Source organism: Pristiophorus japonicus, chromosome 4, assembly GCF_044704955.1.
Source record: "Pristiophorus japonicus isolate sPriJap1 chromosome 4, sPriJap1.hap1, whole genome shotgun sequence".
Classification (NCBI taxonomy): Eukaryota; Metazoa; Chordata; class Chondrichthyes; family Pristiophoridae; genus Pristiophorus; species Pristiophorus japonicus.
The window spans coordinates 28,776,796-29,065,153 of NC_091980.1; the positions used below are offsets into that span (position 1 = coordinate 28,776,796).

A 288,358-nucleotide genomic window follows, 5' to 3' on the forward strand; every position below is an offset into this window, starting at 1 on the left:
TTCTAATATTGTCAACGGTAACTTTTAGGCTAAGTTACCCATTTAAAAATGTGCTATTATTTGGCTATTACTGCACACTATACTGAGAGAGAGACCGAATTCAAAAATTCAGGCCAAAAAAACTCCTGTTCCATTACACAATGTGATCTGGAAAGATCTAGCTTTACTTCGACACTGAATAATTGATAAGAACCTGAGCAAAGCTACAGTTACCGAGATGGATCTTCTTCTTCATTAAGGAAATTAAACTAAGCCATGGGTGATTCATAGGAGAGCTGTACAGTTACTTACTGCTCAACAAATTGCTAAGTTTTGCACTCGTCTCTGGACAACGCAAAATCAGTTATGAAAAGCTGACGTGTTCTCAGACCTCTGGCAATGGGATTGTGTCAGATACCAGGAGAAGTGTAAAGCTGATTGGGGATGGAGGCGATGGCCCTATCCTTCCTGCTACATAGTCTGTGACTGAATACCGTTAGCAGGTATGGGGTGGATGGGGGTAATTTTTAATTTCCACAGCTGAAGGTTAGCAAAAGACTCCATTTTTCAACAAAAATATTTACACTTGGATAGTATCTGAGAATTGGTTGATTCAATGCTCAAGGATGTGCAAGAATTTGGTTTCTACGGGTGTCATTTGGCTCAGACTCCATTTTGGCACGGAGCCTCAGGGGCCACATGGAGGGGTAATTTTCTGAGTATATGCTGGTGAACGCACTTACTGCCAGCATATCAGAGTAACATGAGTGGGTGGCCTGAAATTCTCCATCCAGGACTGGAGTCTTTGATAAGCACTGTTGATGAATGACTCTCCCTGCAGCCAGTGCACACTTAGGAAGTCTGAGACACAAGTTCCGTGTTCTTGCATTTTTCTCAAGTTATTGATACTAACAGATCTTAAGTGCTCTGATTCAGAATTTATTCACCGTAACGGATTGAGTTGACTGAGATTTGTGGAATGAATTGTCAGGGCTTGGTGGCCGCAAGAAGCCTATGACCGCATTTTGGAAACCCATTCTCCTTTCACCTCTCTGACCTGTGTTCAAACCCAACCCAGTCTGAGGAATGAAAGCTTCCTCTGTGTGACAACCTAGAGAAATCATGTATAGAACTCTCGACTCAGTCCCTAGAGAGCATTAGTTCATGTTTAGAACTATCCATAATTCAGAACTAATAAGCTTTATCTCAATCAGAGAGGCCACAAGGATGGCTGGTGTGTGAAACATGAATTCACACTGACCTGCAGAGGTGCTCTTCTGATGCCAGGGGTTATTACATTGATAGGACCCTGCATAGGATTACTGTACCCATCATTAGAGTGCTTGATACGGTCACTGAGTGCCAAAGTGGAAAAGGGATCCTTTCTTCACGAAAACTCTCAATTAAGACTAAAATTTTCAATGAATAAAAAATGCATCTGCCCAGTTTGCCATCTTATGGGCCTAGCAGAATCTATTCCAGCTGAGAATTGATTGCTAAAGGCCCAAAGATTGCCAGAGGGGATTGATTACCTTCGAAAGGATGGCATTTTACTCCCTTCAGAACAATACCTGCCTTTCTTTTCTTTGACCTTTCCCAGGCCTTGACATACCTGTCAGGTGGCTGGGTGACTGCCACTGGTCCAATGGGGCAGGTACCTCTCGAAACATCTGCAGAGCTTTGGGCCGTCCACCCTAACTATGGAAATTACCCTATCCCTACAAGTCGGGATGAGGTCTACATCAAATGCAATTGGCGGTCAGAAATCCCACAATTCCAGTGACAGAGCAGGGAGTCCAGAATTGCAGACCCGAGTATCTAAAATGGGAAAGAGTTCATTCCTCAACATTAACATCCTTTATCTGGAGCACACAAATTTATCAAATAAAAAAAAAAATAAAGGCCAATAAACATAAGATGGTGAATTTTTGAATATTTAAAAAAAACTATTAATGTAACTGCATCACATAAATGTATTATGAGGATGTGGCTCTGTGAATTTGATGCTTTGTTGTCACAAATCTTTAATTTACTCTAAGGTGATTTTAATTGCTGATTAAATTGTTGTTACTGCTTGTAAATTCATGAAGCCCCAACTCTGTACAGTGAGAGTTGCTATAACACCGGGTGACTCGTGATTGTGTTACTAGTAGACAGAACACACCAACCTCCAATGCTAGACGGTCATTCCAGGAATTGCAATGCTCAGTGTCACAAAAGGAGAGCAATGACTGAAACACTAATAGGTCAGCTATACAGCACAGCTTGCGTCATTGCAAAGTGGTTTAGGCTCAATTCTGAATGGAAATTGTGTAGTGCAATCTGGATGTGCATTCCTCCAAATCCAATAAGGTGAAGCCGTAGGAGCCTGCCCCAGGAACTCCCCCAACTTCAATTCTCTTCTTTTTAGTGTTACCAGAGGACGTATAGTTTTGTTGGTTCTTTGCCAACTTTACAATTTATTCAGCATTTGTAAGCTGGTGAGCAGAGCCGTGTTCATGCAAACCTACCTTCCCTGGCAAGGGAACAATGCAGGACCAGCAGTATAACTCAGGTCACAGCTCGCAGGTACCTCCTGTATAACACCACCGTTACAAAATAGAACCATATCTCACATTTGCACAATTAGCATTGGAAGGTATCAGACCCCCACAATTATAATCTTGTAAATCACTGGCACTATTTTTAAACAAAATTACCAAAGTATCCAGGTACAAGTATGCATCGTGAAGTATTTCAGAATTCTGGCCTGGCTATTTATATAACAGCTAGTGCAGCACAAAATTTATATTGAATCTGGAGTGACAGTACACAACAACAACTTACATTTATATAGTGCTTTTAACCGAGTAAAACATCCCAAGGCACTTCTCATAGCAGCATTATAAAACAACATTTACCACCAAGCCACATAAGGAGATATTAGGGCAGATGACTAAAAGCTTGATCAGAGAGGTGGGTTTTAAGGAGCATCTTAAAGGAGGAAAGTGAGGTAGAGAGGCGCAGAGGTTTACGGAGGGAATTACAGAGCTCAGGCAGCTGAAGGCACGGCCACCAATGGTGGAGCGACTATACAAATTCATTAATGTCAATCACCAGCAAAATACAGCACCTAAAATAAATTATCGAAAGCTACGTTAAATCCTTGACTTTTCATGTCAGTATTACTCATTTTAGGGAAATAAGATCTCCAAGATGACAATATTGCTCACATGCCATCATGATAGTCTTTAAAAAATATGAAAGCACTACATTCAGCCCATGTGAATTTGAGTTAGATAGATTAGGCATTATTTGGCTACGCACGCATAGAACTAAGTTAGTTATCAGGAGGTACTTCTTTCCATAGTGGGCGACCTGTGGGACGAGTTGCTGGTTCGTGCAATGAGTGTGGATTCGCTGCAAACAAAAGGGAGTGTGATGACTTCCCACATGTGTCTAACAGAACCATGTATAAAAGTACATAGGTATTGGGGGATGCGTCACCCCAGTCACGGTCTCCTGGAAGTTGTTTGGTCCCACTTGGTTGTCCAAGAGGAATTTTCCAGAGGTTTTTGCTATATGACCTACTCATGTTCCTAATTGGCCGATGTTTTTTTTCCCCACCTCTCCCAGGAGATTTTGCAGCTGGTTAATAGACGGGGAAGGGGGAAATGGGGATCACGGTGTGCATAAGTTACAAGATAACAGTATGGGACAGGCTCGATGGACCGGCTGGTCTTCTCCCGTCCTTCCGTTTCGTATGTACATATGACCATAAGCATGAAGCAGGAAATGCTAAAAAGGTTTAAGAAAAAAGCACGGGTTAGAAATTCCATGCACCCAGAACTAATCTTCAGTAAATGACCAATATGGTAGTGGAATTATGTTGCACACTGTTTTTGAAGCACCTATTTTCAATCTCTGAGTCAGGATCACTCCTCCCCAATCACTAGTATATACGTCACTTACTAACAGCTTCTGATTTCACTTGAAGAAGTGCTCTTAATATTCCATTAATATACTGAACAGTAATTATAGTTTAGTCTTGAAGACAGTGTCACATTTCAGGCTTTTTTTCCACACTTGCTCTCGTGTTCGTGGATAGATGACAGGATCCCATAGCCAGATAGATTCCCTTGTGAACCAAAATCTGCTTTTATTCATTGCTACCAATGGGACAGCGTACCCTAGGTTTAACAATTAACCACAAATTGCAGTATGTCACTTCCTGGAGAATACATCACCATCATCGTATCGAGGATGCTTCCATGTCAAAAAGGGATGAGTTCACGGGTGTTTCAATGAAGGACCTAATATTTCAGGTCCCGAACTACATGTTGAAGCGTGGATTTTTTTTAATGTGTGGTGGCCGTTGCATACCAGCCACCACATGGGCTTGGCAGAGCTAGGTCTTGGTCCAGTGGCAAGGGTTAACCAAGACAACTGGAGACCAGCTCTGCTGCACAACCTAGTGCGCACACATATTACAGTGTGGGTTGGCCCGTGCTGCCCCTGGGCCCTCGCCTCTTCTGGGCCCTGAACTCTCACCCTCTCTCCCCCACCCTCCATCTCCCCTTCCCTCTCTGCCAACCTTCCCTCCCCTCCTCTTCCCCTGGCAAGGCCAGCATTTATTGCCCATCTAATTGCCTTCGAGAAGGTGGTGGTGAGCCACCTTCTTAAATCAACCAAGTGACTCACTAAGCCGTTTCAAAGGTCATTGCTGTCAGTCTGGAGTCACTTTTAGGCCAGATGGGGTAAGGGCAGCAGATTTCTTTCCCTGGAGGACAATAATGAACCAGATAGGTTTTTACGACAATTCTGTAGATTCATAGAATCATAGAATGGTTACAGCACAGAAGGCCTTTCGGCCCGTACCAGCTTTCTGCAAGAGCTCCTCAGCAAGAGCTCCTCAGCTAGTCCCACTCCCCCGCCCTTTCCCCGTAGCCCTGCAATTTTCTTTCCTTTAGGTACTTATCCAACTCCCTTTGAAAGCCACGATTGAATCTGTCTCCACCACCCTCTCAGGCAGCGCATTTCAGATCCTAACCACTCACTGCATAAAAGAGTTTTTCCTCATGTCGCCTTTGGTTCTTTTGCCAATCACCTTAAATCTGTGTCCTCTGGTTCTCAACCCTTCCACCCATGGGAACAGTTTCGCTCTATCTACTCTGCCTAGACCCCTCATGATTTTGAACACCTCTATCAAATCTCCTCTCAACCTTTACTTCTCTAAGGAGAACAACCCCAGCTTCTCCGTCTATCCACGTAACTGAAGTCCCTAATCTCTGGAACCATTCTCGTAAACCTTTACTGCACCCTCTCTAAGGCCTTTACATCCTTCCTAAAGTGCAGTGCCCAGAATTGGACACAATACTCCAGTTGAGGCCGAACTAGTGTTTTATAAAGGTTCATCATAACTTCCTTGCTTTTGAACTCTATGCCTCTATTTATGAATTTAGTATCCTGTATGCTTTTTTCACCACTTTCTCAACTTGCCTGGCCACCTTCAACGATTTGTGCACATATACCCCCAGGTCTTTCCGTTCATGCACCCACTTTAGGATTGTACCCTTTAGTTTATATTGCCTCTCTTCGTTCCTCCTACCAAAATGTATCACTTCGCACTTTTCTACATTAAATTTAATCTGCCATGTGTCCACCTATTCCACCAGCCTGTCTATGTCTTCTTGAAGTCAATCACTATCCTCCTCACTGTTCAGTATACTTCCAAGTTTTGGGTCATCTCCAAATTTTGAAATTGTGCCCTGTACACTCAAGTCCAAGTCAATAATATATAAGAAAAGCAGTGGTTATTGTACTGACCCCTGGGAAACACCACTGTACACCTTCCTCCAGTCCGAAAAACAACCAACTGTTGACCACTACTCTCTGTTTCCTGGCACTTAGCCAATTTCACATCCATGCTGCCACGGTCCCTTTTATTCCATGGGCTTCAACTTTTCTGGCAAGCCTATTATGTGGCACTTTTGGAAGTCCATTTGGAAGAACCGCATTGCCCTCATTACTGATACTAGCTTTTGATTTCAGATCTATTTAAATGCCATAGCTGCCGTGGGGGGATTTGAACTCATGTCTCTGGATCATTAGTCCAGGCTTCTAGATTACTAATCCAGGATCATAAACACTGTGCTACCGTACCCGATCTAAGACACAATTGACTCGAGATGCATGCACCAGGCTACATAGCTGCAACAGTGCACCCCACACATAAGAGCTTGCTTAATACATCTACATAGAACCATAGAAATTTACAGCACGGAAGGAGGCCATTTCGGCCCATCATGTCCGCTCTGGCCAACCAAGAGCCATCCAACCTAATCCCACTTTCCAGCTCTTGGTCCATAGCCCCGCAGGTTACGGCGCTTTAAGTTCACATCGAAGTACGGGTTTATCCAATACATTTTCTCGGGTGCTGGAAAACACACCAGGCTCCCTTACCAACAGAGGGTCGCCACCCAGGCTCCAACTCACCTCCGCTTCCCCAAAATGATGACACAACAATTCCACATCATCAGCATCCCCTGCGGTTGTAAGAAGGTGGGGTAAGATCTTAGTTATTAAAGTCAACGTCAAGCTCTGGCAGGGGAGTCTGCATCCTCGCTGCCGGCCTGCTTTTTGCCTCCCAGGTCGCTGGATCCTATTCCATCTTCTTCTGTTTCAATTTCAAGTCTGGCTTACCCCCTTTCCCCGCCCCACAACCACCTTAGCTATTCACATGCTTTTTAATCTTGGTTTTTAATTCTGCTTCTTCCTATCGTTTCATGTTAATATCACATTCAGGCAGCTAGCCATTTGATTTTCATTTAAGCACAGGTCATTCTACCGTTAGTTCCCCTCTCATGTATGGGATTGGTTTGTTTTGTTTCCTCTTCCTTTTGTTTAGTCCTGATGTACATTTTTTCAGTTCTGATGAAGGGTTACACTAACTGTTCCCTCAACAGATGCAGAGTGTTTCCGGCATTCTAGGCTTTGGTTTCAGATTTGCGTGTAAAAAAAAAGAATCAGGCTTTTCTATGCCTTTAGCATGTAATCTCTCTGGACATGTTTGTATGGTTTTGAAGTAAGAAAGCCCTCCCCTCCCCTCCCCCCCACTCTGAAAATAACAGCTCGAGCTACAAACTTGATTCAAAAATATATATTGAAACATATCAAAATTCCAGAGAAATTAATTCCATATTACATGCCAATACTTGTGTATTTAATACTGTGAACTGAAAAGAAGATGTAGTGCATTTAAATTAAATACATATATTGTTATAAAAAATATTAGAGATATATTGATGCTGGGAATACATATCAAAATTTATTGAAATGTGGTTTAAATATATGGAGAACATTTCAGATCGTGGGAACACTGATTAAAAATAAATCAAACATCAGTTTCTTATGCTTCCATTGTGATTTAAAATGCATCAACTCTGTCAAAATGTATATTACAATTTTATCATAGTAGTCGAAAAGGATATTGTTTTGTAACATGTAATCTGTCGATTAACATAAATAAAGACCTGTTCGGTACCTATGGTAATATACAGGTTTAAAAGAGATATTGGTTTTAGTCCTTAGGGAACCAGGTTCGAAGGCAGCCCACAGACAAGGAGTGAAGAGGATGCATTACTGATGATTTCTGAAGGACATAAATAAAATGAGCTGCTGACAGCTTGATGCTATTCCCAACGGAAAAATGTCCACAGCGAAAAAATGTCCCCAAGCTCTACCAAAAAAAAAATCCAGAAAAAACACAATTATCATCAATTCACCTGATAACAGATTCAAAAATACAAGAAACAATTGAGAACATAACATTAGCAGCAATTCAGCTACTTTGTAAATATTTTTAGAATTTAAAATATAGCTGTTTTAACCTTACTACACAAGTCTTCCAGAACATGCTGAAATGTGAACGCAACTTCTTTGATTTTATTTTTAAATTGATATTGAAATGTGCATAAAACTTAAGCTGAAAGGATAGAATAAACAAAAATTACTATTGGTAAACAAATAGCATATTCAATTAAAACGTGTAACAGGTGAATATACTAAATAGCCACTTATATATTTACATCAGCCTTGATGTTGAAACGTCAGTGGGTATTATCTCACAGATAACCTAAGAGGGATACTGCAGTACATGTAGCGAACAGTGTAAATGGAGAACATGATTGTTCTTGAATTTACAGGACCATAGAGTCGCTGTGACAAAGGTAGCAAACTGGTCTGCGGGGCATAATGAGAGAGAAATGATACACTCCGAGGTTTTACGTGATTTACCTTTGAGGGGGGGGGGGATGAAGAAACTTTTCAGAGCCCTCCCTCGGCACATGACTTCAGTAGCGGCCATAATAAGACAGTTTGTGGAATGAATGTGTTTGATTGACTAAAGGCCTGTTCTTGCCCCATGCTTTCTTACGCACTTTACACTAAATAACTTTGAGCGGACTCGTTAGTGCAAGGGTTCATATACACATGGCAGTATTTGTTGTGTAATAAAGAGCACCAGAAAATGCACATAACATAGAAGCATAGAAAATAGGTGCAGGAGTCGGCCATTCGACCCTTCGAGCCTGCACCGAGATTCAATAAGATCATGGCTGATCATTCCCTCAGTACCCCATTCCTGCTTTCTCTCCATACCCCTTGATCCCCTTAACCGTAAGGGCCATGTCTAACTCCCTCTTGAATATATCCAATTAACTGGCATCAACAATTCTCTGTGGCAGGGAATTCCAGGGGAAGATTTCTTCTGTTCATTATCTGGGCAATTGTAAAGATGCCCAGATGTTGTACCAGACTGATGTCGGTAAGTCATTATCAACTATTCTCACAGCCCTATCAGTTAGAGAGGAACATTGTCAGGGACCTGGAAACTCCCACCCTCTTGGTCGCTGGCTTGTACATGGCAAGAGGTATAAGGCAATGGCAGAGGGAGGGAGGAACTGAAGGAAACAGAGGTAGGAACCTGATGGAAGAAAAAAAGGGCTTCTTCCTATCTTCACATTCCCTTTGAAGTTTCGGCACGTGAAACATCGAGTTGCACTTTATAGCAATAGTTTGCATGCTGAGTATAATCAGCAACAATATTAGAAAAGTCTAAACACAAGTAATATTGTCATTGTATACTACCGGCAACTTACTGCTGTGTTAGCAATGCTTAGTGGTAGCACTCGCATCCGAATCAGAAGGTCATGGGTTCAGACCCACTCCAGAGACTTGAGCACATAATCCAGGCTGACACTCCAGTGCAGTACTGAGGGAGTGCTGCACTGTTGGAGGTGCCACCTTTCAGATGAGAGGTTAATCCGAGTCCCCGACTGTACTCTCAGGTGGACAGAAAAGATCCCATGACACTATATTGAAGAAGAGCAGAGGAGTTCTCCCAGGCATCCTGATAATACCTCTTTAAAAAAAAATGTATTATCTGATCATCACATTGCTGTTTGTGGGACCTTGCTGTGCACAAATAGGCTGTCATGTTTCCAATATTACTACACTTTAAAAGTACTTAATTGACTATAAAGTGCTTTGGGATATCCTGAAGCTGTGAAAGGTGTAACACAAATACATGTCTATCTTTCTTAAAACAGCGAATCAATCTGGCTCACAATTTTTAAAAACTGCCATGATTCATTGGTTTATTTTTTTTAAATAATTAACCTCCTACCTTCCTCCCCGCCCTATCCCAAAATAGTCAAGAAAAGTTTCAGCTGCCTCAAACTCCTGGGACATTCCACATGGGGGAGCTCATTTGCAAAGGAAAATATCAGTAGTAGAAAAGGCAGATTCCCTTTATAACACAAGATGCATGGAATGCTGCAAACTAGTAAGTCAAGTAGAATTTGTATGAGCTGTGGGTGGCTCACACATGAAGATGGGTACTATGCTGCCTTCTAATGCTCCATGGCTCCGTAACCCAGCAAAAGTCAGTGCCTTCAGAAAAGAAAGGGAGAAAGTAGAATCAGAAATCATGCCGTACATTAATTATCTGCAACTTCTATTTAATTTTCGAAATCCTGCAACAGAGAGACTGCGCTCAATCTGACAAAAACAGTTGTTTGTGATTTTTGGGTTTTCTTCTGCGAGGACATAAAATGCTGACTTAGTGTAATTGGTTTAATTAACTATAGCAAAGTTACACATTATGTGCACCACATGCAAATTGCACAGTGGCCTTTTTGGGATGCAATGTCATTTTCTGAAGCAAATAGCATTATTTTGGCCTGGAAAAATGTCTCTTGTCAATACCCATGTACACAAAGCATTCCATTTTACTTTTTAGTGGTAAGAACAGCCCTTTAAATTACTTGCACAACAATGAAAATTGAACCTCCACAATTAAATGTTTTCAAATTTTGCTTTTACCTTCAATTTCAGAATTTATTTGAGAGCAATCATTTCCTCCTTTACCATTCATGTTTTTGTAGGGTTATATAATAGACTTTGGGGTGAAATTTGTGCTGTTGATATTTGTACCAAAAATGTCACGAGAACAAAACTGGAAACCCTGCTTTGTATTCATGCCAATATCTTTCACTAAAATTAACAGGAGAAACTCCTTCCCATTTACACTTAACCAGGTGGAATTGTGGTACCCTCTGGTGGTCACTGGTAGAACAACAATGTGACAAATTATTTGCAATTCTTTAAAGCAACAGTTATGATGATATGCATCTGGAGAGTACCTGGTACTAACTTTTTTTTGGACTAACTGCACTTCAGTTGTGAAATGAAAATTTACTATTACACGTGCAACTGCTGAGACCAAAAGTTGTAATACCTCAATCAATGAATTGGTCTACCACTGGCACTGCAAGAAACAACAGCATTATTAGAGGTTTTTGAGTAAAGGAATCTAAAAATAAACTGAGTAATGCAGTAATTTACCAATAGGCACACTTTCCCATCTGGGGTCACTGATAAACATCAGATTGTGAACCCTGCTAGTTTTCCTTGCCTACTGCAAGAACCCTACTGTCATACCAACCAAGATCAGCTAAATCAGCACGAATTCAAAATCAAACCTAGGACTTTCTGGTCATATGGCCCAGTCACATGCTATCTTTTATCAGTTTAGTTGTCCCACATTACAACAATAACTAGTATTTATTAGCGCCTTTAATGTAGTGAAACGTCCCAAAGTGCTTCACAGGAGTATTATGAGACAAAAAAATTGACACCAAGCCACATAAGGAGAAATTAGGGCAGGTGGCCAAAAGCTTGGTCAAAGAGGTAGGTTTTAAGGAGCGTTGTGAAGGAGTAGAGAGATGTGGAGGGGTGGAGGGGTTTAGTTAGGGAATTCCAGAGCTTAGAGCCAAGGCAACAGAAGGCACGGCCACCAATGGTTGAGCGATTATAATCAGGGGTGCGCAAGATGGCAGAGGAGTGCAGACATCTCGGGGGTTCTGGGGCTGGAGGAGATTAGAGAGATAGGAAGGGGTGATGCCATGGAGGAATTTGAAAACAAGGATGAAAATTTTGAAATCGAGGTGTTGCTTAACTGGGAGCTAATGTAGGTCAGCGAGCACAGGGGTGATGGGTGAGTTAGGACATGGGCTGCTGAGTTTTGGATCACCTTTAGTTTATGTAGGATAGAATGTAGGAGGCCAGCCAGGAGTGCGTTGGAATAGTCAAGTCAAGAGGTAACAAAGGCATGGATGAGGCCTTCAGCAGCAGATTTCAGCATCACGTTTTTAATGAAAGATCCTGCTGTCAATACCAGCTGCGGGAACACAATTTTATCACCCTGCTCCTCTCCTGGGTAATTAGTGTAGGTAATGTTTGCGCCAGACTCCTCTGACCTGAGGTTACATTGCAATCATTTGTGGCCCGGCCTCAGTTGACTGTCTAAAACACATATTCACCTCTGTTGAATGAATACGTCTCAGATCTTACTATGAGGAACTCTGTAGAAGGTGTACATGTCTATATCTAATCAGCTCTAACAATGTTGAAAATGCATTGGGTAGATTTTTTAGATTTGTTATACATGTGATTCCAATCTGGCAGTCAAAGAAAGAACTTGCATTTATATAGGGCCTTTCACGACCACGGGACTTCCCAAAGTGCTTTACAGCCAATCAAGTACTTCTGAAGTGTAGTCACTGTTGTAAAGGTGGAAACACAGCAGCCAATTTGCGCATAGCAAGCTCCCACAAACAGCAATGAGATAATGACCAGATAATCTGTTTTAATGATGTTAGTTGAGGGATATATATTGGACAGAACACCGAGGAGAACTCCCCTGCTCTTCTTTGAAATAGTGCTGTGGGATCTTTTTCATTCATCTGAAAGGGCAGCTGTTAAATTTTTAGGTGGGACTGTCTAATATAAATCCTGTTTATTGATGCATAGACTACAAGTTTAAATTAAGATGGCACTGTAGCAATGTTACTAGATGTTGCATTAAGGCTCGATTGTGTTAAACTCAGGCACAGGTGGGCAGTGTGCGAGCTGCTCATCTTACACTTCCACCTGCTTTCCCAGCCTGACGTGTTTGCCCTGCTGACTGTCTGCACTGGCTTCCCTCTCTTGACACTCACTTACAACTTCCCCTCTTGGTTTTTGCTTACATTGCACAAAATTGAATGCTAACCTTCGTATTGTAAGGGGAGCCATGAACATGGGGTCAGAGTCTCAGAATAAATTGGCCATTTAGGACTGAAATGAGGAGAAACTTCTTCACAGAGGGTGGTGAATCTTTGGAATTCTCTACTCCAGAGGGCTGTGGAGACTCAGTCGTTGAGTATATTCAAGACAGAGATCGATAGATTTTTGGACATTAAGGGACTCAAGGGATATGGGGCTAGTGCAGGAAAGTGGAGGTAGAAAATCAGCCATGATCTTATTGAATTGTGGAGCAGGCTCAAGGGGCTGAATCCGGCTCCTAATTCTTGTGTTCTTATAACTAGATAACCCTACATTATGGAGTGAAGACAAAGCTTTTTTGATGGCATCATAAGAACATAAGAAATAGGAACAGGAGTAGGCCATACGCCCTCTCGAGCCTGCTCCACCATTCAATAAGATCATGGCTGATCTGATCATGGACTCAGCTCGACTTGCCTGCCCGCTCCCCATAACCCCTTATCCCCTTATCGTAGAAGAAACTGTATTTCTGTCTTAAATGTATTCAATGTCCCAGCTCTCTGAAGCAGCGAATTCCACAGATTTACAACCCTCTGGAGAAGAAATTTCTCCTCGTCTCTGTTTTAAATGGGCGGCCCTTATTCTAAGATCATGCCCTCTAGTTCTAATCTCCCCCATCAGTGGAAACATCCTCTCTGCATCCACCTCGTCAAGCCCCCTCATAATCTTATACTTTTCGATAAGATCACCCCTCATTCTTCTGAATTCCAATGAGTAGAGGCCCACCCTACTCAACCTTTCCTCTTAAGTCAACCCCCTCATCCTCGGAATCAACCTAGTGAACCTTCTCTGAACTGTCTCCAAAGCAAGTATATCCTTTCGTAAATATGGAAACCAAAACTGCACGCAGTATTCCAGGTGTGGCCTCACCAATATCTTATATAGCTGTAACAAGACTTCCCTGCTTTTATACTCCATCCCCTTTGCAATAAAGGAGAAGATACCATTGGCCTTCCTGATCACTTGCTGTACCTGCATATTATCCTTTTGTGTTTCATGCACAAATACCCCCAGGTCCCACTGTACTGCGGCACTTTGCAATCTTTCTCCATTTAAATAGTAACTTGCTCTTTGATTTTTTTCTACCAAAGTGCATGACCTCACACTTTCCAACATTATACTCCATCTGCCAAATTTTTGCCCACTCATTTAGCCTGTCTGTCCTCTTGCAGATTTTGTGTCCTCCTCACACATTGCTTTTCCTCCCATCTTTGTATCGTCAGCAAACTTGGCTACGCAACACTCAGTCCCTTCTTCCAAGTTATTAATATAGATTGTAAATAGTTGGGATCCCAGCACTGATCCCTGCAGCACCCCACTAGTTACTGGTTGCCAACCAGAGAATGAACCATTTATCCCGGCTCTCTGCTCTGTGTTAGTTAGCCAATCCTCTATCCATGCTAATATATTACCCCCAACCCCGTGAACTTTTATCTTGTGCAGTAACCTTTTATGTGGCACCTTGTCAAATGCCTTCTGGAAGTCCAAATACACCACATCCACTGGTTCCCCTTTATCCACCCTGTTTGTTACATCCTCAAAGATCTCCAGCAAATTTGTCAAACACGACTTCCCCTTCATAAATCCATGCTGACTCTGCCTGACCGAATTATGCTTTTCCAAATGTCCTGCTACTGCTTCTTTAATAATGGACTCCAACATTTTCCCAACTACAGATGTTATGCTAACTGGTCTATAGGTCCCTGCTTTTTGTCTGCCTCCTTTTTTGAATAGGGGCGTTACATTTGCAGTTTTCCAATCTGCTGGGACCTCCCTAGAATCCAGGGAATTTTGGTAAATTACAACCAATGCATCCACAATCCCTGCCGCTACTTTTAAGACCTTGAATGCAAGCCATCAGGTCCAGAGGATTTATCTGCCTTTAGTCCCATTATCTTACTGAATACCACCTCCTTAGTGATTGTGATAAGTTCCTCCCCCCCATCCTAAGACTGTGTCCCCTAGTTCTGGACTTTCCCAACATCGGGAACATTCTTCCTGCATCCAACCTATCCAGTCCCGTCAGAATTTTATACGTTTCTATGAGATCCCCTCTCATCCTTCTAAACTCCAGTGTATAAAGGCCCAATTGATCCATTCTCTCCTCATATGTCAGTCCAGCCATCCCTGGAATCAGTCTGGTGAACCTTCGCTGCACTCCATCAATAGCAAGAACATCCTTCCTCAGATTAGGAAACCAAAACTGAACACAATATTCCAGGTGAGGCCTCACCAAGGCCCTGTACAACTGCAGTAAGACCTCCCTGCTCCTATACTCAAATCCTCTAGCTATAAATGCCAACATACCATTTGCCTTCTTCACTGCCTGCTGTACCTGCATGCCAACTTTCAATGACAGGTGAACCATGACACCCAGGTCTCGTTGCACATCCCCTTTTCCTAATCTGCTGCCATTCAGATAATATTCTGTTTTTGTGTTTTTGCCCCCAAAGTGGATAACCTCACATTTATCCACATTATACTGCATCTGCCAGGCATTTGCCCACTCACCTAACCTGTCCAAGTCACCCTGTAGCGTCCTCCTCACGGCTCACACTGCCACCCAGTTTAGTGTTATCTGCAAACTTGGAGATATTACACTCAATTCCTTCATCCAAATCATTAATGTATTTTGTAAATAGCTGGGGTCCCAGCACTGAGCCCTGCTGCACTCCACTAGTCACTGCCTGCCATTCCGAAAAGGACCCGTTTTTCCCAACTCTCTGCTTCCTGTCCGCCAATCAGTTCTCTATCCACGTCAGTACATTACCCCTAATATCACGTGCTTTGATTTTGTGTGGGTCTTTGTCAAAAGCCTTTTGAAAGTCCAAATACACCACATCCACTGGTTCTCCCTTGTCCACTCTGCTAGTTACAGCCTCAAAAAATTCCAGAAAATTCGTCAAGCATGATTTCTCTTTCATAAATCCATGCTGACTTGGACCGATCCTGTCACTGATTCCAACATTTTCCCCACCACTGATGTCTGGCTAACTGGTCTATAATTACCTGTTTTCTCTCTCCCTCCTTTTTTAAATTACATTAGCTACCCTCCAGTCCATAGGAACTGATCCAGAGTCGATAAACTGTTGGGAAATGATCACCCAATGCATCCACTATTTCTAGGGCCACTTCCTTAAGTACTCTGGAATGCAGACTATCAGGCCCCGGGAATTTATCGGTCTTCAATCCCATCAATTTCCCTAACACAATTTCCCGCCTAATAAGGATATCCTTCAGTTCCTCCTTCTCACTAAACCCTCGGTCCCCGAGTAAATCCGGAAGGTTATTTGTGACTTCCTTCGTTGCCATTTCTTTGTTCCCTATTATAAATTCACCTGAATCCGACTGCAAGGGACCTACGTTTGTTTTCACTAATCTTTTTCTCTTCACATATCTATAGAAGCTTTTGCAGTCAGTTTTTATGTTCCCAGCAAGCTTCCACGCATACTCTATTTCCCCCCTCTTAATTAAACCCTTTGTCTTCCTCTGCTGAATTCTAAATTTCTCCCAGTCCTCAGGTTTGCTGCTTTTGCTGGCCTATTTATATGCCTCTTCCTTGGATTTAACACTATTCTTAATTTCCCTTGTTATCCACAGCTGAGCCACCTTCCCTGTTTTATTTTTACTTCAGACAGGGATGTACAATTGTTGAAGTTCATCCATGTGATCTTTAAATGTTTGCCATTGCCTATCCACCGTCAACCCTTTAAATATCATTTGCCAGTCTATTCTAGCCAATTCACGCCTCATACCATCGAAGTTACCTTTCCTTAAGTTCAGGACCCTAGTTTCTGAATTAATTATGTCATTCTCCATCTTAATAAAGAATTCTACCATATTATGGTCACTCTTCCCCAAGGGGCCTCGCACAACAACATTGCCAATTAGTCCCTTCTCATTACACATCACCCAGTCTAGGATGGCCAGCTCTCTAGTTGGTTCCTCGACATATTGGTCGAGAAAACCATCCCTAATACATTCCAGGAAATCCTCCTCCACCACACTGCTACCAGTTTGGTTAGCCCAATCATTATGTAGATAAAAGTCACCCATGATAACTGCTGTACCTTTATTGCACACATCCCTTATTTGATTGATGCTGTCCCCAACCTCACTACTACTGTTTGGTGGTCTGTACACAACTCCCACTAATGTTTTCTGCCCTTTGGAATTCCGCAGCTCCACCCATACCGATTCCATATCATCCAAGCTAATGTCCCTCCTTACTATTGCATTAATTTCCTCTTTAACCAGCAACGCCACCCCGCCTCCTTTTCGTTTCTGACTATCCTTCCTAAATGTTTAATACCCCTGGATGTTGAGTTCCCAGCCTTGGTCACTCTGGAGCAATGTCTCCGTGATGCCAATTACATCATATCCGTTAACTGCTATCTGCGCAGTTAATTCGTTCACCTTATTCCGAATACTCCTCGCATTGAGGCACAGAGCCTTCAGGCTTGCCTTTTTAACACACTTTGCCCCTTTAGAATTTTGCTATAATGTGGCCCTTTTTGTTTTTTGCCTTGGATTTCTCTGCCCTCCACTTTTACTATTCTCCTTTTTATCTTTTGCTTCTGCCTCCATTTTATTTCCCTCTGTCTCCCTGCATAGCTTCACCTCCCCCTGCCATATTAGTTTAACTCTTCCCCAACAGTACTAGCAAACACTCCCCCGAGGACATTGGTTCAGACCGTCTGGTTTGTACTGGTCCCATCTCCCCCAGAACCGGTTCTGGGCAGTTGGGAGAGTTATTTTCACTCCGTGTATTTAGAACATGGAATACTTTACCACAAATGGCTATTAAGGCAGAGACTACTACATTATTTGAACAGGAATTGGATCAGTGTGTGAAAAGGAAGGAAATAAAACAATATCGGAAAAGTACACAGGTAGAGTTAAAAGCTAGCACTGGCACGATGGGGCATAAAGGCCTTTTTCTCCGCTGTAAGTTCTATATCTTAAGAACATAAGATAAGAACATAAGAAATGGGAGCAGGAGGACGCCATTTAGCCTGCTCCGTCATTTAATAAGATCATGGCTGATCTGATCATGACTCAGTTCCACTTCCCTGCCTGCTCCCCATAACCCATAAGCAGACTCAACTTCTACAGTTAAAAAAAAATTTTGCACTTACATATTCTTAGATGACTCAGTACCCGTTACATCTCACGATGACTCAGCAAATTCCAATTGATAAAAAAAGATGCCAACATCAGTTGTCTGGATAAAAAGGTCGGTACAGCTCATCATTTAATGATCAGAGCTAAGGTACCTTTGGCACTATGTCTAAACCTGCAAAATCAGAGAAACAGGACAAAGATAAGTCAGTCAAGGGCTAAATTCAGAGAACAGTAACTAAACACAGAAGGCACCCATTAAATACTTAAAACTTTAACCTGCAGTTCAGAAAAAGACACCAAGTTATTTCCCCTGACCATACCCCTCTCTCCTCTAACCCAATGGCTAATGAATCAGAAAGGAAAAGTGAATCGACTCCACCTCAGCACTAATGATCAGGCGCTGAAATATTAAGCTGTCTCGATGATCATTATCAGAAGTGTGAATAGTCACAGTTGCATACTTCTCAAGGCCAGATATACTGTCCATCTCCTGTTGCCCTATGAAGGTGGTAGTGGGCTGCCTTCTTGAACGATTGCAGTCCTGGTGGTGATGATGTTCTACAATGGTATTAGGCAGGGAATTCCAAGATTTTGACTCAGCAATAGTGAAGGCAGGATGTTGTTCAACTTGGAGGTGATGGTGTTCCGAAGACATTGCTACTCGCTCTTCTTGGTGTTTGGATGTGCTATAGGAATAAGCCAAGTAAAATTTTGAATGACTCTCATTCTTTGGTTCAAATTATTTTGATGCATCTTAAATGCACAGTCCAAATACTTGAGTATTCAGTTTCTCACTCTTTCCGATCAGAAATCTCACTCCTATTAAGATGATTTCAACAGCCCTGCAGTTAGTAACGCCTTTGCACAGCTGCACTCAACACAAGGGTTCACTATTGATTTTGCATGATTTCCTTCCTGTTTGGAGAATAGACATCAAACCACTGCAATACCCATCCACTTTGGATTCAAGTGTATAAAAAAACTCTCTTTGATTGGTATGCAATAGCATCAAGTCTTGGTGGTAACTGAGAATTCTAGCCAGTGAATGTTGAACAGCCTTATCATATTCTTTTTTTTATAAAGTCTGAAGATATATATGCTGTCTGAAAGTTTCCTACACCATGGAAAGATTGATTACTGTAACGTAACTCATGGTAGATGTTACGTTGGCAGTACAGTGTACTGCAACAAGGGAGAAAAGTACAGCACTCTCCCGAGATGAGGATTGAGGATAAAAATTAAAGGACAACCTAATTCAACAACAGCTTGCATTTATATAGCGCCTTTAATGTAGCAAAACATCCCAAGAAGCATTGCCAGACAAAAATTGAGCCAAAGAAGGAGACATTAGGTCTGGTGATGAAAAGCTTGGTCAGGAGATAGGTTTTAAGGAACAGCTTGAAGAAGATGTGAGAGAGTGGAGGAGAGATTTAGGGAAGGAATTAGCAAGTTTGGGGCCTAGACAGCTGAAGGCACGGCCGCCAATAGCCAAATAAGGGAGTCGGGGATTGGCCTGAATTGCATGAATGCATTCAGCACAATCGACTCCAGACCAGGGCTGAATTTTAAATCAACAGAACTGTGTAATCCAGTGTTGTGATACAATATTCTCAAGAAAAGGACTGAATTCCTTTGGCAGGGCAGTATAATGTAGCACTGCATTACAGCACAATACTCTCCGAGACCAAGCCTGAAGTTACATCAATAATGCAGGGAAATCCAGTGCTCAAGGGTGCAAAACTCTTCATAGGATTATGGTTGAAGTTACAACTTGTATTTATATAGCGCCTTTAACGTAGTAAAACATCCTGAAGCGCTTTATAGGAGTGTTATAAGACAAAAAAATAAATCTGACACCGAACTAGATAAGAAATTACGGCAGGTGACCGAAAGCTTGGTCAAAGAGGTAGGTTTTAACGAGCGTCTTGAAGGAGGAAAGAGGTAGAGAGGCGGAGAGTTTTAGGGAGGGAGTTCCAGAGCTTAGGACCTAGGCAGCTGAAGGCAAGGCCACTGATGATTGAGCAGTTATAATCAGGGATGCTCAATAGGCCAGAATTTGAGGAGCGCAGATATCTTGGGGGGTTGCTTCAAAGTTACTTCAATATGACAGTGCAATCCAGCACTGGGGTACCATAATGTACTCTCCTTGGGATTAGAGTTGAAATTAGTGACAAAGCAGTGTAATCCAACACAATTCTATATTGAGAACAGAGCTGAGATTGTGTGGACAAGACAATGCAAATCAGCAAACTAGGGCAGCACAGGGACTGAAGCCGTAATGATAGGGCAGTGTAATCCAACACTGCAGTATACTCTCCACAAGTCATGGTTAGTTACACTGATAACACCATGTAACGCAACACACTCCTGAAGAGTGGCAGAGCCAGTGGGGGGAGGGGGCAGAGGTCACATGGGTCATGACCCGTCTTCGGCCGTCAGGTTGGGCCTGCAAGTCTGTGTGTTTCACGGATTAGCCTTCGGACGAGGCAGGTCGGCAGTCCCCTGTTCCCAGCTTGGTCGCTTTCATGCCAAGTCGGCCAAATCTTGAGTTGGATACCCGCTTCCCACCACCCCCCACAACCAGCCAAAACAAACTCTGCCACTGCTCCTGAAAGCAGTGATTAGATTCCATTAGCAAGACTGTGCAAAGTAGCACTGCTCGGTGCTCCAAGACTGGATAATGATATAAAACGACAATGATCCCCTAAAATGGGGATTGAGATTGAATTATAAGGACAATGACTTTTACCACGGTGGTATCGTACAGCACTTTACCGACATCAGGGCTGAAGTCTCATTGGCAAGCTGCTAACATCGACATACAACGCAATGCATCAAACAGCAATGTTACCTGAAGTTGCTTTGGCAAAATACTGAGACAAAGACTTAAATTACATCAACAGAGCAGAGGTACAAGAAAATGACCATAACTTACAGAATGATTTTTAGGCTTTCAAAGAATTTTCAAGAAAACTGAATACATCTTGTACATCAACAATGTTTAAGTACCAAACCCCCCCCACCCCCTCTCCCCCACAATCTTGTCCCTGCTGAATGCAATTGAAAAGGCTGCCAAATAAGTCCGACTCCTCTAGAGTGCCATGGATACCTCCAAAAAATCATCACTTAGCTATAAAAAAAACTGCACCGGGACATTGCCCTTACCAAACTGGAAGACTAAACATACCAACTAAGGATTAATGTTCCATTAAATTGTCAGCTTGAATGTCAATGGATGTTATGTCCCAGACTATACAAAGGGGGTTTGTGCCACAAGATAACATCAAGTTCCAGTGAGATCATTGGGATATAGATACAGGGTTTCCAGTAATATTGTAAGAAATATATACAAGTTTTGAAACCTTATACTTGACCTCTGAAAATAACAAGTGGCCACTTACGTTCTCAACATCTGAATGGGAATGCTGGATGGAGAATAGCTTTATAGCATGCTCAGTACATTTATTCCATTTGCAAGAACAACTGGTAGTCCTTGGTTATGAACATGGCTACAGCTGAGCGAAACAAAGAATGACTAACAATATAGGAGCACTTACTGAGAACAACAGAAACTTTAACCACACCAGCATCGCAGATCCATAGTTAATTAATATAACAAAGATAGGCCAGAAAGATGATTATAAGCAGGTCTGTCAATAGGAGGAAGAGCTATACTAGTACAGGTACAGACTAAATAGGGTAAACTGGGATAAAAGCACAAAGTGCTGGAAATGCACAGCAGGTCCATCTGCATCCTTAGAGGGAAAAGATGAGTTACAGTTTGAGCTGCAGCAGACTCGTTGTCAGACCATTCTCATGAAGGGTCTATATTGGAATGGTTGGCCCATCTTTTTTTCTGCACAGATGTTGAAAGACTAGCTATGCATTTTCAGCATTTTGTTATGCTCCCCATTAAATTTCAGTTTTTAGCTTTCATTGTTTTTTTCTTTATTTTCCTCTTGGGGTAAATTACCAACTCACAACCAAGGACTACCTGGAATTTCTTCACATTAGGTTTGCATGCATAAGTGTGACTGCATTTTTCAAATTGGATTCAATGTATCTATAAGCAGTGAAATAACTCACACTTGGGATCCTCATATCCCACCACCACTTCCGAATGAAACCAGACTTCATCATGCATATCATATTGCCATTGGTCTATGACATCCTTCCTGCAAGGTGAATTCTATACTTACCGTTTAAGTGACAAAAACCGAGATACTGTCCAGCTGAAATTAAAAAGTTACTAAACATAGCACTGACCCAGCAGTGCAATTGGTTATAGCTCTTTTGTGAACGTGGTTAATTTTTTTTGGAATGGTTCTTTTTTTTTTTAAGATGACTAATTTTTTTTTAAATCATTCTTTTAAAAATTTTTTTCCTTTTTTTTTTAAATCATTCTTTTAAACGTCTTCCATTTTTTAATTATTCTTTTGAAACTTTTCCATCTTTTTGCCCTCTATATCCACATATGTATAATTTTAAATTTTTTTTAACATTTCATATTGAAAACCATTCCATTGTGGGACTTTATTTCAAATGTGAACATGCCTCTATTAGAAATTCAGATACAATCAGTAAAACAGAAATAAAGACATAAATCCAAACGTATAAACTGTTACAAATTCAGCAACAATATCACCCAATGAAGTAACATTTTACTGAAAAGTGCAAGAAACTTGCACTGAATTCACATTTTAGCATAAACAACCTAAAAATACATTGATGTTCTACGTGTCCACAATTCTGAATAAACTCTATTATACAAGTATTTACTTACAAAAGAAAAAGGTCATAGGATATCAGACTGTTCCTCCCCCACAAAAACAAAATCTACAATGGCAAATTCTAAACACCTTCAAAACAACTGCAACCACTCCCCTTTCACACAATGCATCTTTTTTGTTAAATCCACCAAGATATTTCCCCTTGGAGATCACATGGCAGCGACCTCCTAGCCCCCCTCCCTCTTCATGATGGCAAATGCTATATAGACCAATTAAAAAGACACAAGTAAAGTGCAGCCTTCCCTTTATCACAAACAGTTTTACAACCGCGCTCTAATTGAATGGTGCGGGATATTAAACGGAACAAAGCAAAAGGACCGACAGGTATAAGAACAAAGGGAGCAGAGGCACTCTAAGTAAAACAAAAATCGGATAAACAAAGGTTGTAGGATTCCTGCAGAATAGCTGACAAAAAAATTAAAATGAGGAACTCAACTGTCAAGGCTATTCTACATGTTAATGTATCGAAGGGCTAAAGCCATGATCGATCCCAATTAGGCAAGAAGGCTAAGCTTCAACTCCCTAGTTTCTAGCTAAGTATTTTTATGAAATGTCTATGGAAATGACTTGATGTTTGCTTGAATTGTACAATATATGGTATAATGCACAGTGTAGGCAGCGTGACATCTGGTAAGGTAGATACCCAGGAGTAATTATAAAGCATTGACCAGAGGGGCTCAGATGATATTGTAAACCATAAAAGTTGTAGTCAAGCATCCCATCCCATTTTCTTTTTCAATAAACAATTATCTGATGCCAAATTTAAATTCCAACCTTGAAATTAGTCTCTGGAGCCATTGATCATCATTTCACTCTGATGTAAAGAGGGAGGGAAAGGAGGGTTATTCCATGTCTGGTCAGTTGTAATATCAGCCATGCCATATCATTTATACCAATTACATTGTCAAACACAGAAGAGTTACGTACACCAGCAACAACCTCGAAAATCTGGAGGATAGTTGCGCAAGATGCTGCAATGTTCATGAACAGGTATTATTGAGGATTCCATTAGCAGACCATCACTGCCGTTAGCGGATATTTGACAAAATAGCTATTTTTTGCAGTGATTTATAAGTCACGTAGTTAGTACATGTCAGATGTGGATTGTGACAGAGCACAGAGTGATGGTAAGTGGGTTATACTTTAATCACAAGATGGCACTGTTTCCAGTTTTTCGCATTTAACCATTTCATCTTCTGAAATAGTCATCAAAACTAATGCTCAAATATTCCAGGCAGCAGTCGCGTTTTTTTTTTAATATATAAAAAAAAGAACTGTAGAATACAGATGTTAAAAATTCAGGATTTTCAAGATACCAACAGGCATTAACCCTTACAGGACAGAACTATAATCTCCCACAATCTAAGCTCGTTATGGCTTTCAGCTGGATCAAGGTACAAATGGGTTAATTAAGATTAAAAAAAAAACCTCAAAAGAGGCAACTGCAAAATGGTCACCCCTTATACCACCTTAAATGTTTTTCACATCTATATTTCACCAGCGTTTTTGCATATGTAATAGCTCTATGTTCCATTTAAGGCTGCATTTCCACACAAATTTAAAATGTAAATTAGTATGCACCAGTTAAGCGTGTACCTATAAGTGTATATTTTTTAATTTCAGAAAATTAAAATCCTCAAGTGTTTTACATTGGAACTATATTATTTCTGTTTAGTGAATATTTTTTGTTGTATGCAGTCTTTTGCCTTTACTGGACATATCATCAGGCCTGCAGAATGTATAAATTTTGTGACTACTATTATTTCTGTAGTCTATCAAACTGTAGCAACATTACAAAGAGCCAACATTTTGCAAGCTGCTCTACTGCAAGTAAAAATACACAAGAAATTGTGCAACAGAAATTCAGTATTTTACTCTGAAGTCCCAATACCTAAATCCGATTTTGCGGCAAACAAGTTGTAGGTGCAAAAATAAAAGGTAATCCATTATAGTATATGTTGACTGGAAGCTAATTGAAGTTTCAGCATGTGGATTACAATTATCAGGACTGTCATTGTGAATGAACTACTCCATGTGATACAAAATTGTCCACAACAATTAAAGCTCTAGCACTCACCCAGACATGTTAATCATGAAGAAAATAACGACTTTCTTTTCCTCCACAGATCTTAATATGCAAAGTCTGTTCAACCTATCTTTGGGTGATGTCTAAACACCCGCACTTTCCAGTATGAGTCACAGGATAGCAATCAGGAACAGTGGCTGAAGAGACTCCTTAATGATATTAAAAATCTCTTCTGTATACTTGACATATTTAAAGGAGCAATCTATTCCATCACTGAACAAAATAATTGCCTATAATAGTATCGCTAGTTAGTTATAAGCAATGCTTTTTAAAAAAAAACTTAATTAAAAAAAAATTAAAATATAAGGAACAATCTTGCTCTTTTACCAGAATTGCCATCTTGAATTGAGGGAAGAAGAGCTGAGGTTGAATGTACTGATCCACTGAGGTGTGACATCATTCAGCACATCAGTATAATATCAAACACGATGCATTCATTACCATGTTTAATATTTTAACTGTCCTAGGGTGATAGCAGAGTAAACCAAACTGAATAAAAATAGATCAATAATGTACAGCCAACTATAGAAAGCAAACTCAAGCAATGAGGGCGCGTAGAAATTTCATTTTTTTTTTTTTAAAACAGGCTTCAATAAATAGCAAATTAATAAAAAGATTTAGTTTAGCACTTAAATTTTAATTCGTGGAACATTGCAGCTTTAAATGTATTATGGTTTTGTAAACATTCACAAACCTCATCTTCAAGGATTATTGCATTCTATCCAAGTAAATTTAGTATTGGTTAACAAGCTGCCATCTTGGTTCTACAGTATCTTTTTTGCTTACCAGAAGATCACTATCTTCCCCACCAATACGGCTGAGGAAAAACATAACAACTCTATGAATCCCCCATTAACAAAACAACCACTCCACTGCCCTTCCAACTGGAATTTTATTTTATACAGAGCTCAACACTTGCTATAAATTCACTCTCCTTGCGAGATGTATTCTGGTGTTTCAATCGTTTTTTTTTAAAAAAGGGGAAAAAACACCTATCAAAAATTTACTTACAGGCTTAAATGTTCTTTCTTCTGATCAAAAAAAAGGCAAAGTATATACACAATTTTAATATACATTCATACAAGAACCTCTGCTACAAGCAGAATGCACATCTGGTTATTCCCAATCTCCCCTATTTTTGTCCAGAAACATTCTGTGATTTATCTCCTTTGGGGCATGTATCCTAAAAGCACTGAAAGGAAAATACGAAGCTTTTTGTATTTTTCACCAAAATGTTGCAAACCCATTTTTTCTTTAAATACAATAAAAAATGTTTCTGTAAAATTAGTAAATATATTTAAACACAAAAAAATGCACAAAAGTTCACGACGATAAGAGTGAAAGTTCTAAATCCAATCATCGTCTCCAGGAGCGAGATTCATCATCTTCCTCTTCATCATCGTCATCTTCACGAAAGAAAGGATCCACAGGTTCTGATGCCTTCGGGAGAGGGAAGAGAAAAAAAATGCTTTACGGCATGCTTAAAAGCTTAGAAACTATCTGACAAGCAACCCAAATCTGATATAAAATGTCTGGCGAAATAATAAGTAGTTCTAAAGAAAGTTATAAACTATATATAAACTATAATCTACCACTTTTCCAGAGACTAGCTAAGCAAACTAAATCAATGTGTGCACAGTTGGTACAAACATGTTCATGTGTTTTTCCATCGGAAACCATTCCCAATATTCTGCCTCAGCACAATTGCTCAGAGGAATAGAAGTGCAGTTCTCAACATGTCGAAGATGAAGGAGTTTGGAAGTGCAGCAGAGATAGTAGTATATTGGATTAAAAATTAGTCAGAAGGGAAGAAACAGTGACATAGGGTTAAGGTTAGTTTCTCGAAGAGTGGTTGGAAGTGGGTAGTGGTGTCCCACAGGGTTCTGCTCTGGGACTGTTCTGTTAACTGTGTATGTCAATGATTCAGATAGGGGGCTAGAGGTGGTGGTGTTCAAATCTGCAGACAATACTAAAATAGGAGACATAGCAAATAATTCTGAGAACTAAAGGAAGTTGCAAGGGGATAGGTATAAGATGGTGGAATGGACAAAAAAAAATGGCAGATGGAATTCAATGTCATTAAGTGTGAGTTGAGAAAAAGTAGCAATTATATTTTAAATAGGGAAAGGTTGGATAATGTGGAAGAGTCACAGAATTTGCGGGTTCAGGCTCACAAGACATTAAAAGGAGCGTCTCAAATAGATAAGGCCATTAAAAAAAGTTAATGGTTTTATGGAAAGCAGTATAAAATGTAAAAAGTCGACATGTAAAATGTATATAAAATGTTATTATGCCACAGTGAGAATACCTGAACTTTGTGCAGTTGGGCTCCATGCTACAACAGGATGTTGAGGCAAGAGAGGTTACAGCAGAATTCACTAGAATTCCACCTGGTATGAGAAAATACAAATAAGAAAGAAAGACTTGGAAATTGGGACTGCTTTCGTAAGAACAGAGGATATTATGGGGTGATTTGACAGGTGTTTAACAGTATGAAAGGATGGGATAGAGTGAATAGAAAAGATTGTTTTTACTGGTTGAAGGGTTTGGTACGAGGCAACATAAATACAAGAATGTGAGATTTAGGACAGAAAGCAGGAGAAACTTTTTTTTTTAAAAAGAGGGTTGTGAGGCTGTGGAATGCAGTGTTAATGATTAAGTTGTTAAGATTAGATTAGCTAGGTTGGTAAAGGGATATGGGAACAGGTTCTGGCAGGAACATGAGATCAGGACTTCTGCCAGTATGTAGAGTAAATATCATCACAAATTGGTTAGGCCAAAGGGCTATTTCTGTTTTATTAATTTCTATGTAATTCTATGTATTCAACATCTCAAGTCTGAAGAGAGGAAGCTGATCAAATCTGCTGGAAAGTCAATAAAGAACTTTAAAGTTATTGAGGCTGTGCTAATAGAAATCTAGTTGGAAATACTATTAATTATAATACTACCAATTTTTGAAAGCAAGCCAAAAACTGATTGCTGGAAGTAAATTATCTGATGTTGGAGAGGCAAACAAGTCAACAAAATGGAGAGTTAAAATATCCTATGGTCCAATAAAAGTAAAAGGGTCAATTGGCCTACAAATCCGTAACTTTTCTTTACAATAACTTGTATTTATATAGCACCTTTAACATAGTGAAATGTCCCAAGGCGCTTCACAGGAGTATTATGAGATTAAAAATTTGATACCGAGCCGCATAAGGAGAAATTAGGGCAGGTGCTTGGTCAAAGAGGTAGGTTTTAAGGAGCGTCTTGAAGAAGGAAAGAGGGGTAGCGAGGCGAAGAGGTTTAGGCAGGGAGTTCCAGAGATTAGGGCCTAGGCAACAAAAGGCACGGCCACCAATGGTTGAATGACTATAATCAGGGATGCTAAAGAGAGCAGAATTAGAGGAGCACAGACATCTCGGGGGATTGTGGGGCTGGAGGAAATTACAGAGATAGGGAGGGGCGAGGCCATGGAGGGATTTAAAAACAAGCATGAGAACTTTGTATTTATATTTTGTATGAATTTTAGAATATGTACATAGTAAAATACTTATTGAGTGTCTTACCTCAAAGGCCTACTGCAGGGATGTCCAAACATTTTGTATATTTGGGTTTCATTGCAGTGTACCATGGAGCCTTGGAGGCCATTTGGAAAGTTTAACTCCGTGTTCCCATTAATTTATATACATCTCAAGTTGCTGATGCGACCAGATCTAAGTATTCTGATTGGATACTTATTTCCCATGAGTCCTTCCTAACCTTAAATCCCCCAAAATTTAAATTGGACAAACTAGCAAATAAGAGATATAAAGAGATCTGAGCTGCCTGGGCTTCGATAGAAGAAATATCACAGATTGGAGACCATGTGGTCCGTGGGCATCTATGGCCGAATAGGTAAAAGCACTATCTGAGATACCAAGCCATGCAGATCAAAAGGTTCCAGGTCAGAGTCTTGCTCTATGGTGAGACAGCCTATCTCAGTCAGGGCAGTAGTTGGGGCACTATGGTTGTATCAGTACACCTGGCTAGACAGGGGGAGTGGGGAAAGAGAACCAGCCAGAGTTCCTGATGGCTACTGTGTGACTTATACTTGAGATTGTGTATGTATAAGACGTCAGCTGATGACAGAATGAGGATTGGCTGTTATACCTTTCACATTCATTGTTCAGGTTTGCATATTATCAATAGACACTTGGGAAGAGTATAAGAGGGGCTGCTGCTGCTCACGGGACATACGCAGCAGGGAACAGTGTCATCAGCAGAAAGAGGGAGAAAATTGGTAAAACAAAAGATTTGTCAGGAAGTCAGTATCTTGTTATTGTCAGGGGAATGAATGGAAGTAAGATACATGGAGACTGAGAGAAAGCATGTTTTATATAGTCAGATGGGAGGTCACATTGTATGCACATAAATATAAATATGGCCTTGTATTATCAGTTCAAACATTATTATCCAGTGGTATTCATCCAAAAAGAGTGGAGAATTATAATTTGGGTAATAGTATATGATGCAAAGTTAGGATTTGAACAATGAATTTTAATAAAGAGCCAACCAATTTTATTGGCAACCCTTTAAGGCTTTGTGGGTATCTTTCTCCAAAGAAAAAGGAATTCTATTTTAACTAAATAATTCTACAATGGCCCAGAATTTGTGGTGGGTAATGACGGTGAACTGTCAGTGTTTGCCATCATTACCCCTCTGAAACTGACCGCAACTTCAGGATTTAGTGCATGCAGATCTAAACGTGGAAATCCTGAAGTTGCTGTCAGACATTCATTGGTCAAATTTACGTAATGTTGTGGACACTGTGCCTGCCCACCTGCCCCCCACCCGCCCCCATAGCTGACAATCAATGAAACTGATGAAAACTAATATCGCTGTTCAAAACCCCATTAAATGTTAAGCATTGTTGCATTAGGTGTAACTGGGGTTTTAACAGCATATTGACTGCTAAACAAATGTTCTGGCTCTGAAAAAAATAATTTTTATATTTGTGGAGTGTCAAATTTCTCCATCATGCTAAAAAAAAAAATGTTTTAATTTAAAGTTTGTTCATTTCAGCTTCTACCTTATCCCCATATGTAAGTCCCAATCTTTAATTCGCTCTCTGTAACATTTTAAAAAGTCCAGATAAAAGCAGCTTCTCATTTCCTGGTTTGCTGTCTGTGAAAATTCTTCAATGTGATTGATTGCCTAGACAGCTTGTTGATGTCACTGCAGCTCTTTGCTGGGAATCCCAATGACAGAACGCTGCAATCAATTACACGTCATAAAAGGCAAACTTCTCACCACAGAGATTGAGATTTCAGTGGGCAGCTTTCTTTGGGGCCAGCGGCGAGCGCTTTTGTGTTGCACATTACGGGCCATTATATATTTCTCCCTGATCACCATGGTTACAAGTTTGAAGTCAGTATTTTGGATTCATTACGCAAACATTGACTGCTGATTCAAAAATCATCACACAAGACTGAGCTTTGTTTATTTTAAGGCATTTTCTTCTCCATCAGCTTTGCTCCTCACGCTCACCGTTTCCGCATCTATTCCATTACTTGCTCTGTTTCTCAGCATGTCTTCTTAGATTTTGTACATTCCATGTGCTCTCTAATCTTTCAGAGACTTTAATAAGATGCAAAGAATGCAATGGAAACATTCAGGCACGAACAGAGGTCCGAAGGTAGTTTCAGGTCGAATGCTCTCTCACTTAAAAACAAGGCACATCTAAAAAAAATATGCCCAATTATGAATAGGAATCAGAAATGTACTGCACAGAAGGAGACCATTTGGCCCACTGTCCCTGCGCCAGCCAAAAAAGAGCTATCCAGCCTAATGCCACTTTCCAGCCCCTAGTCCATAGTCTTGTAGGTTATGACACTTCAAGTGCATATCCAAGTACTATTTAAATGTGATTAAATTTTCTGCCTCTACCACCCTTTCAGGCAGTGAGTTCCAGACCCCCACCACCCTCTGGGTGAAAAAAATTCGAAACTCCTCTCTAATCCTTCTCCCAATTACTTTAAATTTATAGCCCCTGGTTATTGATCCCTCTGCTAAGGGAAATAGGTCCTTCCCATTTGGTGATCATTTTGAACTGGTGTGTGGCTTGCTTTATTGTAAATGTTCTTAGTAAAATGAAACCAGCTAGCTTAAGTACTATTCTCCATCTCCCACGGTGAATCACATATACTGGGTACAGCCCTTTTGCTCATTACCCTTACAAACTTTCCAATTTATTTAGATTAACTTATGTAGGTTGACAACTGTACACAGTGGTAGCAAATCACCAAACATCTGTACACAAGGCATGAATTACCAAATCAAAGTGCATGCATAGTTCTTTATCCTGCCTGTACTAGCTGTTGCAATGGTAAATAAATATATGTGTGTTTTAAATGACAAACCAGCACACCCAATCATCAAATTGGCATATGGCACCTAGAGAATACTACGTCCAGTCACCTGTTACTGTGGACTGGGAAATGCTGCTCAGCATTCATCAACGTAAAGTTCATCAGAAATACTAAATACAGTATAGTCCAACTTTCTCAACAGAAAACTTGCTGTACACATAATAGCAGCATTGGGGGGTGGGGGGGGCTAGTTCTACCAGCAGAATGCGCCATGGTGTGGTGTCATGGGTCGGTGTTGGAATTTGTTGTGTATCTAATCTGAATTCAGCCATCAAGACATGGCACTAAAGCAAAGCCAAGGTATGAGGAACAGTCAAGCTGAGCACCTCATGTGATGCTTGAGGCAGTGCACGAGTACCACGAACAGAAATAAATCAGCCTTGTATCACAGATATGAACAAGACAAGCCAATGCTTTATTTTTTACGCTGCCAAAGTCATAAAGCACAATGTGTTGCATACAATCATAGTCTTTCAAAAGCAGATCCTTAATGCAAACACACATACACACACACAAAGTCTCTTAAATTTTCAGGTTTGCCAGATATGTGCCCAGCATGATGATGATGATGATCATTTGGTTTATTTTCAAACGACTGGGGCCTATTATTTATTCTACATGGTTACTAATTTATCCAAATTAATGGATATTGCAAATTTCTGTTAAACCACTCACTTTTAAAAAAATGGCACAACACAATAGCATAAGTTTCTTAAAAAAATCAAGGTTCTTAAACTATGTGTCAACCACTAGCTCAGTGGGTAACACTATCACCTTCCAGAGTCAGGTTGTGGGTTCAAGACTCACTCCAGAGATGTGAGCACAAAGATCTAGGCTGACACTCCAGTGCAGTACTGAGGGGATGTTGCACTGTCGGCGGTGCTATCTTTCGGATCAGATGTTATACAGAGGCCCTCTGTCTGCCCTCTCAGGTGGACGCAAAAGATTCTGTGGCTCTATTTTGAAGAGGAGCAGGGGAGTTATCCCCGGTGTCTTGGCTAATATTTATCTCTCAAATGAGCAAGCACATTGCTGTTTGTGGGACCCTGCTGCGTGCAAATTGGCTGTTCCCTTTCCGACATTACAACAGCGACTACACTTTTCTTTAAAAAAACTTCAATTGCTGTAAAGCGCTTTGGGACGTGCGGTGGTCATGAAAGGCGCTATATAAATGCAAGTCTTTCTTTTTTTAAATTAGATCTTGCTCTTAATTTTGAGAAACCTTTACAAGTTATGAAATAATAATTGTAATATCTTGATTAGAGTTAAGGAGAGTAAACAGTTTAGAATGTTCTCAATGATGAGAATTCAGATGTGCTGTAGCAAAACTAAGCTGAATAATTTAGTATACATTTTTATCACTGTAGTAAATCCTGACCAATGTTGTAATGTGCAGGGAAGAGGGAGAGCCATGACTTTTTGCATTCCCACCACCTCTACTATTTAATTTGATCCCGTCATCCAGGTACCAAACAACAGGTTGCACTGGGATAAGTATTTTGAAAGAAGAACCGTCAGTAAAGATCAAGACTTCTGGATTTATTAAATCGAGAAGATTGGGGCTATTGTAACGGTACATCTCCACCGAACATCATTGCTATTTCTGCATTAAATATTCTGAAATACACGCTACTGGGAGGTCCGAGAAACCATGGTCTATTCTTACAAACTGCAAGAGACAGGAGTACATGCGCAATCACTGTACAAGGAGGCTCAAGTGAACTGACCACATAAGACCATTACACAATTATCCTCAACACCCTGATTGAAGGTTTTCCTGGTATCCCATTTTTGGATATCCAAAACATATTCCTTTCACAATGGGATTTTCTCAGTCAGTCTAGAACCGGATCACTGTAAAGATGAGATCTTAAGAGGCTCCTTTTGGGATTGCAGATGTTCCAACTGTCCAGATGTGCAAACTGTACACAAGACAGCTATGATGGTAGCAGGGAAAAGGTATGAGCACTGGTAGGTTCTTTGGTCTGGCATCATTATTTGGAATGTGGTGCTTACGGTGTCTCTTAAACTGTAAACAGATTATCACATTGCTGCCTGCGGCAGTTTGCTGTGTGCAAATTGGCTGCCATGTTTCCTACATTACAACAGTGACTACACTTTAAAAGTACTTGATTGGCTGTAAAGTGTTTTGGGGGATCCTCAGATCGTGAAAGGTGCTATATAAATGCAAGTTTTTCTTTTCTTTCTTAAAACCAATGTGTGATTGGCGACCTTGTACAGAGACTGCCACTCTTCTAAATTATTGTTCCTGAACAATATTTATGCTTGAAGGTAATAATGTGTTTAGACTTCTTTCTGCAGCTGCCAAACTGCCATGATTTGCCCACATGTACACAGTCAACTGAGACTTGGCTCAGTGGTAGCATTTTTACCAGTGAGTCGGAAGTTTATGGGTTCAAGCCTCTCTCCAGGCAATCCTGGCAAGCGGAGACAAGAGCTCCAGTCTGTTAATACTGGGCTGACATTCAGCAGGATACTTGGATCCGTTGGGAGGAGTGACAGCATTGAATAAAACTGCTCCTCCTGATGGGGCTCGTGAGCCAAGCTAACGACCTGTCCACATCAAAAGGGGCTTTGTTATGGAAGACCTCAAGAGTATGATCTGCCGGATGTAAAGCAGTGGAGGAAATGGGTTGTCTTGCGTTGCTAGGCACAGAAGAGGGAAGAGATTCTGTGCTTCAATGGAAACTAATAATGCAACAAACTGAACCCTGTTGCAGTTTTAGTATCTACTCAACCAGGATAACTGCTATACTGATCTGCAGCAAGTCTTGGTAGTTGTATCCCAACTCGCCTGATAATGAAATCTCAAATAAATATCTGATAAAAGGAAGCCTGATGGAGAAGACATTATAAGTAGTGTTCCCTCAAACAAGAGATCTCCAGGATGTGGATACTGAAAGCTATGGCCAAATGAATGATATCGTTTGGCAGGAATGAGTATTGGAGGATCATTGTTGTGGATACCTCTCCGGGTTTAAATGTTAACCCTCATTCGCTGAGTTTGATTTTTCAAGCCAGCTTGCTCCAAGAGTTCACAGGGAAATTCCTCTGTTGAGCTTTGATGTTTGAAGAATCAAGAAAAACAATGTGTGCTCCACCAACTAGCGAATAATATGTTGCTCCAAGGAGCCCAAGTGGGAACACTATTAATCTTCATAATTATTCAGTTCCTTTAATGGGGCGCATAGCTACTTGGGTAAATTCCTACTCACATGCCAATAAGATCTTAAAATATAATTTTAGGACTCTGGTGTTAAATTTCTACTACCACACTCATCCACTGCTGTCAATTCAGTCTGACCAAGACCAGAGCTAAATCAAAATTGGATGTGTATGCGCGTGTACTCGCATATGAGCCATGCCTTTCTGTTTCAAATAATTTTTAAAAAACACACCACTATGGAAGGCAATAGTCCCCACCTTTCCGATCCAACCGTCCTAAATCCAAGCTATCTGAAATTCCCGCAATACAGTGTTGATTTTCAAGAAATAAAACAAATTGAATAAAATGATTCTAGAAATAGAGAAAATCAAATGGTTTTGTCCAGCAAGATCAAGACAACAATGCTTGGAAGAACCAGATGGTGAGCTTAATTATTTACATTAGACAGAGGGACAGATCTTAAGTTTGCTGTAGATGAGTTCTGAAAAACAGGCATACAAAAGAACAAAATGAAAATGACTAACTAATGAAACAAGTCATAACTACTTTAGGGTAAAGATCATGTGTGTTGGCAAATGATTAAGTCGTCGCGTTTATTTAACCACTGGATGACTAGCGGATAATTGGCATGCATCTTTTACCCCACTGCCAAATTCGGAGATTAAGTACAAAAGATTTGATTGCTGGAATAATGCACAATGTCTGCCTGTGCCCAGAAGAGCTGTGTAGTCCAAAAGGAAAACTCTTCAGCTAAATGAGGATTAACAATTCTAGACAATTTAATTTTGTGATCGTCACTATCTCTCAATTATGTAATGCCCGAGATGAGCCCCTCAACCATTTGGAAATGCATTTGCAATTAAAGTCACTGGAAGAGATGGAGGAGGAAATTGGTTCAGCTACTTGATCCAGCAATCAACAATGTTAATCGAATTCTGGATCCTTAAAGATCGGCTGGCTGCTGAGGTTGGTGAGAAGACAAACTCTTTAAAAATACCAAAGGCCATGTTTGGACAAGCCAAAAATTAAAAATTGGCAACCGGGACAACAAACACTATTGCCACTACCAATCTCAACATGTGAAGGAAGAAGTGAGTCTCCAGTCACAATCTTAGCTGGAGAATGTAGCTGTACTGAGAATGTTACAGAACTGCTCCTTTAACAAAGAGAAAACTGCATGCTTAACCTGAAAATAAGATCTCTGCAGAAATAAAATCCTGTAAGGGCAGTGTCGGGATTTGGCAAAGTTCTCCTCAAATCCCAATGTAAAAGCATTATCTTGTTGGGTTGGTTGAGCTCTTCCACTGAATATATATTCAGGAGCCAAAAATCCTCAGGACATGAACCCAGCATTTATGTTCTTGCTGGTGGCCTCTAGCACTAACCTCCAGAGTTTGTGAGGTCAGTGGGAAAGCAACTCATTTGCATTGGGCCAACAGAAAACAGGAACTATAACACTTCTTTGTGAGCCCCAAACTGGTAATTAACCCCCCCCAAAAAATGAGGTACCAAAGAAACACAAAGCTCCTCCGTAGGCCCTGTTGTTCAAAATAGAATAATGTCGCCACTCTGGCCCGTGTAACGAGGTTGGTATTGTACATGAATCAAAATGCCTTCTCTTTAGATTCCGCAGTCCTTTGCTGGCCTGCCCCAGTGAGGCCCATTTGTGCCCTTCCAGATGGCAGTAAACCTCACTTGACAACATACCAGTTTTCAGTCTTATTGTGGGCTAGATGGTGTGGGAATTCCCGGTGTAGGGACGGCCACTCCCCACCCCAGCCATGCTCTCCTCCACCTCATTGACCTTGTAATCATAGAATAGTTACAGCACAGGAGGCAGCCATTCAGCCCATCGAGCCTGTGCCAGCTCTCTGCAAGAGCACTTCAACTAGTCCCACTTCCCCGCCTTTTCCCTGTAGCTCGACAATTTTTTTTCCCTTCAAGTCGTTGTCCAATTCCCTTTTGAAAGCCACGATTGAATCCACCGGCACCACCCTCTTAGGCAGTGCATTCCAGATCCAAACCACTCACTGCGTAAAAAAGTTTCTCATGTCGCCTTTGGTTCTTTTGCCAATCACCTGAAATCTGTGTCCTTTGGTTCTCAAGCCTTTCACCAATGGGAACAGTTTCTTCTCTATCTAGACCCAGCATGATTTTGGACACCTCTATCAACTCTCCTCTCAACCTTCTCTGCTCGAAGGAGAACAATCCCAGCAGTTCCAGTCTATCCACGTAACTGAAGTCCTTCATCCCTGGAACCATTCTCGTAAATCTTTTCTGCACCCTCTCTGAGCCTTCACATCCTTCCGAAAGTGCGGTGCCCAGAATTGGACACAATACTCCAGTTGAGGCTAAACCAGTGTTTTATAAAGGTTCATCATAACTTCCTTGTTTTTGTATTCCATGCCTCTATTTTTGAAGCCTGAGATCCCATATGCTTTTAAAAATAATTTCTCAACCTGCCCTACCATCTTCAACGACTTGTGCACAGAGACCCCCAGGTTTCTGTTCATGCACTCCCTTTAAAATTGTAGCCTTCCATTTTATATTGCCTCTCCTCGTTCTTTCTACCAAAATGTATCACTTCGCATTTCTAAATTTTATCTGCCATATGTCTGCCCATTTCACTAGCCTTTCTATGTCCTCTTGCAGTCTATTACTATCCTCCTCACTGTTCACTATACTTCAGTTTTGTGTCATCTGCAAATTTTGAAATTGTGCCCTGTACACCCAAGTCCAAGTCGTTAATATATATCAAAGAAAAGCAGCGGCCCTAGTATCTACGCCTGGGGAACACCATTGTGCACCTTCCTCCAGTCCAAAAAACAACCATTCACCACTACCCACTGCTTCCTGTCACTTAGCCAATTTTGTATCCATGCTACCACTGTCTCTTTTATTCCATGGGCTTCAACTTTGCTGGCATGCCAATTATGTGGCACTTTATATCAAATGCCTTTTGTAAGTCCATGTACATCACGTCATCTGCATTGCCCTAATCAACATCTCTCTGTTACCTCATCAAAAAACTCGATCAAGTTAGTAATGGACAGATGAAGGTTGCAGATGGGTCCTGCTCATTTCCATGCCATTTCACTCCTGCTGGTTACGGCTGGAGTCCGGTGGTATAGTCTCAGAAATTCTGCCCCACAAGTTTAAGCAATTTTCACAATTAGTAAGAGTTATATAAAATGGCCATTGATGGTAGTGCATTTGAATTCATAAAGTTGTAACAGACTGGATTTGTAGAAGGGCTTGGGCTCTGACATTCTCAGATAAGGGCCAGGATTTACCAATTGTTTAAATAAATGTAGACATTAAGCAGAATTTTAGATGTCTTTAACTACCAAAGATACAATCACTGGGCTTCTTCAAACCTTACAAGTTTCTCTGGTAATTGAAGCAGGGACAAAGAATTGACCATAGTCCAAAATGAGAGCATTACCTTTTGTACATTCATGAACTTGACCCTGGAAGACGGTTTCCCTTTCTACCAGAAGCAACTGTGCATGGATTTTGTCAGGAAAGTCCTACAGATGGGATCTTGCAGCACACTGGGTAAATAGACACTTGTCACTGAATAAGCCTAGCCTGCGCTGGCATGTTAGCTCTAACAGAATTGTAAACGTGAAAGAAAAAATAATCTTGCTTGGCTTATCATTCATTACGGAACAAGGTGAAGATAAAAATGCAGGTTGTACATAGGCCGTTTTCACCTTCACCGTGCTCTAGAATAAAAAAGCGATGCATTTATTTTTGCATGCCTCAGCTAAGTCAGTGTTTACTGTCCTTAACTCTTCCAAACATGAACTCAAACATGAAGTTACTCAAGGTACAATTGCCTAGTGGCTTGTTCTCCAATTTTCTTTGCCTGGTTCTATGGGAAATACTTTTATAGCTACTTTATCGATTTTCTTCTTTAATTTAAACAACTTGGATGCATCACCTTCTTCTTGTTCTCATCTCATTTTCACAACGAAAATAGATTGAGCTATCTTACCTACCTTTTATAGCTTAGTGATGTCTGGATTCTTTCCATTAGCTCTCCATCGTTTGCAAACACTATAACAAAACTTGGCACAACACAGGGTCTTACCAGTGCGTTAAAAAGAGTGTTGGTAGTGCTTTTTTTTCCTTCTTAAGATTCATTGAGTCTATGTAAACAGCTCAATATTCTATTTAGCTTGGTAATTGCATCATATAATACAATGTTTTCAATGTGTGATTGAAATAATGCCAACATCTGCCACGTTATTTAACAATGTGCCTTTAATTGTATAGTCACATTTGCTCTTTTTAGCCCAAAACCTTACCTTTCGGGACATTAAATGTCATCAGCCATTTATGTGCCCAGCCACTAAATGTCTGTCTGAATTATACCCCTCGCCACAGGGCATTCTAGTTTCCCACAAAATTGAGCATCATCCACAAAATACCACTCTACTTGCAGTACGCTTGTCAAGATTAATAATAAATACAGAGATTAAGGGACTAATTGGATAACTGTTTCAAAGAGCCAGCACAGGCAAGGTAGGCTGTATGGCCTCCTTCTGTACTGCAAGATTCTATGATTAGAAAAGGACCTCGACAGACTATGCCTCCCCCACCCTCACCCCCACAAGCTGGCAACCCTCACTATTCATGCAAAGCAAAAGTATCTAAAGTTGAACTTGATTTATGACCATGTTGTTCTTGGAGCAAATTGTGAAAGGGTCATAGCCAAGGGCTGCATAATAAAATAGGAACTAAAATGCTTCTTTGCAGGCTTTATACTGGTAATACATTTTTTAATCTAATTTTGTTTGTCACTACCAGTAGTTCGATGACTGGTCAAAAATAAACTTTTGCCCAGCATCATCTTCAGACAAATGAGTAGAAGCAGAAGGATTCCTCAGTAGGCCCAAGTTAAAATGTCTTGAAGGATGGAAAAGCCTTCTAAAAACACTCAGTCTCCCTACAAGGAATGGTGGTTGCATCTGTAATGTCCACCAGACCCTTTCTTGAAGTGGATGCTCCAGAACCCAACACTGCCACAGGAGGTGGCTCTGAGCAAACAGCTGAAGTTAATTTACCAGACTCCTCTTTATGGCATCACTCCTCCGCCATTTAATATGATCATGGCTGATCCGATCATGGAACCGGGTCCACCTCCCTGCCCGCTCCCCATAACCCCTTATTCCCTTATCGGTTAAGAAACTCTCTATTTCTGTCTTAAATGTGGCCTACTCCTGCTCCTATTTCTTATGTTAACTCATGCAAGCCAAAGACAAGCCCCAGTTGTTGCAATCACACTGAGATAACAGTTGCTTCATTTCTAAGGTCACCATGTTCAGTTTCCTAATCCCAATTTGGAAAGTTTATATTCCTAAGTTTATATTCCACCAATGCAAAAACCTGAGATACATTCACGCCCATAGAGAATATAAAGATGAAAAATACATCAATGCAACACCAAACACTGCTTTCAATTTTTGGTTTAAACTATCACACCTAAACAGATCCTAACCTGCATACTTCAATACCAATACAAATTATCTTGCATTTCTTAGTATCAAATGCCACTGCTATTCATTTGGCCGGCTGCTATCTTCCCAAGTCTCTGAATTTAAAAAGTCCATTTTAGTTAAACCAAGACATTCTACTTTCAATAGCCTCATCAAGATCATTAATAAATATAAGCAAATGTGTCCCTTATAAAGACCATGCACTTCATTGCATAGTAGATTTAATTGGTAACCCGAATATGCTTGTGAGACAAAAGTATCTAAAAGAATCATATTTCTTTGATTCCCAATCTGGTGCAAGGTAAATAGATTATGCAATCAACCAAAACAGTTGTTTTCTGGTGGCTGGTATATGAGCCAGAGAACAATGAGCAATATATCCCCAAACAGGATAAATCTTACTAAACTGCTTAAATCCTATGAACAACATACATTTATACCACAATACTGAAAGAATCTACCAGCACATGGCTAACAAGGGCTAAACTTAACTGTACTTGTGGAGCGTGTTTTTTTTTGAAGGGGATAGTCTCCACATAACCAGTTGTCTTAATTTAAATGATTTTACAGCATACAATGCATTTCAACAGAATGTTGAAAGGAATACCAGTTACAAGACGCCACAAGTAGCATGCTGAGGAATAAGAACCGGAGGATACTAGAACATTTATTGGGAATACATCATTAATATATGGGAGTCACGCAAGCGGGCAAGTAATGTCTCCAGAGAAATAGTGCAATGGTTGTGAATGAATTAACAACTTGTATTTATATATCGTCTTTTAACGTAGTAAAACTTTCAAAGGCGCTTCACAGAAAAGACTTGCATTTATATAGTGCCTTTCATGACCACCGGACGTCTCAAAGCGCTTTACAGCTAATTAAGTACTTTTGGAGTGTAGTCACTGTTGTAATGTGGCAAACGCGGCAGCCAACCTGCGCACAGCAAACTCCTACAAATAGCAATGTGATAACTCAAAACATTTTCTGGTCATTATGTTGATTGAGGGATAAATATTGGCCAGGACACCAGGGATAACTCCCCTGCTCCTCTTCAAAAGTTTTTACGTCCACCTTAGAGGGCAGATGTGGGTCTCAGTTTAACATCTCATCCAAAAGATGGCATCTCCGACAGTGCAGTACTCCCTCGGCACTGCACTGGAGTGTCAGCCTAGATTTTTTGTGTGCTCAAGTTCCTGGAGAGGACTTGAACCCACAAACTTCTGACACAGAGGCAAGTATGCTACCCACTGAGCCACAGCTTTTGTTGTGACAAAAAATTGACACCAAGCCACATAAGAAATTGGCTTGGTCAAAAAGGTATGTTTTAAGGAGCGTTTTAAGGAGGAAAGAGAGGCGGAGAGGTTTAGGGAGGAAGTTCCAGAGCTTAGGGCCCAGGCAGCTGAAGGCACAGCCACCGATGGATGGTTGAGCGATTATAATCAGGGATGCTCAAGAGGGAAGAGCTTGAGGAGCGCAGATATCTCGGGGAGGTTGTGGGACTGAAGGAGACCAGAGTGATAAGGAGGGGTGAGGCCACAGAGGGATTTGAAAACAAGGTTGAGAACTTTGAGATCGAGGCATTGCTTAACCGGAAGCCAATGTAGTCTGCCGAGCACAGGGTTGATGGGTGAACAGGACTTAGAGAGTTGGGACATGGGCAGCTGAGTTTTGGATTACCTCAAGTTTACATAGGGTAGAATGTGGGAGGCCAGCTAGGAGTGCATTGGAATAATCAAGTCTAGAGGTAACAAAGGCATGGATGAGCATTTTAGCAGCAGATGAGCTGAGACAGGGGCGGAGATGGGTAATGTTACGGAGGTGGAAATAGACGGTCTTAGCTGAGAAGGACGAGGAGCGATAGTTTAACTTTGTCACAGTCACAAAGGATGTCCCTTGCCACAGTACCGAAACGATGCTCATCAAATGATGAGTCGTTTTAGTACTGTGGCAAGGGCGGAAACCAGATTGGAGGGATTCAAACATGGAGTTTCGGGAAAGATTTGCATAGATTTGGGAGGAGACAACACGGTTTAAGGATTTTGGGGAGGAAAGGTTGAAAATGGGTTGGGGAATTACCCAAGAGTGTGTGTGTAGAAGAACTCACCTAAAGCAAAAGGGGGAAACGGAGGTATTACAGGATAGTTTAACCATATTTAAAGGTGCCAATTTAAAAAAATGATAGCAATCTCCACCCCCCCCAGACCAACCATTAATTATATTGTGTCAGTTCCAAAAGAATGTGCCAGAGTGAAAAGCATATATTTATTTAAATAATTAGGTTATATTGAATTCAAAGTTCCACATTAAAGTATAAATACCTTCTAGAAAGACAGCAGTCAAGTCAAATATCTTGGGAATTGTTGATCAGTTTATCATCTTTACCGTATTGATATTTAAACAAAATGATTTGCTCATCACTGTAGCCAGTTTCATATCACATATCCATTTTCTCCAATCCGTCTATAGTCAACCTTGCAGAGAACACAATCATCCTAGTATTTTTTCCAAGACCCACATTTGGTTACAGCCTAATAAAAGCATGATAGCTGATCTGGTTGCTCAATAAATACTTAGATTGAAAGTTTTCTGCTTTACTGGTTTCAACATTGATTCTCATTATTGTTCCCACATATTACAGGACAGCAAGAGGATATTATATGCCTCAGTATTGATATATTTAGTAAACCTACAACTTTAAGTTCTGCTAGCAGTTCTCAGTCATCTCGTTTAACTACCCAGATAACTGCAGTTTCCTCCTTTTCCCGAGTACTTTTTCATCACCGTTAGCTGAGATACAAGTCTTCTGGCATGTTATGATTCAAATTTATTACAGATAACTCTCCTCTCATGCGCAAGAAAAAGTCCACTTCAAAAGGCGACCCTTATCTATACTGCAAGACTACACGGATGCCATTTGCTCAGTGATCAGGCATAGGTTTGGCACCAGATTTCCTTTAGGGGTATTGCACACTCAGGATTAAAGCTGGATTCGATCTTACTGACTGGCTCCCCGCCTGGACCAGAAATAACAGTTGCTTTTTAATCTGTGCAGCAGTCAGCAATTTCTGGGGTTCCAAGTGCACCCGTGAGTAAACAGTGAAGGGGTCTACCTACCCAATCACCAAGACAGCTCAGTTCACTCGGCAAGCTGACTCAGGATCTTGAATTCTTGGTCTCAGTCATAAATCATCTGCAACCACTTCCAGAAAATAATCTCTTAACATTAATCAAATTCTCACTTTACAACTATAATTTTCAAATATGCGTCCAATTTCCATGGCCAGATCGCGTGCATGAATCAAGAGATTGCAAAAGTTCTGCCTGTATGCTTCAGATGTTGAGTCATAAGCATGATCCATACATAACAATGCTGTAAGTGCTCAATCATTAAATGGCGGTACCAGCCTTTCAGCCCAAACCTCTTCATCTCAATTATGACAGTTTACTAACAATTCAAAAGCCCTTAAGAATCCAGCTAGGTTGTGTCCATTTATACAATCTGACAAGATTTGTTTTGATAAAATTATTCTGCACTGAGCTCCCACTCACCGGACGTGTCGACAGCAAGCTTTTTCCAGCAGTTCTAGTATACACTGGTTCTGCTGCTGCTTTTTCATCTCGCACTTCTGTACCGCCTCCAGTGTGCTGGCGCAACAGTAATTTTCCTCAGGTTCGAACCTGCGCTGACACTCTGCTGCTTCCTCCCCATTTACAACAACAACTTGCATTTATATATCATCTTTAATGTAGTAAAACTGACCAAGGAACTTCACAGGAGCTTTATCAAACAAAATTTGACACCGAGCAACTTAAGATAATTTTAGGGCAGGCGACCAAAACCTTGGTTAAAGATTTGAGGAGAGGCGGAGATGTTTAGGCAGGGAATTCCAGATCTTGGGGCCTCGGCAGCTGAAGGCACGGCCGCCAATGGTGGAGCGATGAAAATCGGGGGTGCGCAAGAGGCCAGAATTGGAGCAGCACAGATATTTCGGCCATACCGATATCCTCCGCAGGTCTGCAAGGTTAGCAGCCTCTGGCATGTTAGAACAATGTACGCAAGGGAAGACGGCAAACTAATGCAGCTTCCTTTCTCCTCCTCGGGTGTAGCTTTCTTTTTCCAGCTCAGGTTCGTGTTGCTGCTTTGATGCCTCCACCTCAAGCACTTGTAACTAGCGTGAAAATCCTGTGTCTTTTTCCTCTATAGACAGATGTGCTCATTTATCTCACAATCTACATCTTTCATTGCCTGATACTCTTTTCTTTGATACTGCCAATTGCTTCCACTTGCTTAATTTAATTTCAGCCTGTTTGGTCTGCAAGTGATATATATAACTTCTACTTTCTTTGCTACCAATTGTTATGATTTAGGCTCACCAGAGACTCTTATTTCAAGCCCAACTCGAAAGTTTGCTTTCATAAGGAAACGCTCGCTCCCTACGAGCCCAAAATGCAAGTTTCTGCTGGAAATAATCAGGGTAGCAGATCCCAAGCAAACAATGAACTGTTTTACACTGTAGGTCTCTTCAGAAGACAGGTATCAGCCACTCCAAACAGTTTATGTAACAGACTAAACCGACAAATAGATTTATTAACAGATAGAGATATTCACGGAAGCAGCAAGATATTGAATCCATTCAAATTCAGCAGTCTGGAGACTGTTCATGAAGGATCAAATCAGGTGAGATCCTTTGAAAAGTTCATAAAGAAATAACAGACAGCTTCCTTAATGAATTAACAAATTGCAGTCTTGAGAATTTACATAGAGATATATATACCCACAAAGTTGCATTCCATCCCTGTGTCGCACGGCCAGACTAAAGCGGAAATGTTAAATAAATAAAATGAGAGAAATTTATACTGTACTTCTAAAACACTTTGAAGGTCAGTCTGAGCGATGAAAAATGACAATCTATACAACCTATAAATGCAAAGGCAAGATGATGACTGCCTGACTTGTTTCACACAAGTCTTAGTGACACCTGATTCAAGACATCGTCAACTCAACTGACCCATTTTGGATCAGGACAAAAGCAGTCTCCTTGAATGGATTGATGTTCTGGTGGTAGATTCACCCTTGATGAGTTTTGCAAATGAAGGATATTATTGTCACTTCAAAGTGTTACTGAAGATCTTCTGTCCCTCTAGCCAAAATCTAGACTTTTAAATGAATGCATAGTTTTCATTTTGGGTGTCTTTTAAAAGTAAAATTTCAGAAAAAAATATTCAATTTTTGCCACAGGGTTTTTGGGAAGGGAGAGAGGACAGTTAAAAATGCACAAGGTACATTCATTGTTGAACTAGAGAACAGCAATTTTTTGTCAGATAGCACCACCACCAACTAATCAGTTCCATTCAGACTAGAGTAGTTACTGACGTATTCGATGTAAAGTTAATGAGATGAAAAAGTAAATCAATAACTTGATACTACTTACTGATAACCTTTCTGCACAACTAAAAATCGAGTAAAGATGGTGCTTCCATCTAGTTAATTGGCCACCTTTAAAGTGATTTTTTTAAATATAAAAAGAACCCTGAACATTAACCTTCCTCACTTGTGCGCCTACCAGACAACTCATATCAGAACAAAATGACTACAAATTTTTCAGCTTTAAGTTTTGGCAAATCAGTGCCACCAGAAACTAGTTTTTTGTTTGATTTTTTATTAAATGGCATTAGGTATCACACACATGACATCATACTAATACTTCCAAAACAGTGGCAACAAAATGTTTTATTTCAAGATTCTTTGGTACATAAAGTTCATCTGCTACATACATGCATGCATCACAGTATCAGCTTTATCTTGCTTTCTGAAGGGAAGTATTTTGAGTGGGAGGGACAGGAAATATATGATGCTTGGATTTATTGCATTTCACATTTTCCCTATTTCACTTTTTTCTGTAGTTATATTTTATAATGCATTTGAGCACGTGCCGAAACACACAGTCCTGCAACAAGTGCTGGGCTTTTCAATTAATTGCTTTGTTCATCATATGCCTGATGTATTACAGCTATAGATTCCTCATCATTGACCTCCTTCCTGTTGGTGTCCCTGGAGCTGGAATTACACATAATATTTGTTTAAACAAAACCCTGCAGATGGGACTGGAAAAATCCATGTCTACAACCCTGTAACAAACTAACCTGACAGTGGGGATTTATTATTTGTTTATGAACTAACCCAGCTTCTCATTTGGAATTTTTATTCTACTTGACTGACTACTCAATTAAAATATTCATATATTTACTAGTAAATTGAGAAGCTCGTTCCTTTAAGCATATATGGATTTAGTTCTATATAGCTGTAAATTGAAAATCTAAGCAGTTTATTTTTTTTAAAGTATTTGTTCAAGGCCCAGCTCCAGTTTCATAAAATGAACTATCGATCATTCAAATGAATCAAACATTTGAAAAGGAAGAAGCTATATTTTTTTTAAAAGTGTAGCAAGTTTCCTACAGTGTGTTACACCTAAATTCCCGGACCCTGAATTTATGCCATGGGATTCTAGTGTAAGAATGATTCTTGGGTGTATCTGAAATTCTCTCTGAATTAAGGTAGCAGAGAAGTTAACATGTTTCAAATAAATGCGGTAACACCGTCACTAATGTTACGGAGACATGAATTTCAGATAAATATATTAAGCATTTGCACACTAGGATCCCATCACTCAATTTCAGTGCCGCAGTATTTATAACTTCATTTCTGATAACAGTTAAAGGGTCTCCTAAGTCAAGTATTTAACTTTTTCTCAAATCATGTCAAAATCAGGATCAAAAATTGCCATTTTTATTGTAACTAAAATTTATCTGAAAATGAGCAACATCTGTAGCAGTATGTTGTTTTGTTAATGTTGACCACTGCAATCCTACACCGACAAATTACTATTTCTTTTAAATTAAAAAATTTAATTTTTTTTTAAAAAGATAAATTTTGATTTTGCAGACAAAGAACCATCGTACCATACTCTAATTCAACTAAGCTTGAAAGTCAAAGTAATTGCTGTTTACTCAGTCAAGTGATAGTACCAAATTAATGACATAAATCAACTCCATATGTCCTACCTAACAATCAAGCAACAAAAATTCAAAATGGCTTTTAAACATGTTCCTCTGCCTCCAATCAATCCCTCAGTGTTCCTATAGTTTGAATTTCTCTTAATTATAGCTAGAATTCCAAAGAATCATATTTTTGAATTGCACCCAACCAGAATCCCCAAAACCCCCTGAAAAATGTGCATCCAAACTTGACCAAACGTCATCATTGTGAACAACGGTTTGATTCAGATTAATATTGTTCTGTGAAGCTTTTGCTGTGATCTGTTAGGAAGTGAAATGAAGTTGAAACCTCACCAACAAAAAAAATGGCTACTTACTTGGGAACCTTGGACTGTGCGTTCATGGTTTAAGTTAGGGGTTAAAGGCAATACTTTACTACAAAAGAATTTCAACATTTGGTACAGTAAAAATTGGTATCCAGCAGCAGACGGGCAGCACCTACGTGAACAGTGGGCAAAGACAACGGAGGACTTTGTGAAAATTTGAGCTTTGTTCGAAACCTGCTAATAGACTAGAATTTATCAAATGACAAAAATGGGTAACATAATATTAGGTGTAGAAGTTTCTGAAAGAAAAGCGCCATATCTATTAGATGGCGCGCATTCATTTTCAGGAGGCATTGGTATTAGAACTTGAGACACATGCACACAGGCTGATTTGACAGCCATACAAAAGGTGGGAATGAAGTAAAGGAGTCAAATAATGTAACATTATTGCAGGTTGTTGTAGATCATAACATTGGCAAAATTGTACTGTCGTTTTTTCCCCCAGTTCTGATGAAAATAAAATATTAACTTATCACTTATTTCAGCTGTCACTATGTACTTCTGGCATTTTGTTTTTATTTCAGGTTTTCAGTTTGTCCTTTTCATCTGCATTGTTGTTCCATACAAATGTAGGTGTTGGGAATTTAACTATCAATTTAATATCTTTAATGCTTTTGACTGGATTATAAATACAAATATTGCAGAATAATAACTCATGGATGGCTACAAGTGATTAGCAGCGTGCAAGTTATTATAAAGTTCCAAGTTAGTTAAACTGCCGGTGCCTTTACTTTTAGTCGATTTTATGAAGAATGATCTTGAGCTCTCCGATGACTACGTCAACATTCCTGAACCAACGTATTTTCCATCTTCTCTTGTACTATTGAATTTCAAAATCTTTCTGGTTGTGGGTTGGAACCACTTTTGGAATCAGGTGAAAAGTGTGCATAATACCGTTGAAATATCCTAGTGGTAGGAGATGTACTACTGTTTGCTGAACAGTTTCATTCCTACAAAATGTGCTGAGGTATGAAGTGACGAAACATGACATTACACATAAACCTGTAATAATTAATTTAATGTAGGAAAAAGAAAGTTTATATTGGACTGCAATGTAAAGCTGGCCTGCCTGTTTCAAGAGAGAATATTTGACCCTTAAAAATTTTTCAAAGACAACATGAATTTGCTGTATTGCTTTATAACACTTATCATTCATGATTTAAGAGATTTCTTTTTTTTTTTAAATAGTAGTTAAGAGTCTGCAGCCTAATATAGTTAAAACCTTGCAGGTGAGAATGGAGACTTGTATTAAAATCCTCAACTGTAACTGCTCTGTGTTGTCTCAGCCAAGCAGCTTGGAGAACAGCAGAGGTGCTTCAATAATCCACAGTGCCTGAAGATGAAGGTGGGGCGCAGTAAATCAGGGCAGGTTCACGCTCCCAAACACTATCAAGTGCCTCTTACTGGAAAGTATACAGGTGTTAGGCTAGGTCATGATTGAGGTAGGCTGTAATGCCCCTCGTGCTCAAATGACCTATTGATGCTCACTCAAGGAATGGCCACTTGGGTAACATATGGAATGTCCTGGGATAATCCAGCATGAATTAGCACCTTCAGCAAAGGAAGGGTGAAATATATTCAAATCATTTATGAGCTTGCCTATAGTTTACAACAGTGATGACAGTCCCATCAATCTGATTTCTGGGCAAGCAGCAGTTTTCTGTAGTGTACATGCAACGGCAACAAGCACAGTCTGAAAGCTTGTGTCGGTAATCAGTACACACCAGTTCCTATTCAAGCAACATAGGGAATTTGCGTCAGTAACCAATATGCACAATTCAAGGTTTTCTCTCTCTCTTGCCCCCAAAACCAAATAATTTAATGAAATTAAATCTTCAATGCAGTCTTCATATTATGTATATAATGTAGAAAACAGTACACAATACCATTTCAACGACTAGTAATACCGCCCCAGGAGGGATATATTTCTGACACCTTCCTCTTTAATCAGGGGGAGTCCTGATCTCAGTGTGAATTATTTGTCCGACAAGAACCTGAGGAGCACTAACACTACTGTATTATTCCAAGCAGTGGGAAATTCTATGGCCAGTGCAGTACCTCTTCTTTTGTTTCCTCCTCCTCCGGTTCTGTTGATACTGAAGGTGCTTTTGGCTTGTACCAGGAGATTTGAAGGTTTCGGCCTTTAAACTTTGCGCCCTGATTGGCAGCCTGTGCACAATTTAGAATAAAAAAATTAGAAAACCCTACAGTAGAGTCAGTAATCGATACAATGTAAAATTCCATTTGAAGCCATTTTTTCAGGCTCACTTTTTCTTCCAAATCATTCTAAAATACTGCAAAATAAAAGTTCTTTATAAAGAATTACTTTATCACAGTGATGGGGACAATACTAAAGAGTAGTTGTGCATGAATACATTAATCTTAAACAAATATTCACAAATATGTAACTTTGAAATAATCCTTATATATCTTTGCTTGACTCATATATTCTACATGGTGAGAAGCTAGGAATTGTGGATTAGCAGAGAGACTTTGGGGTCCAAATTAAGAAATCACTAAAGTCTATTGAACAGGTACATATTTAATTTAAACGGTTAATGGAATGTTGGCCATTATCTCAAGGAGGGTGGAATATAAAAGGCGTGGAAGTTATGTTACAGTTACATGAAGCTCTGATTAGACTCCATTTAGAGTACTGCGCTCAGTTCTGGGAACAGCACTGCAAGAAGGATATATTGGCCTTGGAAGGGGTAAAATGCAGATTCACCAGAATGATACCTGGGCTAAGAGGGTTAAATTATGGAGATAGGTTGCATAAACTAGGCTTCTATTCCCTAGAGTACAGAATATTAAAGTGGTGATCTAATTGAAGTGTTTATGATTGAAGAAGTTAATAAGAGTAGATAGAGAGAAACTATTTCGTCTCGTGGGAGAATCCAGAACAAGGGGGCATAATGTTAAAATTAAAGTTAGGCTGTTAAGGTGTGATGTTGGGAAGCACTTCTTCACACAAAGGGTAGTGGAAATCTAGAACTCTCTCCCCCAAAAAGCTGTTGAGGCTGTGTCAATTGAAAATTTCAAACTGAGATTGATCAATTTTTGTTAGGCAAGGGTAATAAGGGTTATGGAACCAAGGTGGATAGATGGAGTGAAGATACAGATCATCCATGATCTAATTAAATGGCCGTCTCCTGTTCCAATGTTTCTTGAGATGCTGTATTTAAGTCCTCATTTACTACACAAGGTGGCAGTCTTTTCCATAATTTTAATATAACCAAGTGTGAAGTCGATACTCCTTAACAAAAATTAGAGGTGAAATAAGGTGTAGCCAGAGAAAACAAAACCAGAAAATAGTAGAAACACTCAGCAGAATCAACAGAATCTGTGCAAAGAACAAACAAGTTAATATTTCAGGCTTGTGCCTTTGTCAGGACTATATAATATAGATGAATGGCATTTAAAAAGTAATGGAGCAAGGGGTACAGGGAAGGAAGAAATATGAACACATTACTCAGGAAAATAAATAGAATGATCTTTAAAGTGCTTGAGTGAAAAACAGGAAATGTTTACTGACAAAGGTGATATGAAATAACAGTATAATAACAGAAATCAAAGAAAAGACATATGAGACAGAGAGAACGTGTGAATAGCTAAAGAGATGGGAAGGTAAAAGGGAATCATGAACAACTGGCATATGTAGCAGGCTCAAGTGGGCCAGGAGGCTGTAAGAAAAAGTAAGTCGACACCCAGTGTGCAGTGTTCCGGGGTGGGAGGGGGAGGGAGGGTTGGTTGGATTCCCTCCCCCCACCTCCCAGCAATAACCAGCTCGTTCTTCCCATTGCCCGAAATGCTGGCACACTCATCCCAAACTGCCAGCACTTCTTGCTGAAGAGATATTGGAACCGACAGTTTGGATCTGAGCTTGTCAAAAGTCAATATGCCAGAGGGCTGCAAAGTGCCTAATTGAAAGATAAGCAACAGGTCCTCGAGATTGTGTTGAGCTTCAATGAAACTGTGGAAAAGGCCAAAGACAGATGCGACAATGGAACAGAAGATTAAAGTGGCAAACGACAGGAAGCTCGGAGTCAGACTGGTGCACGACACCCAATCTGAACGTTTTGCTGAACATCTCAGTTCTGACTGCAAATGTGACCCGGAGTTTCCTGTCACTTGCCACTTCAAATCTCTATTCCAGTCCTACTCTCACCTGTCTTTTGCCTTCGCCACTGTTCCAGTGAAGCTCAATACAAGCTTGAGGACCAGCACCATATCTTTCTACAAGACACCTTGCACTGGTCTTAATGCAGTCCCCACCACTTATAATGGCCATTTATGCAAACACAATAGGCCTGCCATACGTAGTTGGCCAGTGTAACAAATTATTGCTTTGCACTTCACTCCTGCTCCCAGCCACTATACAATAAAGCAGTTAAATATCATGGTGCAGTTCTTGTAGAAATGTATAAAGCATTTATATTAAATTCCTCTATATGCTTTTTACAAACATAGGCTTTAATCTGGTTGGACAATATGCCCCAAGGAATCAGATGCACCAAATCTCACTCATTAGGAATGGCAGTCACTTTGAGCTTCCTTTGTCAAAAGACTTCCAGAAGGCATTTGACAAGGTGCCACATAAATGGTTACTGCACAAGATAAAAGTTTACGGGGTTGGGGGTAATATATTAGCATGGATAGAGGATTGGCTAACTAACAGAAAACAAAGAGTCGGGATAAATGGTTCATTCTTTGGTTGGCAACCAGTAACTAGTGGGGTACCGCGGGGATCAGTGCTGGGACCAACTATTTACAATCTATATTAACGACTTGGAAGAAGGGACTGAGTGTAACGTAGCCAAGTTTGCTGATGATACAAAGATGGGAGGAAAAGCAAAGTGCGAGGAGGACAAAAAATCTGCAAAAGGACATAAGACAGGCTAAGTGAGTGGGCAAAAATTTGGCAGGTGGAGTATAATGTTGGCAAGTGTGAAGTCACGCACTTTCGCAGAAAAAAATCAAGGAGCAAGTTATTATTTAAATGCAGAAAGATTGCAAAGTGCCGCAGTACAGCGGGACTTGGGGGTACTTGTGCATGAAACACAAAAGGATAGTATGCAGGTACAGCAAGTGATCAGGAAAGCCAATGGTATCATGGCCTTTATTGCAAAGGGGATGGAGTATAAAAGCAGGGAAGTCTTGCTACAGCTATATAAGGTATTGGTGAGGCCACACCTGGAATATTGCGTGCAGTTTTGGTTTCCATATTTATGAAAGGATATACTTGCTTTGGAAGCAGCTCAGAGAAGGTTAACTTGGTTGATTCCAGGGATGAGGGGGTTGACTTATGAGGAAACGTTGAGTACGTTGGGCCTCTACTCATTGGAATTCAGAAGAATGAGAGGTCATCTTATCGAAAGGTACTTGATTATGAGGCGGCTTGACAAGGTGGATGCAGAGAGGATGTTTCCACTGATAGGGGAGACTAGAGCTAGAGGGCATGATCTTAGAATAAGGGACCTCCCATTTAAATCAGAGATGAGGAGAAATTTCTTCTCTGAGGGTTGTAAATCTGTGGAATTCGCTGCCTCAGAGTGCTGTGGAAGCTGGGACATTGAATAAATTTAAGACAGAAATAGACAGTTTTTTAAACGATAAGGGGATAAGAGGTTATAGGGAGTGGGCAGGGAAGTGGAGCTGAGTCCATGATCAGATCAGCCATGATCTTATTGAATGGCGAAGCAGGCTCGAGGGGCCGTATGGCCTATTCCTGTTCCGATTTCTTATGTTCTTATGTCTCAGTTTTTAATTATATTTGTGGAAAACATTCCTGGCTGCAGACAAGCTGTGCGAGGTGGAAATCTTTCGCCTTATTCGGCTACGGCTAGCTGAATGGGGCTGAAGTACGCAGTGGTCTGGTCCGTTTCACCATTACAACAGATAAATGCAGCTCGGGTTTCAATGAGCTGAAATGGAAGGCGTCTTTCATCTTTGTTACCTGTTCATGAGCAGCAATTGCAAAGGCCACTGAGGTAACTGAAGGTAGCAGGACTTAATGACAGATAATGCACATAAAGAGGTGCGAACAGCTACTTGAACTGCCCAAAATAATTGACGCAATTAATATGTTTTAAGTGATGTCTTTGTAATGGACGCTTATGGCAATACAGGTGGCTGTCTGGGATAAGCGGTAACACTAAGTGGTGTGGGCTGTATTGCCCGCACCACTCAAACTGTAACTGTAGGTCCCATTTTCTCTCTAGCAGGAAGTGTGGGATGGGTGTGCCAGCGTTTCCGGCAATGGGAAGAAGGAGCGGGTTAGTGCTCGGGGTGGAGATTTAACCCTCGTTCCACTGTCGGCACATAGTGTCGGAGGGGTGGTCTGCACCCTGGGTCACTGGAGCCTGCACTGCTTTGCCAGTTTTTTCATGAATTCCTTTCACTTGCCCTGTCTCCTTGGCTCTTCATACACTCTCGGTTTGGGAAACATTTTTCATTTCCTTCATTCCTAGTCTCATTCTTAAATCACTTCTGCCATTTAATCATTTTCTGTTTTCCTGTTAAACACTTCACAGATTATTCTGGCCTGGAATTTGTGGTTGTAAATGACGGCGAACGTGTTAGCGTTCGCCGTCATAGAAACAATAGAAAATAGGAGCAGTAGTAGGCCATTCGGCCCTTCGAGTTGCATCGCCATTCAATATGATCATGGCTGATCCTTATCTCAACACCATATTCCTGCTTTTTCCCCATACTCCTTGATGCCTTTTGTTTCTAGAAATCTATCTATCTCCCTCTTAAACATATTCAGTGACTTGGCCTCCACAGCCTTCTGTGGTAGAGAATTCCACAGGTTCACCACCCATCGAGTGAAAAAATTTCTCCTCATCGCGGTCTTAAATTTCTTTCCCCGTATCCTGAGACTGTGACCCTTTGTTCTAGACTTCCCAGCCAAGGGAAACATCCTCCCCGCATCCAGTCTATCCAACCCAGTCAGAATTTTCAATGAGATCCCCTCTCATTCTTCTAAACTCGAGTGAATACAGGCGTAGTCGACCCAATCTCTCCTCAGACGACAGTCCTGACATCCCAGGAATCAGTCTGGTGAACCTTCGCTGCATTCCCTCTATGGCAAGTATATCACTTCTTAGGTAAGGAGACCAAAATGGCACACAATACTCCGGTGCGGTCTCACCAAGGCCCTGTATAACTGTAATAAGACATCCTTGCTCCTGCACTCAAATCCTCTTGCAATGAAGGCCAACATACCATTTGCCTTCCTAACTGCTTGCTGCACCTGCATGTTTGCTTTCAATGACTGGAGCACAAGGACACCCAGGTCCCTCTGTACATCGACACTTCCCAAGCCATCACCATTTAAATAATACTTTGTCCTTATGTTTTTCCTACCAAAGTGGATAACTTCACATTTATCCACATTATACTGCATCTGCCATGTGTTTGCCCACTCACTCTACCTATCGAAATCGTTTTGCAGCGTCATTGCATCCTCCTCACAACCCCACCTAGTTTTGTGTCGTCAACAAACTTGGAAATCTTACATTTGGTTCCCTCATCCAAATCATTTATATATATATATGACTAGCTGGATCCCAAGCACTGATCCAAGTGGTACCCCATGAGTCACTGCCCGCCACCCTGAAAAAGACCTGTTTATTCCTACTCTCTGTTTCCTGTCAGTTAACCAATTTGCAATCCATGCCAATACATTAACCCCAATCCTATGTGCTTTAATTTTGCACACTAACCTCTTATGTGGGACTTCATCAAAGACTTTCTGAAAATCCAAATACACTACATCCATTGGTTTTCCCTTATCTATTCTATCAGTTACATCCTCAAAAGACTCCAGTCGGTTTGTCAAATTCCTTTCATAAATCCATGTTGACCTTGTTTAATCCCGTTGATATTATCTAAATGTGCCATTATCACATCCTTTATAACAGACTCCAGCATTTTCCCGACTACTGATGTCAGGCTAACCGGTATGTAGTTCCCCGTTTTCCCTCTCCCTCCTTTTTTAAATAGTGGGGTTACATTTGCCACCCTCCAATCTGCAGGAACTGTTCCATAATCTATAGAATTTTGGAAGATAACAACCAATTCATCTACTATTTCCATGGCTACCTCTTTTCGTACTCTGGGATGCAGATCATCAGGCCCTGGGGATTTATCTGCCTTTAGTCCCTTTAGTTACTCCAGCACTATTTTTTTACGAATTATTCCTTTAATTCCTCTTGCTCACTAGACCCTTGGTTCCCTAGCATTTCTGGGACATTATTTGTGTCCTCTTCTGTGAAGACAGGACCGAAGTATTTATTTAATTGTTCTGCAATTTCCTTGTTCCCCATTACAAATTCTCCCATTTCTGTCTGTAAAGGACCTACATTTGTCTTCGCTAATTTTTTTTTTTTTTACATACTTCTAGAAACTTTTGCAGTCGGTTTTTATGTTCCTTGCAAGTTTACTCTCATACTCTATTTTTCCCCTCTTAATCAATCTCGGTCCTTTTTTGCTGAATTCTAAACTGCTCCCAATCCTCAGGCTTGCTACTTTTTCTGGCAACTTTGTATAACTCCTCTTTGGATCTAATACTATCCTTAATTTCTTTTGTTAGCCATGGTTGGGCCACTTTTCCTTTTGTGTTTTTAATGCCATAAAGGAATGTATAACTGTCGCAATTCATGCATTCGTTCCTTAAATATTAGCCATTGCCGATCTCCCGTCATGCCTTTTAATGAATCTTCCCAATCTATCATAGCCAATTCATTCCTCATACCTTCGTAGTTTTCTTTGTTTAGATTTAGGACCCTAGTTTCGGATTGGACGACTTCACTGTCCATCTCAATAAGAAATTCAATCATGTTATGGTCACTCTTCCCGAAAGGACCCCGCACAACAACTGTTAATTAACCCCTTCTCATTATTCTGTGAAACTGACAGCAACCTTTGGTGTTCGCACATGTGCAGTTAAACACGCAAAAGCAGAAGTTGATATCAGTGATACTCTCCTGCTCCACAGGCACACTGATTAAGTAACACTGAAGGCAGTCTTTCTTAAAAATTTCTTTAAAATAGTGAGGATATAACGAGCATGGTGGATAGAGGTGTACCAATGGATGTGGTGTATTTAGATTTCCAAAAGGCATTAGATAAGGTGCCACACAAAAGGTTACTGCAGAAGATAAAGGTACTCGGAGTCAGAGGAAATGTATTAGCAGGGATCGAGAATTGGCTGGCTAACAGAAAGCAGAGAGTCGGGATAAATGGGTCCTTTTCGGGTTGGAAATCGGTGGTTAGTGGTGTGCCACAGGGATCGATGCTGGGACCACAACTATTTACAATATACATCAATGACCTAGAAGAGGGGACAGAGTGTAGTGTAACAAAATTTGCAGATGACACAAAAATTAGTGGGAAAGCGGGTTGTGTAGTGGACAGAGAGAGGCTGCAAAGAGATTTAGATCGGTTAAGCGAATGGGCTACGATTTGGCAGATGGAATACAACGTCGGAAAATGTGAGGTCATCCACCTTGGGAAAAAAAAGTGTAAAAGGGACTATCATTTGAAGTGGGAGAAATTACAACATGCTGCGGTGCAGAGGGACCTGGGGGTCCTTGTGCATGAATCCCAAAAAGTTAGTTTGCAGGTGCAGCAGGTAATCAGGAAGGCGAATGGAATGTTGGCCTTCATTGCGCGAGGGATGGAGTACAAAAGCAGGGAGGTCCTGCTGCAACTGTACAGGGTATTGGTGAGGCCGCACCTGGAGTACTGCATGCAGTTTTGGTCACCTTACTTAAGGAAGGATATACTAGCTTTGGAAGGGGTACATAGACGATTCACTAGGCTGATTCCGGAGATGAGGGGGTTACCTTATGATGATAGATTGAGCAGACTGGGCCTTTACTCGTTGGAGTTCAGAAGGATGAGGGGTGATCTTATAGAAACATTTAAAATAATGAAAGGGATAGACAAGATATAGGCAGAGAGGTTGTTTCCACTGGTCGGGGAGACTAGAACTAGGGGGCACAACCTCAAAATACAGGGGAGTCAATTTAAAACCGAGTTGAGAAGGAATTTCTTCTCCCAAAGGGTTGTGAATCTGTGGAATTCTCTGCCCAAGGAAGCAGTTGAGGCTAGCTCATTGAATGTATTCAAATCACAGATAGATAGATTTTTAACCAATAAGGGAATTAAGGGTTACGGGGAGCGGGCGGGTAAGTGGAGCTGAGTCTACAGCCAGATCAGCCATGATCTCGAGGGGCTAGATGGCCTACTCCTGTTCCTAATTCTTATGTTCTTATTTTGTTCATGGGTTGTGGGCGTCTCTGGCAAGGCCAACATTTATTGCCCATCACTAATTTTATTTTTTTTATTAATTCATGGGATGTGGGCGTTGCAGGCAAGACCATCCCGAATTGCCCTGGAGGAGGTGGTGGTGGTGAGCTGCCATCTTGAACCATTTCAGTCCGTGTGGTGAAGGTACCATAGTGCTGTTAAGGAGAGGGTTCCAGGATTTTGACCAAGTGACGATGAAGGAACGGCAATATACTTCCTGTCAGGATGGAGTGTAACTTGGAGGGGAACTTGCAGGTGATGGGTGTTCCCATGCGCTTGCTGCCCTTGTCCTTTTAGGTGGTAGAGGTCGCGGGTTTGGGAGGGTCTGCTGAAGAAGCCTTGAAGAGTTGCTGCAGTGCATCTTGGAGATGGTATACACTGCAGCCATGGTACAGAAGTAGTGGAGGGAGTGAATGTTTAAGGTAGTGGATGGGGTGCCAATCAAGCGGGCTGCTTTGTATTAAATGGTGTTGAGCTTCTTGAGTATTTGTTGGAGCTACACTCATCCAGGCAAGTGGAGAGTATTCCATCACACTCCCTTGTCGATGGTGGAAAGGCTTTGGGAAGTCAGGTGGTGTGACACGCGCCACAGAATACCTCGCCTCTGACCTGCTCTTGTAGTCACAGTATGTATGTGACTAGTCCAGTTAAGTTTCTGGTCAATTGTGCCCCCAGATATTAATGGTGGCGGATTCGGTGATGGTAATGCTGTTGAATGTCAAGTGGTTAGACGTCCTCCTGTTGGAGATATTCATTGCCTCGCAATTCTGACCGCAAAATCCAGGCCCCGATTTCTTTTCCTGAATATATCTGTGTTTTTACCCTTTTCCTTTATTCCATTCCTTTTTAAATACTGTTCATCTGCAGTATCTTCCAGTCCTGATGAAGTGTCCATAACCAAAATATTAAGTTGTTTATTCTTTTCACAAATGCATAAGCTGAGTGTTTCTAAAACCTATGTTTTTGTTTCTGATTTCTAGCACCTGCAATATTTTGAGTTTTGTAGCTCGATGGAACTGCAGGAAAGAGATATATCGCCCAGATCTAAACAGTGGGGAAGACAAAAAGCCATTGTCTTTGGGCCCCGCCACAAACTCTGTTTCCTCGCCATCAACTTCACCCCACTGAAATCGGTCTGGGAACTAGATCCAAATATTGTCTGATGTGGTTAGCAGCAGAATTTTTCCAAGCATTCAAACTAGAAACATGGACTCATCAGTTACTGAAATGATAATTTCAGTTTATTAATATTTAACGGTTTATTAATAATTAACAAGCCGTTGTGTAGATAAAAATGATATTTCTGGATCTAAATCCATTATCATCTCAAAGTGTAAATATTACAGGAACTATTTCACAGCAAGATTTCAGACAAATTAAAAATAATGTTTTGCCTTATGCAAGTCAGGTTTGATATTGGGTCAATATGCACTCAGTGCCTATACAGTAAACTTATTGTTTTTAATTTGTTCTTGGGATATGGGCGATATTGGCAATGCAATGTTTTTTTCCCATCTCTAGTTGTTCTGAAGGCATTGGAGTCAACCATTGTGTTTTATAGTGAAATAAGCCATCAGCAACGTCATTCATTATCAATCATGTAGTGAATAATGCAAGTCTACTGCTCTCTATCTACTTACATTTTCTGCTTCAATTCTTGACTTGAATGCTAGTCTAACACTTAGAGTATCCGCTTGAAAATCTTCCACTTCTCCAAATTTCTAGAGAAACCAAATACAATACATTTTTTTTTTAAGTCAGACAGTTTAAAACATTTTTTTCACTTTATCTAAAACACTATGAACACCAGTTAATGGCCTCCAAATACTTAAATACAAACTAGGTAACTAGCTTTGGAAACTTCAACATCGATTACAGCTAAATATTTTGGTGACTGTCAGAGTGTTCTGAATCTATATTGTCCTTAGTTCTTTTAAAATTTCTGATTCATGGCAACAGGCATTTTGCCACGGTTACAGAATTACAGCAACAACTTTTATTTATATTGCGCCTTTAACATAGTGAAACGTCCCAAGGCGCTTCACAGAAAATTTTATACGCAGCCGAAAAGGAGAAATTAGGGCAGGAAAAGGTAAGTTTTAAGGAGCTTCTTGAAGGAGGAAAGAGAGGTAGAGAGGTGTAGGGAGGGAGTTCCAGAGCTTAAGGGCTAGGCCACAGAAGGCATGGTCATCAATGGTTCAGCGATTATAATCAAGGATGTTAAAGAGGGCAGAATTAGAGGAGCGCAGATATCTCGGACTTATGGGGCTGGAGGAGATTACAAATATAGGGAGGGGTGAGGCCATGGAGGGATTTGAAAACAAGGAAGAGAATTTCTAAATTGAGGCGTTGCTTAACTGGGAGCCAATGTAGGTCAGCGAGCACAGGCGTGATGGGTGAGCGAGACTTGGTTTTCATTCACCTCTCATTTACATAGGGTAGAATGTGGGAGGCCAGTCAGGAGTGCATTGGAAAAGTCAAGTTTAGAGGTAACAAAGGCATGGATGAGGGCGTCAGCAGTGGATGAGCTGAGACAAGGGCAGAGATGCGGATGTTACGGAGGTGGAAATAGGCGGTCTGAGTTATGCTGCGGATGTGTGGTCAAAAGCCCATTGCAGGGTCAAATATAAAACCAAGGTTGCGAACAGTCTGGTTCAGTCTCAGACAGAAGTTGGGGAGAGGGATGGAGTCAGTGGCTAAGGAACAGAGTTTGTGGTGGGGATGGAAAACAATGGCTTTGGTTTTCCCAATATTCAATTGGAGAAAATTTTGGCTCATCCAGAACTGGATGTCAGACAAGCAATCTGACAATTTAGAGACCGAGGAGGAATCAATAAAAGTGGTAGTGAAGTAGAACTGGGTGTCATCAGCGTACATAAGAACATAAGAAATGGAGGAGTAGGCCATGCAGCCCCTTGAGCCTGCTCCATCATTTAATATGATCATGGCTGATCCGATCATGGACTCAGGTCCACTTCCCTGCCAGCTCTCCATAACCCCTTTTTCCCTTATCGTTTAAGAAACTATCTATTTCTGTCTTAAATTTATTCAATGTCTCAGCTTCCATAGCTCTGAGGCAGCAAATTCCACAGATCCACAACCCTCAGAGAAGACATTTCTCCTCATTTCAGTTCTAAATGGGCGGCCCCTTATTCTAAGATTATGCCCTCTAGTTCTAGTCACCCCCATCAGTGGAAACATCCTCTCTGCATCCACCTTGTCAAGCCCACTCATAATCTTATGCGTTTCGATAAGATCACCTCTCATTCTTCTGAATTCTAATGAGTAGAGGCCCAACCTACTCAACCTTTCCTCACAAGTCAATCCCCTCATCCCCGGAATCAGGTGTAGCCTCACCAATACCCTGTACAACTGTAGCAAGACTTCCCTGCTTCTATACCCCATCTTCTTTGCAATAAAGGCCAAGATTCCATTGGCCTTCCTGATCACTTGCTACACCTGCATACTAACTGTTTGTGTTTCATGCATAAGTACCCCCAGGTCCCGCTGTACTGCAGCACTTTGCAATCTTTCTCCATTTAAATAATAACTTGCTCTTTGATTTTTTTTCTGCCGAAGTGCATGACCTCACACTTCCCAACATTATACTCCATCTGCCAAATTTTTGCCCACTCAATTAGCCTGTCTATGTCCTTTTGCAGATGGACATGTGGAAACTGGCACTGTTTCTGGATGATGTCGCCAAGGGGCAACATGTAGATGAGAAAGAGGAGGAGGGCCAAGGATAGATCCTTGGGAGACAACAAAAATATATTCCAGTGAAAAAGGGCGGTAAGAGAAGGGATAACCAGCCGTGGATAACCAAGGAAATAAAGGAGAGTATCAAATTAAAAACCAATGCGTATAAGGTGGCCAAGGTTAGTGGGAAACTAGAAGATTGGGAAAATTTTAAACGACAGCAAAGAATGACTAAAAAAACAATAAAGAAAGGAAAGATAGATTAAGAAAGTAAACTTGCGCAAAACATAAAAACAAATAGTAAAAGCTTTTACAGATATATAAAACGGAAAACAGTGACTAAAGTAAATGTTGGTCCCTTAGAAGATGAGAAGGGGGATTTAGTAATGGGAAATGTGGAAATGGCTGAGACCTTAAACAATTATTTTGTTTCGGTCTTCATAGTGGAAGACACAAAAACTATGCCAAACATTGCTGGTCACAGGAATGTGGGAAGGGAGGACCTCGAGACAATCACTATCACGAGGGGGGTAGTGCTGGACAGGCTAATGGGACTCAAGGTAGACAAGTCCCCTGGTCCTGATGAAATGCATCACAGGGTATTAAAAGAGATGGCGGAAGTTATAGCAGATGCATTCGTTATAATCTACCAAAATTCTCTGGACTCTGGGGAGGTACCAGCGGATTGGAAAGCAGCTAATGTAACGCCTCTGTTTAAAAAAAAAGGGGGCAGGCAAAAAGGCAGGTAACTATAGGCTGGTTAGTTTAACATCTGTAGTGGGGAAAATGCTTGAAGCTATCATTAAGGAAGAAATAGCGGGACATCTAGATAGGAATAGTACAATCAAGCAGACGCAACATGGATTCATGAAGGGGAAATCATGTTTAACTAATTTACTGGAATTCTTTGAGGATATAACGAGCATGGTGGATAGAGGTGTACCGATGGATGTGGTGTATTTAGATTTCCAAAAGGCATTCGATAAGGTGCCACACAAAAGATTACTGCAGAAGATAAAGGTACACGGAGTCAGAGGAAATGTATTAGCATGGATCGAGAATTGGCTGGCTAACAGAAAGCAGAGAGTCGGGATAAATGGGTCCTTTTCGGGTTGGAAATCGGTGGTTAGTGGTGTGCCACAGAGATCGGTGCAGGGACCACAACTGTTTACAATATACATAGATGGCCTGGAAGAGGGGATAGAGTGTAGTGTAACAAAATTTGCAGATGACACAAAGATTAGTGGGAAAGCGGGTTGTGTAGAGGACACAGAGAGGCTGCAAAGAGATTTAGATAGGTTAAGCGAATGGGCTAAGGTTTGGCAGATGGAATACAATGTCGGAAAGTGTGAGGTCATCCACCTTGGGGGAAAAAAAAAAACAGTAAAAGGGAATATTTTTTGAATGGGGAGAAATTACAACATGCTGAGGTGCAGAGGGACCTGGGGGTCCTTGTGCATGAATCCCAAAAAGTTAGTTTGCAGGTGCAGCAGGTAATCAGGAAGGCGAATAGAATGTTGGCCTTCATTGCGAGAGGGATGGAGTACAAAAGCAGGCAGGTCCTGCTGCAACTGTATAGGGTATTGGTGAGGCCGCACCTGGAGTACTGCGTGCAGTTTTGGTCACCTTACTTAAGGAAGGATATACTAGCTTTGGAGGGATACAGAGACGATTCACTAGGCTGATTCCGGAGATGAGGGGGTTACCTTCTGATGATAGATTGAGTAGACTGTGTCTTTACTCGTTGGAGTTCAGAAGAATGAGGGGTGATCTTATAGAAACATTTAAGATAATGAAAGGGATAGACAGGATAGAGGCAGAGAGGTTGTTTCCACTGGTCGGGGAGACTAGAACTAGGGGGCACAGCCTCAAAATACAGGGGAGCCAATTTAAAACCGAGTTGAGAAGGAATTTCTTCTCCCAGAGGGTTGTGAATCTGTGGAATTCTCTGCCCAAGGAAGCAGTTGAGGCTAGCTCATTGAATGTATTCAAAGCACAGATAGATAGATTTTTAACCAATAAGGGAATTAAGGATTACAGGGAGCGGGTGGGTAAGTGGAGCTGAGTCTACGGCCAGATCAGCCATGATCTTGTTGAATGGCGGAGCAGGCTCGAGGGGCTCGATGGCCTACTCCTGTTCCTAATTCTTATGTTCTTATGTTCTTATGTACTAGAGGCTAAAGGTAACGATGTGTGGGGAGGGGGGTGGGGGTGGGGAAAGAGAAGCCATTGCAGGTGATTGTCTGGCTACGATTAGATAGATAATAGAACCAGGCGAGTGCAGTCCCACTCAGCTGGATGACGGTGGAGAGGCGTTGGACAAGGATAGAGTGGTCACCGTGTCAAAGGCTGCAGACAAGTCAAGAAGGATGCGGAGGGATAAGCTTGCCTTTGTCACAGTCGCAAAGGATGTCATTTGTGACTTTGATGAGAGTCGTTTCCGTAGCATGGCAGACGTGGAAATCAATTGGAGGAATTCAAACACGGACCTGCAGGAAAGATGGGCACGGATTTGGAAGGCGACAACACTTTCAAAGACTTTGGCGAGAAAAGGGAGATTGGAGATCGAGCGTTTTTTTTTCCTCGGTAAGGGGGTGGGGGGGTTGAACAGAGAAGTATAACCTATTAAATTGTTGTTAATGTCCTGGGGTGGAGGATGGGGGTTAATTTATTGTAAGAGAAATAAATTCAGATTTTCATTCTTTCGGATCAGGGAAATGAGAAAATAGGAAGTGTTTAAATCGTGTTCCTTAACTTAAGCGTCCAATTGGGTAAATGTTCTTCATTCATTATTCTGTACAAACAGGACTCTGCTTGCATAATAAACAAGGACAAATATGAACCCATAGACATGTAACAAATGCAGTTCTGTTGGGCAGCATGTGCTGATACCGGGGAACCCAATCTAAATTGTATTTCGAGATATACACAGTATACTCCATGCAGTGGCTTTGATCAACGTAACTTTCTAAAAGAGGGAGCCTCACTACCATTTCAAACATCAAATAGTTTCAAAGCAATGGTAAAATTTTTCTTCAGCCTTCTTATTTTGCAAACTAATTATTTTCCAATAATTTTGTTTAACAATTTAGCAGCTGGTGATATATTCAATCCCATAAGGGTGCATTGCTTGTAGGAGTGATTGGGCTCAACTTGATAGAATGGCACTAAACTACAGTTGGGTTAATGACTATTCCCACTGGCATTAGTCAGATCATTTATTCCATTTAGCTCACTAATTCCTCTATGACAGCATCTCTATGGGACATCAGCATTCACTGATGTAGCAAAATCATGGCAAAAATCCATAGAAATAGACTGCAGAGAATTCAAAATATTGGCCCATAATTTGCAACGGTGTTCTTCGCTGGCCCCGAAGAAAGCTGCCCACACAGAGATCGGGACATTTGCCTTTTTGACGGTCAATTGATTACAGCACTCGATTATGGGGATTCCCAGCAAAGAGCTGCTGTGACATCAACAAGCTGCCTGAGCAACCAATCACATTGAAGAGTTCTCACTCAGCAAAGCAGGAAATGAGAAGCTGCTTTTATCCAGACTTTAAAAAAAAATGTTAGAGAGCAAAATAAAGATTGGAACTTTCACATGGGGATAAGATAAAATCTCATGAACGAACATTAAAAATGTTTTAACGTTTAAAAAAAGTTGTAATTATCATAATGGAAAAATGTGACACTCCACAAATTAAAAAATCATTTTTCAAGGCCATAACATTTATTTAGCAGTCAATATGCTGTTAAAAACCCCAGTTATACCTAATCCAACAAGGCCTCGCATTTAATGGGGTATTTAACAGCAATATTACTGTAGGAAAGCCCAAGTTTTCGTCCGTTTCACTGATTACTGGCTGTGGGAACTGTGAGATGGGGGTGGTCCACAGTGCAGCCAGTGTCAGAGCAGTGAATGACTGACCACAACTTCAGGCTTTCCACATTTAGATGTGCATGCGGTCAGCTCCAAAGGGATAATGATGGCGGATGTGGTATTTCGCCATCATTACCCACCACAAATTCTGGGCCAACAAATTTAATCAAAATTCACTGTAGCATGATTTTGAAATGGGATCCTGATGACCAACCTCCCTCTTTAAAACTGTCCCAAGAAACACATAATTGCTCTGGCATAATACTATTCTGAATGTTCAAGAGGTTCCTTCCCTCTTGGGTGGCAAACACACCATACAGTCAAATCATGAGTGCAGTGAATAGTACAACGGCTATGGGCCCGGATAAAAACTTGCTAGCTGTACTGCTCACCTAGCCAAGGTGTTTCAGTACAGCTTCAACACTGGCATCTATCTGGCAAAATGGAAAATTGTCCAGGTACAGCCTATCCACAAAGTGCAGAACAAATCCAATTTGATCAAAATGATGAAAGGATTCGTCAACAATGCTATCAAGCAACATTTACTCACCAATAACCTGATTATCAATACTCATTTTGGGTTCTGTCAGGATATATTGGCTCCAAACCTCATTACAGCTTTGGTCCAGACTCGAATACGCGTGAATTCTAGAGGTAAGGCAAGAGCGATTGCCCTTAACATCAAAGTAGCATTCGACCAAGTGTAGTACCAAAAAGTCCGAGTAATATTAATCAATAGGGATTTGGGGGAAACTCTGTAGTGGCTGGAGTCATACCTGGCACAAGGTAGGATGGTTGTGATTATTGGAGGCCAATCATCTCATCTTTAAGGATAGCACTGCAGGATTTCCTCAGGGCAGCATCCTAGACTCAACCACCTTCAACTGCTTCATCAATGACGTTCCCTCCATCGTAAGATAAGGAAGCAGTTCGTAGCCACATACAGCAGGACCTGGGCAATATCCAGGCTTGGACTGGTAAGTGGCAAGTAACATGTAACATTTGAGCCACTCAAGTACCAGACAATGGACCATCTCCAACAAGAGACAGTCTAACCACCTCCCCATGACATTCAATGGCATTACCATTACTACTGACCAGAAACTCAACTAGATCAGCTCCTAGAGTGCATAGGAACAGGAGTAGACCATTTAGCCTCTCGAGCCTGTCCTGCATTCAATAACTCCATATAGCCACCTTTGCCCCATATCCCTTAATATCTTTGGTTAAAAAAAATCTATAAATCTCAGATTTAAAATTAACAACTGACCTAGTCTCAATTGCTGTTTACAGAAGAGTTCCAAACTTTGCGTGAAGAAGTGTTTCCTAGATTTCCTCCAGAAAGGACTGGCACTAATTTTTAGATAATGCCCTCTAATCCTAGACTCCCCAACCAGCGGAAATCGTTTCTCTCTATCTGCCCTATCCATTCCCCTTAATATCGTGAAAACTTCGATCAAATCACTTCTTAACAGTCTCAATTCCAGGGAATACATCCAGAGTTTGCGTGATCACTCCTTGCAATTTAACCATTAGGGATGGGCAATAAATGCCGGCCTTGTGAGAAATGCCCACATACCATTAACAATTTTTTTTTAATGTCCAGGTATCATTCTGGTAAATCTACGCTGCACTCCCTTCTAGGCCAATATATCCTTCGTAAGATCGAACTTTAAAAAAAATATTCGTTCATGGGATGTGGGCTTCGCTGGCAAGGCCAGCATTTATTGCGCAACCCTAATTACCCGTGAGAGGGTGGTGGTGAACCGGCTTCTTTAACTGCTGCAGTCATTGTGGTGAAGGTACTCCCACAATGCTGTTAGGGAGAGTTCAAGGTTTTTGACACAGCGACGATGAAGGAATGGCGATATACTTCCAAGTCAGGATGTGTAACTTGGAGGGGAATTTGCAGGTGATGGTGTTCCCATGTGTCTGCTGCCCTTGTCCTTCTAGGTAGTAGAGGTCGCGGGTTTGGGAGGAGCTGCCGAAGAAGCCTTGGCGAGTTGCTGCAGTGGATCTAATAAATGGTCCACACAATAGCCACGGTGCGCCGGTGGAGGAGGGAATGAATGATTAAGGTGATGGATGGTGTACCAATCAAGCCTTGTCCTGGATGGTGTCAAGCTCCGAGTTGTTGGAGCTGCACTCATCCAGGCAAGTGGAGAGCATTCCATTACATTCCTGACTTGTGTCTTGTAGAAAGGCTTTGGAGACTCGGGAGATGAGACATTCGCCACAGGATACCCAATCTCTGATCTTTTCTTGTTGCCACAGTATGTGTGTGACTGGTCCAGTTAAGTTTCGGGTCAAAGTGACCCCCAGGATGGTGGGGGGATTCGGCTATTGTAATGCTGTTGAATGTCATACGGCGGTTGTTAGATTCTCATTTGTTGGAGATAGTCATTACCTGGCACTTGTGTGTGGCACGAATGTTACTTGCCACTTATCGGCCTGAGCCTGAATGTCGTCCAGGTCTTGCTGCATGTGGGCATGGACTGCTTCATTATCTGAGGAGCTGTGAATGGCACTGAACACTGTGCAGCCATCAGTGAACATCCCCGTTTATGACCTTATGATGGAGGGAAGGTAATTGATGAAGCAGCTGAAGATAGTTGGGCCTTGGATACTGCCTTGAACTCCTGCAGTGATGTCCTGGGGCTGTGATGATTGACCCCCAACAATCACAACCATCTTCCTTTGTGCTAGGTATGACTCCAGCCATTGGAGCATTTTTCCCGATTTCCATTGACTTCAGTTTTACTAGGTGCCACACTCGGTCAAATGCTGCCTTGATGTCAAAGGCAGTCAGTCCTATCGCACCTCTGGAATTCAGCTCTTGCGTCCATGTTTGGACCAAGGCTGTAATGAGGTCTGGAGCTGAGTGGATCTAACGGAACCCAAACAGAGCATCAGTGAGCAGGTTATTGGTGAGTACGTGCCGCTTGACAGCACTGTTGACACCTTCTATCACTTTGTTGTTGATGGAGAGTAGACTGATAGGTCTGTAAATGGCCGGATTGGAATTGTCCTCCTTTTTTTGTGGACAGGACATATCTGGGCAATTTCCACATTGTCGGATAGATGCTAGTGTTGTAGCTGCACTGAAACAGCTTGCCGAAAGGCGTGGCTAGTTCTGGAGCAAAAGACTTAAGCATGACAGTCGGAATGTTGTCAAGGCCCACAGCTTTTGCTATATCCAATGCATTCAGCCGTTTCTTGGTATCACGTGGAGTGAATCGAATTGGCTGAAGGCCTGGCTTCTGTGATGGTGGGATCCTCAGGAGGCCGATATGGATCATCCACTCAGCATTTCTGGCTGAAGATGATTGCAAATGCTTCAGCCTTGTCTTTTGCACTCACGTGCTGGGCTCCACCATCATTGAGGATGGGGATATTCATGTAGCCCCCTCCTCCAGTTAGTTGTTTAATGGTCCACCACCATTCACGAATGGATGTGGCAGGATTGCAGAGCCTTGATCTGATCCACTGATTGTGAGATTGCTTATTTCGATCTAAAGCATGCTGCTTCTGCAGTTTAACATGCATGAACTCCTGTGTTGCAGCTTCCCCAGGTTGGCACCTCAGTTTTAAGTACGCCAGGTGCTGCTCCTGGCATACTGTTCTGCACTGCTTATTGAACCAGGGTTGGTCCCTGGCTTGATGGGAGGTAGAGTGAGGGTAGATATGCTGGGCCATGAGGTTACAGATTGTGGTGGAATACAATTCTGCTGCTGATGGATGCCCAGTTTTGATCTGCTCGACCTGTTCTGAATCTATCCCATTTAGCACGGTGGTAGTGCCACACAACACGATAAAGGGTATCCTCAGTGTGAAGATGGGACTTCGTCTCCACAATGACTGTGCAGTGGTCACTGCTACCAATGCCGTCATGGACAGATACATCTGCGACAGGTAGATTGGTGAGGATGAGGTCAAGTGGGTATTTACCTCGTGTTGGTTCTCTCATCAAATGTCACAGGCCCAGTCTTGCAGATATGTTCTTCAGGACTCGGGCCAGTAGTGCTGCTACCGAGCCACTCCTGGTGATGGACATTGAAGTCCCCCATCCAGCATACATTCGGTGTCCTTGCTACTCTCAGTGCTTCTTCCAATTTCAACCTCTTGTAATCTACATTATTTGCTTTATAAACCTTTGAAAATATACATATTAACGCCCCTCCCTCCCACATGGACGAGTACTGATTTATCAGCTATGGGAACGTGGTAAGTGGTAATCAGCAGGAGGTTTCCTTGCCCATGCTGAACTTGAAGCTATGAGACTTCATGGGGTCTGGATTCAATGTTGAAGACTCCCAGGGACACTCCCTCCCAAATACTACTGTGCTGCCACCTCTGGTGGGTCTATCCTGTCAGTGGGATAGGCATACCCAGGGTTACTGCGACGTTGGCTGAAAGGTATAACTATGTCAGGCTGTTGCTTGACTAGTCTGTGCAACAGCTCTCCCAATTTTGTCACGTCCCCAGATATTCGTGAGGAGGTTTTTGCGGGGTCGACTGGGCTGGGTGTGCCATTGTCCGTAGCCGGTGCCGGGTGGTCCGTCCGGTTTCATTCTTGTTATTTCTCGTTACAACTCAGTGGCTTGGTAGGCCATTTCAGAGGGCAGTTAAGAGTCAACCACATGGCTGTGGGTCTGGAGTCACATATAGGCCAAACCAGGTAAGGACGGCAGATTTCCTTCCCTAAAGTACATTAGTAAACCAGATGGGTTTTTAACGACAATTCGATAGTTTAATGGTCACCATTACTGATACTAGCTTTTTCTTCCAGATTTCTTTAATTAACTGAATTTAAATTCTGCAGCTGCCATCGTCTCTGGATCATTAGTCCAGGCCTCTGGATTACTAGTCCAGTAACATAACCACAATGCTACCATTCCCATAAGTACAGTGTAGCATAATTTCTATCCCCTTGTATTCTAGTCCTCTAGATATAAAGGCCAGCATTCCATTAGCCTTTTTGATTATTTTCATTTTAATGACATTTTAATGATCTATGTACATAGACCCCCAAGTCAACTTTATTGCAAGGGGGATAAAGTATAAAAGCAGAGAAATCCTGCTACAACTGTACAGGGTGTTGTTGAGACCACAACTGGAGTACTGCGTACAGTTTTGGTCTCCGTATTTCAGGAAGGATATACTTGCATTGGAGGTTGTTCAGAGAAAATTCACTAGGTTGATTCTGGAGATGAGGGGACTGATTTATGAAGATAGGTTGAGTAGTTTGGGCCTATACACATTGGAGTTCAGAAGAAAGAGAGGCGATCTTAGCTTATCTTATTGAAATATATAAGATAATGAGGGGGATTGACAAGGTGGATGCAAAGAGGATATTTCCACTCATAGGGGAAACTAAAACTAGAGGACATAGTTTTAGAATAAGGGGCCGCCCATTTAAAACTGAGATAAAGAGAAATTTTTTCTCTCAGAGGGTTGTAAATGTATGGAATTCTCCACCCCAGAGAGCTGTGGAGGCTGGGTCTTTTAATATATTTAAGGTGAAGGTGGATAGATTTTTGAGCAATAAGGGAGTAAAGGGTTATGGGGAGCGGGCAGGGAAATGGAGCTGAGTCCATGATCAGATCAGCGTTGATCCTATTGAATGGCAGAGCAGGCTAGAGGGGCCGGGTGGCCTACTCCTGCTCCTATTTCATATGTTCTTTTGTTCTCTTTGGACCATCACTGTTTCTAGCTTTTCACCATTTAGAAAGTATTCTTTTGTATCGTTTTTTTGTCCAAAGTGAATTACCTCACATTTGCCTACATTGAAATTCATTTGCCAGTTTTGTCCATTCACTTAACCTATCAATATCGCTTCATGATTTTATGCTTCCATCTACATTGCTGACAATGCTGCCTATCTTTGTGAAAATCAGCGATGGCTTTCCATCCCACCATCCAAGTCATTAATAAATACAGTGAGTAGTTGAGGCCAACATAGATCCTTGTGGGACACTACTAATCACATCCTGCCAATACAGTACCTGCCCACTGAGTCCCTACTCTCGGTCTCTTGCTGCTCAGCCAAATTCCTAACCGGGTCAATAATTTGCCCTCAATTCCGTGAGCTTCAACTTTAGCTAACAGTCTCTTATGAATGACTTTATCAAATGCCTTTTGGAAGTCCATATAGATAACATTCATAGACATTCCCCTGCCCACTACTTTAGTCACCTCTTCAAAAATTCAATCAGGTTCGTCAGGCATGACTTACCCATTACAAATCCTTGCTGGCTCTCTCTGATCAGCTGAAAATTGTCATGGTGTTCAGTCACTCTATCCTTAATTATAGACTCTAGTAATTTCCCGACAACAGACGTTAGGCTAAACTGGTCTATAATTCCCTGGTTTACCTCTCTCACCTTTCCTGTAATGGAGGAGTGACGTGCGCAATTTTCCAATCTATACAAACAGTTCCCGAATCGAGAGAACATTGGAAGATTATAGTTCAGGCATCTGCAATGTTCTCAGCTACTTCCTTTAAAACCCTTAGACGGAAACCATCTGGTCCTGGCGGTCACTTTTTAATGCCATTCTTTTCTTCATTACTGTTATTTTGCTTACGTTAATTTTGGTGCGTCCCTGTCCCTGATTCAATATTAGTTTCCTTGGGATGTGCAGCATGCCTCTTCCTCTACTGTAAATACTGACGCCAAGTAATTATTCAATATGCCCGTCATTTCCTTATTTTCATTGACAATATCACTGTTAGCAATTTTCAAGGGGTCAACATTGCTTATGACTAGCCTCTTTTTCCTAGAACAGTAAAAAAAGTGTTGATTTTAATATCCCTTGCAAGTTTCTTTTCAAAATCCCATTTTGTAGCTCTTACGATCTCTTTTGTCACCTTTTGTTCTTTGTATCTCTCCCAGTTGCCAGAATCTGTTTATGCATTTTTATATGCTTTTTTTTTTTAGTTTTATGTTGTCCCTTACTTCGTTAGTCGTCCATGGCTGTTCCTTTTGGCAAGTAGAGCTCTTGCCCCTTTGGGGGTATAAATTGGTTCTATATCACATTAAATTATTTTTTAAACACTGATCTTCTGTCATTTTACCAATTAACAAACTTGCCCAGTTTAATGTAGACAGTCTCTGTCTCATTGCATTGAAATCAGAGTGCAAGAGAAGGGATAACCATCCGTGGCTAAGGAAATAAGGGATGGTATCAAATTGAAAACAAGGGCATACAATGTAGCCAAGACTAATGGGAGGCCAGAGGATTGGGAAACATCTAAAAGCCAGCAAAGAACGACTAAAATATAATAACGAGGGGGAAGATAGATTATGAAAGCAAACTAGCACGAAATTTAAAACCAGATAGTAAGATTTCTACAGATACATTAAAAGGAAGAGAGTGGCTAAAGTAAATGTTGGTCCCTCAGAGGATGAGACTGGGGAGTTAATAATGGGGAACAGGGAAATGGCAGAGACATTGAACAAATATTTTGTATTGGTCTTCACGGTAGAAGACACTAAAAACATTCCAATACTGGATAATCAAGGGGCTTTAGGGCGGTAGGAACTTAATACAATCACTATCACTCAGGAAGCAGCACTCGGTAAAATAATGGGACTAAAGACGGACAAGATCACTGGATCTGATGGCTTGCATCCTTGGGTCGTAAAAGAAGTGACTGCAGAGATAGTGGATGCATTGGTTACAATGTACAAAAATTCTCTGGATTCTGGGGAGGTCCCAGCGGATTGGAAAACTGCAAACGTAACGCCCCTATTAAAAAAAGGAGGCAGACAGAAAGCAGGGAACTATCGACCAATTAGCCTAACATCTGTCGTTGGGAAAATGCTGGAGTCCATTATTAAGGAAGCAGTAGCAGGACATTTGCAAAAACATAATTCAATCAAGCTGAGTAAGCATGGGATTATGAAAGAGAAATCATGTTTGACAAAATTGCTGGAGTTCTTTGAGGATGTAACGAGCAGGATGGATAAGGGGGAAACCAGTGGATGTGGTGTATTTGGATTTCCAGAAGGCATTATATAAGGTGCCACATAAAAGGTTACTGCATAAGATAAAAGTTCAAGGGGTTGGGGGTAATATATTAGCATGGATAGAGGATTGGCTAACTAACAGAAAAGAGAGAGTCAGGTCATCTTCTGGTTGGCAAACAGTAACTAGTGAGGTGCTGCATGGGTCAGTGCTGGGGCCTCAACTATTTACAATCTATATTAATGACTTGGATGAAGGTAACCAAGTTTGCTGATGATACAAAGATGGGTGGGACAGCAAATTGTAAGGAAATCTGCAAAGGGATAGAGGGGGCTCGACAAGATGGATGCAGAGAGGATATTTCCACATCGGGAAAACTAAAACTAGGGGACATAGTCTCAGAATAAGGGGCTGTCCATTTAAAACTGAGATGAGGAGGGATTTCTTCTCTGAGGGTTGTAAGTCTATGGAATTCTCTGCCCCAGAGAACTGTGGAGGCTGGGTCATTGAATATATTTAAGGTGGAGACAAGACAGATTTTTGAGTGATAAAGGAAGAAAGGACTATGGGGAGCGGGCAGGGAAGTGGAGCTGAGCCATGATCTTAATAAATGGCGGAGCAGGCTCGTGGGGCCAAATGGCCGACTCCTAGTTCTTAAGTTCAGCCTTACCTAATCTAGAATCTTAGTAGTTACTTCACATTTCTCCCTTTCAAACACATTGAACTCGGTCATGTTTCGGGCTCAAGTTTCGGCTCAAGTTGCTCCTTTTTTTTGGAGCAACTAGTTTAGAATGGAGTATCTTAGAAATTGCAATTCTCGGCATTTAGTTGGCTCCAACTCTAGTGAGTTAGAATAGTTTCGTTGTTGAACAGTTTTTTTTCAAAAGGGGGCATTACCAGCCACTTAAGCCTGTTTTGCAAGTTTAGGTAGCGAAAACTTACTCCAAACTAACTTAGAATGGATTAAGTGTAGATTTTTGTATGCTCAAAAACCTTGCCGACACTTTATAAATTAGGCGCAGGGAACGAGAGATGGGGGCGGGGCGAGGGAAGTTAGAGTGAAGTTAGGGGATTTTACAAGCATTAAACACGTCACTTTTACAAATAAAGAGCCATCATCAATAATAAATAATAAATAAATCAACCAATAAATAAATAAAATTAAAAAAAAATAATTTAAAAAATCAATAATTAAAAAATTAAAAGTTTCTACTCACCTATTGAGTCCTCCAACAGCCTGCTGGGACGGGGCCCCCTCAGGAGATGCCGGGCGGGCAGGCCCCACCTGCGACGAGGAAGGCGAGGACTTCAAGGGCTTCGGGCGGGGCCCACCCCCAGCAGATGCCGGACCGCCGCCCAGGACTTCGGGCAGGCCCCGCCGCCGCCGAGGACTTCACTTTGGGTGGGGCCCGTCCCCAGCAGATGACCGTCGCCTAGGTCTTCAGGCAGGCCCCGCTGCCGCCGAGGACGCTACTTCAGACGGGGCCCGCCCCCAATAGATGACCAACGCCCAGGACTTCGGGCAAGGCCCGCCCCCAGCAGATGCCGGGCGGGTGGACCCCGTCGCTGACGAGGAGTTCGGGCGGGGCCTGCCCCCAGGAGATGCTGGGCGGGCTGCCGCGGAAGTAGTAAGGGCTGTCAGGCCACTCGGCCCAGGATAGGGGCGACATCTCTTCGGCTAGGGAAAGGGACAGGACGCGCTGGGAGGCGAGGAGCAACTGCGCACGTGTGCAGCTGCCGGCACTGTTTTTGGCACAGGGCTGTAGCTCCGCCCCCAGCAGCTCTTGCTGCGCCGCGCTGAGCTGGAAACAGGCCTACAGATATCTGAGAATCGCGAGGTAAGTATTCGGCGCAATTTCTGTTCTACAAATTAGGTGGGCCTCTCCAATGTGCGCCGTTCTAGCGGGGTTCCGAAACTTGAGCCCATTGTGTCTGCTATTGGATAAATGTTCATGCACCGTAAGGTTGTTAATTAAATCTGGCTCGATAATCATTACTAAATCTAATATGGCCTTCCCCCTTGTTGGTTCGAGGATATGCTGTTGCAGAAAACTATCCTGAGCACACTCAAGAAATTCACTATCTGTCTGACATGAGCTAGTCTGCTTATACCAATCTATGAGAATTAAAATCCCTCATTAAAATCACTCTGCTATTGCTAAATTCTTGTCTAATCTCTACATTTATACATTCTACCACACAACAGTCTTAAATTCTTTTCAATTTCTTAATTCTACCCATAAAGTCTCCACTGCCTGCTTATATTTCTTTATATCCTCTCTTATCATTGAAATGATTTCATCCTTAATCACAAAGGCTACTCCACCCCCTCTACCATTATCCTCATCTTTCCTGTAGACATTATAACCTGGTATATTTTCATAGAAAATAGGTGCAGGAGCAGGACATTCGGCCCTTCGAGCCTGCACCACCATTCAAATCTAATCATGGCTGATCATTCAACCTCAGTACCTTACCCCAGCCTTCTCTCCATACCCCCTGATCCCTTTAGCCATAAGGGTCATCTCGGTCCTATATGGCTTACCCCTTATCCTTAAGACTGTGTCCCCTGGTTCTGGACTTCCCCAACATCAGGAACATTCTTCCTGCATCTAACCTGTCCAGTCCCGTCAGAATTTTACATGTTTCTATGAGATCCCCTCTCATTCTTCTAAATTCCACTGAGTATAAGCCTAGCCAATCCAGTCTTTCCTCATATGTCAGTCCTGCCACCTCTGGAATCAGTCTGGTGAACCTTCAATGCACTCCCTCACTTGCAAGCACGTCCTTCCTCAGATTTGGAGATCAAAACTGCACACAATACTCAAGGTGTGGTCTCACCAAGGCCCTTTACAACTGCAAGACCTCCCTGCTCCTATACTCAAATCCTTCTGCTATGAAGTCCAAAATGCCATTTGCTTTCTTTACTGCCTGCTGTACCTGCATGCCTACCTTCAATGACTGATGTACCATGACACCCAGGTCTCGTCGCACCTCCCATTTTCCTAATTTGTCACCATTCAGATAATAACCTGCCTTCCTGTTTTTGCCACCAAAGTGGATAAGCTCACATTTATCCACATTATGCTGCATCTGCCATGCATTTGCCCATTAACCCAACCTGTCCAATTCCCCCTGCAGCCTCTTAGCATCCTCCTCGCAGTTTACACTGCCACCCAGCTTAGTGTAATCCGCAAACTTGGAGATATCACATTCAATTCCTTCGTCTAAATCATTAATGTATATTGTAAATAGCTGAGGTCCCAGCATTAAACCGTGCGGCACCCCACTAGTCAACTGCCTGCCATTCTGAAAAGGACCCATTTATTCCCACTCTTTGCTTCCAGTCTGCCAACCAATTCGCTATCCACGTCATTACCCCCAATACCATGTGCCTTAATCTTTCACACTAATCTCTTGTGTGGGACCTTGTCAAAAGCCTTTTGCAAGTGCAAATACACATCATCTGGTTCTCCCTTATCCACTCTACTAGTTACATCCTCAAAAAACTCTCGAAGATTTGTCAAGCATGTTTTCCCTTTCATAAATCCATGCTGATTTGGACCGATCCGGTCACTGCTTTCCAAATGCGCTGCTATTACATCTTTAATAACTGACTCCAGCATTTTCCCCACCACTGATGTTCGGCTAAACTGTCTATAATTCCCCGTTTTCTCTCGCCCTCCTTTTTTAAAAAGTAGGGTTACATTAGCTACCCTCCAATCCATAGGAACTGATCCAGAGTCCATGGAATGTTGGAAAATGACCACCAATGCATCTACTATTTCTAGGGCCACTTCCTAAAGTACTCTGGGATGCAGACTATCAGGCCCTGGGGATTCATCAGCCTTCAGTCCCTTCAATTTCCCGAACACCATTTCCTGACTAATAAGGATTTTCCTCAGTTCCCCCTTCTCGCTAGACCCTCGGTCCCCAAGTATTTTCGGGAGCTTATTCGTGTCTTCCTTAGTGAAGACAGAACCAAAGTATTTGTTCAATTGGTCTGCGATTTCCTTGTTCCCCATTATGAATTCACCTGATTCTGACTGCAAGGGACCTACATTCACTAATCTTAAACTCTTCACATATCTATAGAAGCTTTTGCAGTCAGTTTTTATGTTCCCTGCAAGCTTACTCTCATGCTCTATTTCCCCCCTCCCAATTAAACCCTTAGTCCTCCTTTGCTGAATTCTAAATTTCTTTTTCTGGCCAATTTACATGCCTCTTCCTTGGATTTAACACTTTTGCTAATTTCCCTTGTTAGCCACGGTTGAGCCACCTTCCCTTTTTATTTTTACGCCACGCAGGGATGTACAATTGTTGTAGTTCATCCATATGATCTTTAAATGTCTGCCACTGCCTATCCACTGTCAACCCTTTAAGTATCATTCACCAGTCTATCATAACCAATTCACGTCTCATACCGTCGAAGTTTCCTTTCTTTAAGTTAAGGACCCTAGTCTCTGAATTAACTGTGTCACTCCATCTTAATGAAGCATTCTACCATATCATGGTCACTCTTCCCCAAGGGGCCTCGCACGACCAGATTGCTAATTAATCCTCTCACGTTACACAAGACCCAATCTAGGATGGCCAGCTCTCGAGTTGGTTCCTCAACATATTGGTCTAGAAAACCATCCCTTATACACTCCAAGAACTCCTCCTCCACAGTATTGCTACCAGTTTGGTTACCCATGATAACTGCTGTACGCTTATTGCATGCGTCCCTAATTTTCTGTTTGATGCCGTCCCCAACCTCCCTACTATTGTTTGGTGGTCTGTACACAACTCCCACTACCGTTTTCTGCTCTTTGGTGTTTCGCAGCTCGACCCATATAGATTCCACATCATCCACGCTAATGTCTTTCCTGACTATTTCATTAATCTCTTTAACCAGTAACGCAACCCCCACCTCCTTTTCCTTCCTGTCTATCCTTCCTGAATATTGAATACCCCTGGATGTCGAGTTCCCAGCCTTGGTTACCCTGGAGCCATGTCTCCGTAATCCCAATTACATCATATCCATTAACAGCTATCTGTGCAGTTAATTCATCCACCTTATTACGAATGCTCCTCGTATTGAGACACAGAGTCTTTAGGCTTGTTTTTTTTTTAAGGGGATCAAGGGGTATGCCAAGAAAGCAGGAATGGGGTACTGAAGTTGCATGTTCAGCCATGAACTCATTGAATGGCCTACTCCTGCACCTATTTTCTATGTTTCTATGTAGCTCTTTGCCCTTTTAGAATTATGTTGTAATGTGGCCTTTTTTGATTTTTGCCCTTGAATTCTCGGTTCTCCACTCTTGTTTTTCTCCTTCCTACCATTTGCTTCTGCCCCCTTGCATTGATTCCCATACCCCTGCCATTTTAGTTTAAACCCTCCCCAACAGCACTAGCAAACACTCCGCCGAGGACATCGGTTCCGGTCCTGCCCAGGTGCAGATCGCCCGGTTTGTACTGGTCCCACCTCTCACAGAACCAGTTCCAATGTCCCAGGAATTTGAATCCCTCCCCCTTGCATCATTCCTCAAGCCATGTAATCATCTGAGCTATCCTGCGATTCCTGCTCTGACTAGCACGTGGCACTGGTAGCAATCCTGAGATTACTGCCTTTGAGGTCCTACTTTTTAATTTAACTCCTAGTTCCCTAAATTCAGCTTGTAGGACCTCATCCCGTTTTTTACCTATATCGTTGGTACCTATATGACCCATGACAGCTGGCTGTTCACCCACCCCCTCCAGAATGCGCTGCAGCCGCTCAAAGACATCCTTGACCCTTGCACCACGGAGGCAACATACCTTCCTGGAGTCTCGCTTGCGGCCGCATAAACACCAATTACCCTTACAATAGAATCCCCTATCACTATAGCTCTCCCACTCTTTTTCCTGCCCTCCTGTGCAGCAGAGCCACCCCTGGTGCCATGGACTTGGCTGCTGCTGCCTACCCCTGATGAGCCATCTCCACCAACAGTATCCAAAGTGGTATATCTGTTTTGGAGGGAGATAACCGCAGGGGACTCCTGCACTACCTTCCTACTACTGCTCTGCCTGATGCCGGTCACCCATTCCCCATCTGCCCGTGTAACCTTTACCTGCGGTGTGACCAACTCACTAAAAACGTGCTATTCACGACATCCTCAGCATCGCGGATGCTCCAGAGTGAATCCCTCCGCAGCTCCAGTGCCGCAATGCGGTCTGTCAGGAGCTGCAGCTGGATACACTTCCCGCACACACAGTAGTCAGGGAGACTGGTAGTGTCCCTGATTCCCACATAGCACAGGAGGAGCCTGACACGGGTCTGAGCTCTCCTGCCATGACTTAACTCTTAGATTAACTTAATTTGTAACAATGCCAACGGTTTCTTACTGCTAAGAAAAATAAGAGATCAAATTCTCACCAACCAGCCAATCACTTACCCGCTTGGCTGCGACGTCCCACTTTGATTTCTTCTTACTTCTTTGTTGACCTTCTGCCCCTGCCCTAGCTAGCCTCCTCCGACTCTTGGGCCTTTATAGGAGCTCGACTGCCCGAACTCCCGCTCCTGTGACCGCCTCCTCCGATTCTCTGGCCTTTATAGGCCGCTCGACTGCCCGAACTCCCGCACATGACCGTCTTGCAGCCATGTCTCAGTAATGGCTACCATGTTATACCCTCCAAGCTGAAGTTATGCCTGTCATTCATTTAATTTGATGCTTTTACTCTGAGTTTGTGTAAAGAACGCTTATTTGCGTCACGCACCCTAACCTGTCCTTCTGTTCCAATGTTTTAACCATACATTTCTTATTTCTCTCTCCTGGTTAAATGACTTTACATCTTTTACTTGTCCCTTTACCCGTAATGCCAAAAGCATAATTTATGACTATTACTCTACACTCTTTCTTTTCATTTGTTTTAGAAATATTGTTTATACTACCTTTTTCACTCTCTCCCTCTTTCTCTCCCTCCCATTTACTAGTTATGCTTTCCACTGGGACCCTGGTCCCATCTTGGTTCAGGTGGAGCCCATCCCAACATTAAAGTTCCTTCCTGTCCAAGTACTGGTGTTAGTGCTGCATGAAATGGAACCACACTACTCCTTCAGCCACATGTTCGCCTATCTAATCTACTTATCCCTCCGCCAATTTTGCACGTGGTTCGGTTAATAATCCAGAAATTGTAACCCTTGAGGTCCTGTTCATTAATTTAGCTCCGGTATTCTCCAAACAGGACCTCTTGCCTATTCTTTGTCCCAACAAAGAGAGGCTGTTGGTCCCAACATGGATCACAACCTCTCCATCACCAATATCCTTTCAAGCCAATTCGAGATGTCCCTCACCCTGGCACCAACTAGGCAACATACCATGTGGACTTTCGATTCTGCTTACAAAGGATGTTATCTGTCCCCCTAATTATTGCATTCCCTGCACCCACCACATTACGCTTCCCCTCCTCCCCATTTTGGACAGCCCCTGCTATATTATCATAGGCAGTCCCTTGGAATCAAGGAAAACTTGCTTCCACTCTTAGAATGAGTCCTTAGGTGACTGAACAGTCCAATACGAGAGCCACAGTCCTTGCCACAGGTGGGACATACAGTGGTTAAGGGCAAGGGTGTGGGACAGGTTTGCCGCACGTTCTTTCCGCTGCCTGCACTTGTTTTTTGCATGCGCTCGGCAATGAGACTCAAGGCGCTCAGCGCCCTCCTGGATGCACTTTCTCCACTTAGAGCGGTCTTTGGCCAGGGTGTCGGTGGGGATGTTGCACTTTATCAGGGAGGCTTTGAGGGTGTCCTTGTAACATTTCCTCTGTCCACCTTTGCCATAAAGGAGTTCAGAGTGGAGCGCTTGCTTTGAGAGTTTCGTGTCTGGCATGCGGACAATGTGGCCTGCCCAGCGGAGCTGATCAAGTGTGGTCAGTGCTTCAATGCTGGGGATGTTGGCCTGGACGAGGACACGAATGTCTGTCCTCCCAGGGGATTTGTAGGATCTTGCGGAGGCATCGTTGGTGGTATTTCTCCAGCGACTTGAGGAGCTACAAGGAGCCATGGTCAGCATTCTGGGTGTCCTTCAAACAGTCTTTATCCTTATCCTCACAGATAGCAAGTACATTGTGCCTGTTGGACAGGATCAGTTTCTGCGTATCGTCATTCTCTATCTCATCTGGGTTCCCTTTACTCTGTACACGATTGAAGGGTGGGACGGTTAATGAACAGTGGTGTACATTTAAAGAGATATTTCACAACTCTCAAGAATATATTCCAGTAAGGAGGAAAGGGTGCAAGAGAAAAGATAGCCATCCGTGGCTAACTAAAGAAATAAAGGATGGTATCCGATTAAAAACATGGGCATACAAAATGGTCAAAACTAGTTAAAGGTTGGGACACTTTTAAAAGCCAGCAAAGAATGACACAAAAATGATTAAGAAAGGGATGACAGATTATGAAAGTAAGCTAGCACAAAATATAAAATCAGATAGTAAGAGTTTCTATAGGTGTATCAAAAGAGAAAAAGAGTGGCTGAAGTAAATGTTGGTCCCTTAGAGGACGAGACCGGAGAATTAGTAATGGGGAAAATAGAGATGGCAGAAACTCTGAACAAGTATTTTGTATCAGTTTTTACGGTAGAGGACACGAACAATATTCTAACAGTGGGTAGTCAAGGGGCTATGTAGGCCGGGGTGGGGGGGGGGGAAAGAGAAACTTAACACAATCACAATCACCAAGGAGGCGGTCTTAAGAGAATTAGCGGCAGGGATTGTGGATGCATTGGTTGTAATTTACCAAAATTCCCTGTATTCTGGGGAGGTCCCAGCAGATTGGAAAACTGCAAATGTAACGTCCCTATTCAAAAAAGGAGGCAGACAAAAAGCAGGAAACTATAGATCGGTTAACCTAACATCTGTGGTTGGGAAAATGTTGGAATTCATTATTAAAGAAGCAGTAGCAGGACATTTGGAAAAGCAAAATTTGGTCAGGCAAAGTCAGCATTGATTTATGAAGGGGAAGTCATGTTTGCCAAATTTGCTGGAATTCTTTGAGGATGTAACGAACAGGGTGGATAAAGGGGAACCAGTGGATGTGGTGTATTTGGGCTACCAGAAGGCATTTGACAAGGTGCCACATAAAAGGTTACTGCACAAGATAAAAGTTCATGGGGTTGGGGGTAATATATTAGCATGGATAGAAGATTGTTTTCTGTTTGTCAGCCAGAGAGTCGGGATAAATGGTTCATTCTCTGGTTGGCAATCAGTAATGAGTGGGGTGCTGCAGGGATCAGTGCTGGGACCCCAACTATTTACAATCTATATTAACGACTTGGAAGAGGGGACTGAGTGTAACGTAGCCAAGTTTGCTGATGATACAAAGATGGGAGGAAGGGCAATGTGTGAGGAGGACATAAAGAGGCTGCAGGAGGACATAGACAGGCTAAGTGAGTGGACAAGAATTTGGCAAATGGAGTATAATGTTGGAAAGTGTGAGGTCATGCATTTGGCAGAAAAAAATCAGAGAGCAAGTTATTATTTAAATGGAGAAAGATTGCAAAGTGCTGCAGTACAGCGGGACCTGGGGGTACTTGTGCATGAAACACAAAAGGATAGTATGCAGGTACAGCAAGTGATCAGGAAGGCCAATGGAATCTTGGCCTTTATTGCAAAGGGGATGGAGTATAAAAGCAGGGAAGTCTTGTTACAGCTGTACGGCGTATTGGTGAGGCCACGCCTGGAATACTGCGTGCAGTTTTGGTTTCCATATTTATGAAAGGATATAATTGGTGTGGAGGCAGTTCAGAGAAGGTTCACTAGGTTGATCACGGGGATGAGGGGGTTGACTTATGAGGAAAGGTCGAGTAGGTTGGGCCTCGACTCATTGGAACTCAGAAGAATGAGAGGTGATCTCATTGAGACGTATAAGATTATGAGGGGGCTTGACAAGGTGGATGTAGAGAGGAAGTTTCCACTGGTGGGGGAGACTAGAACTAGAGAGCATGATCTTAGAATAGGGGCCACCCATTTAGAACTGAAATGAGGAGAAATTTCTTCTCTGAGGGTTGTCAATCTGTAGAATTCGCTGCCTCAGTGAGCTGTGGAAGCTGGGACATTGAATAACTTTAAGACAGAAATAGACAGTTTCTTAAACGATAAGGGGATAAGGGATTATGGGGAGTGGGCGGGGAAGTGGAGCCGAGTCCATGATCAGATCAGCCATGATCGTATTAAATGTTGAAGTAGGCTCGAGGGGCCTTATGGCCTACTCCTGCTCCTATTTCTTTTGTTCTTATGTATTGGTCACACCAATTGCATTCTAATCCTGTAGTAGGCCAAAGGCTGAGTACTCAGACAACTGTTGCACCTCCTGACTCCCCAGTTTTTCCATCGCCTACAAGACACAAGTTAGGATGTGATGGAATACTCATCACTTACCTGGATAGGTGCAGCTGCAACATCACTCAAAAAACTTGATACCATCCAGGACAAAGCAGTCATTTGATTGGCAGTTCATTCTTTAGCCTAAACATCCACCCCCTCCACATCAGTCTACTGTGCCGAAACTGTGTACTATCTACAGAATGTACTACAGCAACGCGCCAAGGCTTCTTCAACAGCATCTCCCAAATTCTCAACTTCGACCACCACAAGGATAAGGGCAGTAGGTGCAGGGTAACACCATCACCTCCAAGTTCCCCTCTAAGTCATACACCATCCCGTCTTGGACATATATCGCGGTTCCTTCATTGTTACTGGGTCAAAATTATGGAACTCCCTACCTAACAGCACTATGGGAGCGCCTTCACCACACAGACTGCAGCGGTTCAAGAAGGCAGCCCACCACCACCTTCTCAAGGGCAATTAGGTATGGGCAATAAATGCCAGCTTTGCTAGCAAAGCTCACATCCCAAGAATGAAAAAATATTAAAACAGATTTCCCTAGGGTTCAAGCACAACAGGGAGTAAAAACGCAGCCTCAATTTACAAACGTCGAGGTCTAAGCATACATGGAGCAAATTTCCACTGGTTTTTGATAATGTCTTTGTAAACACACACTGATTTTTCCCCTAACTTCCAACTCCATTGAAATCTGAAGTCTATGGCACTATTTGAAAAGCCACGACCAAGATTAGTCCCTCTGTAGTTTGTTATATTTTGCAAAGCATAAAATAGTTCCTTGCACAACAACGGTTACCGCTTTTCAAAGTATATTATGTGGAGTCCTTTGGTCCTTTTGGAGAAACATGACAGGGCACCGTATAACTGCAAAACTTTCTTTTTCTAAATCCTAACCAAAATCTATGCAATGAAATAGAAACAGAAAGTGCTGGAAATACTCAGCAGGTCAGGCAGCATCCAAGGAGAGAGAAACAGTTAACATTTCAGGTTGATTACCTTTCGTTCTGTCTGTTATGGGAGCATGCCATAACAAGGTTAACCAATGCACATTGGTAGTTTCCAAGTTATACACTGATGCATAGCTACAAGTTGGATATTACAGTCTGCATCTGAAGATATTAATTGAAGGACAAAATATGCTTCACTGCCATGTGCATTTGAAAGATGCACATTGACTAGATCCCAAGACCACAAAAAGACCAGACACAGTTTGCCATTTTCAACGAACAGAATTCCTGTCCTGTGACAGGAGAGGCCCTGAATTTTTCAATACCAAAACAGATTAGATAATAATGGGGATATTAAAAATCCACCCGCCTTACTAAGGTACTCAATTAACTTCATTTTCTTTTGCAGGACCACAGAATGTAGCAATGCTGTGTATCTTTTTGCATTGGCTCACTGAGCTGGAGACACTGGAAATTCTCGAGAGCCAGTTGCGTAACAGGCTCAGGACAGCATCAATCCTTTATTCATTGGGATAGCTATTTTCAACAAAGGTGAAAACTGTGCTTTCAATTCTTTAAAAATAGAACAGGATCTGATTTGTTTCAATACAAAAGGGAAATGGCCTCTTCAACTTGGACATCTCACATATTTGATTCAGAAGACTAAGGTACCATCCAGTCTCAGTGTAGATATATCTGATATTCTTAGTGGGATGAAGTGTGTTATTTATCCCATTAGCTACTAACTAGTCAGGTTAATGAAATGGATATTTTGTACCACAATGGAGTGTACTAGTGGCAACTGGATTATCTTGGTATCGAGCTAACAGTTCCCAATTTAAAATCGGGATGTTGAACAGCAATCAGGTCCTCACTCAACCAATTGTAGAGCCCCCAGTGCCTCACTGCATAAACTAGGGAAGGAACTTGTTACCGTCCCAATCTGAGCTGATCAGCTACTCATTGAATCAAACATCTAGAGAATTCTTAAAGGCTTTGATTGGTGTGATGCGTACCAAAATCATTTATGATAGTTCTGGTTCTCACAGTTTTCACGGTTTCTCTAACAACAAACAACAAAATCACCGCACTGCGAATGAGAAAGTGTGCTACTACAAACTGAAAATAAATAGTTCGGTAGCCATATCTGCGGGTTTATATGGCATGGAAGGTGATGTTGGTCATAACTTTCCAACCATCACAAATAGTGAACTTAAAAGGAGCCATAACTTCACAACCCAAAATTGTTTTTAATACCATTGATCAACAAAGTTAGATTCATTAAAAAAAAACACGCAAAAAGTGGCCAATGTATAAAAATGTCCAACCCCATCTTTCCAGCCAAAAGTCTTAGGGAGGGGGGGATTTTTTTACCCACTGTAGAGTTTTGTATTGACATTTGTTTTATCAGCGCTGATTTTTGTTAATTTATAATATTTCTTGTTTTGTTAAATTCTGCATTTTTCACTCAACATTTGAGTCAGCAGACATGAAATCTAGATGCTATAGTAATTTGGAATGTTTATTCGTAAACAATGGGGTGATCATTACGTACAATCAGAAGCACTGCCCACCATCATGATGGAATGGGTCTGGGAGGTTCACCTGAGCTGCTGGCATTGAGAATGCTTGTTTATATATGTTTCGGTAGATTTGAATGAACAGAAAAGCAGGGGAGGGTCAGTTATATTAGTCAGTCGTTGACAAGATTCCTAAGCTATCAACAATAGCCATTCTGGCTCAACAGAATAATGAAAGACATGGTTTCTGCACAGTTCTAAGGGTAGGTCAAATTTGGAACCCCTGGTGATTCACAGGCAGGCCAACCCCACAACTACTCTTCAGAGCGTGAGAAACATGTACTTCATGTGCACTGACCCCATGCTGCCTGCCACTGCAGCGCAGTCACGGAGCAGGACATCAGAAGCCGAAGAAATGAGCTGTGATAAACAATCTAATATAGATTGAAGAGCAGGATCAGGCCAGGAGTACGCATGTGCATCCTCCAGAATAAGCTACATACAAGATGATTTCCTCCCATCCCCCTCCCCCCCCCACAACTACTACTACTTTCAACCCCGTGAGCTGAATTTCTTACAGTGCAATTTATGAACTTAAATTTCCTCTTGTGCTTGTGAAATGATAGTTGAAAAGCAAGACCTATAAACATGGGTTTGTGAACCAGATGTTGCTAATGTGTGGAGATGAACAAAACTGAAATACCCACAATTTACTCAACAAAATACTTAAAATTTGAATGCTGAATTTAGTTTTTAAGTCTGGACTTACTGAGAAATGTGGCATCAATTCGTCCTTTTCCTCCTCTGTGAAGCCGAATACAGTTAGCGTTTTAGGCCTGTGATCAACCACCATATGCATCTGTGCGCCTCTCCCCCTCACACTCCTGCCTCGACCTCGGCCTCGTGTCTGCATAGCTTTACCACGTCCTCCAGGAAGGATGCCCAATCGTGCAGCCTGAAGACAGACAACAAATTTGATTATTGTCCATTTGTATTATATGCCTGTATCTGTCACATCTTTTCACAACCAAATCTGTGTCACTTGATTCCTCATATTACATATTCTTAGAACAGCAACAAATAACAGAACTGGTATGGAATATACAAGTGGACATCAAGGAATGCAGGTAGATAAACCTTCAATGAGGAACAATTGAGGACAGATGAAACCTAATCAATCAAGCATGAGAATCAGCAAAATCTACCAATAAAGAAAGTGAACTAATCAAACTGTTCAAAATATTTTTGAAAATTCTTGAGCCACCATTTTGTTTTCTCACTAAGATGAGTATTTATGACCGGAAATTTCCCAATACAACAGTATTTTCTGTAGCAATATTTTTCATTGGAGGGCTGTACCTATATAAGCAGCCAAAACCTTGAATTCATGTGGTTTCCTAGACTATTCACCATAAGGTGAGAGACCTAGACTAGAAATCACAGCATACATTCTGTGCATTCAACTTCTACACATTATGATTGACAACAACTCAGCACATGCCAAAATTTGCTGTGAGCCCTGTTACTACTAATGGAAAATGACCAAGATCAAAAACCTCCAAAGAAAGCATTTTTGTAAGAGTCACAGTAAACTGAATTTGTTTTTCTATGAAACATCAAGATAATGTCATGAGTTAACTTTGAACATTTTCTGAGGCATTTTCCCTGAAAATAAACCAATTTAGTTTGCTATACTCAAGCTGTTGCTTACAGTATATTTTATGTGTAACCAACATAATGCTAAACTTCAAAGTAGAAATTTTATCTTTTTTTAATGTATTCTAAATTGTTACAGCAGCTACATTTATTTATACCAAAAAATCAAAAATAACGGTGTTTCATATAAAGTATTACCAATTTCTGGAATGACGACTATTCAAGTTTGGAGAGAACACTGAATAAAAATCCCAAATTTCTAATGTTTTATCAAAAGGTTCTGCTTATATGCACAACATAATTTAGCAGATGTTTGGTGAAGAAGAAAAAAAATACATTAAACTTAACCACACCCTAAATAGATGGATGATTAAAAACATGCTTCCCATGTTATATGCAGAGATTAAGTAGTTGTGGTATTTATCTACCTGCAGTGCATAAGAAAAGCACAATACTTACTGCACTGTTTCTATGGAAATCTCTTGTAAACATCTTTCTCATTTCTTTCACTAGAAAAGTGTACTCCTCCCCCCGCCCTCACACCCACCACCACCCCCCCCCCCCTCCCTTGAATCAGTATAACCTCTGATTATCTGTTAGCAATGCCACTGGAGATCAGTTAATATTAGTGCTCACTTCATATTTGTGTCACATTTTCTGCAATACAATTGTCACACACTTTGGTCAAGCTATGTGTCATTACTTCAGTACTCCTAGCTGAACTTCAGTTGCTGCAGCAACAATCTTCTACTGTACTTAACTGTGAATGGCAAAAGAATTATATGACACGATACTCCCAATTTTGACTCCCTGACTTGCATGCCATTCTTATTGCCTACCTAGCTACGCATTCGTTACAATCCTCGCCCCAGGTTCTCCCACCACGTTGTTACTGCCCAATTCAAAGTTGAGGCCTGGGGCTGTCGGTTCCCTTACAACCCCTTCCCGCATTCCAACCCTCTGGCACCACCTGCCCAGTGATCATTGTGGGGCTCATCCTAGCTGTACCACTCCTGTCAGGTTTCTTTTTCTCTCCTGCTGCTCCCTCGGCCACCCATGACTTTTTCGGCCTTGGATTGCGCATTTCTTCCAACAGCCTCCTTCAGGCCTCGAGGGTCCAAACTCCTGTATTCACAGCCCTCGGTTCATCCACTCTGCACTGCCCTGCCCGTCGTGAAGCAAGGGGCTATCAATGATGGGATAAGCATAAATATAAAGGCTACTGCTCATCATGGCCCAAACATTTGACAGATAAAAGAATCTGAACAAAGGGAACTATGAGGGGCGAGTTGGCTACGGTAGATTGGGAAATTGGATTAAAAGATACGACGGCACATAAGCAATGGCAAACAGTTAAACAAACAATTCATAATTCACAACGAACAGCATTCCCTCAAGGTATAAAAAACCCCATGGGAAAACTGGTCCAACTGTGACTAACAAGAGAAGTTAAAGATAGCAATACATTAAAGGAAGAGGCTTATAATGTTGCCAAAAAGAGCAGTAAGCCTGACGACTGGGAGGATTTTAGAATTCAGCAAAGGATGACCAAGAAATTGACAACGAGAGAGAAAAGAGGAGAGAAGTAAACCAGCAAGAGACATTAAAACAGATTGTGAAAGCTGCTACAGGCAGAGGCAGGAGAGATGAAAATGGGGAAAAAGGAAATGGCAGAGACATTAAACAAATACTTTGTATCTGTCTTCACAAAAGACACAAAAAACATTCCGGAAATAGTGGGGAACCAATGGTCAAGTGAGAAGGAGGAACTTAAAGAAATTAGTATTAGTAAAGAAATAGTATTGGAGAAATTAATGGGACTAAAAGCCGACAAATCTCTTGGATCTGATGGCCTCCATACTTGGATTTTAAAAAGGTGGCTAGAGAAATAGTGGATGCATTGGTTTTGATCTTCCAGAATTCACTAGATTTTAGAATGGTTCCCGCGGATTGGAAGGTAACAAATGAACCACCGCTATTTAAGAAAGGATAGAAAACACGGAACAATAGTCCAGTAAGCCTGACATCAGTGGTCAGTGGTAGGGAAAATGCTCGAATCTATTATTAGGGACGTGGTAATAAGAACATAAGAACATAAGAATTAGGAACAGGAGTAGGCCATCTAGCCCCTCGAGCCTGCTCCGCCATTCAAAAAGATCATGGCTGATCTGGCCGTGGACTCAGCTCCACTCACCCGCCCGCTCCCCATAACCCTTAATTTCCTTATTGGTTAAAAATTGATCTATTTGTGATTTGAATACATTCAATGAGCTAGCCTCAACTGCTTCCTTGGGCAGAGAATTCCACAGATTCACAACCCTCTGGGAGAAGAAATTCCTTCTCAACTCGGTTTTAAATTGGCTCCCCCGTATTTTGAGGCTGTGCCCCCTAGTTCTCGTCTCCCCGACCAGTGGAAACAACCTCTCTGCCTCTATCTTGTCTATCCCTTTCATTATTTTAAATGTTTCTATAAGATCACCCCTCATCCTTCTGAACTCCAACGAGTAAAGACCCAGTCTACTCAATCTATCATCATAAGGTAACCCCCTCATCTCCGGAATCAACCTAGTGAATCGTCTCTGTACCCCCTCCAAGGCTAGTATATCCTTCCTTAAGTAAGGTGACCAAAACTGCACGCAGTACTCCAGGTGCGGCCTCACCAATACCCTGTACAGTTGCAGCAGGACCTGCCTGCTTTTGTACTCCATCCCTCTCGCAATGAAGGCCAACATTCTATTCGCCTTCCTGATTACCTGCTGCACCTGCAAACTAACTTTTTTGGATTCCAAAAGAGTTTCATGCACAAGAACCTCCAGGTCCCTCTGCACCACAGCACGTTGTAATTTCTCCCCATTCAAATAATATTCCATTTTACTGTTTTTTTTCCCCAAGGTGGATGACCTCACACTTTCCAACATTGTATTCCATCTGCCAAACCTTAGCCCATTTGCTTGACCTATCTAAATCTCTTTGCAGCCTCTCTCTGTCCTCTACACAACCCGCTTTCCCACTAATCTTTGTGTCATCTGCAAACCGTGTTACACTACACTCTGTCCCCTCTTCCAGGTCATCTATGTATACTGTAAACAGTTGTGGTCCCAGCACCGATCCCTAACCACTAACCACCGATTTCCAACCCGAAAAGGACCCATTTATCCCGACTCTCTGCTTTCTGTTAGCCAGCCAATTCTCGATCCATGCTAATACATTTCCTCTGACTCCGCGTACCTTTATCTTCTGCAGTAACCTTTTGTCTGGCACCTTATCGAATGCCTTTTGGAAATCTAAATACACCACATCCATCGGTACACCTCCATCCACCATGCTCGTTATATCCTCAAAGAATTCCAGTAAATTAGTTAAACATGATTTCCCCTTCATGAATCCATGTTGCGTCTGCTTGATTGCACTATTCCTATCTAGATGTCCCGCTATTTCTTCCTTAATGATAGCTTCAAGCATTTTCCCCACTACAGATGTTAAACTAACCGGCCTACAGTTACCTGCCTTTTGTCTGCCCCCTTTTTTTTTTTTTAAAAACAGAGGCGTTACATAGCTGCTTTCCAATCCGCTGGTACCTCCCCAGAGTCCAGAGAATTTTGGTAGATTATAATGAATGTATCTGCTATAACTTCCGACATCTCTTTTAATACACTGGGATACATTTCATCAGGACCAGGGGACTTGTCTACGTTAAGTCCCATTAGCCTGTCCAGCACTACCTCGCTAGTGATAGCGATTGTCTCAAGGTCCTCCCTTCCCACATTCCCGTGACCAGCAATTTTTGGCATGGTTTTTGTGTCTTCCACTGTGAAGACTGAAGCAAAATAATTGTTTAAGGTCTCAGCCATGTCTCAGCCATTTCCACATTTCCCATTATTAAATCCCCCTTCTCAGTTTCTAAGGGACCAACATTTACTTTAGTAACTCTCTTCCGTTTTATATATCGGTAAAAGCTTTTACTATATGTTTTTATAATCTATATGTTTTCGTAATCTATCTTTCCTTTCTTTATTACTTTCTTAGTCATTCTTTGCTGTCGTTTAAAATTTTTCCAATCTTCTAGTTTCCCACTAACCTTGGCCACCTTATACACATTGGTTTTTAATTTGATACTCTCCTTTATTTCCTTGGTTATCCATGGCTGGTTATCCTTTCTAATACTGCCCTTCTTTTTCACTGGAATATATTTTTGTTGAGCACGATGAAAGAGCTCCTTAAAACTCCTCCACTGTTCCTCAATTGTGCCACCGTTTAGTCTGTGTTCCCAGTCTACTTTAGCTAACTCTGCCCTCATCCCACTGTAGTCCCCTTTGTTTAAGCATAGTACGCTCGTTTGAGACACTACTTCCTCACCCTCAATCTGTATTACAAATTCAACCATACTGTGATCACTCATTCCAAGAGGATCTTTTACTAGGAGATTGTTTATTATTCCTGTCTCATTGCACAGGATCAGATCTAAGATAGCTTGCTCCCTTGTCGTATCTGTAACATACTGTTCTAAGAAACAATCCCGTATGCATTCTCTGAATTCCTCCTCCAGGCTACCCGCGCGATTTGATTTGACCAATCGATATGTAGGTTAAAATCCCCCATGATTACTGCCATTACTTTTTCACATGCCTCCATTATTCCCTTGATTATTGTCCGCCCCACCTTGAAGTTATTATTTGGGGGCCTGTAAACTATGTCCACCAGTGACTTTTTCCCCTTACTATCTCTAATCTCCACTCACTATGATTCAACATTTTGTTCATTAGAGCCAATATCATCTCTCACAACTGCCCTGATATCATCCTTTATTAACAGAGCTACCCCACCTCCTTTCCCTTCTTGTTTATCCTTCCGAATTGTCAGATACTCCTGTATGTTTAATTCCCAGTTTTGGCCACCCTGCAACCACGTTTCTGTAATGGCCACCAAATCATACCCATTTGTAATGATTTGTGCCGTCAACTCATTTACTTTATTTCGAATGCTGCGTGCGTTTAGGTAGAGTGTTTTAATACTAGTTTTTAAACCATGATTTTTAGTTTTGACCCCTCCTGCAGCCCCTTTATGTTCATACATATTGTCCCTTCCTATCACCTTGTGGTTTACACTTACCTCAGTGCTACTCTGCTCTGTTGCCTCCTGCCTTTTGCATTCTTTCTTGGGGTCCTGTTCATCTGCGCTCTCACCCACTCTAACTAGCTCAGAGCCCTCTCCTGAGTTCCGAATACTCCTCGCATTGAGGCACCGAGCTTTCAGGCTTGCCTTTTTGTTACACATTGACCCTTTAGAATTTTGCTGTACAGTGGCCCTTTTTGTTTTTTGCCTTGGGTTTCTCTGCCCTCCACTTTTACTCATCTCCTTTCTGTCTTTTGCTTCTGTCTCCATTTTTGTTTCTCTCTGTCTCCCTGCATTGGTTCCCATCCCCCTGCCATATTAGTTTAATTCCTCCACAACAGCACTAGCAAACACTCCCCCTCGGACATTGGTTCCGGTCCTGCCCAGGTGCAGGCCGTCCGGTTTGTACTGGTCCCACTTCCCCCAGAACCGGTTCCAATGCCCCAGGAATTTGAATCCCTCCCTGCTGCACCACTGCTCAAGCCACATATTCATCTGCGCTATCCTGCGATTCCTACTCTGACTAGCACGTGGCACTGGTAGCAATCCTGAGATTACTACTTTTGAGGTCCTACTTTTTAAATTTAGCTCCTAGCTCCTTAAATTCGTCTCTTAGGACCTCATCCCTTTTTTTTTAACCTATGTCGTTGGTACCAATGTGCACCACGACAACTGGCTGTTCTCCCTCCCTTTTCAGAATGTCCTGCACCCGCTCCGAGACATCCTTGACCCTTGCACCCTTGCACCAGGGAGGCAACATACCATCCTGGAGTTTCGGTTGCAGCCGCAGAAACGCCTATCTATTCCCCTTACAATTGAATCCCCTATCACTATCGCTCTCCCACTCTTTTTCCTGCCGTCCTGTGAACAGAGCCAGCCACGGTGCCATGAACTTGGCTGCTGCTGCCCTCCCCTGATGAGTCATCCCCCTCAACAGTACTCAAAGCAGTGCATCTGTTTTGCAGGGGGATGACCGCAGGGGACCCCTGCACTACCTTCCTTGCACTGCTCTTCCTGCTGGTCTTCCATTCCCTAGCTGGCTGTGGACCCTTCACCTGCGGGTAAGACCAACTCGCTACACGTGCTACTCACGTCATTCTCAGCATCGTGGATGCTCCAGAGTGAATCAACCCTCAGTTCCAATTCCACAACGCGGTCCGTCAGGAGCTGGAGGCGGATACACTTCCTGCACACGTAGTCGTCAGGGACACTAAGTGTCCCCGAGTTCCCACATGGTACAGGAGGAGCATATCACGTGCCCGAGCTCTCCTGCCATGACTTAACCCTTAGATACATTTAATTTGGCGACAACACTGTTAACAGGTTACTTACTGATATAAAAAAGAAAAAGCAAAGCTACTCACCAATCACCAGCCAATCACTTATCCCTTTAGCTGTGACGTCACCTTTTGATTTCTTTCTACTACTTTTTTGCTTTTTAGCACTTAGAAAATCATTATGGGCCCAAGTTTCCACATGATTTGCGCCTGATTTTTAGGAGCAACTGGTGGAGAACGGACTATCTTAGAAATCGCAATTCTCCACATTTTTTTTTCTGCAGTTCTAGTCAGGTAGAACAGTTCTACTTTGGAACAGAATTTTTTCTTCAAAAGGGGGCGTGTCCGGCCACTGACGCCTGATTTGAAAGTTTCCACAGTGAAAACGTACTCCAAACTAAGTTAGAATGGAGCAAGTGAAGATTTTTGAGGAAATGAAAAAACCTGTTCTACACATTAAAAAATCAGGCGCAGGTTACAAATTAGGCGTCCAGAACGAGGTGGGGGGAGGGGGGGGAAGGGAAGTCATTAAATTCTACAATAAATCCTTATTTATACTTCTACAAATATTATACAAATAAATCCAACCTGAATAAACATTTATAAGCAAAGAAAAGATTAAATAAACCATCTTCCTACCTGTGTGAAAGTGCTTCAGGCACGGAGAATGCTGCAGGCGTTCGTTCCCGGGGGGGGGAGGGGGGGGGGGTGAAGGGAACAGCCGTTTCGTTCCCGCGGGGGGGAGGGGGGGAGGGAACAGCCGTTTCGTTCCAGAATTGCGAGTTTTTTTTTAGGCGCCATTTTAGGCGCGAAAAATGGGCGCCCAGCTCGGAGTGGCGCCCGTTTTTTATCGTGTGGAAACTTGGGCCCTATATGTCCGGGCAGAGTCAGCACGGATTTATGAAAGAGAAATCGTGTTTGACAAATCTGTTCAGAGTTTTTTGAGGTTGTAACCAATGTTGCCTTCAATTTTTTTTTTTTTTTTTTTATAAGTGCGCGGCCCCATTAAAGATATTTTAAATATCTAGTAATATGATATTCCACAAATCTAAAATTCATTTTTCAGGGCCAGGGCGGTTGCTCAGCAGTCAATACACCGTTAAAACCCCAATTATACCTATTCCAACAAAGCTCAACTTTTAATAGGGTGTTTCACAGCACAATTCGATCGGAAAAGCTTAAGTTTGTCAGTTCAACTGATTTTACTAGGGGGAGCCATAGTGCAGCCTTTGGCGAAGCATCATCGGCAGTCCCTCGTATTGAGGATAACTTGCTTCCACGCCAAAAAAGGATGAGCTGACAGGTGTTTCAATGAAAGACGTGATATTCCTGGTCCCGAACTGCATATTGAAGGGTGAAAGATGCCTGTGCATGGATTTTTTTTTTTTTTAAATGTGTAGTTGCTGTTGCACACCAGCCACCACATGGGCTTGACAGAGTTTGGTCTTGATCCAGTGGCAAGGATTACCCAAGACTAACTGTAGATCAGCTCTGCTGCACAGACCGAGTGTGCATACATATTGCAGTGTGGGTTGGCCCGTGCTGCCCCTGGGCCAGCAGTGAATGACTGACCACAATATCAGGATATCAGCATTTATCTGCACGTGCTGAATTCTGAAGTTATGGTCAGCTTCAGGAGGGTAATTACGGCGAACGCTGACAGTTGACTGTCATTACAACCGCAAAATCCAGGCCATAGATTAAAATGAAAGGAGGCGTATGATAAATATCAGGCTCATAATACAGCAGAGAACCAAGCTGAATACAGAAAATATGGAGAACTGTCATGCTTCTCCTGTGCTATGTGGGAAGTCAGGGACGCTCCCAGTGTCCCTGACGACTACATGTACAGGAAGTGTATCCGGCTGCAGCACCTGACAGACCGCATTGCGGCTTTGGAGCTGCGGGTGGATTTACTCTGGAGCATCCGCGATGCTGAGGATATCGTGAATAGCACGTTTAGTGAGTTGGCCACACCGCAGGTAAAGGTTACACAGCCAGATAGGGGATGGGTGACCAACAGGAAGAGCAGTGGAAGGAAGGTAGTGCAGGGGTTCCCTGCGGCCATCCCCCTGCAAAACAAATACATCGCTTTGGCTACTGTTGAGGGGGATGACTCATCAGGGGAGAGCAGCAGCAGCCAAGTTCATGACATCGTGGGTGGCTCTGCTGCACAGGAGGGCAGGAAAAAGAGTGGGAGAGCTAGAATAGTAGGGGATTCGATTGTAAGGGGAATAGATAGACATTTCTGCGGCCGCAATCGAGACTCCAGGATGGGGTATGTTGTCTTCCTGGTGCAAGGGTCAAGGATGTTTCGGAGCGGCTGCAGGACATTTTGAAGGGGGAGGATGAACAGCCAGTTGTCGTGGTGCATATAGGTAAAAAAACGGGATGAGGTCCTACAAGATGAATTTAAGGAGCTAGGAGCTAAATTAAAAAATAGGACCTCAAAGGCAGTAATCTCAGGATTGCTACCAGTGCCACGTGCTAGTCAGAGTAGGAATCGCAGGATAGCTCAGATGAATACATGGCTTGAGGAGTGGTACAGAAGGGAGGGATTCAAATTCCTGGGACAGTGGAACTGGTTCTGGGGGAAGGTGGGACCAACTGGACGATCTGCACCTGGGCAGGACTGGAACCAATGTCCGAGGGGGAGTGTTTGCTAGTGCTGTTGAGGAGGGGTTAAACTAATATGGCAGGGGGATGGGAACCTACGCAGGGAGACAGAGGGAAGTAGAATGGGGGCAGAAGCAAAAGATAGAAAGGAGAAAAGTAAAAGTGGAGGGTAGAGAAACCCAAGGCAAAAAGCAAAAAGGACCACATTACGGCAAAATTCTAAAGGGGCAAAGTGTGTTAAAAAGACAAGCCTGAAGGCTCTGTGCCCCAATGCGAGGAGTATTCGTAATAAGGTGGACGAACTAACTGCGCAGATAGCTGTTAATGGATATGATGTAATTGGCATCACGGAGACATGGCTCCAGGGTGACCAAGGCTGGGAACTCAACATCCAGGGGTATTCAACATTCAGGAAGAATAGACAGAAAGGAAAAGGACGTGGGGTGGCGTCGCTGGTCAAAGAGGAAATTAACACAATAGTAAGGAAGGATATTAGCTTGGAGGATGCGGAAAGCTGTATGGGTGGAGCTGCGGAATACCAAAGGGCAGAAAATGCTAGTGGAGTTGTGTACAGACCACCAACAGTAGTAGTGAGGTTGGGGACAGCATCAAACAAGAAATTAGGGACGCGTGCAATAAACGTACAGCAGTTATCATGGGTGAATTAAATCTACATATTGATTGGGCTAACCAAACTGGTAGCAATGTGGTGGAGGAGGATTTCCTGGAGTGTATTAGGGGTGGTTTTCTAAACCAATATGTCGAGGAACCAACTAGAGGGCTGGCCATCCTAGACTGGGTGATGTGTAATGTGAAAGGACTAATTAGCAATCTTGCTGTGCGAGGCCCCTTGGGGAAGAGTGACCATAATATGGTAGAATTCTTTATTAAGGTGGAGAGTGACACAGTTAATTCAGAGACTAGGGTCCTGAACTTAAGGAACGGTAACTTTGATGGTATGAGGCGTGAATTGGCTAGATTAGACTGGCAAATGATACTTAAAGGGTTGACGGTGGATAGGCAATGGCAAACCTTTAAAGATCATATGGACGAACTTCAACTTTTATACATCCCTGTCTGGAGTAAAAATAAAATGGGGAAGGTGGCTCAACCATGGCTAACAAGGGAAATTAAGGATAGTGTTAAATCCAAGGAAGAGGCATACAAATTAGCCAGTAAAAGTAGTAAGCCAGAGGACATAGAAACATAGAAACATAGAAAATAGGTGCAGGAGTAGGCCATTCGGCCCTTCTAGCCTGCACCGCCATTCAATGAGTTCATGGCTGAACATTCAACTTCAGTACCCCATTCCTGCTTTCTCGCCATACCCCTTGATCCCCCTAGCAGTAAGGACCTCATCTAACTCCTTTTTGAATATATTTAGTGAATTGGCCTCAACAACTTTCTGTGGTAGAGAATTCCACAGGTTCACCACTCTCTGGGTGAAGAAGTTCCTCCGCATCTCGGTCCTAAATGGCTTACCCCTTATCCTTAGACTGTGACCCCTGGTTCTGGACTTCCCCAACATTGGGAACATTCTTCCTGCATCTAACCTGTCTAACCCCGTCAGAATTTTATATGTTTCTATGAGGTCCCCTCTCATTCTTCTGAACTCCAGTGAATACAAGCCCAGTTGATCCAGTCTTTCTTGATAGGTCAGTCCCGCCATCCCGGGAATCAGTCTGGTGAACCTTCGCTGCACTCCCTCAATAGCAAGAATGTCCTTCCTCAGGTTAGGAGACCAAAACTGTACACAATACTCCAGGTGTGGCCTCACCAATGCCCTGTACAACTGTAGCAACTGGGACACATTTAGAATACAGCAGAGGACGACAAAGGGTTTAATTAAGAGGGGGAAAATTGAGTACGAGAGGAAGCTTGCCAGAAACATTAAAAATGACTGCAAAAGCTTCTATAGATATGTGAAGAGAAAAAGATTAGTGAAGACATACGTTGGTCCCTTGCAGTCAGATTCAGGTGAATTTATAATGGGGAACAAAGAAAAGGCAGACCAATTGAACAAGTACTTTGGTTCGGTCTTCACAAAAGGAAGACACAAATAACCTTCCCGATGTACTAGGGGTCCAAAGGTCTAGTGAGAAGGAGAAACTGAAGGATATCCTTATTAGGCAGGAAATTGTGTTGGGGAAATTGATGGGATTGAAGGCCGATAATTCCCCGGGGCCTGATGGTCTGCATCCCAGAGTACTTAAGGAAGTGGCCCTAGAAATAGTGGCTGCATTGGTGATCATTTTCCAACAGTCTATCGACTCTGGATAGTTCCTATGAACTGGAGGGTTGGTAATGTAACACCACTTTTTAGAAAAGGAGGGAAGAGAGAAAACGGGTAATTATAGACCAGTTAGCCTGACATCAGTAGTGGGGAAGATGTTGGAATCAATCATTAAGGATGAAATAGCAGCACATTTGGAAAGCAGTGATAGGATTTGGTCCAAGTCAGCAAGGGTAAATCATGATTGACAAATCTTCTGGAATTTTTTGAGGATGTAACTAGTAGAGTGGACAGGGGAGAACCAGTGGATGTGGTGTATTTGGACTTTCAAAAGGCTTTTGACAAGGTCCCACACAAGAGATTGGTGTGCAAAATCAAAGCACATGTATTTGGGGTAATGTACTGATGTGGATAGAGAACTGGTTGGCAGACAGGAAGCAGAGAGTCGGGATAAAGGGGTCTTTTTCAGAATGGCAAGCAGTGACTAGTGGAGTGCCGCAGGGCTCAGTGCTGGGACCCCAGCTCTTTACAATATATATTAATGATCTAGATGATGGAATTGAGTGTAATATCTCCAAGTTTGCAGATAACACTAAACTGGCTGGCGGTGTGAGCTGTGAGGAGGATGCTAAGAGGCTGCAGGGTGACTTGGACACGTTAGGCGAATGGGCAAATGCATGGCAGATGCAGTATAACGTGGATAAATGTGAGGTTATCCACTTTGGGGGAAAAAACACGAAGGCAGAATATTATCTGAATGGCGCAGATTAGGAAAAGGGGAGGTGCAGCGAGACCTAGGTGTCATGATTCATCAGTCACTGAAGGTTGGCATGCAGGTACAGCAGGCGGTGAAGGCAGCAAATGGTATGTTGGTCTTCATAGTAAGGGGATTTGCGTATAGGAACAGGGAAGTGTTGTGTGTGTGTGGGGTGGGAGGGGTGGGAGGTGGGGGGTGCGTGTGGGAGGGAGGGCGGGTGCATGCGGGAGGGAGGGGGGTGGGGAGGGGAGGCTGAAAGGAGGCACCCCTGCTCTCTCCTCCGACCTTTCGATCATTTCGAGTGCCCCCCAACCCACGCTCCTCCATCCCTTGCCACGCTCCCCCTCCTTCCAACCCTTGCCATGCTCCCCCTCCCTCCAACTCTTGCCACGCCCCTCCTCCCTCCAAACCTTGCCACGCTCCTCCCTCACCGATCACCTCCCCAGTGCCCCACTCTCCTCCATTCCTCCCCGGTACCCACACCATTCGAACACAGACTGGGGGAAAAACGCCCTGCTGAGCCATTGTGCAGGCGCACATGCTCCAACGCGCCTGCGCAACACTGCCAAGGCGGCCGATTCCCTTGTCCCGCCCCCCTGCAGGCTGCGATCGTCTTGCTCCGCCCCAGGGACTCTACGCTGCGTCATGCCACGCTCCAGGAGGACCGGAGAATTGCTCAAAAAGATTTCAGCGCACTTGGGCCTATAGTTTCTATGAAATAAGAGGGGCTAAGAGCATGTACAAGAATAGATTAGCTTGTAATACAAAACTGAACGCAAAAGTCTTTTATAAACATGTAAATAGTAAAAGAGCGGTCAAAAGAACGGTGTGGCCAATTAGGGATCAAAAAGGAGGCATAGCGCATGGCTGAGGTACTAAATGAATACTTTACATTTATCTTCACTAAAGAAGAGGATGCTGTCAATGTCACAGTAAACGAGGAGGCAGTAGAGAAATTGAATTGGATAAAAACAGATGAAGAGGAGGTACTCAAAAGGTTGGCAGTGCTCAAAGTAGAAAAGTCACCCAGTTTGGATGGGATGAATCCTAGGTTACTGAGGGAAGTGAAGGGTGGAGATAGAAGAGGCTTTGGCCACAATCTTCCTCAGATATAGGAGTGGTACCAGAGGACTGGAAAATTGCTAATGTTACATCCCTGTTCAAAAAAGGGGAGTGATATAAACAAGGCAAGTACAGGCCAGTCAGCCCAACGTCGGCGGTGGAGAAATTTTTAGAAACAATAATTAGAGGCAAAATTAAGTTTCACTTGAAAAAATATGGGTTGATAAATGACAGCCAGCATGGATTTGTTAAAGGCAAATTGTGTTTGACTAACTTGATTGGGTTCTGTGATGAATTAACGGACAGGGTTGATGAAGGTAGAGCAGTTCATGTTGTGTATATGACTATCAAAAGGCATTTGATGAAGTATCATATAATGGACTCATTAGCAAAATTGAAGCCTATGGGATTAAAGAGACAGTGGCAGTATGGATACAAAATTGGCTGTAAGAGACAGAAAGCAGTGAAGAGTAGTGAATGATTGTTTTTCACACTGTATATAGTGGTGTACCCCAGGGGTCAGTATTAAGACCACTGCTTTTTTGATATTTATGATTATCTTGGATTTGGACCTAAATACAGGGCATAATTTGAAAGTTTGCACGAAACTCGGAAATGTAGTAAACAGTGTGGAAGATAGTAGCAGAATTCAGAAGGACATCGACAGATTGAAGAAATAGGTAGACACATGGCAGATGAAACTTAACACACAGAAGTGAGAAGTAATGCATTTTGGTAGAAAGAATGAGGACAGGCAATGGAAACTAAATGGTACAATTTTAAAGGGGGTGCAGGAGGAGAGACCTGGGGTGCACGTACATAAATCATTGAAGGTGGCAGGACACGTTGAGAAAGCTGTTTAAAAAAAGTATACGGTATCCTTGGCTTCGTAAACAGTGGCACAAGAATACAAAAGCAAGGAAGTTATGCTAAACCTTTATAAATCATTGGTTAGGCCCCAGCTACTTTATTGGGGAGAATTTTAACCTAAAAAAACAGGCGAGTTAGGAGCAGGGGGGAGATTAAAGTGTTAAAAATCAGAATCCCGACCTGAACCCCAACCTGCCCACTTCTGGTTTTAACGGAGGCAGGATGGGAGTCAACCCGCTGCCAGGAGGTGGAACGTCAAGTTAAATATTACAATGAGGCTGGAAGCCTCTTCTTTTGTGTTTAACTGTAGCTGGTCGGGTTTTACACACCTCGTAAAACCCAGCAGTAATAGCAAGGTGAGGACTGCTGCATCGAGGAGGTAAGTGCCTTTATACATACCTTCTAGATCTAAGATCCCTGCCGAACCCACCCCCCGCGATCGGAGACCTCCCCCCTCCCCAGGCCTCCGATCACTCCACGAAGTCTCTCCCCTCCCCACCGCACCCCCAAGCCTCTGATCATTCCCCCTCCTCCGGCCCCTCGCTGTTCAGTTCCTCCAGTCCCCGATCCTCTTCAGATCCTCACCACCACCCAGATTCTCTTCCCTGTACGGCCCCCGATCACCTGCCCGACCCCCAGCCCCTCCCGGCCTGGTCCCCATGCCCTCCCTCCTCAGAGACCTCGTGCCACAGGCCAACCCGCCGAGAGCCAGCCAGCCTTCTCAATCTGGCTGGCTGCGAGTGGGAAAATGAGGCTTCACATGCAAATCAGGCCCTGCCGTTCTCCTGGGTTTTCTGACTGCCTTGGAAACCTCCCCCCCACCCCCACAACTCGACTTCTCCATTAAAATACAGCCCATTGTGTCCAATTTTGGTCACCACATTTTAGGCTGTCAAGGCCTTAGAAAGGGTGCAGAGGAGATTTACAAGAATTTTATTTTATTTATTCTTTCAGGGGATGTGGGCGTCACCGGCAAGGCCAGCATTTACTGCCCGTCTGTAATTGCCCTGGAGAAGGAGTTGGTGAGCTGCCATTGCAGAGGGCAATTTAAGAGTCAACCACATTGCTACCAGTGATGTGGAACTTCAGTTGTATGGAGAGACTGAAGAAGCTGGGGTTGTTCTTCTTCGAGCAGAAAAGGTTCTGGGGAGATTTAATAGGTGTTCTCAAAATTATGAAGGGTTTTGATAGAGTAAAAAACGGAAAACTGTTTCTAGTAGCTAAAGGGTCAGAAATTAGAGGACACAGATTTCAGGTAATGGGCAAAAGAACCAGAGCTCAGATGAAACATTTTTTTTTAAAAAACACAGCGGGCCCAAGTTTCGGCCTCAGTTGCTCCTGAATTTTTGGAGCAACTGGTGTAGAACGGAGTATCTTCGAAATTCAAATTCTTGGCATTTAGTTTGCTCCAGTTCTAGTCAGTTAGAACAGTTTCACTTTGGAACAGAATTTTTTTTTCCAAAAGGCCTTTTGGAAAAAAAACTTACCCTGTTTCCAAAGTTTCGGCAGTGAAAACTTACTCCAAACGAACTTAGAATGGAGTAAGTGAAGATTTTTGTACGCTCGAAAAAACCTTGTCTACACTTTAGAAAATCAGGCATAGGTTACAAATCAGGTGTAGGGAATGGAGGGGGTTTAAAGGGAAGTTTACAAACATTAAACACTTCAGTTTTACAAATAAAGAGCCATCAATAATAAATGATAAAAACATCAATAAATCAACCAATAAATCAATCCAAAAAAATTAATAAGAAAATGTTTTTTTTTATATCAATAAATAAAACATTTTCTACTTACCGACTGCAGCACCGGGAGCCCACCAACAGCGTGCTGGGATGCCCCCCCCCCCTAGTGTGTCTCTATCTCTCTGTGTGTGTCTCTCATTCTCTGCCTGTCAGTGTCTGTGTTTCTGACAGCGAGGGGAGGGGGAGGACGGGGTAGAGGGAGAGAGGGGGGGGGGGGCGAGGGGGAGAGGAAGAGAAAGGGGGGGGGGAGGAAGAGAAGGGGGTGAGGAAGAGAAAGGGGGGTGAGGAAGAGAAAGGGGGGGGAGGAAGAGAAAGGGGGGGAGGAAGAGAAAGGGGGGGGAGGAAGAGAAAGGGGGGGGAGGAAGAGAAAGGGGGGGGAGGAAGAGAAAGGGGGGGAGGAAGAGAAAGGGGGGAGGAAGAGAAAGGGGGGAGGAAGAGAAAGGGGGGAGGAAGAGAAAGGGGGGGGAGGAAAAGAAAGGGGGGGGGAGGAAGAGAAAGGGGGGGGGAGGAAGAGAAAGGGGGGGAGGAAGAGAAAGGGGGGGGAGGAAGAGAAAGGGGGGGAGGAAGAGAAAGGGGGGGAGGAAGAGAAAGGGGGGGGAGGAAGAGAAAGGGGGGGGAGGAAGAGAAAGGGGGGGGAGGAAGAGAAAGGGGGGGGAGGAAGAGAAAGGGGGGGAGGAAGAGAAAGGGGGGGAGGAAGAGAAAGGGGGGGAGGAAGAGAAAGGGGGGAGGAAGAGAAAGGGGGGAGGAAGAGAAAGGGGGGAGGAAGAGAAAGGGGGGAGGAAGAGAAAGGGGGGGAGGAAGAGAAAGGGGGGAGGAAGAGAAAGGGGGGGAGGAAGAGAAAGGGGGGGAGGAAGAGAAAGGGGGGGAGGAAGAGAAAGGGGGGGAGGAAGAGAAAGGGGGGGGAGGAAGAGAAAGGGGGGGAGGAAGAGAAAGGGGGGAGGAAGAGAAAGGGGGGGAGGAAAAGAAAGGGGGGGGAGGAAGAGAAAGGGGGGGGGAAGAAGAGAAAGGGGGGAGGAAGAGAAAGGGGGGGAGGAAGAGAAGGGGGGGAGGAAGAGAAAGGGTGGAGGAAGAGAAAGGGAGGGGAGGAAGAGAAAGGGAGGGGAGGAAGAGAAAGGGGGGGTAAAGAGAAAGGGGGGGGTAAAGAGAATGGGGGGGGTAAAGAGAATGGGGGGAGGGAAGAGAATGGGGGGAGGGAAGAGAATGGGGGGAGGGAAGAGAATGGGGGGAGGGAAGAGAATGGGGGGAGGGAAGAGAATGGGGGGAGGGAAGAGAATGGGGGGAGGGAAGAGAATGGGGGGAGGGAAGAGAATGGGGGGAGGGAAGAGAATGGGGGGAGGAAGAGAATGGGGGGAGGGAAGAGAATGGGGGGAGGGAAGAGAATGGGGGGAGGGAAGAGAATGGGGGGAGGGAAGAGAATGGGGGGAGGGAAGAGAATGGGGGAAGGGAAGAGAATGGGGGGAGGGAAGAGAATGGGGGGGAGGGAAGAGAATGGGGGGGAGGGAAGAGAATGGGGGGGAGGGAAGAGAATGGGGGAGGGAAGAGAATGGGGGGAGGGAAGAGAATGGGGGAGGGAAGAGAATGGGGGGAGGGGAAGAGAATGGAATGGGGGGAGGGAAGAGAATGGGGGGAGGGAAGAGAATGGGGGGAGGGAAGAGAATGGGGGGAGGGAAGAGAATGGGGGGAGGGAAGAGAATGGGGGGAGGGAAGAGAATGGGGGGAGGGAAGAGAATGGGGGGAGGGAAGAGAATGGGGGGAGGGAAGAGAATGGGGGGAGGGAAGAGAATGGGGGGAGGGAAGAGAATGGGGGAGGGAAGAGAATGGGGGGAGGAAGAGAATGGGGGAGGGAAGAGAATGGGGGGAGGGAAGAGAATGGGGGGAGGGAAGAGAATGGGGGGGAGGGAAGAGAATGGGGGGAGGGAAGAGAATGGGGGGAGGGAAGAGAATGGGGGGGAGGGAAGAGAATGGGGGGAGGGAAGAGAATGGGGGGAGGGAAGAGAATGGGGGGAGGGAAGAGAATGGGGGGAGGGAAGAGAATGGGGGGCGGAAGAGAATGGGGGGAGGGAAGAGAATGGGGGGAGGGAAGAGAATGGGGGGAGGGAAGAGAATGGGGGGAGGGAAGAGAATGGGGGGAGGAAGAGAATGGGGGGAGGGAAGAGAATGGGGGGAGGGAAGAGAATGGGGGGAGGGAAGAGAATGGGGGGAGGGAAGAGAATGGGGGGAGGGAAGAGAATGGGGGGAGGGAAGAGAATGGGGGGAGGGAAGAGAATGGGGGGAGGGAAGAGAATGGGGGGAGGGAAGAGAATGGGGGGAGGGAAGAGAATGGGGGGAGGGAAGAGAATGGGGGGAGGGAAGAGAATGGGGGGGGGAAGAGAATGGGGGAGGGAAGAGAATGGGGGGAGGGAAGAGAATGGGGGAGGGAAGAGAATGGGGGGAGGAAGAGAATGGGGGAGGGAAGAGAATGGGGGGAGGGAAGAGAATGGGGGGAGGGAAGAGAATGGGGGGAGGGAAGAGAATGGGGGGAGGGAAGAGAATGGGGGAGGGAAGAGAATGGGGGGAGGGAAGAGAATGGGGGAGGGAAGAGAATGGGGGGAGGGAAGAGAATGGGGGGAGGGAAGAGAATGGGGGGAGGGAAGAGAATGGGGGGAGGGAAGAGAATGGGGGGAGGGTAGAGAATGGGGGGAGGGTAGAGAATGGGGGGAGGGTTAGAGAATGGGGGGAGGGTAGCGAATGGGGGAGGGTAGAGAATGGGGGGAGGGTAGAGGAATGGGGGGAGGGTAGAGCAATGGGGGAGGGTAGAGAATGGGGGGAGGGTAGAGAATGGGGGAGGGTAGAGAATGGGGGGAGGGTAGAGAATGGGGGGAGGGTAGAGAATGGGGGGAGGGTAGAGAATGGGGGGAGGGTAGAAATGGGGGGAGGGTAGAGAATGGGGGGAGGGTAGAGATGGCTTGACTCTAGAGTATGGGCCTTGCAGAATGGGGGTAGAGAATGGGGGAGGGTAGAGAGATGGGGGGGTAGAGAATGGGGGGAGGGTAGAGAATGGGGGAGGGTAGAGAATGGGGGGAGGGTAGAGAATGGGGGAGGGTTAGAGAATGGGGGGGGGTAGAGAATGGGGGGAGGGTAGAGAATGGGGGGAGGGTAGAGAATGGGGGAGGGTAGAGAATGGGGGGAGGGTAGAGAGTTGTGGGGAGGGTAGAGAATGGGGGGAGGGTAGAGAATGGGGGAGGGTAGAGAATGGGGGTGGGGGAGAGAAAGGGGGGGGAGAAAGGAGAAAGGAGAAGGGGGGGGGAAAGGAAAGAAGGGGGGAAAGGAAAGGAGAAGGGGAAGGGAGGCTGAACAGACCGGGCCCAAGACTTCAGGCAGGGCCCGTCCCCAGCACAAGATCTTACAGGTAGGTGGCGTTGGGTCGGGTCGGGTCCGGGGTTGGGGGGGGAGCGCGGGTCAGGTCGGGTCGGGTCCGGGGGGGGGGGGGGGCTTCGGATCGGGGGAGGAGGGAGGTCAGGTTTGTTCGGGGAGGGAGGGAGCGCGGGTCGGGTCTGGTCGGGGGGGGGCAGAGAGAGGTCGGTCGGTTCGGGTCGGGGGCTGAGGGAGGAGGTCAGGTTGTGTCGGGGGCGCGGGTCGGGGTGGGAGGAAGGTTGGTTCGGTTCGGGTCGGGGGGGGGGGGGTTTGCAGAGGGAGGGAGGGTCGGATTGGTTCGTGTCGGGGGCGGAGGGAGGGAGGTCAAGTTGGGTCGGGTCTGGGTGGGGGGTGGGCGGGAGGTCGGTTCGGGTCGGGTCGGGAGGTCAGGTCGGGTCGGGTCTGGGTGGGGGTGGGCGGGAGGTCGGTTCGGGTCGGGTCAGGAGGTCAGGTCGTGTTGGGGGGGGGGTGGGGGGAGGGAGGGAGGTCAGGTCGTGTTGGGGGGGGGGAGTGGGAGGTCAGGTCGTGTTGGGGGGGGGGGGGGGGAGAGTCGGGTCGGGTCCAGGGGCGGGGGCGGGGAGGGAGTAGAGTTGAGGGGAAGCAGGAGCTGGGCGTGGGAGGAGCCTTATGCATGCAGCCCCAGTGAGACCATTCGGCCAGGGCTAGGGGCTGCGTGCTTCAGGCCCCTCCCAGAGTTTTGGGCGCCTGGAGCTACTGCACATGCGCGCCCACTGTAGCCTGCAGGGAGCCGGAGAATCTAAGTTTTTTTTTAGGCGCACTTTGTGGCGCAAAAAACGGCGTCCAGGTCGGGGCTGCGCCGTTCTAGGCGCGGCCCGAAACCTGGGCCCAGCGAGTTGTTATGATCTAGAACGCAATGCTTGAAAAGGTGGAGGAAGCAGATTCAATAATAACTTTCAAAAGGGAATTGGATTAATACTTGAAGGGGAAACATTTGCAGGGCTGTGGAGAAAGATCAAGGAGTGGGATTGATTGGATAGCTTTTTCAAAGAGCCGGCACCAGCATGATGGGCCAAATGGCCTCCTTCTGTGCTGTATCTTTCTGTGATTCGATGGGAGGCCTGCCAGGAGAGCATTTAAATTGTCAAGTCTGGAGGTAAAAAAAAAGCATCTAAATGTCACAACCATGTTCCAGACACAGACCTCCCTTGAGCAGTCACAGAAATTCTACCAGTACATAAAGTTCTGAAACGTGCCCATCATCCTTGTCACAATTGTAAATTTGTCATGCTTAAAAGCTGAAAGAAGGAAGCAATTCATATTTAACTGATCCCCATGATTTGTCTATTCTGTGAAAGCAGGCTTTGTGGCCTTAAAGGGATGTCAGATCCAAAACATCTCTCCTTTAGCAGCAGAGTACCAGATTGTAAGCTCATATCCTCCAACTTACCATGAAGAACACCACTTGGTACTGATAAATGAAGGATTCTGCCTTGGTTGTCTGAAAGTTACACCATCAAATTTAGGACATTTCAGGATTTTTTTTATATAAAAGAAATGCCAGTGTTTCTTATTTTTGTTTCTTCCATATTCGGTAAATACCAAGCGCTTGGAAATCTGGATGATATAAAGTTTCTACCCATTGAACCTACTGTTTTTCAGTATGTTCATTTAGTAACAGCAATTGTGTACAACTTTCAGAAGTGTTTGAAGTTTCTAATTTTGCTCCATTTTATAACAATGAGCATGGTTTTTCTAAATGATACTTTTTCTGTTTTGCCATGTGTGGAAGTATAGGCCATAAAGGCAACAGGAAGTTAATATGACGGATAATGAAAAGTTGATGTCATGTGCTAGCCTAGTGGAATTTTATCAACACTATTATGCACTGTCAATTTCAGCAAGAAAGAAGCTAGTCACCCCAATTGTGTTACAATATGCCAGATGCAGCCAAAACTAGGGAATCGGCCATACATTAGCAAACAATAGTCATTGAATTTAGCTGATCACCTTAGACTTACTGACATGATCACCTTAGACTTACTGACGCCAACCCGACAGGTTAGGAGAATAGGAATATTGCGTGAGAAAGAGGGTATAAAGATAGACAGGTTCGGACAGTCCATAGCGAGAACCTAGGAGCAACACTCGGCAGAAGTGAGAATGTGTAAAGAAGGGTTGCGAATGTGGTGGATGGATAGAGAATGTGGCAAAAGGATGGAGATAGGGAATCATGGGAAAATAGCTAAAGAAATGTCAAGATGCAGACAACTGCAGAATCAACAGAAAAAAAAGGGGTTACCAAGGGTTGAAGTTGAGGTTAGACACGGGTCATGAGAAAGCCGCAAGGCAGCACAAAGAAAGAAAGCAATCCTAGATAGGAGAAGTAATAGCTTCTACTGATAAGGAGGAAGGGAAACTAATTTGGTTCTTTACTGATAAGGGAAGACAGTGTAGTAAAGCTATAACTAACCTGACCTGACACCAGCCCTAATTGGGAGACTTTCTTGCCTGCCATTGGACGTACTCGGGGGGGGGGGGGGGGGGGGAGGCAGAAAGGGATTGGATAGACCAAGTGCTAATCAAATGTGTTCTGTTTTGAAAATGTATAACTGTTGTTGTGTCGCGCTGAAAAAAGGGCTTGTCCAGGGGAAGGTAAACAGGCTCTGATTGAGAGTGTTCCTTTGTCTTGTCAAGTCCCGGCTGGAGAATCTTCAATAAAGGTCTTTTACAGAAAAGGCAAAGAGGTGTTCGCGTGTCAGTGTATTCGCTGAAACAGATTGAGGGAAAAAGAATCCGTATTAACAGAAGTAGGTGCCAGGGAAGAGACCCTTGACGGAACAGTGTTAGGACGGACTGATCATCCGCGGATCTATTGGGTAACTATAAAGTATAAGTGGTGAGTCTTGTACTACTTCTGTATTAAATGAACATTAACGGTACTCCCATTGTCTAGTGTGTCATTTAGTATTTCACTCCAGAACCGTCGCAGGCAACTACTAGTCACACGACTAGCGAAATTGCCGTCCGAGCAACATCATGTATAACTCGTCTCATGAAAGCTGCTTAACTGTGATCCAAGAGAAACATAACCAGCAAAAGTGGTTTCCTAAATTTGAAACTTTACAGGTTTTCCCATCCCTTTTGGCGATTTTTTTTGTGGTGAGGCATTATGGAATGCAATATTTTGTTTTTCCAGCAAAATTCAGATCTATGTAGCATATACATGAAGAGCAACAGTCAACATTCCCTTTAAGCTGTGCGGCATTCCAGGGATCTTGCGCAGCCAGCTTTTCAATGCAAAAACTGCACGTGCACAGTATTCTGAATGGTCAGCGCAGGCCCTTAAAGGGGCAGGACGTGACAAAAAAAAATTACAGGATCGTTGGTTCCCTCTATTCTGTTCATCCATATGCCTTAACCCTAATAGAAAAACACAATGGCAGCATGAGTGTGATATTTCCCTCATTTCCACACCAGCTTTTCTTATGGTTTGATTGGAACACTAATTCAATGCCAACTTGATCTGTGCTATAGATCCTTGACTTTTCAGAACTGTTTTGAGACTGTCCTAATCTATTTCACACAAAACCTCAGCCAGAAAACTGGGGTTAGTTCCATTTAGTCAAGTCAGATTCAACCTCATGTCTCAGAGATGAAAGAACAGTAAGTTACATAGGGCCTGAGTTTGGTCAAAATTTTGGGAGGAAGTTTGGAAAAAAAATGGGTGTTACACGCCAATTCTGGGCAGCAGCGGGCGGTAGGTCGGATTCTAGGCAGCAAATGCGATTATCGGCAAACTAACGGCGAGGCTAGAGTCGGGCCCGGGGAAAAAAATCCAACAAATGAAAAACAAACCAATACAAATCCTTCAGAGCACCCTATTGTAAGGGGATAAAAAAACGGTCACTAGAGTGGAAAGAGACCAATGGTCACGCCAACGGTCAAGAATGGAGATACTGAAGGTAGTGAATTGATCTGACATGTACGGCCCAAGTTTCCACACGATAAAAAACGGGCGCCCCTCCGAGCTGGGCGCCCGTTTATCGCGCCTAAAACGGCGCCTAAAAAAAACCTCGCAATTCTGGAGTGTTCTGCGACTCCTTGTCTGCCTGGCGCGGCGCCCAGGGGGGCGGAGCCTACACTCGCGCCGATTTTGTAAGTGGGAGGGGGCGGGTACTATTTAAATTAGTTTTTTTTCCTGCCGGCAACACTGCGCGTGCGCGTTGGAGCGTTTGCGCATGCTCAGTGTGAAAAAAATATTGGCACTCAGCCATTTTTGTAGTTCTTTGTAGCTGTTTAATTTTTGAACATTTTTTTAATAAAAGCACATTAGCACTTGCAGCCTTCTCACTGTCTCCTTCCCCCCTCCCCCGCGGGAACGAAACGGCTGTTCCCTTACCCCCCCCTCCTCCCCTCCGCGGGAACGAACGCCTGCAGAATTCTCCGTGCCTGAAGCACTTTCACACAGGTAGGAAGATGGTTTATTTAATCTTTTCTTTGCTTATAAATGTTTATTCAGGTTGGATTTATTTGTATAATATTTGTAGAAGTATAAATAAGGATTTATTGTAGAATTTAATGACTTCCCCCCCCTCCCCCCCACCTCGTTCTGGATGCCTAATTTGTAACCTGCGCCTGATTTTTTAATGTGTAGAACAGGTTTTTTCAGTTCTACAAAAATCTTCACTTCCTCCATTCTAACTTAGTTTGGAGTACGTTTTCACTGTGGAAACTTTGAAATCAGGCGTCAGTGGCCAGACACGCCCCCTTTTGAAGAAAAAATTCTGTTCCAAAGTAGAACTGTTCTACCCGACTAGAACGCAGAAAAAAAAATGTGGAGAATTGCGATTTCTAAGATAGTCCGTTCTCCACCAGTTGCTCCTAAAAAATCAGGCGCAAATCATGTGGAAACTTGGGCACGTGAAATGGTCCAGATTAAGAGGGCTTATCAGTATTAGGAGATTCTGAAGAATCAGGAATTCTTCTGTCTTACGGTATGGATTGTAATATTGATCGATTATGTATAACCCGCTTATGTATTTAAAGCACGCTCATACACGCGCTAACATTGGGCTAGTAAGAGGGGAATAGCAAAGCCTGATGGGTAATGAACCATCCCGTTGTGTTAATCTTAATACAGATTTACATTCTGAATAAGCACATCCACCAAGGGCAAGTGGAGAGTCAATAGTCTGGAATATAGATTATAAACAGCATCTGAATCTCATGAGAAACTAGGACATTATGACTGAAGTTCTCTTGGGAACAGGATAAGAAAGCAGGTGTTTGGGAACGAGATATCAAACCCTGGGTTACTTCACAGATTATGAGAAACTGAGGCAAAGTGACACCATTGAATAACACATTCCAAAAGGGGGACATGTGATGAGAGATAGACAGGTGGGGAAGAAACATTCAGAGCTAGTCTGATAAGAGTCAACAAATCAATGTAACTTCGCTGCTAGCAGTATACCAATCGATGGTTTTGTAGGAGGGTTGCACACCTCAGAATACGTGTAGCTGTCATTACAAACTTGTTCTGGGAAGTGTTCATCGGAACATTTCCCCTGCATATTGCTTGAATAAAACCGGTTGAACCAAAGTTTTCATCTGAGTGATTCCGTGGTCATTATGAGGGGTCAACACCTGCCCTCTGTATATCAGGGAGTCCATCTTGAGGAAGAGAAGGCTTCCTTTTACCCCAACAATACGGGCGGGTGTCGATTCCTTATATCAGGAAGTCGACCTCGAGGAAGAGAAGTCTTCCTTCTACCAACACTATCAAGCAAAATCGCTGCAAAAGAAATAAAGCAAACCATTTCACTAACCTTTTCTTGCAGTTCTTCATACTTACTGTTTAGGCAAGACCTGCCTCCACTGCTGCTGGAGCGGAGGACGGTCGGACCAATCTCGGGAGGGAGGACTTTTGTCGGCGTTGCATGCCGACATATACCGGCGCACGCCCGCTGACCCTCCCCAGCTGACTTCTCTCCCCACTGGCATGAGGGCCTCACCAAACTGCCCGGAGGGGTGCACCGAAAAAATGGAGACAGTGGCAGCCGGCGGTAGGTTCACCAAATTCAGGCTCATATGAACATAAGAAATAGAAGCAGGAGTAGCATTTGGTCTGTCGAGCCTGCTCCGCCATTCAATAAGATCATGGCTGATCGTCTACCTCAACTCCACTTTCCTGCACTATCCCCATATCCCTCGATTCCCTTAATATCCAAAAATCTATCGATTTCGGTCTTGAATTTACTCAACGACTTAGCTTCCACAGCCCTCTGGGGTGGAGAATTCCAAAGATTCCCAACTCTCCGAGTGAAAAAATTTCTCCCCATCTCCGGCCTAAATAACCAACTCCTTATTCTGAGATTGTGACCCCTGGTTCTAGACTCCCCAGCCAGGGGAAACATCCTCCCTGCATCTACCCTGTCAAGCCATGTAAGAATTTTGAATGTTTCAATGAGATCACCTCTCATTCTTCTAAACTCTATAAAGAATATAGAGGTTCCCCGACTCTGGCAAGACATACTGTAGAAAGAAATTAAAAACCCTCACCTCCACTTGGAGCTGGTTCAGCTTTTTTCGCAAATCTGTGGTGTCCTCTCCGGAGTTAAGCTTCTTGTGGAAGTCTAGTTCTGCATCCAATAATTCCTTCTGTGCCTTAATAGTCAAAAGAAGAAAAATAATAATCAATCTTTATATTATTGTACCCTTTAACCAACATATATCCCTCAACCACCACCATCAAAAATTCATTTATCGCATCGCTGTTTGCGGGATCTTGCTGTGCGCAAATTGGCTGCCATGTTTCCCCATATTACAACAGAGAATGCACTTCAAAAAGTACCGTATTGGTCGAAGTGGTTTGGGATGTATTGAGCTTATGAAAAGCACTATACAAATGCATGTCCGGAGGTTGTGGACTCAACCCCACTCCAGAGACTTGAGCACATTCCATTCAACGCAGGATCGTTTTTTTCAATGTCAGGTTTCACGCAGGTGTGAAACTGTGACTGGGCCGTGTGGCCCCTTAAAGTAGCCACGCACCCAAAAAAAGTAAGAGGGAACACTGATTCCAGTGCAGTACTGAGGGAGTACTGCACTGTCGAAGGTGCCGTCTTTCCGGTGAGACATTAAACCAAGGCTCTGTCTGCCTGCTCACGTGGACATAAAAAATACTATGGCATTATTTGAAGAAGGTGGGTTCTCCCGGTGTCCTGACCAACATTTATCCCTCAATCAACATCACTAGAAACCAGGTTATTTGATCATTATCTCGTTGCTGTTTGAGAGACCTCGCTGTGCCCAAATGGGATGCCACCTTTCTTAAATTACAACAGCGATTACACTTCAAAAAGCAGTTCATAAAACACAATGGGACATCCGGAGGTCGTGAACGGTGCTATTTAAACGTAAGTTTGTTCTTTTTTTTTTACAATAGTGCTATGCTTTGTACTAACTCTAGTATCTTGTCAACACATTTTAGACATCTTTCTTTTATATCCTTATGACACCAGGTATCAAACTTGCTGTGATCCATTATCACAACTGGTGATCCATTATCGCAAGACCATCAGCAGGCGGGGCCATTGGAGGGAGCAGCATGCAGTGGCATACCACTGCAGGATGCAGCGCATGCTGCTGCAGGAGGGCGACGGCTGCGAAGCCAGGTCGCTGATTGCAGGCACAGCAGGAGGGGAAAAGGAGCAGCAAGAGTTTGTAGAAGGAAGTGACCGGGGCCCTGTAGAGGCGTGAGTTCGGGGCCCAGGAGAGGCAAGGGCCCAGGGGCAACACGGCCAGCCCACATTGCGATATGTGCGCGCGCTAGCTCCGTGCAGCAGAACTGGTCTCCAGTTGTCTTGGCTAATCCTTGCCACTGGACCAAAACCTAGCTCTGTCAAGCCCTCCGGCAACCGCCACCACATGTTAAAAAAATTCACGCAAAGGCATCTTCCACCCTTCAAGATGTTGTTCGGGATCTGGAATATTAGGTCCTTCATGTGAACTCATCCCTTTTTGGCGTGGAAGCAAGTCATCCTCGCTTCGAGGGACTGCCTATGATGATGATGATGTTACTAAAATATTAATGGATGACACAAGTTATTCATCATGGGAACCGGCAAGAGTGCATAGAATATCTAGGTACATTTATTGCTAACGAGGAAGTGCCTCATTCGAAGGTGTCTGAATTGTGCACTCTCAAGCAGGGGATGTTCTGTTCGCATGGTGACTCTTTAATTAATCAACACTTGCTGCTGTGGTGCCTTTTATTAAACAGCTTAAAAGGGAGTCTCAAAGAAAATTTCATCTTGGATGCAAGTATCTCTAAGTATAATACAGGAACAATTTCAATTTACCCACTTTGTACCCAGTTTCATATCATCAAGCTCCTCAGTTCAGAAAATAAGAATATTCCAAACACTAATTCTCCAGGGCAGGAAACAAGCTCACTTAAATGTGTTTGACTTAAAGATCTCAGAAGCAAAAGAATATTTAAACTTCTTGAGCCATTATTATTTTTTTTTTTAAATTGGTGCGGAGGAGACTTATCCTTTCTATCTGTGGTGAATTTTAACCTGACCCAGAAGTGAATAGGACAGTGTTCAAATATAAAGCTATTTCATTCTTAAAAAGCAGAGAATGAAAAAATAAAAATCAGACAGGTCTGTTTGGTAAGCAAATCAATTCATTCATCTTGTTCCTTAATGTACTCATTTCCCATGGTAACCACATGCAAGGACAGAAGAACCTTTCGGCACTGGGAAAGATCATTCAGCCCAAGCCCTTTTTAATAGATCAGCCGAACCACTTACTCGCTATATCCCTCAATCCTATGTACAGTTCAGGATGGTTCTAATTGTTTCTTTAATTCATTTATACTGTCTGCTTTAACGACCTTCCCAGAAAACTTATTCCACAACCGTTACCCTTCGAATGAAATAAATTTAATCGGACTTCTCTTATTTTTAAACTTTCTATTTTTCATACGGAAATGGTCAACCACACATTAAAAAATTGGAGACTAACATCAGATTTTGATTTTAGCTGTGATGGAACTGATGACGTTGATGCTGATGTTGCTTTCAGTTCATCTCGCAATTGTGATATTCTTTCCGTCAAGTCTTTAATGGTTTTCATTATTTTAGCCCTCTCCTCGATTTTCATACTTTTATTCTTTTCCAGCTTGCAAATTAATACCTGAATTGATTACAATACAAAAAACAATCTTTTTTAATATTCCAAACATTTCATCATCTTAACTAGCCAAATGAGCACCGTTACACATTACCCGATCTTCACTCAGTTAGAAACCTATTTAATATCACAGGTTTTCCTGGAAAATTTGGCATGCTAACATACTAGAGTGTACAATAAAAAGTGAAGTTAGGCTGCAATCCCATCAACATCAGAGTGTCTTTTCAAACTATGTTCTTACCTTCTGGCACTCAATTTGTTTTTCCAACATCTCTTGTTTCTTTTTCCTCATATCTTGCTGCAACTTTAAAGCTTCCTAAAATTAAAAAAAATGACCTTTTTTTATTTTAAAGGTTAGATTTCAAACAAAATGTTTATGTTGTGCAACTACAGTAACAAATTTTAACTTCAAATGTTATATTCTAAAATATAAATTTTCAATTATTTATGAAGATGGTATTTGGTTCAAAATTAGAATAAATTCCAGGATCACATATGAAGAGGCTCCATTAAACTTGTAACACAGCATACCCTCATTCTGACTGGGTAACTAATTCTACTGTTGCATGCTCTCTTTCTATGGCCAAAAATCTGCCATGCCCAGGAAGTTTACAGTGGTAATTCCAAAACGTTGGGTTTCTAAAGATCCAACAATAGAACTTTTCTATGCCAAGGGCAGGCAGAGGAATTAGTAAAGTTTTTTTTTTACCTTTATACATATCCCTCTGCTTTGCTACCAACTTTCCCATTTTCAAAAAACCTCTCAAAATTCTCTTCCTGCTATCCACAAAGTTAATCATCTCTTTTCTTTTTCCTTCTTCCTTTCAGTGAGGGCCCAGTGGCATTTTCCTTCTTTGATGTAAAGCAATCGGGAGACATTTTGTTGTACTTGAGGAGCACTATGGAAATGCAAGCTATCCTTATTGATGTTCCTGAAGCACATAGATGTTGGTGGGTGCAAGAGGGTAGTTTGGGTTCGACCAAAATTAAGCTGGAAGAAAACCAGGCTCAACCAGGTTTTACATTAGTCAGGCAGTTGTCGATGGAGCAAGTGCAGAGGTAGAGCTGGGTGCCTTCACTAACATGGCTTGACCATATGCTCTAGATGATATTGCCAATGGGTAGGATATGAATAACGAAGTTGAGGGGTATAAGGAGGAGTCCATAGGAACAGACTTTTGAGACAGTGTAACACATGAAAGAGGACTAAATATTCAAATTGGCTTCCTTGATTGTTATGGTAGTAGAATCTATGGATTTTAATATTTCATTCTCACCAAGGGGCAGCTTATGACAGTAGAGAATTTTCCCCCGGGGTTGCTCCGTTTTTTTTTGGAGAAGGCTGCTTTTTCTGGCCTAACTTAAAAATCCCTAGTTTCCCCAATCAATTTGCACCAGTGTAACTCACTTAGTTACTTTTTTTTTAAAGGTTAGTTTTTTTTTACCACAAAAGGGGGCGTTACCAGCCACCTACTCCAGTTCTGGCCATTTAGGCAACTTTGGGCAGCTAATAGTTACTCCATTTCTACTTAGGCCAGCGTATGTGGCCACTTGAGAAAACCCTTGGAGAGTTAAAGAAATCGGCGCAGGTAAGTGCAGCAGAAGGAAAGGTGAGAGAGGTTGGGGGGGGGGGGGGGGAGGGAGAGAAGGGTGGGGGAGTGGGGAGGGGGGGAGGGGGGAGGGAGAGAGAGCGAGAGAGAGAGCGCGAGAGCGAGAGCGAGAGGGGGGGTGGTGGAGGGAGAGAGAGGTGGGGGGGTGGTGGAGGGAGAGAGAGATGGGGTGGTGGTGGAGGGAGGGAGAGAGAGAGATGGGGTGGTGGTGGAGGGAGGGAGAGAGAGAGATGGGGTGGGGTGGAGGGAGGGGTGGAGGAGGGAGGGAGAGAGAGGTAGGGGGGGTGGAGGGAGGGAGGGAGAGAGAGGTGGGGAGGTGGAGGGAGGGAGAAAGAGGTGGGGGGGGGTGGAGGGAGGGAGAGAGGGGTGGGGGGGGTGGAGGGAGGGAGAGAGAGGTGGGGGGGGTGGAGGGAGGGAGAGAGAGGTGGGGGGGTGGAGGGAGGGAGAGAGAGGTGGGGGGGTGGAGGGAGGGAGAGAGAGGTGGGGGGGTGGAGGGAGGGAGAGAGAGGTGGGGGGGTGGAGGGAGGGAGAGAGAGGTGGGGGGGTGCAGGGAGGGAGAGAGAGGTGGGGGGGTGGAGGGAGGGAGAGAGAGGTGGGGGGGGTGGAGGGAGGGAGAGAGAGGTGGGGGGGGTGGAGGGAGGGAGAGAGAGGTGGGGGGGTGGAGGGAGGGAGAGAGAGGTGGGGGGGTGGAGGGAGGGAGAGAGAGGTGGGGGGGTGGAGGGAGGGAGAGAGAGGTGGGGGGGTGGAGGGAGGGAGAGAGAGGTGGGGGGGTGGAGGGAGGGAGAGAGAGGTGGGGGGGTGGAGGGAGGGAGAGAGAGGTGGGGGGGTGGAGGGAGGGAGAGAGAGGTGGGGGGGTGGAGGGAGGGAGAGAGAGGTGGGGGGGTGGAGGGAGGGAGAGAGAGGTGGGGGGGTGGAGGGAGGGAGAGAGAGGTGGGGGGGTGGAGGGAGGGAGAGAGAGGTGGGGGGGTGGAGGGAGGGAGAGAGAGGTGGGGGATGGAGGGAGGGAGAGAGAGGTGGGGGGGTGGAGGGAGGGAGAGAGAGGTGGGGGGGTGGAGGGAGGGAGAGAGAGGTGGGGGAGTGGAGGGAGGGAGAGAGAAGGGTGGGGGCGGGGGGGGGGGAAGAGAGAGTGAGAGGTGGGAGGGGAGGGAGAGGTCGGGGGGGGGGGAGGGAGAGGTCGGGGGGGGAGGGAGCGAGAGGTGGGGGTGGGGGGGGAGAAGAGGGCGAGAGAGGTGGGGGGGGGAAGAAGAGGGCGAGAGAGGTGGGGGGGGGGGGAAGAGGGAGAGAGAGGTGGGGTGTGGGAAGAGGGAGAGAGAGGTGGGGAGGGGAAGAGGGAGGGAGGGGGGTGGGGGGGGGGGGAAGAGAGAGAGAGAGAGAGAGAGAGAGAGAGAGTGTGGGCACGGGGGGGGGGGCGGGGGTCTTTGACCAGGAGGGAGGGAACCACTCAGCCTGGGCTAGGGGGCGGGAGAACTCACTGGTAGGCAGGCGGAACTCACAGAACGCATCGGCAGGCATGAGAATTCACAGAACGAATCGGCAGGCAGAACTCTCAGAACGCACCGGCAAGCCCTTCGGCCAGGGCTAGGTGGCGGGAGAATGCACTGGCAGGAAAACGCACCGGCAGGAGAATCCAAGAGAATGGGACTGGACCAGCAAGCCCTTCCAGCAGGGTTGGAGGCAAGTTGCTATTATGTGTTTTTCAATTCTTTTAATGTGTTGCTGGTTACTATGGCGGCCCGATCTTTTTGGCGCAGACAAGGCTCCACCCCCCCTCGGGTTAAGCCACGCCAAAATGAAGAGATCCTAAGGGGAAATTTTTTTTTTTGGCGTACTTGGGCCACAAAAAAAAAATTAGGTGTAACTCTTCAAGTACGCCAAAAAAATGCTTTGGGGAAAATTGAGCCCAATGTCTCGTCTTAACCTTTTAATAATCAGGGTTAGAACTAAATTATATTTTCTATTTTAACTTATTTCAACAAGGCTACGGACCAAGAGCGTAAAAGTGGGATTAGGCTGGATAGCTCTTGGTCTGATGGCGCAGATACGATGGGCCTCTTTCCGTGCTGTAAATTTCTATGATTCTATGATTCTAATTAATTCTGCATAAAGCAATGGTAAAACAAAACGTTCATTTTATTATTCTGTTTTCTGTAAAGATGACAGATGTCATTTGCCTACCATCATTTTTCTTTACAATCAACCAACCTGTTCTACATAATTTATTAATGATACAAGTCCTTTAACGTTGTGTGTACCTATTATCCTTCAAAGCAGTTCAGTGTGATATCTATTTGGTGCCTTTAAACTTTCCAACATTAAAGTTTTAAATATAGATCTGCTCATAATTAGAATTTAAATCATCTGTCTTTATTCACAGAACTTAGGGACTCAATTAATTCAGTGAAATAAAGTGTGCATGAGATGCCTCATTACCTCAAAAGGAAACTCTGGGAATAATATCTAGAGTACCTGTTTTTTCTTGTGAGCTTCTTTTGCTTCAAGTGCTTTAGTGGCTGTAACAGAAGATTTATGGTTTGTCTTTGTGACTGCAGAACTATATCCTGTCTTTACCAGGCTTGTGGAGGAAGGAGGTCCCTAGGGGAAACAAAGGTAGCACATTAATTTCACTGCATTACTATCACAGGTAAGTATTACGCAATGTTAAATATTCTGTGTAATTTCTGGTGTGGAACCAAGTCCCTGGGAGACACCGGGCAGTGTCGAATCATAATATTCAGATAATGCTGGATAACTTGCTGTAATACTATTTTGTCGTAGTCATGTACTTCAGACAGAAGACCATCAGTCCACCTAGTCATTGCAAGATATCTCTATATCTTACTATTTAATAACCATTATTTCTAACAGATGTCGCAGGCTTGTCATTTCCTTTCAAGTTTCTAATTCAAATCACCTACACTAGACAAAATATATTTTTTCTGAATTGCGTATTTACTTTGGTTTCTCTTACCTTGAATCTACGTCCTCAGTTCTGAAATTCTGTATATAGCGAAAAAACATCATTTTTTTTTCCAACTTACCAAACTGAAAACACCCAAAAATTCATTCAACTCTCCCCTTCATCTCTCTTCTCAAGATTGAAACGTCCCAATGTGCACAATTATTCTTCACAGTCCAGCACTAAGTGTTGGAATGTACCTTATATTCCCATGTTGAACCTTCTCCAATAACATGATCTCCCTTTTGAAGTGGGGGAACAAACATGGAACCTCAATGGTCACTTGCAATTTTAAAGTTACACCCTTTGCCATGCAATCAAATACCTTGTCTGTTCTCTTTTGGACCATGAGGTTTATTGCATCACTGATCTGAGATATCGCTCCTTCTTCAGTGTATTCATACAAAGTACATATTTTCTGTTACCTTTGGTCAACTCAAGTTACTTGCATTAGAGTGCATCTATCACTTTTCTGCTACACAATCTCAACATCGCCAAGTCCTTTTTGAATGTGTGCACACTGGTTCTCATCATTTGCTGTTGCTATTTTCGCGCCATCTGCAAACTGGGTGCCTCTAAATGGACTCTCGTAACTAATATTTATAAAAATGACAATCAACCCGAACACCAATCTCGCACAGATCAAAAGGCACACAATGGAGCTGGACAATTAATGGTTAATTGCCTGCATATTAACTGTTGAAACCATATTCCTGCTTCAGTTCAAGACTTAGCAAACCAAATACTTGAAAAACACACAACAGCTTGCATTTATATAGCGACTTTAACAGAGAAATAACCCTGTAAAATTACTTCACAGCTGCTGCTTTACAGACAAACACCCTCACCTCCAACAACAAATGCAAGGAGCTCAGGGTCTTCTTTATCACAAAGATTGAGATCATCCATTAAGCTGCCTTTGCGGCTTCCCACACTTCGCTTTGCCAACCAAGCCAAACCTCCCTTTAGGCTTCCCAAAGCCCCAGTCCTAAGCCCACGTCTTTCTTTGGTTTTTCTTTTATCGCCACTCATGTCGTCTCTGAGCTTATCTTGTCGGTGAAATCCACTTTATGCTCCTTTGACTATATTGACGCTAAACTGCTGACTACCCGACTTCCCTTTCTGGCACCCATATTAGCTGACACAAATGCCTCCATCTCAATTTCAACACCATCATTGTGATCCACTCTGTAAAAAACCCACCTTCAACCCTGTCCTTGCAAACTACTGCCACATCCCAAATCTCCTTTTCCTCTCCTAAGCTTTTGAAAGTGTTGTTGCCTCCCAAATCCGTGCCGATTTTTCTATGTTTGAAACTTTTGGTTTTCTGAACCTGCCACAGCACTAAATAAAGTCACAAATGAAATCCTCCCGACTATGTGTTGCATGACTCCTCCTTGTCCTCTTTGACCGTTCTGAAGCCATTTTCACTTTAGGGGGTTCGCCCTCACTTGTTTCCTCTCTATCCAATTGTAGCCAAAGCATCTCCAGCAATGGCTTCTCTTCCAGCCCCGATATCATTAGCTCTTCTTGTCATCAAGGATCTATCCTTGGCTCCCTCCTCTTTATCTACATGCTGCACCCCGACAGCAATATCTGCAGACATTGGGTCAGCTTTCATATGTATGCTGATGAGACCTAGCTCTACCGCTCCACCACCTTTCTGTACACCTTTGTACTGCTTCTGTCCTGTCAGGCTGCTTATCCAATATCCAGTCTTGATTGAGCCGCAGTTTCTTCCAGTAAAACATTGGGAACACTGAAGCCATAGTCGCTGGCCACCACCAAAAATTCTTTACTCTCACCATCGATTCCATCCTCTTTCCTGGCCATTGTATCGAGCTGAACCAGTTCAGAATTTCAGCATCACATTCAACCCTTAGCTGAGTTTCCAACACCTACCTCAGCCCATCTGCTACTGAAGCCCTGCTGTGCTGCATCCTACCCTGCATCGTCCCCTCACCTAAAAATCTCTGGCCTTTGACACACTAGCACCCAGTACCCAACGCCTCAAGTGTAAACTTTCTGTCCTCGTGTTCAAATCCCTCCATGACCTTGCCCCTCCCTATCTTTTTGGTGTTAAAGAAGTTATATAAAATCAAGTTGTTGTCGGGAAGAGCGAGAAACATAAACGTGGAATATTAATTACCTGTGATGCTTCTCCGCCAGTTCCAAACTGGTTCGAACTGATTTGTGTCCCATCGGGCTGACTTCCACCCAGTGCCCCAAGTCGTTGTTTTACTGATGTATTTGTTAATACAAAAGACCCTGGGCTTTGGTTTCGGTTTAATATCTGAAACACAGATAATAGATTTGCAACGATAGGCTTAATAGTCATTACACAACAACTTCATCCACACTCATTTAAAAAAAAAATTATATAACCATACATTTGTATATTCTGAACATGATCCTTGGATCCATGGGAACCTGGTTTCAGAAGGTCAGATTGGATCAAAACCATCTCTCGTGATATAGGGTCCAAAGTTAAAAAATAATTTTGTCTCAAACAAATGATAAGACTGCTTATAAAAAGAATTACTGAATTATTGAACAACTTATTCTTTTTATTTTTTTTATAAATAACACTAGGTTTTACAAACATATACAAAGCAAACTATAATTCGATTGATTATAGAACGCAAATGACAACCACTTAAACAAGCATCAGGGTAACACAGGTGCAATCACCACATACCAAATTTTCGCAGAAACCAGATTGTCAATTTCCCACTCGTGTTTTTTTTTTAATTTTCAGTCCTGCTGTACATCATTCAAAATCCAGCTCTGCCTGCTATTTTCAAGAGGCAAAGAGCTGAGAAAAAGGGAAAGTGGAAAGTAAGAGCAGAAGTGAGAGATAAGAAATAAAAGAAATGGAAATGAAAAAGCAGAGGCAGTTAAGAGTAAAGCAGGAGAGAGAAAAACGAAAATGAAGGAGGAGACAGAGGGACTTGGTATTACCAGTATCCTAACAAGAGGGGCATGAGAGGCAGAGAGCTTTTAGTTGGATCAAGTCAAAAAAAAGGTTGAGAACCACTGAATGGGATACTTTTATTCAGATTCACTGTCAAGAATGACAAATGATTTAAATGAGCCTTGAGCGAAGGCCTGTGCTTAAGGAATCCCTTTTGTCAGTGGTTGCAACTTACAATAGTTGAGTTTTTCATTCTATTAAAATCATACTTTGTATAACTGTTTAATGTAAATAGGTTACAAAGCGCTAAAATAGTCTCTCAATTCATAATACAATATACATTGTTTCCTTCCATTATTTTTTTAAGGTGAGCCGATATATCTTGCAACACATCAGACTAAGAGGGCAAGCACCAATCTTCTGCCAACACCACTCTATAATGAGTGACAGGAAGTATGTGCTTGGATATTCCTTCTCCATGCAGGAAAACACAACATCCAATAACTGGCACCACTTTTTTCAATAGTCCATTTAAGGTTGGAAATTCATTGTGGTGTGAAGTTATACCCCACTGCTCTACACTGCAGCAAACAAAACAAACAAGCTGCTGTCCCTCATTTTAATGAAAATACACAATAGATTACAATCCTGGCTATTGGATACAGAGTAGCTCTGAGATTTGTTTTTTTACCTATATGGGATGTCAAAGATACAAAAACATTGACTGTCTATTTAAACAGATTCACTTTTAACTGGAGTGGTATCCGGCATAAAATTACTTATGCAAATTTAAGAGTACCCAAAATCAAATAACTATTTGGAGTCCACTCATTTGTACTTTATTTTTTCAATAGGGAGTATGCTCATATTTGCTCCCCTTAAAGTGACAATAGGTTAGATAAACTGAGTTATCCGTTTTGGTTTCCTGATTTGAAATTGAAAGGTCTTTTATGTAAAATACACAATCTACAACAGTCCGATTATTTAAGAGTTAGAAGTGCAGCATAACAGTAAAACAGTACCTTATGAACGGTGCTGTGTTGTGATACTGCTAACTGTTGTGCCTGTACTTGCTGATGCTGATGTTGAACTCCATTATTCTCTCTGTGCCAGTACACCCTAATAAACCTGTTGTTCAATACCGCCGCTGTACTGGAAATAGCCCGTTTTGCCTCCTCGTTCTGTGAGTACTGAATGAGTGCTGCTTCTGGATCACCACCAAAGGCAACCTATGGGATTAAATGTGGGGTGGTGAGGGGAGATGGGGAGAAACAGTATACTGATTATAATGCTGGTACATTCATTTTTGAGAAAATACTATCTTCAGGTTCTATTTGTGCTTGCCACTGGAAACGTGTTCAGCTGATCTGAGCAGGACTCCTTATGTCATCATTAAAACTATAGCTGGTATGTAAAAATAACAAATGTTTTTCAAGAATCTGTGCACTAGTCAGAGGTGTCGTCATATTCATTTCCCAGATAAAAATGTCACCTTGGTAAATGAGTTAACCTTTGTGTATTTCATTAGTGTGATGGCTATTGATTCAAATGTCAAGCCAACAGAACATCTTGTGCGAGAGATAAAAATAAGAATGTAACGTACATTCCAACAACCATAAACGAAGTGTAAGCCACAATTTATTTTTTAAATCCAAAATTTTAGCCATGGCTCAGTGGGTAGCAACTCTGCCACTGAGTCAAGACAGTTGTGGGTTCAAGTCCCACTCCAGAGACTTGAACACAAAAATCTAGGCTGGCACTTCCGTGCAGTACTGAGGGAGCACTGCACTGTCGGAGTTGCCATCTTTCAGATGAGATGTTAAACCAAGACCCCATCTTCTCTCAAGAGTGGGCGTAAAAGATCCTATGGCACTAGAAGAGAAGAGGAGTTACCCCTGGTGTTCTAGCCAACATTCAATCAACATCACTAAAACAGATAATCTGTTCAATGTCACATTGATGTTTGTGAGAGCTTGCTGTGCGCAAATTGGCTGCCGCATTTCCTATATTACAACAGTGCCTACATTTCAAAAATACTTCACTGGCTGTAAAGTGCTTTGGGACATCCGGTGTTCCTGAAATATGCCTTGTGCTACAGCCAATACTATTTTCTAACAATCTATCTAATTTAGAAAATATAATGGTATGAACCTAAATATATACTTCCAGTTACAGTACCTTGAACTAATTAAGATCAATGCAATGTGACTAAAATGCACTTTGCTGCACTCCAGAAATTATTGGAAAATAATAATTAAGAGTTCACAGCGCCTGCCATTATTAGTGCGTAAAAAATACATCAATTTGTGGCGAAGAAGGGATACTTCACAAGTTCTGATTCACCACAAATTGCTGGACGATTTCTGCCGTTCTGTCAAAACAGAAAAAAAATTACCATCTCACAGTAAGCCTCCCCATTGTGTGTCATGACATTGCTGGAGCACATCTCTTGTTTGTAAAGGAGCATTGATGTTAGACGAGACTGTGATCTTAAACACAGTCACTTGCTCTCAGATTAAAGGCTATAGCTCAAGGAGAGAGATGGTAGTGCTAGTCATGAAACACTTGTTTATTTTTAACTTCCAGCTGCACATCAAGTCATGATGGATTTGGGCCGTTAATACGAATTAACCTCGCGCAGCCATTTAGGACTGGTAATTCAGGTCACAAGAACCCTGCTAATGACGTGATTTATGGTCTGGACATCCCCCTCAACTTTGGAGACAATTTTCTAGAACAATAAGTTTTAAAACCAACAAGGGAGCAGACCATGCTCGATTTAGTGGTGAGTAACAAACATGACAGTAAAGGAACATCTTGAATGGTGGCCAGAATATGATTGAAATTGGTATTGGGTTTGAGAAGGAGATGGACGAGTCATAAACCAAAGTTTTAAAATTTAAATAAGGCAAACTTCAGAGGAATGAGAAATAAATTGAAATAAATAAAAGCAGGCTCGAGGGGCTAGATGGCCTACTCCTGTTCCTAATTCTTATGTTCTTTCTTTCTTTTTTTTAAATTTTGTACCCTACCCCGCACCAGGTCCTGCTCACCCATCACCCTGTCTTTCCTGACCTACAATGGACCCCGGTCCCCCAATGTCTCAAATTCAGAATACTCACCTTGTGCTAAAATCTCTTCATGGCTTCACCCTCTCCTCATCTCTGAACCCGTCTGCAGCCTTGCAAACTTCTCCCACCAAATTTGTTGTTCCTCTGACTTCCTTCACCTGCCATTGGCAGTCATGCAATCAGCCATTTGGGCCCGTGGTTCTGAAATTCCTTCTCTAGACTGCTCCGTCTCTCCACATCCCTTCCCTCCTTTAACAACCTCCTTAAAACCTCTCTTGAATACCAAGATTTTGGTTCATCTAATATCTCCCTCTTTGTCTCCGTGCCATTTTTGTCTGATTGTGCCTCTATGAGGTGCCTTGGGGCGTTTTCCTACATTAATAAGCAAGTTGTTGTTACATGCACAAAACCTGGTACTCCACAGTGTTTTGCCTCCGAATTAATTTTCAAATTAGAAACATAGGTTGAAGATAGATTTGAAGTATAGCCTGAATAAATCAATCTACATGACTGTAGTTGTAATATACCTGTATTCAAAAATGTGGATGCTGTATGTAAAGCCTTAACTTCACAATTACTAAAAACTATATAGCCTGCATATCTGCATACATGGCTCTCATTAAACTACTTTTAAAAGTCCACATCACTAATTACTTCTCTAAATTATTATATATCAGTTTTGGTGGATTTAGGTTTTTAAAAAAAAGATCAACCCAAACTGGATGGCAAGTTTTCAGATCGTTATAATCCCTCCCCGTTCCTCCAGTTACTTTGTGAAACAATATCTGAGTTAAGTATTTAAATATTAAATGCACTCTTAAAGTGAAATAGTACATTATCTTTTCACCTCTAGAGCCAGGATCTGAATTCAGCCTAGTGCCATTGAAAAAGCCTCCTCTCTCACCTTGATACAAGTCAAATGAATTTGGGTAAACCTAAATACCAGTGTGCACACCACAAATCTGATCACTAATTTGCCACAATATTCAGAGAAGCCACAAGGATGGGTTGCATGAAAAGTATAAAGTTCACTTTGAAGTTTGTTTTGAGAGTCTGGAGTTAAAGCATATGGATGGGACAGTGTAGTAGATGTAGTTTTATTTTGCATGTGGAACTGGTTTGCCTGACTTGATGTGCAGCTGGAAGTTAAAAATAAACAAGTATTTTATTGACTAGCATTACCATCTCTCTCCTTGAGGTATAGCCTTTCATCTGAGAGCAAGTGACTGTGTTTAAGATCACAGTCTTGGCTAACATCAATGCTTCTTTACAAACAAGAGATATGCTCCAGTCTACCACACTACTAAAGAGAAAAGCAGTTCTCATAAGGAATTAAAACTCCTCGACATCAATTTCCTTACCTGAATGTTGACAATAGTACCAAATTTACTGAAATGTTCATTGAGCTGGGTAATGGTGTTCATTTCCCTTGGAATTTTTCGGACCTCTAGCTTTGTGTTATCATAGGTGTGTTGAGTCTTCTTCTGAAACCCTTGCTTGTTTTGATGGTTAAAATTTTGCCTGCTGATTTTAAAAAATATGCAACATTTACATAATGGGGTCCTGGTTCCAAGCACTTCACAGTCTTCAACATTGGGCTACAGTGACATTTGGTTGTGTCAATGCCAAATTCTACTCCAAAGTTCAGTTTTAGAGACAAGTATAAATTGTGAAACTTTTACATTCAAATAATTACTGAAATAACTACTGAAATATCCAGCTTCCTTTAAACTGATGCTACAAAAGCTTAACCATAATTTAGGGATTTAGAAACAAACTAGCACATGCATAAACATATAGAGCCCGAAATTGGTGGAAGCCAAGTTACACCCAAATACCACCCAAAGGTCCACTGAAATCCTGATGGGCAGAAGTTTCATGGAAAAATCTTAGAAAGACCGCCCAACGGCAAAAAAGGGACTTAAGCACCGAATCTGGCCAGCAGCGGGCGGTAGCTCCAATTCTCGACGGAAAATGCAATCGTCGGCAAAGTACTGCCGAAGATTGAGTCAGGCCAGGGAGGGGGGGAAACTGATGAAATTTAAAATTTTCAAAAAATGAAATAAAAACACTAGAAATCCTGCAGGGGACCCCATTCTCCTGAATCCCTGCAAAAAAAAAATAAAGAAAAGTGGTCTTTTCCCCTGCTAGAGTGGAGAACCGCCCGGATCAAACTAGCAGCTTGGTGAGCGGGAGGGCTCTTACATGCATTGCATGCCAGCACACGCCAGCGTTTAATCCTCAGCAGTCCTCTCTCTCCACAGGTGGGAGGCCTCCTCCAAACTCGCTCGGAGGGGAGACCGTCCAGAAAACTCAGCAGCAGCGGATGCAAGTCCACCAATTTTGGCCCCATAATTTCCAAAAAAATTTATTCCCAAAGTGCTACAGTACATTGGTACACCATTATGTTAAATCAAAGGAGATAGGTTTGAACCCAAAAGATTTGCAACACTGCGAACCTCCTATTTCAACAAGGCAAGAGGAAGTGTGAATCAAAGATGAGACTCTGTGCATGCAAAACTGAACTTCAGAGTATTTCTTCCCCAAGATGGGTATCTAAAGTATAGTATGTTCCATTACCCACAGTGGCATCCCTTTCCCTGGAAAACACAAATATTCATAAAAATACTTTTGGCTACAACAGTGCAACCTTACTTTTCCATCCAAGGTTTTTTCGTAAGTGGTCCATCCACAGTCACCACAGTCCTTTTCCTGGATTCTGGTTCAATAACTACACGTGAAACATTGTTGTTGGTTGTTGTAACTATAGAGATCTCTGCTTGATTAACTTTCGCAGCCACTGAAAATGTCAAAAGAATAAGAAACTTAACATCCCTGTTAACCATCCTAATACACAAACCACACAACTGAATTGTAGAGAGTGTACAGAATACCTTCCGAAATGTTATTTAGTTTCAATTTGGATGCATTTTAAGTCAAAGCAACCCATAATAACAGCGCCATGAAATTCTGCATTTGCAGTTTATATCCTTGGCTCACATCACCACAGAAGAGGTAGAAATAGAAAACGGCATCTCAGTACAGGCTATTTGGGTAAAAATAAGCAGAGTGGGTCAGGAAATGACAGAGCTTAAAGTCAACACCGCCTCCAGTGCGCCAGAGCATGAGTGACTAAGGTGACATCAGGGGGAAAATAGAAAAAAGTTAAAATAAAAGGCAATATATCTGAATACGCGAAGCATTCGTAATATTAATAGCACAAATGGTATTGATCTAATAGCCATTATGGAGAATTGGTTGCAGTGACCAAGGTTGGGAACTAAATATTCCAGGATACTTGACTTTTAAGAGATAGGCAAAATGGAAAAGGAGGGGGGCAGGGGGGGGGTAGCTCCGAGAATAAACGATGGGATGAAGACAATAGAGGGACAGGATCTTAGCTTGGAAAATCAAGGTGTAGAGTCACTTTGGGTGGAGCTAAGAAACAAAACGAGGCAGAAAACACCATCGGTCCCATAACAGTATTTTTAATGTCGGACACAGTATATAAATTAAGAAATTAGAGATGTATTTACCATGGGTAATACAGTAATCATGGGGGTCTTCAATTTTCACATAGACTGGGCAAATTATTAATAGTGCGGAGGATGAGTTCACGGAATGCATTCAAGATAGTTTTCTAGATCAGTATGTCAAGGAACTAACTAGAGAACCGGCTACTTTAGATCGAGGATTGTGCAATGAGATAGGGTTAATTAATAACATTGTAGTAAAGGAGCATCTGGGGACGAGCAATCATAGCAAGTATTTTAGTCAATTCTGAAACTAGGGCCTTAAATCTGAACTACGTAGGTATGAGGGGCGAGTTGGCTAAAGTAGATTGGGAAACTAGATTAAAAGATATGACGGTACATAAGCAATAGCAAACATTTAAAGAAACAATTCATAATTCACGATAAATATACATTCCCTTCGGGATTAAAATCCCCCACAGGAAAATTGGTCCACCGTGGCTAACAAGAGAAGTTAAAGATAATATTTGATTAAAGGAAGAGCCTTATAAAGTTGCTAAAAAGTAGCAAGCCTGAGGATTGGGAGGATTTTAGAATTCAAAAAAAGACAACCAAGCAATTGACAACGAGAGAGAAAACAGAATATGAGAGCAAGAGGCATGAAAACAGATTGTAAAAGCTTCGACAGGTATGCAAAAAGGAAGAGATTAGCTCAAGTAAAAGTGGGGCCCTTAAAGGCAGAAATAGGGACAATTATAATGGGGAATAAGGAAATGGCATAGACACTAAACAAACACTTTGTATCGGTCTTCACAGAAGTCACAAAAAACATTTCAGAAATAGTGGGGAACCAAGCAAGGATCTAGTGAGAATGAGGAACTTAAAGAAATTATTATTAGTAAAGAAATTGTACTTGTATTGAAGAAATTAATGGGATGAGAAGCCAACAAATCCCCTATCCCTGATGCCTGATGCCTACATCCTAGGGTTTTAAAAGAGGTGGCAACAGAGGATGCATTGGTTTTGATCCTCCAGAAATCCCTAGATTCTAGAACGGTCCTCACGAATTGAAAGGTAAGCAAATGTAACCCCGCATTTCAAGGATGGAGAGAGAAAACAGGGAACAATAGACCAGCTAGTCTTACATCAATTGTAGGGAAAATGCTAGAATCTATTTTTAGAGATGTGGTAAGAGGGCAATTAGAAAATCATAATATGATTGCGCAGAAAGGGAAATTGTGTTCAGAGTTTAAGGTTGTAACGAGCAGGATAGTTAAGGGGGAACCAGTGGATGTAGTGTATTTGGATTTTCAAAAAGTATTTGATAAGGTGCCACACAAGAAGTTGTTACTCAAAATTAGGGTTCATGGGATTAGGGGGTAATATATTAGCATGGATTGAGACTTGGTTAATGGACAGAAAACAGTAGGGATAAACGGATCATTTTTAGGTTGGCAGACGATAACTAGCGGGTAGCTGCAAGGATCAGTGTTTGGGCCTCAGATATTTACAATCTATATTAATGACTTAGATGAGGGGACCGAGCGTAATCTATCCAAGTTTGTTGACGATTTTCAAAGCTAAGTGGGAAGGTAAGCTATGAAGAGGACGAAAAGAAGCTGTTCGGGATATAGACAGGTTAAGTGAGTGCCAAGAACATGGCAGATGGAATATAGGGGCCAAGTTTCGGCCTGAGTTGCTCCTGTTTTTTTGGAGCAACTGGTTTAGAATGGAGTTTCTTAGAAATTGCAATTCTCGGCATTTAGTTTGCTCCAGTTCTAGTCAGTTAGAACAGTTTCAGTTTGGAACAGATTTTTTTTTCAAAAGGGGGTGTGTCCGGCCATTTACACCCGTTTTGAAAGTTTAGGCAGTGAAAACATACTGCAAACTAACTTAGAATAGAGTAAGTGTAGATTTTTGTACGCTCAGAAAAACCTTGTCTACACTTAGAAAATCAGGCATAGGTTACAAATCAGGCGTAGGGAATGGAGAGGTCGAAAGGGAAGTTTACAAACATTAAACACTTCAGTTTTACAAATAAAGAGCCATCATCAATAATAAATGATAAATACATCAATAAATCAATCAAAAAAATTAATTAAAAAATAAAAAACATTTTAAAAATCAATAATTAAAACATTTTCTACTTACCGACTGCAGCACCGGGAGTCCTCCAACAGCGTGCTGGGATGGCCCCCCACTCCCCCCCAGTGTGTCTCTATCTCTCTGTCTGTCTGTGTGTGTGTCTCTCACTCTCTGTCTGTCAGTGTCTGTGTTTCTGACAGCAAGGGGAGGGGGTGGGGTGGAGTGGGAGGGGGAAGAGAGGGGAAGGGGTGTGGGGAAAAGAGGAAGAAGGGAGGGAGAGGAAGAAGGGAGAAAGGAGAAAAAGGATTTACAGGTAGGTGGCGTCGGGTCTGGGGGGGGTCAGGAACGCGGGTCGGGGGGGGAGGGAGCAGAGGTCAGGTCGGGTCCGGGGTGGGGGTGGGGGTGGGGGGGGAGTGGAGGTCGGGTCCGGGTCCGGGGGGGTGGGGGAGGGGAGGGAGTTGAGTCGGGTCCGGTCGGGAGGAAGCAGGAGTTGGGCGTGGGAGGTGAGCCTTATCCACACAGCCCCAGTGAGGCCATTCGGCCAGGGCTAGGGGCTGCATGCTTCGGGCCCCTCCCACACAGTTTTGGGCACCTGGAGCTACTACACATGCGCGCCCACTGTAGCGCGCATGTGCAGAGGTCTCGGCACTGGTTTCAGCGCAGGGACCTGGCTCCGCCCCCAACAGCTCATGCTGCGCTGCACCCAGCTCCAGAGGACCTGCAGGGAGCCGGAGAATAGGTCAGTTTATTTTCGGCGCACTTTGTGACGTGAAAAACGGGTGTCCAGGTCGGGGCTGTGCCTAGAAAACTTGGGCCCATAATGTGGAGAAATGTGAAAATATCCATTGGTAGGAAAAATAGAAAAGCAGAATATTTTTTAAATGGTGAGAGATTGGTAAATGTTGGTATTCAAAGGGACCTGGCTGTCCGTGTACACGAATCACAGAAAGTCAACATATTACCTCGAATTTAGGAGCAGTGATCTCACTGAAACATATAAAATTCTTAAGGGGCTTGGCAGGCTCGATGCTGGGCAGATGTTGCCACTGACTGGGGAGTCGAGAACTAGGGGCAATGGTCTAAGAATATGGGGTTGGCCATTTAGGACAGAGTCAAGGAGATATTTCTGCACTCAAAGGGTTGTGAACATTTGAAATTCTCTACCCCAGAAGACTGTGGATGCTCAGTCTTGAGTATAAATTAATTATATATATATAAAATTTATACAATATATAATACATATAAATAATGCAAGAGATGGAGGTGGAGAACGCGCTCGGTGGAAGGAAGAGGGCCATGTGCTTCTCAGGGGAGGCTCAAGAAGCACTGGTGCACGAGGTTGAGGCTCGATGGGAGCAATTGACCCAGGGTGGGCGTGGAAAACCTGCCCCTATTGTTTATCAGAGAATCTCTCGAGAGATCGCAGAGACGGTGTCATCTGCCGCACCCGCCATGCGGGGGGCAAACCAGTGCCACAAGCGATGGAACGATATTGTTGAGTCGGCGAGTGCAAGTAATAACTTTTATCATGCACTGACTAATGTAGTGCCACATTTTATTATGTTGTAAAGCTTGGTGTCAGGCATTATTTCCCATCATCGATCTCACTGCGCTAGTCTTCCGTACTTTGATGTAGTCATCATGTATCTACTTGCGTCCTAATGGTACATAAATGGTCCACTCCATTGAGGAAAGGACTAGGGATAGTTAATTGGGGATGTCGATCGACGTATTTCGTAATAGTAGCTGTGAAATTAGTTTACACACAGCATAGAAACATAGAAAATAGGTGGAGTAGGCCATTCGGCCCTTCTAGCCTGCACCGCCATTCAATGAGTTCATGGCCGAATATGCAACTTCAGTACCCCATTCCTGCTTTCTCACCATACCCCTTGATTCCCCTAGTAGTAAGGACTTCATCTAACTCCTTTTTGAATATATTTAGTGAATTGGCCTCAACAACTTTCTGTGGTAGAGAATTCCACAGGTTCACCACTCTCTGGGTGAAGAAATTCCTCCTCATCTCGGTCCTAAATGGCTTACCCCTTATCCTTAGACTGTGACCCCTGGTTCTGGACTTCCCCAACATTGGGAACATTCTTCCTGCATCTAACCTGTCTAACCCCGTCAGAATTTTAAACGTTTCTATGAGGTCCCCTCTCATTCTTCTGAACTCCAGTGAATACAAGCCCCGTTGATCCAGTCTTTCTTGATAGGTCAGTCCCACCATCCCGGGAATCAGTCTGGTGAACCTTCGCTGCACTCCTTCAATAGCAAGAATGTCCTTCCTCAGGTTAGGAGACCAAAACTGTACACAATACTCCAGGTGTGGCCTCACCAAGGCCCTGTACAACTGTAGCAACACCTCCCTGCCCCTGTACTCAAATCCCCTCGCTATGAAGGCCAACATGCCATTTGCTTTCTTAACCGCCTGCTGTACCTGTATGCCAACCTTCAATGACTGATGTACCATGACACCCAGGTCTCGTTGCACCTCCCCTTTTCCTAATCTGTCACCATTCAGATAATAGTCTGTCTCTCTGTTTTTACCACCAAAGTGGATAACCTCACATTTATCCACATTATACTTCATCTGCCATGCATTTGCCCACTCACCTAACCTATCCAAGTCGCTCTGCAGCCTCATAGCATCCTCCTCGCAGCTCACACTGCCACCCAACTTAGTGTCATCCGCAAATTTGGAGATACTACATTTAATCCCCTCGTCTAAATCATTAATATACAGTGTAAACAGCTGGGGCCCCAGCACAGAACCTTGCGGTACCCCACTAGTCACAGCCTGCCATTCTGAAAAGTCCCCATTTACTCCTACTCTTTGCTTCCTGTCTGACAACCAGTTCTCAATCCATGTCAGCACACTTGCCCCTTTGTCACCTTTGCAGAAAAAATTAGCCAGCAATAGGACGGAGCTCCGCAAGACGGGTAGAGGTCCACCGAAGACGGTTGAACAGGCAAACCTTGAGGAGCGCGCTGCAGCCCTGACGAGCGCACATGATCATATGGCCACGCATGTTGGTGCTGAACCAGTGCTCGTGGAGGGCAAGTCCTGCATAATCCCTCGACTGTACTACGGTCATGTAATTCAATGTTATGTCAATATAATGTAGAATGTAATGTAATGCTAGCAACACAAAATGTTGTTCGTTCTGACATGAACCATAACTTTTGGCTGATCACACTCTGCCACTTGGAAAGCAACATACTGTTTGGGACTTCAAGTTTTTGTTATGTCATGCAGTTTCTGTCCACTCTGCTTATAATAGTTTCATGTAATGATTCTCGGTAATATATGACGTAGCGGTGTTGCTCCTCTACATAAGCCTGTGCAACGTGAGTGTACTCATGTCACCTCTGACCCCTCCCCTCCTGCTAATCACCAATAATATATTTTACAGTTGCACAGGAGGAAGAGGTGCAGCAGCAGCAGCAGTCACCTGCACCAACCAACCCTCCCAAAAAGGACTGAGCTGAGGAGGAGACGGTGGAAGAGGAGGACATACATCACATCGACACTCCTCAAACTTTTGCCAGTGGTGGGGTGGGGGGGCGGGGGTGACGGGATTTGAAGCATCCTCTCTACTTGCGGCCACCGGTTCCTCGTCCGAATCCGATTTTCCTTGATTCCGGTCCGAGGAAACGGGACCCAGCAGCAGGGCACACCAAGTGTTCCGACCCGCATGCTGAATCCGCAGTGGCTGATCTGGCAAGGCGGGAACGCTGCACAACAGGCAGATGCTAAACTGGAGCATTGACGTGGGTCGAGAGCTCCTCCAGGTCATTGGTGGGTTGTCCGACAACATCGCCACATTAGCAGCCCGTCAATCAGAGGACATGGCGGAACTGACTGTGGCGGTGAGGGAGAACAACTAGTCCGTCAATGCCATGTGGCAATTGATGGTCTTACGATATGGCACTGAATCCCAAGGTGCCACACGACCAATAGCGACAGCACCTGATCGTCGGGAGGAAGTCCTCAACACCCCCAGCTTCTCCAGACCCCCCCGGCCATTGCAGTTGCTAAAGCACCACGAGGCTTCCCCTGTGGTGTCCAGGCGGGGTGGGGGTGGCAAGGGTTCATTGCCAGGCTCCTCGACCTCCTCAATGTCCCTGTCTTCCTTCTCCTCCTCTTCATCCAACCCTCTCTCCCGAGGTGGTATGGCAGTCCCATCTGGCAATTCCTGTCACCTCTTGACGGGTAAGTGGCTAAGTTGTGCAACATGCAACACACCACAACAAACTTAGCGACCTGCTCAGGATGGTATTGCAGGCTGCCTCTGGAGTGGTCCAGACATTGGAAGAATTGCTTCAGCACTTCAATTGTCTTTGACGATATTGCCTGCGACTGGATGGTTTTTGTTGTAGGGCTTCTCGGCTTTTTCGTAGCGGGGGGGGGCATGAGCCAGCTGGCAAGGCCGTATCCTTTATCCCCCAGCATCCAGCAGTGACCTTGTGGCTGACTCTTAAACTGGTCCGAGATAACACTCCCACGCAAGATGTATGCATCATGGATGCTCCCTGGAAAATTGCCATTTACTGCCATGATTACTTGCTTGTGGTCGACCACGAGCTGCACGTTCAGGGAGTAGAATCCCTTTCCGTTTTGGTACACCTCCGCTTCCTCTAAACGTGCTCGCAGGGCGATATGCGCACAGTCTACTGCACCCTGGACCTTGGGGAAGTTTGCTATTCTCGAAAAACCCAAAGCCCTCTCACTGTCTCTCCCTGGTCATTGGAACGTTAATAAAACCCATCCTGTGTGCATAAAGCGCATCAATTACCTAGCGAATGCAACGGTGTGTGGTGTACTGAGAGATTCCTCATATGTCACCAGCTGATGCCTAAAATGAGCCGGATGCATTGAAAGAAAGTGCCGCAGTCCCCGTCACCTCAACAGGCAGTGCGATCCGGATGGTGCTGGTAGATTGCATGTCTGCCTTAATGAGCTGGCTTATCTCAATGATGACCTATTTTCGGAAGCGCAGCCTTCTAACACATTGCGTGCCGGTCAGGTGCAGGAACGAGCGGTGCTCCCTGTAATTTCGTTGAGGATAAGGCCACCTCCTCCTCAAGAGTCTGTGTCCTATTTGATTGGGCACGTAGTGCTTCTCAACGAGCCTTCTTCCAGCTCCATTCTGCATCATGTAAGTAGTTAGCAACAGTGGCACTGAAAGTACAGGCCCCAGTTCTTTAAGTACTCAAAAATTTTCAGTTGTCCACAAAATTTGTTTGAATTAAAGTCAATGCTATTATAATCCTAAATATAATCAAAATCCCTTATAAACTCACAGATCAATTTTAGGCTGCTGGCAACTTGACACAGCCTTTTCCTCAAAGATTGATTTTCAAAAATGGAGTCTAACGCTGAGATAAGACTATTTGACAAATGGGCTGTACGTTTCTCCAGCGGTAGCGAGCGGTAAAAACGGATGTTTCGCTAAATTTTGCGCTGGGGTGAATTTTGGGCAGTAGATGTGGGCACGTGGTTTCCTTCAACGCCAGCGGTAATTGGGAGGCGAAATTACCGCTGGCGATATTCGGACTGTAGTTTGCACATGTATCATTTCGGGTGGTAAACGGGCGGTCTTAATGCAAACTCCAGCCCTATGTGTTGTGATGATATGAAAACACTTCAAGTGTGCTTGGTGTCATAATCTGCCTCCATCCTGTGGGGTTCTTAGACAATAAGATTGCTGCAGCTGATTCTAGTCCAAAAGACATTCATATGTCTCTCAAAACAAACCCGACACACACAAAATGGCCTGCAATTAACCAGACCAGTTGAAGATGCACATTGAAATTTATATGTAAATAGTTTACCCTAAACAAATTGCAATCCATTTCATTTTGTTCAAGTCCATACAAATCCTCCCAGGTTAAACAGAATAAAAATGAAGTGCTTTGCTGTTTTGAAATGGTTCTCAGTATTCTTTCTGTTCAAAATTTAAAAAAATTAACCAAGCTAAGTTTCAACAGCAAGCAGCACTCAGACCTGAATTCAAAACCTTCAAGTTGAGAGTGTGTGTGTATAAAAACATCCGTAAGACAAAGGTCCTCCGCTACCCTGTCCTTACTGCACAGCACTGCCCCGCAGTCATCAAGATTCATGGCGCGGCCCTGGACGCCGTGGATCACCTCCCATATCTCAGGAGCCTCCTATCAACAAAGCAGGCATCGATGACGCGATCCAACACCGCCTCCAGTGCCCCAGTGCAGCCTTCAGCTGCCTGAGGAAAAGAGTGTTTGAAGACCAGGCCCTCAAAACTGTCACCAAGCTCATGGTCTACAGAGCTGTAGTAATACCTGCCCTCCTGTATGGCTCAAAAACATGGACCATGTATGTACAGCAGACACCTCAAGTTGCTGGAGAAATATCACCTGGGATGACAGGCGCACCAACATCAACATCCTCATCCAGGCTAACATCCCCAGCATTGAAGCACTGACTATACTCGATCAGCTCCGCTGGGCAGACCACACAGTTCGCATGCCAGACATGAGATTCCCAAAACAAGTGCTCTACTCAGAGCTCCTTCACAGCAAACGAGCCAAAGGTGGGCAACGGAAACGTAACAAGGACACCCTTAAAGACTCCCTGATAAGGTGCGACATTCCCACTGACACCTGGGAGTCCCTGGCCCAAGACCGCGCGAAGTAAAGGAAGTGCATCCGAGAGGGCGCTGAGCACCTCGGGTCTCAAAGCCAATAGCATGCAGAAATCAAGCGCAGGCAGCGGAAAGAGTATGAGACAAACCAGTCCCACCCAACCCTTCCCTCAATGACTATCTGTCCCACCTGTGAGAGTCTGTGGCTCTCATATTGGACTGTTCAACCACCAAAGAACACACTTCAGGAGTGGAATCAAGTCTTCCTCGATTCTGAGGATGATGATGATATTATTTAAAATATATAATATATATAAAAAAAGAAAAACAGGTTTACTGACCCCTTTCTAAACACATATTTTTGAAATTAAAACATTAATTAAGGGCAGATTATGTTTCAATCCCATTAATCAGTAAGGACATAGTAGCCAAGTGGAACCCTAAATTCAGTGTCAAATTAACTTCTGTGAGTTGCATAACCCAATGGCTCAAACTTTATACCACTGGATTTAGTAGGTTGTAGTATGTCTTGATAGTGTAGAATCTCTAAATGCAGACTCCCCAAACACAGTTTCACCCTTAAAATTATGTTTTCCCATTATCAATTCTTGAGTTAGAGATTCAATCGTGCTCCAACTGAATTTTCCTTGTTCTAATGAATTATACTAGCTGCATAGCTTAACTCATTTAACTTCGTTCTCTTGGACTACAAATTTCTGTTTTTCTATTTGACCAATTACGTACTTGAATTAACATTTTTGGAAGAACTTCTACGTAAGTCATGTTCAAAAATTATTTTTGCAAGAAAGTCTTAACATTATCTCCAATATCAGACACGAGAAACAACTAAAAGCATTCCAACAGTGTTCCTACCATTACATTGAAGTATAATACAAGGAATCTGCTCAATTAAGCCTTAGACACTTTCATACAGAACAACTGGTTAAAAATTTCAATCCTCAATAACTCCTGCATTGCAATATAAACTCTGAAGCAATAGCGCTTTGTAAATAATGAGTTCTACTAATAACTGACGACCACCTGCTAATTGCCAGCTACAAACTGTCATAGCATCTTTTACCTCGTGAAGGACCATCCATGGTGCTGGACGTTAACCCAATCAGATTAGGACGCTCAGTCTGAACTCGTGGGATGTAGTGTCGATATTGAGGCCTGGCACCACCAGTAATACTGGGAGCCTCGGGGTTGTATCCGTCAGGCTCATAATTATCTGAAATAGAAAAGTCTTATCAACATCTTTTATTGAACCTAAGTGGACAATTTGGCCATCCTGTACTGGGTTCTTAGAAATATATTTTTTTAAGTCAAGCTTAAAGAAACTGGAAGCAAACTACATTGCCTGCTATGGTTGCTGGTGAGACCAAAAATTGTAATGATTCAATGCAACAGTTAAAACATTTCTCTGCTTTCAAACAAGAGGGAAAATTCGTGTCTCAAACATCTTAAGTTAATGTTTACAGACAACAGCCTGATATTTTATACATACAGTGAAACATTTTATTTAATAGACTGCACCCAGATAGCTCAGCTGGTTAAGGCACGAGTAGGCAAGCCATACAGAACAAGGTCTGAGATTTAACCCCTGGTATGTGCTGAATTAGATGATCTCAACCAGGTTGATGGTATCGGTGCGAAAATATGCCTCAGTGCCCCATGCTGGGGAAAGAAAAAATGAGCCAGAATTCTTGCTCCTGTTTGTTTTCTGGGAACCTTGCTGGAAAGTGTTCATGCATGCTTGCTAGTTGATGACCACATCAGATTTGGCTATGATGCCTCCACATCATCATTATAGGCAGTCCATTGAAACGAGGATGACTTGCTTCCATGCCAAAAAGGGACGAGTTCACAGGCGTTTCAATGAAGGACCAATATTCCAGGTCCCAAACTACATCTTGAAGGGTGAAAGATGCCGGTGAGTGGATTTTTTTTTTTAAAAACGTGTGGTGGCTGTTGCACTCCAGTCACCACACGAGCTTGACAGAGCTAGGTCTTGGTCCAGTGGGAAGGATTAACCAAGACGACTGAAGACCAGCTCTGCTGCACGGACCTAGTGCGCACACAATCGGCACAGTCCCGGCCTGCAAGACCATAAGTAGGTCGGGACCATTAGAGGGAGAAACGTGCAGAGGCCCGGCCCGGAAATCGGATGCCTCCACAAGTAGCGTGCACACTCCCCATCAAGGATCACACCTGAAAATGGTCACTGGGGTGAAGTGGCAGCGTACAAACAGTATCTGTGAAAATGTACCCCAGAAAGAACATCTTCAGAAGAGATGGGGAGAACATTGGCAAAATTATTTTTGGGAAGACAGCTAAAGGTATGATTTGTAAATCTATGGAGATGTGACTGACATTGAAGTTATATCTGGTCTTAGTAAGGCCCCATCTGGAGTTCAGTTATTGGTTTCCATACTATAGGAAAGATGCAGAATTATTGGAAGTAGTTCAGAGTGAGATTATGAGGCTGAGGATAATCAGCTAGGATTACCTACTTGCAGCAATTGCAACACATTTTTGTCTTTAAATTTTCAAGTTATTAAGCACAAATAGCCAAATCCACACACCATCTATACCATGCTACCTACTGCTGGGATGTGGCAGGGTTATTAAGCAAGAAATACAGAATGCCCCATGAACTTCATACTACGTGCTACTTTTTAAAATGCAGATATAATGGAGTGATTTCAAGACTGCAATCCCACCTTAAGGTTCAAATTATATAAAATGCTGAAGTATAACCCTGTGATTTACAAAGTCACCTGAACTATCTGTGAGATTACTACCTTACAATCACCCCATGATATCTATTATTATTTCTGCAACAAAGCCACTCGCTAAGTGAGATCGTAACAGACAGAGTACAGGAAGGAAAAAAAATAAATTGAATAATGTAGAATTGGGGTGGGTTTTCATTCATTTCTACAATTATTGCCTAGTGTTACCCCTGCAGCCATAAAGGCAATGGCGACCTATAAACTAATCTACATTAATGCCCCTCCAGAATTTCAAAACCAGGTAGGGAAGATATACAAGGCCAGATTTTCCTACTGGCAGTAATTGCTCCAATTCTAGTGAGAAGCCTTGCCAAGGACTGAGAGAATTTATAAATCAAAGTGCAGAAGGAAAGATGAGCAACAGAAAGAAATAAAAAGATGAAAGATCACAAGTGAAAAATTGTATGTGAAAGGAAAACCAGACAGATCAGTAGCTGTATCAGGACAGCACTGGAAATGGAGATGATGCGTTTGAATTGCAGCCCTGATTCTCAGCTACCCAAGAGAAGGGAAGAAAACAACAGAGAAACGTAACAAACACATCTACTGACAGCAAGAGCAATACGAGTAACTGCGATGGAATACTCCACTATGCACACTTCCCTAATGAAAACATTTAAGTGTTGTAGAGGTCAGAAATTGAGATAAACAATTGATGCTTCACTTACATTAATCATAGGACACAGTAATTAGGGATAAGCCACTGCCGAGGTTGCACATCAAATATGTTAATAAGTGAATTGAGCAACCCAACAGCTCAAGCAGTACACCACTGAATTCCTAAACTCATAGGATTAGGAGATGAAAAACCAGCCTCAAGCGTAAATCAAGAGTTTTTACAATCTGTCTACGAGGTTGCCAGTGGATCACCGGTGTCAATTCCCAATGTTGTATGCAAGTCTCCCAATTGCACAGTTTCACTCCCATCCATAGGAGTGAGGTCAGTAGGTTTTTTCTGCAGCATTGGAACCCAAAAGCTGGGTCCTCCCATATGATATGCAAGTAATACAAGTGACATTCGCACTTGCCTGTCCTCACTGAAGGTTCATCAGTTGGACAAGCCATCAGTTTTCATTACACAGGATATACCAAACAGAAACAGGCCATTTGGCCCAACTAGTCTATGCCAACGTTTATGCGCCACTTGAACCTCCTCCCATCTTTCCTCATACAAGTCTAGCAGCATAACCCTCTATTACCTCTCCCTCATATACTTGTCTAGCCTCCCCTTAAATGCATCTATATTATTCGCTTTAACCACGCCCTGTGGCAGCAAGTTCCACATTTTCACCACTCGTTGGGTAATGAAGTTTCTTCTGAATTCTCTATTGGATGTCTTGGTGATTATCTTATATTGATGGACTCTAGTTATGCTCTTCCCCACAAATAGAAACATTCTCTCTATATTCACTATCAAAACTTTTCATAATTTTAAAGTCCTATATTAGGTCACCCTCTCAGCCTTCTTTTATCAAGATAAAAGAGACCCAGCCTGTTCATCCTTTCCCGATATGTAAACCCTCGCATTTCTGGTATCATCCTTGTAAATCATCTCCGCTCCCTCTCCAGTGCCTCTATATCCTTTTTATAATATGGCGAGCAGAACTGTACGAAGTACTCCATGTATGGTCTAAACAAGGTTCGATACAGGTTTAGCATAACTTCCCTACTTTTCAATTCTATACCTCTAGAAATAAACCCTAGTGCTTGGTTTGCATTTTTATGGCCTTGTTAACCTGTGTCGCAACTTTTAATCATTTGTGTATTTGTACTCAGAGATCCCTTTTCTCGCCGAGTAGTAAGTGACCTCCCTATTCTTCCTACCAAAATGTAATACCATTCATTTATCTGTCCATTATATGTCCATTCTGCAAGTTTATTAATGTCCTACTGTAATTTGTTGCAGTCCTCCTCAGTATTGGACTATCGCCCCCAATTTGTGGTCATCCGCAAATTTAGAAATTGTGTTTTTGATTCCAACGTCTAAATCATTCATATAAATTGTGAACAACAGTGGTTCCAGCACTGATCCTTGTTGAACACCACTACCCACCATCTGCCACTGTGAATAGCTACCTTTTACCCCTACTCTCTGCTTTCCGTCTTGAAGCCAGCTAGCTATCCATTCTGTTACTTGTCCCGACTCTGCATTCTCTGACCTTGTTTATGGGGTACCTCATCGAAGGCCTTTTGAAAATCTAGAAAAATTACATTGTCTACTCTCTCTGTTACCTCTTCAAAAAATTCAATGAGGTTGGTCAAGCAAGACTTTCACTTTTGAAATCCATGCTAACTATTCATTATTATATTTTTGGTTTCTAGATGTTCTTCTATTTTCTCCTTTAGTAGGGATTCCATTATTTTTCCTACCACCGACGATAAGCTAACTGGCCCATAATTCCCTGGACATGTTCTATCCCCCATAGGAATAACGTTAGCTATCCGCTAGTCCTCTGGCACTACATCTTTTTCTAATAAATAGGCGTAGTAATGCCTTTGGCTATCTCTGCCCTCGATTCTTTTAAAATGTGTGGATGTAATCCATCCGGACCAGGGGTTTTATCCTCTTAGAGTTTGATTAGTTTATTTAAATATATCCCCTCTTATTATTTTAAATGCACTGATTTCATTACTAATCTCATCACCCAATGTCATATCTCCCTAGTAAATACTGAAGCAAAATGATTTAATATTTCTGCCATCTATCGTTACCTGTGGTATTATCCTGTCTATCCTTTAATGGCCCTATTCCTATCCCAACCTTCCTTTTTTTTTTAAAATTGATGTGCCTGTAAAATATTTTACCATTTTGTTTTATGTTCCTTAATAATTTAATTTCATAGTTCCTTTTTACCTTCCTAATTGTTTTTTGATTTCTCTCCTAATCTTTTAGTATTCTCCCTTAGCATGCACTCCCTTGCTGTCTATGTACTTAATGTATGCCTCTTTCCTTACCCTCAATTGTTCCCTTATGGCTTTATTCATCCATGGAGTCTCATTAGTTTTTAATTTGTTCTTTCCTTTTAGCAGAATATATTGGGCCCAAATTTGGCCCTCCGGTTTTTTCCGCGTACCTCCGAGCCCTCCGCCGACTTTTTACCTCAGAAGCAGCGGCAAAAAAAACTTCCTGCGATCATGGCCAATTCTCGGGCCATCTGTGGAGCTGGCATGGCGTACAATGAAGAGGGGGGTGGAGTTAGGTCCCGGCGCTGTTTACAGTGCCGGGACCTCTGCACATGCGCGCTAGAGTCTGCGTGCATGTGCAGTAGCTCCTCGCAGGCCGTTTTGGCAAACGCGCGCTGCAGGCTGTGTGGGAGGGGCTGAAGAACGCCGTCCCTAGCCCTGGCCGAATGGGCTCCCTCATCGGCGGCCTGCTGCGTTTCCTCAGGTAGGCGTTCTATTTTTTTATTTGTTATTTACTGATTGATTTTGGTGCTTTAGGTGCAGGGTTCCTTCTATTTTATTTGTTAATTAATTGCTCATTACTTTTTGTGCTTTGTTTGGTGCTTGGTGGTGCTTTAAATGTAGTTACTTGCACTGATTCCTTAACTGTAAGGTCTTTCTGTGCGGACAAAAGTGGACACATGCGCTGCCCTAAGTTCATTTATGTCATGTATCCTACATGGCTACTTTTGATACTATCACAAGGTGTGCCACCAGAGGGCACAGCAGTGGGAGACTCGTAGGTTACCTGTACAGGTGTGCCTGGCCTAATATAAATGGCAGGCCACCAGGTGTAATCCTCACTCTGGAGTTAGCAAATAAAGGACTAAGGTCACTACAGTTCAAGTACAACACATTGCCTCGTGGAGTCATTATTAGAGTATCTAAGGACGCAACAATTGGTGACGAGATTATTGAACTTTCAGGCGAAAATGGCTACCCTTGGTACGTTGCAGCAGTTTGCAGATGGTGATGATTGTGACGCTTTTGTGGAGAGGCTCGACCATTTCTTCACAGCAAGCGACCTGGCAGGAGACGACCCGGCCACACTGGCTGATAAGCGCAGAGCTATCTTGCTAACCAGTCTATGGCCTCGTCAGGGACTTGCTGGCACCAGCGAAGACAACAACCAAGACGTACAAGGAGCTCGTAACCCTGATCCATGAGCAACTCAAGCCCAAGGAGAGCATCCTCACAGCCAGACACCGGTTCTACTCCCACCGACGGCCAGAAGGCCAGGAAATCGCGAAATATGCCGCAAACCTCAGGAGGCTGGCGACACTGTGCGAGTTCGACAACCCTCTCAAACGAAGGGACATTTTTGTCATTGGAATTGGCCTTGAAGGCCTTCTTCATAAGCTACTTTCGGTAGATACCACAGTCACACTGTAGAAGGCTACCTCCGTGAGCCATGCATTCATGACCTCGACCTGCAGTTCTAGGCAGATGACTCACCCTCAGGACTCAAACCCGGCAGGTACTGTTTAGAGCTGGAAGAGGGAACAGGCCTCAGAGTCCCTTAACTCAGAGTCCACCGAGGGGGGGCTAATCGAGTAGCTCCATGCTGGCATTGTGGAGGGAATCACAGGGCTCACCAGTGCTGCTTTAAAGACTGTGTATGCAAAGACTGCAGCACAAGGGCCACCTCCAGCGAATGTGCAAGAGAAAAATGATTCACTGTGTCAATGAAGAAAGAGTCTGCAGATGGCCATGAATCCGCAGATGGCCATGAATCCAGAGTGGATTAAGAAACGATAGGCAGCTCAGCCCCACAATGAGGTATATAGCATGTTTACCTGCACCACCGAGTGTTCCCCGCTGAAGCTGGAAGTCGAGATAGATGGCATTCCAGTCTTCCTGGAAGTGGACATGGGGACGAGCCAGACAGTAATGAATCAACGAGCCTTTGAGAGACTATGGGACAATCAGGCTGAACGACCCAAGTTGGTCCCGGTTCAGGGAAAGCTGCGCACTACACTGATGAAATTATCCCAGTCGTTGGTAGTGCGAATGTAAAGGTACTCCATGATGGCGGTGCACAAGTTACCTCTTTGGATTGTTGCAGATGATGGACCAACGTTGCTCGGCAGAAGATGGATGGAGAAGATCCATTGGAAGTGGGAAGACTTCAACCCTCCAGTGATCGACATCCTCCACATTTGGAGGCACAGCAAGCCCTCACTTGAGGGTGGACCCGGCACCAGAGAGCAGACCGCTCAGCACGACTACGTGGAGATGATCCAGCTGAGACGACTCGAACGCACCTTCCAGGCTTCAGTGGCAGGACTCCGGAGGAAGAAAAGCGGATCCAGAGGCGACTTCCCAGCTTCAGTGGCAGAACCCAGGGAGAAATCGTGGATGGAGGAAAAATGGCGCCTAAACCACAAGGTGAGGCGCTGAAGAAAAAGATGGCCGCGGCCAGATCAAGAGATGCAGCGCTGATGGAGTAACACATGGCACCAAACGGAAAAGAGGATTGGGGTAAAACAAGCAAGGCTCTCTTAAAGGAGACCTGCAACCCACTACAATTAAAGGGACAGTTCCACACACTCAAGCAATGTAATAGCAACTGTAAGTTAGACAAAATGTGTAACTGATGATCTGAATTGTGTACATGCAACCAGCGAGGAAAAGTCACGTGATCGCGATGGGAACTACAGAGTATACATCATAAGTAATGTAAAGTTGTGCGATGTAGGATTTCAACTGCACTGGATAGCCAATGCAGCTGGCAGACACCCATCAGGAGCACACAGGTCCAGCGAGCTACCCAATGCTGTAGCCTGCGTCCCGGGGACCAGAGTTATGCACCATGGAGTGTGGCCACAAGCAGCCAGCACACACGAGTTGCAGAGCAAGCGACCTCAGCAGGGTAATGGCACCAGTATCGATACCCTGCCCCTGATCGGTTCCACCTCTCAGGCACCCGATGGCACCAACTGCCACGAGCCTGAAAGAGCAGATTGTGCTAAGGCGCAGTCCCCAGACCCCATCGCAACCGAGGCCATGCCCGTAAACGAAGGGTCACCCGCTACAGTCCCCCCAAAAGGGACCAGAACCAGCCAGGATTCCAAACCAAACAACGCCCAGGCCAGTGAGTCAGCAGTTCCCTGTGCACTGCTAGACGACAGCTCCTCAGGGAGCAGCAGCCACCCAGGGCGCAAAGAAAGGACAGGGAGGTCACAGGCATCTGTGAACCTGCCCGACGCTAGGAACCACAGCAACAGCCCCGAGAGCAGGCAACTTGAGCCAACAGGGTTCCCACTGCCAGCACTGGACACTGAGCCGCCACCAGACTGCAGGGACCTCATCCAGCAGTTCTGGAACTAGTTTGTCCTTACACACCGGTCACTGCATCGATAATTTATCTCACCAGTCTAACGTACTTGTCTCACAAAAGAACCACAAATGTAATGCAACCTTGTTTTTCTGAACTTGAATATATATGAATGCAATGAGCCTCCAGCATAATCTATATGTGGGGGCGGGGGGAGGGGGCAGGGAAATGGAGTGGTCAATGACGCACACAAACAGCAACCACCAGCACTCTACTGCACCAACCACTCACCAAGATTGAAACGACCTGCCAAGGATCAATCAGATAGAGTTCAGAAAGAGCTAAGCCCAGAGCACAATCAATGCAGAGGCGATTTGCACTAAAGGCTCAGGAGGGAGAGATGTCATGTATCCGACATGGCTACTGTTGGTACTGTCACAAGGTGTGCCACCAGAGGGCATAGCAGTGGGAGACTCGTAGGTTTCCTGTACAGGTGTGCCTGGCCTAGTATAAAAGGCAGGCCACCAGGTGTGATCCTCACTCTGGAGTTAGCAAATAAAGGACTACGGTCACTACAGTTCAAGTACAACACATTGCCTCGTGGAGTCATTATTAGAGCATCTAAGGGCACAACAGTTTGTTACAACTTTTTTCTGGCCAAATTGGCATAAATGGTGTAAGTGGCTGGGAATGCCCCATTTTGAAAACAAAACTGACCTAACAAAAAACTTAACTCACTTACACTGGCACAAATTAAATGGCCATATTTGCAACTAAAAAGATACACCAGAAAAATCAGGTTACACCAAAAAACAGTGCAACTCATGGGGAAATTTGGGCCCATTGTTCCTGCACGCTGTTGACCATTTTAAATGTTTCCCATTGCTGTTCTACATTGTTTTTTGCCAATATTGTTGCCCACTTTATTTTCCCAAGTTCTATTCTCAGCCTCTCAAAATCAGCTGTTCTTCAATCTATTACCCTGTTTTTTGTCATACTTATATCCTTCTCAATTATCATCATAAAGCATATTATATTATGGTCACTATTGCCTAGATGTTACTCTACTTTTACTTCTCTTATCTGCTCGAGTTCATTCCCCATTACTAGATCCAATAACGAATGAACGTTGTTGGGCTTTTTACATATTGGGTTAGAAAGGAGTCCTGTACACATTGTAGGGACTCCATTCCCTTATACCCTTCACCCACCTCTTCTGTCTAATTAATATCATGATAGTTGAAAACCCCCATGATTATTATTCTGTTTTTGCTCATTTCCCTAATTTGTCTGCATATTTCTTCCTCCACCTCCTTTCCACTATTAGGGGGTCTGTAGACTACACCTTTTAGTGTGATTGATCCTTTATTTCTATCCATATGGATTCCATTTTTGTCTTGCTGATAGCTTCGTCACATTTCTCTACTACCATTATGTTATCCCTAATAATTACAGCTACTCCACCTCCCCTTTTTCCCTCTCCATCTTTTCTAAATATGCTATACCCTGCAATGTTTAATTCCCAGTGATGATTTTTCTGTAGCCATGTCTCAGTAATCTCTACTATGTCTGGTTCCTCGCAACTGGTTGCCTCCAGTTCCCCTGTTTTATTACTGACACTGTGTGCATTGCTGCTGTTCAGCCAGTCACGGGAGCACCAACAGGAGGCGCAAAGTACCCGAATTTTGCCTGATGTTTCTACAGTATCGACCGCAATGAGAAACACCAAGTAAATAATCCTGATTCAACAAAATTATTGATACAAGTAACCTCTAACTAAAGATATTGTACAATTTGATGACTTTTTACACAGCAAGTTATAAAATAATAATTAAAACCAAAACACAACCTAATTAAATTCACCGACTCCCATAACCCACTTAAGTCCCGCTTCAGGGAGGTGAGGCTCAGTCCTCAGAGAAGCACGAAAGCCACCTGAGTTCTGTAATATAACATTATACACAGGCCAACATGAACTCTCCCGCCCTACAATTTGTGTTTCTTCCACTCGCTCCTCCAGTTGCTCACTCAGGACTCCTGGAGTTTGCAAACGATTTTCATTGGCCCCGCTGTCGTCATCCTCACAATCGATGCATTCTGAATAGCAAGGAGACCGGAAGGGCTCAAAACGCACAGTTTGGTTGCAAGCCACGACTGCTGAGGTACTGCACCAATCGCCCATTCAATTAAGACTCCTGCCGAATTACAAATTCAACAAAATGCATGCTTGATGTGCATGCATACAACTATAGGAATACTAACAGCCCAGTTAAAAAATTAAACTAAATATAAAAACATAAAACGGTGAAAATCTCAGTAAGAAAGTTAAAGTATATAATTTTGATAAACTGACAATAGACAGAAAGACTGACAAATTTAGGGCTTTGTTATGGCAAAATAGTTTTCAATACACCAGTATTACTGGTTAAAAACATACTGGAGACAATCATAAAATTATTTTCATCCTGGCTTATAAATAAGAGGATGACTACTTACATTCTGAAGTCACATATGGTGGATACTGAGGTAAAGGTGGGGGCCTTAATCCTGGAGGTGGCAATGTAGGTACTGTACTGGTCCCAGAGACTTCAATGCCATCTATACCGCTCTTTGGGATCGGATGTGGTCCTGTAAAGACAACACAGAACACACATTCACAGTCTACTTTGTGGGCATTAATTCATTAGTACAGCAAAGAACAATGCAATGCAAAAAGATACACCCACTTATTCAGTGATCGTCCATCATGCTGCACTTTCAATTACCAGCTTCCTTTCAAAATGATCGTCAATGCAAAACAAGAATTTGGACAGTCGTTAGTCTAAAACCAGGAGATGACAGCTTTCAAAGCTGAAAATTAAGACTGGCTGATTCGCAAGCAAAAATGTTCCTCTTGGGACATCAACAGTAAGGTACTGTTGTTAGCATGTATAGGCATCAGAGATATTTAACATTTGATCCAAATCCCAGATTACTGCAGCAATTGGCAGAAGTTCACAAAATTTTCAAACTTAATTTAAAAAGGTATTCATGGTTCTCTTAGGAGCTGGTGAGCTGCAGAATAAAATACAGCAACTTACTAAACCCTTTTGAGGTGTTCTCTCTTTGGCTGAGATGGTCCCATGCATTCACTTAAATGTCATTATTTTTTTCCAGTTTGTTTTTTTTAGTTTTGTGCAACAACATTGCTAGTAAGCATGGAATGTTAATTCATCCATCAGCTCTTTACCTTACAAATATGTTTGTACATACTGTACTTTTCAAAATAATAATCCCAGTTCTCACATCATTAAATCTATTTTAGTACTCTGGTAATAATGAGTGATGATTGCATTACACAAGGGTCCTTAAATCGACCAAGCACATTAAAAAAACATCAGAGATCTCTTCCATAGACTTATTCATAAAGGTAGCAGAGCACCAACATGTAGGGTGCAATAGATTCAGAACATCACAATGCTTAATTCCCAATGTCAGCCTGGTTTGCCGATTCATTCCTTTGCAAACAAGTTCTTCTGCAATGACCAAATACTGCATGTCCTTTTCAACTTTCAAAACGCAAATGTCTCTCCAACACTACAGATACTGTAGATTATAAGGAAGAATTGTAGATGTGCATGTTTCTTAAATCACTTTTGCCATACTGTTCAGTGATTATTTCATAACTTAAATGCAATGCTATTTCACAGATATGAAGCTGAATACTAATGACTTAACATTGAATGAACATTAATTTTTATTCAATTACAACCAAAAATAAATACAGAACTAACCCAGGTTCACTGAATACAAGCAAATGTTTAACTCAACTATATTTTATAAAGAGGAAAGGAATGGTGTCCTTACCAGATACAGGATGGATGCCAGGAGGAGGCGGCTGCCCAGGCGGTGGTATTGGGGGTAACCTCAGGTTTGGAGGGAGGCCTGGTAAGGGCGGAGGTAAGTGATGCCCCGGTGGAGGCAATTGATGACCAGGCGGGGGCAAGCCTGGAGGTGGCGGCGGAAAAGGAATCATTCCAGGAAGAGTGACGTCTTCCACTATTAGTGGGTCATTGCCATGGTCAAAGAGGCAGAGGTCACCACGCATGCAGAAACCTTTCTCTGAAAACAAGACATTCATTTAGTACAACATTTTCTGCAAGTTATATGTTTCTCACTCACACTCAAGATTTTAATTCAAGGCACAAAAGTGATTCTATGGGGATGTGGGGAAAGAAAGAGGAAAGAATTTATCCTGCAACCATTCTATTGTGATATTGTGCATTCATTTTACAGTGGACATATACAGGGTGCCTTGATTGGGAAGGGTTAACTAACTATTTTCAATAGACATCAGTGTATAAAAAAAAAAGAGATTTCTATAGCTCTTACAGACCAGTGACTACTACTCATTACTGGTTCTACATGTTTGATATTCAGCCCTGAAATCCTGAATTATTTTGGGCATAGCACAAGAATGTTTTTCAGTTCTCAAAGGATTAAAACAAGTCTGATAAACAAGTCATATCTCAGGGATAACCCATTAAGTCCCACCTGAAGAGCACTGAAATTCAGTCTAATACACAATACAATGTTCAATCTTATTAGCTTTAACTTATAGCTAAATTTTAATTGCCTTCATCTGCCTGGCCCTTTTTAAAAATGTTTATGGGATGTGGGCGTCGCTGGCAAGGCCAGCATTTATTGCCCATCCTAATTGTCCTCAAGAAGGTGGTAGTGAGCCGTCTTCTTGAACCGCTGCAGTCCATGCGGTGAAGGCACTTCCACAGTGCTGTTACAGAGGAGGTTCTAGGATTCTGATCCAGTGACAGTGAAGGAGCGGCGATATACTTCCAAGTCAGGATGGTGTATGACTTGGAGGGGAACTTGCAGGTAATGGTGTTCCCATGCGCTTGCTGTACGCGTCCTTCTAGATGGTAGAGGTCACGGGTTTGGGAGGTGCTGCCAAAGAAGCCTTGGCGAGTTGCTGCAGTACATCTTGTAGATGGTACATACTGCAGCTATGGTACGCAGGTGGTGGAGGGAGTGAATGATTAAGGTGGTGAATGGGGTGCCAATCAAGTGGGCTGCTTTATTTTGGATGGTGTTGAGTTTCGAGTGTTGTTGGAGCTGCATTGATCCAGGAAAGTGGAGAATATGCCATCAAACACCTGACTTTATGGCCATTAACCTTGAGTGTGCTATGTAGCAGAGTTTCAGTGCAGGACATCTACTCAACATTCACCATCAAACTTCAAATTGGAATAGTAGGAATTAAATTCTGACCAAAAAATATTTTACAAAAGAAAACATGAAAGCTGTGCACTTTTCTTACCATCATAGTCTCTGCACCGGCGCTTTGGGGCTGCATTTCGACCAAAGGAGTTTGTGCCTGTGTGGTTGTTATAGAAATTAGACCAACTCTCAGTAGTGTTGTCAGGATGGTGGGCAGGAGCTACCACAGTTACTGCACTAGGAGCAGGGTGTCCTCCAGAGAAATACTGTTCAGCTGAACTGCTCGATGACGTGCAACTGGGAACATACATGTTCTCCGAGCCCTCGTTTCTTTCCAATTCAAACTTCGATCTGTCTTTATGTTGCTCTGTTAATTTTTTACAAAACACCAGGTTGTATTTAAACAAAATCTTTACAGATTAGATGAACTTTTGAAAATAAAAATCAATACCAAAATGATTATGCAAGGTTGTCAAATTATACCCGGACAATGGCTGCATGATTTGCATTTAGTATTTATAAAATCAGCATTCACAAATATCAAAATGCTCCCTAAAATTATGTTCGTAGTTGTATAAAAGACTGAAAGCAGTCCATATTTTAAGCTCAGGTCAATTTTGCTCTTCAATCATGCACCCATTCAGAATGCAGCATTTGTAGAATAGGCCAGTTTCTTATCTTGCAATTTGCTGCCAACAGCTCTGTACAATTGTCTTTCCAACAAGAAGCAGCTCACCGAGCTTCGCATGACAAGGATACCTTAATTAAAATTTGCACTATTCAGTAAATTATTTCTTATACACTACATTAATCTTACAAACTGGATTTAGCTACATCTCTTATCAAAAACAATAGACCAGCAGTTACCTTGCCAACTTTCTTTAATGCTCATTTAAATTTGTTCCTACACCTCAAGCAAAACTTCATCCATGCCACTGGAATCCATGGTCAGCTGTGCTTTTATTGCGTTCATAATAGTTGTTCGTAAATATGAACAGTCCAGGGGAGACCACGGTCTGATAAATGTTTTTCCAACCATTAGTGTTTTACTTTTTTCCTCTGAATCTGTCCCCAAAAAGCCAGGAGTTCCTTCTGACATTCATAGATGCAGAACATTTGACTTGCTTGATGTAAAAGAAAATCTGTACTTGCTGATCTTTGTCAGTTGCTAGTTTCTTCCATCCTTTCACAAAGGCAGACACTTTCTAATGGGGCAAACCACCTGGTGCTCTGGTTGAGAAATTATGTAGCTATTGCAAGTACAGCTGACAGATTCGAGCAACAGACGACTAGAGACATGATCTGGAATCCAGAGGGACTATGCTACTGCCTTGCAATGCATTGCTCTGAGTCTCTCAATATTAAGTTGAAAAGAATCCCCACAAACATTATGATATAGCTTTCTTCAGTCACAGCCCACCAGTTTATTGATTTACTAATGTGACAATGGAAATTTTGCAGATATATCTGTTAAGATCGAGGCTTGTCTGGTTCTTTCCAGTATGTAGCCCAATCTGCAAGGATTCTTTACTACCTAGTATAAGCTGTAGAGATAGGAGCAAATCGAATGGAGTGCCCAGAAATAGAAAAGTCTGGAATTATTTCTAACCTCAAATACCCCACGGGATCAATTATCACCATGAATTCTAACGTGGAAAACAACGACAGGTGTGGTCGAGAATAAATACTCAACTCCATTGTCCTATGGTGTTTAGCACGAACAGCTCGGTGCCACATTCCTGAGTAAGTAAAATGCATTTTAAAGATATTGTTTCTTTTTCAAAAGCAATATTTATTGGTTGAATTGTGCCTTTTTAAATCTGTTCTTCATTCATAAGCAGTCATGCAGGTGTATAGATTGAATAGTATGCAAAAAAGAAAACATGTACAAGCCTACAGGTAAAAGGATTAATCCCTGTACTCCAGGTGCTTAAATCGTTTAAACACAGGCATCCATCCAATTGAGACCCAAGAAAAACATTTAAAAAATGATAGAACACATGAGGTATGGACTCCATCTAGAACTGAAAATATCCAGCAGTCTGGATTTCCTTTCTCGAGGCCTGTACAATTAGATCCCTCTCATAAACCCTACAGTATACCTCTGCAGAGAGACTAACTGGAGTGCGGTAGTGTAGTGGTTATGGTACTGAACTAGCAACGCAGAGATTATGACTTTAAATTGCACTATAGCAACTTCTGAGGCTGGATTGAATAAATCTGATCATTTCTGAACCAGAAAAAGATGAAAGCTGATGATAATTATAACAAACCAACTGGTTCACTAATGTCCTACAGAGAAGAGACTATGCCATCCGAAACCTTCTCAGGGAAACTAGCGATGGCCATTAAATGCAGCCTTACCAGCAACACCCACATCGGAGAACAAATTAAAGAAAATCATCAGTGCAGAAAACGAGACCCAACCCTGTAGGGAGTGGGAAACCCAGGTTTCCCTTGGACCTGAACAATGTTAAATTAACAGACAAATATGCATAATAGATCAATGCATCTTCCTGTAAACGTCACATTAAGATACACCACTACTACATCAGTGTGAAACTTTTCCTTTTGCAAAAATTGCTTGAAAATTTAGAATTTTATTAAAAAGATTGTTTATAAATGAACGGTTAATTGGAATCACAGAACGTTACAGCACAGAAGGTGGTTATTTGGCCCGCTGTGCTAGATTTCTGAAATAGTTATCTGTTTAGTATTATTCTCCTAATCTTCCCCCAATTATTAATTTCTGTTTCAACTAGTGGTTACAGGAAAGATGTGATTGCATTAGAGAGAATAGAGAGGAGATTTACGAGGATGTTGCCTGGACTGGAGAATTTTAGCTGCGAGGAAAGATTGGATAGGCTGGGTTTGTTTTCATTAGGAGGCTGAGGGGAGACCTTATTGAGGTGTATAAAATTATGAAGGGCATACATAGAATGAATAGGACAGACCTCACGGGGGGGGGCATAGATTTAAAGTAATTAGAGGTGATTTGAGGGGGATTTTTTTTCCACCCAGAGGGTGGTGGGCGTCTGGAACTCACTGCCTGAAAGGATGGTAGAGGCAGAAACCCTCATCACTTTTAAAAATTACTTGGATAGGCACTTGAAGTGCCGTAACCTACAAGACTACGGACCGAGCTGGAAAGAGAGATTAGGCAGGAAAGCTCTTTGTCGGCCAGTGTGGACACGATGGGTCGAAATGGCCCCCTTCCGTGCTGTAAATTTCTATGATTCTATCTGTTTGTTTGTAATGTGCAGTTGCATTAGATAAAACACGAGGCAAAAAAGAAAAGTTTTCCATCCCATTTATAAATCACACAGATCTGACAGTTGAGAGAATTGGGTGATAATCTTCATGTGTACATATCTACACTGGATTTGTTTCTGGAGGTGAAAAGGGCTTCAATGGATAGTGATGTATTCTCCAATAAGAGGAAGTAGAAACCTTGATTCACACTCGATAAATCGATTCACCCAAAGCAGCAGAAGGACAGAGTTCCCCTTCAGTTAGTTAACTGCTGAATGCAAGAGACAAATGTTGGGATTTACAATTCTGAACAATTTCAAGAAGTCACTAGCTGTAAAAGAAAGACTTGCATTTGCGTCGCTCTTTTCACAACCTCAGGACCTCCTCAAGTGCTTTACAGCCAATGAAGTACTTTTGAAGTGGAGTCACAGTTGTAAAGTAGGAACCGTGATGGCCAATTTGCGAACATGCAAGGTCCCATAACCATCAATGTCATAATGACCAGATAATATGTTTTAGTGATATTGGTTGAGGGATAAATATTGGCCAGGATACTGGGGCAAACTCCCCTGCTACTCTTCAAATAGTGCCATGGGATCTGTTATGTTCACCTGAGGGCAGACACGGCCTCAGTTTAACGTCTCACCTGAAAGACAGCACCTGTGTGTTAGCCTAGAATTTGTGTTCGAGTCCATGGAGTGGAACATAGAAACATAGAAAATAGGTGCAGGAGTAGGCCATTCGGCCCTTCAAGCCTGCACCACCATTTAATAAGATCATGGCTGATCTTTCACCTCAGTACCCCTTTCCTGCTTTCTCTCCATACTCCTTGATCCCTTTAGCTGTAAGGGCCATATCTAACTCCCTCTTGAAAATATCCAATGAACTGGCATCAACAACTCTCTGCGGTAGGGAATTCCACAGGTTAACAACTCTGAGTGAAGAAGTTTCTCCTCATCTCAGTCCTAAATGGCTTATCCCTTATCCTTAGACTGTGTCCCCTGGTTCTGGACTTCCCCAACATCGGAAACATTCTTCCTGCATCTAACCTGTCCAGTCCCGTCAGAATTTTATATGTTTCTATGAGAACCTCTCTCATCCTTCTAAACTCCAGTGAATACAGGCCCAGTCAATCCAGTCTCTCCTCATACGTCAGTCCTGCCAACCCGGGAATCAGTCTGGTGAACCTTCGCTGCACTCCCTCAATAGCAAGAACGTCCTTCCTCAGATTAGACGACCAAAACTGAACACAATATTCCAGGTGAGGCCTCACCAAGGCCCTGTACAACTGCATTAAGACCTCCCTGCTCCTCTACTCAAATCCCCTAGCTATGAAGACCAACATACCATTTGCCTTCTTCACCGCCTGCTGTACCTGCATGCCAACTTTCAATGACTGATGTACCATGACACCCAGGTCTCGTTGCATCTCTCCTTTTCCGAATCTGCCACCATTCAGATAATATTCTGCCTTCGTGTTTTTGCCACCAAAGTGGATAACCTCACATTTATCCACATTATACTGCATCTGCCATGCATTTGCCCACGCACCTAACCTGTCCAAGTCACCCTGCAGCCAGATAACATCCTCCTCACAGCGCCACCCAGCTTTGTGTCATTTGCAAACTTGGATATTACACTCAATTCCTTCATCTAAATCATTAATGTATATTGTAAAGAGCTGGGGTCCCAGCACTGAGCCCTGCGGCACCCCACTAGTCACTGCCTGCCATTCTGAAAAGGACCCGTTTATCCCGACTCTCTGCTTCCTGTCTGCCAACCAGTTCTCTATCCACGTCAGTACATTACACCCAACACCATGTGCTTTAATTTTGCACACCAATCTCTTGTGTGGGACCTCGTCAAAAGCCTTTTGAAAGTCCAAATACACCACATCCACTGGTTCTCCCTTGTCCACTCTACTAGTTACATCCTCAAAAAATTCTAGAAGATTTGTCAAGCATGATTTCGCTTTCAATAAATCCATGCTGACTTGGACTGATCCTGTCACTGCTTTCCAAATGCGCTGCTATTTCATCTTTAATAATTGATTCCAACATTTTCCCCCAACTACTGATGTCAGGCTAACCAGTCTATAATTACCCGTTTTCTCTCTCCCTCCTTTTTTTAAAAAGTGGCGTTACATTAGCTCCCCTCCAGTCCATAGGAACTGATCCAGAGTCGATAGATTGTTGGAAAATGATCACCAATGCATCCATTATTTCTAGGGCCATTTCCTTAAGTACTCTGGGATGCAAACTATCAAGCCCCAGGGATTTACCAGCCTTCAATCCCATCAATTTCCCTCACACAATTTCCCGCCTAATAAGGATTTCCTTCAGTTCCTCCTTCTCACTAGACCCTCGGTCCCCTAGTACTTCCGGAAGGTTATTTGTGTCTTCCTTCGTGAAGACAGAACCAAAGTATTTGTTCAACTGGTCTGCCATTTCTTTGTTCCCCATTATAAAAGTTCACCTGAATTTGACTGCAAGGGACCTTCGTTTGTCTTCACTAATCTTTTTCTCTTCACATAGCTATAGAAGCGTTTGCAGTCAGTTTTTATGTTCCCAGCAAGCTTCCTCTCATACTCTATTTTCCCCCTCCTAATTAAATCCTTTGTCCTCCTCTGCTGAATTCTAAATTTCTCCCAGTCCTCAGGTTTTCTGCTTTTTCTGGACAATTTACATGCCTCTTCCTTGGATTTACCACTATCCTTAATTTCCCTTGTTAGCCACGGTTAAGCCACCTTCCCAGTTTTATTTTTACTCCAGACAAGGATAATTGTTGAAGTTCATCCATGTGATCTTTAAATGTTTGCCATTGCCTATCCACTGTCAACCCTTTAAGTATCATTTGCCAGTCTATTCTAGCCAATTCACGCCTCATACCATCGAAGTTACCTTTCCTTAAGTTCAGGACCCTAGTCTCTGAATTAACAGTGTCACTCTCCATCTTAATAAAGAATTCTACCATATTATGGTCACTCTTCTCCAGGAGCCTCGCACAAGATTGCTAATTAGTCCTTTCTCATTACACATCACCTAGTCTAGGGTGGCCAGCCTTCTAGTTGGTTCCTCGACATATTGGTCTGGAAAACCATCCCTAATGCACTCCAGGAAATCCTCCTCCACCGTACTGCTACCAGTTTGGTTAGCCCAATCAATATGTAGATTAAAGATTATCATATGCATGATAACTGCTGTACCTTTATTGCACGCATCCCTAATTTCTTGTTTGATGCTGTCCCCAACCTCGGTACTACTGTTTGGGACTTAAAGCCACAACCTTCTGACTCAGAAGCAAGAGTGCTGCCACTGAGCCAAACCTGACACTGTAGAGTACTAGGTACCTGGAGTCTGAATTCCAGCCATAAAAATCAATAGTCAAGTTTGGCTACCTATATTATGCATACTGAGCATAGGCATACAGTACTTCACACAGGATTTACATCCAACTATTATAAAATTAAATCGCACCAAAATTCATAAAATCGATCCAACTGGCATTTCAGTGTAGGAAATTGAAAGATTAATTAAATACAGGGAACACCAGCACAGGAGGATTAGGTGGAGAACACAGAAACTGAGAAAATCTCTCGGTCAGAAAAGATCATAGATCCATTTAGTCTGCATAACTGCAGTCCTAGCAGTGGTAAGTGATGACACTTCTCTTCGAGGTACTTATTCAACTTTACCTCAAAGAGATCCAAGCTACTTGCCTGTACAACATTTTTTGGTAGATCCTTTCCAAAAACCAATAATTTCATACGGTCTGCCCTGAATATGCCTCTATTTAACTTATACTTGTGCCCCTTGTATAAATACATGTTGTTGTTGTAAACCAAATACTCCTAACTGATTCTCAGCATCCTTCAACCTTATTAATTGTATTAACTCCAGCATATTACCCTTTAGTTTTCTCTTCCAAAAACAATTCTCTTACATTTTATTCTCTAGTCCTCTAATTGCTGCCGGAGCTTTTCTCTGCATCTTTTCCAGGTGCAGGCTGATCAACAGTGCCAGGATAACATCCTTCAATCTACACTATTCCTTACTATACACCCCAACATCCCACAAACTTCTTTGACAGTAGCCACACATTATCTTGATTTCTTGATGGATCCCTTTCCTAATTTGCCCGTCAATATTTTCCCCATTGATGGTATCACGACTCTGCTTCTTTTCCATCCGAGTGCATGACTTCAGTTAAAGTAGTACTAAAGCTGTCCCCATCTTCCGCCATATTAACTAACCTATTATTTTGGTGTTTTCATCCTCGTTTTCAAATCCCTCCATGGCGTCGCCCCTACCTTCCTCTAACTTCCTCCAGCCTTACAACCCTCCAAGATCTCTGCACTCCTCTAATTCTGGCCCCTTGCGCATCCCCGATTTTCATCGCACCACTATTGGTAGCCGTACCTTCAGCTATCTCAGCCCGAATCTCTGGAATTCCCTTCCTAAACATCTCTCTTCCTTTAAGATGCTCCTTAAAACTTGAAATAAAGCTACCAACACACTTTTTCAAACGTTGAAGAATACCGACTGGCCCAACAGAGCACTGTGACCCCTTTTGATACATTCCACCACTCAGAACACTTGCTATTTATACAGACCCTCTATTTCCTATTGCTCAGGCACAACTCGATCCGTCTCAGCAAGCTGATGTCTGCTAGTCTTACATAAGAACATAAGAAATAGGAGCCGGAGTAGGCCACCTGGCCTCTTGAGCCTGCTCCTCCATTTAATAAGATCATGGCTGATATGATGTTGGGCTCAGCTCCACTTCCCTGCCCGGCTTCCCATAACCCTTAATTCCCTTATCGCTCAAAAATCTATCTATCTCTGCCTTAAATATATTCAATGACACAGCCTCCACAGCTCTCTGGGGCAGAGAATTCCACAGATTTACAACCCTGAGAGAGAAGAAATTCCTCCTCATCTCAGTTTTAAATGGGCAGCCCCTTATTCTGAGACTATGTCCCCCAGTTTTAGTTTCCCCTTTGAGTGGAAATGTCCTCTCTGCATCCATCCATCTTGTCGAGACGCCTCATTATCTTATGTTTCGATAAGATCACCTCTCATGCTTCTGAACTCCAATGTGTATAGGCCCAACCTATCTTCATAAATCAAACCCCTCATCTCTGGAATCAACCTAGTGAATCTTCTCTGAATAGCCTCCAATGCAAGTATATAATTCCTTAAATACGTAGACCAAAACTGTAGGCAGTACTCTAGGTGTCGCCTCACCAATACCCTGTACAGTTGTAGCAGGACTTCTCTGCTTTTATATTCTATCCCCCTTGCAATAAAAGCCAACATTCCATTTGCCTTCCTGATTACTTGCTGTACCTGCACACTAACTTTTTGTGTTTCGTGCACAAGGACCCCCAAGTCCCTCTGGACTGCAGCACTTAGCAATTTTTCTCCATTTAAATTATAATTTGCTTTTCTATTTTTTCTGCCAAATTGGATAACCTCATATTTTCCCACATTGTACTCCATCTGCCAAATGTTTGCCCTCTCACTTAGCCTGTCTATATCCCTTTGGAGATTTTTTGCATCCTCCTCAAAATTTGTTTTCCCACCCATCTTTGTATCATCAGCAAACTTGGCTACATTACACTTCATCCAAGTCATTAATATAGATTCCCATGTCAAAGCCCATAAAATGTTTTACTAAAATCTAAGTAAACTTCATCTAAATTGGCACCCATCCTTCTATTAAATGTGTCTGGCATGGCTTTCCATGGCGACTTCCATCAATTAGTATGTTTCTTAAAACATTTAGAAATGATAAGACTCCCATATCCATTTTAAAATAATAGCAATACATTTGCTCTTCTCCAGAACCAAAGGGCAAATGAAGAGTTGAATGGGTGATGATGCTCTCTCCTATCCTAGTGTCTCATTCTCTCTGTCCTTCTTCTTCTAGCATCACCTGTTGGGGAGTTTCTTCAGTTCTATGCAAGAGAGAGAGGGAGAGAATTGCAGAGCTTAGGGCCTTTACGTCTTAAAATCTACTTCAGTCACCCATCTAATATTTTCTTCTTTGGTTCGTTGTCAATTTTTGCCTGATTTTGCTCCTGAGAAGTGTCTTGAGGTGTTTTCCTGTGTAAAAGGAGCTAAATAATTCCAAGTTGTTACTAATATCTTGATGGAGCTTTGTCCAACACTGCAATGAGCTCAGAGTGGTAAAAAAACTAGCAATAATCGGGCCCGTATCAGAGAAATCCACCTTCCATTGAATGATTATGAATCAATGCTGAATAAATAGGTTACTCACGACTGCACCGTCCCTCTTCCCACCACCCAAAAATTTTAAGTGCAGAAGGAATAGTTGTAGAGATCTGAAGTCAAAAACTTAAAAGCATGTGAGCTTACCCCTGCTTGTGCTGTTGCTGCGCCCGAGATCTCGAGTCCGGTCTCTACTGCGACTGCGACTTCGACTTGTGCTCTTTGTTGGGCTGTGGCTATAGCTTCTGCCTCTACGGCGGTCATACCGCTCTCGATAAAGATCTCTGGGGTGAGGATATCTCTCAAACTCTCTTCGTCGTCGTTCTTCACGTTTTTTGTCGTCACGAATTCTGAAAAATTGGAAGAATGCGTCATACTTTGCTTGTAATAAAGTTATGGGGCTAGAAATTGGCTTCCTTTGCATCGCCTCCCGGGGGGGGTGATAACACGAAGCTACCAGCTCTGCGATCGGGCAGGGAGAGAGTACCAACGCCCGCGAACGTGTCGTGGAGGTTTGCAGCAGCGGTAACCCTGAGCGCCACAATCTCCTGTGCCCCAGAGATTGTGACATCATCCGGCTGTGCAGTGCCCTGGATCCAAACTTCGGTTCTGTCCCCTGCAGTATCCCCGGGCGTCAACACTGGCAGCTGCAGGAGGCGTTGCAAGGTAGGCTGGCTGCTTGGGCAGCGGTATTTCAAGGAATCGGCAATAAGGCAAGTGAAAACTCTTGCAACAACCCTCTGAGCATTTTGTCCCCCTGCAATTGATCAGCCCTGCACTCTGTTAAGAGTGCTTGGGGTTGATCGCCATGGATTGCAGGTGCCGTCGGCCACCATGGAAGTATATTTAATGCAGAGCTTGCAGCAATAGCCCTTCCCTTTAAGGGAGGGAAAGAGCCTCCGATCCCAGCAGCACTGCACAGGACATTGTATAGTGCTACACTGCTACCGCCCCTTCTGTGTGGTTTAGCACTCCAAGGAAAGTAGTAGCCCTTAACTTTTTGGGGAGCACAAAAATTTCACCGGGCACTACCCAATTCCAGCAGAGGCAAACTTCTGGGTTAGTGCTCCAGGAGGGAGATGGAGCGCTAAACCGGAAGTTTGCCTCTGCTGGAATTGGGTAATGCCTGGCGAAACTTGTGTGCTCCCCAAAAGTTATTGCCCCAAACGGGGCGCTACACAATTCTTCTCCTAGGTCTTTCAGATCAACGTGTTTAAAAATTCCAATCAAACTTTAGGTCTAATTGGATAACTAACATTTGAAACTGCCCAATTAGCTACGATTTATCTTTCCTGCCAAGTTGGAAGTGTTGCAGAGTGCAGGGATCATCCCACATTAATTTCTGGCAAAGTGAACTAAAACAGAAGCAATATTCACAAGTCTCCCACGTAAAGTGCTGAGAAAGGTGGTTGTGGAAATAGTTCAAAAGCAATTAAAATGTACAGATCGGCAAGTAACTATAGGAACAAAAAATACATTTTCAGAAATAACTTGCTTGAAAACACGCTAAGTTTTGTTGCTCACTTATAAAACAATTTCTTCAGTTAAAAACATTTCAGTTACTGTGCATTCAACCCATCATTTCAAGATGCATTCGCATTCAGTATTTGCTAGACAATATTAATCTTGAAATTCGCCTGCAAAATGTTACTGTTGCTATCAGAAAACCATTACTTTGGATGCAAAATCTCTCGTAAGGAAAACTGCCCATTTTCTCCAGAATTACAATCCACTAAGGGAAACTGGAATGTACAGCTATTAAAATGTGCAAATGGTGAGGGTGCAATTTCATTAGCGGGTCATTCGTTTTGGAGAAAAACAGACATTCTTCCATTTTTCAATTACAAGAAGAATTTTATCTCCTTAATGTCTTAATCCAATTTAGATTGTAACATTACAAAAATCAGAAAAGCACTGGAAATGAAATGACTGCCATTACTTGTTTATCATGCTAAGTACATTATGGTCAGATATCCAGAATTCATGAAAAACAACGAAGCGAAGCAATACTTCTCTTGCTTCAGCTTGTAGCTCTGCCATGGCTTTTTGGGAAAATAAGTGCGAAGGGGCATTTTTCCCGAGTCAGCTGCAGCCTCCAAAACAAAAATCAAAAACATTTTGTACTTGTTTCCACGCTCTCTCTATCCAAATTCAGATTAATTACCTGACTGGTCATCACAGCCATCATTTTTGACACAATCAGCTGTATATGTAGTGAAAACAAGTTCAAGTCTGAGCACAGATTTTCAGGAAATAATTTGGGTAAAAGTATGTACCTTGTATCGATTGGTCCCAAAACGGGTTTAAAAGGACTGTGACTTTTCTTCAATAAAGTTTTTCTACCATCTTGGTCATCATCATACAAGGGAACCTAAAATAGCAACGAGGAGTAAAAAAAAAATGAAAAATAAACGTTTATGGCAGTTACAAATTCAGAAAAATATTAGAAGCGGAAAACTCAATGTAACGAGTGCATCTCCCATGACAGCTCAGAGATAAAAAATTTTAAGTGGAACAAGTGCATCTTAGCAGTTAACCCCAGTGAGTACTTCTTCCAAACTTCTCTAGTAGTTGGCCTCTCAGACAGTTCAAACAAGACAGTACAACCCAACAATAATGTTATTATTAAACCTGACATTCAAGTCTGTAACTTCTTTTAAGTTTTCTATATCACTACCTGAAATCTGTTAGTTGTTAGAATTACAAATTTCTTGGATATCCAACGTACCCATCCCCACTGCTTGGACTGTCACATCTCTCACCAAATTGGTCAACAACATTATCAATGAAACACGAGTCAGAAAGTCAGATATAATGCTACAGACATGAAGAAAAGTTCAGCAGATTATTTGCCAAAAAAAACTGTCCATCCATTGGTACAGCATAGCCATATACGACCAGCGATGTCTCCGCAAGATCCTACAAATCCCCTGGGAGGACAGACACACAAACATCAGCGTCCTCGACCAGGCCAACATCCCCAGCATTGAAGCACTGACCACACTTGATCAGCTCCGCTGGCTAGGCCACATAGTTTGCATGCCAGACACGAGACTCCCAAAACAAGTGCTCTACTCGGAACTCGTCCTCGGCAAACGAGCCAAAAGTGGGCAGAGGAAACGACACCCTCAAAGCCTCCCTGATAAAGTGCAACATCCCCATTGACACCTGGGAGACCATGGCCAAAAACCGCCCTAAGTGGAGGAAGTGCATTCGGGAGGGCGCTGAGCTCCTTGAGTATTGTCGCCGAGAGCATGCAGAAATCAAGCGCAGGCAGCGGAAGGAGTGTGCAGCAAACCAGGCTCCCCGCCCACCCTTCTCTTCAACCACTGTCTGTCCCACCTGTGATAGAGACTGTGGTTCTCGTATTGGACTGTACAGCCACCCAAGAACTCATGCTAAGAGTGGAAGCAAGTCTTCCTCGATTCCGAGGGACTGCCTATGATGATGATGACAGCCATATATATATTTGTGGTTTATATGCAAGTGGTAGTGATCAATTTGACAAATAGCACAGATGATCATTCCATCTGACCAGCCATTATAACATTGTTGGTATCCCACAATCTTCAGTTTCCCATGATCTTCACTTTCATTCATAAATTTACCCATGCATAAAACTACTGAAAAAGGACTACCTATTTGCTGTAATTTAATTTTTAAAATGTTGTAATTGTAAAAGCTTTTTAAATGTCTTAAAAAGTTTGCTAATTTGAAATAAAATTTAGAAGAAAAGTTTAAAGGTAGGTAAGCTCCAACAATTGCTCATTATTCCTCATTGAGACTTGATGGGATTGATTTGAGGGAGTTTAAAGTGCAGAGCTAAAATGTGACCAATTTTTGGCATTGTACCCACCTTCTGCAGAATTTCCTGTCAACTGAATTTGATTCATTTATCATGAGTCACTATGTAAACCTGTGAGGGAACATCAGTGGCAGGTCGGGGCCATAAAAGGAGCGGCGAGCGGTAGCCATGGGCAGCGTGGAGGCATGCCACTACAAGGTACAGCGCGAGCTGGTGCAGGAGGGCGATGGCTGTGAAGAGTGGCGTCATCAAGATCCAGGTCGATGATTGGAGCGTGGGCAGATACAGCAGGAGCAGCGAGAAACTGTGGAGGGATGTGATCGGGGCCCAGGGGAGGCGCGAGTTCAGGGCCATGGGCCCAGGGGCAGCACGGACCAGCCCACACAGATACGTGTGCGCACTAGGTCTGTGCAACAGAGCTGGTCTCCAGTTGTCTTGGGTAATGCTTGCCACTGGATCAAATCCTAGCTGACAAGCCCGTGTGGTGGTTGGTGTGCAACGGCTACCCCACGTTAAAAAAATGCACGCACAGGCATCTTCCATCCTTCAGGATGTAGTTCAGGTCCTTCATTGAAACACCTGTGAACTTGTCCTTTTTTTGGCGTGGAAGCAAGTCATCCTTGTTTCGAGGGACCGCCTATGATGATGATATGCAAGATACAGCTACTTTTTATCAATTCTATGCAATAATCTGAGATAGCCAGCAAATGCCAACCACAAGATTAAAAGATAAACAAATGCATAATTTTTTATTCCAGACAAAAATTTTTTTGCAAATTTTCAAAACTTCAGATTTCAGATACAATTGGAGGCGACAACTACATTGAAGAATAAATCCATCCCAAAAGGTATTTGACCAGAATTAATTTCAATGCCACCTCTCACCTGAATTCAGATTGTGTTTATAAGAAAGGTTTTCCTTCTCCCATCTTTTACCCTGATCATCAAAGAGCACATTGCCTCTATTGTGCCTTTGTCACCCCTTATTCACTCACAGTCACAAGCCTTGGACAGCATTATGCAGGTCTGGGATCAACTATTAGCAGTTAAAGACATTAGGGCGACAATCTTATTTATACTAAAAGTGAACTGACTGTACATTCAATGTTCTCTTGGCATTCAATTAGCTCCTTTCCATTGCACAGAGGACTTTCCATTGTAAAGAGAGGACCGAGGGTCAAGCAAGAAGAGGGAACTGAGGGAAATCCTTATTGGTCAGGAAATGGTGTTCGGGAAATTGAAGTGTCTGAAGGCCGATAAATCCCCAGGGCCTGATAGTCTGCATGCCAGAGTACTTAAGGAAGTGGCCCTAGAAATAGTAGATGCATTGGTGGTCAATTTCCAACATTCCATGGACCTCTGGTTCAGTTCCTATGGATTGGAGGGCAGCTAATATAATACCACTTTTTTTTTTTAAAAAGGAGGGTGAGAGAAAACAGGGAATTATAGACCGGTTGGTCTGACATCGGTGGTGGAGAAAATGCTGGAATCAATTAATAAAGAGGTAATAGCAGCGTATTTGGAAAGCAGCGACAGGATCGGTGCAAGTCAGCCTGGATTTATGAAAGGGAAATCATGCTTGACAAATCTTCTGGAGTTTTTTGAGGATGTAACTAGTAGAGTGGATAAGGGAGAACCAGTGGATGTGGTGTATTTGGACTTTGAAAAGGCTTTTGACAAGGTCCCACACAAGAGATTAATGTGCAAAATTAAGATATATGGTATTGGGAGTAATGTATTGACGTGGATAGAGAGCTGGTTGCCAGACAAGAAGCAAAGAGTAGGAATGAACGGGTCCTTTTCAGAATGGCAGGCAGTGACTAGTGGGGTGCCGCAGGGTTCAGTGCTGGGACCCCAGCTATTTACAATATACATTAATGATTTAGACAAAGGAATTTAATGTAATATCTCCAAGTTTGCAGATGACACTAAGCTGGGTGGCAGTGCGAGCTGCAAGGAGGATGCTAGGAGGATGCAGGGGGACTTGGACAGGTTAGGTGAGTGGGCAAGTGCATGGCAGATGCAGTATAATGTGGATAAATGTGAGGTTATCCACTTTGGTGGCAAAAACAGGAAGGCAGATTATCTGAATGGTGACAGATTAGTAAAAGGAGAGCTGCAACGAGACCTGGGTGTCATGGTACATCAGTCATTGAAGGTAGGCATGCAGGTACAGCAGGCAGTAAAGAAAGCAAATGACATGCTGGCCTTCATTGCGAGGGGATTTGAGTATAGGAGCAAGGAGGTCTGACTGCAGTTGTACAGGGCCTTGGTGAGACCACACCTTGAGTATTGTGTGCAGTTTTGGTCTCCTAATCTGAGGAAGGGCATTCTTGCTATTGAGGGAGTGCAGCAATGGTTCACCAGACTGATTCCCGGGATGGCAGGACTGACATAGGAGACTGGATCAAATAGGCTTATATTCACTGGAATTTAGAAGAAAGAGAGGGGATCTCATAGAAACATATAAACTTCTGACGGGATTGGACAGGTTAGATGCGGGAAGAATGTTCCCGATGATGGGGAAGTCCAAAACCAGGGGACACAGTCTAAGGATAAGGGGTAAGCCATTTAGGACCGGGATGAGGAGAAACTTCTTCACTCAGAGAATTGTGAACCTGTGGAATTCTCCACCACAGAAAGTTGTTGAGGCCAGTTCGTTAGATATATTCAAAAGGGAGTTAGATGTGACCCTTACGGCTAAAGGGATCAAAGGGTATGGAGAGAAAGCAGGAATGGGGTTGCATGATCAGCCATGATCATAATGAATGGTGGTGCAGGCTCAAAGGACCAAATGGCCTACTCCTGCACCTACTTTCTATGTTTCTATGTTTAAAAAAAAACTTGTTCTTGAGATGTGGGTAACACTGGCAAGGCAGTATTTATTGCCCATCCAGAGTTACCCCCAAGAAAATTAAACGTTAACCAGGTAATGTGGGACTGGAGTCACTTGTAGGTCGGAGTAGGTAGGGATGGCAGGTCCGTCTTCCAAAGGACATTCGTTAACCAGTGCTTTTAACGACAATCTAGAAGCTTTCATGTAACAACTCACAAATTACCAGATTTATTGAACTGATGATCTCGGAGTTGCTCGGTCAGTACCATGGTCGCTCGGCTAGCCATACCCTACTTCAATAAATTTCTCACAAAAGCAGACATGTTGTTACTCACTTCTTTCTTGTCCTCCCTCTCTTGCCATGTAGGCTGCATGTCCTGCTTCAATGTCTCCTGTACAAGCAATTCTGGTCGTGGCACGTAGTTCTTTGTGCTTAAAGCATCAAAAAGTTTGTCCACAAAACCAACAGTTTCTGTCAAAATAATTACAAAACTAATGATGAGAAATGCAGCCGAGTGAAATCAAAATGTTAAAAAAGAATTTCACAAAAATAACTGGTTTATAATTTAATTCCCAAGTGCACCCCACATATGAACATGCACAACTTTCACACAGGACTTGGTTATTTATACATACAAAGACTCCCTTACAAACCACCATTAACCACAACTCTCAAAACACAGTCATGTATGCAAACCATTTCAGCCAAATCCACTATCACATGGAGCAAAAGATTTTCAGCATCCGCAGTATCTTGTTTTTGCCAAAGGACACTGTTGGCCTTTTATAGAAAGAAAACTTCCCATTTGTAGTCTATCTTCTACAGATTTTCATGAAAAGATGGTTTAGTTATAGTCCTTTCTGAAAAAATGAGCCACAACTTAGACTCAACAAAAAAAAGTTAATTCAAAAAAATATTTTTGGGTACTTAACGAATTTATATTCCAAATACCCATTTACCTTAAAAAGAAACATTGTTGGGAGGACAAAGATGAAAGAGAATAGAGAGAGCAAAAACCTAGAGGAAGGCTCACCCTCTACTTCCCTCAGAAGTTTAACAGTGACGGAGTAAAAGCCCCAGTAACAATCCAGACTCATCATGATGCGGGAGAATACAAGATAATGTTAAGGTAAATGCAAAATACTGCAGTGCGGGAAATATGAAATAGATGCTGAAAATGCTGAGCAAGTCAGGCAGCATCTGTGGAGAGAGAGAAACAAAGTTAACGTTTCAGGTCGAAGATCTTTTATCAGAACTGGAAGCCGAGTATTCCCAAACAATGCTAATGGTTCACTTCACATTAGTTATGAGTCATAGCTTGAACCGTGGGCAGCAGAATCCCCAGGTACCTATACCTGCATCAACTGTATCTTATTTGGCCAATTCTCTCAAATACCAATGGTCCCTTGCTACACACAGAGAAGAGAGAACAGTTGCCAGATAAAAGAATCAGAAGGTCTCAAGACTTGAAGAAAATATGTACAATTACCCACTCTTTCACTTGAAATGTTTACAATATGTGAAAGGAAGAGCATTACAACACTACAAATGCCTTAGACTACTGGTGAAGTATTTTTGAAATTAGAATGTGGAAAATGTAACAACATACAGACAGCATTAATGATGTAGTATCTAGTTACCAAATTAATAAATACATTTACAGTTCAAACTTGCTTCCCAATTACAGATACAACGTCTGAAATCCGGAATGCTCGGGACGGAGTCCATTCTAGTTTTGGGTTTTTCCCGGATTTCAAACAAGAACATCAATAGTCTGAAATCCGGAATCTTCGACCAAATTTGCCTCAAAAAAAGTGCGGTTTTCGGACAATAATTCCGGTTTCCAGATGACTCCATCAGCTATGCGCAAAATGTCCGGTTTTCCGACAATTCCGATTTTCGGAGTTCCGGATTTGGGACGTTGTACCTGTACTGGCCCAGATTTTCCAGAAGATCGTTGGGACCTTTAACTGGTGCAAAAGAAAGAGGAAATTATGGAGCGAGTGCCTTGCGCCATCACTTATGATGCTCCATATTTTTCTGCGACTTGCTTCCCCATTACCCCGCGTTGATAAGAGTTGGAATCTCATTTTCATAGCCCCATCCCCCACTGAAACAATGGTGATTGTAATTTTTCTAAGTTCTCATTATTGGGAACACAGGAAAAGGAATAGGCCATTTAGCCCCTTGAGCTGTTCCGCCATTCAATTAGATCATGTGACCTAACTCCATATACCCGCCTTTGGCCCATATCCCTTAATACCCGTCAGCTGTGGCTCAGTGGGTAGCACCCTCGCCTCTGAGTCAGAAGGTTGTAGGTTCAAGTCCCACTCAAGGGACTTGAGCACATAAATCTAGGCTGACACTCCAGTGCACTACTGAGGGAGTGCCGCACTGTTGGAGATGCCGTCTTTCGGATGAGACGTAAAACCAAGATCCCATCTGCTCGCTCAGGTGGACGTAAAAGATTTAAGAGCAGCGGAGTTATTCCCAATGTCCTGGCCAATATTAATCCCTTGATTAACATAACAAAAACAAATAATCTGGTCATTATCACATTGCTATTTGTAGGAGCTTGGTGTATGCAAATTGGCTGCTGCATTTCTCACATTACAATAGTGACTACACTCCAAAAGTACTTAATTGGCTGTAATACGCTTTGCGGCATCCAGTGGGTATGAATGACCCTATATAAATATGCAAGTCTTTCTTTCTTTGGTTAACAAAAATCTACCAATCTCAGATTTAAAATTAACAAATGATCTAGCGTCAATTGCTGTTTGCGGAAGAGAGGTACAAACTTCTACCACCCTTTTCACTCCTGAAAGGTCTGGCTCTAATTTTTAAGACTATGCCCCCTAGTTCTAGACTCCCCAACCAGCGGAAATAAGTTTCTCCCCATCTCTCCTATCTGTTCCCCTTAATATCTTGAAAACGTCAATCAAATCACCCCTTATCCTTCTATATTCTAGGCAATACAGCCCAAATTTGTGTAATCTCTCCTATTTTTCATGCCACTGCGACTTAAAAATGATGGTGTTGGTGTGTTGGCAGCGGTGTGTTTTATAGCTAATCAACCAGTTTTTTAAAAATTGCTCAAATAAATAAACATGGGTGTCTAAGGCCGGAGAACAGCCTCGGCACACCCGTGGAATCCCCATACACAAATTTATTATGTGCTTTTAATGGAAACAAGCTGACCAATTCCTTCGAGATCAGCTTGATAGGAAAAGAAGTTTGGTTGAGTGTCATACTACAGATTTGCATTAAAAGACTTTTAAAATCTAAAATTGCCACCCAATTGATGTATGCGTAGACTCGCCAGGAAGGAACTGCCGCATCACTTCTGTTTTGATGGTATCCTCGCTGTGGAGTATTCCAATTCCAAATCATGGAAAATACGGAGGAAAATCGATGGCGAGATCAGTGCGCTGGATGATTAAATTTACAGTCTACGGCTAAGTCACTGACCTCGCCTGTACAGGAAAATCAATTCAGCAGATGAATGAATAAGGAAACTTATGAAAGGAAAGCAAAACTACCAGTACTTGCCAAAGATTGGATGGGGATGGGGAGCAATGTTTCCTCTTAATTTTTTTTGCTGCCGCGAGGCCCCAATAAAAGGGCTGCGCAGCCCATTCAAAACCGCATACGGTTTTTGCATTGAAAAGCCGGCTGCACAGGTTCCCTGGAGCATTGCGCAGCCTAAAGAGAACGTTGGTGGGGAGCTGAAGTGTACACATTCTGGTTCACACTTCTTTAATATTAATGCATCCGCAGATATTGTATGAAGTGCACATATGAAATTTGATGCAAAGAAATGTGAGGTGATGCATTATAGGAGGTAGAATGAGGAAAGGCAACAAAAAGATGGGGGTTCACATACATAAACCTTTGAGGATAGCAGGACAAGCTGTGAATAAAGCAGAAAGAATCCTTTGCTTTATAAATAGAGGCAGAGTACAAAAGCAAGAAGTTATGCTAAACCTTTATAAATCGCAGGTTAGCCCTCAGCTACAATATTGCATCCAATTCTGGGCACACTTTAGGAAGGTTGTTAAGACCTTAGGAGAGTGTACAGAGGCAATATACCAGAATGATAGCTGGGATGAGGGACTTCAGTTATGAGGGGAGACTAGTGAAGCTATGATTGTCCCCTTAGAGCAGGGAATGTTATGGGGATATTTAAGAGATTTGTTTAAAAGTATTGATAAAAATAAACAAGGAAAAATTGTTTCCACTGGCAGGTGGGTCGGTAACCAGAGGACACAGATTTCAGGTTACTGGCAAATGAACCAGAGGAGACATGGAGAATTGTTTTTACTCAGCGAGTTATAATCTGGAATGCACTGCCTTAAAGGGTGGTGGAAGCAGATTCAATAGTATCTTTCAACAGGGAATTGGTTAACTATATACTTGAAAAGGAAAATTTGCAGGGCTATGGGGAAACAGCAAAGGATTGGGATTAGTTTGATCGGTCTTTCAAAGAGCCGCACAGGCACACTAAACCGAATGGCCTTTTTCTATACTGTAAGATCTATGATTCTAAGTGCCCATCAGGATGATTTAACTCAAATGCCATCTTCCGGTTTTAATGAGAACTGTCCACACCCACTTCCTATGCCAGGGATATTAAATTGTCAGTCAGCCTGACACATTGCTGGAGTTGAAAAGAACACAGGCCCGTAAATTGCGGTCAGCCACGAAGCAAAGGTGTTCGCCACTTCTCCCAATGAAGATTCCCACAAAGATCTGTGGCGAGAAGTTCAGCTTTTCAGACACTCAGTTGAGATCAGTGCAAGTTAACGGGGAATCCCCAACCCGAGCTGCTGTGACATCAACAAGCTGTCTAAGCAGCCAATCAGAATGCAGAATTCTTACAGACCAAGAACCAGGAAGTGAATAAGATCCTTGTATTCTAACTTTTAAAAAATGTTACAGAGAGCAAAACAAAGATTGAGAAACTCACATGGGGAAAAAGTAAACCTGAAATAAATATGAATTTTTTTTTTTTTAAATTGAAATTAGTTTTTCAGGGCCATAACGTTTGTTTAGCAGTCAATATGCTGTTAAAACCCCAGTTACACCTAATCCAAAAGGGCCTAACATTTAATGCTATATTACCACGGAAAAGCACTGATTCTCGGATTACCAGCTATTGGGGGAAGCGAGGGGGGGGTTTGGGGTTACAACGCAGCTATTGTTGGAGTAGTGTATGACTGACCGCAACTTCAGGATTTCCGTATTTAGAAGCGCATGCACTATTTCCTGAAGTTGTGGTCAGTTTCATAGGGGTATTAACAGTGAATGTTGTTTGTTCATCATTATTACCCACTGCAATACTCCAGACTTGACTAGACTTAAACTCTAGACTTGACCATTCCCACGCAATCCTGCCTAACCTCCCACATTCTACCCTATGTAAACTTGAGGTCATCCGAAACTCACCAGCCCCTGTCCTAATTCGCATCAAGTCCCGCTCACCCATCACTGGTGCTCGCCGACCTACAATTGCTCCCGGTTAAGCAACACCTTGAATTCAAAATTCTCATTCTTGTTTACAAATCCCTCCATGCCCTCGCCCCTCCCAATCTCAAATCTCCTTCAGCCTCACAACCTTTGCTCCCCCCCTTATCGCTGCAATCTTCAGCCTCACAATCCCTCCCCCCCTTCCAGAGATGTCTGCGCTCCTCAAATTCTGCCCTCTTGAGCATCCCTGATTTAAATTGCTCAATCATTGGTGGCCCCGCCTTCAGATGCCAAGGCCCCAAGCTCTGGAACTCCTTCCCTAAACCTCTCTAGCTCTCTTGCCTCCTTTAAGACTCTGCTTAAAACCTATCTCTTTGACCCAAGCTTTTGGCCATCTGCTGTAAATTCTTCTTATCTGGCTCGGTGTCAAATTTATTTGTTTTGTCTTAAAACACTCCTGTGAAGTGCCTTGGGACGTTTTAAAGGCGCTATATAAATACAGATACAGGTTGTTGTCGTTGCTGTTGCAAATTCCAGGCCAAATGTTTAATATGCTGTTTACATAACCAGTGCAGGCTGGCTCCTCTTTAGACTGTTAGAGCTGCTATACAGTAAAACAAATACTGAAACACAGTTATGTAATAAATAACAACAATCATCCTGAAGTATGTGATGAAAGTAAGAGATCTGCATTAGGCATTACACCAGCCTTGAGACTCTCACGTTTCACAGCTCAGGCTCACATTGTTAAGAAAATACAAAGTAATTACACCTTTAATATTTGACACAGACTTCAATATCAAATAGCATTTTACATTGAGTCTTGATGCCTAGGCTAACTAGTCAAATCCATATTGTTGAACTGAGTGAAAGATGTTCAACTTAACACAAGTGATTTTCAGTGGGCCAGCATCACAAGCTTATCTTATCTGCGAGGCACTGTCTGAATACATAAACATGCTCTTTTGAGGAGTGATTTATTATATTCAGCAGTTGAAGCAGTGAATCCAATGGCTGTTTAAATCATACACTTCTGAAGTGCTCCAGATACTGGTCCAGAGATAGGTTCACTTTATCTTAGGATTAATCCGGAGTACAGAACTCAACAAGTTTACACAGAAAACCAGAAATAACTTTGTTCAAACATTGACAGTTTAATAAAGAAAGAACTTGCATTTATATAGCACCTTTCACAACTTCAGGACCGCCCAAAGTGTTTTAGTCAATTAAGTACTTTTGAAGTGTAGTCACTTTTGTAATGTAGGAAACGCAACAGCCAATATACACACAGCAAGGTCCCACAAACAGCAATGAGATCATTACCAGATAATCTGTTTTAGTGATGTTGGTTGACTTGGATACCGGAGAGAACTCCCCTGCTCTTCTATGAATAAGAACACAAGAACATAAGAAATAGGAGCAGGAGTAGACCATACAGCCCCTCGAGCCTGCTCCACCATTTAATACGATCATGGCTGATCCGATCATGGACTCGGGTCCACATCCCTGTCCGCTCTCCATAACCCCTTATCGTTTAAGAAACTGTCTATTTCTGTCTTAAATTTATTCAATGTCCCAGCTTCCACACTCTGAGGCAGCGAATTCCACAGATCCACAACCCCGAGAGAAGAAATTTCTCCTCATCTGTTTTAAATGGATGGCCCCTTATTCTAAGATTATGCCCTCTAGTTCCAGTCTCCCCTATCAGTGGAAACATCCTCTTTGCATCCACTTGTCAAGCCCCCTCATAATCTTATACTTTTCCTATAATAGTGCCATGGGATCTTTTACATCTACACGAGGGGGCAGATAGGACCTCGATTTAATGTCGCTTCCGAAAGGCAGCACCTCTGATAGTACAACACTCCCCCAAGTACTGCACTGGAGTGCCAACCTAGATTTTGTGCTCAAGTCTCTGGAGTGGGTCTTGAACTCACAACCTTCTCACTCAGAGGGAGGAGGGCTACCACTGAGCTATGGCTGACCCATAAATAAACTATATTTCATCCACAACAGATGCAAATCCTCAGCTCACATGCAAAATATTAGGGACCACCAAATCATCATTCAGGAAAATAAGCCGTTGAACAGCTGTGCTTCCTCCAGACAAGGAGAGATATAGGGCCCAAGTTTCCACCGACCCTTTGAACGGCGCACCTCCATGAGGTCCGCCGACTTTCTCGAACGAAAAGCGCGCCTAATCCTTACCGTGGTATTCACCACGCTGATCAGGCCTCCTTGGGACTCGGCGCAGCGCAGCAGAACCAGCGGGGCTCGGAGCTACAGCCCTGCGCCGAAAGGAGTGCCAGCAACTGCGCATGCGCGCAGAGGAGTCTGCGCATGTGCACTGTAGCTCCTGGCCCTGGGCGACCCTATTCCTGGCCGAAGGGACAACGCGATATTCACCACCCCTATCCCGGGCCAGGTGACCTGCTGCACAAGCCGGCCACTGCCTTCCCGCGCTCACACCAGTTCATTGTTGTTGCCTCTGATACCCCCATTGCCTGCATCCTCTGTTGCCAGTGCTGCCCCTCCTGTTCAGTTGGCTGGGTGTGTGCCGAGGGAAGCTTGCCGGGGAGCAGGAGCTGGAGGAACCTGGGGGAGGGGGGATTTGGGGGGCACGGCTCGAGTCCAGGCCACCAAATCAGCATGTGGAGTCATACAGCAAGTTTGCGGCGGAATTCTTCGAGACACGATACTGGGGGGGGGGGGGTGGGGGGGGCGGGGGAATGAAACTACTGGTTTGTGTCAAGAAATTTCAACGCATTAATGCCTAAAGACAATATCCCTTTTGGACTTTATAAATCGAGTTCCAAGACTCAATCCACTCTGAATGCTATAAGAAACAGGTTGGTGTGAGGAGACTTTTGATCGGGGGTGAGGGGTGGTGGTGGGGGGGGCGGCGGAAGAGTTTTGATGGGGGAGCGGGAAGGGGAGGAGGAGTGTTTCTTTAAATGATTTAGAAAAAGAACAAGCTGCTCGAATTAGAAAAGTTGTCCCCAGACTGTCTGCTGATAACAGCAGTAAGAAAGGCAGTCAGCACCATCAAAATTCAACTTCAGATATTAAAAAGTGCATATTTTACGAAGCCTTATATAGTGAAATGCATAAATTATGCAAAAGTTACAGTACACGATCTGTATTAGTTGCTGTGAAGGTGTTTAGTGCTTTGCAAGATCCTCTAACTTCCCTTCCCCCCCTCCTATCTCTGGATACCTGCACCTGATTTCTAAAGTGTCCGCAAGGTTTTTCTGAGCGGACACATACGCTGGCCTAAGTTAATTTGGAGTAACTTTTCGCTGTCTAAATTTGCTTAAATGGCCAAAACAGGCGTAAGTGGCTGGTAACGCCCTCTTTTGAAAAAAAAAACTAAAAAGAAACTGAACTCACTGAAACTGGAGCAAACTAAATGTGGAGAATTGCGATTTTTAAGATACTCCAAAAAAAAAACTAGTTGCTCCAAAAAAATAGGAGCAACTCCTGTTGAAACTTGGGCCCTATACTTTCTGTACTTGTAAAACTCCATCTGCCCTGCTGCATTTGCAAACAAGGGAATGTGCTAGTGCCAACTATGCATGCACTGTCAAGTAACAAAAAAATACTCATCATTAAAGCAGCATGCTTCAGTTATTCTATTAAATGAAATAAACTGTCATACTGTTTAAAATGGAAGTTGTTTTTAAAATAAAATATTTTCTTTTAAAGTTAACAAAACATATCTGAAACAATGCACACTCAAGTCTCACATATCTAGTAATCCAAGGTCAACAGGAGAAAACCAGGTAGTCCACACCATAGGTTTGTCTCTATCCCTGACATTGTCAGGGAAACAGTGGCAGACTGCAATGTAAAAGGGTTATTTTTAGAAAACAAATTTGATTTTGCCAAGAGCCGAAATGTTACATATACTTAGGTAGTATTCAGCATCTATTCACCTCTCCAATACACCATTCAAATAGGGTTATGGAAATAATCAAGCCATTACATTTTGTCAAACTGATAGGAATTAAAAGGCTGACCTCCTTCAACTACTTTGCTTTTACTTGCATGCACACAATATCCGTCATTCAAATGAGACAGCCTTACAGAAGCTGCTGCTATGTTGTTTCAATAATAAAACAAGTCTTCAGATTGTAGCTGGTAATCTAACAGGTACTGACTTTTTTTTTTAAATGCTGCACATTTAGCACATCAGTCAGTCACTGTGCAAGATGCTGAGCATGCATTTAAATATGAAGGAATATTTACAGCAAAATATACCATTAATCAACTTAGTAATATAGATGATTCAACTACAAAAATAATTAATTAAATAATTAAGTAGCATAAAGCCTCGATATTGCTGGAAAAACAGCAGCAAATATGCATATAAAGGAAAGATGACACTTGTACTGCAGTGGTGACAACAGCATTTGAACCCAGTCAGTAATCAAAGTCTGATATATTATGAACTGAATATATTTGTTTGCACTGAACATTTGTGTCAGATTAGGCTGAGACTTTCAGAAAAAAATAAACAGCTTCTCTATTAATTCAGTTGATAAATGTGCTTCCCATTGTGGAACTGAACTGTACCGAAGGTCCTATATTCAAACCCGAGTGCGAGTTAAATTAGCTGATTTCGGCCAGGTCAGCAATAGGGTCCCTGTACGGCTTAGGAAGGAGGGGTGGAAAATCATTCAAGATTCTCACCGCTTATCCGCCTGCTGGAAAATGTGTGTTTCAACATCAGGTGAGGATAAACCGAACTCAAATAAGACACTTGCTGCCTACGCGTATGCATGATGAATCTTACTTGAGTCAGGTAACTGAAGGCACTGGTATCAGTGAAACTGTAATCCCAGCATGAATCAACAACTTCAAAACAGTGCAGGAGAATATTGTAGGAATATACATCAAAAATATAAATCTTACCTTTTTGCAGAAAGACGTCCAGTTGATCAACGCACAAAGCCTTCAGTTCTTTTTCTGGCTTGTCTTTCTTAACTAAAGCCACCACATATTTTGCTAAAGCTGATGGGTCAGCATCACAGCTGAAAAATAAGACATTTTTTTTTTTTAAATCACGCACTGAACTGACAGACGATTTTATGGGGTTTTTTTTGCAAAAATGTGACCAAATCCAATTTCAGTCTTCATGTACCAATAATACGATGAATCACAAAATTAAAGTAAATTTGCTCTCTATTTTAAATTATTTTAAAATTACAGCAAAATTCTAAAGGGACAAAGAGTGCTAAAAAGACAAGCCTGAAGGCTCTGTGCCTCAATGCGAGGAGTATTCGAAATAAGGTGGATGAATTAACTGCGCAGGCTATTAACGATTATGATATAATTGGGATTACGGAGACATGGCTCCAGGGTGACCAAGGCTGGGAACTCAACATCCAGGGGTATTCAACACTCAGGAAGGATAGACAGAAAGGAAAAGGAGGTGGGGTAGCGTTGCTGGTTAAAGAGGAAATTAGCGCAATAGTAAGGAAGGACATTAGCTTGGATGTCGTGGAGTCTGTATGGGTGGAGCTGCAGAATACCAAAGGGCAGAAAACGCTAGTGGGAGTTGTGTACAGACGACAAAACAGTAGTAGTGAGGTTGGGGATGGCATCAAACAGGAAATTAGGGATGTGTGCAATAAAGGTACAGTAGTTATCATGGGCAACTTTAACCTACATATAGATTGGGCGAATCAAGCTGGTAGCAATGTGGTGAAGGAGGATTTCCTGGAGTGTATTAGGGATGGCTTTCTAGACCAATATGTCGAGGAACCAACTAGAGAGCTGGCCCTTGTGTAATGAGAGAGGAGTAATTAGCAATCTTGTTGTGCGAGGCCCCCTGGGAAAGAATGACCATAATATGGTCGAATTCTTTTTTAAGATGGAGAGTGACAGTGTTAATTCAGAGACTATAGTCCTGAACTTCGATGGTATGAGAAGTGAATTGGCTGGAATAGACTGGCAAATGATATTTAAAGGGTTGACAGTGGATAGGCAATGGCAGACATTTAGAGATTACATGGATGAACTTCAACAATTGTACATCCCTGTCTGGAGTAAAAATAAAACGGGAAAGGTAGCTCAACCGTGGCTAACAAGGGAAATTAGGGATAGTGTTAAATCCAAGGAAGAGGCATATAAATTGGCCAGAAAAAACAGTAAACCTGAGGACTGGGAGAAATTTAAAATTCAGCAGAGGACGACAAAGCGTTTGATTAGGAGGGGGAAAATAGAGTACGAGAGGAAGCTTGCAGGGAACATAAAAACTGACTGCAAAAAGGTTCTATAGATATGTGAAGAGAAAAAGATTAGTGAAGACCAACGTAGGTCCCTTGCAGTCAGAATCAGGTGAATTTATAATGGGGAACAAAGAAATGGCAGACCAATTGGACAAATACTTTGGATCTGTCTTCAATAAGGAAGACACAAATAACCTTCCGTAAATACTAGGGGTTTGAGGGTCTAGCGAAAAGGAGGAACTGAAGGAAATCCTTATTAGTCAGGAAATTGTGTTAGGGAAATTGATGCGACTGAAGGCCGATAAAGCCCCAGGGGCTGATAGGCTGCATCCCAGAGTACTCAAGCAAGTGGCCCTAGAAATAGTGGATGCATTGATGATAATTTTCCAACATTCTATTGACTCTGGATCAGTTCCTATGGACTGGAGGGTAGCTAATGTAATACCACTTTTTTTTTAAAAAGGAGGGAGAGAGAAAACAGGGAATTATAGACCGGTTAGTTTGACATTGGTGGTAGGGAAAATGTTGGAATCAATTATTAAAGATGAAATAACAGCGCATTTGGAAAGCAGTAACAGGCTCAGTCCAAGTCAGCATGGATTTATGAAAGGGAAATCATGCTTGGCAAATCTCCTAGAATTTTTTGAGAATGTGGACTAGCAGAGTGGACAAGGGAGAACCAGTGGATGTGGTGTATTTGAACTTTCAAAAGGCTTTTGACAAGGTCCCACACAAGAGATTAGTGTGCAAAATTAAAGCACGTGGTATTGAGGGGTAATGTACTGACGTGGATAGAGAACTGGTTGGCAGACAGGAAGCAGAGAGTGGAAACAAACAGGTCCTTTTCAGAATGGCATGCAGTGACTAGTGGGGTGCCGCAGGGTTCAGTGCTGGGACCCCAGCTATTTACAATATACATCAATGATTTAGATGAAGGAATTGAATGCAATATCTCCAAGTTTGCAGATGACACGAAGCTAGGTGGCGATGTGAGCTGTGAGGAGGATGTTATCTGGCTGCAGGGTGACTTGGACAGGTTAGGTGAGTGCATGGCAGATGCAGTATAATTGGATAAAAGTGAGGTTATCCACTTTGGTGGCAAAAACAGGAAGACAGAATATTATCTGAATGGTGACAGATTAGGAAAAAGGAGAGGTGCAACGAGACCTAGGTGTCATGGTACATCAGTCGTTGAAGTTTGGCATGTAGGTACAGCAGGTGGTGAAGAAGGCAAATGGCAGGTTGGCCTTCATAGCTTGAGGATTTGAGTATAGGAGCAGGGAGGTCTTACTGCAGTTGTACAGAGCCTTGGTGAGGCCTCACCTGGAATATTGTGTTCAGTTTTGGTCTCTTAATCTGAGGAAGGACATTCTTGCTATTGAGAGAGTACAGCGAAGGTTCACCAGATTGATTCCCAGGATGGCAGGACTGACATATGAGGAGAGACTGGATCAACTGGGCTTTTATCCACTGGAGTTGAGAAGAATGAGAGAGGATCTCATAGAAACATATAAAATTCTGACAGGATTGGACAGATTCGAGGCAGCAAGAATGTTCCCGTTGCTGGAGAGTTCCAGAACCAGGGGTCACAGTTTAAGAATAAGGGGTAAGCCATTTAGCACTGAGATGAGGAGAAACTTCTTCACTCAGAGAGTGGTAAACCTGTGAATTCTCTACCGCAGAAAGTTGTTGAGGCCAGTTCGTTAGATATATTCAAAAGGGAGTTAGATATGGCCCTTACAGCCAAAGGCATTAAGGGGTGTGGAGAGAAAGCAGGAAAGGGATACTGAGGTTGAATAATCAGCCATGATCTTATTGAATGGCGGTGCAGGCTCGAAGGCCGAAGGACCGAATGACCTGCTCCTGCACCTAATTTCTATGATCTTTTCAATCTCGACCCCAGTTGTTGCTCTCTCGCCAAGATGACAGACGTGTCCTATTCCCAGGCCACAATTAATGCTTTTTTTCTAAATGCCTACAAGAAAATGCACAGAATCCTGGGTCAATTCACTCTTAGTTTTTTCCCTCCAATTTGCAGGGGAGCACCTAGATTAGATTAATCCTGCCGTGTCAATTCCAAATTTGGATCAGAAACCTGTCACATAGTGAATCATGGACATTGTATTATGTTTGATCTGAGACTCAGAGCTTCATGCAAAAAAAATCCACAAGTTTCAAGTTACACTTTATTCCAATGTTTGGGTGCAAGTTACAGAACTAGCAGGGAGTTCTAATCAGTCATACTCAAAACCAAAGTCTCTATGCATAAGATTTTGAAGTGCTTTAAATAACCTTGCAAACACAGTGCATCTATAATCTACCCTCAATTCAAAGTTGCTTAATTCAAGTTATCAGATTATTCACATTTTTAAAGCACTAAAATCCACATTGCTTATTTAAAATTAATTTAATAATTCAATTTTTTTTTTAAATGTAAATAACAGCTTTGAACCATCAGGAATGGAACAATTTAAATTTCAACCTTTATTTACCAGTAATATAATGTAAACCCATTACTCAAATCTTGGTGGGTTTAAAAGAACAATATTCCTTTATTTTCTTGGGGCTGGTTCAACTGGCAAGTGAGTGCTGGTCAGGGCCTTCAAAAGGAGCAGCGTGCATCTAGCGTGGCAGCCTCGACCTGCAAGCACCATCAGCAGGTCGGGGCCTTCAAAGGAGCATACCACTTCAAGGTACAGTGTGTGCTGGAGAGCGGCAACTGTGAAGGAGGTGACTGGATTGGACATCACCATAATCCATGGCCACGCTGATTGGGAGCGTGGGCAGGTAGAGCAGGAGCGGCAAGATTGGGGCGCAGGAGTGGCAAGTGATCGTGGAGCGACGTGGTCGGGGCTCAGAAAAGACAAAGACCCCGAAGCAGCATGGGCCAACCCACACTGCGATATGTGTGCACACTAGGCCCGTGCAGCAGAGCTGGTTTCCAGTCGTCTTGGTTAATCCTTGCCCCTGGACCAAGACCTCGCTCTGTCAAGCCCGTGTGGTGGTTGGTGTGCAATGGCCAGCCCACATTAAAAAAAAATTCATGCACAGGCATCTTCCATCCTTCAACATGCAGTTTGGGATCTGGAATATTAGATCCTTCATTAAAACACCTATGAACTCATCCCTTTTTTGCATGGAAGCAAGTCATCCTCGATACGAGGGACCGCCTATGATGATGATGAGTGCTTTAAAATTCAGCAATGTCACCAGGATATGTCATCCCCACAAAACAGATTTTATGACTGACCTCAATGAAGGGCGCCTGCTACAGAAAATTACCAATTTTCAAAAACCAATTTTCTCACTTCCATTCTAGCTCAAATTTCCATCTAACCTTTATTTCTGCACAGGATCTCAGTTGTTACATTCCAAACTAAATCTTGGAACAAACATTTATTACCCCATACAGAAGGTACAGTTCAACACCAGATAACCTGTTGGCTCACTACACTGGCATACCACGCTGTTGCACCACGGCGGGGGGGGGGGGGGGCGGAGAAGAGCGGGAGAGAATGGGACTCTGGGGAACTCTCATGCACCTGCACTTGACCTACATTAGCAAAGGTGATGAGGTTACCTTCCAGCCATCCTGGGAGTCTTATGAAGGAGTGTAAAAGAGGGCACACAAGGAATTTAAGCTTGAAGTTTAATATGTGCAACTTAACTGTTTTTCTAATAAGAAATTCACGCTTTGACAAAAAAAAATTCCTTTAATTCTTGTATGTCTGTACAGGAGCTCATCCCATTGAAAGAAGACATTTCTAACATTACCCTACCCAAGTTATAAGATCTACTCTCCGACATGACTATCAAATAATGCCATTTTTCAATTGAGAAGCGGAGATGTAGAATCATAGAATGATACAGGAGGCCATTCAATCCATCATGCCTGTGCCAGCTCTTTGGTAGAGCTATCCAATTAGTCCCACTTCCCTTTTATTTCTCCATAGCTCTGAAAATGTTTCCCTTCAAGTATTTATCCAATTCACTTTTGAAAGTTACTACTAAATCTGCTTCCACCACTCTTTCAGGCAACGCATTTCAAATCACAACATCTCGCTACGTAACAAAATGGCTCGTCATGTCGCCTCTGGTTCTTTTGCCAATGACTCCAAATCTGCTTTCTTCTGGCACTGGAAACAGTTCCCCCCTGTTCATTGTACCAAAACCAGTCATGATTTTGAACACCTCTATCAGGCATGACAATGAATCACTGAATGGTTAACATAAGAAATAGGAGCAGGAGACAGCCATTCGGCCCATCAAGCCTGCTCAGCCATCCCAAAACATCATGGCTGATCTTCTACCTCAGCACGGGTTGAAGTGAGGCAAGTCTTGAAATGCTAATTAGATAACAGCAAGCTCAATCTTTAAAAGCCTACAAAATGGAGAAGGAAGGGAAGATCCAGGCAGACAGGCAGTTTCCAAAGTCCTGGGACAGAGAGAGTAAAAAACTGGATATGGGTCAACATGGTGTTGTCTTAGTTATGTAACTCAACAAACATTTTACATCACCTTAGAAGCTTAAATTGATTTGAACAGAAAATATTCCATAAATTACTGGAAAAAGTGGTTTATTTAAAATGCTAAAATGTAACTTCGTCTCTTACATTTTATGATTCAGAAGCTTTTGACTTAGTCGCACACATCTTCGTGCAAAGAATACTTCTGTAGCAGTTTTTTTTAAAAAAGTAAATACCGAAATCTGGTCTTGATGCAACATACATTTATACAGCGACTTTAATCTAGTAAAACATCTCAAGGCATTTCACAGGAACATTAGTTGACAAAATATGACACACAGGCCTTCTTTATTTTACCCCTCTCTTCCTGTACATGTTAAGTTCCTTGCTCGGCTAGTTTCACAGTAACTGTTTGCTGTCTTGTACCTTGCCCAAAAGGAGACTATTCTTGTGTAAAGCTGAACGATGAGTGTAAGCACATTGTCTAACAGCATCACAAATAATGTCTGATCCTGTCCTTATCCAACATCCATAAACACGCACTTCCAACAAGGATTACTGGGCAGGAATCAAGGGAAGGAACCCTGGCCTATTTTCTCTTCCCTAACCCAGAGGAAACTTATAGAAGGAATCCTTACAACTGCCCCATGAAGGTTAGCCAATTCAGCACAGAGAAGGCTTTGAACTTTTTGCCTCCCTGGTCTGTGTGGTTGAGGTGTTCCTTCCTTCAAAACTTCTCCAGGAAGACTTTATTTATGCATGGTCGACAATCATTTCCATTTAAATAGAGTCTTTAACTTAGCAAGGCGCTTCACAGAAGAAAGGAACCGATGAGATCTTAATGGAGAATAAGACCAAAAGATTGGTCAAAGTGATGGGTGTTGTAAACTTCTTTAATGGCAGAGATAGGTAGATGCAGATGGAGTTTAAGGAGTTTCAAAAGCTAAAGGCTGTACCAATCATGACAGAGTGAAGGACAGATTCAGAAAACCAACAGGGAGTGCACACAAGACTGGAGGAAGTAGAAGAGCTCCAATATCATATTCTAATTTTAAAGGTGATCCAATCCAGTTTAATAAATCACAATTTTTAAATATAACAAGGCCACAGATCATCAAAACTCAGTTGACTTTGGACCAATTGATGCATGCAGCCTTTAAAATGCATATAGAATGGTTGGCATTGGATTGACATCATTAGTAAACTCACTTCATTACAGGTAACGTCAAATTGAACAACTCCTCCCTACCCTAATTATAACCCGTTAGTCACAGTTAAAACTAAAAAGATGACAAATTGCAGCCACAGCTGCAATTTTAGATTCTAAGGGTTTGTAGCAAAACATCAATTGATTTGTGTTTTCTCAACAAATGCTGCCTGACCTGCTGAGTCTTTCTGGCGTTTTCTGTTTTTAAATTGCAATTTTATGAAGTGTTCGGTCACGTATGGGGGCAACAGCAGCAACAGTCCACTAATCAAAACAGTTAGCAGCAAATCAATACTCAATGTATAATAAAGAAAGACTTGCATTGATATAGTGCCTTTCGTGACCACATGACATCTCAAAGCGCTTTACAGCCAATGAAGTACTTTTGGAGTGCAGTCACTTTTGCAATGTGGGAAATTTTCCAAATGGACTCCAGAATGGATTTTAATGCCAATATCTGCTCACTTCACTGCTCCTAAGTGCATGAAGTTTCTTGTGTTAAAGTTCAATCTTAGTTATCAACAAGTAGACTAACAATTTTGAGCACCTAATCTAGATAGTTTAGTGCAGCACTGAGGGAGTGCAGCATTGTTGGAGATGCCAACTCTCAGAATCTAAAGGTTTAAAGAAGCGAATGTGTCAAAAGTGGTGCAACAAACAATTTTCAACAAATTAACCCCGTTGCAAACATACACATACATTTTCAGCTGTTTGGTGAACCAGTGCTCTTCACTGTACAGCAGTGACTGCTCTCATTTTTGAACAGTTTTATATGTGTTCTTTTGAGCTCTGAAAATCCACCATTAATAAACAATACCAGATTGTGGTGAAACCAAAAGTTAAACAATACTGTCACAAAGTTTGTGTTCCAGGGACAAGTCATGATAGATTTGGTGCATACTTAAGTCCACACATTAAATCAACTGCTTAAGCTTTTAAAACTTTAACTGTCTTGCATCAAAACACATGACAGTCACATCTTAAAGCGTCATAACATTACAGCCTGTACTATGTGGGAAATCAGGGACGCCGCCGGTGTCCCTGACGACTATGTGTGCGGGAAGTGAATCCGCCTCCAGCTCCTGACGAACCGCGTTGTGGAACTGGAGCTGCAGGTGGATTCACTCTGGAGCATGCATGATGCTGAGAATGATGTGAATAGCGCGTTTAGTGAGTTGATCTTACCGCAGGTCAAGGGTACACAGCCAGATAGGGAATGGAAGACCATCAGGAAGAGCAGTGCAGGGATCCCCTGCAGTCATCCCCCTGCAAAACAGATACACTGCTTTGAGTACTGTTGAGGGGGATGACTCATCAGGGGGGAGCAGCAGCAGCCAAGTTCATGGCACCGTAGCTGACTCTGCTGCACAGGAGGGCAGGAAAAAGAGTGGGAGAGCAATAGTGATAGGGGATTCAATTGTAAGGGGAATAGATAGGCGTTTCTGCGGCCACAACCAAGACTCCAGGATGGTATGTTGCCTCCCTGGTGCAAGGGTCAAGGATGTCTCGGAGCGGGTGCAGGACATTCTGAAAAGGGAGGGTGAACAGCCAGTTGTCGTGGTGCATATAGGTACCAATGACACAGGTAAAAAACGGGATGAGGTCTCACGAGGCGAAATTAGGGAGATAGGAGCTAAATTAAAAAGTAGGACCTCAAAAGTAGTAATCTCAGGATTGCTACCAGTGCCACGTGCTAGTCAGAGCAGGAATCGCAGGCTAGCTCACATGAATACATGGCTTGAGGAATGGTGCAAGAGGGAGGGATTCAAATTCCTGGGACATTGGAACCGGTTCTGGGGGAGGTGGGACCAGTACAAACCGGAACCAATGCCCTAGGGGGAGTGCTTGCTAGTGCTGTTGGGGAAGAGTTAAACTAATATGGCAAGGGGATGGGAACCTATGCAGGAAGACAGAGGGAAATAAAATGGAGGCAGAAACAAAATATAGAAAAGGAGAATAGTAAAAGTGGAGGGCAGAGAAACCCAAGGCAAAAAACAAAAAGGGCCACTTTGCAGCAAAATTCTAAAGGGTCTAAGTGCATTAAAAAGGCAAGCCTGAAGGCTCTGTGCCTGAATGCGAGGAGTATTCGGAATAAGGTGGGTGAATTAACTGCGCAGATAGCAGTTAACGGATACGATGTGATTGGCATCATGGAGACATGGCTGGGAACTCAACATCCAAGGGTATTCAGCATTTAGGAAGGATAGACAGAAAGGAAAAGGAGGCGGGTGGCATTGCTGGTTAAAGAGGAAATCAATGCAATTGTAAGGAAGGACATTAGCCTGGATGATGTGGAATCGGTATGGGTGGAGCTGCGGAATTCCAAAAGAGCAGAAATCGCTCGTGGGAGTTGTGTATAGACCACCAAATAGTAGTAGTGAGGTTGGGGACAGCATCAAACATGAAAGAAGGGATGTGTGCAATAAAGGTACAGCAATAATCATGGACGACTTTAATCTACACATTGATTGGGCTAACCTAACTGGTAGCAATGTGGTGGAGGAGAATTTCCTGGAGTGTATTGGGGATGGTATTCTCGACCAATATGTAGAGGAACCAACCAGGGAGCTTGCCATCCTAGACTGGGTGATGTATAATGAGAAGGGACCAATTAGCAATCTTGTTGTGCGAGGCCCCTTGCGGAAAAGTGACCATAATATGGTAAATTCCTTATTAATATGGAGAGTGACAAAGTTAATTCGGAAACTAGGGTCCTGAACTTAAGGAAGGTTAACTTGGACGGTATGAGGCGTGAATTGGCTGGAATAGACTGGCAAACGATACTCAAAGGGTTGACGGTGGATAAGCAATGGCAAACATTTAAAGATCACATGGATGAACTTCAGCAATTGTTCATCCCTGTCTGGAGTAAAAATAAAACTGGGAAGGTGGCTCAACCATGGCTAACAAAGGAAATTAAGGATAGTGTTAAAGCCAAGAAAGAGGCATATAAATTAGCTAAAAAAGCAACAAACCTGAGGACTGGGAGAAATTTAGAATTCAAGAGAGGAGGACTACGGGTTTAATTAAGAGGGGGAAAATAGGAGTACGAGAGGAAGCTTGCAGGGAATATAAAAACTGACTGCAAAAGCTTCTATAAATATATGAAGAGAAAAAAATTAGTAAAGACAAACGTAGGTCCCTTGCAGTTGGATTCAGGCGAATTTACAATGGGGTACAAAGAAATGGCAGACCAACTGAACAAATACTTCGGTTCGGTCTTCGCGAAGGAAGATACAAATAACCTTCCGAAGGTACTAGGGAACAGTGGGTCTAGTGAGAAGGAGGAACTGAAGGATATCCTTATTAGGCAGGAAATTGTGTTAGGGAAATTGATGGGATTGAAGGCTGATAAATCCCCAGGGCCTGATAGTCTGCATCCCAGATTGCTCAAGGAAGTGGCCCTAGAAATAGTGGATGCATTGGTGATCATCTTCCAACAGTCTATCGACTCTGGATCAGTTCCCATGGACTGGAGGGTAGCTAATGTAGCTAAAGGGCAAAAAACGTTAGTAGGAGTTGTGTACAGACCTCCAAACAGTAATAGGGATGTTGGGGAGGGCATCAAACAGGAAATTAGGGGTGCATGCAATAAAGGTGTAGCAGTTATAATGGGTGACTTTAATATGCACATAGATTGGGCTAGCCAAACTGGAAGCAATACGGTGGAGGAGGATTTCCTGGAGTGCATAAGGGATGGTTTTCTAGACCAATATGTTGAGGAACCAACTAGGGGGGAGGCCATCTTAGACTGGGTGTTGTGTAATGAGAGAGGATTAATTAGCAATCTCATTGTGCGAGGCCCCTTGGGGAAGAGTGACCATAATATGGTGGAATTCTGCATTAGGATGGAGAATGAAACAGTAATTTCAGAGACCATGGTCCAGAACTTAAAGAAGGGTAACTTTGAAGGTATGAGGCGAGAATTGGCTAGGATAGATTGGCGAATGATACTTAGGGGGTTGACTGTGGATGGGCAATGGCAGACATTTAGAGACCGCATGGATGAAGTACAACAATTGTACATTCCTGTCTGGCGTAAAAATAAAAAGGGGAAGGTGGCTCAACCGTGGCTATCTAGGGAAATCAGGGATAGTATTAAAGCCAAGGAAGTGGCATACAAATTGGCCAGAAATAGCAGCGAACCTGGGGACTGGGCGAAATTTAGAACTCAGCAGAGGAGGACAAAGGGTTTGATTAGGACAGGGAAAATGGAGTACGAGAAGAAGCTTGCAGGGAACATTAAGGCGGATTGCAAAAGTTTCTATAGGTATGTAAAGAGAAAAAGGTTGGTGAAGACAAACGTAGGTCCACTGCAGTCAGAATCAGGGGAAGTCATAACGGGGAACAAAGAAATGGCGGACCAATTGAACAAGTACTTTGGTTCGGTATTCACTAAGGAGGATACAAACAACCTTCCGGATATAAAAGGGGTCAGAGGGTCTAGTAAGGAGGGGGAACTGAGGGAAATCTTTATTAGTCGGGAAATTGTTTTGGGGAAATTGATGGGATTGAAGGCCGATAAATCCCCAGGGCCTGATGGATTGCATCCTAGAGTACTTAAGGAGGTGGCCTTGGAAATAGCGGATGCATTGACAGTCATTTTCCAACATTCCATTGACTCTGGATCAGTTCCTATGGAGTGGAGGGTAGCCAATGTAACCCCACTTTTTAAAAAAGGAGGGAGAGAGAAAACAGGGAATTATAGACCGGTCAGCCTGACCTCAGTAGTGGGTAAAATGATGGAATCAATTATTAAGGATGTCATAGCAGTGCATCTGGAAAATGGTGACATGATAGGTCCAAGTCAGCATGGATTTGTGAAAGGGAAATCATGCTTGACAAATCTTCTGGAATTTTTTGAGGATGTTTCCAGTAAAGTGGACAAAGGAGAACCAGTTGATGTGGTATATTTGGACTTTCAGAAGGCTTTCGACAAGGTCCCACACAAGAGATTAATGTGCAAAATTAAAGCACATGGGATTGGGGGTAGTGTGCTGATGTGGATTGAGAACTGGTTGTCAGACAGGAAGCAAAGAGTAGGAGTAAACGGGTACTTTTCAGAATGGCAGGCAGTGACTAGTGGAGTGCCGCAAGGTTCTGTGCTGGGGCCCCAGCTGTTTACATTGTACATTAATGATTTAGACGAGGGGATTAAATGCAGTATCTCCAAATTTGCGGATGATACTAAGTTGGGTGGCAGTGTGAGCTGCGAGGAGGATGCTATTAGGCTGCAGAGTGACTTGGATAGGTTAGGTGAGTGGGCAAATGCATGGCAGATGAAGTATAATGTGGATAAATGTGAGGTTATCCACTTTGGTGGTAAAAACAGAGAGACAGACTATTATCTGAATGGTGACAGATTAGGAAAAGGGAAGGTGCAACGAGACCTGGGTGTCATGGTACATCAGTCATTGAAGGTTGGCATGCAGGTACAGCAGGCGGTTAAGAAAGCAAATGGCATGTTGGCCTTCATAGCGAGGGGATTTGAATACAGGGGCAGGGAGGTGTTGCTACAGTTGTACAGGGCCTTGGTGAGGCCACACCTGGAGTATTGTGTACAGTTTTGGTCTCCTAACTTGAGGAAGGACATTCTTGCTATTGAGGGAGTGCAGCGAAGGTTCACCAGACTGATTCCCGGGATGGCGGGACTGACCTATCAAGAAAGATTGGATCAACTGGGCTTGTATTCACTGGAGTTCAGAAGAATGAGAGGGGATCTCATAGAAACGTTTAAAATTCTGACGGGTTTAGACAGGTTAGATGCAGAAAGAATGTTCCCAATGTTGGGGAAGTCCAGAACCAGGGGTCACAGTCTGAGGATAAGGGGTAAGCCATTTAGGACCGAGATGAGGAGAAACTTCTTCACCCAGAGAGTGGTGAACCTGTGGAATTCTCTACCACAGAAAGTAGTTGAGGCCAATTCACTAAATATATTCAAAAGGGAGTTAGATGAAGTCCTTACTACTCGGGGGATCAAGGGTTATGGCGAGAAAGCAGGAAGGGGGTACTGAAGTTTCATGTTCAGCCATGAACTCATTGAATGGCGGTGCAGGCTAGAAGGGCTGAATGGCCTACTCCTGCACCTATTTTCTATGTTTCTATGTTACCACTTTTTAAAAAAGGAGGGAGATAAAACGGGTAATTATAGACCGGTTAGCTTGACATCAGTAGTGGGGAAAATGTTGGAATGATCATGAAGGATGAAATAGCAGCGCATTTGGAAAGTGGTGACAGGATCCAAGTCAGCATGGATTTATGAAAGGAAAATCATGCTTGACGAATCTTCTGGAACTTTTTGAGGATGTAACTCGCAGAGTGGACAAGAGAGAACCAGTGGATGTGGTGTATTAACTCCAGAGTGCACGTGTCTTTGTCATTGACAGGTTCCCGCCTGGAGGTCAGCCTGATTGGATAGGCTTGGCTTCCAGTCGGGCAGAGAGTACTCTGGAGCAGGCCGCAGGAGCTGGCAAGTCCAATCCATAATTGACAGTGGGAGGCCTGCCCCCGTTAAACCCGCAAGTGGACAGGTTGGGGTGTAAAAGGGACAAGTGCAAGTGCAAAGAAAAGCAAGCGCCGTTCATGCACCGCTGACTGCAAATGTGGGTCACTGTAATGTTCCTCTCCTTAAAGAAAGCGCTGCCTAATTTACCATAAGCAACACCACAGCAGATTTGCGAGTATATACATATACAACCTGAAACTGTCAAGCACATTCCAATCCATGTTCCCAGACCAAATAACTAAATGTTAGAGGCACACAAAAAAAATGCCATTGTCTCAAATTTCCCAGGAACCAATCATAAGACAACTAACTTCACTGACCAAACTTCTTTTGAACTGTGTGTACCCTTTCCAATTGCAGAACCTAACAACAGCCTATCTTCCAACTCATCATAAAACCACAAATCTGTTACAATTTAAATAAATGCACAATTAAATTCATACACCATCATATAATTCAGACACAAGAAATTACTGATATCGCAGGTAAGAAAATGGCACTCAGGATTACTGGAAAAGACACATTTGAAGCACCTTGGGATGTATTACTATGTTACGGTGCTATATAAATACAAGTTGTTGTTTTTGTTGAATTACATTTTTTCAGATGCTTTTGGATCCCTATTTGTATTGAAATTTCAGTAAAACACCCATGAATAGATCTGTAACGATCAGTCAGAGCAGCTAAGAATCTTCAATAAATACCATCGGAAAAGAAGATTTCAAATAAAATTAACTTCTCATTCCAACACCACTGCCTGAACCACAAATGGAAAAATTGGTAAAAATGTAGAAACGGACGTTTGAAGCCCACTGCGTTCACACTGTGACATTCTTTGACACCTCAGACATCAGGTGAAAAGGGGTTTCTCCATTCTGTGCCATTAATAGCCAACGTGTTCTGGACTCCTCCCAATGTGCAGAATAGGACTGCATTCATGCCCATTATTTTAGATAAGATATTCAATTGAACAGATCTCTCAATGATATAAAGAGGGCTGAGAGGACGTACTAAATGATTACTTTTTTGAAGTATTCACTAAAGAATAGCCCAGTACCACGGAACCCATTATAGGAGGTCCAACATGTAAATTTTATGATCACAGCATCACTGGAATAGAGATCCTAGGCCAGTTGGAACAAATTAATCTCCAGGGGACAGACGGTATACATCTCAGGGTACTAAATGGGATTAGAGACAAATTCTGCAAAGTGCTGATGGTGTGTGTGGGAGTTGAAGAGCACATGAGAGGTACCACTGATTAGAAACAAACCCACATGCTCGGCAACTTTTTGACGAAGGCAACAAGATGAAGACTCCAGTGGCTGACAGCTTTTGCCGTCGGTGCACTCTGTGTGCAAAAGTACGGGCGTCCTTAAAGGAGAGTGTGCACTGCCGCCATGTTATGTTTTTGCAGTTGGCCCGACAATTATGCCCCCGGGTTCGGCCAGGCAACCAACAGGCAGCCTAGTATCCCCTCTTGGGTACCAGGCCGCTGGCCCAGTCAAAGCCCTCTCTGATGGCCCAGTGGACCTAACTAAGATAAATGCAGAGTTCGCAGCAGCCCTCCCCTTTAACTGAAGGGGAGAGACGTTGTGATGCGCCAGTACGATGATGTCATCAGCACAGCGGTGATAACTGACAGCTGCGGACACTCCATCCCGTCCCCACTAGTGACAGCCAATGCGCTCCACTCCCACTTCCGCCCCCATGATGATCCACTTCTGCTCCGCTGGGAAAAAAAAGCCCAAGGAGCTGAATTTCGCCGGATAGGCCGCCGCATCAATTGTGGCGGCCAGAACACTTCAAAAACAGCAGGTTCGCCCCGTTTCCGGCGGAGGATAATTTCTACCCCCTTAACTCTTGTACTCCAATCCCTTTTCAAAAAAGGCTAACATACCATTTGCTTTCCTAATTGCTTGCTGTACCTGCATGTTAGCTTTCTGTGATTCATGTACAGGGACACCCAGGTCCCTCTGAATACCAACATTTCCCAATCTCTCACTATTTAAAAAATATTTTGCTATTCTATTTTTCCTACCAAAGTGGCTAACTTCACATTTCTCCACATTATATTCCATCGGTCATATTCTTGCCCACTCACTTAACCTGTCTATATCCCCTCGAAGTCTCATTGCATACGCCTCACAACTTACATTCTCACCTAGCTTTATATCAGCCGCAAACTTGGATACATTACACTCAATCCCGTCATCTAACTCATTGATATAGATTGTAAGTATCGGAGGCCCAAGCACTGATCCTTATGGTACCCCGCTAGTTACAGCCTCCAACCTGAAAATGACCCCTTTATTCCTACTATTCTGTTTTCTGTCCGTTAACTAATTCTCAATCCATGCTAATATGTTACCCACAATCCCATTAGCCCTAATTTTGTGTAATAACCTTTGGTTGAGTAATGAGACTATTAAAATGAGTATGAAGATGTGACAGAACATCAATACAGATCCCAAGAATTTTGTTTAGCTGTTGTCTTGGCTCAGTGGGTAGAACTCACAGCTCAGAGTCCGAAGGTTGCGGTTATAATTGGAGCGCATAATCTCGACCATGAGTGTCAAACATGCAGCCCAAGGTACAGCTTCATCCGGTTTCAAGGTTGTCGCGAGTTCTGAAATGGGACACAAATCTCCCGGTGCTGCTTCCAAAAGTCCGAGAGAACTATGCCATTTAAACCTCGTGTCGCAGATCCCACCCCCCTCCCCTCCCGCTCTTTGACATCCATTTAAGGGCCACTGCTCGGGCCAGAGTCGAACTGGAAAAATAAGTCGGTGTGTGCACAGCGTATGCTCCACCGAGTCTCTCACACATTTTGCAGAAGGGTCCTAAAATAGTGCAGGACCCTTCTTTGCATATTTAAATTGATCCCATGCTGATTTCGGACAGCCTCCGGGTCCATCTAAAAACAGTGAGGACCAATATGATGGCAACCATGTCGAAGGGATATAAATACAAAGATGAGAATTTTAAATTCCAGGCTTCAGGGCACAGAAAGCGAATGTAGGTTGACAAGAACAAGGGTCATGGCCAAGCACGACAAAGTTCTGGATGAGCTGAAGTTGACAGAGGGTGAAGAATGGGATACCAGCCAGGAGAGCATGGAATAAGTGATCCTGGAAGTGACAAAGACATAGGAGGAGGGTTTCAGCAGCAGATTGACTGAGGCAATGTATCGAAGTAGACATTTTGTAGTTACGGAGAGAATATGATGATAGAAGCTCAGCTGGGAGTTATGGTTGCATGTGAAATTAGGCCCTTTTTTCTATTCAGTATCAAAGTGACTCAGCACCTTTTATTGAGAAAATTTTCAGACTGCAAGGCTGAGAAAACTGCACCATAAATAGAATGTCTGGAACATACAAAATAGAACCTTTAGCAGATGCATAGAAAAAGTGAACCTTGTGAGAACTTCTATCCGTACCAGTTTAGAAGACTGTGTCGAATATTATGCATCTTTTCAAACTTAAAGCACAGTACAAAGCAGCACACAACCAATACAGTAAAAGTATTAATTGGCCAGAATGAGAGGGTACTGTACTGCTTAACATTGTAAAAATGTCTTGCCGACAGCTGTTATAATGTCATTTCTGCTACACTGCCCCACTAACTAGCAACTGTAATAATGTCCTCGGTAACAAGGATGACTTATGAGCCTTGAGGAACAACTTCAGCCAGAAACAGTGTCATCCCTCCACAGGTACTACTGGACAACTTTTTTCTCTATATCTCCACAGAGATATGCATGCACACAAACAAAATGATTGATCAATAGAACTTGCCAATGTGCCAAAACTGATTGTTTTAATCAGTCTGGATGCTGTACCAATTGTTTCATTGTCCTTTTACGCCTCCTCATCTTCAGATTGCCCTCATGTCATGTACCATTCCTCTCCAACTATAAAATCAGGCAAGTGACCAGTTTAGATATCCCTACCAGTTACAAAAGAGGATTCTGGAGTGACTCAACTTCCATTTTGCATGCCCTGTGTTAAAGGTACCTGGCTTCCACTCCAATGTCTGAGTTTGGGGATACACTATGTGAGCAATCAACCAGGGGAAGTCTCTGCTGTTTTACTTCCGAAACAAGAGCTGAATTTCATCACTTTCAAAAACTGAGGGAGCAAGATTCTGTACTGAATCAGAGTTTGTTCCTCCCTCATAACATCAAGGTTCAAAAAACTTGACAATCAGTACCACAGCAATGTGTTCTGCGCTGCAATAAAATATTTAGGCTTCAATCACCAACACCTCAAGCATTCTGAAATATATGCCTGAAAGGAGTTAATTCTGTTTCTTAGAACAGTATGTTACAGAACCTACAAGGGAGCAAGGTATCTTAGATCTGGTCCTGTGTAACGAGACAGGAATAATAAACGATCTCCTCGTAAAAGATCCTCTCGGAATGAGTGATCACAGTATGGTTGAATTTGTAATACAGATTGAGGGTGAGGAAGTAGTGTCTCAAACGAGCATACTATGCTTAAACAAAGGGGACTAGAGTGGGATGAGGGCAAAGTTGGCTAAAGTAGACTGAAAACACAGACTAAACGGTGGCACAATTGAGGAACAGTGGAGGACTTTTAAGGAGATCTTTCATAGTGCTCAACAAAAATATATTCCAGTGAAAAAGAAGGGCGGTAAGAGAAGGGATAACCAACCGTGGATAACCAAAGAAATAAAGGAGAGTATCAAATTAAAAACCAATGCGTATAAGGTGGCCAAGGTTAGTGGGAAAATAGAAGATTGGGAAAATTTTAAACGACAGCAAGAATGACTAAGAAAGCAATAAAGAAAGGAAAGATAGATTACGAAGGTAAACTTGCGCAAAACATAAAAACGGATAGTAAAAGCTTTTACAGATATATAAAACGGAAAAGAGTGACTAAAGTAAATGTTGGTCCCTTAGAAGATTAGAAGGGGGATTTAATAATGGGAAATGTGGAAATGGCTGAGACCTTAAACAATTATTTTGCTTCAGTCTTCACAGTGGAAGATACAGAAACCATGCCAGAAATTGCTGGTCACAGGAATGTGGGAAGGGAGGACCTTGAGACAATTACTATCACTAGAGGGGTAGTGCTGGACAGTCTAATGGGACTCAAGGTAGACAAGTCCCCAGGTCCTGATGAAATGCATCACAGGGTATTAAAAGAGATGGCGGAAGTTATAGCAGATGCATTCGTTATAATCTACCAAAATTCTCTGGACTCTGGGGAGGTACCAGCGGATTGGAAAGTAGCTAATGGAATGCCTCTGTTTAAAAAAGGGGGCAGACAAAAGGCAGGTAACTATAGGCCGGTTAGTTTAACATCTGTAGTGGGGAAAATGCTTGAAACTATCATTAAGGAAGAAATAGCGGGACATCTAGATAGGAATAGTGCAATCAAGCAGATGCAGCATGGATTCATGAAGGGGAAATCATGTTTAACTAATTTACTGGAATTCTTTGAGGATATAACGAGCATGGTGGATAGAGGTGTACCGATGGATGTGGTGTATTTAGATTTTCAAAAGGCATTCGATAAGGTGCCACACAAAAGGTTACTGCAGAAGATAAAGGTACGCGGAAGTCAGTGGAAATGTATTAGCATAGAGAATTGGCTGACTAACAGAAAGCAGAGAGTCGGGATAAATGGGTCCTTTTCGGGTTGGAAATCGGTGGCTAGTGGTGTGCCATAGGTGCTGGGACCACAACTGTTTACAATATACATAGATGACCTGGAAGAGGGGACAGAGTGTAGTGTAACAAAATTTGCAGATGACACAAAGATTAGTGGGAAAGCGGGTTGTGTAGAGGACACAGAGAGGCTGCAAAGAGATTTAGATAGGTTAAGCGAATGGGCTATGGTTTGGCAGATGGAATACAATGTCGGAAAGTGTGAGGTCATCCACCTTGGGGAAAAAAAAACAGTAAAAGGGAATATTATTTGAATGGGGAGAAATTACAACATGCTGCGGTGCAGAGGGACCTGGGGGTCCTTGTGCATGAAACTCTTTTGAGTTTACCTGCGAAAACATAAAACATGTATCCGTGCCACCCGACCTGGATGACACACACAAGACATTTACAAGGCCCTTTTTTTTTTTTTTTTTGTGGTTTTTTTTTTTGGGCACTAAAATCAAATTTTTCCTTTTTTCCAGTGCCCCCTAAAAAAGGAGAGGGGGACACTAAAAGCACCGGCAATTAAAACAAATTAAACTTAAAAAACGTAAAATCAAATTAAAATTTGGTTGCCGGGCGTGATGATGCACTCCAGTCCCTCCGGTGCCCACCTCTCGCGGAAGGCCGCGAGCGTACCGGTGGACACCGCGTGCTCCATCTCCAAGGACACCCTGGACCGGATGTAAGAGCGGAAGAGAGGCAGGCAGTCAGGTTGAACGACCCCCTCGACCGCCCGCTGCCTGGACCGGCTGATGGCACCCTTGGCCGTGCCCAGGAGCAGTCCTACGAGGAGGCCTTCGGACCTACCCGCTCCCCTCCGCACAGGGTGCCCAAAGATCAGGAGAGTGGGACTGAAGTGCAGCCAGAATTTCAGGAGCAGCCCCTTCAAATAGTGGAACAGGGGCTGCAACCTCGTGCATTCAATAAAAACATGGAACACGGACTCCTCCAGACCGCAGAAATTGCAGGCGGCCTGGGAGTCCGTGAACCGGCTTAAAAATTTATTGCACGGCACTGCTCCGTGCACCACCCTCCAGGCCAAGTCCCCGATGAATAGTGGGAGGACCCCTGCGTAGAGTGCCCTCCATCGGGGACCCCCGCCTCCTCCGGACGGCAAGATGGTACACCATGGCGTGGATGGCAAAGTTGAGGGTGTGCAGGAGCATCCCGTACAGGAAACCCCTCCGCGCGGAACTGAAAGGCACGGAGGGGATTTCCCCGAGGCGGCTTCCTTGTGCATGAAACTCTTTTGAGTTTACCTGCGAAAACATAAAACATGTATCCGTGCCACCCGACCTGGATGACACACACAAGACATTTACAAGGCCCTTTTTTGTTTTTTTTGGGGGGTTTTTTTTGTGTTTTTTTTTGGGCACTAAAATCAAATTTTTCCTTTTTTCCAGTGCCCCCTATAAAAGGAGAGGGGGACACTAAAAGCACCGGCAATTAAAACAAATTAAACTTTAAAACGTAAAATCAAATTAAAATTTGGTTGCCGGGCGTGATGATGCACTCCAGTCCCTCCGGTGCCCACCTCTCGCGGAAGGCCGCGAGCGTACCGGTGGACACCGCGTGCTCCATCTCCAAGGACACCCTGGACCGGATGTAAGAGCGGAAGAGAGGCAGGCAGTCAGGTTGAACGACCCCCTCGACCGCCCGCTGCCTGGACCGGCTGATGGCACCCTTGGCCGTGCCCAGGAGCAGTCCTACGAGGAGGCCTTCGGACCTACCCGCTCCCCTCCGCACAGGGTGCCCAAAGATCAGGAGAGTGGGACTGAAGTGCAGCCAGAATTTCAGGAGCAGCCCCTTCAAATAGTGGAACAGGGGCTGCAACCTCGTGCATTCAATAAAAACATGGAACACGGACTCCTCCAGACCGCAGAAATTGCAGGCGGCCTGGGAGTCCGTGAACCGGCTTAAAAATTTATTGCACGGCACTGCTCCGTGCACCACCCTCCAGGCCAAGTCCCCGATGAATAGTGGGAGGACCCCTGCGTAGAGTGCCCTCCATCGGGGACCCCCGCCTCCTCCGGACGGCAAGATGGTACGCCATGGCGTGGATGGCAAAGTTGAGGGTGTGCAGGAGCAGCCCGTACAGGAAACCCCTCCGCGCGGAACTGAAAGGCACGGAGGGGATTTCCCCGAGGCGGCTTCCTTGTGCATGAAACTCTTTTTGGAGTTCACCTGCAAAAACATAAAACATGTATCCGTGCCACCCGACCTGGATGACACACACAAGACATTTACAAGGCCCCTTTTTTATTTATTTTTTTGTGTTTTTTTTTTGGGGCACTAAAATCAAATTTTTCCTTTTTCCAGTGCCCCCTATAAAAGGAGAGGGGGACACTAAAAGCACCGGCAATTAAAACAAATTAAACTTTAAAACGTAAAATCAAATTAAAATTTGGTTGCCGGGCGTGATGATGCACTCCAGTCCCTCCGGTGCCCACCTCTCGCGGAAGGCCGCGAGCGTACCGGTGGACACCGCGTGCTCCATCTCCAAGGACACCCTGGACCGGATGTAAGAGCGGAAGAGAGGCAGGCAGTCAGGTTGAACGACCCCCTCGACCGCCCGCTGCCTGGACCGGCTGATGGCACCCTTGGCCGTGCCCAGGAGCAGTCCTACGAGGAGGCCTTCGGACCTACCCGCTCCCCTCCGCACAGGGTGCCCAAAGATCAGGAGAGTGGGACTGAAGTGCAGCCAGAATTTCAGGAGCAGCCCCTTCAAATAGTGGAACAGGGGCTGCAACCTCGTGCATTCAATAAAAACATGGAACACGGACTCCTCCAGACCGCAGAAATTGCAGGCGGCCTGGGAGTCCGTGAACCGGCTTAAAAATTTATTGCACGGCACTGCTCCGTGCACCACCCTCCAGGCCAAGTCCCCGATGAATAGTGGGAGGACCCCTGCGTAGAGTGCCCTCCATCGGGGACCCCCGCCTCCTCCGGACGGCAAGATGGTACGCCATGGCGTGGATGGCAAAGTTGAGGGTGTGCAGGAGCAGCCCGTACAGGAAACCCCTCCGCGCGGAACTGAAAGGCACGGAGGGGATTTCCCCGAGGCGGCTTCCTTGTGCATGAATCCCAAAAAGTTAGTTTGCAGGTGCAACAGGTAATCAGGAGTGCGAATGGAATTCAAGTCACAGATAGATAAATTTTTAACCAATAAGGGAATTAAGGGTTATGTGGAGCGGGTGGGTAAGTGAAGCTGAGTCCACGGCCAGATCAGCCATGATCTTGTTGAATGGCGGAGCAGGCTCGAGGGGCTCGATGGCCTACTCCTGTTCCTAATTCTTATGTTCTTATCTTATGTTCTAATGATAATGTTTTTCCTTCATAGTTTTACTGTCATTACCTCAAATGTGAGCCATTTTGATTTTGGAACTTAACTGTTCCATATAGGTGGATCAGCGGGCTCTAGGACATCATGGGCCACCCCAACCTGTGTGAGAACATCTCCGCAGGTCGGGGCTTCAAAAAAAGCTGGAGCATGCCACTGAAGTTTCCAGCGTGAGCTGACACAAATGTGCGACTGGGTGACATCATCAGGAACCAGGTTGCCGTTTGGAGCGTGGGCAGGAACATCGGTTGGGCCCTGGTACAGCAGAAGAGTGGGAAGATCATGGCGGACTTGCGATGAGAGATCATGGCTGAAATTTGGTGGGTGATCGTGGCGGAGGTTCTGCAAACATTTGGTGCGGAGGGAGATCATGGCGGAGGTGCGCCGAGTGTCTTTGTGGCGGAGGTGCGGCGAATGAGGGTACGGGGCCCAGAAGAGCAGAGGGCCCAGGGGCAGCTCGGGCCCGCCCACACTGCCATATGTGTGCGCACTAGGTCCGGGCAGCAGAGCAGGTCTCCAGTCATCCTGGTTAACCCTTGCCACTGGATAAAGGCCTAGTTCTGTCAAGCCCATGTGGTGGCTGATGTGCAACGGTCACGACATTTAAAAAAAAACACGCACAGGCATCTTCCACCCACTCAATTGGAGCTCAAGACTGGAAATCGGGTCCTTCATTGATACATCTGTGAACTCGTGGAAGCAAGTCATCCTCGTTCGAGGAACCACCTATGATGATGATGACGACGACGACGACGACATATATTCACTTCTCTAAGATATACTGCAGCGATGCCAACAAAAATAAGTGAAAAAGACACCATTTTCTAGCATGTTCTGTGCCCATTCCCATTAATTGCACAGAAGGGTCGGTAACCAGAGGACAGAGACTGGAGAAGCTGGGGTTGCTCTCCTTAGAGCAGAGAAGGTCAAGAGGAGATTTGATAGATGTGTTCAAAATCAGAGTAAATCAGGAGAAACTGTTTCTAGTGGCAGAAGGGTCGGTAACCAGAGGACACAGATAACCAGAGGTAACATAAGGAAACATTCTTTTACACAGCAAGTTATTGTGATCTAGAACACACTGCCTGAAAGGATGGTGGAAGCAGATTCAATAATAATATTCAAAAGAGAATTGGATAAATACGTGAAGGGAAAACATTTACGAGGTTATGGGGAAAGAGCAAGAGTGGGACTAACTGGATAGCTCCACCATAGAGCCGGAACAGGCACGATGGGCCGAATGGCCTCGTTCTGTGCTGTATCATTCTACAATTCCATGAAATTACTCTGTACATCTGAAGCTAGTAACAGCTTCCTCTAAACCCATGTGGGCATCGCAGGCAAGGCCTGTATTTATTGCCCATCGCTTGTAGCCCTGGGAAGGTGGTGGTAGGCCTTCTTTTTGAACAGCTGCAAGTGGTTTGATACAACTGAGCAGCTTGCTAAGCCACTTGAGAGAGCAGTTAAGAATCAACCACATTGGTGTGGTGTGGTACTGGAGTCACATAGAACAGACTTGGTAAGGATGGTAAGTTTCCTTCCCTAAAGTACATCAGCAAGCCAGTTGAGTTTTTACAACAATCCATCATCTTCATAGTCATTTTTACAAATACCATCTTTTTATTTTTGGATGTTTTTTTAATACCAAATTCAAATTCTCAAACTTCAATAATGAGATTTGAACTTGCATTCTCTGAATTATTAGTCGAAGCCTCTGGATTACTAGTCCAGTAGCGTAACCAGTACGTTACCGTAAACCCAAGTACAATATAATGAAAACATTGAAAATAAAGTGAAACACCCACTGTTCATAAAAACAAATTCAGAACGGTGACTGCTTACTGGCACAAACATAACTGTTCCGAACACTGTACTGAGCTGAATGATATGGTCCAGGACATACCAAAATTTGCCTTGCAATGTTACCGTAAACATTTTCAAAATGGAAATAAGGAAATCAAGTTAGTAATTGTGATTAGCTCCACATCCTTACTAAATAAACGCAGTAAATCACATATTTTTAATCTAATTAGAAAAGAAAACAAACCCCTTCCAGCAAGGGGAGCAGGGACAAAAAAAATCAATACTCTAGCCTGCATGAAAAGATTTGCATTTAGATAGCGCCTTTCACGATCACCAGACGTCCCAAAGCACTTTGCGGCCAATGAAGTACTTTTTGTAGAGTAGTCACTGTTGTAATGTAGGCAATGCAGCAGCCAATTTGCACACAGCAAGCGCCCATAAACAGAATGTGAGTGACCAGATAATGTTTTAGTGATGTTGATTGAGGGATAAATATTGGCCAGGATACCGGGATAACTCCCCTGCTCTTCTTCGAGATAATGCGATGGGATCTTTTACGTCCATCTGGCGGAGCAGACGTGGCCTCGGTTTAATGCCTCACCCGAAATATAAATGCTCCTAATTACAATTTTTAAATTATCAATTTTCTTCCCCTTCTCTTATGCTAGAATTGCTGTTCTGCAGGCAACACAAACTGTTGTGTTCCTCACCAAATTCTCCATCCTCAGTGTACGAGCCAAAACAGAATGTCAGCTGGCTGCTCACCAAGATAGGTGGCCAATGCCCAATCCTGCCCTCACCTAATTAATCCACACATGCCCTTTCCAGAGGAGATGACTGAATAACAATCAGGAATTTTCCATAGCTACACATAAAGTGAGTCAACCAAGGCATCATCATCATCATTGCCCTATGTCGGTATACCTCCGTACAACAGGTGTACATGTATAACTGTGCCATCGAGGAAACCCTTTATATTGTAATTAAAATGTGACAGTGACATGTCATAAAATTGTTGGTCAAACATTGTCATTCCTAGTTCATTTTTATTTTTAGAATAATTACATCTATACAGCATGTTAAATATTTTTAAATGGCCAAAGGAAGGTAGCATGCAAATGAAATCAATACTTTCTTTGCTCCATTTTAAAGTAACCCGCAACATGGCATCAATTTGCCAGAATTTGTTACATTTTTTCTAGTGCTAGCCAACAAATTATCTGATTTTATTAACAACTTGCCATGATGGGATTTGAACTCTTCATCTCTGGGATACTTATCTAGTACCATAATAAGATGCTGAGAAGAGGATCTCCTCATGGCTTAGCGAAGAACGCACTATACATCTGAGGTTCACGATGTACCACACAATCCCAGATGGGGCAGTAGTTTGTCAAAACAACTAACCTCAGTGTATCTGGGCTGGAGGAGGGAATGGGGCGAGGGGAGATGCAGAAACTGCCAGCATAGTTCCCATTCCGATTGCTAGCTAGTAGCCTCTACATATGGACTTTGAAGGAGGGCAGATTTGGCCTTGTTTGTGACTTTCTCTGCTCTCTTCCCCCCCCCCCCCCCCACCGCCACCCCCTCCTAGTTAAAACAGTCTGACGACATTCATAGCCTATGTACACACATGTAAAGCGGCAAAACACCAGCAAGCTGCCAGAGCCCACAAATCCATACTTGAGCAAGCCCATCAAATGAGATTAAAAAATATAGAAGTGAGAAAGCAGAGAATTTTAAATGCTGAGGAAACAAAACAAAATATTGAAACACTATATAAGTGAATATACAAATTAAACTTTTTATAATTGCCAAATACACAAAACATGTTCACTCAATATAAACCCTAATAATGTAATTAACTTGACAACAAACGTTCTTTAATATATAGGTCTTGGTCTTGATCTCGTAATATAGTTGGAATAAGAGTGGCTTTACTGATTACGGGTAGAAGCACAGAACGCATCAATATTCAAATCACCCACAGATTCATAGGTCATAAAATCCTGTGTCAACATGGGATTTCTGTACAGGTACAAGAATATTTTTTTTAAACTTAGGATATGGTTACGACACCAAAAGGAAATGACTGAAGTTGAAATCTTTGCAAGCACAATGGTATGGAGTTTTTTTTCCTCTAGTCCACTGCAATATGAGAAATAATGCTAAATAATGTTTTTATGGCCACAGCAATAACTACTACTCATTCCAGTAAATAACATTCTTCCAACAAAATGTTTTGGAAAGTTCGATGCAGAAAAATATGAAAGAAGGGCCATAAGTTATCCTGAAAGGAGAAGGAGCAGATTCGCTTAGATGGTGAAAATTCAGCAAGATTCCAATCTGGCATAAGTTTTTCCTGATCCCACCTTCAAATCTCCCACTTCCAAATTTTGAATCTCATGGATCTTTTATTTTGCTTTTCGCCCCAATCAGAATTTAATTTCATTCACCACCCACTATCCTAAACTGAGTGTCAAGGCATCATCAGACAATGGCAAAGAAAGCATAAATTCAGTCTTTGTTGCACCAGAACCACAGACGGCATTCTGGAATTGCAGTGTGACACAACTAGCAAATTGCGATATTTAAAAGTCCCTTGTGGAATTCAAAAGCCTTTTATTTAATATACACTAACGAATCTCCTGTGACATGACTCTCAGTAAATTTGATGATATGCTGTTTTATAATGATTGGAGTATTGTATCAGTTCACAGACATGGATGTAATGATTCCCTTATTATGGCGGATCTGTGATTAAGATGCCCTCTTTCCTAAAGTCGAATTGCTTTAAATAAACAGAGCCTGAAGTCAATCAGAATTTAACAGTTGCTTGGTAAGGGAAGTTTGCAGATTAGAAGGTACTTGTAAATTTTCCATCTCCAAGGTAGAAACAAAGTTATGAAATGGCTACTTTTCAGGTTATACTTTTGACATTTTTAAGTGTGACGGATACTCTGAAAACTTCCCACACTCCCAACACCATAACATTTATTCAAACGCCTTTGGATTTTTAGTTTTACATTAAACAAAGAGTGCAAGAATTTTCATTTGTACAGCATTTTTGCAACTTCAGGACGTTCCAAGGCGCTTCACAGCCAATTAAGTATTTTTGAAATATAGTCACTGTTGCAATGCAGGGAAACGTAGCAGCCAATTTAGGCACAGCCAGTTCCCACAAACAGCAATGTGATAAATGACCAGATTATCTATTCTAGTGACATCGGTTATATAAATGTACGCTATTGTTGTTGGAGGGGCTCACATTCCACCACTGCCTGATCAGAACATTAATAATGGTCATTGAAGGTTGGCAGAGTAAACAATGATTAATAATGTAACATTTTACTAGTCAACCTGTTGCAGACCTATTAATTCTAGAACATATTATGCTTCTTTTGGATATAAAAGTGAATACTCAAAATACACCTTTTAGTTTACTCTCCCATCTAACTTGCAGTAATTAGTGAGAATACTTCACTTAAGACAAAATACTCCAAAAGTCTGATAAGAGTTTTAGAAAGATAACCTAAACTATATGGTCAATACATTTCAATAGCAATTAGGAACTTCACATAAAATCTTTCTGTTCAGTAAAATTTCTCTTTTCACTTGTTCCAAACTTGTTCCAATTTCCCCAAAAATTGAGAGCGGGTGGAGGATCTTCTATTATAATTTAAAGTTGATGACAGCCCTAAATACAAGTTCGAAGAGTTTGGATTCGTAAAAGTAATTAGAATACTTGTTTCCAAAGAGTTAACACATCACAAAAACAGTCTCCAAAGACAATTTAACAGATTACATTATTTTGTTCAATTTTAATCGAGGTGACAGAGCACAGTGCAAGCGTGTGGCCTTGCAAGCCTGGCTCATGTGGCAGCCTCGGGGCCTGAAAAGTCTCCACTCCCCCTCCTCCTCTCCCCAGTACATTTGAATCAGCGGAGGTTTTCTTTTTTTGGAATAATACTCACATCGGGTCCAGCGCCCTCGACAACCAAGATCTGAAAGCGTCCAGATTCTCTATGATCATCTTCCTAAGGTCTCTGGCCCAGTCGCTGTCTCACCATCAGAATGTCAGCCTCAGTGAAAGTCCACCAGCAACATGACAACAAACCAGAGCCGAGCAGGCCGCGCCGCGCTCCTAAACAGCGATTCAGGCGGCAGCTCGACGGACGGGGCCGTTGACCAATCGCCGACCGGTTCTTGGCCGAACCAACCAATGGGAAGGGGAGAAGGGGGCGGGACACGTTAGCCGGAGCAGGTTAGCTTGAGGTTGTCCTCAACGGCCTAGGGGAACTGAGCAACTGATCGGTCCAAATATCGCTTTTTTTAAAAAAAAAAGTTCAAACGTGGGTTTGTGGAAGGGAAAATATATATATATATATTTTAAATACACACTACAAAAACGGCAAACATTTACTCAGACCAAAGCGGGGGTGGGGGAGGGGGAAAAGACTAGGCCGCACTGCTCAATCAAACCTCAAGACGTCGTGCAGGCACGTAGCGTTTGAGAGGCAGCGTTACCGTCCAATCAGAATGCGGGTGACCCGTTGCTCTCCTTTCTCATTGGACGACTGTACAGAATAAGGCGGGACGTTCCGCGCTCACGGGCTACCCTGCGTCCTAAACCATATGGTGCAACGAGCGCGAGGTGCGGCAATTACAATAAAAATGATTGGGAGCGCGTGTAAAATGTATTACTACGGCGATGGGCCAGATAACTATAATCAAATAATACTAAATTCTCACATAACGCCAGAGATCACGTTACCACGTCATCGGACGTAACATTTTGACGGACGCCACGCAAAGCCCCGCCCCCTCATTGAGCCTCGCGAGATTTAAATAAGCCGTCTCGCGAGATAATCCATGTCCCGCGCGCTACGTCCTAGCAACCAGGATCACAGCACTGCAGCAACCCAGAGGAAGGGTTGAGTGTTATATGTGTCCTGCGGTAGCACAGCAACCAATGAGCAAAGCAATCGCGAGATAAATATAGATTTTTTTTAAAAAGCAGGCGCCCCATTTTAATTTTAAATTTCAGCCAGTGGCTCAGTGGGTAGCACTGTCTGACCTCTGAGTCAGAAGGTTGTGGGTTCAGGACCCATTTCCAGAGACTTGAGCACAAAAATCTCGGCTGACACCCCCGGTGCAGTACTGAGGGGGTGCTGCACTGTCGAAGCTGCTATCTTTCGGACGAGATGTTAAACAGAGGCCCCCTCGGGTGAAAACGATCCCATGGCACTATTTTGAAGATGAGCAGTGGAGTTATGCCCGGTGACTTGGCTAATATTTATCCCTCAGTCAACTTCACGAAAACAGGTGAATCATGAATGGTTACAACACAGAAGGAGACCATTACGTTTCTGATAAATGATGACCTCCAGGATGTTGAGGGTGGAGGATTCGGCGATGGTAATGCCATTGAATGTCAAGGGAAGGTGGTTAGACTCTCTTGTTGGAGATGGTCATTGCCTGACACATAAGAACATAAGAAATAGGAGCAGAAGTAGGCCATACGGCCCCACTCCACCATTTAATACGTTCATGGCTGATCTGATCATGGACTCGGGTCCACTTCTCTGACCGCTCTCCATAACCCCTTATTCCCTTATCGGTCTATCTCTGTGTTAAATTTATTCAATGACTCAGCTTCCACAGCTCTGAGGCAGCGAATTCCCCAGATTTACAACCTTCGGAGAAAAGAAATTCTTCCTCATCCCAGTTTTAAATGGGCAGCCCCTTATTCTAAGATTTTGCCCCCTAGTTCGAGTCTCTCCTACCAGTGGAAACATCCTCTCTGCATTCACCTTGTCAAGTCCCCTCATAATTTTATACAATTTGATAAGATCACCTCGCATTCTTCTGAATTCTAATGAGTAGAGGCCCAACCGACTCAATCTTTCCTCATAAGTCAACCCCCTCATCTCGAGTCAACCTAGTGAACCTTCTCTGAACTGCCTCCAAAGCAAGTATATCCTTTCGTATTAAGGAAACCAAAACTGTACGCAGTATTCCAGGTGTGCCACAAACATTACTTGTCACTCATCAGCCCAAGCTATGCCAATCTCATAAATAGTAAAAGCTGACCTAAAGCTTCAAAAGCCTGATACAGTCTTGCAAAAACTGACAACTCACAAATGGACTTCACTATAAGAATATGATGTGTAAAACCAAATAGTTTCAGAGGGTTTGTCGTTTAAACTGTGGCAAATCCTACAATGTTGTATATTTTAACTTCCAAAAGGCATTTGATAAAGTTCCACTCAGAAGGCCACTAGTTAAACTCAAGGGTTCAGGATAAAACATGGGAATGGCTGAAAGGTAGGAAACAATTGGTACTGGTTAAAGGAATAATGGGGTCATGAGAAGCACTGTGAGGTGCTCCTGGGTTCAGTGTTTGGACCACTACTATTTCTAATCTACATTCATGGCTTCGATTCAGAAACTCAAAATAATTTGGTCAAATTTGCAGATAATGTAAAAATTAAGATGGGCAATGTAATCGTAGACTGAACAATGGCAAATTCAATTTAATGCAGACAAATGTAAAGTAAGGTTCATTAATGACATAGACAACACAATAGAGAGCCATATATCATCATAGGCAGTCCCTCGAAACGAGGATGACTTGCTTCCCTGCCAAAAAAGGATAAGTTCACAGGTGTTCCAATGAAGGACCTAAAATTTCAGGTCCTGAACTACATCCTGAAGGGTGGAAGATGCCTGTGCATGGATTTTTTTTAACGTGTGGTGGCCATTGCACACCAGCCACCACAAGGGCTTGACAGAGCTAGGTCTTGTTCCAGTGGCAAGGCGACTGGAGACCTGCTCTGCTGCACGGACCAAGTGCGCACACATATCGCAGTGTGGGCTGGCCCGTGCTGCCCCTGGTCCTGAACTCTAGGCCTACATGTACATTTGCCAATAACATAAAGGTTGGTGGTATAGTAACTAGTGTAGACTTACCTTCTGTGACATCAAAATCACAATGGCATCTTATGTGACTGTGACCTTGTTAAACTATCCCTTCTCTTCCTTCTCGACCGGTCTGCAGCTGTTGACACAGCTCACCACACCATCCTACTCCAACACCTCTCCTCCATTGACCAGCTGGGTGGGACTGCACTCGCCTGATTCCATTCTTATCTATCCATCCAGTTGTAACCAGAGAATCACCTACAATGGCTCCATTTCCCACCCCTGCACCTCTCGAGTCCCCAAAGGATCGATCCTTGGTCCCCCTCCTATTTCTCGTTTACTTGCTGCCCCTTGGCGACATCCGAAAACACGTCAGGTTCCAAATGTACACTGACAACACCCAGCTTTACCTCACCACTACGTCTCTCGACCCTTCCACTGTCTTTGATTTGTCACACTGCTTATCTGACATCCAGTACTGAATGAGCAGAAATTTCCTCCAACTAGCAATTGGGAAGACCGAAGCCATTGTCTTCAGCCACTGCCACAAACTCCGTTCCCCAGGCCTCAAACTCCATCCCTCTCCGTGGCAACCGTTGGTGCCAAATTTTGGATGATAATGCTCCTGTGAAGCACCTTGAGACGTTTTACTATGTTAAAAGCACTATATAAATGCAAGTTGTTGTTGTAGACAGGAGCATAACATTACCAAGAGACATTGATAGACATTAAGTGAGTGGGCAAAACTGTGGCAGATGGATTTCAATGCAGTTAAGTGTGATGTCATCCATTTTGGACCAAAAAAGGATAGATCAGTGTAATATTTAAATGAAGGAATTGCTAGGTAGATAGAAACAATTTTTTGCTGATGGACAAGTCTAGGACAAGGGGAGAATCAGAGCATAGCCATTCAGGAGAGAAGTTAGGAATCACTTCTACATGCAAAGGGTGGTAGAAGTGTGGAACTCTCGGCCACAAAAAGCAGTAGATACTGACTCAATTAATAGTTTTAAATCTGATATCGATAGATTTTTTCGAGACAAGGATATAAAAGGATATGGAGCCAAGATGAATGGAGTTAAGATCGGCCATGATCTCATTGAATGCCGGAACCAGCTTTAGGGACTGAATGGCCTACTCCTGTTCCTATGTACATAGAAAGGAAAAATGGGTCACACACACAATCCATGAATAGCTAAGTGTTGTGGAGTATTAAAAATTTAACACTCGACACAAGGTCCATATATAGAGAAAATAATTGTTTATTTAAACCTGATCGATCAAGGGAGATCCGGTCGCATCAGTACCATTACTGGATGCAATTCTCACCGGTCTCGTGGAACAGCCTGGCTGTTACATTTTATACAGTCAAAATAATGAAACTACGTGGGGAAGTGTTCCATTGGTTATTTGCCACAAGTCCCCGCCCACCTACTACTAATACATTGGTTAATACAGTTACAGTAATCTCATTGGTTAATACAGTTACGGCCACCTCGGCTGGGAGGCTCCTGTGGGTTATGTGTTACATTTCTGTGAACTTCATTCCCAAGCATTAACTCTTAGACTGGTGTCCTTGATAAGTACATCTGGCTATTCTCATTTCAAAGAGGCTTTGTTTGCTGCTATCTCATGTGACTCGAAAATGGCTGCCTCAGCTTATTATTTTACGAGCTGTCTACATTTGTTTTGTATGTGCTCTCAGGAGATATTTTCTCCTCAGAGAATTCTCTGACAGTCCTAGCCCCTTATGAGACCCTTTGTTCTTTGTTTCAGCCTAATTGTTGGAATATGGGACTCAGCTATTCCTTCATGAACACAGCCTTTCTCTCAGCCTTTCTTGCTTAAGATTTTAACTTTACTAAATTACTTTTCCCCTGATTAATTATTTTCACTCTACACTAAGGATGAAGTTGAAAGAGACTTAGGAGTCTTAATAAGCTCAACATTTCCAACCAATGGATAGCATAAATTAATAAAGCCAATAGAATATTGAATTAGATAGCTCAAAACAGTAGAATTCAAGTCAGAAGAAGTCATGATAAATTATACATTGCAATGAGACAAGAGCATGAATAAGAGTATGAGGTGTGTCGGGACTGAGGTCGGGCAGAGGTGGGCAATGTTGTGGATATGGTAATTAATGGTAATGGTCATTTGGGGTTTGAAGATCAGCTCAGAGTCCTTGCAAAACCTGAGTTACATACCACGGAGGAGGATGCACTCAGTACATCTTTTAATTTATTAATTCTCAGGATGTGAACATTGTTTGCCCATCCTTAGTTGCTCTTAGGCCTTTTTCGTCAACTGAGTGGTTTTCTAGGGCAGTTAAGAGCCAATCAAATTGGTGTGTGAATAGAATCATATAGAGTCAGACCAGGTAAGAACAGCAGGTTTCCTTCCCTTAGTGAGCCAGTTAGGTTTTTATGACAATCTGACAGCGTTATGGTAATTTTTACTGATTTTTGGAAATGAATTCAAATTCTGAAATGCCATGGTGGAATTTGAACTCCTGTTCTGTGGTTTATCAGTCTAGTCTCTATATTACTAGTCCATAGGAACATAGAAACAGGAGTAGGCCATTTAGCCCCTCGAGTTTGTTCTGCCATTCAATGAGATCAGAGCTGATCTGTAACTTAACTCCATATACCCACCTTTGCCCCATATCCCTTAATACCTTTAGTTAACAGAAATCTATCAAACTCAGAGTTAAAATTAACAATTAACCCAGCATCAACTGCCATTTGTGGAAGAGAGTTCCAAATTTCTGCCACCTTTTCCATGCAGAAGTGTTTCCTAACTTCACTACTTAAAGGCCTGGCTCTTAATTTTTAGACTATGTCCCCTCGTTTCTCTCTATCTACCCTTTCAATTCCCCTTAATGTCTTGAAAACGTTGATCAAATCACCCTTTAATCTTTTAAATTCCAGGGAATACTGTTATATATGCAGACTATAGATATACTCTCTGTGTAGTCACTATAGTTGCATAAGATGGAGACTTGTTTACCTGATGTACTTTCAATAAGGTTTACACTATGTATATACATGCTGGCACCACTAGAGGGTGCAACTGGTGGAGACCGGGGTTTCCTGCCCTGGTGGCAGGGGCTGTATAAAAGGGGAGCCACCATGCAGCTGCCTCATTCTGGAGTTACGATTAAAGGACCAAGGTCACTACAGTTTGAGTACAACACATTGCCTCGTGGAGTCATTCATAAGTACATTACAGACATAACAACTGGCAATGAGAATAAGACTTTCACGCGATTATGGCTACCTTTGGCACACTAAAAGACTTCACAGAGGGTGATGATTGGGATGCTTTCACGGAAAGGCTCGAGCTATATTTCATGGCAAACGACCTGGCAGGGGAGACGGACACATCGGCGGAGAAGCACAAGGCTATACTGCTGACCGGTTGTGGGCCCGAGGTTTACCGCCTTGTCAGGGACTTGCTGGCATCCAGGAAGGTCAAGGATAAAGACATACGATGGGCTGACTGAACTAATTCGCAACCAACTAAAACCAAAAGAGAGCATCCTCACAGCCAGGCACAGATTCTAAACTCACCACAGACCTGAGGGCCAGGAGATTGCAAAATATGCTGCCGACCTCAGGAGACTTGCAGCACTGTGTGATTTTGGCACACACCTCAACGAAGCATTGCGAGACATCTTCGTTATAGGTATTATCTGCCGACACCACAGTCAACCTGCAGAAGGCCATCAGCATCAGTCAGGCATTCATGACCTCAACCTGCAGCACCAAGCAAATTATTCATCCTGTGGACTCAAACCCGGCAAGTACTGTCCACAGATTGGTGCCTTTCACAGGCAAGACTGTAGAATGTGGCTCTTCCCAGGGCAGAGAGCACGGACCTCAGGGTTCCAGAAAAGAGTCCGCCGAGGGGTGCTAATCGAGTAGCACCATGCTGGCGTTGCGGAGGAAACCATAGGGCTCACCAGTGTCGGTTTGCTGAGTACGTATGCAAAGCCTGTAACACGAAGGGCCACCTCCAGCGTATGTGTAAAAGAAATACGACTCACTGTCTAGCAGAGGAGTCGGTAGATGACTTTGAATCCAGCGAGGAGTATGATGATTTGACTAGAGAGGCAGCTCAGCCCCAAGAAGAAGTGTATGGAGTGTATACCTGCACCTCCAGTGAAGATGGAAGTCGAGATAAACGGCGTTCCAGTCTTCATGGAAGTGGACACGGGAGCGAGCCAGTCAGTGATGAGCCAGGATGCCTTTGAGAGGCTATGGAATGAAAAACAACCCGAGCTGGTTCCAGTACAAGAAAAGTTGCACACCCACACCAAGGAGCTGATCCCAGTCCTTGGTAGTGCGGATGTAAGTGTAATCCATAATGGCGTGGTGCACAAGTTACCTCTGTGGATTGTTGCAGGTGATGGCCCAACGCTACTCGGAAGAAGGTGGATGGGGAAGATCCAGTGGAAATGGGAAGACCTCTTCACTCCAGCAATTGATGTCCCCCATGCTCAGAGGCAGAGAAAAACCTCACCTTCGCTTGGGCCAGGCACCAGAGAACATACCGGCACAGCACCTGAGGCACAGACCGTCCATCACGACTACGTGACAACGATCCAGCCGGGATGACCGTAAAGTACCTTCCTGGCTCCAGTGGCAGGACTCCTGGGAGGAAGATCGATTCACAGGCACTCTTCCAGCTTTTGTGGCAGAATCGCGGGAGAGTAGGATCAAGGCAGTCGACCTCGAGGACAGAGGCAGGATGACGTCCCTGCTGCAGCGAGGTGCAGCGTGGTGTGGCAGGGTTCTCTTAAAGGAGATCTGCAACCAACTGAACTTAAAGAGACATTGTATGCATGGCAATCAATGTAACGAACCGATTAAGAATGTAAAGAACAAAATGTTGTTGCGAGATGTCGGGAATAGAGTGTTCCCAAAAGTAGCAAGCGAGCAAATTCGGGAGGGTGAAGGCACTGATCCTGATACCCTGCCCCAGTCTATCCTATGCTGCAGGCACCTGATGGCACTATTCGCAACGGGGCCTGGAACAGCCAGGTTCCCAACACCGTTAGAGAGCAGCCAGAAGATTCTGCAGCCCTCAAAGGAGGACAGGAAGGCCACACACATCTGTGACTCTGCCCACCACTAGGCAACGGCAAAGGCCCTGTGTCCTGGCAAGGTGAGCGAACCTAGCCCACCCCACTAGCAGGGGGCGCAGCATCGCCATTAGATGACTGAGACCCCGTCCAGTTGGTCTGGAACTAGCGTCCTCGCATACCTGTACTGCTACCTCGGGACTGACCATGACTGAACCATGTACGCGATTTACCCAATCCTGGCATATGACCGTAAAACGTAACGAATGTAAATCATTGAACCAAGGTGTCACGATACAAACTGTAAAAAAATTATTTTTTTCTTCCTTTCTTTGTACTTGCACTGTGTCTGATCCTGTATGTTAATGTAATGGGCCAGCTGCATGATTTCGCTGTGCGGAGGGGATGGGGGGGAATGGATGTATATAGCCATGGACACACACATGGATCACACCCAGAACCCACTGGAACCTCCACTGCATCATCGAACCATCCAAACTGGTAACCACTACCCAACGTTGTGGCAAAAGGACTTGGGGGTTAACAGGGAGAGAGCAAAGCCAAAGCACAGCCAAGGTGCAAGGGCTATTGGCACTTAAGTCTGGGGAGAGCTAAGCCAGAGCACATAGTGCAAAATTAATTGGCACAAAGGACTTGGGGGAGACTGATGTTATATATGCAGACTATAGATATACTCTGTGTAGTCACTGTATAATTGCATAAGCTGGAGACTTGTTTACCTGATGTACTTTCAATAAGGTTTACACTGTGTATATACATGCTGGTACCACTAGAGGGTGCAACTGGTGGAGACCGGGGTTTCCTGCCCTGGTGGCAGGGGCTGTATAAAAGGGGAGCCACCATGCAGCTGCTTCACTCTGGAGTTACGAATCAAGGACCAAGGTCACTACAGTTTGAGTACAACACATTGCCTCGTGGAGTCATTTATAAGTACATTACAGACATAACAAATACAACCCTAGTTTGTGAAATCTCTGCTCGCAATTTAACTCTTGGAGTCCAGATATTATTCTATGCTGCACCCGCTCCAAGGTTAATATATCCTACCTAAGGTGTGATGCCCACAACTGAACATAGTACTCCAAGTGTGGTCTAACCAGGGCTTTGCATAGCTGTAGCAGAAATTCTACACCTTTGTATTTTTGTCCTCTAGATATAAAGGTCAGCATTCCATTAGGCTTTTTGATTATTTCTTGTACTTCTCCATGACATTTTAATGATTTATGTACATGGACTTCAAGTCTCTTTGGATCTCCACTGCTTCTAGCTTTTTACCGTTTAGAAAGTACTCTGATCTATACTTTTTAGGTCCAAAATGGATGACCTCACACTTGCCTATATTGAAATCCATTTGCCACAGTTTTGCCCAGTCTAGTAACATAATCACCACACTCCTGTACCCAGGATTGAGAGAGCAGATTTTGTATGACAGCAAGAATGATGGACTTAGTCTTCTCAGTTGAAGGAAGTCGTGGATCATCTGCGACCTTGATGTTCGGCAGATTGAGCTGAGGAGCTTCTGTTACCCAGCACAGACAAAGGTTGGAGCACCTTGACCCCAGTACAGGAACGACTGGGGATTCCAAGACATCAACTAATTGCAGGCAATGATGAGGGACTTCACCATAGGCAACCTGCGGGGACATTTAAATAACCCAGAGTTTATATAGGACGGGGAGTAAAATACAATGTAAATTTCTGTCCTTTACATACGTAATAGTTTGCAAGAATGATTCCTGAACATATTGAGGCCGAAATTGCCCTCCGCCTGAAACGGGGCGCACCTACCGCTTTTTAAGTGTTCCGTCCGCCCCAATGCATGGTCGGAGCGGTGTTGGTGTGGGGAGAGGGGCGGAAGTGCGGTTGGATCAGAGTAGCCGCCCACTAGCGGGGCGAAGCAGCCGACGCTCTAAGTCATTGCACTGGCGTGTCACAACATCCCTCCCCTTCAGTCGAAGGGGAGGGCCGCTGCGAACTCTGCAACCACTTTAGTGGCAAACTCTGGGCTACCAGGGAGGGTTTCGACCGCGGGCATGACGCGGCGGGCATAATTGTCGGCCTGACCTGGCAGTTGGCCGACAATAAAAAATAAAATGGAGCTGCCGGCAGCGTCACCTCCCCTTTAAGGATGGCTGCGCCGCCTAGCCACAGAAAGGGTACCGACAGAAAAAGCTGTTGGGGGCACCGACCGACGGCCGTGCTCCTGCGGGGCAATTTCCAAAAGGGGCAATTTCCTGCGGGGCAATTTTGGAAAGGGGTCGTCGACGGTCTGTAAGGGGATGACACGGCGGGAAAACGGGCGGGACGGTCCCCTACATTGCTCCAAAACTGAAGGAGGGCAATATCCAAAATGGCGGCCCCCTCCGTGGCAGTTCAGCGGAGATGAGGAGGAATTTCTTCTCTCAGAGGGTTTAAATCTTTGGAATTCTCTGCCCCAGAGAGCTATGGAGGCTGGGTCATTGAATAGATTTAAAGCGCTGATAAACAGACTTTTGAACGATAAGGGAATAAAGGGTTATGGGGGGGCGGGCAGGGAAGTAGAGCTGATTCTATGATCAGATCAGCCATGATCTTATTAAATGGCAGAGCAGGCTCAGGGCGCCTTCTCCTGCTCCAATTTCTTATGTTTGCACCGATCCATGGCCGCCGCTTTAAGGCGGCCACGGGCCTTATAGAAAAGGGCAATTTCAGCCCCATCTTATTCTTTTTTGAAGGGCTGTTAACGCTGGGGGGAAAAAAGTGAACACATTGTTCAAATGTATGTTTATTGCTCTTGTTTATTGAGGTGTTAAAATAGAAATATCATCATGCAACAGGTGGAACAGCTGTAATTTAATCCCTGAGCAAGATGCACTCTTTAATGAGTCAGAAATGTGGATAACTGCGATGTTGGGAATATTGGTCAGTGTCATGTTTTAGTATTTTTTGATGATTTTTCCACAGAAAGGATTTGAAAAGGAATTGCATTTAAACAATGGGGTTTTAAAGCAAAGTATATTCACACAAGTCTTTAAGCTCGAAATTGATGATGTCCCGCTACCGCCTGTTTCTCGGCGGTATTCGGGGAGCACTTCATTTTTTACAGCCCGCTGCCACTGAGATCCTCCAGCATGAATTTGATGGTAATGTAGCGGGCGGCAGCAGGAGTTGGGTGTAGCGGGCGTTGGTGGGCGATGCAGGCCATTTAAAGCGACAAAGATCGGAGGCTGAGTTCTGCACATGCACATGTGTCTGTCAAGCTCCGACCCCGTCGGCCCTGAGACCGCCGACCTGTCTCTCCCCCGCTCCGTCCCAAGCTTGGCGTGGGGGCCAAAAGATGGATGGAAGGGAGAGAGAGACTGACTAGGGGAGAGAGAGACTGGGGGGGGGAGAGAGAGAGAGAGACTGACTAGGGGAGAGAGAGACTGGGGGGGAGAGAGAGAGAGAGACTGACTAGGGGAGAGAGAGACTGGGGGGGAGAGAGAGAGAGAGACATGGGGGGAGAGAGAGAGACGGGGGGAGACAGAAGGGGGAGAGACTGGGGGAGACAGAGAGAGCCTCAGGAAAGAGAGAGAGGGACTGGGGCGGAGGGGAGTGGGGGCAGGAGAGAGAGAGCGCCTCAGGAAAGAGAGATGGGGTGTGTGTGTGTGGCGAGAGAGAGAGAGAGCCTCGGGGGAGAGAGAGTGACTGGGGGAGAGAGAGAGAGCTGTGGGGGGGGGGGGGAGGGGAGAGAGATCAGAGGGGAGAGAGGGAACTCGGGGAAGGCGGATCACGTTCTTATGTTGGAGTGGATGAAATCCAGAAGTCACGACACTCACTATTCGCTTCATACCCAATAAACCTGTTAACAATCTGTACTCCATGGCCCATCTATGGTGGGGTGGGTAAGGTCTTGCACTGGTGTATGGAGAGACTTTGGCTGGGGGAGGGATGCACTTGCACTGGGGTAAGGCACTTGGACAGGGGGAGGCATGCCCTTGGACTGGGATAAGGCACTTCGGCTGGGGGAGGATTGTACTTGGACTGGGCTGAAATTGGTGCTGAAATTGTAAAAATTGCTTCCAATTCCCAATAAATCCTACTGTAAACTAAATGTTAAGCTCTCAGCAGCCTTTCGTCAAATACTCCTGTTTTCAAAATGTCATCCGTACTGTCTGCTTAAAATCGGCTAAGATCAGGTCAGACCTTACTTTTCAGGACGGTATTTAGGGCGGGCAGTAAATGGATCTTAGTGATCTGATTTGCGTTTTTGGGCCTTCTCCGATGGGCAGGCAGTATGGACTACCGCCGGCGGTAAATATCTGATGAATTTCCTGCCAGCGGGATTGTGGGCAATAATTGATTTTTTTTGATCAAATTCGCATTTCTGGGCGGTAATATGATGAATTTCAGGCCCCTTGAAAAAGCACATAGATACCTGGTGCCGGAAGCTCCATAGGGTTTACATAGAAACATAGAAAATAGGTGCAGGAGTAGGCCATTCGGTCCTTCGAGCCTGCACCGCCATTCAATGAGTTCATGGCTGAACATGCAACTTCAGTACCCCATTCCTGCTTTCTCACCATACCCCTTGATCCCCCTAGTAGTAAGAACTACATCTAACTCCTTTTTGAATCTATTTAGTGAATTGGCCTCAACAACTTTCTGTGGTAGAGAATTCCACAGGTTCACCACTCTTTGGGTGAAGAAGTTTCTCCTCATCTCGGTCCTAAATGGCTTACCCCTTATCCTTAGACTGTAACCCCTGGTTCTGGACTTCCCCAACATTGGGAACATTCTTCCTGCATCTAACCTGTCTAAATCCGTCAGAATTTTAAACGTTTCTATGAGATCTCCTTTTTGTCTTGCAAAGGCCCTTCCCTTGGATTCTGAAGACTGGGAAATTAAAAAAAAGATAAACATAAATTGACAGTCAGGTTTTTAATAGGAAGCTGTGGCAGCAAGCTTTTCCCAGGCTTAGAAGTGTAGAATGCAGGAAGAGAGCTATAAGTTATTTTGTTTAATTCAAGCAAAATGACCCATTGATATGGGGAAGTACAACTTGTTCATTATTTTGTATTACGGGAAGACAAGCTGTACTGACTGAATTGAATGGATCTGATTATAACTGTTGTTCTGCATATTCACATTTGGGAAATAAAGCAGTTTGATGATTCATATCTGGCCTATTTTAATCAAGTACAAAAGCAAAATACTGCGGATGCTGGAATCTGAAATAAAAACAGAAAATGCTAGAAATCTCAACAGATCAGGCAGCATCTCTGGAGAGAAACAGAGTTAACATTTCAGGTAACTGTTCTGTTGAAGGGTCACAGACCTGAAACGTTAACTCTATTTTTCTCCACAGATGCTGCCTGATCTGCTGAGATTTCCAGCATTTTATGTCTTTTAATCAAGTGTTCTCTCAGTCTACCTTGGAAAAGATTGAAAAGGTACATGTGGGACCATGTACAAAATACACAAATATCCAGTTAAGGTCTGTTGTTACCCCATGAGTTACGCTATGATATTATTAGATATTCTAACAACCCGTCTATGACAGTTTAGTTGGAGAGCAATGGGCTTTGCAGTCATTGACAATGGTCCAGAGGAATCCTTTCAATATGATTCATGACAGACCTCTAACCAACCAAAACATTATTTTTCTTTATGGCCGAATATATTGCACATTTTTACAGATGAAGGCAACCCACTGATCCTGCTACATCTCCCTAATAATCCATGGCCTCACAATGAAATGCGTCATAATCTACCTTTGCAGCAGATTACTCCAAAGAGGCTTTCAGTACCACTTTATTAAAGGCTTCTGTCTTTGCCTAACAGCTCTTCTTCCTTTTGAAGTTGCTTTGTCATCATAAATATCAATCATGTGGGTGAACCCCATGGTTTCCATGCTGTGAGTGATTGAAACATCAGCTGCTCTGACTTGGCAGGTCATTTTTTGACAAAGAAGGTTATCTGGCTGTGCTTAGTATTGGCTGATAAAGTGATCAATACTCTGATGCAAACATCCCTTATGCTTATAAGAAGAAATGCTTATGGTTTGAAACTTTACATCCTAGTTGGTTTCAAAATGGCTCACAAATGTTGAGAATGTGGGAAAATCAAAGAATAACCCTGGAATTTCAGAAATGCTCAGGATCTCTGATTTTACTCTGTTAGAAATGCATTGTGCTGATGATTTTCTAACAGAGAAACATACATTGTCATTTACAATATCAGCCCATAACCTATATTCCTAATGGACTGGAGGGTAGCTAATGTAACATCACTTTTTAAAAAAGGAGAAAGAGAGAAAATGGAGAATTATAGATCGGTTAGCCTGACATCAGTAGTGGGGAAAATGTTGGAATCAGTTATTAAAGATGAAATAGCAGTGCATTTGGAAAGCAGTGACAGGATCGGTCCAAGTCAACATGGATTTATGAAAGGGAAATCATGCTTGACAAATCTTCTAGAATTTTTTGAGGATGTAACTGGTAGAGTGGACAAGGGAGAACCAGTGGATGTGGTGTACTTGGACTTTCAAAAAGCTTTTGACAAGGTCCCACACAAGAGATTGTTGTGAAAAATTAAAGCACATGGTATTGGGAGTAATGTACTGATGTGGGTAGAGAACTGGTTGGCAGACAGGAAGCAGAGAGTTGGGATAAATGGGTCCTTTTCAGAATGGCAGGCAGTGACTAGTGGGGTGCCACAGGGCTCAGTGCTGGGACCCCAGCTATTTACAATATACATCAATGATTTAGATGAAGGAATTGAATGTAATATCTCCAAGTTTGCAGATGACACTAAGCTGGGTGGCAGTGTGAGCTGTAAGGAGGACGCTAAGAGGCTGCAGGGTGACTTGGACAGGTTAGGTGAGTGGGAAAATGCATGGCAGATGCAGTATAATGTAGATAAATGTGACGTTATCCACTTTGTTGGCAAAAACAGGAAGGCAGAATATTATCTGAATGTTGGCAGATGAGGAAAAGAGGAGGTGCAACGAGACCTGGGTGTCACGGTACATCAGTCATTGAAAGTTGGCATGCAGGTACAGCAGGTGGTGAAGAAGGCAAATGGCATGTTGACCTTCATAGCTAGGGGATTTGAGTATAGGAGCAGGGAGGTCTTAATGCTGTTGTACAGGGCCTTGGTGAGGCCTCACCTGGAATATTGTGTTCAGTTTTGGTCTCATAATCTGGGGAAGGACGTTCTTGCTATTGAGGGAGTGCAGCGAAGTTTCACCAGACTGATTCCCGGGATGGCAGGACTGACATATGAGGAGAGACTGGATCAACTGGGCCTGTATTCACTGGAGTTTAGAAGAATGAGAGAGGATCTCATAGAAACATATAAAATTCTGAAGGGACTGGACAGGTTAGATGCAGCAAGAATGTTCCCGATGTTGGGGAAGTCCAGAACCAGGGGTCACAATTTAAGGATAAGGGGTAAGCCATTTAGGACCGAGATGAGGAGAAACTTCTTCACTCAGAGAGTTGTGAACCTGTGGAATTCTCTACCGCAGAGAGTTGTTGATGCCAGTTCGTTAGATATATTCAAGAGGGAGTTAAATATGGCCCTTATGTCTAAAGGGATCAAGGGGTTTGGAGAGAAATCAGGAAAGAGGTACTGAGGTGAATGATCAGCCATGATCTTATTGAATGGTGGTGCAGACTCGAAGGGCTGAATGGCCTACTCCTGCACCTATTTTCTATGTTTCTATGTAAAAGTTGCCTTTATTTATTCCCCTTCCCTGAAATCAATGGCTCCTTGGTAGAAATCATTCCCCTCATGGGGGAATTTAGAACTAGGTGGCATAGTTTCAGAATAAGGGGTCGACCATTTAAGATGGAGCTGAGGAGGAATTTCTTCTCTCAGAGGATCGGGAATTTTTGGAATTCTCTACCCAGAGAGCTGTGGAAGCTGAGTCATTGAAAATATTCAAGGCTGAGGTAGACAGGTTCTTGAACAATAGGGGAGTCAAGGTTTATGGGGAACAGTCAGGAAAGTGGAGTTGAGGTCAAGATCAGATCAGCCATGATCTTATTGAATGGCAGAGCAGGCTCGAGGGGCGTGTGGCCTACTCCTGCTCCTATTTCTTCTGTTCTTAGCTTCTTATTCTCTGGGTGCAGGGTACCCTCCAGTACCTCACTCAAAGGCCATCATTCACTGTGAGCCTTGACACTGAATGTTGATAATCTAATTGACTGCGGAGAATATCACAGCCAAGCTTAATTCTGTCCTCAACTAATGCCCATGCACAAACACGCTTTGCAGTATGGGCACTTGATAGTGATCAGAAATGGTTTTGCTCTCCCTAATCCAGGAGTGCTGAAGCCAATTATTGGTCTCGCTGAGACCAGTTAATTTGGCATAAAGTGGAACCTTCCTGGTCTTTATAATTCAGATAATCGCTATCTTATCACCGGAGCATTTAGGGGAGACCCACTGTATATATTTTAATAATGGAAACCAGAAAGGCTGAAAATACACAGTTACACAGTTGCCATCTGAAAGGGAATGGGTTGCTGTGATTTTGCAGCATTTTCTGTTTATTCCAACATTTGCTGTGTTTCTGTTTACCTCTGTATAAATATATTTGGATTTGCATTGCTGGCATGGCATTTGAAATTTGTCCAGTTGAGATAATCAACCCATGCCCCAGGTTAGCTATGCACGGTAAAGTTTGCAATACCTGTATTTATCCAGTAGGGACATCTATCTACTCTCACTATTCATATATGATGCATAATTCAAGTTATACAGAATGGCATGTAGCCAGGAGAGTCGTAAAGGCCCATAGTTACACATCTGATGATAGGCCTTTAACCTGGAGTTAGTATCTTTGATTACCATTTATTTCTGAATCCTGCTCTAAGGAGAACGACCCCAGAATCTCCAGTCTCTCCACATACCTGAAGTCCCTCATCCCTGGTACCATTCTTGTAAATCTCTTCGGCACCCTTACCAAGTCTTGACATCCTTTCTAAAGTGTAGTGCCCAGAATTGAACACAATACTCCAGCTGAAGCCTAACCCCGTATTTTATAAAAGTTTAGCATAACTTCCTTGCTTTTGTTCTCTATTCCTCTATTAATAAAGCCAAGGATCCCATATGCTTCTTTAACAGCCTTCTCAACATGTCCTGCCACCTTCAAAGATTTGTGCACATACATCTCCAGGTCCCTCTGTTCTTTTGCTTCTATATTCTATTCATAAACCTAAGTAACCCATTCGCTTTTTTAACCACTTTATCAAGGATTAGTGTATAAAGACACCAAGGTCGCCCTGCTCATCTACACTGCTGTTGTCAGGTATAGGCTGCCCCACCATGCGCAATAAAACTTGTAATACCGGTGTTGTCTGGTAGAGGCTGCTCCCTTGCACCCACCACTACTTGCAGTACTTGTATTGTCCGTTAGAGGCTGCTGCCCCCATTCTCTCTAAACACTTGCAGTACCGGTGTTGTCAGGTAGAGGCTCCCCATGCCCTCTAAACACTTGCAGTACTGGTGTTGTCAGGTAGAAGCTCCCCACGGCCAAGAACACTTGCAGTGACCCACATTACAACTGTGACTGTACTCCAAAAGTACTTAATTGGCTTTAAAATGCTTTTCATCACCGGTGGTCATGAAAAGCACTATATAAATGTAAGTCTTTTTGTCTGATAGAGGCTGCTACCCCTTACCCCGCCCCCCCCCCCTCCACCACGACCACCGCCCCGCCCCGCCCCCCCCACCCCCGCTATGCTGTCTAACATGTACAGTACCGGTGTTGTCTGGGAGAGGCTGCTACCCCCTACCCACCACCCCTACCCATCACCCCTTACCAGCTCCATGCCTTCTAACACTTGCAGTACCGGTGTTGTCAGGTAGGGGCTCCTCACACTCTCTAACACTTGCAGTACCAGTATTGTCAGGTAGGGGCTCCCTATTCCCTCCAACACTTGCAGTTCTTGTTTTGTCAGGTATGGGTTTCCCATTCCCTCCAACACTTGCAGTGCCTGTATTGTCAGATGGAGGCTCCCCATGCCCTCTAACACCTGCCATACCAGTGTTGTCAGGTAGGTGCTCCCATGCCCTTCAACACTTGCAGTACTAGTATTATCAGGTATAGAAAATGGTCCACGTTGTCCAAGGCCGCGCCGTGGTTTTTGATGATCGGGAGGCAGTGCTGAGTGGTGGGGTCAGGTTGGTGGAGGACCGTTGTCTTGCGGATGTTTAGCGTAAGGTCCATGTTTTCGTATGCCTCGGTGAAGGTGTTGACGATGGCTTGGAGTTCAGCCTCTGAGTGCGCACAGACGCAAGCGTCATCCGCGTACTGTAATTTGATGACAGAGGATCGGACGACCTTGGATCTAGCCTGGAGGCGGCGAAGGTTGAACAGGTTCCCATTGGTTCTATAGTTTAGTTCCACTCCAGCTGAAAGGGAGATGGAAACATAGAAACATAGAAAATAGGAGCGGTAGTAGGCCATTCGGCCCTTTGAGTCTGCACCGCCATTCAGTATGATCATGGCTGATCCTCTAACTCAACACCATATTCCCATTTTTTCCCCATACCCCTTATTGTCTTTTGTGTCTAGAAATCTATCTTATTTTATACGTTTTAATGAGATCCACTCTCATTCTTCTAAACTCTAGTGAATACAGGCCTAGTCGACCCAATCTCTCCTCATAAGAGTCTTGCCATCCCAGGAATCAGTCTGGTGAACCTTCGCTGCACTCCCTCTATGGCAAGTATATCCTTTCTTAGGTAAGGGGACCAAAACTGCTCACAATATTCCAGGTGCGGTCTCACCAAGGCCCTCTATAACTGTAGTAAGACATCCTTGCTTCTGTACTCAAATTTTCTTGCAATGAAGGCCAACATACCATTTGCCTTCCTAACTGCTTGCTGCACCTGCATGTTTACTTTCAATGTCTGGTGTACAAGGACACCAGGTCCCTTTGTACATCAATATTTCCCAAGCTATCACCATTTAAATAATACTTTGTCCTTATGTTTTTCCTACCAAAGTGGATAACTTCACATTTATCCACGTTACTGCATCTGCCATGTGTTTGCCCACTCACTCAACCTATCTAAATCACCTTGCAGCATCTTTGCATCCTCCTCACAACTCTCAATCCCACCTAGCTTTGTGTCATCAACAAACTTGGAAATATTACATTTGGTTCCCTCATCCAAATTATTTATATATATTGTGAATAGCTGGGGCCCAAGCACTGATCCCTATCTTGCAGCCATTATCGTTCATCCATCCTTTTTCGTTTCATGATTCGGTTGTTAAGGTCTGTATTTGATCGTTGTTATGTGTTAGGGTACTTGTTACGTGTTGGGTACTTGTTAAACTTGTTTGAAAGCCTAGCCTAGTGTCATCTGGTATCTCAAAAAAGTGACTCGCATGATACATGAGATATATGATAAAATCATGTTTTGGGGACGAAAATTTAGGGGTCGCATGATACGTGAGATCGTAGGATACGCGAGTATATACGGGTACACTACATCCACTGGTTCTCCCTTATCTATTCTATCAGCTACATCCTCAAAAAACTCCAGTAGGTTTGTCAAACATAATTTTCCTTTCATAAATCCATGTTGACTTTGTTTAATCCTATTGATATTATCTAAGTGTGCCATTATCATATCCTTTTATAATAGACTCCAGCATTTTCCCTACTACTGATGTCAGGCTAACCGATCTGTAGTTCCCCATTTTCTCTCTCCCTTTTTTTTTAAATAGTGGGATTACATTTACCACCTTCCAATCTGCAGGAACTCTTTCATAATCTTTAGAATTTTGGAAGGTGACAATCAATGCATCTACTATTTCCATGACTACCTCTTTTAGATCATCAGGCCTGGGGATTTATCTGCCTTCAGTCCTATTAGTTTCTCCAGCACTATTTTCTTACTAATAATCATTTCCTTTAATTCCTCTTGCTCACTAGACCCTTGATTCCCAAGCATTTCTGGGACGTTATTTGTGTCCTCTTCCATGAAGACAGAACCGAAGTATTTATTTAATTGTTCTGCCATTTCCTTGTTCTCCATTACAAATTCTCCCATTTCTGTCTGTAAAGGGCCTACATTTGTCTTCACTAATCTTTTTCTTTTTACATACTTGTAGAAACTTTTGTAGTCATAGAAACATAGAAACATAGAAAATAGGTGCAGGAGTAGGCCATTCAGCCCTTCTAGCCTGCACCGCCATTCAATGAGTTCATGACTGAACATGAAACTTCAGTACCCCCTTCCTGCTTTCTCGCCATACCCCTTGATCCCCCGAGTAGTAAGGACTTCATCAACTCCCTTTTGAATATATTTAGTGAATTGGCCTCAACTACTTTCTGTGGTAGAGAATTCCACAGGTTCACCACTCTCTGGGTGAAGAAGTTTCTCCTCATCTCGGTCCTAAATGGCTTACCCCTTATCCTTAGACTGTGACCCCTGGTTCTGGACTTCCCCAACATTGGGAACATTCTTCCTGCATCTAACCTGTCTAAACCCGTCAGAATTTTAAACGTTTCTATGAGGTCCCCTCTCATTCTTCTGAACTCCAGTGAATACAAGCCCAGTTGATCCAGTCTTTCTTGATAGGTCAGTCCCACCATCCCGGGAATCAGTCTGGTGAATCTTCGCTGCACTCCCTCAATAGCAAGAATGTCCTTCCTCAAGTTAGGAGACTAAAACTGTACACAATACTCCAGCTGTGGCCTCACCAAGGCCCTGTACAACTGTAGCAACACCTCCCTGCCCCTGTACTCAAATCCCCTCGCTATGAAGGCCAACATGCCATTTGCTTTCTTAACCGCCTGCTGTACCTGCATGCCAACCTTTAATGACTGATGTACTATGACACCCAGGTCTCGTTGCACCTCCCCTTTTCCTAATCTGTCACCATTCAGATAATAGTCTGTCTCTCTGTTTTTACCACCAAAGTGGATAACCTCACATTTATCCACATTATACTTCATCTGCCATGCATTTGCCCACTCACCTAACCTATCCAAGTCACTCTGCAGCCTCATAGCATCCTCCTCGCAGCTCACACTGCCACCCAACTTAGTGTCATCTGCAAATTTGGAGATACTACATTTAATCCCCTCGTCTAAATCATTAATGTACAATGTAAACAGCTGGGGTCCCAGCACAGAACCTTGCGGTACCCCACTAGTCACTGCCTGCCATTCTGAAAAGTATCCATTTACTCCTACTCTTTGCTTCCTGTCTGACAACCAGTTCTCAATCCACGTCAGCACACTACTCCCAATCCCATGTGCTTTAACTTTGCACATTAATCTCTTGTGTGGGATCTTGTCGAAAGCCTTCTGAAAGTCCAAATATACCAAATCAACTGGTTCTCCTTTGTCCACTTTACTGGAAACATCCTCAAAAAATTCCAGAAGATTTGTCAAGCAAATCTTTCACAAATCCAAGCTGACTTTTTTTATGTTCCTTGCAAGTTTACACTCATACTCTATTTGCATTGCAGCAAGGAAAATCGAGAAAAGCGTTGGTGCAATGACACAGCCCTGTTTGACCCCAGTCCGGACATGGATTGGGTCTGTGGTGGATCCGTTTGTCAGGATCATGGCTTACATGATCCTCCTTGATAAAGTGAAACATCCCCACTAGCACCTGGGAATCCCTGGCCCAAGACCGCCCAAAATGGAGGACGAGCACCTTGAGTCTCGTCGCCAAGAGCATGCAGAAATCAAATGCAGACAGTGGAAGGAGTGTGCGGCAAACCAGGCTCCACATCCACTCTTTCCTTTAACCACTGTGCCCCATCTGTGACAGAGAGTGTAATTCCTGCATTGGACTGTACAGCCACCTGAGAACTCACTTTTAGAGTGGAAGCAAGTCTTCCTCGATTCCAAGGGACTGTCTATGATGATGATGATTATCACGTAGGGGCTCCCTATTTCCTCCAACACTTGCAGTACCAGTGTTGTCAGGTAGGGGCTCCCTATTTCCTCTAACACTTGCAGTACAGGTGTTGTCAGGTAGGGGCTCCCTATTCCCTCTAACACTTGCAGTACCAATACTGCCAGTCCAGGTGGTGCTGTTTCCTGTTCCCCACCCCCTCTCTCCAGTCTCGGGCACTCACATCCGGTGCGGCTGCGAGCTAATCCAGCTGTCGATCGGACCGCAAAAAAACAAGCGGAGAGAAGAGAAAGAGGCAGCCGCTCCCCCCCTCCCCCCTCCCGCAGCAGCAACGACGACGACGCTCGCTCCCTGCGCCATGGCGGATAGCAGCAGCCGGTATCAGGCGGTGAGTAGCCGGGGCGGGCGGGCGAGGGGCGGCGATCGCCACCACACACCGAGGCTTGGTGCTGCCCTCTAGGCCTCGTCCCATTGTTAAAACGGACAGGGGAAGGAAGGATCGGGAAAGGAAAGGGGAAAAGTATTGGCCTGCTGACTGACGGCAACCTCGCGAATCATGGCACCGGATTTGAGCGGCCGCGATTAATTATTGATATAATAGGAAGCAAACTAACTCCATTTTGTTTTTTCTTCAAATGGAATATGTTGCATACAACAGGAGGGGGTTGTGAGTCGAGGTAGAATTGCCTTCTGTGCTGGGAAATGCAGTGTTGGCGGAGACTGTCAATCAGGTGACGATCACACATTTGGTTTTAAAATGTCATCTGTATTGGCTTCATGTCACTCTTGGGCACATAATGTCTTTAAATGGGCTTCCAGTCTCTCTGAGATGGCGAGCCCCTCTTCATTCTCTTATTGCTGACAAGCTTGAGTCAAAGGATCACCGAGTCCAACACTCCTGGAAAGGTAGCAGGAGCTTGTCAACATCAGGACACTGGGGATTGGGCAGCATATTGGTTATGTTACTGGTCTAGTAATTCAGACTAATGACCTGGAGAGGCAGGTTCAAATCCCTTCACAGTAGCTGGGAAATTTAAATTCAGTTAATTAAATAAATCTGAAATTAAAAAAGCCAGCGTCAGTAATGGTGACAACGAAACTACCGGATAGTTGTAAAAACCCATCTAGTTCACTAATGTCCTGTAGGAAAGGAAATCTGCCGTCCTTACCCAGAATGTGGTTGACGCTTAACTTCCCTCTGAAATAGCCTAGCAAGCCACTCGGTTGTCACCACCACCTTCTCAAGGGCAATTAGGGATGGGCAATAAATGCTAGCCAGGAACTAATAATTAAAAATAGAGTGGCAATTCGAAATCGAAGAGTGATTGGAATTGCAAACTCATTTCAACACAGGAGCTATGTTTGGTTTTGAGAGTGACCTACAAGAAAATAGCTTACAAAATGGCTTATCTAAAAGCTTTTCCTACAATTATTGAAGGTCTATTTAATACTGTCTATCACTGAAAGACAATGCAAGTGAATTATTTAACATGAGAAAAGGAGGTATGTGTTCTATTTTTTTTTAAGTGTACACATTTCTGGGTTATACCCATTATGGGGTCCAAAATAACATTTATAGACATTGTTTATGATAAAGAAAGGGAAGGACTCTAATGTGGTAAGTCGCTTGAGATAGTGTAGGATTTACCAATACTATAAATACTCGCCAGTACTATAAATACATAACAGCTGATTAGATTACCTTTTGAGTGATGAGGACCAATATTGATTTAATGGCTGCTCCTTCCCTGTTGGTAACTGATAATGAGGGAATGCATTGGGGCCATGAGTTATGTTGGGGAAGTTTTGTAACAATATTAGATTGTGACAAGTAAAGAGTGGCTACCAGATACCACATACAATTTTTAAAAAAACATTCTGAATCCAATTGTACATGGTCCTTGGCCTGATGAAACTCATTTGGTGATGTTACTGTACCTTTTAATGTTGGTCTTGAATGTTTTATTGAAATGCTTTGGGATGGTTTACTACGATAAAGGTGCTATATAAATGCAAGTTGTTGTCTGCTGTTTTTTTTTACAACCAAGAATTGTCCTGAAACCAAACACTTGACATAAGATAAATGCTTTCTATTAATTCCCTTATCTACCATATAATTAGCTATATTAGCATGTCTCCATTTACACTGTAGAATTAGCATTTAAAAAAAAACTTTATATGCATTTTTAGAATAGTGTCCAATAATTGAGTGGGCGATGCAGTGAAATAAGGTACACAAAATACGTGAATCCTATCCGAGCAGGCAGTTGTTGTGACTTGTGAATCTTAGCAGGCATGTTATTTAGAGGTTGAATAGAAATGGGTATAATTTATTTTGGTTCCAGACACATAATTGCTGCTGGACAAATTGTTGCAGCTGCAGAATTTGGTAAAATTGGAAAAAAAAACTCTTTCTAAAGAAAAAAAGCATTTAATTTTAAAATCTTCAGTTTTCTATTGACAGTGGAGGCACTAATAATCCTCAAGAAGAATTTATTTCTGAACATCATTCAGGGGGGTTTAGAAAAGGAGACATTTGGGACATGGAGTGTTAATACAGGATACGTTAAATGTATGTCTCCAAGACAAAGGGGGAAGGGAAAGAGTAGTCAGTCACATGATCCATTAAAGTAGCTGACTGTTGTTCCTCTTTGGAAACTGCTGCTGTCAAAGGCAGGTGACTTGGGCATGATCCAGAGCAAAGGAGAAACGCACAGTTCTTCCTTTGTCGAAATCTTGTCGATGCAAATTGTAGGGGAGGGGAGGTGCGGGGGAAACAGACTCCTGTACATTATTAAATACAGTGAAATACGCTGCAAGCGTTTGTATTTGGATTCTTGTGCTCGCTTGATGTCTATGATTCCAGTATCTCTGCAAATTTCAGAATTCTACAAATTTCAGAATTCTACAATTGAAATATCTTACTGGAGTTAATTTTTTTACCTCACTTTTACTCCAATGTACTGTACTTCAGAAAGGTAGATTATGTACCTCTACCTTTGCAGTGATCAGTTCCCAGAATCATCTACTCCATTGGGGGTTGGCACCTCTTTTGATAGGTAACCTACTTTCAAATTGACTGCTAAATATGCAAGAGTGTTCTAAGGGACTTTGCCTTCCCTGTGGGGGTGGTCCTAACTTCCACTGGCTGCTTGTCCATGGTGTGAGGAAAACACATCTTTACATTTTGCTAAGCAATTTGTAGACCATTATCGTTTTTTTCCCCCCAACAATTTCTTAGATTCCAGTTGAGATGAATGTCAGCATGAGAGAGATTATATTCTAATATTATGTCCAGAGAGAATTGTTTTGGAAACTTCACCCATGCTATTACTTTGAAGGACGATTCTTAGCTTTGAAAGAGGAAATTCTTTCTCTCTGTTGAATCCAAAATCTCAGAGATTACACTCTTTGAAATTCATTCCCCTTATTCCCTCTGCCTTTCCTCCTTTAAGACAATTATTAAAACTCATTTCCGTTACCAGGCTCTTGGTGATCTCTCCAAACCTCCTGTGGCTCAGTGCCCATTTTTTTCATTGCACCTCTGTGACGCACCTTGCGATGTTTTACTGGAGTTAAAGATGTTATATAAATGCATATTGTCTTTGGTAGTGCTCCCGTGGTAGTGTTAGGTAGCAAATTCCAATATATTGACCCAGCAATAATGAAGGTTATAAAGGGTTGAGTGGGAAGAATCTCCAAATGCTCTTGTCAGTAAGCCAGGTTAGCTGGCGAACCAGTAAAAACACCCTGTGGTACTGTGGACCTGCTGACTTGGATTTGGACTGCCAAGTTTGCCATAGAGGATTGGCTTGGTTGCAATCTCCCATCACCTGGCAATTTGTCTTGGAGCCAAATGAACCCTGCATATCTCACCGCTGCCTGACTTACCCTGCCCCCCCCCCCCCCCCCCCCAAGCCTATGCGGGTAGACATTCATTGGTCACAAAGTTAAAGACGAGCATTACATTATGGATGATCTCTCTTGTTATTTGTAAGTGATTTGTGATGGACCAACAAAAAATGGTTTGAGGACTCCAGTAAGTCCATTCCACGATAATTTAATGCACACGTGAGTGCATCGACTCCAAGAACTTTTTTTGCACAAGATCTCCTAATTGAGAACAGATGGCATTGTAATAAAGAATGGAGCAGACTGTAATTTTCATACCAGTCTAGCTGTATCAGTTAATATTTACATCCAGTTCTTGCATTACTTACTACGGTGTAGTGTAAATAGGATGGGGATAAGTTGTGCAATATAATTTACATTCATTTGCAATGCTGACCAAGACTCCCCATGTATGGGCTAGGGAAGCTTACTGATGCTATTTCATCATATTCCCCCAGCTCTTCAGCAGTACATCCTCTGTATTTTACAATATGATGATATGTCCAGTAAGACACAATGAAATGCCCCACACTAAACTTATTTTGCAAGTTCTTGTAATCATTCAAGCCATCAGAGGAAGGGGCTTGCCCAGAGGAAGAATATCATTGGTTGTGGGCTATGTGGTTAGTCACATTTGCTGAGTAAGGCATCACGGGTAACCATAGTCTCCTGCCTGATTTTTCCTGAAATTGACCATGGGATATTTTATGTACTTTTGCTTTTTGGAGGATTTCATGTTACTGACAGTTTATTAGACTAAAGCAGGACACTTTTTAAAAACTATTTTAAAGGTTGTAAGTACAGTTATATTATTATGCAGCTTTATTTACAATATTGCAGAATTCTTGACGTTTTCACATACATGTGTAAGGAAGGATTTACATAATATTACAGACGGTGCAGAAAAGCAGCACTACAGTGAAACATTTTTATCAGATTAGGTTCATCTGCTGTATGAGTTGCTGCATTTTTGGACGACTTGTTTTTGTAATACTCAAGCAATTAATTGCTCTGGAGTAATAGGTCTCTGAAAATGGTTATTCCGAATGAGGTCTCCGATAGTGTTATGTGGGGACATTCCTCTTAATGACAAAGGGAAGTTCTGCTCCAAAAACTTGTACCTGTAGTCCAAAACACTTATTCTTACATTTTTCACACGTGGAGTGATAAAATGAACATTTTTCAATTTGTCACATCACCTCTCGCCCTCTTGCATACCAAATGACATGTAAAATATCGATTATTTATTAAATAATTAAAATATCACTGTTCCTTTTAATTTTATTGTGGGTGCATCATCATCATAGACAGTCCCTCGAAGCGAGGATGACTTGCTTCCACGTCGAAAAGAGGTGAGTTCACAGGTGTTTCAATGAAAGACCTAATATTCCAGGTCCCAAACTACATCTTGAAGGGTGGAAGATGCCTGTGCGTGGATTTTTTTAGTGTTGCACACCAGCCACCATAAGGGCTTGACAGAGCTAGGTTGTGGTCCAGTGGCAAGGATTAACCAAGACGACTTGAGACCAGTTCTGCTGCACGGACCTAGTGCGCGCACACATCGCAGTGTGGGCTGGCCCGTACTGCCCCTGGACCCTCGCCTCTTCTGGGCCCCGATCACATCGCTCTGCAACCTCTTTCCGCCCCGACCTCGCCGCTCCTGATGTACCTGCCCGTGCTCCAATCAGCGACCTGGATTTGAGTGACGTCAAATCCAGTTGCCCTCTTCACAGCCGTTGCCCTTCTGCAGCAGCAAACGCTGCTCTCTGCAGTGGTATGCCGCAACACGTTGCTCCCTCTAATGGCCCTGGCATGCTGATGGTCTTGTAGGCCGGGACTGTGTCGATTTACAGGCCGGGCCGCTGCACGGCCCATTCAAAATACCACGCATGCGCAGTTGTTCCTATTTATGAACTGGCTGCGCAGGAGCTGCAGAATGCTATGTGGCCGCGCAGCTTAAAGGGAACATTGCTTATAAGCATAATACAGTTCTAATGAGTAATCTGATTATAGGTGTACTGTAGTGTATGTATTGGAACAAGGATCAAGGAATAGGATATTAAAAAAAGTCGCTTAAAATATCAAGTAATTTTTACAGATATTATCTCAACTTTAAAAAAAAAACTTTTAATGCGGGCTGGATGTACTTCCTGAATTTGTTTCATGCCAGCTTCTGCTCATAAAATAAAATGGCCCCATAAACCACTGGAGTGGTACTGGATGCCCTTATTGCAACTAGCCATTGTGCTGATCTCTGTAAATCATTTAGTCACACCACCTTTTTAATGCGCCATTGGATTGTTCCAAATAATTGAATGCGTGCCAGTTGAGGAAACTGGATGGTGACTGCATCTGTCGCCCTGGATGATTTTGGGGGCTACCAGCATTGGCACAATATTACTTTTCACAATAAATAAGTTTAATTTGACATAAAAGACAAAAACACACATTTGGTATGAGGGTGCATAGCATTTAAATTGAAGGAATCATGATTGTCATGATTTGTCATGTCAGGGATGCTTAAAAGAAGTCACTGCAGAGATAGTGGATTCATTGGTTGTAATCTACCAAAATTCCCTGGATCCTGGGGAGGTCCCAGCTGATTGGAAAAGCGCAAATGTAACGCCCCTATTTAAAAAAAAAAAAGAGAGGCAGACAGACAGCAGGAAACTATAGACGTTAGCCTAACATCTGTCGTTGGGGAAAATGTTGGAGTCCATTATTAAGGAAGCAGTAGCAGGTCCTTTGGAAAATCCAGGAGAGCCAGCATGGTTTTATGAAAGGAAAATCATGTTTGACAAATTTGCTGGAGTTCTTTGAGGATGTAACGAGTAGGATGGATATGGGGGAATCAGTGGATGTGGTGTATTTGGATTCCCAGAAGGCATTCGATAAGGTGCCACATAAAAGGTTACTGCACAAAATAAAAGTTCACGGGTTTGGGGGTAATATGTTAACATAGATAGAGGATTGGCTAACTAACAGAAAACAGAGTCGGGATAAATGGGTTATTTTCCGGTTGGCAAACAGTAACTAGTGGGGTGCCGCAGGGATCGGTGCTGGGGCCTCAACTATTTAAAATCTATATTAATGACTTGGATGAAGGGACCAAGTGTAAGGTAGCCAAGTTTGGTGATGATGCAAAGATGGGTGGGAAAAGCAAATTGTGAGGAGGACGCAAACAATCTGCAAAGGGATATAGACAGGCTAAGTGAGTGGGCAAACATTTGGCAGATGGAGTATAATGTGGGAAAATGTGAGGTTATCCACTTTGGCAGGAAAAAATAGAAAAGCAAATTATAATTTAAATGGAGAAAAATTGCAAAGTGTTGCAGTACAGAGAGTCCTGGGGATCCTTGTGCATGTAACACAAAAAGTTAGTGTGCAGGTACAGCAAATAATCAGGAAGGCAAATGGAATATTGGCCTATATTGCAACGGGAATAGAGTACAAAAGCAGAGAAGTCCTGCTACAACTGTACAGAGTATTAGTGAGGCCACATCTAGAGTACTGCATATTGTTTTGGTCTCCGTATTTAAGGAAGGGTATATTTGCATTGGAGGCTGTTCAGAGAAGGTTCACTCGGTTGGTTCCGGAGGTGAGGGGGTTGACTTATGAAGATAGGTTGGGCCTATACTCATTGGCGTTCAGGTGATCTTATTGAAACATATAATGAGGGGGCTCGACAAGGTGGTTGCAGAGAGGATATTGCCACTCATGGGGGAAACTAAAACTAGGGGGCATCATCTCAGAATAAGGGGCCACCCATTTAAAACAGACGAAGAGGAATTTCTTCTGAGGGTTTGTAACTCTTAGGCATTCTCTGCCCCAGAGAGCTGTGGAGGCTGGGTCATTGAATATATTTAAGGCAGAGATAGACAGATTTTTGAGCGATAAGGGAATAAAGGGTTATGGGGAGGGGGCAGGGAAGTGGAGCTGAGTCCATGATCAGATCAGCCATGATCTTATTAAATGGCAGAGCAGTCTCGAGGGGCCAAATGGTCTATTCGTTTATTATGTTTGTGGCAGAATTTATCCTCCCCAGAAAGTGGAGACAGGACTGAGCAATCTGCTTGATTAGCTTCCTTATCACTGGACTTAATACCCACACTATCTACCACTGATGCACTGTGGCTGGAGTATGTACTATCTGCAGGGTGCACTCACGCAATTCAGCAGCACTATCAGTAAGAAGAATGAGCAGCAGTTTGATGGGAGCACGACCACCTCCCTCCAAATTGGACGTCATCCTGACATGGATATATATTGTTATTCTTTCATTGTTGCTGTATCAAAATCTTTGAACGCCTATCTAATATTGTGTGGAAACAATCATCACCATAAGGACTGTACCGGTTCAACAAGGCCCAAAACCATTATCTTCTCGGGGCAACTAGGGATTGGCAATAAATGCAAGTTTGCTAGCATCGCCCACCTCCTTAAAACCAATCAATAAAAATGCTAAAACATTTTTTATCTGGATTGCTAAAACAACTCCACTGAATTTGTTGGCAACCAAGAAATAGCCATTCGTTTCTCTCTGCTCCCTTTTCTTTCCTCATCTGCTGAAGTTGATGATCACCAGCACCCGCAGTCTCCTGTACCTTGTCCAAGTGGCCATTTTTCTAATGCGAGCTTAGATCGTGAGTTACAGCAGACTGACTGACATGCAAGAATGTCAGAGCCAACCCCAAATCTGCCCTTAGATGCTGTCCATACCTGCACTTTGCAGCAGGGGTGACTGGCTAGCAATCTGAAATCAGAAGACTTGCTAACTGTTCGCTGCACCCCCCCACCTTCCATAGCTCGGGGATCTTGATCTTCCACATTAATGTCTTGGCTGAGATCAAAATCCCACTGTTTTCTTGTCAAAAATGCCATGGAAGTAAAATGTCTAAGAATAGTTCCTGCCTGAGACAGATTTCCAAAAGACCTTGCATACAAATTTGCCAGAAATGGTACCTGCCTTTGCCCGACCAAATTTGGAGGAAATTTGTCTCATATTCTTATTTTCTCTCTCATTCTCGTCCTTATTTTCAAATCCCTCCATGGCCTCACCCTTCTCTATCTCTGTAATCTCCAGTCCCACAACCTCCCGAGATGCTGGTGTTCGTTAAATTCTGCTCTCTTGAGCATGCCTGATTATAATCGCTCAACCATTGGTGGCCGTGCCTTCTGTTGCCTAGGCCCCAAGCTCTGGAACTCCCTGCCTAAACCTCTCCGCCTCCCTACCTCTTGTTCCTCCTTAAAACATACCTCTTTAATCAAGTTGTGGGTCACCTCTGCTAATTTCTACTTATGTGCGCTTTTTCTTTTTTATATATTCAAATTCTTATAACTTTTGATTGTCATGCTGTAAGAATAACTGAATATCGTTGACATTAAAGCCGCGCCACTTTGCTCTTTCCCGTTTTTTTACACTTTATCTGTTTCACATTTAGTCCGCACTCAGTTTGCAATGTACACGGAGGGCACTCCCATCTAACGGCGAGGGACGCAGGCAAGGACTTGCCTCAATTTCATTTACATTGCGTGCGCTCCACACTCGCATTTTGGTGTTGCATTTAGTGCTAAAAACAAGATTAATTTGGTGAATATGCAGCATCGGAGCATAATCCTGTCAATATTTGTTTGGAAGAAGGAAATGGAAGAACATATTTTACCCCTCAGACGTGGTTTGAACTTTTTACTATAGTCAAGTTAATCGTGTAAAGAACATTTAGATAAACTTGTGGTTTGGCTTTGTAGTTGCATGGCAAAACATAGAAGCAATGTAACACTGGTCAGTGAAACAAAACTTTGAATCAAAGTCAGACATATTTTGGTGCATATCAGTTATCCTTTTCAGTGCACATAAAGAAAGAACTTAAGAACATAAGAAATAGGAGCAGGAGTAGGCCATTTGGTCCCTCGAGCCTGCTCTGCCATTCAATAAGATCATAGCTGATCTGATCTTGGCCTCAACTCCACTCCCCTGCCATCTCCCCATAACCCTTGACTCCCTTACCTTTCAAAAATCTGTATCTCCAACTTAAATATAAATGACCCAGTCTCCACTGCTCTCTCGGGTAGAGAATTGCAAAGATTCACGACTCTCTGAAAGAAGAAATTCCTCCTCACTTCTGTTTTAAATGCGTGACCCCTTATTCTGAGACAATGGCCCCTAGTTCTAGACTCCCCCACGAAAGGAAACATCCTCTCTGCATCTACCCTGTCAAGCTTCCTTAGAATCTTGCATGTTTCAATAAGATCACCTCTCAGTCTTCTAAACTCCAATGAGTGTAGGCTCAATCTGCTCAACCTTTCTTCATATGACAACCTCTTCATCGCAGGAATCAACTTTGTGAACCTTCTCTGAACTGCTTCCAATGCAAGTATATCTCTTTGGAGCATAGGCAGGTACAGAGGAGTGAGAAGGTCGGGGCGGAAGAACGGCGAGTGTTTGTGGTGAGATGCGGTGAATGTTTATGGCGGAGGAGCGACAGATGAGGGTACGGGGCCCAGAAGAGCTGGGGCCCAGGGGCAGCACGGGCCAGTCCACACTGCGATATGTGTGCGTGCTAGGTCCGTGCAACAGAGCGGGTCTCCAGTCGTCTTGGTTAATCCTTGCCACTAGACCAAGACCTAGCTCTGTCAAGCCCGTGTGGTGGCTGGTGTGCAACGGTCACCACACGTTAAAAAAATTCACGCACAGGCATCTTCCACCCTCTCAATTGTGGTTCAGGACGGGAACATTGAGTCTTTCGTCGAAACACCTGTGAACTCGTGGAAGCAAGTCCTCCTCGTTCGAGGGACCGCCTATGATGATGTGGCTCGATGTCAAATTTTTAATACATAACACTCCTGTGAAGTGTCTTGGGATGTTTCACTATGTTAAAGGCGCAATATAAATTACAATGTTATTGCGTGACAACAAGATCGATGCAAAGAAGAGAAAGAGAATAGGAACATCATTTAAAGAGCTCTACTAATTTTATGACTATCTTAAGCTTCCTCAATACTTCAGCATGTGGGAAGTTATACATCCAGGTTTGATCCCTAGTTTTTGGTGGTTTCAGCTGGAAAGGAGTCAGCTGGAGTTGGCCTCAGCACCTGTGCGATGGAGAGGGTAAAATCAGCCATGGTTTCTGTCCCTGATTGCTATCTCGACCCCTGTTGTGACTCCACGTGCAGTCAGAGGAAAGGATTGAACTCAACTGTAATTTCTTTCTCCCTCCCCCACTCAGCATGAAGGTTCACATGAATAATAATCAGAGCACAAATAGCACCTATAGAGCTGTACCCCAGCAATGAAGCAATGTCTTCAAGAGAGGAGATGAGACGAAAATATTTCTTTCTGCATATGAGTAAAATATCTGCTGATTGACAGTCTCTAACGTTGCATTTCCTTTTAGGGATGTGAGGGAGCAACTTTTTTTAATTTTGCAGTTTGATGTGGGTAAATTGACAGTGTATTGCATTAGGGAGGTGGAAAAGAGATGATTCTGTGAAAAGGCATTGCATTGGGGGATAGGAGAGAGGCCATTTTGAACAGGCTTTGGTAATTGAGCATTTTTGAGTTGTTTGCTTTGAACCTTTCACAAGTCTGCTGATAACGACGGAGTTTTAACTTGTTATCTGGTGTTTTGTCGATTCAGTTGCAGAATGAGGAAGAGCCATTGGAGGTGTCAGAATCTGGGGCTGAGGCTGCTCCACCACCATACAGCAGCATCGCAGTAGAAAGTGCAGGTATGTAGAACTGTGCAGCAACTGGAAGGAAAATATTTACTTCAAAAAGGTACATTTATCACATGTTCCCTGATGGTTTTGCAGGATGGATGTATGTAGTCGCTCACCAGCTTCTCAGAGATTCTGAATGATGGGGGAAAAAAGTTTTAATTTCAATTTTGGAAAATATTTTATCAAACTAAATTGGGAATTAGTCAAGAATTTGTTGTTGAGGTTTTTTTAAAACTTCTCCTTTCTCTCCTACACACCTAACCCACCAACCACTTGAGGAGACAGGGGCTTGCGTTAGAGTCTTGTCTTTCAAAAATCCTTGTTGTCTGCAAATTCCCGCTAAACTGCAGTCCACCCAACGTGCATCCATGTTAACTGATAATGTAAATGGTTCTCTCTCCCCTTGGGTACTGGTCCCCCCTGCCTTTCAAACTCACCATCACCATCCTCCTCAACAAGCCCAACTGTAACCCCTCCATCCTTGCAAAACTACTTCACCATGAAAATGTGTTTGTCTCAAATCCATGTCCATTTTTCCTGTAACTCCTTAATTGCATCTCTTTAATCAGATTCATTCCCTTTTACAGCAGTGAAACTGCCCTAATCAAAGTCACAAATGACATCTGTGACTGTGACCATAGTGCATTATCCCTCCTCGTCGTCCTTGACCATTCTGTAGCCTTGACACAGTCGATCACACCAATCTCCTTTAATACCTCTCCTCAACTGCCTTAACTTGGTTCTAATCTTGCCTATCCAAATGTAACCAGATCTTCTCTGGCAATGGTTTCTCTTCTCACTTCCAAGCCATCACCTCCAGAGTCTACCAAAGATCCATCCTAGTCCTCGTCATCTATGTGCTGCCTTTTGGTGACATCATCCACAGACACTGAATCAGCTCCCCATATGTGCACTGACGACACCCAACTTTACCTCTCCACCACCTCTTTTGACCTCTCCACTGCCTCTGTGTTGTTAGACTGTTTGTCTGACGTCCAGCCTAGGATGAGTTGCGGTTTCCTCATGTTAAACATTGGGAACACCAAAGAAATTGCCATCAATTCCATACCACTCCTGGACAGTGCCTTAGACTGAAACAGACTGTTTGCAACATCAGTCCTATTCGACTCCAAGCTGAGGTTCTGATCCCATATCCCCTCCTTCTCAAAGACTGCCTACTTTCACCTCTAACATTACACACCTCTGATTTGCTGCTGAAACTCCAAAAATGTCTTTGTCACCTCAAGATTTTACTATTCCAATTCTCTCCTGGTTGCCTCCCATCCTCTACCTCCATAAACCATTTCATCCATAACTCTGCTGCCCATATGCTATCCCACTCCAAGTACTGCTAACCTATCGTGTATGTCCTACAATGGCTCTCTCCCAATGCCTCCAATTCAAAATTCTTATCCTCGTGTTTTAAGCCTATCATAGCCTTTCCTTTCCCTATCTATCTGACCTCCAGCCTGAATACCCCCTCCCCAACAGCTACCCCAGATCTCTCCAGTCCTGCAACTCTGGCCTTTTGTGGAGTCATCCTTCCTCCACCTCAACAGTGGCAGCCGTGCCTTCAGCTGCCTTTGCCTAAGCCTCCCCAGCTTCATTTCCTCCTTTCAAACCGTCCAACGTTACTGACGAAGGTTTGGTCACCCCATCAGTTTGCTTTGCAAGTAGCTGATACCTGTAATACACTTCGATTTTCTTCTTGCCTGAGAAGTATTACCTGTGCAGCTGTTGCTCATGTTTTGGTTTCAATTGCAATAGTGTGAGATTTATTTTTATATATGGTGCATGATAATTTTTCTCTAAGTTAACACTTGCTCTAGCAGGGTAAATCCTTCAGCAATTATTTTTCTGCATTCGGAGTTCGGTATTTGGTTTATTTTTGGTGTACTCTGGATAGATGTGCCTCATACTGGTGTTTCCTGTACATGTAATGCCATTTGCAGAGAGAATACTCTACACTACATGCCTTTTGCACTCCTTTGTCAAAAGAGTTAATGCCGTTTCATCGCAACTTTTCCAGCAAAAAAAAGTTGAATACCTGGACAATGAAACTGGATAGGAAACATTCAGGAAAGAAGAAAAAGGCTTTGATAAGTCAGGATAACTACATTTCAGAGAAGAAGATTAATGGAGAGGGTATTATTTGCTTGTCTGGACTAAGCTCCCATCCAGTGTTATCTTAGACTTTGCAGCATTTATTTGAGAAACCTATTTATTGAAGCAGTCAGTTATTGAGTAAACACTTGTTTCTGCCCAAAATACACACAGCGCTTAACATGGTAACTTTGTAATTGACAATAAAGGAAGTGGAAAATGGTTAGCGCATTTTTGGCCGATTTAAATGTGGCTGTCATAAGTGGCGGGCACTGTATATTTTAAATACATTTTGTATTCATCAAGATGAAAAATGTTGTTTGTGCTGAGAATAGAGCATTTGTTCTCTTGGCGTCTAGTGTTAGCAACAAAGATTTCTGATTTGAGTATAGAAGTGTCCAGAAGCACAGCAAAGCTCCCTGTATTCTGTTCCATTCTTTCCTCTTTCCTCCCACCTCTTCCCACTGCCGCCATTTCAAACCATCGTTGACAACTTGCTAATTAAAACTCTTCGTGAAATCAAAATTGTTACATAACTAGATATGAGAAATAACATCCAGGTATACAACTGGAGTATGCCTTTGTATCACTTGAGTAAGCTGTGTGTATGCTCTTTGAGATTTAACATTGAGACATGTATTTTTTTTTAAATGCTTTCCCTATGCCTTGGTTGCATTAGGATTACAACAGTCCTGTTACAGAATTATGTAATGTTCTGTAATTGCATGCGATAATGTCAGTAATTAACTCAATATAATGCTGCCTCCCAGAGGGCCATTGCATAAACAAGATTTGTTAAAATTGAATTGTCAGTCAAAACAGTTGCACATTACATATACAGGTATCAGCAATTTGAGGCGGCAATGCAATTGGTTAAATACTTAGAAATCTCCCCCCTCTCTATGGTTCTCTGTGTTCTAATTGCTGCAGTAAGAGCCAAATGCAGATAAGCTGAAGACAGCATTTTCCCAATAAATATTATGAGGTTAATGGTGCTGGTAAGAAGTAGTGGTTTTGAAAAGCAGTAACATTTCAAATAGGTTTAGGGCCAAATAATTGCTCTACTGAACAATGGCATGATGTTTGGTAGAAAATTATTTGCAGAATGACTTTGCTGTCTCTTTTGGCTAATAGTGGGGGCATTTTATAATCATATTCATTCTACTTCTTTCAGCCTCACAGAATAAGACAATTTCGCACATTGGTACCGAATTGCTCAGTAAAATGTAGAAAATAGTTCCATGGGACTTTTAATAGACATCAATTTAAAACTACTTCTGAGCTTTGTGTTGCACCAACCAATTTTTGACTATCCTGCACTGAACCTAGTATGGTAATTATTTTTGTTAACTTGCGTAGACACAGTTTCCTATGCCAAGGATAATTTGAAATGTTATAAATTAAAGATGAGATGTGTAAAGGATTTAGGGTCTTATTGTATATGCAAGAGCATGAGCAATAAACTGTTGCTGAAATGATTTATATTGCATTTGATCCAATCAGTTTTCTAAGTGTACTTTCCTTCGTCATAGGGAAGCTTTAAAACATTTCTTTTCCCCCTCTCCCAACTCTACGCCCCACACCCCCCCCCCCCCCCCCCCCGCCCTGGCCAAAACTGAGCTTGTGGTTTATAACGTAACATAGCTTGTGCTGTCAAATAAATAATTATTTTAAGATCATACCACTTTTATAGTAAATGCCAACAAAATCTCCAATGTTTGGTAGTTTACAGTCATTTTAAATGAGAAACGTTTGTTTTGTTTTTATTTTCAACCATGTTTCTCTCCTCCTCTCCTGAAGTCAGCAACTTGTGCTGGGACTCAGTTCCATATGTAACTGCAGCCCTCCAATACTTTACTCATGGCCATTCACCACGAGTCGAGGCAGCAAATGTCAGCAGTCTATTCACATGGGTAGGGCTTTGCAGGCAAGTCTAAACCTGGACTCATCAACCATCCAGACACTTGCACTTTGCAGCGGGAGACACTGGATATAATGACGAGTACTGAAATCCCTGCTGATTTTCCTTCCTACTCATTCCAAAGCCTGGGGATGCTGAGACCATTTTTAGTGCTCTTACTGACTGGGTGCGATCATGAACTCAGCACAGAACAACGATCAGATCAGTTTGAATAATTTTGTACTGCACTAGACAGTGCATTTACCCACAGAACTACCAGGAAACCTGTCAAAATATTAAATTTTTGGAGCATATGAAGGAAAGAGCAGTAACTTGTTTTAACATGTACCACTACCGTGCTCCGATGAGCTGGGAACTGTAACGCTAGTGAAATTATTGAGATATGGGCCTCACTATGAATTAAGTGGCTATTTGCCTCGAGTATTTGCCACTAACTTTACAAAATTTGGAAGCGAATCACTGTTTTCAAGTGGCTTCCCTTCAGACCTGATTGGCCCAGAATATTACTTGGGCACCTTGGTAACAATTTAGGGATCTGGTAGTGCAGTGGTTATGTAACTGAATAGTCATCCAGAGGTAAAAACAGAAAATGATGGAAATACTCAGCAGGTGAGGCAACATCTGTGGAGAGAAATACAAGGTTAATATTTTCAGGTTGATGACCTTTTGACATGATCTGCTGAGTATTTCCAGCATTTTCAGTTTTTATTTCAGATTTCCAGCATCCGCATTATTTTGCTTTTGTATCTGTAATGCAGAGGTCTGCACTAATAATCCAAGAAGGTGTGCACAAACCCCACGGTGGCAGTTTGAGTATTTGAATTCAGTATAGTTAAAATAAAAATCTGGAAATAAAAATGGGTATCAATAAAGGCGACCATGATGCTGTTGGATTGTCGTAAGCAACCATAAGAACATATAAGAACATAAGAATTAGGAACAGGAGTAGGCCATCTAGCCCCTCGAGCCTGCTCCGCCATTCAACAAGATCATGGCTGATCTGGCCGTGGACTCAGCTCCACTTACCCGCCCGCTCCCCATAATCCTTAATTCCCTTATAACCAATTCCCTTATAACCAACTAATACCTTTTAGGGAAGGAAACCTGCTGTCCTTACCTGGTCTGGCCTATATGCACCTCCACTCCAACACCAATGTGGTTGACACTTAACTGGCCTCTGAAGTTCCCAAGCATGCCAGCCAGTTGTATCAAATTGCTGCAAAGACCACCCACCACGAACTTCTCGGGGCAACTAGGGATGGGCAATAAATGCCGGCTTGCCCAGTGACACCCACATCCAGAGATTGAATAAAAAATTATCAATAGAAACTGGTTTAGTAGAAGCTAGCACTGGCTCGAACATTCATTCAAGCTTGAACTTCTGAAGGTGTCAACCCTGGAGTTTTGATCATGCTGTCAGTATGTATAACATTGGCAATACCAGTTAATTTCTCATTGGGCTGGCAAGATCTGTGGTTACCAACAGAAAGTAATTGTTGAAGCCAGATTGCTGCATCGGGGAGGAAGAGAAGTTGTAGTTTTTGCTTGATAAGAAAACTGCTGAAGAGGCTGGCTGGCAGAGTCCCTTAACACTGATGAAGGTTTCAATGTGACGGGAATTTACAGCATTATTCGAGCCAAGAAAGCAACAAACTTAGATGCTGAGCGTAAACCAGTGGAAAGATGGGATTTATTTAAAGACAATGTAAAATGGGGTCCTCTGACTTTGTAGTGATCAGTCTCGAGTTTATATCTTTGCTTTCAATGAAGTAAATACAAATTAAAGTAGGGATCATCATCGGAATCGAGGAAGACTTGCTTCCACCCTAAAAATGAGTCCTTAAGTGGCTAATCAGTCCAATATGAGAACCACAGTCTCTGTCACAGGTGGGACAGATATTTTTTGAGGGAAAGGTTGGGTGGGATTGGTTTGTCGCACGCTAGGATTTTAAAGAGTGACTTTTGTAACTTGATTGGCGACTGAAATGAAATTAATGTGTTTAAATGGAGAGAGGCAACACTGCTGGTTTTATTTTTGTGCAATGCAAATGACTGAGAAAATATGTAATGGCTGATGAATACTTCAGAATGTTTCATTGTGCATTTGATTAGCTGCCCAAAAGATTTTTATGGATGTTCCAGTTTGTGATGTGACCCGATAGAGAATTGATCATTACATCGTGTGAATGTTATATAATGGTTTAAAAGGACAAAAAATATAAACAAGAAATCTGAAATAAAAACACAAAGCTGGAGATGCATAGCATCTGAGACAATGAGGCCCTTCATCAGAGTAATATAGTCAGGGTGGAGGAGTTCCTTTATACAAGAACACAAGAAATAGGAGCAGGAGTAGGCCACCTGGCCCCTCGAGCCTGCTCGCCATTTAATAAGATTATGGCTGACCTGATCATGGACTCAGTTCCACTTCCCTGCCCGCTCCCCATAACCTTTTATTCCTTTATCGCTCAAAAATCTGTCTATCTCCGCCTTAAATATATTCAAATGACCTATCCTCCACAGCTCTCTGGGGCAGAGAATTCCATAGATTTACAGCCCTCCGAGAAGAACTTCCTCTTCATCTCAGTTTTAAATGGGTGCCCCCTTATTCTGAGACCATGCCCCCTAGTTTTAGTTTCCCCTATGTGGAAATATACTCTCTGCATCCACTTGTCGAGCCCCCTCATTATCTTATATTGCAATAAGATGACCTCTCATTCTTCTCAACTCCAATGAATATGATCCCAACCTATTCAACCTATCTTCATAAGTCAACCCCCTCATCTCTGGAATCAACCTAGTTAACCTTCTCTGAACAGCCTCCAATGCATATCCTTCCTTAAATACAGAGACCAAAACTGTACGCAGTACTCCAGGTGTGGCTTCACCAATACCCTGTACAGTTGTAGCAGGACTTCTCTGCTTTTATACTCTCTCCCTCTTGCAATAAAGGCCAACATTCCATTTGCCTTCCTGATTACTTGCTGTACCTGCATACTAACTTTTTGTATTTCATGTACAAGGACCCCCAGGTCCTTCTGTACTGAAGTACTTTGCAATTTTTCTCCATTTAAATTATAACTTGCTTTTCTATTTTTTTCTTCCAAAATGGATAAGCTCACATTTTTCTACATTATACTCCATCTGCCAAATTTCTGGCCACTTACTTAGCCTGTCTATATCCCTTTGCAGATTTTTTGTGTCCTCCTCACAATTTGCTTTCTCACGCATCTTTGTATCATCAGTAAACTTGGCTACATTACATTCGGTTTCTTATGGGACTGACCAAAACAGAGGAAAGAACAGGTGGAAGTCAAAGTCAGTTCGCTATGTTGCGAAGAATAGCAGTAAGCCTGGGGATTGGGAGAGCTTTAGAAACCAGTAAAGGATGATCAAAAAATGGATAAAAAAGAGAAAATAGAATACGAGAATAAGGAATATAAAAATAGATTGCAAGAGTTTCAAGTATATAAAAAGGAAGAGTAGCAAAAGTAAGCATTGGTCCCTTAGAGGCTGAGACTGAAAAAATTATAATGAGGAATAAGGAAATGACAGAGACTTTGAATAAATATTTTGTATCTGTCTTCATTGTAGACGACACAAAAAGTATACCAAAAATAGTGAGGAACCAAGGCGCAAATGACCGTGGGGAACCTAAAGTAATTAAGATCAGTAGAGACAAAGTACTTGAGAAACTAATGGACTAAAAAGTATATAAAAAGGAAAAGAGTGGCTAGAGTAAATGTTGGTCCCTTGGAGGACGAGACCAGGGAATGAGTAATGGGGAATATGGAAATGGCAGAAACTCTGAACAAGTATTTTGTATCAGTCTTTACGGTAGAGGACACTAATAATATTCCAACAGTGGATAGTCAGGGGGCTATAGGGGGGGTGGGGGAGGAACTTAACACAATCACAATCACGAAGGAGGTGGTACTCAGTAAGATAATGGGACTAAAGGTGGATAAATCCCCTGGACCTAATGGCTTGCATCCTGGGGTCTTAAGAGAAGTAGCGGCAGGGATAGTGGATGCATTGGTTGTAATTTACCAAACTTTCCTGGATTCTGGGGAGGTCCCAGCAGATTAGAAAACTGCAAATGTAACGCCCCTATTTAAAAAAGGAGACAGACAAAAAGCAGGAAACTATAGACCAGTTAGCCAAACATCTGTGGTTGGGAAGATGTTGGAGTTCATTATTAAAGAAGCAGTAGCCGGACATTTGGAAAAGCAAAATTTGGTCAGGCTGAGTCAGCATGGATTTATGAAAAGGGAAGTCACGCTTGACAAATTTGCTAGAATTCTTTGAGGATGCAACAAACAGGGTGGATACAGGGGAACCAGTGGATGTAGTGTATTTGGACTTCCAGAAGGCATTTGACAAGGTGCCACATAAAAGGTTACTACACAAGATAAAAGTTCACTGGGTTGAGGGTAATATATTAGCATGGATAGAGGATTGGCTAACAATAGAAAACCGAGAGTAGGGATAAATGGTTCATTCTCTGGTTGGCAATCAGTAACCAGTGGGGTGCTGCAGGGATCAGTGCTGGGACCCCAACTATTTACAATCTATATCAACGACTTGGAGGATGGGACTGAGTGTAACGTAGCCAAGTTTGCCGATGATACAAAGATGGGAGGAAAAGCAATGTGTGAGGAGGAAACACAAAATCTGCAAAAGGACATGGACAGGCTCAGTGAGTGGGCAAAAATTTGGCAGACGGAGTATAATGTTGGAAAGTGAGGTCATGCACTTTGATAGAAAAAAATCAAAGAGCAAGTTATTATTTAAATGTAGAAGGATTGCAAAGTGCTGCAGTACAGCGGGACCTGGGGGTACTTGTGCATGAAACACAAAAGTTTAGTATGCAATTACAGCAAGTGATAAGGAAGGCCAATGGAATCTTGGCCTTTACTGCAAAGGGGATGGAGTATAAAAGCAGGGAATTCTTGCTACAGTTGTACAGGGTATTGGTGAGGCCACATCTGGAATACTGCATGCAGTTTTGGTTTCCATATTTACGAAAGGATATACTTGCTTTGGAGGTAGTTCAAAGAAGGTTCACAAGGTTGATCCCAGAGATGAGGGGGTTGACTTATGAGGAAAGGTTGAGTAGGTTGGGCCTCTACTCATTGGAGTAGAGGTGATCTTATCGAAACGTATAAGATTATGAGGGGGCTTGACAAGGTGGATGCAGAGAGGATGTTTCCACTGATGGGGGAGACTCGAACTAGAGGGCATGATCTGAGCATAAGGGGCCGTCCATTTAAAACTGAGATGAGGAGAAATGTCTTCTGAGGGTTGTGGATCTGTGGAATTTGCTGCCTCAGAGAGTTATGGAAGCTGGAACATTGAATAAGTTTAAGACAGAAATAGACAGTTTCTCAAGCGATAAGGGAATAAGAGGTTATGGAGAGTGGGCAGGGAAATGGACCCGAGTCCATGATCGGATCAACCATGATCGTATTAAATGGCGGAGTAGGCTTGAAAGGCTGTATGGCCTTCTCCTGCTTCTGTTTCTGACTGCCTACATTCTAGGGTTCTAAAAGAGGTGGCTGCAGAGATTGTGGATGCATTGGTTGTGATCTTCCAAAATTCTGTAGATTCTAGAATCGTCCCAGCAGATTGGAAGGTAGCAAATGGAACTCCTCTATTCAAGAAAGGAGGTGGAGAGAAAGCACGGAACTGCCGGCCAGTTAGCCTGATATCAGTTGTTGGGAAATTGCTGGAAGCCATTATTAAGGAAGTAGCAACAGAGGATTTGGAAAATCAGAATGGACCTCAAACTGCAGTCGGAGGCTTCCCACGGGTGAATGTCTCGGATCCGTAAGCAAAGTATGCACCTACCTGGTGCCTCTGTATCTTCGGACACTTGCGGTCCTGGGCCTGCAGACATGCGCTCGCATAAAGGCCCACGTATCCCAGGGCGCATGCAGTTTGCAAGTATCCCTGGGATCACGTGGGCCAGCCCAACCAATCAAAACTGGAGATTCCCATTATGCTTATGGAGATTGAATTTACATATGGAATCCCCATAAGCGTAATAGGAATCACATAAAAACACCCTTTCACACATCCTAAATAAAATAAATCGCCACATGTTTAAAATTAATAAAAAATACAGTTTAATTAAATATTTAAAACAAAAATTGAATTCATTGAAAAATAAATGTGAACAATTTTAAAGGGGCCAAAAATAACCTACACTGATTTTAAAGATTTTGAAATGTTAAAATATATATTTTTTTACATCACTTAAATATTTATTTTCACCCTATGCCTGCTTTTACTAGGCGTAAGGGATTCATGGACATTCGCTGGGCAGTAGTTAGGCAAATGGCCGAACTCTCCACCAGCGAATGTCCATTTCCTGCACGAGCGGATGATCTGTCTAGCTGAAACTTTTTGCGCAGCGCGTGCTGAAACCCAGAACTTGCGGAGTGCTTACAGCAACGAAAACGGTCATTGACCCCGTAAAATACGGACCAATGTGATTAGGCAGACTCAGCATGGTTTTATGAAAGGGAAATCGTGGCTTACTACTGCTCCTAATTCTCATGTTATGTACATTCCATTGATTGCCTTTTTGTTCATTTGTTCTTCAGTTCAGATTGGTATTGGGGAAAGTCTGTTGGATGTGATGTAATGAGATCATTTCACCTGAAAGCACACAGCATACATAGATTAGAGTTTTTTTTAATAGCTTTTACACTGGGAGGTAGGACGCTGTTACAAACTTTGGGGGCGATTGGGTTGCATTGGATTTAGCAAGGATCATAGGCTGGGCTCCCTGGACAACATTCTGAAATTTCATACCAATTAAAATTTGCACAAGTCATGGTATTTTAAAAGCACATTTCATGTGTATAGCTGGACAGGGAGCAGCACAGATACAACAAACAGCAGGTGCAGGGCATATCTGGCCTTTGTGTACGTTAGGGCCTTTTCGTGCTCGCAGGGAGCACATAGGGTTACGATATTTTAGCCCTGATTCTCCAAGTATGGGATTGCAAAAAAAAAAGCAAGGCAAGTGTAAGTAATTTGGGACGTAACATATGGTAAGTGCAGCATGCTTGAGAGGAACAGGTGACTTTGGACTGATGGTGCCCAAAGCTTTCCACAACTCATGTCCAGGTCTGTTGTAGACTAATTGATAGAGTTTGATTGCTGCGATTATTCAACAGCAACATTATTTTATCAGGAGACTACCAGGATGGTAGAAGCGGAGCTAGATAGACCGTGGTCTTTTTTCACCTAGCAATTCCTGTGTTTCTAAATAAAAGAGTTTTATTTAGTTTACTTTGGATTTTCTGTCTGTCAAAGAGATGAACAATTACATCTTGGCTGGATACTGAGCCAAGTGAAAGTGTCTGAGATGTGCAAATGCTGCATTACAGGATTGTGATGGCATCTGTTCTTGATCTCCTCTGACACAGTGCAATGCCTTGTCCAGTAATGGAAATACAGAATTACAATTCATAACATTGCAAAGTGCTTGAAGCCATGTAGTAAAAATGGAAATTGTGAAATAAATACCAACAGCATTTTGTATGGCAATTTTTGAAAAATGTGAAGTTTTGATTGAATATAATGGATGTCTTGATATCGCCTGGTTTTGCTGTTTATGTATCTCTATCGATCGTCATTCACATCTAAAACTTGTCCTTTGTCCCTTTTTTGATTTGAAGTATTTTCACTGCACTATGCAGCACAATTCCATGGTTGATTTTAGATCTTAGCTGATCTTGAGTGAGTTGGTGGTAAGTTAATTACAATTCAGCTCCGCGCCCTTGGGCTAGGGAAGGGGAAAAATCAGACTGAACGTCGATTCCTAATTGTTATCCACTGACTCCTGCCGCAGGAATTTTTTTCTTGCGCACTGAACTCGTTAATTACAGCTGGGTATAATTTAATGGGTGGACCATCAGTACCTCACCAAAGTGCCCATACTTCAAGTGTGAGCCTAAACGGTCATCAGTCGTTGGACTATAGAAATATAGCCCAACGACTATAGAAAATAAAAGAAAGACTTGCATTTATTTAGCATCTTTCACAGCTACTGGACATCTGAATTAAGTACTTTTTAAAGTGTAATGTAGGAAACGTGGCAGCCAATTTGCACACAGCAAGCTCCCACCAACAGCATTGTGATAATGACCAGATTTAGTGATGTTGATTGAGGGGTAAATATTGACTTGGACACTGGGGATAACTCCCCTGCTCTTTGAAATAGTGGCCATGGGATCTTTCACATCCACCTGCGAAGGCAATGGGGCCTCAGTTTAACATCTCATCCATAAGATGGCACCTCTGAGTGCAGCACTCCCTCAGTACTGCCCTTGAGTGTCAGTCTATATATTTTTGCTCAAGTCTCTGGAGTGGGACTTGAACCCACAACCTTCTGAGTCGGAGGCAAGAGTGCTACCAGTTGAGCCACAGCTGATGAGCCCAATCCTTCCCTCACCCAGTGCCCATTCGCATGCACTTGCTGCAGGAGTCACTGGCCAATGATCAGGGGTAGGAGACCTGCCTGATTTGACCCTTTCCTAGTCCAGTGTGTTGAGGCTGATTGTAGTTTCCTGCTGCCACCCCAGCTGAGTTCAGCTAAATCAGCACAGACCAGGAACTGATCCTAGGATATTTCTGGTCTGTAGAACTCAACTACGCACTGCCTTTACCACAGAGCTATGCTGCAAAAGTTAAATATATTTGTCTAGACATCTGGAGAACAGGACCAAGCATGGCTGTGATGCTCATCATGGTCAAAAAGTCTGTTTATTCCTCTATCTGGCTCGTAAGTTAAGAGTAGTCACTTGGGTAAGTTACTGCAGAGCTGCTGCCTTCGTGAAATGATGTGCCAACAGGAGACACACAACAGCATATCTTATAGAATTATAGCCTCAGATCAGTCCATCAAATGTTTTTCTCTCTATAAGCCACCAAATCTAGTCCCACTCGCTTGCTAGTTCTCCATACTTAACCTCCCCTTAATTCATTTTTTGATTTAAAATTTGTCAACATGGAATTATGCTGGATAGTACAGTGAAAATTCTCGTCTGTCTTTGCCAATCAGTTCAAACTATTTTCATATTTTCTTTGTCATAATTCATAATTTGAGGATCCCTTGAGTCCAGTTTAAAAAGTCCTAACTTTTCAAATGTGTTTTATCTTGTAACGGTAACCCCTTATCTGGGGTAACATCATAGGCCTTGGTCGGTAAGAGAAGCTACCTCTGGAAAGACCATGGCTCACCTTTACCACAGTGTGGAGCTATGACACTTTGATGAGCAAAACCAACTCAGTGGTTCTGGTGACAAGTGATCAGTGTGTGGTAAACTCTGGAAGACCCCAGCCATCTGACTCACTGGGAAGTTCAGGATTGGCATTATTCTATATATCTAACACTGGAACATAACACCTGATCTGACTGTCGTGTGACAGGTTGTGGTAGGCACAGTGAATTTGATGGGTCTTGTTTACCTTGGCTGATATCCTAGGCGACTTGTGTATGCCCGATCGGACTCAGTTGGCAACAGTTTCAAACCAAGAAAGGTCATATTTGTGACCCTTGAGCGATTTAGAAAATGACTGTACCCTGACAACAGGAAGAACACCAAAGCTGCAACATTCAAATAGGTCTTCTCTCCACCTACCCCCACCATGTATTGAATGCTTTCAAAGTCTGCAGCATTGGTGCTCATCTGCTTCCTTAAGTACGCTTAAGATCTTTCACCAGCCAGAAGCAGACCCATTGCTAGAGTAGTTCCATGCGCTGGAGCAGATGGGAGAAGGTACAAACTTCGGAGTGTCTATTGACACCACTGGGTCAGCCAATGAGTTGGAGGCGGGGCGGGACTTACGGCATGACATGCAGCAAACAGTGTAATTTTAAAGTTTACAGAATCTATTTAAAAAGAGTCTACAAATTGCAGAAAACAGGACTCCTGCTTGACCTAAACTGCAGCAACTTCTCCCGATAAAAGCATGGTGAAAATGCAGTGAGTGGAGGTTAGTTACGTCCAAATGATGTGCTTCTAATCAATCCCAGGAATAGTGGTGTCACTGTATGCAGCCTAAACTGATGGGAGTAACAAGCACTTGTGGAAGTGATAATTTACTATGTGGTCACCCAGCAGAAAATTCAAATGAAGCCTTTTCCATGTATTTTTATAGTAATTTCAGTATTTCATTGTCTCAATAAAATAAAAGCCATACCATAATGCTGTCAGAATTATTTAGAAACAACAGGCAGCCATAATTAAATCTCTACGATTTGTAACCTCACCATCAAAATCCTAAGTTAGATTCTCAGTCTTCAACTACTTTCCATTTCTATACATGTATATCAAAAAGCATCAATATTGCTTGAGCAGTAAACCTGCCTGTAGCTAGATTATCAGTATGAAAGGTTGATTGAAGATGACCTTCAACAAATTGATTCACATTGATAGTCAAAATGAACAGATATACAACAATCTTTTACCCAATTTCTGTGACCACCTTTAACAAGTCTTTTTTTTATAAATAGTGGGATTTTTTGTATCCCGTTTTCTAGGTATTCAAGACCTAAAATAACAATGCACATGTCTATCTCTAACCATCTGTGCAGAAGAGAATCATGACATGTATGTGATTCCATTTTATTTAGTTTCACATTCATTTTGTAGGAAATTCTCCACAAGCAGCAGAATCAGATTCCAAATTAACATCCAAAATCATTACTACAGGTACTTGGAGAAAGGGCAAAACATAATATATTATATTTCTACATGATATTGTTGAACCAGTGTCAATTTGTACTTGATTCATTATCTTCCTAGATCCCTCCTGGTCATTTGCCAGCAGCAGTAGAGAAAGTTTTTTAAAAAATGAGTCACCGCATACTTACATAACACAAAATGTATGTCACTGTTTGACTCCTCTAATATGTGGGTAGAAAACTAGATACAAGGATCACAGGTTAAGTAGTGTAGTTACCAACAGCATATGATGCTGTGGTTACGTGCTGTGTCTACTCCCACTTACTGTGCTCTGGGTGCATATTGAGTACTGAAATTCAAATTCTGTGGCTGAGCAGGAATCATAGAAATTTACAGCATGGAAAGAGGCCATTTCGGCCCATCGTGTCCGTGCCGGACGACAAAGAGCTATATAGCCTAATCCCACTTTCCAACTTTGGTCCGTAGCATTGTAGGCTACGGCACTTCAAGTGCACATGTAAGCACTTTTTAAATGTGGTGAGATTTTCCACCTCTACCACTCTTTCAGGCAGCGAGTTCCAGACCCCCACCACCCTCAGGGTGAAAACATTTCCTCTCAAATCCCCTCTAAACCTTCTACCAATTACTTTAAATCTACGCCCCCTGGTTGTTGACTGAAAAAACAGATCATGTACGTCTGGTCTATGGCATTTTCTACCACTGAATTGTTAGAGAAAGTGATAGAACTGGATGGAAGTTATTCTAATTGGATCTTAACCTTCATAAAGCGTAAGAAGTTCGTAACTGGTGGGCGAGTGCTAGTCACTGTGGTTCCGAGTGCAGGTTAAGTACTATACTTGTGATACAGTAGCTAGGGCTCCTCCTAGGTGGTATGATTAAGAAGTTTGCAGATACAAAAATTGGCTGTGTAGTTGATACTGAAAAAGAAAGCTGTAGACTGCAGGAAGATATCAATGAACTGGCCAGGTGGGCAGAACAATGGCAAATGGAATTCAGTGCAGACAAGTGTGAGGTAATGCCTCTACCCACTCTATCTAGGCCCCTCATAATTTTATACATCTCAATACGGTTTTCCCTCAGCCTTCTCTGTTCCAAAGAAAACAACCCAGCCTATCCAATCTTTCCTCATAGCTAAAATTCTCTAGTCCAGACAACATCCTCTTAAATCTCCTCTGTACCCTCTCTAAGCACATCTTTCCTGTAATGTGGTAACCAGAACTGCACGCAGTACTCTAGCTGTGGCCTAACTAGTGTTTTATACAGTTCAAGCATAACCTCCCTGCTCTTGTATTCTATGCCTTGGCTTGTAAAGGCAAGTATTCCGTATGCCGCCTTAAGCACCTTATTAACCTGGCCTGCTACCTTCAAGAATCTGTGGACATGCACTCCAAGGTCCCTTTATTCCTCTATACTTCAGTGTCCTGCACAGCACAGTGATATTAGCGTGAAAAAGTTCAAGTTTTCATCAGTTTTACTGATTGCCGGCTATGGGGAGTTCCACAGCGCAGCCTGTGTCGGAGCAGGGAATGACTGAACACAACGTCAGGATTTCCACCTTTAGATGCCTGTGCGCTAAATCCTGAAGTTATGGCTGATTTCAAATGGGCCATGACGGTAAACGCTGGCAGTTCGCCATCATTACTCACCGCAAAATCCACTGAAGCAGTATATTCTCCCTCTTTTTTTGCTGGAATCAAACAAATACTAATACGATACCATTTAATGTGTATTCCCTTGCCTTGTTAGCCCTCCCCAAATGCATTACCTCATAATTGTTTGGATTGAATTCCATTTGCCACTGTTCTGCCCACCTGGCCAGTTCATTGATATCTTCCTGCAGTCTGCAGCTTTCTTCTTCATCAACCACACAGCCGATTTTAGTATCATCTACAAACTTCTTAATCATACCTCCTAGGAGAAACCCTTAGCAACCGTATCACAAGTATAGTACTTAACCTGCACTCGGAACCACGGTGGCTAGCACTCGCCCACCAGCTACGAACTTCTTAAGCTTTATGAAGGTTAAGATCCAATTAGAGTAACTTCCATCCAATTCTATCACTTTCTCTAACAATTCAATGGTATAAAATGCCATAGATCAGATGTATATGATCTGTTTTTAGAGACAGCATACAAGAAAAAATGTCCAATAAATCAAAAGCATACAAAGGCCACTTGAGTACATTACTCCAGTATTTCAGCTCACCTGGCCTAACATCCAATGATGCCTTTGATTACACTACCTTACATGGGAGATTATTTACAATGTACATTAATGATTTAGATGAAGAAATTGAATGTAATATCTCCCAAGTTTGCAAATGACACTAAGCTGAGTGGCGGTGTGAGCTGTGATGAGGATGCCAAGAGGCTGCAGGGTGACTTGGACAGGTTAGGTGAGTGGGCAAATGCATGGCAGATGCAGTATAATGTAGATAAATTGAGGTTATCCACTTTGGTGGCAAACACAGGAAGGCAGAATATTATCTGATTAGTGACTGACAGATTAGGAAAAGGGGAGGTGCAACGAGACCTGGGTATCATTGAAAGTTGGCATGCAGGTACAGCAGGAGGTGAAGAAGGCAAATAGCATGTTGGCCTTCATAGCGAGAGGATTTGAGAATAGGAGCAGGGAGGTCTTACTGTAGTTGTACATGGCCTTGGTGAAGCCACACCTTGAATATTGTGTACAGTTTTGGTCTCCTAATCTGAGGAAGGATATTCTTGCTGTTGAGGGAGTGCAGCGAAGGTTTACCAGACTGATTCCCAGGATGGCAGGACTGACGCATGAAAAAAGACTGGATCGACTAGGCTTATATTTACTGGAATTTAAAAGAATGAGGGGGGATCTCATAGAAACATATAAAATTCTGACGGGATTGGATAGGTTAGATTGCAGGAAGAATGTTCCCGATGTTGGGGAAGTCCAGAACTAGGGGTCACAATCTAAGAATAAGGGGTAAGCCATTTAGGACCGAGATGAGGAAAAAGTTCTTCACTCAGAGAATTGCGAACCTGTGGAATTCTCTACCGCAGAAAGTTGTTGAGGCCAGTTCGTTAGATATATTCAGAAGGGAGTTAGATGTGGCCCTTACGGCTAAAGGGATCAAGGGGTATGGAGAGAAAGCAGGAAAGGGGTAATGAGGTGAATGATCAGCCATGATATTGAATGGTGGTGCAGGCTCGAAGGGCCGAATGGCCTACTCCTGCACCTATTTTCTATGTTTCTATTATCTCAGCTGTTTGACTAATTACATTTTTTCTAAGATCTATTTTGCTCATCAATAATTCAAATTTATGCCTTCTAGTTTTAGCCTGGTTGACAAAGTAATATAGGTTACTCTTAATTCTTAATTCAATTATTAGCACTAGATTCCCACTTTATGATTTACATTGAATAATTCAAATTTTTAAGTGCAGCACTAGCTGAATTGGATTGTATTCAGGGTTCACCTTATCTATACCATTTAATGCTTTATGCACCTCTAATGAGGTCACCCTTTAACCTTCAATAAACTAAAAGCTTAATTGCTTCTAATCTTTCCTCATTGCTCATCCGCTTTACACGTCATCATTCATTCTTCTCTGCCCTTTTTCCAGTGTGCTTCTCTGAAGTGCATTGACCAGAATTGCACAATTATTTTTTTTATTCATGGGATGTGGGTATCGCTAGCAACGCCAGCATTTATTGGCCATCTTTAATTGCCCTTGCGAAGGTGGTGGTGAGATTTTGACTTGGCGACGCTAAAATTATTCTCAATGAATTCTAACCAGAGCATTATAAAGTCTCCCCATGACCTCTTTTAGATTGATACTCTGCAGGTCTGGCTATTCTATTTGCATTTTGTTGTGTTTCGCACTATTGTCTTCACTTGAAAATGGCGTTTCTCTCTTCGCTTTCAAAAGTGTCACTTGTTTTTTCAAAACCTCACTGTCCATAACTTTGTTCCTCTCATTATATAGCTATGTTGCTGATTCTTCCTTCTAATACGCAATACGTAACATTTGTCAGTATTAAACTTAATTTGCTATTTTGCTGCGCAATTGCATAACATTTAAATCCTTCTGCAAAACCTTAACTGCATCCTCCATTCCCTTTGTGTGCTGTATATCGGTGTCGTCTGCAAATTTATAGGCTTACAATTAGTTTCTGCATCTAGATCTTTTAATATACACAAGAAACGAGGGTCTAAACATATAGCGGATAGGTACTCCATGCTGCAATGGCTACCCACTTCTTAGTTTAACACTGCAGCTCTGTCTGCTGTTTGCATTCAACCCTGGATTTCCATGGATTTTAATTTCAGTTGTAATCTTGTATGTGGGACTTTGTCGCAGACATTCTGGAAGTCCAAATGAATTGCATTATGGGGCTGCCAGTATCCATTTGAATTGTAGAATCTTCAAAGATTTTCATTTACGTAGCGCCTTTCACGACAGTGGGACATCCCAAAGCACTTTACAGCCAATTAAGTATTTTTGATGTGTAGTCACTGTTGTATTGTAGGGAAACAAAAAGAAGTGGGAGAATTTTGTCAAGCAGGATCTTCTCCTCTGACTGTTGCTTGTTAAGGTATCATTATGAAGACCCTTCTCCAACTTGTTTAACAGTGCATGAATCTTTCATGATTTTTGCCAATGCTCTGCAAATATTCTCCCCAAGTCCCCGTCAACAAGCTAGGATAGATGCAATCTGGCCCAGGGAATTTTACTTTTCAGTTCTTTTAAATCCTCACTGATTTTCAAAGCTCTTCGGTGTGAAGGTCATGAGGTCCTGTGTGTCAAGTTTGAAAAGCTTTTCGATTTTTTGGGGGATGCGTCTATTTGTACTGCTCTTGTCTCTCATTGGCTCTCCAATTTCACTGCACCTATTGCAGATTGGTCCCCTTTAGAGAAAAAGCCACACCCTGAATTTTCTGTGGAGTGTGTACTTGGAACCATTCAGCCCAAGTTCTGACTGACTTCGCAAATTGTGACTCAATCCATTTTGACTTTAGAAGCCACAGAGGATAAATCTCCCAAAAAGCCACGAAGTGCCAGCCGAAGTCCCTTGCCCCAGCGCAAGTGCATAACCTCTTTCCCCCGCCCCCCACCACAGATGGGGCATTGTGTGCAGATTGTTAGCCTGTCGTGACTTCTGGATTGGAAGAATCTCTCTCCCCTCTGATCCTCCTCCGTGTCTCTCTTTCTCTCTCCCTCCCCCTCTTCTCTCTTTTCTCTCTCCTTTCTCTTCCCCACCCCCCCTGCCCCCAGGCTCTCTCTTGCCGCCTCTTCTCTCTTCCCCCCCCCCCCCCCCCCAGTCGCTCTCTTCCACCCCACCCCCCAGACGCTCTCTTGCCGCCTCTTCTTCCCCACTCCCCCCCCCCCCCCCCCCCCCCACTCAGGCTCGCTCTCCCTGCCCCTCTTTCTCCCCCCCCCCCCCCCCCCCCCCCAGCTCGCTCTCGCCCGGTCGCTCAGAGGCTCGCGGAAGATCAGAAAGCCCGGTCACAGGCTCGCGGAGGAATTAACAACGTGGTAGACTGATTGCAGGGGCCCATTTCCGGTTCCAGTTTTGGGCGGGAGGCATCGGGGGCGGAGTCTCGAGGGGACGCAGGCGCAGAAGGACCGAAAAATGATCACATCGATTTTTTTTTTGCCACTAGAATTGAGCTTTACCATTTGTATGGCTCCCTGAGGCCCTCTAAAGGTAGAAACACATAGCTGCAGCATTGCAATCATGAATGGACTCTTGTAAGGATCGATGCCTGATGAAAAGGATGTTTTGGCACCCATCAATTGTTGGAGCGCTTCCAATGGAATCACAAAATGGTGTGCTGGGACTTGTGGCTGGTCCTGGAGTATTTCTGGCTGGCGCTGATATTTCTGGCTGGCGGGTCATATTTCACAGTGTCACTGAAGACAGAATTCAACACAAAATGTTTGTTCTCAGGCTGCCTCTAGCCAGTACCATTTAAAACATAGGCACAGGAGTAAGTTTGTAGAGATATGGTAAAGGGGTAAGCCATTTAGGACCAAGATGAGGAGAAACTTCTTCACTCAGCGAGTGGTTAACCTGTGGAATTCTCTACCGCAGAAAGTTGTTGAGGCCAGTTCGTTGGCTATATTCAAAAGGGAGTTAGATATGGCCCTCACGGCCAAAGGGATCAAGGGGTATGGAGAGAAAGCAGGAAAGGGGTACGGAGGTTGAATGATCAGCCATGATCTTATTGAATGGCGGTGCAGGCTCTAAGGGCCGAATGGCCTGCTCCTGCACCTAATTTCTATGTTTCTATTTCCACGTGTTAATCTTAGGCTATGTGTGAATATAGTGGGAACATTAATTGTTAATGTACTTAAAAAAAGGGAGTTCAACGAAGGTAACATCAGTGGACCAGTGGCTCTGAACAATCTTGGATCGCACAGTAACTAGTTGTAATGTGCCTTTGGCAGAGGGCTAGAGCAGCTCTGCAGCCCATCCCATAAGGTGTGTGGAATGTTCCACAAAAAAACAACAATTGACCAAAAAGAAGCAATTGTGTACATAGACTGAGAGAAAATGGCTCTGCTCTGCACCATATATTTTTAATGCTTTCTTTTTTTTAATTCTCCAGCCTACTTTGATTACAAAGAGGATTCTGCATTTCCAAAGCCCCCGTCCTACAGTGTGGCAACCACACTCCCTTCATATGACGAGGCTGAACGAACAAAAGTTGAAGCAACCTTGCCTCTGGTCTCTGGACGGGTGAGAATCTAACCTGCACACAAATGCACAAGATATACTACAGCTGGACAACTATAGACAAAAATATGTTCAACAAAGTCTAATGCATTATCTATCCACTAATAGGTTTTTCTCCGTAAAAGGCTATGGAAAACCGATCTCTTGCCCCATTTTGATTTATTCCATCTCTAACTTCATCCTGCCCTTAATGAGTTAAAGTAAAAGGGTTTGTCCTCTCTGAGAAGGACTTTCCATTTCCCTCTTATAATAACAGTCTTGGCAGGCCAACCAAGATTTAATTGAGGGCACAACCTCTATAATTTTGGATATTTCAAACATTTTTCAGGAGAAATTACAAAAATAATTTTCTATATTTATATAAATATGATTTCCCTGGCATCCCAATTCTCATTCCATTCTAATAGCAACAGGAATGCAGTCTTACTTTTCATAACTTGCATCCACTTAGCCACTAGATTCAAATCTACCTGTTCTCTTCATGCCTGTTACTTTTTGTCTGTTTCTATAAGATAGTTTTGGTCATGTTCAAAGGAAACACTAACAATATTTAGTTATATATTCTCCAGCTATTGTAGCTGATAAATTTTATCTTACTCTGATCTGGGTTTGAGGACAACCCACATCAATAAACCTGTCTCTACTTGTGCTATTTAAAAGCTGGATTCCCCCTGGTTGTTGTTGCTTTTACTTACAGCTGCTAGAATTTACGAACATCCGAACAATGATGTACAGGTCCAGACCATCTGGTCCATCAATGCCTGTCCCACGCAATTGCAATGCCTTGTGTATCACAACATATACATTCCACCCCCACCCAAAACCATGTGATCTCCTGGGAGAGGCAAAAAAACAGATTAAAAACCCAGGCCAATTTGGGAAAAATAATCTGGGAAATTCCTCTCTGACCCATCTAGGTGATCGAAACTAGTCCAGGAGAACACTCTGTCCATTAAATTCCCTGCAGTACCTAACTTCTGTAAGAGTTAATCTCCGCCGCAGCCAGAAACAAATCCAGCTTTCACTTGAAGGAGTTCAGTGAGTCTGCATCCACCACATGAAACGGCAGCTTGTTCCAGAGGTCTACTATTCTCTGGGAAAAGAACCACCTCCTGACATCTAACCTAGATCTAGCCTTATACAACTTAAATTTGTGCCCCCTGGTCCTACCTAACCTATTTAATTGAAATAAACTGTCAGCTGGAACACTGTCTATTCCCTTCATTTTATACACCTCAATCATATTCCCCCCCCTAAGTCTATGCTGCTATAAGGTAGAGTCCCAATTCTTTTAGCCTATCTTTGCTTTTTATGGGGAGAGACAATTTTAGTGTTGTAGCATGTAGTTTTCAAATGTTGGAAATAACATTAGAAAAATGTGCAGACAACAAAATGTTTATCTGTGAAATAGCATTAATTAAGCAATTACCTCAGCTATGCTGCTAATGTATTTAAATGTGACAGATTTCAGTTGATGTTATTTGAGTTTGCGATATAGCTGACGCAGTTTTAAACTTGAATGCACTTTGATGAGCATTCTCTGTCTAAGTGACAATGCAAGATAACACACAAAAATAGTCCATGTTTTCCAAGAGACCATTTATTGAGTGTCTTCTGTGCTTCACTAATTCAAATTAAAGTTCAGATTTGACGTGAAACAATTACAACTTCATAAAATATCTTTCAAAGTTTGAGTATCCAACAAGATTGGTTAATTTTGAGGGGAGGGTGTTAAGTTTAATCATTTTACCTCAGTGCTAGTCTGTTCCACAAGATATTGAATTCCATGAATTGGTATGGTCATTTTGAAGTGAAGTGCTGAATCACTGTAACCTAGAGTAGCAGCCAGCATTGTTACAAGATTATTGATCCATTGATGATTAATTCAGTATTGTTTGTACTTCCATAATCATCAGTTAAATCTTTTTCTCTTGGAGTCATTAAATTACATTTTAATCTCCCCAGCATTGTGCTTCTCTTTGAATCTCAGGCGGTTAAATCTTGTGGCAGAGATGATCAAATCTCGTGGCAGAGATGATCAAATCTCAAGTTCCTGATGCTACTGTTAGCACAGAATGTGTAAACTAGGGAGCATAGAATTCCCCTCTCAGCACAGATATTATATGACTAACAGAATTGAGTGCCATTGATACTAAAATGAGGCTCTGGGAGAGGGACTGCAAGATTCCAAGAAATCTGCAAGCAAGGTTATTTTTTAAGATATCCATGCTTGTGAAGACGTGGGATGTTAATGAAATATTGGCCCAGAAATTCCGCTTTCTCCTTCCCGCGGGCGTTCGACTAGATTTTAGAGAAAAATTGTGCACCTACCTGAAGCTGCTGCGCCCACTCGAGATCCCGGTCCACAGGCTTCCTCTCCCTGCGCGTCACAGCGCGTGCTCGTTGGGACGTCCGTAAGCTGGAACTGGAGTCACATGGCTCTGGGCAGCCAATCATGGTACAGTATTTTCTGAACTTACGGAGTTCCCATTATTTTGAATGAGAACCCTCCCCCCGCCCCCCCCCAACACCCAAAACACTAATTAAAAAAAGATACACTACATATTTAAGATTCATTTAAATTAGTTATTAATGTCTTATTAAAAAATATATATATTCCCAATTTTAAAAAAAGTTTTTAAAATTATACATTAAAATAAACTTGCCGTTGTGGGGAAATTTTTTAACAATAAAATATGTTTTCATAACTTTATTTTAACGTGGTTTTTGTGTGTTTTAAAACACTTGCGCCTGTAAAAGTAGGCTATGTGCCTGCTTTTATCAGGCGCAAGATTTTTGAGGACATTTGCTGGGCAAGATGTGCGTAAATATCGCAATCTTGCCCAAGCAAACATCCTCGCTCTCGCTTGACAGATCAGAAAAGCCCGTTTTCAGCGCATGCGCATTGCACGCTGAAAACTGTTTTTTCCGATGCCTTCCGGGTCCATAGACTCTTCGTATGGGCCCGTGACGTCAGAATTTTTATCCCATTGCTTCTTTGGATAGCTGTTAATGACTCGAGTATTGTGCTGCTTAAATAAGATGGTCTCATGCCAATCTTATAGTGGGTTTAGTTGGTAAGATAAGTGTCTCTTCTCTCTCCTATTATGAAGAGACTTTCAAATACATCATTAAAAATCATGCACCGAAATAAAGACTTTTTAATTGCCGTGCGAAGCGATTACAGAGACTGCACAGAAACAGCCCATTCGGCCCAACAGGTCTGTGCCGATGTTTATGCTGCACATGAGCCTTCTCCCATCCTACTACTTCTAACCCCATCAGCATATCCGTCTATGCCTTTCACCCTCATGTACTTATCTAGCTTCCCTTTAAATGCGTCTACACTATTTACCTCAACTACACCCTTTGGTACAGAGTTCCACATTCTTAGTGCTTTTTAGGTAAAGAAGATTATGTAAAATGTATATATTGGACTGCATCTCACTATTAAATTAAAACTTCCTACTCCGGCTCATTTCCTGTATATTGGCAGTGAGCTTAGTTTGTAATTGTCTGCATTTCAGGATCCGTGCATGGTGACACTGTAGACATAGCCGTTTAAAGCCGATCGCTATGAAATCTAAATAGTAGAAATGAACTAGGATAGATTGAAAGGAAAAAAAATTAAATTTAAAATATATATATATTACTGAAATATTGCCACTTGACCACTGCTGATCAAGTTGTTTCTTGGTATTAGCATGTTAATTTTAAATAGGTAGTTACTGATGGTATTTGAGTGACCTTTACAGCAATGTATAGTCCTGAAAATGAAACAAATAAATACAACTACAGCAAGAGCTATATTTAAATCATAGTACAGGCCAGGGATCAAATATGGATTCTTCCTGGTCTGTGCTGCCCAGGACCACTTCATCTAATGAACTATTTGTGGAGCAGAATCGTGTTATCATTTTGTTCTTGGTCACTGCAGTTGCAGTGTAATGTTTCCAGTTCTGAAACGCAACCCTGGGTTATTGTATGTGCTTTGCAAAAGATCTATTATTGACCTGGGCTTTGGTTACTCTTTCCAAGTCTTACTAGCTGTAAAGGAAATTAATCTCAGGGTTTCATCAGCTTGACATGTGCTACTACTGTCTGTAACAATCTTTAAAGCTGGAATTATTTTTAGATTCATGTTCTGCTGATCATCCAAGTTTTAATTCTGACTGTATTTACTGTTTGTAACTTTTCATCCAATGAGGAATTTAAAGGTTGTGTTGTTAACCAGATAAGACCCTATATGAGCAGTATTAAAGAAATTCTCCATATTACACAACACAAGGGTTAGCAAAGATTCAAATGAAGATTAAAGCTAAAACTAGTTAACATAATTGATTACTTCCTGGAAGTGTTCACTAAGGAGTCAGTAAGGCAGTCATCACTTGCATGGAGGTCCAAGACAGCCTTAGGATGGGTGCGAAGTGAGATTTGGGACAAAATCTACCAAGTGTTGGTAGTCATCATGAGCAATTTAGTGAATGCAAGGGAGTTCCCATTCAATTGAGGAAATGCCACCATGGTTTCTAGTTTCAGAAAAGGCAACAAAACAGCAGCAACTACTTAACATTTATATAGCGCCTTTAATGTACTTAAACGTCCCACAGCGCTTCACGGGAGCATTATCAAAAACAAAATTTGACACCGAGCCATATAAGGAGATGTTAGGGCAGATGACCATAAGCTTGGTCAAAGAGGTAGGTTTTAAGGAGCTTCTTAAAGGAAGATAGAGAGCTTTAGGGAGGGAATTCCAGAGCGTCAGACATAGGTAGATGAAGGCATGGTCACTAATGGTGGAGCGATTAAAATTGGGGCTGTTCAAGAGGCCAGAAACAGAGATATCGGGGGATTACTGTGCTGGAGAAGATTACCAACATAGGGAGGGGCGAGGCCATGGAGGGATTTGAAAACCAGGATGAGAATTTTAAAATCAAGGTGTTGCTTAACTGGGAGCAGAACTTGGTGCGAGTTAGGACATGGGCTAAAAGGCTAAACAAACTCGGGGAATTGCAGACCCATTCATTTTGCATCAATAACTGACAAAATAATTGATTTAATTATTGGAAACAAACCTGAGGATTACCTCAATGAAAGTACCCTAGTAAATAGCAGCCAACTCGGTTCTAAAAGGGGTGTTCCTGCCCAGCCAATCTCCTTGTCTGTTTTTGAAGAAGTGACAGCCCAAGTAGGTGTTGGAAAATCCAGGAAGCCTTTAAATCCTGAAAGAAAAACTGTTGCCTAACTTTACAATAGTTAGGGGTGCAAGGCAAGTATCCTGGATAAAACCTAGAGGTGGATAGGGAACTGGCTGAAAGAGAGAAAGCAGCAAGCACAGGTTAAGGAAGTCATGTCAGGTGATGGAGATGTACTAAGTTGAATTCCCCAGGAATTGGTGAAGGAGCTCCTACTGCTAATGAGTGTTTATTTTATATACTGTAGTTAGTGTTGATGTGTGCTGCAGTAATCGGTGTATTAATGTGCTGTCTGAGTTTGAAAATTGAATGATTGAGCAGAAGAGAGCAGTAAACCAGCGAAAGGAGAGAGAAGTTTGCTGCAAACTGGGGTAAGCTTATGATATTGTACATAGTTAGACTCATTAGTTAGATTTTTATACTGTGTAGTTTAAGTTTATTTGCCTTGTGCTATATAATGCACAAAAATGTAAGCGAGTTTTAAAATGGCAGCACAGTTTTGATCTGCATTGTGTGAATCTGGGTGTGGAAGTTCCTAATGGTTTGAGCATCCAGGGCGCAAACACTTTTTTTGGAAAGTGTTTCAGTTGCTCAGGAGTTCAGAGTTACTGAGCTTGAACAGCAGGAGATACTGCATCATATACAACAGGTGGAAGGCTTTTTGGAATATATGGTCCAGGTGGTGTTCACCGACAGGCAGGGATACAGAGTGATAGAGGATTAAGGATGGGAAGTAGCGACCTTTCAAGGTGGGAAGAAGGTAAGAAGTATGTGCAGAGGACACTTTTGGCAAATAGGTTATCAATGCTGAATTAAAACAGAAAATGCTGGATATACTCAGCAGGTTAGGTAGCATCTGTGGAGAGAGAAACCGAGTTAACACTTCAGATCGATGACCTTTCATCAGAACATTTTCTGTTTCTACTTCAGTTTTCCAGTCTCCGCAGTATTTTGCTTTTGTATCGATACTTGTTACAATATGCTTGTTACAAGGACGTTGATTTAAATGAGGGCAGCCTTGTTCAATGGCACTGTGCTGTGAAAAAATGTATGTGCCCAAGGTTGGCAGAGGGAGTTGAGGGGAGCAAATAAGAGTGGGAATTCAATCGTAGTGGGTGATTCAATTGTGAGAGGAGTAACTCAGCATGATCCCTGAATGATGGATTGCCACTCAGGATAAGGGGCATAAAAATGGGTGCAGAAACTCTTGGAGAGGCAGAAGGTTCAGCCATAAGTTGTGGTTCATGCCAAATCAATGATATAGGGAAAAATAATATTCAAGATATAAAGTGGGGGAAAAGTTTGAGGTTGGAAAGTAGATTAAGGCACAGGGCCTCAGGATTACAATTAGTGCAGGACTTTAAGTTAATGGTTTTCTGAATTATTTGCTACCTTTCTGGTCAAAATTTCTAGATGCTTAATGTGGTTATCCTGTTTGTATGTTTTCATCCTCCAAAAAAACCCAAATCTAAAATGTATTTCTTTTTGTCCAAACAGGATGATGATTTTTCAGGAAGAGATGACTTTGATGATGCAGACCAGCTCAGGATAGGGAATGATGGTATATTCATGCTGACATTCTTCAGTAAGGATTATTTTTACATTATATTTATACTAACGTGAGCATTTCTGAGAATTGCGTAACCAGTATGTTTACTAATAGGAAGAAAAGAATTTATGTAAAAGAATTAAACTGCCAATGTATGGATATAGAGTGGCAGTCTGGTCAGTGCATTACATAGCAACAGAAAGCTTTAAGGGCTGCCATTTCTAATTATTTTGTGGTACCTGTATGATTTAATATTAAACTCCAGGAGATGGTTAGCAAATCATGCTAGTGTTAAATTTAAGTTGGCAGCTCTTGTAATTTGGAACATTAATATTATAAAGAGAAAGAAAGACTTGCCATTGTAAAGTGCCGTTCACAACTTCAAAGCACTTTACAGCCAATGAAGTACTTTTGAAGTGCAGTCACTGTTGTAATGTAGGAAACGTGGCAGCCAATTTGTACACTGCAAGTTCCCACGACCAGCTAATCTGTTTATGTTGATTGAGGGATCAATATTGGCCAGGATACTGGGGATAACACCCCTGCTCTTCTTTAAAATAGTGCCATGGGATCTTTTACGTTCACCTGAGAGAGCAGATGGGGCCTCGGTTTAACGTCCCATCCGAAAGATGGAAGAGATTGCCTTAATAGACATTTAGATTTGCTGAATTGATGGTGTTTCACCAATTTCCCTGCAATATCTTTAGAACGTCACTGTCTGGAATGAAGAATAACTTGCAGAACCAGTCCTACTACACCAATGTGTGCAAGACCCAGGTCTGAAGAGTCTCTGCCACATTTTTTGCCCAGTGAGAAATGTCTACTTGCTTCTCCTGACAACATGCTCTTTCTCATCTCAGAAGAGGAGGTGGGACTGATGAAATTATGACACCCATGAGAAATCCTGTGTGCTTCACCTCCTTTGCCCCGAATGTAAAACACACCTGCATGATGCAATCCAGTAGAATAAGTGAGGCTCACCGTGCCGGGTTCTTAACAGCAGTCAGCTACCGTTAGGAAAGTAGTTTCTGCATAATGGATTATTGTTCTAAAAATGCTTCAGTCTTTGGATAGAATGACCTGCCCTCCCATCAGAATGGCATGTGCCACTCTGAAATGCCTAGCCCACATACAATGGATGTCCAAGGATTAATGCAAATGCCACAGGCATTCTTCCCCTTATGCCATTGACCTTGCTTTCTGGATTTGGGACAGGGTCAGGCTGAGGCAGACTGGTCGCGAGAACTGCTGCGCTGTCGCACTTAATGTTGGCAGAATATGCTTCCAGGCATTTCATCCTTAGGTATTTAAAAATTTACATATCGGAACATCATAGTTTACTGGCTTTGGGAAGGTATTCGTTGGAGGGGAGTGGGGGGGGGTGGGGGGGGGGGGGAAATCTGAGAATGATAAAGTTACAAGAAATGAACAAATTCAAATTTTTGATGGTAATGCTCTTTCCCCTTTCCAATGTTTCCTAGTGGCATTCCTGTTCAACTGGATTGGTTTCTTCTTATCATTTTGTTTGACCACTTCAGCTGCTGGTCGGTATGGGGCCATCTCTGGATTTGGCCTCTCTCTCATTAAGTGGATCCTCATTGTCCGGGTGAGTTCACTATGTTGTTCCCATCTATGTAATAAATTAATATTGAGCTTTCCTTTTGGTTATAAAATCCAAATGAAGATATATTCTCCACAGTAACATCAATTTCAGCTTCTCCTAAGCTTTTGTGACCATCAAGTCTGGTGCTGCAATTTGTGCGTAAAATGAGCATTCTGCTGCTAAGTAAATGGCACCAGAACATGTTTTCTTTGTGCCTTTATGCAATATTGTGACTTCCATACTATAGTAGCCATTTCCTGTTTAATAGGAACATTTTGGCTTAGGTACAAATGTAGTTCTGATAATGCCACATGAAAGCAATGCTTTCATGAGATGAAAGAAGAAGCTATTGCAATCAAAGGATGCATTCTGTAAATTGTAATTTCAGTTTTTATACTGCTTTGTGTGATTGAGACCTTTCACATAGTCCCCAAATTATTCAAACATAATTTTCATAACTCGGCGTGACAGGAAATTCTTTCAACTCGCTGCCACCAGCGTGATGTAATTTAAAGGTGTTTTACTGAGCTATTCCTTCTTGAGGTGGCTTCGCTATGGTCTGGAATTCTTTCCATAGCAAACCTTATGTGCCAGAAGCTGTAGTCCTATAGTTTTCTGCTGTTGCAGAAACCTTGTATGTGGCTTTTAGGGTGCACACAACCCTAGATCACTAGTGTGCAATGTACTTTATTTCTCTCGAAGCAATTCCAGTAGATGGTATTACCAACACCCAACGCTTGAGCAGGGCTCAGATTCCGAATAAACCAAGTTAGATTTATTTACTGAAATGAAACCAGTAGCCCTACAGAATAATGCAAACTCTGAAATAATGACAACAGTAAAAGCACTGATCTTTTAAAAATACACACTGCTCCTGGCAGAAGTCAGTATAAAACAGTCTCTTTACCAACCGCCTCTAATATGCTCCCGAACTCATTTTGGTTCTGTTTTACTCAGGACCATCCTGGTTCCTGTGCTTTCATGGTTCAGTCTCTCACTCGTTCTCTCGCTCAGGCCAGAGGCTGAAACATCCTTTTAGCCTTTGAAATGTATGGGAAATTCCGCTTACACGGTATGAAAGAAAGACTTGTATTTATATAGCACTTCTCAGGATCTCAGGATGTCCCAAAGCGCAATACAGCCAATGAAGAACTTTTGAAATGTAGTCACTGTTTTGATGCAGATGAGAAACACATACTAATGTGGTATTTTTCTTGCGATGTGGGAAGAATGTAGATTTCTATGGAGGGGTGAGCTAGATGGGCTGAATTGCTTCCCGCTTCTCTACTTAGTGAAAATAATGAGATTGCTTTCTGAGCCACACATTAATTATTACTTTTATTGTTGACACAGAAATGTTACTGCAGTCATTAAAGATCTAAAGCAATATATTATCTTACATTTGTGGACTTTTTAAAAAAAAAAAACAATTCTGTCTTTCAGTTCTCTACTTATTTCCCTGGATACTTTGATGGTCAATACTGGCTCTGGTGGGTTTTCCTGGTACTGGGTAAGCGTGTAATTTCCCTCTTTTTAAATATTCTTATTTTTGATCATTCTTTTTAAACAGAGTTGTATGGCTTGCATGCTGTAGTGATTGCGTTAGTTTTATTTAACTTCCTATTTCTACCATAGTTACAACGTCTCAAATCCGGCTGTCCAAAAATCGGAATTATCCGAAAACCGGACATTTTTGAGAAAATCCCATTTGATATTCATCAAATAAAATCTGGAATTATTGTCCAAAAACCGGTGGGTCTGGCTGGTTATCGGCTTCGCCGCTTTGTTTTAAACGGTGTGCGATCAGTCTGAGCCTTGCCAAATGACCCTCGACCCGACCTGACCCACGCCACTATTAGTACTTTGTCTGTCTCAGTAGCATACGTATGCTCTTGATTTTCTTGTCCGAAATCTGGAAAAATCCAAAATTCAGCAAGGTCTCGGTCCCGAGGTTGCCGTATTTGAGATGTTGTACCTGTACACCAGATTGAGAAAATCTGCAGTGACTTTGGAGACCCACGCAGTTCCTCATGGGGAGAGGAAATTCCTCTGCAGCTCATTTGCGTAGCACCTTTCATGTAATGAAATGCCCCAATGCTTTATAGGCTATCAAAGGAGGAAGCAGGAAGAAAAGTTAGGGGATGTGATTGAGGGGAAGAGATTGATCTGGGGGGGGTTTTGAAATGAGAAGATTAGCAAGGTAGAGGGGTTTCGGAAATTAATTTCATAATGCAGGGATGCAGTGCTGAAGGCTGTGCTACCGATGGTGCAGTGAAGATGGAATTATACAGTAGACCGGGGTCAGAAGAGCAGAGGATGTACATAATGTTGAAGTACAGAGAAGCTGAGGATTTTACGGTCTATGCACTGGGGGAATGTTAAGCCAAGAAAGGTTGGTGAGCATAGGAATGCAGTACTTAGTACAGGATAAATGGTCAGCTTAAGGTGAGAACAAAGTCCTGGGACAAATTTCCTAGCAGCTATCTTGATCAGAGAATAGTGTGTGGCGTGGGGGTAAATGAATGGCACCTATAAAATGAGGCAAAAATAAATTTTTATAATACCATGTGGGAGGGGGAGTGAAATGTTTTAGGCAGCATATTCTGTTGAATACTTGACTAAGTAGCTAGATTAATTCCAGGGTTGCCTGCCAAAGCTCCAGCAAGACTGAATGTTCTCCTCCAGGCCACAAAGCACAGCATCTTGCAAAAGCAAAGCACCCCATCTGGGGCGAAAAAGATTAGCCACGGCTTTGAGTGTGTCTCCTGTCATTGTTACCACCTTGTCTGGTTCTGTGTGTCCCTGCAGTTATCCTAATGTCAAGATCGAGATTGATAGATTTTTGGATATTAAGGGAATCATGGGATATGGGGATAGTGCAAGAAAGTGGAGTTGAAGTAGATGATCAGCCATGATCTCACTGAGTGGCAGAGCAGGCTAGACGAGCCTCCTCCTAATTCTTATGTTCTTGTGTTCTGTCGGGTAATTGGAGAACAGGATTTATAGAGCTCCAGGGAGGTACGTAGTTTTTGATTGCTCCAGGTTGTGATGTTATTTCAGTTTTTAATATATTTCAACAGCTATTGTACATATTGAGACAGCATATTGAGCCATTTGTCTGTCCCCACATGTTCCCACAAATGACATGATTAAACAGTGCAGCATTGACATCAGTGCTGAGCTTGCATTAAAATTTTATGTCAGCAATATTGTCCTCCCAGTACTTTCTGACTTTACTTCTTACAATAAGATATTGTAGTTTTTTAAAAAATCATAAAGATGCTGGAGGTTGATTGCATCTATAAAATAATCTGTCGATTCTCAATATTGTAGAGTGGTTGAAGTGAAATGGTTTCTTGTTCCCAGAACGAGCTGTCTGATGAGTTTATTTTTGTAAATGGCGAAGAACAAGTGAAATAATTGGGCCTGCAATGTTTCACTTCATACTATCATCTCTGCAACGTCCAATAATTCTTTCAGACAGCAGCTTTACCAGATTTGGCTTGATTTTTTTATTAAATGTCTCTTTTTTAATGAACAACTCAATAGCTGAAATAAACGGTAATGAAAGTGACCAAACTGTTTAGTAGAATAAGAATACAGAGCTGTAGATCTGTTATTGCAATGGAATCCTTCTCCTGCCTTGTTGGTTTGCATTTTAGAGACAACTTTCAAATACAGTTTAAGATAATGAATAGTATTTCATTGCTTTTTTTTTAAACCACAATATGTCAAAGAAATACTCTGGGGAAAATGTTGTTTCTATGAACTTTGTCCCCAAGGTACTGACAGAAACGTGGTTTTAAAATTATACTTTGGTCCAATGTCCAGTGACCACAATATAACTCAGATTAAAGTAATTTTAGAGCGAGACCAGAAAATATCGATGGTAAAAATGCTAAATTGGGGAAGAGCTAATTTCAGTGATTGAAGAATAAACTTGGCACAGGTAGATTGGAAAAGATGGTTGCAGGGTAAAGCAGTAATGGAAGGCATTCACGGAAGAAGAGTGTTCAGGTGCAATCTAAGCATATTCCTTTGACGGGAAAAGATAAAGCATCCAAAGCTAATGCTTTCTGGATGACAAAGGAAATAAAAGTTAAAATAAAACAGAATAAGGAGGCTTGTGACAAATTTCAGGAGCAAGATTCAGTTAATAACCAGGAAAGTACAGGAGGGAATTGAAAAAGTTCATATGGGAGGCAAAGAGAGGTTACGAGTAAAGATTAGCAGGCAACATTAAATTGAACCCTAAAACTTTGTATAAGCATAGCGTATAAGCGGTTTGCTAGGCCTATTAAAGACCCAAAGGGAATTCTTCATGTGGAGGCTCAGGATGTCAAAAAAAGTATTAAATTGGTGCTTTGCATCTGTCTTCACAAAGGAAGTGGATGATGTGAAGGTTACACTAAAAAGAGAAGCAAGTTATGGACAGGATAATAATAGATAGAGAAATGTACTAAAAAGATCAGAAAAATGTACTAAAAAGATTAGCAATGCATCCTAGGTTGTTGAAAGAAGCAAAGGTCGAAATAGCAGAGGCATTGGTCACAATACTTCAGTCCTCATTGGATACAGGAGTAGTGCTGGAGGGTTGCTAAAATGTTATACCACTATTCAAGAAGGGGGAGAGGGATAAACCAGGAAACTACAGGCCAGTCAGCCTAACATCCAAGGTGGCAAAGTTATTGGAAACCATTATCAGGGACAAAATAAACTTTCATTTGGAGTTAATCAAGGAGAGTTGGATTTGCTAAAGGGTTAATAGTGTCTGACGAACTTGATTGAATTTTTTGACAAGGCAACATAGAAAGTTGATCAAGGTAGTGCAGTTGGTGTATATATGGACTTTCGGAAGGCATTCGACAAAGTTCCACACAGGAGACTTATTAAGAAGATGGAAGTGCATGGAATTAAGGGGGAAGTGGTGGTATGGATACAACATTGGCTCAGTGGCGAGAAGCAAAGGCTGATGGTGGATGGATGTTTTTCAGACTAGGAAGTGGTTTGCATGATGTTCCCCAAGGGTCATTTTTGGATCCATTACTCTTTGCAATTTTTATGAACGACCTAGACTCTGGTGTAGGGAGCAGCATTATAAAGTTTGCAGATGATACAAAACTTGGCAAAGTAGTAGATGATGATGAGGATTGTCATAGGCTTCAGGCTGGCATAAGATGGTGTAATGGGCAGAAAAATTGCAAATGGATTTAAATCTGGAGAAAGGTGAAGTGATGCACTTTGGGAGGACTAATATGGAAATACTATAAATGGCATGTTTTTGAAAAGTGTAGATGAACATAGAGACCTTAGTGCCCATATACATAAATCCTGAAAGGTGGCAGGGCAAGTTGTTGAGGTGGTTAAAAAAATCATATGAGTTACTTGGCTTTATAAATAGAGGAATAGAACATAAAAACAAAGAGATGGTGCAAGAACTTTATAAATCACTGGTTAGGCCTCAGCTGGAGTATTGTGGACTATTCTGGGCACCACACTTCAGGAAAGATGCAAAGGCCTTAGAAAACGTACACAGGAGGTTTACCAGGATGTTACCAGGGATGAGGGATTTCTGTTATGAGGTTGGGACTATTCTTCTTGGAACAGAGAAGGTTAAAAGGCAACCTAATAGAGGTTTTCAAGATGATGGGAGGTTTTGATAGAGTAAATAGGGAAAAAATATTCCCTCTGGCGATTGGATCAATAATTAGAGGTCATAGATTCAAAATCATTGGAAAAAGATCTAGCGGCTCCTTCAAAATACTATTGAAAAGCCGGCTGCATGGGTCCCCTGGAGCGCTGCGCAGCTTAATGGAAACAATGAATAGAGGTGCTACAGTTGGCCTTGGATTAGCTATTTGGGGGGTTGGTGGGATGAGCGAGGAGACTTGGCCAAGGGTCTTGCTCCTGATTATTATCCAGCAGCCCCTGTTGGAAGCCCACCTGTGTGGTCATTAGGTCAGGATGGGATTTGGCTCCACTGCAATACTCCCTCCCCTTCCTCCTCCTTCTGCAGTTGAATAGCTCACAAACATTCACTGTCGAGGCAAGCTCCCAGTGTCCATAGCATGGAGGAAGGAAATTGGCAAGAATAAAAAAAAAATCAATTTATGTATTCCTTGTGATTTTAGCTTTTAATATATTTCAGCAGCTTTTGTTCCTATTGAGAGCATGGCCAATAATTGCAAATGCTCCAAAATAATATGATCACGTGCCAATACTACATGTTGTATGCAGCACTTTGACAGCTGTGCGGAGTGGGGTCATGACTTGCATTAAAATTTATGTCAGCAATATTGCTCTCCCAGAAACAGCACTTTTGATTTTACATCTCTCAATAAAATGTAACAAAAAGAAAATGTTGAAAATCCGATTAAAGCGGACTGAAGATGGCACTCACGGTATTCAGGCTTCCCTGGAGCACAGCCCTGTCTGGCAGTCACATAAATACCAAAGTGGAAAAAAATACAATATATCCTACAGCAAACTAACTTTCAGCATCTTGAAGGATGCAAGCACTTCTGAAATGCAATGTCCTGTACGTAATACTAAGCATGAACTTTTGGAAGAGGGGAGAAGAAATTGGAAAAGAAATAAAAGCCTAGCAGCAGTATTGAACTCTCTAATGCTGAGTGATGTAGTGGATATATAAATATATTGCTGCTAATCTTTGTGAAAGGTGCAGTTGAATGCAGATTACTAGAGGGCTGAGGCTGCTCAGGCGTTAAGTATATTCAAGACTGAGATTGATAGATTCTTGGGCACTAAGGGAATCCAGGGATATGCAGATAGAGTAGAATTGATGTAGACGATCAGCCATGATCGTGTTGAATAGTGGAGCAGGCTTGAGGAGCTGTTTGGCCTACTCCTGCTCCTACTTCTTATGCTTCTTATGTCCTTATTACAATTCCACCCTTCCTGTCCTAAAATAAGAGTATCAAAAAAGGAAAAGGACATTTCACCCATTGATCTCAACTCACGCGTATTTCAGGTAACTCAGCCCAGCATCCAACTGCATTATTAACTCTCCTAATGCCTTTCAATCCACTATCATACCTGCAAGGCTATTTGAAATGTTGTTTACCTTCTGGTAAGATCTGCTCTGTGTCGTCTGGGTTCTGCTGGCTTGCCTGACTTTAAAGTAGTATTCAGGTTTCTCCTTCTCTATATGCTATTTAGTATATTACATACTTTCCTGAAATCATATGTTAACTTGCTCACTAGACTGTGGGATTAAGCTTTGTCTTTTCACTCCTTTCCTTTTACACTCCTTCCCTTTGGGATCATCCTTTTGGTCTTTTTATTTCCCTTTGCAATGCATTTGTGTCTCTTTTATTTAAGTGTTATAACCAGAATTGCAGACAGTATTCTAAGTGCAGGTTGACCAGTGGATTATAAACATAGAAACATAGAAAATAGGAGCAGTAGTAGGCCATTCTGCCCTTGAAGTCTGTACCACCATTCAATATGATCATGGCTGTTCCTCTATCTCAACACCATATTCCCACTTTTTCCCCCATATCCCTTGATGTCTTTCGTGTCTAGAAATCTATCTTATCTCCCTCTTAAGTATATTCAGTGACTTGGCCTCTACAGTGTTCTGTGGTAGAGAATTCCACAGGTTCACCAGCCTCTGAGTGAAAAAATTTCTTCTCACCTCGGTCCTAAATTTCCTACCCCATATCCTGAGACTGTGACCCCTTGTTCTAGACTTCCCAGCCAGGGGAAACATCCTCCCCACATCCAGTCTATCCAATGCAATAACACCTGCCCCTGACCCCTCCTATCCCCTTGCTACTTTTGAAACCTTTACCCACACTTTGTCTTTAGACCTGCTGGATGCCCAGCAGTGTTTGCTAGTGCTGTTGGGGAGAAGTTAAACTAATATGGCAGGGGGATGGGAACCTATGCAGGGAGGCAGAGGGAAATAAAACGGAGTCAGAAGCAAAATATAGAAAGGAGAATAGTTAAAGTGGAGGGCAGAGAAACCCAAGGCAAAAAACAAAAAGGGCCACATTACAGTAAAATTCTAAAGGGGCAAAGTGTGTTTTTAAAAAAAAAAAACAAGCCTAAAGGCTCTGTGCCTCAATGCGAGGAGTAATTCGGAATAAGGTGGATGAATTAACTGCGCAAATAGCAGTTAACGGATACAATGTGATTGGCATCACGGAGCCATGGCTCCAGGGTAACCCAGGCTGGGAACTCAACATCCAAGGGTATTCAGCATTTAGGAAGGATAGACAGAAAGGAAAAGGAGGCGGGGTGGCGTTGCTGGTTAAAGAAGAAATCAATGCAATTGTAAGGAAGGACATTAGCCTGGATGATGTGGAATCGGTATGGGTGGAGCTGCGGAATTCCAAAGGGCAGAAAACGCTAGTGGAAGTTGTGTATAGACCATCAAACAGTAGTAGTGAGGTTGGGGACAGCATCAAACAAGAAATAAGGGATGTGTGCAATAAAGGTACAGCAGTTATCATGGGCGACTTTAATCTACATATTGATTGGGCTAACCGAACTGGTAGCAATGCGGTGGAGGAGGATTTCCTGGAGTGTATTAGGGATGGTTTTCTAGACCAATACGTCGAGGAACCAACCAGGGAGCTGGCCATCCTAGACTGGGTGATGTGTAATGAGAAGGGACTAATTAGCAATCTTGTTGTGTGAGGCCCCTTGGGGAAAAGTGACCATAATATGGTAGAATTCCTTATTAAGATGGAGAGTGACAAAGTTAATTCGGAAACTAGGGTGCTGAACTTAAGGAAAGGTAACTTCGACGGTATGAGGCGTGAATTGGCTTGAGTAGACTGGCAAAGGATACTTAAAGGGTTGACGGTGGATAAGCAGTGGCAAACATTTAAAGATCACATGGATGAACTTCAATTGTTCATCCCTGTCTGGAGTAAAAATAAAACTGGGAAGGTGGCTCAACCATGGCTAACAAAGGAAATTAAGGATAGTGTTAAAGCCAAGGAAGAGGCATATAAATTGGCTAGAAAAAGCAACAAACCTGAGGACTAGGAGAAATTTAGAATTCAAGAGAGGAGGACTAAGGGTTTAATTAGGAGGGGGAAAATAGAGTATGAGAGGAAGCTTGCAGGGAATATAAAAACTGACTGCAAAAGCTTCTATAAATATGTGCAGAGAAAAAGATTAGTAAGGCCCTTGCAGTTGGATTCAGGTGAATTTATAATGGGGAACAAAGAAATGGCAGACCAATTGAACCAATACTTCGGTTCTGTCTTCACGAAGGAAGATACAAATAACCTTCCGAAGGTACAAGGGGACAGTGGGTCTAGTGAGAAGGAGGAACCGAAGGATATCCTTATTAGGCGGGAACTTGTGTTAGGGAAATTGATGGGATTGAAGGCCGATAAATCTCCGAGGACTGATAGTCTGCATCCCAGAGTACTCAAGGAAGTGGCCCTAGAAACAGTGGGTGCATTGGTGATCATTTTCCAACAGTCTATCGACTCTGGATCAGTTCCTATGGACTGGAGGGCAGCTAATGTAACACCACTTTTTAAAAAAGGAGGGAGATAGAAAACTGGTAATTATAGACCGGTTAGCCTGACATCAGTAGTGGGGAAAATGTTGGAATCAGTGACAGGATCGGTCCAAGTCAGCATGGATTTATGAAAGGGAAAATCATGCTTGACGAATCTTCTGGTATTTTTTGAGGATGTAACTAGCAGAGTGGACAAGGGAGAACCAGTGGATGTGGTGTATCTGGACTTTCAAAAGGCTTTTGACAAGGTCCCGCACAAAAGATCGGTGTGCAAAATCAAAGCACATGGTATTGGGGGTAATATACTGACGTGGATAGAGAACTGGTTGGCAGACAGGAAGCAGAGAGTCGGGATAAACGGGTCTTTTTCAGAATGGCAGGCAGTGACTAGTGGGGTGCCGCAGGGCTCAGTGCTGGGACCCCAGCTCTTTACAATATACATTAACGATTTAGATGAAGGAATAGAGTGTAATATCTCCAAGTTTGCAGATGATACTAAGCTGGGTGGCGTTGTTAGCTGTGAGGAGAATGCTAAGAGGCTGCAGGGTGTCTTGGACAGGTTAGGTGAGTCGGCAAATACATGGCAGATGCCGTATAATGTGGATAAATGTGAGGTTATCCATTTTGGGGGCAATAACACGAAGGCAGAATAATATCTGAATGGCGGCAGATTAGGAAAAGGGGAGGTGCAATGAGACCTGGGTGTCATGGTTCATCAGTCACTGAAAGTGGGCACGCAGGTACAGCAGGCGGTAAAGAAGGCAAATGGTATGGTGGCCTTCATAGCTAGGGGATTTGAATATAGGAGTAGAAAGGTCTTACTGCAGTTGTACAGGGCCTTAGTGAGGCCTCACCTGGAATATTGTGTTCAATTTTGGTCTCCTAGTCTGAGGAAGGACATTCTTGCTATTGAGGGAATGCAGCAAAGGTTCACCAGACTGATTCCAGGGATGGCTGGGCTGTCATAAGGGGAGAGACTGGATCAACTGGGCCTTTATTCACTGGAGTTTAGAAGGATGAGAGGGGATCTCATAGAACATATAAGATTCTGACGGGACTGGAGAGGATAGATGCCGGAAGAATGTTCCCGATGTTCCCGAAGTCCAGAACCAGGGGACATAGTTTAAGGATAAGGGGTAGGCCATTTAGGACTGAGATGAGGAGAAACTTCTTCACTCAGAGTTATTAACCTATGGAATTCCCTGCCGCAGAGAGTTGTTGATGCCAGTTCACTGGCTATATTCAAGAGAGAGTTAGATATGGCCCTTAGGGCTAAGGGGATCAAGGGGTATGGAGAGAAAGCAGGAAAGGGGTACTGAGGGAATGATCAGCCATGATTTTATTGAATGGCGGTGCAGGATTGAAGGGTCGAATGGCCTACTCCTGCACCTATTTTCTATGTTTCTATCCTTCACCCCTCTATAAAAGAAAAGAAAGACTTGGATTTATATAGCGCCTTTCACGACCACCGGACGTCTCAAAGCGCTTCACAGCCAATGACATACTTTTGGAGTGTACGTTTATCCTTGTTATACTGCATCTGCCACGTGTTTACCCACTCACTCAACCTATTTAAATCGCCTTGCAGCGTCTTTGCATCTTCCTCACAACTCACAATCCCACCTAGTTTTGTGTCGTCAGCAAACTTGGAAATATTACATTTGATCCATTATTACCTCTGCAGATTTATACTCCACGGTTTCTTTGTGTCTCAACATTCTGTTTGCTTTATTAATTTCTTCCGCACACTGAAAGTGATCAATCTACCATCATTCCCAGCTCCCTTTCAAATCTGCTTATGCTAATTCTGTTCCCTTCTTGAGCTAGGTTTATCATTCTTTCAATACACAAAGCTTTGCATTTATCGGTGTTAAATCTAATTTGCCATTTGTCTGCCCCATTGGGTAACAGATCTTAATCTTAGCTGCATTCCCCATCCCTACTGAAACCATCATATTCAGATTCTACTACTGACACCATCCTCCTAATCAGGCACCTGCTCAGACTGAACAATATGATGGTTTGACCCAGAACTGAGATTTAAATCCCATATAATATCCATCACCAAGATCGTTATCTCCATCTACACAGTAACACCTGCCCCTGACCCCTCCTATCCCCTCGCTACTTTTGAAACCTTTACCCACACTTTGTCTTTAGACCTGCTGGATGCCCATCCTTCACCCCTCTATAAAAGAAAAGAAAGACTTGGAATTATATAGCACCTTTCACGACCACCGGACGTCTCAAAGCGCTTTACAGCCGATTAAGTACTTTTGGAGTGTAGTTACTTTGTAATGTAGGAAACGCGGCAGCCAATTTGCGCACAAGCAAACTCCTACATAGAAACATACAAAATAGGTGCAGGAATAGGCCATTCGGCCCTTCAAGCCTGCAGCACCATTCAATAAGATCATGGCTAATCATTCACCTCAGTACCACTTTCCTGCTTTCTCTCCATACCACTTGATCCCTTTAATCTAAGGGCAACTCCCTCTTGAATATATCCAATGAACTGGCATCAACAACTCTCTGCGGCTGGGAATTCCACAGGTTAACAACTCTCTGAAGAAGTTTCTCCTCATCTCAGTCCTAAATGGCTTACCCCTTATCCATGACCCCTGGTTCTGGACTTCCCCAACATCGGGAACATTCTTGCTGCATCTAACCTGTCCAGTCCCTTCAGAATTTTATATGTTTCTATGAGATCCTCTCTCATTCTTCTAAACTCCTCCAGTGAATACAGGCCCAGTTGATCCAGTCTCTCCTCATATGTCAGTCCTGCCATCCTCGGAATCAGTCTGGTGAACCTTCGCTGCACTCCCTCAATAGCAAGAACGTCCTTCCACAGATTAGGAGACCAAAACTGAACACACTATTCCAGATGAGGCCTGTACAACAACAGTAAGACCTCCCTGCTCCTCTACTCAAATCCCCTAGCTATGAAGGCCAACATGCCATTTGCCTTCTTCACCGCCTGCTGTACCTGCATGCCAACTTTCAATGACTGATGTACCATGACACCCAGGTCTCGTTGCACCTCCCCTTTTCCTAATCAACCGCCATTCAGATAATCTGCTTTGAGTTTTTGCCACCAAAGTGGATAACCTCACATTTATCCACATTATACTGCATCTGCCATGCTTTGCCCACTCACCTAACCTGTCCAAGTCACCCTGCAGCCTCTTAGTGTCCTCCTCACAGCTCAGACCACCACCCAGTTTAGTGTCATCTGCAAACTTGGAGATATTACACTCAATTCCTTCATCTAAATCATTAATGTATATTGTAAATAGCTGGGGTTCCAGCACTGAGCCCTTGTCACTCCACTAGTCACTGCCTGCCATTCTGAAAAGGACCCGTTTATCCCGACTCTCCTTCCTGTCTGCCAACCAGTTCTCTATCCACATCAGTACAGTACCCCTAACACCATGTGCTTTAATTTGCACACCAACCTCTTGTGTGGGACCTTGTCGAAAGCCTTTTGAAAGTCCAAGTGCACCACATCCACTGGTTCTCCCTTGTCCACTCTACTAGTTACATCCTCAAAAAATTCTAGAAGATTTGTCAAGCATGATTTCCCTTTCATAAATCCATGCTGACGTGGACCGATCCTGTCACTGCTTTCCAAATGCGCTGCTATTTCATCTTTAATAATTGATTCCAACATTTTCCCCACTACTGATGTCCGGCTAACCGGTCTATAATTACCTGTTTTCTCTCTCCCTCCTTTCTTAAAAAGTGGTGTTACATTAGCTACCCTCCAGAACTGATCTAGAGTTGATAGATTGTTGGAAAATGATCACCAATGCATCCACTATTTCTAGGGCCACTTCCTTAAGTACTCTGGGATGCAGACTATCAGGCCCTGGGGATTTATCGGCCTTCAGTCCCATCAATTTCCCGCCTAACAATTTCCCGCTTACAAACAGCAATGTGATAATGACCAGATAATCTGTTTTTTGCAGTGTTGATTGAGGGATAAATATTGGCCAGGACACTGGGGATAACTCCCTTTTGAAATAATGCCATGGGATCTTTTACATCCACCGGAGAGAGCAGACAGGGCCTCAGTTTAACGTCTCATCCGAAAGACGGTACCTCCGACAGTGCAGCATTCCCTCAGCTCTGCACTGGAGTGTCAGCCTAGATTTTTTTTTTTGTGCTCAAGTCTCTGGAGTGGGACTTAAACCCACAACCTTCTGACTAAGAGACGAGAGTGCTTCCCACTGAGCCACAGCTGACACTGTAAAGTCCAACACAGCAGTCCATGTCCTGGTCGCCCATCACTTCTGTCCTCTCTGGCCTATATAGGTTTCCTGTTCCCCAATGTGTTAAATTTAAAATCTCCATCCTGTACTTCAAATCTCTTTGGGGCCTTGTCCCACCTCTGCAACCATTTCCAGCAATACATACCCTCCCACACACTTTGTTATTCTGACTGGTCTTTTGTGTTTCTACCCCCCCCCCCCTCTCCCCCCTCCCCCCACTATAAGTGGTAGAGCATTAATCTGTCTTAGCCCTATTTTCCAGAATTTCCTTCCTAAATTCCTCCCAATTTTCGAGATCTTAAAACCTATCTTTGCGACCAAGCTTTTGGTCAGCTCTAAATTGCACCATAGCTTGATGTCCGTTTGATTATTCCAGTTAGTAATTTTTTCTTCTCATCCCTCTCCAATATAAAGTTACTTGAGGTGTTTTCTAAATTAAAAGCACTATACAAATTCAAGTTGTTGCTGCACTCTATTTTAGCTTTGTCTGCAAATTTAACAAGCTTGAAATTCATTTCTGCATCCCGAAAGAATAAGGGTCAAAACACTGAACCCTACGATACTCAACTCTGCACCTCTGCTCTCTTTTTTTAAATCCCATTTGTTAGTTGTACTTCTCTTCATCTTGCAGATGGCTAATCTTATTTCCTCAAGCTTAACATTTTAATAGGAAACCTCAAGTGCAGTGTTGTGTTATATCAGACTATCCTGATAATAGAGTACTGATTGAAGTCATATCAGCTGAATGATGCAGTACTGAGGGACTGAGCACTTTTAATATATTCTTGAAAATCATGTATCGATCAAGATGATGCGGCTGCTTCCATTATATTTGTTCAAGAAGAAGAATTTGCCTAATATTTTTACTAACTGTCTTGCAGGATTTCTGCTGTTCCTCCGAGGATTCATTAATTACGCAAAGGTTCGGAAAATGCCAGATACTTTTGCCTCTCTGCCAAGGACTAGGGTCCTTTTCATTTACTAAGGGTAAAGATCTGTTACTGATTCATATTTAATAAACGCCTTGTATTGCTAATAGACACTTTTCAGGCAATGAGCTAGCTACCTCATCCACTGTATTGAAGTTTACATGACACTTTTTTAACCTGAAGAGAGGATGAGGGAAAGCAGCCTGTATATAAACCAAACAAGGTTGGTTAATAAATTATCAGTACGTGTGCAGTGCTGAGTTAGTTTGGAGTCAAAACATTTTTTCCTTTTTAACTGCTCAACATTAGAAATAAAAACAGAAAATGCTGGAAATAGTCAGCAGGTCAGACAGCATCTGTGGAGTGAGAAACAGAGTTAATGTTTCAGCTCGATGTCAACAAGCATGGAATGTCCTCAGCCACACTGAGGTTCACGGGACATAACAAGTGCGGCAGCTAGTGCACTTCCATCGATCCCATTATTCAAAATTCCTTGGCTCCAATGTAATCGTTGAAAACAATTTGGCTTTATATATTTATTCTTGAAGTATGTTTTTATTTGCAAAGTTGAAACTTGGAAAGAGATTTTAGCTGTTTTGTTCCAAGACTTTTTAGTTTCTCCAGAGGGAAGGTAGAAGAGTGTAATGTTCAATTTTGGTTCATGATTCGCTGCGTGCTCTGAGAGTCAAGTGCACCTTTTCAACAGAATAAAATGTGCCCAGGATGTGAGTTTAGGCAGCATAAACAGGAGGTATTGACAGCACTGTTGTGCTGTTTGTGATCGAAGTCAAATGACAGGAAGAAAAATATTGCCAGCTTTAAGATGAAAGATCCCAGTAACACGTAACCAGAAGGGAGCGTAATACAGGATTCATCTTATTACAGTATTGCGTTATTCACTCTCTTGTATTTACATAGCATTGGATACTTCCATGTCTGACAGTATTACTGTAATCCTCTTGCCGATTTTTCCTGTTCTGCCTGAAAATAGAATGGGTCGCATTATAGTTCAAAATGTCTTTTTCTTCCCCTCTACAGATGGTTTCCTGGAGAGTGATTTCCTGCATCCGTAGATTGAACAGCTCGTTCACTAGCAACTGACACCTGCAGGAAGTGAACCTCACAACCAGGACACAAAAGATGGGGGCAGGGATAAATCACTGCATTAAAAAGGAAAACAAGGACAGTGTTTCGTATCTATGTTTTTAGATGTACAATTTTAATAGTGAATGCTGAAAACTTGTAATCATTAAACTGTTTTAGTGGCTACTGTTGAAGTCCTACCGCAAAACTGGTCTGTGATGTACTAACAATGCCTTATTCATTTGTAGTCATTACTTAGCATGCACCTTGCCCTTATAGCCAATAGAGGGCACAATTGCTTTACTTTTTTTCTTCAGGTTCTATCATCAGTGGATTTTTAAAAAAAAGAGACAACATAGTGTAGAAATGATGCTGGTCATGATATATGTTTAAAATAATTGTACTTCTTGGAGCTTAAGATCTCTGTAAAGTGGTGAGATGATGTGTTATCGTTTGCAGAACCGCTCTTCTGCATTTTAAGAACAGACTATATACTAATGCACTTTTTGTGCTTTCTGCCAAGAGGTATTGGACTGTACCTTTGGGTTTTATTATGTTCTAAAGTATATGACTGTAAATAGATCAGAACATCTAATAAATGTGACTTCTATAGCAGCCTTCGGGATCAGTGCCTGTTCAATGAAAAGTATAAACTCTTTCATACGCAAGTTTCTGTTCTTCCACATTTTCACCATTCATTATGTCTCTCTTCTTCCTCACACTGCTGGGTTTTTAAAAATTTGACCAGATCTTCCAAGTTGATGGCCTCAGTAAATCCCGGCAAGTTTCACTTTTGTGCAGTAGCTGGCTGTGCAAGACTCTGCCAATTAGCACGGATGCTCGAGACGTACAGACCAGAGGGTCTCGATTTGCATCCCGGTGTGTGGTGTGTGAGCTGAGTCAGTAAGGGGTGTTACAATTGGTGTAAGTGGCCCAGACCAAGGAAGGAAAAATCAGCTAGGGGATCCCATTCCTGATTGAGGATCGATCTTGCCAGTGATGTTTCCAACACTTGACTAGCTTGCCAACACTTACATCTAGGTTTAGGCAGGAAGACTTGCATTTATATAGCGCCTTTCATGACCAAAGCCCTTTACAGCCAATGAAATACTTTTTGAAGTGTAGTCACTGTTGTAATGTAGGAAACAGCAGCCAGCTCTCACAAACAGCAATGTGATCATGACCAGATAATCTGTTTTAGTGATTTGATTGAGGGATAAATATTGGTCAGGACACCCGGGATAACACCCCTGCTCTTCGAAATAGTGCCATAGAATCTTTTACGTCTGCCTGAGAGAACAGATGGGGCCTCGTTTTAATGTTTCATCCAAAAGACGGCACCTCCGACAGTACAGCACTCCCTCAGTATTGCACTGGAGTGTCGACCTACATTTTTGTGCTCAAGTTCCGAGAGTGGGCGGGCCTTGGGTAAAGTACTTGAGAAGTCACTGCCAGTTGAATCAGGCACTGAGTCAGCACCTTCAGCTGAGGAGGGAAAGAAAACAAGGAGCTCTAACTATAATCTGGGCTATGGACAGAATTCAGTTCAGTGTGCCTGAGGCATCAAAGTCCCTGTTTGCAGGTCTATCCTTCGGCGGTGCTGGACGGGGGGGACTATTTTTTGAGTATGAAGACTGCTAAAAGCGTGTGCTTGAACCAGGGGCTCAGGATTTCTTTTTAATCCCTAAATTGATTGTCACGTACCCTTCATTTATTCTGTTTGATACGTTGTTTACTGTTGTATCTTGCAATAAGTGATTGATTGTATGTTTTAAAAATACCAATTGTATAGAGA

General features: G+C 42.9%; 2 protein-coding genes across 4 annotated transcripts; one reads left to right on the plus strand and one right to left on the minus strand.

The window, feature by feature from the left end:
* Positions 1-22,053: 22,053 nt before the first annotated feature.
* Positions 22,054-208,247, minus strand: rbm27 (RNA binding motif protein 27). 3 transcript variants are annotated; one of them, XM_070878058.1, is made up of 21 exons: positions 207,439-208,246; positions 179,145-179,263; positions 169,096-169,232; positions 164,396-164,490; positions 162,267-162,469; positions 152,735-153,001; positions 151,267-151,521; positions 149,917-150,048; positions 139,487-139,636; positions 128,880-129,024; positions 127,586-127,748; positions 124,176-124,382; positions 122,389-122,532; positions 119,750-119,875; positions 115,915-115,989; positions 115,506-115,676; positions 113,034-113,138; positions 86,560-86,745; positions 59,050-59,130; positions 49,151-49,261; positions 22,054-26,064 (listed from the first exon to the last, which is right to left on the minus strand). In XM_070878058.1, the coding sequence occupies exons 1-21, from the start codon at positions 207,495-207,497 to the stop codon at positions 25,981-25,983; spliced, it is 3,015 nt and encodes a 1,004-aa protein (XP_070734159.1). In that variant the 5' UTR covers positions 207,498-208,246; the 3' UTR covers positions 22,054-25,980. The 3 variants fall into 3 exon arrangements, with proteins under 3 accessions (XP_070734159.1, XP_070734162.1, XP_070734161.1); XM_070878060.1 differs by lacking the exon at positions 22,054-26,064 and adding an exon at positions 45,422-45,768 and having other exon boundaries at positions 207,439-208,245; XM_070878061.1 differs by lacking the exon at positions 59,050-59,130 and having other exon boundaries at positions 207,439-208,247.
* A 21,298-nt stretch (positions 208,248-229,545) lies between these two features.
* LOC139262854 (NEDD4 family-interacting protein 1) lies at positions 229,546-287,178 on the plus strand. Its single transcript, XM_070878062.1, has 8 exons — positions 229,546-229,740; positions 240,881-240,971; positions 262,301-262,431; positions 269,121-269,208; positions 270,654-270,778; positions 272,219-272,285; positions 285,433-285,538; positions 286,519-287,178. The coding sequence occupies exons 1-7, from the start codon at positions 229,711-229,713 to the stop codon at positions 285,534-285,536; spliced, it is 636 nt and encodes a 211-aa protein (XP_070734163.1). The 5' UTR covers positions 229,546-229,710; the 3' UTR covers positions 285,537-285,538; positions 286,519-287,178.
* Positions 287,179-288,358: the final 1,180 nt, after the last annotated feature.

What these genes read in the sequence shown, in the direction of transcription:
- rbm27 (XM_070878058.1), bottom strand. Translation starts at nt 207,497, where the DNA reads ATGATCATAGAGAATCTGGACGCTTTCAGATCTTGGTTGTCGAGGGCG. An exon ending in CAGCAACAGCACAAGCAGGG is followed by an intron (nt 153,002 to 162,266) that starts GTAAGCTCACAT and finishes AAAAATTAACAG; the next exon opens with AGCAACATAAAGACAGATCG. An exon ending in AAAAAACCTTGGATGGAAAA is followed by an intron (nt 127,749 to 128,879) that starts GTAAGGTTGCAC and finishes TTTTAAAATCAG; the next exon opens with CAGGCAAAATTTTAACCATC.
- LOC139262854 (XM_070878062.1), top strand. Translation starts at nt 229,711, where the DNA reads ATGGCGGATAGCAGCAGCCGGTATCAGGCG. An exon ending in GCAGCAGCCGGTATCAGGCG is followed by an intron (nt 229,741 to 240,880) that starts GTGAGTAGCCGG and finishes TTGTCGATTCAG; the next exon opens with TTGCAGAATGAGGAAGAGCC. An exon ending in TGCCTCTGGTCTCTGGACGG is followed by an intron (nt 262,432 to 269,120) that starts GTGAGAATCTAA and finishes TTGTCCAAACAG; the next exon opens with GATGATGATTTTTCAGGAAG.